Here is a 288,358-nt window from a genome sequence, read left to right as displayed (position 1 = left end):
CGCGTTTCACACCTGTTATAGTGCTTACTCATAGCTACATTTTTTAGCTATGAGTAAGCACCATAACCGGTGTGAAACGCGTTAGCTGTGTGCGTTGGACTGTACTTCTCCATGGATGCTTTTGGATTTTGTTTTTATACAATAAAAGGTGAATATTTGGAGCACGGCTATCCAGAGTTTTTGTTTCCATGTTTCTGTTGCAAACAGAGCCGGCACCCATTTAGTTGTGGAGACAGCTGATACTAGGAGAGGTGATTATCTTGGAGCGGTGAACTTATCTCAATTGTCTGGATGCTTTGAAAACAGCATGGCCCTGCGGGGCTCTGCCCACACTGTTGCATCATTCATTCAGTTTTCTGTGAATGAGAAAACTACAAGTACAGACAACCGTTGTGGCAAAAAAATAAATAAAATAACATATGCAATTGCTACACAAGCCACGTAATTTAGTTTTATTATAAATGACCTTTCCTTTTCAATCTACAGCCGCTGTAATTTTCTGTAAAACTCAATGCAATCTTGTAACCCGGAAGACCACCCCAAGAAATGTAATTTCCTGCTTTTGTGATTGGCTCAGCCTGCATAATATATGGTAAAACAAACAGCTATTTCTTCAGAGCAACAAAAGGTAGAAATCTGCTACAAAGCTTGTTAAAATCCCTGCAATGTACATTGATCTCCTAGAGGTGATAAATGTAGATCAAAAGTAGTGTTACTGTTTAATTGTCATCTGTTGATGGTAGAGTTTTAAAAATACGCTGTCTTGATCCCAGGCAGTGAATAAGTAAAGCATGCTTTATGTCCTTCTGATTAGCAGCAAGTATGTGTAGCGCTTACCCCCGAAGGAACCGCATGATTATTGCGCCCAGGTCTCCCACTGATTAATCAACAGCCAGATACATGGTATTTCACACACTCAGGTGCACACACTCTTCCACTTGTTGTCTCCAATAACCAGTCTAGGGGATTTGTTTTTATGTTTTATTTTGTGAACTTGGATAGGAGAAGGGAATTAGTAGGATACTCCAAATAAGGTATTCACAAGCAAGGACAACTTCTCAATTGAACTGTGCAGCAGACAGTATGTAGCTGTGTAGTACTATGCAGGAGGCTGTATAGAATGAAGCAAGTCCCTTTGAAGCAGAAGGAATTTACTAGACTTCGCTTCTTCAAGACACTAACCAGTGTCCCCTTTAGCTCACACACCCAGCATGCTGACTTCTAAGACCAAGAGGGGGATTTCAGCAACACACTGTCTCAGGGATCCCTTTAGGGGGTCTGTACTCACAAGGCCCTGGCCGCAGGTCGCCTTCCTCCGTGATACCAGACAGGATCCATGGACATCCTCCCTCAGTCAGCTTGTAAAAGAACCATGGGTTGCAGCTTCAGTGTTTCAGGCCGTCAGGTTGACCAGCTGAGGCCACATGGCAGGCTATGCTGGGGAGAGGCAGCAGCCTCCTCCGCACCTGGACCTCTCTCAGAGGAAGACTGGACAATGAGCCCATGTGCTCTTCAGATTTAAATACAGGTACCCAGCATTCCTTGGGGCACATCCCCTTCTAATTGGCCAGGGCTGTATGAACATCCATGCTCTCATCTGCCAGGTTTCCACCCACTGTCCAATATTATTATTATTATTACTATACAGGATTTATATAGTGTCAACAGTTTGCGCAGCGCTTTACAACATGAGGGCAGACAGTACACTTACAATACAAATCAATACAAGATGGATACACACACACACACACACACACACACACACACACACACACACACACTATGTCTCAATACTATTGGACCAGTGTGAAACTCTCAAGACAGCCTGAGCAGCACCAGAGCACACCGAGCAGACTCTATCAAACAATCACAGCTCTCTGTTAAGCAGACAGCACATAAATCTGCCTAGCTGTCTCCCTGTTAAGCAGAGAAACCCAAAAACTATATACACTCACTAGCACTTATCTAGGAGGGTGCTACATATGTTATTCCCAAACATAAAAATCCAAGCAGTAAAAGGATCTGCAGGATTACCAGGGTATGGAAGAAATGGTGCAGGTTGCTGAGACATCTTCATCACCAATATTATTGTGCACTATAGTCTGGAAAAAACAAGGAAAATGGGGGCCTCTGAGTATGTATCAATAAACATTTATTATAAAAAATAATATCCACTCACATGGAAGATAGCATATCTGCATTCAGGCATGTCTCTGGATGAGAGGAGAGGGACTGCAAGCTTCAGCATGTCCACAAATGGCTGGCGAATCCACATAGGATGATGTGGGGTGGTGGGGCACAGCAAATAGCACATTGGTGACGTTACGGCTCCACGCCACGCTTTGCTGTGTGTGCCAAGCCTCTCTCTGGTTCCCTCTCCACGGCCGTGCTACCAGAGGAGACTGACAACATCACGGCACTTTTTGTGACAGGACCCGGCGTCCTCCTTCCCCCTCCACTGGAACCCACACATGTCTGGATGCTTCTACATACCATCACATCTCAGTTCTGTGTGCCAAGGAGAAGAACCGCTGTGCCCCACCACCCCACATCATCCTATGTGGATTCGCCAGCCGTTTGTGGACATGCTGAAGCTTGCAGTCCCTCTCCTCTCATCCAGAGACATGCCTGAATGCAGATATGCTATCTTCCATGTGAGTGGATATTATCTTTTATAATAAATGTTTATTGATACATACTCAGAGGCGCCCCATTTTCCTTGTTTTTTCTCAGCCTGTTTGGACCTTGCTTCTGGTCCCATCGGTGGCAGCCCTGACAGACCAGTCTCTATATATATATATATATATATATATATATATATAATCATCATATATAGTTTCTGACCCCCCTGGACTATCAAGGTATACTCTATAGAGGTACTGTTGCACTGCGCCTGTTTTACTTGTAACTATAGTCTGGAAGGCAGTGTAGTTATAGGGTGCTTTTTTCAGGTATCAGTTCATTTAATCATGTAACTTCAGGTATCTGTGTCTCTCGTAAAGTGAATAGGAACCTAGAAAAAAACTTGAACAGTGTATAGAAAGTATTATACATGTAACATTTGTAAATAGTGACATCTACAAGTCAAAGGTATGAAGTGAAATCTCCTAGGGTCATGGACATCATCAAAAGCTTGACAGAAGTATTTACACTTCCCAAAGAAGAAAAGTTTTGGATGATGTTTTGGTTAGAGTTGGGCTCTAACAGATTTGATGTTTCCTTGCAGCTATGATCCAGTGAAGACGGGTGGGGTACTATCTTAGATACACAGAGTTTTCATTATAAGCTGTTATTATTAATGAGCGTCCTGTGTGCAGAAAAGACGGAAATTAAAACTACTTAATTCATTCCTCTGCTACAATATTATTTCAGTGAAATAATACTTCATAATATCTAATTTAATTGAAAGTACTTCATTAACGTTCTTCTTATTCCTTTTCTGCCTATTCAAAATATCTTGTATTATTTTGTAAGACTGTTTAAAGCAATGCTAGATTTACTTGCTGCGATCTCACCTATTATCACACTTGGATATTAATTCCCAGCCTTGTAATTTATACTTTACTGCTATAAGATTTTAGTAATAACTTCTTACTAATTAGACCTTTTTGTGGGCCTTGAGTAATTTATCTAGATAACAGTGCCTTATCATCTCTTTATGTACTTACATAGGGTAATAATTCACTAAGGGTTTAGGCTAACCCGAGGAAGCTCTGTATAATGTGATATATAGTATGGTATTGATCTGTGAAAGGATAAGAGTAGATACACATGAAATCATATAATGGGGTTGATTTACTAAAGGAATAGAGACTATTAACTTGGTTAAGTGAATGTTCATTTAACTTAGTAAATAAGATGAAGTTGTGTTCAACCAATTAAATGCCAACATTATTATCACAATTTCCCTCTAACATGACTGTTATTCAAACTGAATACAGGTCCACTTTATTTGCTATAATTTACCTAGAATGTGAACATTTTCTACACCTTAACTCATTACTGCCCACCCTAGCGTCCCTTTATAAAGTTTTGAATGCCCAGGGGGCCGGAAGGATTGGCAATTGGATATTTTAAACAATAAAATGTGACCTGGTGTACCCCGTGGCACACCTCCATCCCTATTGAACATACAAATACAGACATTTTTGCCCTTGGGACTCTAAGGTGTGACACTGGTATTGATGAAATAAAAAACAACAGATTTATTGGTTCACATCAGATCTACAGTAGCCACAAACAGATGTCAGGTATATGAACAGATTCGTAATCTTGTACACATAATATTGTAGTAAAATACGATTTTCCCATGATAAAGGTCCAAAATAAGTACAAGAATGCATCCTAGTGAACCAACGCGTTTCGTGAACACCTGTTCACTTTCTCAGGGGTTGATGCAAACTTGATATCTATAAGGTAAAAACTGTATAATAGAAATGTAAAAGAATTGTATAGGGTCAAAACGTTAAAGGACCGCCATATTGTGCACATACAACACTGTTACAGGGAATACACATGCTCATATTCACAGGACTACGGCTGAAAATGTCTGTCCCATCATATTTTACAGCAATATTTACATTACGAATCTGTTCATATACCTGACATCTGCTTGCGGCTACTGTAGATCTTATGTGAAGGGCAAAAATTTCTGTATTTGGCAATTGGATATTGATTTTTAACCCAGACCACAGCTTGGTTTTTCTGCTGGGAGCATGCAGTGAAAGTGCTCACAACACAGAAACATTGGCTGCCCAGTGGGTTAAATAGCTCAACCCTATTGTCATTGAACAGCCACTTTTAGCAGCATGAGAAAGCACTAACTGGTTTAATACTAAACCTGTAGACATTCTTGAATATCAGTATATCAAATGTGGCAATTACAGGCAGTCCCTGAGCAACATACATCCAACTTACAGTACATACGACTCCTACTTACAAACTATGGGAGACAACAGGAAGCTAGAGGAAATCTACCCCTAGGAAGGGAAATTCACTCCTGTAAGAGTTATCATGGGAGAAAGGTGTCTCCACTGAAGCTTTATCACTAATCCTTGTTTCCAGGACAACCCAACATTTTCAAAATCCAGTTGTCACAGGGACAGAAAGTGAGGTGAACTGAAACATCTGAACAGGGGCACAGACAGCAAAACAAATGTTACAGGGGTGTTAAAGTGTTTGTTACCCCAACATTTCATAGTCCTGACATGTGCCTTCTGTACCATGTACTTGTATGAAAAAGTATCTTGTTCTCTTGGTATTGCTTCCTTTTTGTGAAATCCCTGGTGATCCTGCCAGTCCCTCTGCTTTACTATTAAAAACTGACCACACTAAGCAGGAGAGCACACCGTGGTCAGTTCTCTAGCTATGCTGGGAACTAAACCTGCTCTCCTCCAATGATCCTCCCCCCAGCTCTCATGCAGCTGAGAACAGAGGGAATGTGATCACTTATAAAAAAAAGGGGGGGAAAAAGATATTTATAATGTTTTTTTTTTTTATCTATACACAAATGTTTTTCCTTTCATTTCTATTTTTAACTGAATGGATTGTTTTACAAGGTGATCATTTACAATCACTTTAACCATTCACTATGCTATCCTAAAAACATGGAGTTACACTTAAAAACTGTACCTGTTCCAACTTACATACAAATTCAACTTAAAAACAAACATACAGAACCTTGTTTATAACCCAGGGACTGCCTGTGCTAATAAATAAAAGGCTATGCACTTTTCCAAAGTTAAAATTCATAATAAGACCTGGGGGGGGGGGGGCAAAAGCTAGCAAGAGGGACCCAGCAGTGGGTCCATTTTACTGGCTCGGCTTATACTTCCCGATGCGGTCTTCACTCTGGAAAGAGGGCTAGAAGATCCAGGACAATGCCATCATATGAAGCACTGACTCCTATGTAGCTGCTGAGATGTTGGGTCCTTCTTCCACTCCCAGTGTTGATCTGAACTTAACTTGACTCAACCACTCACCATCACAGTAGTAGCATTACAAAAAAAGGCTTTATTTAAGCCAGGATAAGTTCTGCAAAGAAAAGTTTGGTCTAAACTACAGTTATGGCGGAGTCCATGTCTGTGATGTTACCACGCACGCCAAACTGTGGGCGTTTTTATCTCTTTCCTTTGGGCTTTGGGCTTACCATTAGCCATGACACTATCCCCTTCAGCATAACAGAGGGAGCTGATCAGATCAGCAGTGCTTACACACTACGTTTGTCTAGACTCTTATAATTTGGAGACTAGGTTTCCGGTAAGGCCCCTTTCACACGAGGCGGACTCTGCTTCCATGGAGTCCGCCTCGGTCTGCCGGCTCATCGGGAGATCAGTCTCTGCTGAGCCGGTGGATGACAGGTCCCTCTCTGCTCACTGAGCGGGAAGGGGCTTGTCAGGCGCCGCTGCCGCCTATGGAGGGATCGGATGAAAACGGACAGCATGTCCGTTTTCATCAGATCTCACCCGATCCGATCCACCAGCGACGGACCTGGACGTAGGGCCATCCGTCTGCTTTTAGCGGATCGGACGGGTCGGATGTCAGTGGACATGTCTCCGCTGACATCCGTCGCTCCATAGGCTAACATGGAGCGCCTGTTCAGGTCCGCCGTCAAAACTGACAGGCGGACCTGAACGGTCCGATTGTGTGAAAGGGGCCTTAGGAGACATTCCATGTGATTTATGGTGGAGGTGCCCCCGGGTGATCGGCACTTACGTTTATCTGTTTACCTAAATTGGACACTTATCAGGAGATTTTATTTGCAACCACCTTTTTCTTTTTTATCATGGAGAACAGCATGAACTGTTTCACTTTATGGAAATGTTTATTCTTTTACATTATTTTGAATGCTTAGTGCGGCAACTTTTGTTATTTAAAAAAAAAAAAAAAATGTGTTATGCTTACCTGCCAGAAGCCTATGGCTCCATCTGTACCCAAATCCAGACACATCCTCTGTTACAGGGTATATACGTCCTGACAAAAAACTTCTTCTTTTTTTTTTTTTTTTCCCCTTTGGTCTGTGAAATACACAGTTGAAACACATTTTGTTATATCTGTTTTGGTAAGTTGAAAATATAGCCCCCTGTGCTTATTCATCCAGAGTGGGAGTACTCTAATACAGAAGGTGTGTTACTGGCCAGATCACCAGGTGAAAACAGTGAGATTAAATAATAAAAATAAAATAAAATAAATAAAAATAATAAATAAATAAATATTTAAATAAAATGTAAATTGGCATAGCGCCATATATTAAATAACATCTTATCAGTGCCACAATAATTCTAAATGAACACTAATATATCATGGAAAAAAATGTCCCAAGTGCACTAGTCTTTATGCTTCTTCCTTTATACTACTCAATGTATCCATAACATCTTGCAAATGTGTTCACTCTTCCACTCCTCTACCAACACTGGTTGAGCTCTCACCTGATATACTGTATATAACCCACATAAAATGCAAGGTCAAAATAGTATGTTTCCTTTAAATGTAATCCTCTTTCACCATGGATTATGCAAATTGTACTCCTTTCCTCTGACTCACAGAATCACAAGAAAACCAAACCCTCCACCTTTTAATAAAACTTTTATTCATACCACTCATAAAATACTACTCACATTTTTCCAGTGCATGCAGTGCACCCACATGTAAAAGCAACAATATTAAAGAAATTGCCGGTATTCAGCTCCGGCTGGCTATAAAGATATGGCACTTCCTGGTTTTGCTGTGCATGATGACGTCATCCAATGAGCCCTGTCCCCTATGTGTTTCATTACCAGGACACGTGACTTCCCCAGGGGGAATGTGATTGGATGGCATCCTACATTTTTTATAGGCTCTGCATCCAGTGCCATTTTCTTGAAGCCAGCTCCATTTTACACTTGTCCATTCTCTTTATAAGCATCGCCATTTACTATTAGATCTTTTACAAATGCTCTCCTTCGACCCTCATATTACTGAAGACCAATATAGATGCTGAATACTCGACCGTGGCATAATCCACTGTTTATGATATATTGGTTTTCATTTATATTCATTGTGGTACCAATTTACATTTTTATTTAAGTCTTCATGCACATATGTGAGTGTTATAAGGTGTGGGCAGCTGTTTACGCAGATAATTTATTGGGTTTTGTGTAAAAATATCAGCACATAGGTTTATTGGTTACACATTTTTTCATTATTCTCTCACACCTATTTGATGGTTTGGTGGATGAGGAATCCCTCAAAGGGCTGGTACTCTTTCTTCGGTAACAAAGGAAGGGAAGTTTTACAATTCTTTATAAAAAAGAAAACAAAAGGAGCAAATACAAATACTAGAGTTTAAAAAAAAATGGAACCCTTCAAGGATTTAGCAGAATTTACTAATTAGTCTAACGAGATAAATAAAAGTATGGAAAGTCAGGATCAAGAGAATAAAATAATAAAACAAACATAGATCCCAGAGGTATATGAATGACCATTAAAACCAACAGGTATTTAAATAGCAAAGTAAATTAACAAGTAATGAGCCTATTTCAGTAAATACCACTAGAGAAGGCTATAAATGCAATGCAGGTAACACCTAAGGAATCTGATATGTATAGGACTCGGGCGATGCCAAGAGAACTTTTGGAGTTAGGGCTAAGGGAAGGGTGGAAAATGAGATGAGGTTTGAACCGAGGAGGCCCTATAATGGGTAAGGTATAGGTCAAGTGGATTATGGCTATGATTGGCATAGCCAATACAGACCAGAACCTCAAAGACCTAGATACAGAGCTTCCAAACAATATGAGCCTCTACCTACAAGGAATAGATTTGGACCCTTGCAGGGTGATTATGCTGAAATGGAAACTCTGAGACCTTTTTAGGGAATGGGAGATGCCCAAATAAGGGAAGACCCAGAACGGACAGGTCATCAGAAAGAGAAGGGAACCCAGAGCAGGTAGGGAGGTCCAAAAGAAAAAGAGAGTATTAGGGATATATATATTTTGATTGGGATACAGCTTGTTTTAACCTACATTTTGTAAGTACCTTTTTTATCTGCCCAATAAATACCTTTACCAAGCAGTACTTCACTATAGTCCCCTTCATTTATGTCGTTTTGGGCACTATGATCCATGCTTAATTGTCCTGAGCATTGGAGATCTTCCTGGTATCCTGATGTGAATTTGCCATCCCTGGCCAACACTCTAAGCCTGAACGACCCCTAGACTGAAAAGCTGGGGGTCCATTCCATCCGGTGAATGGGGACACAGGAGGGAGTGTGGCGCATTTCGAGTTTTGGAGCAAGATCACACTTTATAAATTGGAGCACATCATTCACCAATATATGGACATTCATATACTTATGAATTGGTTTCACTGTATTTATTGATACATTATTTGTACTACTGCGAGCGCTGTAATTTATTAATTTTATTTCACCCAGTTTTAAGCCTCTTACAAAGCTGTTTCTGTTTCAGTTAATGACCATGTTTCAACCTACACATGAAATTGATAGACATTGCTACCTGCTTGGTATAATTGGTTAATCTTACACCTCTAATCCTCCAAATTCCTGAATTTTGTGCAAGTGTAAGACTTGATGCTGGTTTGAAGCCAAAATACCAAATATTGATTTGATTTCAATTCTTCTGTTCACTCACTTTGCATTTTGTAAATTGATAAAAATAAACAATTAAAATGTATATTTTTTAAAAGCTTTCTTGCAGCATTTCTTCACACACCAAAAACGTTTGCACAACAATATAAAGAAAATACAATATTTTCTACAGCTAATGTAGCATCATTATAAACAAATATTGATCATTAGAGGGAGATTCAGGCAGTGCGATGGACCTGGATAAAGATGAAAGGTTGGATAGGAAGCAAAAGAGGTTTAGTTTGAAATTCTTGGAATTTTTATTGTGTCATAATTATATCTGGTATGAAAGTAAATTTTACAATCAAAGTAACAGAGTTGCTATGGGAGCCAAATTTGTGCCCATCATTGCTAATTTATATATGGCAAAGTTGGGAGGGGGATTCATCTTGAAAGATAGACCTCCACAGCACAAATTATAGAGGATATTTATTGATGACTTGATTGTTTTATGGGAAGGGGACCACAACAGTTTACAGGCGTTTATAGATGAATAGGAATGAGAGGAATATAAAATGAATGCGGGAGATCAGCAGAAAAAAAATACATTTTTTGGACCTGGAAGTTATTAAGCAAGGTCTTAACAAGGACATTATTCCAAAGCAAACAGTAATGCCTACAATATGATAGCTGTCATTATAGGCCATGGTTGATCAATGTCTTAAGGGGGGCAATTTATGCAAATTAAGAATTGTACCAAGGAAGAGGATTTTGATCATTAAACTGAAAGATTGGTCTGTATATTTATTGACAAGGGATATAATGCAGAATTTGTGAATTGATGGAAATTGGTAAGGTACAGGAAATTAATATGGAAGATCTTATTAAAGATTAAAATAGAGATTGTAGTGGGAAAGATTTTCAGACAGCTATAATATTGAGCTATAGTGTTCAGTATAAAAAAATGTAATTATCAGAAGGCACTGGCCCATACTAAAGAAGGATAAGTATTTCAGCTCTTCAACGCTTCAACGCTCTTGCGGACTACACTATATGGGATAGACAAATAGGACCCTGCAGTGGCATATAAAAGAGCATGTATATATTATTTGCATCATTTTTTAAAAAACATGATATAGCTAAACATTTTTCATTGGTTTATAATAAAGATCTGAGTGGTCTCCATTATTTGGGTATAGAAAGGTATAGGAAAAATTGAAGAGGAAGTAATAATATCAGAGCGCTCATAAAAAAGAATCCTGATGATATATGAGTTGAAAACCTTCACCCTAAATGGATTAAACATAGATTTCGATTTAAACTTTTTCATTCATTTTTTCATGATTTTTAGTGTAATATTCAAGGTGATGTGAAGCACTATGGAGTGTTTCTTTTTCTCTTGATGCTGTGATTCGGAGGAGAGGAGTACAAGTAACATAATCCACTGGGGATAGATGATTCTATTTAAAAGGGACTTATGTTGTTTTTGACCTTGCATTTTATGTGTGTCATATATACCAGGTGAGAGCACAAATGGTGTTGGTGGAGCACTGAAGGTGGAGGTGTGGAAGAGTAAACACATTTGCAAGAGTTTATGAGCACATTGGGTGAAATAAAGGAAGAGGTATTAAGACTGATGCACTTGGGACTTTTTGTTTACATGATATATTAGCTTCCATTTATAATTATTGTAGCACTGATGAGATGTTATTTAATGTATACCGCTACACCCATTTACATTTTTATTTAAGTCGCTTATGCACATATGAGAGTGTTATAAGGTGCAGGCAGACATTTACGCAGATAATTTATTGTCTTTTGTGTAAAAATAGCAGCACATAGGTTTACTGATTATACTAAAAAGAAAACTAAAGCAGCCACCACATCTAATGATTGGTAAGCTGCAATATATTTCATTTTTGGTTTTGGGTTTACTACTGCTTTAATGCGGCCACCACATCTAAGAAATGGTAAGCTGCAATATATTACTGTTTGTATATTTGTTTTGTGTTTATACGATGTGCAGGATGTGTATAGTCAGAGCTGCTGATTGGCCTACTTTGCCTGAATGCCACTGTATGATAAACAGCATGTGTCCCACTACTGCAGTTGTGTTCAGATGTTGTCAACTGGAGGGTTCTCTGTGGTGTCTCAACTCTGTCAAATCAAATGCCTGATCTAATCTTGGACTTTTCTGTGCTGTCCAAACCCCTTTTTCACTGAAAACCAGTGTATGTAACATGATGGTTGTTAACCCACTGTACTGTGATCACCCTATCCCCTCTGTTATATAAAGCTATGTGCCCCTGGGCCTGTGCTGTATAAATGCCCATTATACCGTATATCAGAGCGGCTCCTCGGGGAGGAGAGAGAGCCGAGGAGTCACGTGAGCACTGGGAGATGCTCTGATATACAGTATAATCTGCATCTTTTTTATACAGCACAGGCACAGGGGCACATAGTTTTATATAACAGAGGGAATGGGATGATCATAGTACAGATATGAGAGCAGCAGGAGGGGAGGATCGTGGAGTGGACAGAGCTGACAGTCAGGGAGGGGAAGTAGGACACATGAGAGCAGAGAGCAGGGCTGCGGATGATGAAGGCATGTAAACTGACCTCGGTGTCAGGGCTCAGCGGCCATGATATACCATAGTTAGTTTATAGAGTGGAGGGTATAGCCAGGCAGAAGCAACCAGGTTTTTAGGTGATAGAAGGGGCCAAATTACAAAGCACAAGTACTGTGCTGTATAACATGCTTTAAGGGAAGAGGATTCATTTTTTTTCTTTTAGGTTAACAAACATTTTAGTTGTTTAGATTTTAGTTTAGATTTTAGTTGTAACATGACAAAATATGGAAAATTTCAAGGGGTATGAATACTTTTTCAAGGCACTGTACATCCTTGCAGCACTCCTTCCACCAGTCAGTTGTTCCATGTCCTGATCTAACTGCTTCTTCTTGACTTGCATACAGGATTTTAAGGCCTTGTCATACAAGATCACTAAAATTGGTGGCACGGTGGCGTAGTGGGTAGTACTCTCACCTAGCCATCAAAAGGGTCGCTGGTTCGAATCCCAACCACGACACTACCTGCCTGGAGTTTGCATGTTCTCCCTGTGCCTGCGTGGGTTTCCTCCGGGTAGTCCGGTTTCCTCCCACACTCCAAAGACATGCTGGTAGGTTAATTGGCTTCTGTCCAAAATTGGTCCTAGTATATGAATGTGAGTTGGGGACCTTGGATTGTGAGCTCCTTGAGGGTAGGGACTGATGTGAGTGTGCAATGTATGTTTGGAGTGCTGTGTAAATTGACAGTGCTATATGGGTACCTTAAATAATAATATAATAGATAAGCATCTTAATGAGACACAATGTACAGGGATAGGGACTGGTGTCTTTATTCAACCTTACTATGTAAAATGTACAGGGAAAATTCTTGCTTCTATGTATCATTCCCTCATGAGCTAGGCATTGTTTTCTAATTCACAAAACTTTTAAGAATGACTGAACAGTTTAACAAACTTTTCCATCTTTTTATTATAACCTTAAACAATACTTTTAAGACAATCTAAGAAACAATGAAGCTTCCATTTAAATAGTTCCTTTGCCATGGTTTTGATAATGTGTCATTTCCATCAGTCAAGTTCTAATTGGAAGTGCAGAATGTTTGTATTCAATTAGATATGATGTGTGTATTGTGTACACGGTGATCTATGATTAACGGAGGATGATGCTATTGAAATGCAAATGATTAATTTGTAGAGAGATGCAAAACAAGAGCCAGTTATCTCCTCTGGATTTACGCCGCTTGTCATCTCTGCATTCTGATTGTTAAAATGCTGTTCTAATTGCGTGTTACGCTCTTCCACGTACACACCAGCTGTCATCCAGGTAATGAAATGTCTCAGATACACACAACACAGATCTGCATTCCATCTGTTTGGTGGGCTCTCTCATCTCATTTGAAGGATCAGAAAGGTTTCACTGAGGCCCGTGTTCTAACAGTGTGTAAAATGTCCTTGGTCTAACTAAGAGCTTCAGGATTGAAGCCATTAAATTAAAACTATTGGCTAAGTCAAAATGACATATATGCTGCAGTCTCTTATTAGCATTATTACCTGTTTATCCTGCCAGTAGATACATTGGGGTTGATTTACTAGCAGACTGTGCACTTTGCAAGTGCTGTTGCTTCAGAGCTTAATAAATGAAGGGAAACTCTGCTGACTTCCCCCATCCAATCACGTGAAGAAAAAAACTGCTGTTTTTTTTAAATTTTCAATGCATGTGATTGGGTATTCTTTGCAAAGTGAAGCTTCATCTCATTTGGAGTGACTACACTTGCAAAGTGCAGTCTATTTTCTTTTAATAAATTAGTGGTTGTAAAGGCAGACGTTTTTTTTTTTTTTTTTTTATCTTAATGCATTCTATGCCTTAAGATAGAAAGCCTTCAGTGTGCAACAGCACCCCTAATACTTACCTGAGCCCCATCAGCGATGTTACACAAGAGACTTGGCTGTCCAGGACATGGCTGAGACAGCAGCGAAGTGCCATTGGCCCCCGCTGCTGTCAAAGTCAGAGAGCCAATGAGGAGAGAGAGGGGGCGGGGCAGAGCCGAGGCTCCATATCTGAATGGCCAACCGAGCTGTGGCTCGGCTCAGGTACCCTCATAGCAAGCTGCTTGCTGTGGAGGCACTCAACAGGAGGGAGGGGCCAGGAGTGCTGAAGAGGGACCCGAGAAGAGAAGGATCTGGGCTGCTCTGTGCAAAACCACTGCACAGAGCAGGTAAGTATAAGGTGTGTTATTTAAAAAACAAAAGCTTGCCTTTAATATCACTTTAACCCCTTTTTTTTCACTTCCTTTAACCAGGTGACAGTGCTATGTGTTCTGCAGTGAAATCGAGCAGCAGCATTGTCACCCTGTTGACAGGGTAGTTGTAGACATACACTTAGTTTCAAGAACTGGTTGCACTAGTGCGACTTCTGATGCAACTTGAGTCACACAGAATCGCATGACAAGGAAAACCAATGTTTTCAGTAGTCCCCATTCTATGCAATGCGATTCAGAACTGTGCAAATTTGGAAAAGGTTCCTGCACTGCTTTGGTGCGATTTACAGCGCACCTTGGCCCCATAGAATATGCAAACTCGCATCACATACTTGCACTGTAAATCGCTTGAAAGTCGCATCGCATAGTGTGAACCAAGCCTAAAGAAACTCTGTTATCAACTTATAAACTTAACTCTGTTATCAACTTATGAACTTAGAAACATTTTTTATTGTACATGCCTACCCGCAGTATTTTTCCATAAATAGATTTTTTTATTTGCCTGCAATGTGCTTTTGAACTTGCTGGGGAATTTGACTACTCTAGGTAGAGCCAATTCCCTAGCACAACCCTCCTTCCTTGCCCATCAGAGCCCTACCCTCATCTCTTCTGGGCATTTCTTATTACTGTGTGTGCTGGCCCAGCTCATCCACCTCTCCCTGCTAAAGCTGCTGGCATCATATCCAAGATGGCAGTAATCCTAGGGCTTTTAGATGTCTACACAAGGGGGGCTTTTAAAGGTGAATTGCAGGAAAATAACATGCATAAAATACTAGAATATATATATATATATATATATATATATATATATATATATATATATATATAATATTATTATTATATTAGATGCATATACCCTGTATTTGTGAACACACTGCAATGAAAGCCCATAATGCATTACATTTACCTTTTTAAAACACAGTTTTTGTACCTTATGTAATCCCAATAAGTGTATATTGATTGGTTTGCGCAAAAGTTATAGCGTCTACAAACTATAGTATATATACTTGAATTTGAATTTATTTATTTTTTTATACTAGTAATGGCAGCGTTTAGCAACTTATAGCGGGACCGCTATATTGCAATGGACAATCGGACACTAAATGACACTTTGTGGGAACCAGTGACACTAATACAGTGATCAGTGCTTAAAATATGCACTGTTTCTGTACTAATGATACTGATTGGGGAAGGGTTAAACGTCTAGGGTGATCAAAGGGTTGAATGTGTGCCTAACCTGTGTTTTTGTGTACGGGACACAAAATCCATCCCTTCCTCCGTGTCAGAAAGGAGATTTGCCCTGTTTTTTTTTTTTTTCACAAGAAAAAGATTTGCCCTGTTTACATAGGCAGAGCTCCGTTCTGTGTCTCTGCCCAATGATCGGTAGGTGCCGGCGGGATATCCAGTGCCAAGCACCCACAGATGTGCTTGGGCAGTGAGTAATCACAGCAAAAGCGGCCCACCAGCGGCGTGCGCGCCCCCCTTAGGTGGAAGTTTAGAATCACGTATATATACGTGATTCTGCACAGGAGGGCCGCCCTGTAGCACTATATCTGCTATGGTGTGGTCTGGAAGTGGTTAATGGATCCAGTTCTGTTCATAGAAGCTGTAGTAAGCTACATGTATAAATGGCATAGCTGGGCGGAAAGGACAGGCATAGTCAGGCTTTCTTGATGAAAACCTGTGATAGCTAACCCCTGCTGCACTGGCTGTAGGGCGGGGGGGATAATCAGTACAAGGGACACATCCTACTGACTGTAAGGTATGTCCATTGTGCTGATTTTAATTTTAGCTTAGGTTTAACCACTTGCCGACCAGCCGCTGTCATTATACTGTGGCAGGTCGGCACAATCCCGCGAACCATTGTAGCTATATGTCGGTCCCTTTAAGCGGGATAGCAGGTGCGCGTGCGCCCGCTGCACTGCAGGGGTGCCGATGCCAGTGCTGTTTCTTGGCCTAGGCCGACAAGGCCCAGGCCTAGGGCGGCACTTTGAGAAAGCAGTCATACATTACCAACCCCTGCAGTGCAGTCATACATTACCACCCCCCTCCATGCAGTCATACATTACCCCCTCCCCTCCATGCAGTCATACATTACCCTCCCCTCCATGCAGTCATACATTACCCCCACCCCCCTCCATGCAGTCAAACATTACCACCCCCCTCCATGTAGTAATACATTACCCCCACCCCCCTCCATGCAGTCATACATTGCTCTCTGATTCCTCTCACTCCTTGTGGTCACAAATCCCCCACACGGCTCCTGACTGTAAAACTTTTGTAATGTGTGCCAAGCAGCCAATCACATATAAGTGCTTAATATGGAAATTAATATACAGATCTTGTTGCAATAAAGTGATCAGTGCTGAAAACTCAGTAAACTCATTCAGGGAAAGTTCATGTACTGCAAAGTTTGCATTGATTATAGCATGCATGGAGCACTTTGCACATGCTGAAATCAATGCAAACTTTGCAGTACATGAACTTTCACTGAATGAGGACTGTTTACTGAGTTTGCATTGATTTCAGCATTTGCAAAGTTCTCCATGCATGCTGAAATCAATGCATACTCATTAAAGAGGAGGTCCAACCCCCCCCCAACCCCCCCATGAAAAAATTAAAAGTCTGCAGCTACAAATACTGTAGTTGCTGACTTTTAATATTAGGACACTTATTGGTCCAGGGAAACTGTGATGTCGGCACCCCAGCTGATTTTTGGATCAGCTCTCGGGTGCTGCCACCACCGTACATGTTAAGGGAAACCGGCAGTGAAACTTCACAGTTGATTCCATACTGCACATGTGCAAAGAAAGCTGCGCTTTCTGAATGACCTGGCGGCAGAGGAAGGAGGAGGAGGGCCGAACTTCCAAGGGATGGCACGTTCTCCTGGAAGTGGGAAAAGGTCCCTTTCAAAAACAGGTACCGGCCCCCCCCTCCCCCCTGAAAGGTGCCAAATGTGGCACCGGAGGGGGGAGGAAGCAGATAAGCAGAGCTTCCATGTTTGGGTGGAACTCCGCTTTAAACAGTTCACATTCAGTGAAAACTCATGTACTGCAAATTGCTCCATGCAATAATCAATACATAATTGATATACACGAATAAGCTGTGATATTATGAAACTGATGAGCCTGCACTGATAAGTCAGCATGATATGCTACACTAATGGGCACTAAAAGGCTGCACTGGTGGCCCCGATGAGGCTGCACTGATGGCCACTGAGAAGCTGCACCATTTAGCTGGGCACTGATTAGGCAGTGCTGCACTGATGGGCACTGACAGCCACTAATGAGGCGGCATTCTTAAGCTGCACTGATAAAAGGCACTGAAGGGGTATGGTTTACAGATGACAGGGTGGGTCTTAAACAGTAAGGGCTGTGGCCTTGACAGGAAGGGGTGTGTCTGATTTAAATTAGGGGCGCCCGCATTTAGTCAGGCCTAGGGCAGCACAAAACCTAAATACACCACTGGCCGATGCTCATGACCGGCGGTCGCGATGACCGCCGGCCACGAGCGATCGCGGGTACAAGAGGAAGAACAGGGACATGTGTGTGTGAGGAGAGGAGAGAGAGATTGTGAGTTCCTACAAGCTGTGAACCACGATCTCTCATCTCCTATAGTCAGCCCCATCCCCCACAGTTAGAACACACATAGGGAACACAGTTAACCCCTTGATCGCCCCCTAGTGTTAACCCCTTCCCTGCCAGTGACAAATAATAATAAAAATGCCATAAACCTATCCCGTATTTTGTAGACGCTATAACTTTTGCGCAAACCAATCAATATACGCTTTTTTGCGATTTTTATTACCAAAAATATGTAGAAGAATACATATCGGCCTAAACTGAAGAAAAAATTTGCTTTTTTTTAAAAAAAAAAATTGGGATATTTATTACAGCAAAAAAGTACAAAATATTGCGGTTTTTTCAAAATTGTTGCTGTTTTTTTGTTTATAGCGCAAAAAATAAAAATCGCAGAGGTGATCAAATACCACCAAAAGAAAGCTCTATTTGTGGGATAAAAAGGACCTCAATTTTGTTTGGGTACAATAGTCGCACGACTGTGCAATTGTCAGTTAAAGCGACGCAGTGCTGTATCTCAAAAAATGGCCTGGTCATTGAGCAGCTAAATCTTCCGGGCTAAAGTGGTTAAAGCAGAACTTCAGTAATTTTTTCATCTTCCCATCTATTAAATCTTCTGCCCTTGTTGTTTTAATTTTGGATAATAAAACATTTTTTTTTTTCTGCCAGTAAATACCTTATACGGCCCACTTCCTGTTTCATGTCTGGTAAAAAGCCTAGGCTTATGACAGCATACACAGCTCTCTCTCTCACTCTTGTGAGAGTTTGCCAGGAAGAGAGGAAGGGTGAGTCATAAGAGGGCTAATGAGAGATGCAGAGCTGGAGGTGTGCCTCTGTGTGTCTGTGAAAATCGGGGAAGTGAACAGGCAGCAGCTTCAGCTGCCCACAGTAAAATGGTTGCAGCCAGACTGAGTGGAGGGAGATTTCTGCAGCATATTTGGCAAGTACAGAATCACAGTATGTATAAAATAATATGCAAAGTGGTTGGAGGGAAGCGTTAGGATGGACCTGAAGATGCAGCACAGGCCCCCAGATAATTTACATTCTGGTTGCACTATGAAGTAAAAAGAAGAAATCCAAATACTTTTCTGGTACTTACACTCGTAATATATCTATAAAGCACCATGCTAGTATACCTGTCCAACACAAGAATTGCATTCAATTTGTTTTTCTGCATTGCAACAACAATGTAATCAGCTATCTTAAAATAACAATTTATCGCTTTACTCTGTTGCTCACATAAACCATGGCAAATTTTGTAAGAAAAAAATAAAAAGCCATATCATGCTCAATAGGGTTTTTAAGTACATATCAGCTACCTAGAGGGTTGGGAAATGTATCATTATGGTCATAAATGTGACAATACAATCATAGGGTCACCAAGCTATGTGACATTATCATTTAGTATGAATTCTGTGTGCTGAGACGTTACCAGGCACAACAGATAAATAGACCACATTTCAGACTCTTGGAGGTAGTTTTGACCTTCAAGCTCCCGACTGTTCTGTGTAAAGCCTGGGCCCATGCTGACTTATTTTAGAGATCTGAACTTGTGAATATTTTATCATCTTCAGATGTAGGAAAGCGGTCTTGCTGGGTAAACTGACATTTAGAAAAACTGACTTTTAATGCAATATTTAGGACCTTCGGACGGTACCTCAAGCTGTTTCCGTGATTTTCTAAAGCTCACGCTTGAGTTTTCTGCATTTTGAAATTGCCAGCATAGTCCAAGCTCATTAACAATGCCACAGAGCAGGGTCAGACAATGCTTGGATCAAGACATTCTCATGAAACCTTTGTGTGACCTGTGCTGTCACATGCAGATAGAAACCAGAAGATACTCTTCTTTACATTCAATTAAATCTCAGGCAGAGATTGGATGGCTTCAGGCTGTTGCCAAAAAGAGCTGAAATATGGAAAGAAAAAGCTATTTCAAGTTCTAAGGAGAAGAATCTGGGTCATGGTTGGATAAGGGCAGCTGGGGTGGGGCTCAGAAGGGCAATTGCTTGAAAGCTGTCTTTGAGCCTAAACTGTACCTGTCTTTTTGTTGCAGATAAAGTCCTTTAAAACAAAGCACTATGGAGAGTAAAGTGAGCCATTGCAAACAACACTCTTGACTTTTTGAGATTTATTTATATTTTTTTGAGAAGTATAATAGCCATAAAAAAAAAGAAGAAAATTAGAGAGATATTTGAGGTGTTATAGATATGAGTAGATAATGGCAAGCCAAATTAATGTTTTCCCTAAACAGGAGCATGTGGTATATTGGATGAAGAGTGTGGCTCCATGCACACTAGGAGTAGAATAGAACACAATAGAAGTGCTTCTAGAGGCAGGAGAAAAAAACGTCAAACGCTTGTAGAATCAACGGTTTTTGAGTCCAGTGTGCATGGAACCTAATGCCGCGTACACACGGTCGGACTTTTCGACCGGACTTGTCTAAAATCCGGACCAAATCCGGCGAACAATCCGATCGTGTGTGGGCTTCACCGGACCTTCAGCGGACTTTTCCAGTCGCAAATCTGACGGACTTTAGATTTGGAACATGCTTCAAATCTTTACGTCGTAACTCTGCTGGACCCAGAAATCCGCTCGTCTGTATGCTAGTCCGACGGACAAAAACCCACGCTAGGGCAGCTATTGGCTACTGGCTATCAACTTCCTTATTTTAGTCCGGTGTACGTCATCATCTACGAATCCGTCGGACTTTGGTGTGATCGTATGTAGGCAAGTCCTGTCGTTAGAAAGTCTGTTGAAAGTCCTCCCAAAGTCTGTCGGATGGGCTGTCAGACTTTTGTAGCTGAAAAATCCGACCGTGTGTACGCGGCATAAGGGTCAAGAGGGGTACAAGTGGAAGGCATCCAAGGAGCAGGCTTTGTCAGAGTGGGAAGAGATGTTGTGGGAAGAGTTGTTATTGCCGTGTAAAGGTCTGTAAGAGGGAAGGAGGAGGGAAAAGAACCAGTAGGGAGTGGAAGAGGGAAGGAAAAAAAGTGAGGTGGAAGAGGTGGGGTAGGGGGGAATAAAGGGGGGCAGAGCATTTATGAGATCCTCACCCCCTCCCTCTCCACATGGGGGGGTGCAGGGGGCTCGGTCTGTATCAATCTGCATTAGACATTTGAGATGAAGTTAGGTGGACTTACCTTCAACTGGAAAAACCCATGCAGATTTTAGCTGTGGACACATGGATGTATCTTGCGGGACCCCCCCCCCCCCCAACCTGTTCCTTACTTCTTTTCTCTTTCTGCTCTGTTCTCCTTTTCACTTCTGGGCTCCTTTCATCTTTTTTGTTTGCTTGCTTATCATTTGCCACTTAGGTCATCTCTTCCCCTAGGTTGTGAGTTGTACTTATTAAACAGGAGGTGCAGACCCCGTGCAGCAGGGCTGTCCCCCCACAACTCGCTTTTATACATTCCATTTGATGCTATTGTGACAGTGACTTCCCTATTTTGACTTGTCTTCGATATCCGTAGCCTACTCCTTTTTTTACTCCCTCATTTCTACTCAGTCTTTTGCACTGTTATTCTGTGCTGTTACATTTTTGAAAAGCCTTAATAAATATTTTGGTAAAAGATATAACATGGAATAAGAATTGACAAGGTAAGTAATGCTCCATTTCCCTTCAAAACGCTTGTTGACTGCAAACCGTGTCATGCAGGGCCTGGCCATTGACATTATAATATCAGCTATGCGTGGATAGTGTGGCAGCCTTTTTGCTTGTGCTGCTCTGTACTCATCATCCTTGTAAGTGTTTGCCTGTGCTTTGCTGAAATAAACCTGTGTGGTGGTTTTACACCATGTTGGCTCCTTTGGCGTCCTTTGAGGATATATGCATGGTTCTGTGATCCGTTAACCCCCTGAGTGTTTGGTTGGTTGGAATGGCAGAGGACCGCCTTGGCTCACAGGAGAGCCTCTTAAAGAGGAAGTAAACCCAGATGGGTGTTACTTTCTCTTTGTTTCCCTGCAAAGGTAAAGCATAATGGGCTGCTATGCATCGCATAGTAGCCCATTATGAGACACTTACCTGCAGGAGAAGCCCACGATATCCACGTCTTCCTCGCTAGTAGCGAGCATCCATTCTTCACCCCTCTTCTTTTCGGGGCCACGAACTCCGGCTCTGTGACTGGCTCTGAGTTGTATGACGTCATGTGCGCGGGAGCCGCCTTTAACGGCATGACTTGAGCTAGAAACGGCATAGCGTGCCCTTTCTAACTCCGGCGCATGCGCAGAAGAAATCGCCCTATGGCGATTTGCAAATATCTCCTAGACCGTGCAGGTCTGGGAGATATTTCAAGCACCTACAGGTAAGCCTTAATCTAGGCTTACCTGTAGGTTAAAGTGGTTGTAAAGGGCTTACAACCACTTTAAAGGTATACACACATTGAGCGCTTTTTCATCTTCATAACTAAAGATATTTTGGTAAGAGGCGCAGAGTGTTTGTGTGGGGAGGAACTCTGGGGTTGATTTACTAAAGGCAAATTGTGTACTTTGCAAAGTGCAGTTGTTCTAGAGCTTAGTAAATGAGCAGAAGCTTTGCTGACTTTTATCATCCAATCATGTGCGAGCAAAAATGCTGTTTTTTATATTTTCCTTGCATGTAATTAGTAAATGAGGCAAAGTGAAGTAAATGAGGCAAAGTGAAGCTTTACCTCATTTACTAAGCCCTGGAGCAATTGCACTTGCATGCAAAGTGCACAGTCTAGTTGCCTTTAGTAAATCAACCCCTATGGGTCCTGAGGCTTGAATTTGCACTCCCTGCTCACTGGGTCTTACATTCTGGGTCTACCTCATGGACTTAACATTTAGTATTTCCTCTTTTTCATGTGTTGTGTATTATGCATTTGTTTGCACATATATTTACTATCATTGCAATGGTGAATACTAGCAAATGAGTGACTTATCACCCAGTGGACCCTCCACCAGTCACACTATGCGCTCACCTCCCAAAGCGGTCCCCAATTATGCCAAGTAGCACCTTCCCCTTTGGGGTCTCAATCCAGTGTCTTTAAAGCTCCAAATAATGGACTCCTGCAAGCGTGGTCTCTCATATATGATGGCAACATAAGGGTAAAAAAGGAACAGGCATTGTGTACTACTGTAAAAGAAATTTATTTAAAACACAAGCAACAATTCCACTCACATTTAGGAATGCACCAGCCCTGGTGCATACAGGTGATGAATTTGAACATACACAGATCCGTCTCTGGGGTCACAAAATCGTCTGCAAGTCCTTGGCCCTGCTGCCCTCATGGGTTATCGTGTACGTCCTACAACACTGCGAGGACGCTACAAGCCCTGCACTGACGCGTTTCGTCACTCACATGCGACTTTATCAAATCTATGCTTATTGCAATTTTTTAACCAAAAATATGTAGAAGAATACATATTGACCTAAACTGATGAAGGCATGTTTCTTTTTTTTTTTATATTTATTATAACAAAAAGTAAAAAAAATTGTTTTTTTTTCAAAATTATCAGTCTTTTTTTGTTTATAGCGCAAGAAATAAAAAACGCGGAGGTGATTAAATACCACCAAAAGAAAGCTCTATTTGTGGGGAAAAAAAGGACATTAATTTTGTTTGTGTACAGAGCCGCATGGCTGCGCAATTGTCAGTTAAAGCGACGCAGTGCCATATCGCAACAAAAGGCCTGGTCATTAAGGGGGTGAATCCTTCCGGAGCTGAAGTGTTTAAGTGACTTTGAACATGACATGGTTGTTGGTGTCAGACGGATTGATCTGAGTATTTCAAAAACTGCTGATCTACTGGGATTTTCACACACAACCATCTCTAAGGTTTACAGGGAATGGTCCGAAAAAGAGAAAATATCCAGTGAGCTACAGTTATGTGGAGGAAAATGCCTTGTTGATGTCAGAGCTCAGGGGAGAATGGGCAGACTGATTTGAGATGATATAAAGGCAACAGTAACTCAAATGCCCAGTCCTTACAACCAAGGTATGCAAAATGCCATCTCTGAATGTAGAACATATTGAACCTTGAAGCAGATGGGCTACAGCAGCAGAAGACCACATACTGGGTGCCACTCCTGTCAGCTAAGAACAGGAAACTAAGACTACAATTTTCATAGGCTTACCAAAATTGGACAATAGAAGATTGGAAAAATGCTGCCTGGTCTGATGAGTCTTGATTTCAGCTGCGACATTCACATAGTAGGCTCAGAATTTGGCGTAAACAACATGAAAACATGGATCCATCCTGCCTTGTATGAATGGTTCTGGCTGCTGGTGGTGGTTTAATGGTGTGGGGGATATTTTCTAGGCACACTTTGGGCCCCTTAGTACCAATTGAGCATCATTTAAACACCACGGCCTACCTGAGTATTGTTGCTGACCATGTCCATCCTTTTATATCTGCAGTGTACTGATCTTCTGATGGCTCCTTCCAGCAGGATAATGCACCATGTCACAAAGCTCAGATCATCTCAAATTGGTTCCTTGAACATGACAATGAGTTAACTGTACTCCAATGGCCTCCACAGTCACCAGATCTCAATCCAATAGAGCACCTTTGGGGTGTGGTGGAATGAGAGATTCACATCATGGATGTGCAGCCAACAAATCTGGAGCAACTGCGTGATGTTATCACGTCAATATGGACCAAAATCTCTGAAGAATGTTTCCAACACCTTGTTGAATCTATGCCATGAAGAATTAAGGTAATTCTGAAGACAAAGGGGGATCCAACCTGGTACTAGCAAGGTGTACCTAATAAAGTGGTGAATGTATATAATATATCTAATATAGAAATATAAAATAATACATTTCCTTTAACCCCTTTCCACACGCAATCTGTATATCAATATTCCCTAGCATGAATCCCCATGATGTGATAAGTTACATTCTCCCCTATGAAAGCAAGTAGCCGACACTTTGCATGGCTTCTAGCTCTCAATCCCCTAACATTTTACAGTGCATTTGGAAAGTATTCACAGTACTTCACTTTTTCCACATTTTGTTATGTCACAGCCTTATTCCAAAATTGATTAAATTATTAATTTTCTGCAAAATTCTACAAACAATACCCCATAATGACAACATAAAAGAAGTTTGTTTGAAATATTTGCAAATTTATTAAAAATAAAAAAAGGAAAAAACCACATGTACATAAGTATTCACAGCCTTTGCTCAATACTTTGTGGAAACACCTTTGGCACCAATTGCAGCCTCAAGTCTTTTCGAGTATGATGCTACAAGCTTGGCACACCTATTTTTGGGCAGTTTCTCCCATTCTTCTTTGAAGGACCTCTCCATTTAAATAATCTTTATTCATATCTATATAAAATACATCTCATTACAAAATGTACAAAAATCCAGCCAAGAAAAAAAGGACATCATAAAACATTGCGAGACATGTATATATACCCCGCAAAGGGTTCATTTCCAATTTTTCTCCCATTTTTACCCTCCCCCTTTACCCTCCCACTTTACCCTAATACATTGGCCTAGAACCAAGCCCTCTCTTTATCATATTAATTGCACGCACACCTTAACTCTTGTCTTGGAGTCTTCACATTTCTATTTCCCCTTCTTATACCTTTCTCTAAATGGGGTAATCCAGTTTCGCGAGCCAGGGCTTCCAGATTTTTTTAAACTCCTTTGTATTACCTCCCCTCACGTATACTACCTTTTCATTCCCTATTGTTTCTGACACTGTTCTGAGCCAGTCGTCTACCGACGGGGGTTTCTGAGCCTGCCATCTTTTTGCTATTACCTTTCTCGCCTGAATAAGGCATCTCCACACTGCTTTAATTTTACCCCTCCCACTACCTAAATTCCCCCCATCCCCCAGAATACACAGCATCGGATCTACTTTGAGACTTAGGTTAAAGGTCTTATTTATAATCTCTATAACTTCTGACCAATAGCGAAATAACTTGGGACATTTCCATAGCATATGCAACAAGTCCCCTGTGTTCTGACACCTGGGACAGTTAGCATCTGCCCTTCTCCCAAATTTAAACAGTCTTTTAGGGTATAATATGCCCTATGTAGAAGCATTAGATGTGAAAATTTCTGGGCAGGTGAGACCGAGACCTGGTGTCCCCCTTCCAATATCACTATCCATTGGTTATCTGATATTCTACCCAGGTCCCTTTCCCATCCCCCTCTACATTTAAGTTTATCTGGCCCCTCCCTACTGTTTTTACAAATATATTGATAGAATTCTGTTATAAGCCCCCTTGATCCCTCAATACTCTCTATTCTTTGAGGAATGGGAGAAAGACACCAGCTCGGGCCTTCTTCCCCAAATTGGGCCGGCAGTGCGTGTCTGATTTGTAGGTAATTAAAATATGACTGACTCGGAACACCATATTCCTCCTTTAGAGAGGCAAATGTTTTTAAGGTACTTCCATTATATAATTGAACCAGTTTAACTATCCCCTTCGTTTCCCATGTCTTAATTTTCCCTATTCGTGTCAGCTCATGTAGGTTCCTGTTATCCCAGAGAGGGGTACACCTCGCTACCCCCTCCATACCCTTCAGGCCTTTAATGGAGTTCCAAATTTTTCTCATTAATTTAACCCTGGGGGCCCTGTAGGCGAACGAGTTCGCCTCAAGTACGTCCAAAACCTGCTTATGAGGTGCTAAACCATTTTCCATAGATCCATACTGGCGAATTGTGCAATATATACAATAGCTGGGGTAACCACAGCATTTTGACTAAATTGCACCTTCCGGCAACTGACATAGGAAGTCCCCTCCATGTATCAGTCTTTTTTTAAAATTTCGCCACCAGAGGGGCTAGATTATTGCTTAAGAAATCATTCGGGTCTTTTGTTATGTAAATGCCTAAATATTTTGTTTTCTTCACTATCTTTAATAGGGATTCATCTAAGAAAGTGCCTTTCTTGATAGGGTCTACTAGCAATAAAACAGATTTCTCCCAATTTATGGTGAGACTAGAGATCCTCCCAAAAACTGAGAACACCTCTATCACCCGTCTAAGTGAACCCTCCGTGTCTCCCAGGAAAATGAGGACATCATCCGCCTATAACGCGATCCTCTCCTCTCTAGCCCCTCTCCGAAAGCCCTCCATACACTTATTTTGCCTCACTGCGGCGGCCACTGGTTCCATTGCCAAGGCAAAGATCAGAGGTGACAAAGGACACCCCTGTCTCGTGCCTCTCTCAAGACGGATCTCACTAGAGAGCACATTATTGACTCAGATCTTTGCCTTAGGGTTGTTGTATAGGATTTTCACCCATTTAATGAACGAGGGACCAAAGCCCAAAACCTTCAGTACCTGCCAAATAAATCCCCATTCAAGACTGTCAAATGCCTTCACCACATCTAACATCATAACAGCTCTAGAATCTGGATTTTTTATTGGGATTTGTAAAATCAAAAAGAGCCTTCTTATATTCTCACTTGTTGATCTTTGAGGAATAAAACCTGTTTGTTCCGGGTGAACTAACTTATGAATTATTTTTTGCAGCCTGGTAGCAAGAATCTTTGCCAAAATTTTTGCATCTGAGCATAACAAAGAGATGGGTCTATAAGATCCAGGTTCTAAAGGATCTTTCCCTTCCTTAAGCAACATTATGATTGTGGCCTCGGTCATTGATTCAGGTAGTTTCCCCTCCTGATATGCCCATTTAAACACCCTGAGAAGCTCTGGTATTAATATCTCCCCATAGTTTTTATAAGTCTTCGCAGGGAGGCCATCAGGTCCAGGGGATTTCTGATTGGCCAGTTCCTTTACTGCTGTTTTAATATCCTCTAGTGTAATCGGGGCCTCTAATGCCTCAAACTCCATCCCTGAGAGGGAGGGCAACTCTATATTCCTAAAGAAGTTATCCCTTTCCGCCCCCTCCACAGTCCCCCAGGATTTTTATAATTCCTCATAATAATTTTTAAACGTTTTACTAATTATATCTGATTGGGATGTAATCTCACCGTCCATAGATCTAATAGCATGGATCATAGAGGGGGGGGAAATCAGATCTAACAATATGGGCCAATATCTTCCCCACTTTTTCCCCCCTCTCCGAATACTATTTGTTTTTGAAACAGCCTTTTATTTTCGGACTTCTTAATCATTACCTCTTTATATGTTAGCTGTTTAACCTCCCATTTTTTATGGGATGGTTCTTTCACAAACTCCCTTTCTGCTGTTCTTAGCTCCTCCCTGGCCTTCGCTTCCCCAACCAAAGATGCTTTTTTTATTCTTGAAACCTGCTGGATCAATAAGCCCCTCAAGTAAGCTTTCAAAGCATCCCATATTACCCCTCTTGTTGTAGAGGCCTCATTTAAGACTATGAACTCCCTCAGCCTGGTTATGATCTCATTTGGGCCCTCAAGTATCTCAAACCATATTGGGTTCAGCTTCCATATGCCACAGCTTTTATTAAACCCAGTAGACATCATAGTTGTCACCAATGAATGGTTGGAGATCCCCCTGGGTTGGTAAGTTATATCTCTTACTATTTGAGCAGCCAAGTCATTACCCCGTATAAGGTCTATTCTTGAGAGTGAAGAGTGAGTACCAGAGTAGCACGAAAACTGTTGCGCCCCCGGGTTACTCATTCTTCAAAGATCCATCAAGATGGCCTCTTTAAGAAATTGGCCTATTCGATTTCCTTGCAAACCCTGTCCCTGTTTTCCTGGGGGAAATCTATCTATTTCTTTATTTATTACCACATTAAAATCCCCAACTGCAATGATCGGGATATTCGGTTTGTCAACTATAAACTCCAGTAAGCAATATAAGACTTCTAATTTAAAAGGCGGAGGGTTATAAATATTTGCTAGTATGTATTCCTGGTTCCCTATTGTGCAATGCAAGAAGATATACCGACCCCCAGCATCTATATTGCACTGTCTGCAGGTAAACACCACCCCTCTCCCAATTAGCACCAACACCCCCCTAGAGTAAGAGGTGTGTACTGCATGGAACTGACACCCGTATTTTTTATTTCTTATTTGAGTTTTGGTGTCCCTAGTCAGGTGCGTCTCCTGCAGACAGGCAATATCCACTTTAAAAGTATCTAACGTATCAAAAACTAACGCTCTTTTGGCAGGAGTGCCCATCCCCCTGACATTCCATGAACCTATCTTTACTCCCATTAATTATTCTGTGGTGGGGCTATCACAGAGAGAAAGAAGAGCCCTGACGAGAGACCAGACATAGGCCCTATTGTACCTGTGGAGGAAAAGAATCCCCTCTAAACTTGATGTTCTTGCAGGACTCCATATCATATTAAGTACCAATATCCATCCCCGTTTCTCCTTATACCCCATTTTCCCAGGTGTAGGGATGCTCTTCCATATTCAAAAAAATACTCACCCCAATTTAACACAAAAAAGCAAGAAGAAAAAAAAAAGAGAGAGAAAGAAAAAAAAAAAAATCTTTTCCTTTCCTCTCTTCTCCCTTCCCCGGCATTCGTGCCCCAATGTTTAACCAACACACCAATTTTCTCACTGCAAACATTAATATTATGCCCATATTTATCTGTATCCTACGTGTCATTGTATAATCCAGTGTACCATACATTATTTTCCCCCTTTAGTGTGAAACTTAATACCCTATGTTGTGTTCTACTTCTTCCATGCCCTTTACCCCCACCCCTCCTCACCAACCCACCCCAATTCCCCCCCCCCCCTTCCTTCCCATACCACTCTAGGTTACCCCTCAGGGCATTTTTAATGACCGACCCATACCTACCTACCCAACCATAACACACCCCACCCCCCCTCCCTCCTCCCCCCTCCCTCCCTCCTCTCTCCATATATTCAAGAAAAAAAAAGTATTATAAACACACCCCATCTCAAATCTACTTCCATTTACGTTGTCACAACCCATCCCCACTCCATTTAATAAACATATATATTACTAAAATTAACAAAAATTGTGCCCCATTTATATATACTAATTTCAGAGAAATTCCCCCACTACTTCCTGGGTAATTGATCTTTCTTTTCCTCTAACCATGCTAACGCACTGGCTGGAGACCCAAAAATCTGGCTTCCCCCCAGTGCGTTTATCTGTAGCATGGCCGGGTAGAGGAGAGCATACGTAACATCGTATTTCTGGAGGCTACATTTAACCCCCAGAAACTCAGCTCTGCGCTTCTGTAAGTCCGGGGAGAAATCGGGGAAGATTGATATCCTAACATCTTTATATAGGACCTTCCCCATTTCTCGGGCCCTACGTAGGAGTCTTACTTTGTCTTTATAATTTAAGAACTTCACTAGGAATGGTCTTGAGGGGCTTCCCGAGAGGGGGGGGGGGGTCTGAACGGAACTCTATGCGCTCTTTCTATTGAAAACTGCTGAGTGAAAGTCTCTCCCCCAAATACCCCCACCAGCCAGTTCTCCAGAAATATGATTGGATCTGGGCCTTCACTCCCCTCAGGGACCCCCACCACCCTCACATTGTCCCTGCGAAGTCTATTTTCCAATTCATCAAATTTCCCCACAAGCTTATCAATTTTTTCTCTCCAGATCTTTGCTTCTTGTTTCATAGGGAGCAGATCATCTTCTATTAAGCTTATTCTGTTTTCCGCTTCCGTCACCCTTTCTGCTGTTTTCTTAAGGTCATGTCGTACTAGGGTCATCTCTTCTTTGATATCCTTCATTTGGTCTCCCAATACCCCTAAGGATTGATTACATGCATTTATTGCCAAGAGAATGTCTTTTAAGGAGGGCTCTCCTTCTACCGTAGGGATTGGGGCAGTCGGAGCCTCCATTTCTTTATTAGTGGCTCCTGACCCTTTTGTAGAGGGATTCTTTGTACTAGAGGTACCTATGGGCAAGCCCGAGTGTCCTTGGCTTTTCCTATCCGTTGCTGACTTATTCTGGGCTTGCTGCCCCCCTTTATTTGGAGTATGCTCCGCTGCGAGGACCATTCTCTCTAACTTAGCAGAAGCTGTAACCGCCGCCGCCGTTGCCCCCGCCACAGTGGAGTGAAGCCCCTTTTCCTTCTCCTTCTCCTTATCCTTAGCAGACCGTAGGGATTGGGTTCCCATATTTTCCTGGTTGGGGTGTTCATCTCCCTTTCTTCTCCCTGACATACTGATTTTCAAGATGCTTCCCAGTACTGAGCTATTGTTTATACCGCTTGCACGGCTACATTCAAGATATACCCCGTTGCACAGTCCACCAGTCCCACCGTCCCACAGTCCCACCATCACCAGCCGTTGGAATTTATTAAATACGGTTATTGTTTTCTTATTGTTTGAACTAGAAGGAGGAGAAGAGGTGAGAGCTCAAAAAGCAAAACTGTTTAGGGGGGGGGTATACCCCCTGCCGCACCACTCATCAGAGATCAAAGGCTGGCAGCACTTTTCTTCAGCCACCAGCTTATGCTCAGATTTAAGTCTCTTATATGTTGTAACGTTCTGCTCACCCACTACACCAGAGCCTCACCCCCAGATTTACTGATCTCCCTCCTAGATTTGCAGTCCAACTAGGGTCCCTTAACAAACCCCACAGCAGTCTTTACTGTTAACCAGGCAGGGGGAGGCAGGAGGGGCTAGAAAGTATCAAGGTAGATCAGTACGATACCTCCATTCCGCGGTACAGGATATGCTTCAAGCCCGACCCCATATCTGATGCTCAGATCTTGCAGTCTATGATCTTCACCGGTGGTCTCCACAAAGCCATAGCCACAATCAAGCCCCGACTCTTTTCTCCACACCAGCCCGCTTTCCAAGGCACTGAGCGGGCAACGCTTACAGAATAACTGCTCTGCACACTGATGGCTCCCCTTCCGGCATTCGGCAACCACTCCTCCCTCTACACCGATCAGCAGCCGGATCTTCTCTCTCCGTCTCGCGGGAGTACGCTGCCTCGGCTAAGCTCCGAATCCTCACACTGCCCCGAGCGGCGTCACACCAGCATCACACCGCTCCGGCAGCACAGCACAGGGAACGTACGAGCCGGGGACAACACCACAGGGGAGGTAATAGACGAGAGACTGCAAATGCTGAGGCGGGGTAGCTGGATTACCCACGGGGCTTCTTAGTCCTGGAGCAGGACAAACACTCACTCTCACTCCACTTCTCTCTCCTCCATCCGCTTCCGGTCACGCCCGCCGACATTGAAGGACCTCTCAAGCTTCATCAGATTGGTTGGGAAGCTTCAGTGCACAGCCATTTTTAGATCTCTCCAGAGATATGCAATTGGGTTCAAATCTGGGCTCTGGCTGGGACACTCAAGGACATTAACAGAGTTGTCCCCTAGACTCTCCTTTGTTATCTTGGCTGTGTACTTAGGGTCGTTGTCCTGTTGGAAGATGAACCTTTGCCCCAGAGCACTCTGAAGCAGGTTTTTGATCCTGACTAGTCTCCCAGTTCCTGACGCTGAAAAAAAAAAAACACAGCATGATGCTTCCACCACCATACTTCACTGTAGAGATGGTATTGGCTAGGTGATGAGCGGTGCCTGGTTTCCTCCAGACATGACACTTGCCATTCAGGCCAAAGAGTTCAATGTTTTTTTATCAGACCAGAGAATTTTGTTGCTCATGGTCTGAGAGTCCTTCAGGTGCCTTTTGGCAAACTCCAGGCAGGCTGTAGAGATGGTTGTTCTTCTGGAAAGTTCTCCCCTCTCCACAGAGAAATGCTGGAGCTCTGTCAGAGTGACTATCGGGTTCTTGGTCACCTCACTGGCTAAGGCCCCTCTTCCTGATCACTCAGTTTGGCCGGGTGGCCCGCTCTAGGAAGAGTCCTGGTGGTTCCAAACTTCTTCCATTTACAGGTAATGGAGGTCACTGTGCTCATTGGGACCTTCAGTGCTGCAGAAGTTTTTCTGTACCCTAGATCTGTGCCGTGATACAATCCTGTCTCAGAGGTCTACAGACAATTCTTTGGACTTCATGGCTTGGTTTGTGCTCTGACATGAACGGTTAACTGTGGGACCTTATATAGACAGGTGTGTGCCTTTCCAAATCATGTCCAATCTACAGAATTTACCACAGGTGGACTCCAATCACATTGAAGAAACATCTCAAGGATAATTAGTGGAAACAGGATGCACCTGAGCTCAATTTTGAGCGTCATGGCAAAGGCTGTAAATACTTATGTACATGTGATTTTTTTTTTTTTTTTTTTGTAAATTTGCAAAGATTTCAAACAAACTTCTTTCACGTTGCCATTATGGGGTAGTGTTTGTAGAATTTTGAGGAAAACAGTGAATTTAATCCATTTTAGAATAAGGCTGTAACATAACAAAATGTGGAAAAAGTAAAGCGCTGTGAATACTTTCCAGATGCACTGTATGTGGCTTCTAGCTCTCAATCCCTCAGGTCTCCATTGATTCAACACTACCTCTGCAAAGTGCTCCAATTAAAAATGCTGTTTGAAGGGGGTTAGGGCATTGTTGATTGAAGTACTCTCCAGGAGTATGCTAGACTGCTAGAGACCCCCCCCCCCCCCCCCCCCCCGCTGCTCTCTGTGCAATAACAGCATTCCAGCTCTCCAATGTGCTTTTGAAGCAGCACACACATTATAGAAATAAACCAAAAAACATTCCATGTTCTTTACTTGGTACACAATCTGACTGCAAAAAATGTAAAAAAAATGTGGTGTGAACCTACTTTAACCTTCACTTTAGCAATAAAGAAGGTAGGAGCCTACTCATATTGGCCACTGCAGGTATGCAAACCCAGGAACTCAGTGCAGAGATCTCACAAATAGAGTCCCCAAGAAATATTAAAAAAAACTGTCAAATAAAATGTCAGTTTTTGGTAGACTGGCCCTTTAAATATGCCACCTTCAACCACTCTTTAATAGCAAACTGGCTTGCACACAACAGATGCGCTTTCAGCACTGAGAAACATTTGCATTTACTGTAGATTGCAGGCTATAAATTAGCAAGCATTCTGGTCACTAGCTGGGTCTATGCAACAATTATTCAGGTTTTCCCTCTAGGCATTAGCAGAGGAAATAGGAATATTTTTTATTTTTCATATTTTTCTTCAGGGCATGGCAGCTACTTAAATGTGACCACCAGCCAGCATAAAAAAATCATTCATACATTTAAATAGGATTTTGCACACTAGGCATTTCCATTAATTTATCTATAAACTCCAGGTACCTGTTTAAAAAAAAGGTTACATATACAAAGAGTAGATTTAAAATGAGTGGAAAGCAGGAGGGTAATTTGGTGGTGACACAGGCTAGGGACTAAAGTGCATGAACACTGTGTACAGAAAAATAGCACAGTTCTCCACATCAACCAGAGACGACTTCACTTAAAGCCCAACTGAAGTCACTGAAATAGATATTTAGCCAAATAAATGTTTTATGAACAACCTCTATGTTCAAAGTCCTTCCTTTTCTTTCTTGTTACAGCAGTTCTACTGAATATCTAAATATGACTGCAAAGTCCTATAGACTGTAGAGTTTGACCACACCGCTCAGCGCACTCTGAAACCTAAAGTTTAATCCTCTTATCTTTTACACTCCTTACCCTCCTTAAAATGTAATTTTATAATAAAACCTTTCTGTTGTAGCGCTCACCTCTAAAGGGCCAACTGATTTGCTACAGGTTTCTTTCCCAGATTAGTGCAACAACAGCCAGGCACACGGCAACAGTCACTCTTCTGGCTCAATAACAGTCTAGGGCAGCCTTTTACAACCAGGGTGCCTTCAGGTGTCTTCAGGGGTGCCTTGGAAAATGCCTAAAAATTGCCCAAAAAATTGTTAACAAGCCAGCAGGTCAATCAAGCCTGTCTTTTATAGTCACACCAAGCCTTATGCCGCGTACACACGGTCGGACTTTTCGTCTACAAAAGTCCGACAGCCTGTCCGACAGACTTCCGGCGGACTTTCGGCGGACTTGCAGCAGACTTGCAGCAGACTTTCTAACGAACGGACTTGCCTACACACGACCACACAAAAGTCCGACGGATTCGTACGTGATGACGTACACCGGACTAAAATAAGGAAGTTCATAGCCAGTAGCCAATAGCTGCCCTAGCATGGGTTTTTGTCCGTCGGACTAGCACACAGACGAGCGGATTTCGGGGTCCGTCGTAGTTACGACGTAAAGATTTGAAGCATGTTTCAAATCTAAAGTCCGTCGGATTTGAGGCTGAAAAAGTCTGCTGAAAGTCCGGAGAAGCCCACACACGATCGGATTACCAGCCAGCTTTAGTCCGTCGGCGTCCGTTGGACTTTTGTAGACGAAAAGTCCGACCGTGTGTACGCGGCATTAGGTTTTCATTGTGCACTATTACACCCTTCTAGCCACTGGCGTTGTAACAACCAATGATGTCATCGGTTGATAATGAGGATGTTGGGCATCTACACAGCATCCTTGTTTGCCCCTTCCCTGCACCTCTCCATCAGCACTGGAGTCAGATTAGCTGAGTGAGGGAAAGAAACTGAAGGAGAAGAGAAACATTTGAATACTATTCAGTACCAGTGTACAAAGATGTATTCACTTTGGAAGAATAATCACCCCTTTTTAAAAATGTATTGCTGAATATACTTGGGCAGGGCATAGGGAGCTGTGGGATGCTCTGTGAAGGCTGAACAGTAATCAGAGGACACTCTCCACTTTGTCACTACTTCTTAGGACAGTCCCTCTAGCAATAGCCCAGAAAATGGACAGTCCTGAGACACCATCAGAAATATCCCAGGCTGGGCGGTGATGGTCGTAGATAGTCATCATAATATGGTTTAGCCGTGATATGATCAGAATGCGATGGCTTTGATAAAGTAACATCATTGTTTGACATTTATTTGCACAATTAGGTACTTCATTGTTTGTCTAAATCTCTTCTCAATAAACATAATTGGAAAATAAATATCCCAGGCCAGGTAAGAACTAGTACTGATGCACAAGGGATAGCAGCAGCAACAGTCACCAAGATCCTAACTCAGCTCTGTATTCACAATGTCCTTGGATACTTGGATGCCTCCTTCTGATATCACACGGACATTTCCCCAGAGAAATCTCCAGGCCAGCGTGAAATACCTTGATTAGTTCCAGAGACTTTCAACAAACAGGCCCCCAGCTTTAGCATAGCTGGGACATTGATAAGCGTAGGTAGAACTTCAACTGGGCTGCCTAGAAGGACAGCAGCCCTTTAAGCTGGGAACGTCTCCTCCTGGACAAGAACAGGGCTGCCCAAGACTCCATACTATTTATGCACTCCCCAGCCACTTTCTGGGCACCCTCCCCAGGGAATGGCTGAGACAACATAAAAATTCAGGCTGCTGATTTGCCTCCTCCCAGCTCACTATATTCTGGAATTTTCCAGAAGACAGCAGAAAGTAATCAACCCTGCAGCCTGTAAAGCCAAGAACAGCCCAAAGCAATCACAAACTGCTCCACTGGTTATAGAGGAGCCAAAAACATTTACCTAGCCTATCCAGTGACCTATGTAGTAGGGTTCTACACTGTTTTTATTACATACCCAATTTAACATATGACATTACTGGGTCTCTGTGTTTCTTTGTGCAGTGCAAGCAGATTATGGCTGGTGGGAAGGGCCAACAGGGTGCTGTATATAGCTTCCTCAAAACATCAGAATGTTTTGAGTCAGCAAACAGTGGGCTGACTCTTGGGAGGAGTTATAGAAGTAACAAAATACATTGATGGGTGGGTGTCATTCTGGAGGAGTGGAAGTTCCTAGATAAACTGCATTTGCATGTAGACCACTCTAGGTAATGCCCACATATGATGCTGAGCCATCATGATTGAAAGAACTGAAATCCAATGAATAAAAGTGGCCAGACAGGGACAGACAGGCTGGGAAGGAAAGCGCAACATGATGCTGGACATCCTCCAGCCAGGAAATGAGGCAAGTTCTGACTTGCTGCAGCTTCTAATGTACACTGTGTGAGAAGCTCACAGTGTGCAGTGAAATCAGAGTAGGCAATTTCAGTACAGGAGAAGAGCCTGTACAACTGTACACAATTGAAGGCAAGGCTGGAGTTCAAGAGAACAAAGAATAGCTGGACGGCCACACTCCGTTGCAACACCTTTATTGAAAACAATTAAAATCCATATAGTCACAAAGATCACAGAGGTACTGGAACAAAAACTGACGCATTTCACACCACCAGTGGGTGCTTAGTCATAGCTCCAGGCTGGAGTTCAGCTTTAAATTTATGAGATGTGGTCAGACAGCTCCTATCTTCCCCAGCACTTTAACTGTACTGGAGAATAGGGATGAGCTTGTGTTCAGTCTGAACCCAGAAGTTAGCTGTCTTTGCTGGGCCAATGAGCTGCGGGTAGGAGATTCCCCACCTTGAAGCTGACATACACAAAGGGGCGGGGATGCTTGTGACATCACTGACCTAACATGGCCATATTACAGTAGGTCAATGACATTGACCCAGTTTGACCATGTGCACATATTAGGTCAATGATATCATGAGCATCCCCGTCCATTTGTGTATGTCAGCTACAGGGTGGGGAATCTCCTGCCCGCAGCTCATTGGCCCAGCAATGACAACTAGCCAGCGGGTTTGGACTGGTCCCAAACACCTCACTACGTGAGAATGCTGATGGTGTGGGGTGTGGCCATTACTCATCTATTCCAGCATATACTGTAGCATTGGAGTAGAAGTGCATGAAAAGTATTTTAATACATTCCAAAGCAAAAATGATAAAACATAATTCAGTATATGGTGGTATAGGTTTATAAAGAGATAAAAAGGTATGAGGTTTCAGCTGGGCTCTAATATATGTTGCGAAAAAAGGACAATTATTTATGTTATTTACAGCATGACCTCTTTTTAACATTAATTAATTCTCATAAATTACTCAGGGTTTGGGTTGTCATATTTACAGTAACTAAAATGGAGAAGAGCAATGTCCAATTGGAACATGTACATAATGTTCTGTCTTCCATCCATACTGTTGGAAGGGTACATGATGATAATTGATGTCCCCAGTTCTCTCCAGAATAAGATAGCAGTGGTCCATTATCAGCCAGGTCAACTTCCCACTTTTTTTTCCAAACTTTTTATTACATAAATTTGCAATAAAATATATACATATTATTTCCAGTATATATCATTCCATGCTGTTTCATACATCATGCATTGCAAGCCTAATACAATTTCAACACTATAACCTTTATTCACCCACAGGTTGATGTCACGCTCCAAATAACTAAATTAACATTTATCTTCCATTTGTTTCCAATAGTGCGCTTTACATTTACTTTATATCCACACAGTGGAATCACACCACTTATCCCACATTTTATAATACTTCATGCATAATTTTTTCATACTGTAATATCTTGATTGACTGCACTAATCCATTGATTTATTGTTAAGGTTGATAATTGCATCCATCTCAGAGCTATTTGTTTACGGGGTATTGATAATGTTTCTTGTAGCATGATCCTGCTATACCCTGACCATTCTTCCACATCCAATATTCCTAATAAACAATTTCTAATGTATATGGCACTAATCTGTGAGTAAAAATAGATAGTTTATCCGTCACCTCTTTTCAATATTCAGCAATTTTAGAACATTCCCACATTACATGACAAAATCTGCCTCTGATGACATCTTATTGTCAGAAACCATGAATCAGGCCGAGACAGAAGTACAGTTAAATCATACTGGTTTAATAATAAAAGTAAATAGAACAAACTTAGTCAAAACATAGCCAAAGTTCGGTAACCGGATCAGATAGTCAGACAGAAAGTCAGGAAGCCAGGAATCAGCATAGTGGAACAGCAAGCAGGATCTGGAGCCAGAAGGAATGTCAGCCAAGCAAGTCTTAAACAGGAGCGCAGGAAAAAGTCTCTGTGATGTTGACCAAGGCGAAGGCAGAGATCATCTGCGCTGGACGGCTTAAGTAAGCAGGACTGATGAGCAGGATATCATCAACAGGTAAGTCACTGGATAGGAGCTGGCAATCTTTGAGGAGTAAGATATGTTTGATGTATTATATATAGCTGAATTAAATTATTATTAATAGTGAGGAGCAGATCCTACTCCAATTTTTCTCTGTCACACTGGGGAGGACATCCTGCCATCTATCTCTAATGCCGTGTACACACGGTCGGACTTTTTGACCGGACTTGTCCGACGGACGCCGACGGACCAAATCCGGCGGACAATCCGATCGTGTGTGGGCTTCACCGGACCTTCAGCGGACTTTTCCAGTCGCAAATCTGATGGACTTTAGATTTGGAACATGCTTCAAATCTTTATGTCGTAACTCCGCCGGACCCAGAAATCCGCTCGTCTGTATGCTAGTCTGACGGACAAAAACCGACGCTAGGGCAGCTATTGGCTACTGGTCAACGTCCTTATTTTAGTCCGGTGTATGTCATCACGTACGAATCCGTCGGACTTTTGTGTGATCGTGTGTAGGCAAGTCCGGTCGTTAGAAAGTCTGTTGAAAGTCCGCCAAAAGTCCGTCGAAAGTCTGTCGAAAGTCTGTCGGACGGTCTGTCGGACGGTCTGTCGGACTTTTGTAACTGAAAAGTCCGACCGTGTGTACGCGGCATTATACGATACTGATATTAAACCTTTCAGTCCCTACAATCGTAATATCCCTATCAATGGATATATTGATACTTTAGGTTCCTGTCGACCAAATGGGGCCTGGACCATATGTCTTAACTGCAGATATTTATAAAAAAACTTATGAGGTATATCATATTCCTGACTTAAATAATTCAAATGAATACAGCGTTCTATGATCATATATCTGTTTTAGTGTGACTATTCCCCTCCGTCTCCAAAATTCACTACCGGAAAATAGCCTTTAAGTGTTCTAAAGATATAATATTCCACATGGGGACCTCTAAAGAAGTATCCCTAAACCCTGTTAGCTTTTTAACCTCTCTCCACACTGCCCTAGCCAGGGTCACCATAGGTATCTTCACTCTGGGTAGACAAGTAGTTTTAGCTTCTAGTCCTATCATTAGATCCTTAGTCTTTAATATTTTTAATAAGTGTTCTTTTCACTCCATCTCTTTGTTCTTGTGTCACCCATGTCCTTAAATTCTTCAGCTGACCTGTTAGGTAGTATAAACAAATATCCGGGAGTGCCAATCCAGCATCTGCTTTTGGCCTTTGCAATGTTGTTAATTTCAGTTTACATCTACCCTTAACCGAGATGAATCTTATAAATTGAGAATGTAACTTTTGGAATAATAGCTTGGGGATAATAACTGGTGAGTGCGAGAGCACATATATTTCAGGGCTGGGCTCAGCCCTTCCTTCTCTGAGCTGGCCTCTCAGCTGTCAGCTAATTACCAGCTCCTATCTCTCCACAGTGACTCACCTATTGATGATATCCTGCTTGTCAGTCCTGCCTACTTAAGCCGTCCAGCCCAGATGATCTCTGCCTTCTCCTTGGTCACATCTCTAGAGACGCTCTCTTGTGTTCCTGTTAAAGACTTGCTTGGCTGACAGTCCTTCTGGCTCCAGATCCTGCTTGCTGTTCTACTACGCTCATCTCTGGCTCTCTGATGTTTTGGCTTGTCTGACTATCCGTTCCAGTTCCTGAACTCTGGCTATGTTTTGACTACATTTACTCTGTTTACCTTTTTCTTATTATTATTAAACAAGTGAGATTTAACTGTACTTCTGTCTCAGTCTAATTCATGGTTTCTGACAGTAGGTGAAGGTCATGAATTCAGAAGATGCAGTCAATCCACTTGTTGGCAATCTTATTCCAGATTGGATAAGCAAGATCACCACATGGATCAGTTTGCCATGACGTTACAAACGCTCCTGAGTCGCACAGCTCACCTGGAATCTCCCACTGTGGCTGCTCCGGTACAACCTGTGTTGCAGGCCGTCCCTGCTGCTGCTCCAGTCTCGGCACCGCCTTGAGTATTACCTCTATAAGTGGTATGTCTGGTTCCGCTCCACTTCCCCAGCAATTTGGGGGCTATCCAGTCCAATGCAAAGGGTTTCTCAACCAGGTTGAGATATACTTTGAGATGCTGCCTCAGGTGTTTCCCATGGACAGAAGCAAAGTAGGTTTCGTGATATCTTTGCTTTCTGAGAGGGCCTTGGCCTGGGCAAATCCTCTATGGGAGATGCAACAGCCTGTTGTCTTGCGTTACCCTGAGTTTGTGGCTTCATTTAAAAGGATATTTGATGTTCCCGCATGCTCCGCTTCTGCTGCCATGTGCCTAATGTCCATCAAACAGAGCACGAGAACTGTTGCCGATTACACCATTGAATTCCGTACTCTGGCAGCAGAGGTTGCTTGGAACAATGAGGCCCTCGTAGCTGCTTTTTCTCATGGTCTCTCGGATACCATCAAGGATGAGATAGTAGCCTGAGATTTACCCACTGAGCTGGAGAAGTTGATCACGTTTGCCATCCTCATTGACTCCAGACACAGAGAAAGACTCTCATTTAAGGAGCGCTTGAGGAAACCCCCTGTATATTTGTCTCCGAGCTTTGCAGTCCCACCCTTGCCTCCCTCACCTCCCATGCCTCCTGGTACCGAGTCAGTCAGTAAAGATGAACCCATGTACTTGGGCTTCACGTGTCTCCCTGCAGATGAGAGAACCCTTAGGAGGAGGGAGAGATTGTGCCTCTATTGTGGCCAGGCAGGTCACTTTTTGAAGTCTTGTCCTACCTGTCCAGGGAACGCCCGGAAGGTAGCCAAAGTCCTGTGCATTTCTTTCTCCTCCCTGCTGGAGGAGGATTTTAGCGATGTCTTTCACAAAGGTCAAGCCGGCAGTTTGCCTCCACACAGGTCGTATGATTGCGCAATTGACCTTCAACCTGGTGCCATACCCCCTCGTGGCCGGGTTTACCCTTTGTCGGTTTTGGAGGATAAGGTCATGGAGGAGTATGTTGCAGATGCACTTTCTTGAGGTTTCATCCGCAAATCCTTGTCTCCTGCTGGTGCTGGTTTCTTCTTTGTGAAGAAGTGTATTGATTATAGGGGTCTCAATCGTTTCACGATTAAGAATGCCTATCCGATTCCGTTGCTTACAGAGTTATTTGACCGCCTTCAGGGTGCGACGGTTTTCACGAAGCTTGTTTTGAGAGGGGCATACAATTTCATGAGGATTAAGGAGGGCGACGAGTGTAAAACTGCATTTAATACCAGAACAGGCCATTATGAGTACCTCGTAATGCCTTTTGGCCTTTGTAACGCCCTATCAGTTTTCCAGGAATTTATTAACGATGCCCTCCGAGATTTGTTGCAGTTATATGTGGTGGTTTATCTCGATGATATCCTCATATTTTCCAAGTCCCTGGAGAGCTACCACACAGATGTCTGTCGTGTGCTTCAGAAACTAAGAGAGAACGATTTCTATTGGAAATAGGAGAAGTGTGAAATCCATCGTTAACAGGTTAAATTCCTGGGTTATGTCATTTCCACTGCTGGTTTTTCGAAGGACTCAGAGAAACTTTCAGCAGTCCTACAGTAGACCCGACTCGTGGATTTACGCCCTCTGCAGCGTTTTCTTGGGTTTGGCAAATATTATCGGAAGTTTATTTGTAACTTCTCGTCTCTGGTCAAGCCCCTGACTGATATGACCAGAAAGGATGGTAACCCACAGTGTTGGTCTCCGGAGTCCATTAAGGCCTTTGAGAGTCTCAAGGCTGCCTTTGTTTCTGCTCCTGTGTTGGCACATCCTGATCCTATGTTACCTTTTATCCTTGAGGTTGATGCTTCTGAGACTGGAATTGGCGCCCTTCTGTCTCATTGTCCTACCTCTGAGAGTGCTGTGCATCCTTGTGGCTACTTTTCCAAGAAACTGCGCAGTGCAATTACGAGATTGGTGACAGAGAGCTGTTAGCGATCATTTTAGCTCTGAAAGAATGGAGTCATCTCCTCGAAGGTACCACTGTGCTGGTTCTCATTCTTACTGAGCATAAGACTCTCACATTCTTGTCTGAGACTAAACGCCTCTCTCCCAGAAGGGCGCGATGGGCTCTAGTCTAGTCTAGTCTAGTTTCAATTACATTGTCTCATTCTTACCCAGTACTAAGAATGCAAGGGCTGGCGCTTTGTCACAACAATTTTCCTCTACTTCCAAGAGTCGTTTCCGGTTCCTGTGATTCCTCCTGATCGTATCCTGGCTACGGTTTGCGCCAGTCTCACTTCTCCTTTGGGTGACAAAATTCTTGCTGCTCCATACTTACCATTCTCCCAATGCTGCTGGCCACCCTGGAAAGACTCAACTCTTTTGGGCCATTTCCCAACAATTCTGGTGGCCTAGTACGTACTGATTGAACTGCCTTCATAGCTGCCTGTTCCGTGTGTGCTCAGAGTAAGACTCCACGACACCTTCCAGTGGGCCTCCTACAACCCATACCCAATGGAGAGAGGCCCTGGACCCACCTGTCTATGTATTTCATTGTGGAGTTACCCAACTCCCAGGGCAACACAGTTATCCTTATGGTGGTTGACCGTTTCTCGAAAATGTCTTATTGTATTCCACTTAAGAAGTTATCACTTCTAAGGAACTGGCTTCCATTTTTAGAAAAAATGAAGCAGCGCTAACAAGATGTGACAAACACTAAACCGGTAGTGATCGACAATGATATTGGTATAAAGTTCATTAAAATATATTGTAATTTATCGAAGGTGAAGATATTCTTCAGAGTGTAGCTGGTCGTGCTCAAATTCCATAACCAAGGTGTAAGTAAATGAATATTAAGGTATAAGATGAGTCCTCCACCGCAACCACAGTGTTAACACCACACAGAATGCACGCTTACCCCAAGGCAAGCTATGTAAGCTTGCAACCAATTACCCGGCCAAGGGCCTTTATCCGGGGGAGATTTAAGGAGACCAATAACCCAGCAGGTTCTTAGGAAGTGGTCAGCATACAGCCCAAGTCCCAGATTCAGATAAAGGTGGTCAAATAAGATGCCGTTCAGATGTTCCCAAAAATAAAAAGGTTCACCATAGCGTAATTCTGACGGACCATCATTTATTAATAATTAAATTAACACTTACAGTATCCAGGAATTAAAACATAGCAGCCGGCCGGCTTGTACGAATGCCGTCCCTTGGACAGCACACGCGAAGACGTCAGCATGTCAGCTCCTCCCAACGCGCGTTTTGTCATATAATGACGTCGTCTGGCTTCCATTTTTGCTCGAGAGATCTTTCACTTACATGGGCTACCCAAGGTGATTGTCTCAGACAGGGATAGTCAGTTTGTGTCCCGGTTCTGTCGAGCCTTTTGTGCACAGTTGGGAATTCAGCTTGCTTTCTCCTCTGCGTATAACCTGCAGTCTAATGGGGCCGCAGAACAAGCTAATCAGTCCTTGGAGCTATTCCTACATTGCTATATTTCTGACCATCATAACAACTGGTCAGACTTCTTACTGTGGGCGGAGTTTGCTCACATTATTGCCTTGAATTCTGCTTCCCGATTGTCCCCGTTTATGGCGAACTTTGGTTTCCAATCTTCCATGTTGCTTGACTCATTTGTTCCGCAGAGTATTCCTGCGTTAGAGGAGCATCTCCGTGATCTTCGTTCCACTTAGGCACAAGTCCAGGAGGCTTTGCGACATGCTAATGATAGGTACAGACTCCATGCTGACCACAGATGCCTACCTGCGCCTTCCTACCAGGTTGGGGACAGGGTCTGGCTGTCACCTCGCAACCTCTGACTTCGTGTTCCCTATCTGAAGTTCGCACCTCAGTTTATTGGGCCTTTCCGTATTCTTTGCAGGATTAACCCAGTGGCTTGTGCATTAGACCTTATTGCTAATATGCGTATCTCAAATGTATTTCATGTCTCCTTATTAAAACCTTTGGTCTGCAACCGCTTTACCACCTAGGTGCCTCGTCCTCACCCTGTAGAGGTTGAGAACCATGAGGAGTATGAAGTACAGTCCATTGCTGATTCCTGTAGGTTTCCTGGGCCCATACAGTACCTAGTGCATTGGAAAGGGTACGGTCCGGAGGAACACTCTTGGGTCTCATCTTCAGACATACATGCCCCTGTCCTCCTCCGTGATTTACATAGACATTTTCCCTTCAAGCCTTGTGGTCCTCCGAAGGGGAGGGGTCATTGAGGAGGGAGTACTGTCAGGGTTGGGCTCAGCCCTTCCTTCTCTGAGCTGGCTGCACTGCTGTCGGCTAATTGTCAGCTCCTATCTCTCCACAGTGACTCACCTGTTGATGATATCCTGCTCTTCAGTCCTGCCTACTTAAGCCGTCCAGCCCAGATGATCTCTGCCTTCACCTTGGTCACATCTCTAGAGACGCTCTCCTGTGTTCCTGTTAAAGACTTGCTTGGCTGACATTCCTTTTGGCTCCAGATCCTGCTTGCTGTTCTACTACGTGCATCTCTGACTCCTTGACGTTTTGGCTTATCTGACTATCCATTCTGGTTCCTGAACTCTGGCTATGTTTTGACTACGTTTACTCAGTTTACCCTTTTTTATTATTATTAAACAAGTGAGATTTAACTGTTCTTCTGTCTCAGTCCGACAATATAGACATTTTGGCAACAAAACCATCCTAATTAAACAAATTCTTCCCGCTACTGATATAGGTAATCTCTTCCATACTGCCAATTTGTTCTTAATAAATTCCATTAGAGGGTTAATATTAGTTTCCAAAAATTCAATTGGTTGTAAGGTGATATGTATGCCCAAATATTTGAATAAGTCTACCACCTTAAACGGAGTGTGGGACCAGTCTACTTCTACGTCTTGATGTAGGGGCATTAAAATGGATTTCTGCCAGTTGATCCTAGGGCCAAATACTTCCCAAATGTATCTATTATTCTCAATGCCTTCATCAACATATTCTGCAAAAAACCCATATATAGGATGATATCATCTGCGTAAAGTCCTAAATTTTCCCCCTATTTAACTTAGACTGTCTAAATTTTAAGGCTAGAACCTCTATTACCTCTATTACTATGGCAATTAGATGTGGAGACAGGGGACACCCCTGCCTTGTTCCTCTATATAGTCTAATAGAGGAGGACAGTAGTCCATTTACCAAAAGACTTGATCTTGGAGATTTATACAGTATCCCAATCAATTTCCTAAATATTTTGCCAAATCCAAACTTTTCAAACTTTTTCAGAGAGGTCTGCAGAAACAACCAGCAACCAGAAACGAGAACCAGGCCGGGGGTCATACACGGTAAGATCAGTTCAGATGATGAGCTTGGATAGCCGGGGTCATACACAGGAAGATGGATCTGTAGAAGAGTCTATACGCTGAGCCAAGGTCAGACATGCTGGAGCAAGAGTAAAAAGGAGAGCCGGCAAAACTGTAATCCTTGAAGTGTCGTTTATTGGTACATCAGAATGACAATAAAACAATAAAGCTGACGCGTTTCGGCAATAGCCTTAGTCGTAGCTTTATTGTTTTATTGTCACTCTGATGTACCAATAAACGACACTTCAAGGATTACAGTTTTGCCGGCTCTCCTTATTACTGTTGCATTGGAGTGTGTTGGGACACATCGAGCCTTGGCACCTGTGAGTGGACCTGGTGTATGGATTGAGTTGGATTGAGTTGTCCCTGCAGAGAGCGCTGTTACCTTTCCTCTTTTCTACGCTGGAGCAAGCCAGAGAGGAGTCAGAAGTACAAGCCAAGGATAACTCAGGAGATCAGGATCACAGGTCAGAGCAAGCCGGGTAAATAACAAAAGTTCAATTAGGATACACAGTAACACTGAATCAAGGAGAAGCTGAAGATAATCCAGCAATGAGCAGCTCCAGCAGCAGGCTTAAATAGACCAGGAAGTAAGTCATGTGATCTGTTTAGGTTACAAGGAGGAAGTACCGCCCACATTAGTCACACTGTGCACCATGGCAGCCATAATTGTTGTGGACGGAATTGCCAGTCCTTCTTCGGCAAATTCCCTGACAGTGCCCCCCCAAGGGGCAGCCTCCGGGTGCCAAAATGAGCCCATTTTTCAGGATGTCTATCCCAGAACTCCTGTAGTAGTCTAGAGGCATTTATGTTACCCGCTGGTTCTCAAGAGTTCTCCTCTGCTGAATACCCTTTCCATTTAATAAGAAATTCTTCTCTTCTGACAGTACAGGATAGCTTCTACCTCAAATTCTGGTTCATCATCCACAGAGACTGGAGGAGGTGGCACTTCATCTCGCCCAGGAAAAGAGCTTGGCGTGACTGGTTTAAGCAGCGAGACATGAAATACCGGATTAATCCGATACGATGTTGGCAGTGCCAATTCAAATGCCACAGGATTAACTTCCCTCTTGACTTCGAATGGCCCGACAAACTTTGGCCCCAATTTCCTGGAAGGACAAGATAATTTGAGGTTAACAGAAGAGAGCTTGTCCCCGACTTGGAAGCTAGGAATGCTTCTTCTCCTTCTATCAGATTGTCTCTTGAAGTCCTCTTGAGCTTTCTGCATAGTTTCTCAGAGGGTCTGGTAATTAGTTTGGATAAATGTTATGCGATCCTGAACTGCTGGTACCGGGGCTTCGAGTATGGTGTTAAGCAGGAATAAAGGATGAAATCCATAGTTTGCCCAAAAGGGTGACTGATTGGTTGCTGCATGCACAAAGTTATTGTATGCAAATTCAGCACATGGAAGTAAAAAGAACAAAAGCACCTTAGATACTGTTCTAGGGTTTGGTTGGTTCTCTCGGTTTGCCCATTACTTTGTGGATGATAGGTGGAGGACAAGCAAACATCTACTGCCAAACTTCTGCAAAGACTTCTCCAAAACCTTGAGGTAAACTGGACCCCCCTATCCGAAACAATGCTATCAGGAAGGCTGTGTAGACTGAGTACCTCTCTAATGAAGGTATTTACTGTATCCATAGCTGAAGGTGTGCCTGTCATAGGCAGGAAGCGATCCGCTACTACAAAAATAGTTGTGTACCCTTCTGATGGGGGTAAATCCATGAAGTCCATTGAAATTTTCTTTCATGGCTGCTCGGGGACTGGTAATGGCCTCAACAAACTCCAAGCCTTGACGTTGGACCCCTTGTTGCGCTGACAGATGGCACAGGACTTCACATACCTTCTTCAATCCAATTTCAAGGTGGGCCACCAAAATAACGGCTGAATGAGTTCTGTTGTCTTTCAAACCCGCAAAATGCCAAACAAGTTGATGATCGTGGAGGGTCTGCAAAACCTGTAACCTGGTTTGTTGAGGGACAAAGATCTTATCCTGATGCCACAAGAACCCTTCTTGACTTCTCAGAGAGGAAGCCTCTGATTTTGTGCATTGAACGGAGGCTTGTTTAATTGATGCTCTTAAATCATGTTGAAGTAACAAGAAGTTGTGGCCTGGCAGAACTATGTCAGGTATTGTTACCTCTGGGGTGTCGGGAAACATCAGCTTTTCTTTTCTTTGACCCTGGCCGATAGGTAATGTGGAAATTGATTTTGGAGAAAAACAATGCACAACGAGCCTGTCAGGGTCTTAGACGTTTGGCTGTTCGAAGATATTCCAGATTTTTATGGTCATGATAGGGTGTGCGGCTCCTTCCAAAAGATATCTCCACACCTCTAGGGCTGTCTTTATAGCCAGGAGTTCTCAGTCCCCAACATCATAGTTCCTTTCCGGCTGACTCATTTTGCGTGAAGAAAGGGCAACAGGGTGGAGTAACGCTTTAGAACCCTGACGTTGTGACAGGACTGCCCCTGTGGCTGCTTCTGAAGCGTCAACCTCCAAAACTTTGGGTAAAGCAGGATCAGGGTGCTGGAGAACTGAAGCAGAAGAAAACAGGGATTTTAGTTTGTCAAAGGATGCTTGGGTTTCAGGCGACCACTGAAATCGGCAGATATGCTGGCGGGTGACTTGAGTGATTGGTGAGATGATGGCAGAAAAGTTCTTTATGAATCTCTAGAAGTTTGCCAATCCAACAAACCTTTGTACTCCCTTTTTATCTACAGGAGTGGACCATTCCAGAATAGCCTTGACTTTTTGTGGATCCATGGCGACTCCTTCTATAGAAATGATAAGCCCCAAGAACTGAATTGACATCTTTTCAAAGTCATACTTTTCGGCTTTTACATATAGTCCATGTTTCCTTAAAGTTGACAACACTTTCTCCACATGTAACCTATGAAGCTCTAGGGTAGCTAAAAAAATGAGAATGTCATCAAGGTAGACAATGACAAAATGATCCAGGAACACCCGAAAGATGTAATTCACCAGATGCTGGAATGTGTCTGGTGCATTACAGAGTCCGAATGGCATTACAAGGTATTCAAAGCGCCCAAATTGTGTTCTGAATGCCGTCTTCCATTCGTCACCTTTGCGGATGCGCATCAGGTTGTGGGCACCTCGTAGATTGTCTTCGTGAAGACTCGGGAATTACGGAACCTCTGAAAAAGCTCTGGAATAAGAGGGAGCGGCTAACGGTTTTTAATAGTGATTTTATTCAGCTCCCTGTAATCCACACATGGTCTGAGGGTCTTATCTTTTTATTCCAAGAAAAATATGCTGGCCCCGGCAGGAGAGGAAGATGGCCGGATGAATCCCATTTCCAAGTTCTCATCAAGGTACTCCCGTAGTGTCTCAAGCTCCTTTTCAGAAAGAGGAAATATGCGGCCAGAGGGTATTTCAGAACCTGCAAGGAGCTCTATTGGGCAATCATATGGACGATGAGGAGGAAGGACTTTGGCATTCTTCTTGTCGAAGACATCAGAGAATCCTCGACAGATTGATGATATATCCTTATGGGTGCTGGACATTGGTTGGACATTCAAGCAGTTAGCAGACTTATTATGCATGGGAGCGAGACAGTGCTTATGACAATATGAAGAGGGAAATAGAACTTCTCCTTTAGACCAGTTGATCTGCGGATTGTGTGCCTGTAGCCATGGGATACCTAGAATGACCGGGAACATAGGTGAGCTCAGAACATCAAAGTGCAGAAATTCTTGGTGACCGGATACAGTCAAGGTGAAAAGAGGTGCAGTCTCTTGGGTAACAAGTCCAGAACTGGGCAGGGAGCCATCAGCTAGATGAACTGTCAGTTGTTGTTTTTTCCTGTAGAGGGGAATGCCAAGTTTCATTGTCAAAGTCAAGTCCAGAAAGCAGCTGCAGGCTCCTGAATCAATTATTGCTGGAAGCTGAACCTTCTCTCCGCTACCTGCAGGGAAACAGGAAGGACAAGATGAGAGGAGGAAGATCCTGCCATCTGGGAATACAAAGCATATGTGGACTTATAGGGCAGTTGCGTAAGAAAAGTTCCACCACAGTAAAGGCAAAGATTAGCTTGCCGGCAACTACGTTTCTCTTCAGGGGTCAGGGCTGAGCGGACTAGGCCTATCTACATAGGTTCAACTTCTGAAGTGGATGCAGAGGGAGGCATGGTTGCTGGAGATGAAGGAACCTTGGGTAACATCCAAGTGGGTCTGAAGGCTTGGGCTCTTTCAGAACGTTGCTCCCGCAGGTGCCTGTCAAGTTTAACAGCAAGCTGAACAAGGCCTTCCAGGGTGGCAGGAGACTCTACTCTAGCCAATTCATCCTTGAGGGATTCTGACAGGCCCTGACGATACTGATATTTTAAGGCTGCCTCGTTCCATCCCGTGTTAGTGGACCTATATAGTCCTCCACGGGGCGCCTTCCTTGTTGCAGAGTATGTAGGGCAGCTTCAGCGGTGGCTACCCGCTGTGGGTCATCATATAATTGTGCCATACAATCAAAAAACAAGTCCACAGAATCGATGACCGGGTTCTTTTGTTCCAATAAGCTGTGAGCCCAAGCCTGGGGTTGGTCTGTTAGTAATGAGACAATGAACCCTACTTTGATAGTCTCAAGAGAGAAAGTCCATTGTTGTAGGACCAAGTACAACAGGTAAGCATTCTTGAACAATCTAAAATTTTTCTCTCCCCGGAGAATCGTTCGGGAGTTGGTACAGGTGGAGGGACCACCACTCTATGGGTAGTGGTGGTGCGTTCTTGAGCTGGTGCAGCGGTTGCAAAACTGGTGGAGGGTAGAGCTTGATCCACCTGGGCAGGTGGCCTAGTCAAATGCTGCAGACGTCCTTCCAGCTGGAAGTAGCCTTCCTGCAATCTTTGTACTGCTTGAGTGAGAGCAGTGACCCGTTGGCACAAAACCTCCAGAGGGGAAGCACCTCCGTCGGCCTCTGACATGATGGCTGGATTATGCTGTAACGGAGAAGCTGAAGATAATCCAGCAATGAGCAGCTCCAGCAGCAGGCTTAAATAGACCAGGAAGTAAGTAATGTGATCTGTTCAGGTTACAAGGAGGAAGTACCGCCCACATTAGTCACACCGTGCATCATGGTGGACATGATTGTCTTGGGCAGAATTGCCAGTCCTTCTTCGACCATTTCTCTGACAGGCTTCTTCAGTAGGTCCACAGTATTACATGTACACAGTATTATATTTAATTTGTATTAGGGCAGCACTGATTGTATAAGCACTATATTAAATGGCACATAATTACTGTGACTGACACCAATGAAGGGACATTATTCCTCCCACTGACACCAGTGAGGGATGGTTTGCTTCTACACTAGGACATGATCTACTCACACTGGCCACAGCCTAGCCCCCCTAAACTCTAAAGGACAGTAAACTGTCTCATTGTTTAGAAAGTTTGGAGACCCTTGGTCAAGCCCACCAGAATACCAACAAGGTTTTTTTTGACAGTAGAATTACCTGGGGCACTACAATACTCCCTGGATGTCAACCTGAAACCAAGGGCCAGTAAGCTATATCCCATGTATGCATTCTATAGTTCAAGTCTCCATTCTCCGTGTTGGTTCACAGTGATGCGAATCTGATGTGATCTGAAATTTTTAGATATCATCTGAAAATGCATTGTTTTGTACGAAGGCCATTCACATTGATGCGGTGTGATTTTGAAACACTTAAAAAATGGTCCTGTGCAAGTTTAGTGTGGGTACGGTGCAAATTTAATCTCCAGCTATGCCCAGTCCCCTAAGTAATCACATTAAATTTGCACCTGTCAAAACACAAATCACACTGTGAAATCGCATCAGTTTGCACCGCATAAGTGTGAACCGAGTCTTAAATGCCTGTGGAAGCCCAACATCAGGAGACAAGTTAACAAGATAGTTGCTTTTTTTTTTTAATAACTTCATTAAAAAATTATTACAGCTGACAATAATAATTTTCAACAAACTTAAGTGATCAAAAAAAAATAAAAAAGAACAAAAAAGGAAACTAATTAGATTGAAGGTGAAAAATACAGAAGCCCACCATATTTTGTTGCGCAAGGCAGCAAACTCTTCAAATTAATTTCTGTTCAATGAACGGTTTGATATTTGCTAGCTTATCACCGAAAACTTACTCAAAAGTGAAATTACACTGCAAGGTTACATGAGCATTTTCCTAGTCTATATCGGCACAGACACATTAAAACTCAATAAAGCCTAGAATTAATATCCACATGGAATCATACATGTAATTGTCAGAAAATAGGCACTAAAATAAGCCATTTATTCCTTTTATTGCTTGCTATTCATGCACCTATAATGAGTACGCTCTGTTCATATTCACTTGTCCATTATTGTAGCAGTAATTGTGGCAAAATGCAGTGATACTCAAGGGGTCAGTACTTTTTAATCTATTCCACACAATTTGCTCCTTACGTAAGAGCAATCATAGTGCTGGACAATAGGACATTATTGTATGTTCTCACAGTAACTCACACTTCTCTCAGTAGGAGCATTCCTCGTATGCCCGCAATCCATTGTATTGGGGTTTTTAATGAATCCTCATTATTGGTACTATATTCTGCTTTTCTGTGATGAAAGGGAAAGTCATTTTATTTTGTGTATTTTTTGGTTTATTTAATTATATTTCGATTAAAAATATTTTTTAAGGTAAAGCTGAAATTTTGCATATGAACACTTGACAATTAGCAGCTAACAGGCAAAGCTCTGGATTCCTTTAGGCTATGTTTAATTGCCGTACCTTTGAAAAGTAAGCTACGATCAGAGACATTTGACATGGTGTTAATGATGCCACCACACTGTCTGCATTAATCCTGTAAATGCCACATTGCAGGCAGTTGCAGGTGTTTGTGGCGCTTCCCCCATTTTAATGGGCCATATCCGGACGCAATACTACCCACGAGACACAGCGGGGGATAGTTTTTGCCACAGGTGTAAAGGAAAGAGTCATGAGTGAGGCATGTGAACACCCCCAACCACTGCCTTTGCAGCTTAAAGGTGGCTCAACCGCATGTTTTTAACATCTCTCCAACCTCAAGTCTAAATGAACCCTTGGAAATGTTCAATTTCAAAGTAGACCTTTCAGTAACTTTACAAGTATGCAGGAATAAATTGCATCAGGATCATTATAATTTTACAAAAACGATTTATCTTTTGCCATTTAAATGCAGTCCTTGGGGTGCAGAAGAATGACTTTTCCTAGGCTGAGACGATGTCATCAGTCTGCTGCAGGCAGGAGCAAGTATTTGCTCAGGCTCCTCTCCCCCAGTGATCAGACTGTTACATTGTAAGTTTGCAACAATTTACAAGTAAGTAGCTACAGCAGGGGGCTGATCTGTGTTGGACTTGGAAGCACAGCCAAGAACTGCACAGTACATGTGAGGATTTACATTAAAGGAGTTGTAAAGTCAGAAGGTTTTTTTCATCTCAATGCATTCTGTGCATCGAGATAAAAAGCCTTCTGTGTGCAGCAGCACACATTTTTAAAGAAAAAAAAAAAAAAAAAACTGACAAGGCTTTACAATCACTTTAATGTATAATCTTTGACATCAGCCAGCATATCAGTCTTGGTCAACACTGACCCTAGATAGTTCTTAATCACTTAAAACGCAGAAGGATTTGCCCCCTCAATGACCAGGCCATTTTTTGCGATACGGCACTGTGTCACTTTAACCAACAATTGCGCGTTTGTGCGACACTGTACCCAATAAAAAAAAATCGCAATAAGCGTATATCGATTGGTTTGCGAAAAGTTATATAGTCTACAAAATAGGGAATATATTTATGGCAATTTTATTTATTTATTTTTTTTACTAGTAATGGCGGCGATCTGCGATTTTTAGCGGGACTGCGACAGATTGGACACTTTTGACACTTTTTTGGGACCATTGACATTTATACAGTGATCAAAGATAAAAATAGCCACTGATTATTGTATAAATGTCATTGTCAGGGAAGGGGTTAACACTAGGGGGCGATCAAGGGGTTAAATGTGTGTCCTAGGGAGTGATTCTAACTGTGGGGGGATGGGACTGCCTAGAGGAGGAGACTGATCGCTGTTCATACTTAGTACTCTCTCCTGACAGAACGGAGATCTGTCTGTTTACGTTGACAGATCTCTGGTCTGTCTCTCATAGGAGCGATCGCCGGTGCCTGACGGACATGCAGGCGCATCGGCTCTGTCACCCCCTAGTGGTCTTAAAGCATCCGACGTACAGCTACGGTGATTTGCCCAGGGGAGCCAACCTGCCGCAGTGTAACTGCGGCGGCTGGTCCTCAAGTGGTTAAAGTGGTTCTAAAGACTCCAGATTTTTACCTTCATGCATTCTATCTCTGTGCTGCAGCCCCCCGGCCCCCCTAATACTTACCTGAGCCCCATCGCGCCCCTGCAATGTGTATGACAGCCTCGGCTCTCCGAGGACTCTCACTCCATTGGCTCCAGCTGCTGTCAATCACAACCAGTGAGCCAATGAGGAGAGAGAGAAGGCAGGGCTGAGCAGTGGCTCTATGTGTGAATGGACACGCAGAGTAGCAGCTCAGGAGCCCCTGTAGCAAGTTGCTTGCTGTGGGGGCACTCGGCAGGAAGAAGGGACCCAAGAAGTGGAGGATCAGGCCTGCTCTGTGCAAAATCATTGCACAGAGCAGGTAAGTATATAATGCTTGATATTTTTTTTAAGAAAAACAACAAACCTTCAATATCACTTTAAATAAAGATGTGCCTGGCCTTTTGGAGAGAAAAGCATCTGCATTGTCAGGAGAAGTATGGTGGTCTCTGTGAGCGGTAAATAAAATCCTTGGAAGTGTTGCACTTACACATTACTTAGCATACACGGTTTTAGACTATCTGATGTTGGATCCACTTCAACTGCTTTTAGATTGGTAGCGTAAAAAAGTGAACCTGTGCTTGGCCCATATGGGTAATACAACAGGTTCATTTTATTGTTACCCTTCCAAGAAGCACATACTTGTCTGCTGCTGTGCTCAGCTGCCAGGAACAAGCAAAAGACACGTTGTATAAACTTTGAACAGCTCTATTTGGAAAGGTCAGAAATGTTCACACGATAAGGACTGTCTTCTTCTCCCCATATGACAGCACCATGCCAGTCTCCAAACACTGCCACATGAGAAGAAGAGGAATGAGTCCTACATGGGCAAAGTTTGTGTTAAAGTGGATGTAAACCCAATTTTTTTTATTATTAAGGCTTGTACCTTGTACAGTATAGGATTTCATGTCATCTGTGCCCAGTCTTGCCATGAAGAGTTAATCCAGGTCTGAGTAGTCCTCTTATCTTCTTTCAGTGAGATAAAAACCAACACACAGAGAAATAAGAGTTTGTTTCTACCCCTTGCTGTGAGTGACAGGTGATTTACATATCTAATGCACGAGCCTTCTGTGCACTTCAGGTCCCCTCCTACTTTCTTCTCTAGCTCTCCCAGGATTGGCTGCTCCACACCTCAGCATGATTGGGCATGCTGAAGTCATGTGGTTACTTTTCTGGGTTTTGACTGGATGTTAGTGATCTTAGCAGAAGTTCAGTGTAAGAAATACACAGGAGAAAATGCATGTTGACAAGAGGAGTTTAGAGGTGGGCGGGGAGTCTACTGACATCACGACTCCACCCACCGAGCTCCAACAGATCAACCCACAGAATCTGCCGTTTTTTGGGTCCCATAACAGACAGAGGGGAGACATTTGACAGGTAAGGATACATGCAGGAGACATGTATATCCTTATAGATAACCACTATGGTAGTAGTTTAGAAAGGATGAGAGTGGGTTTACATTCACTTTAAAGCCTAAGATTATTTATTTATTTTAAGCAGTGCAAGGAATGGTACTTACATTCAATGTGAAGTGTCCCTTGTGCCAGGCGGCTGGTCTCAGTTGAAATCTGAAGTCCTTTGCTCCCCCAATACCCCTGCAGCCTTAAGCTTCTGGTGCTGCGGGGGTTGAGTGCTGGAACTGCCATAGGTATTCATCAACAGTGCCATTCATGCCCGCCTTCTCTGCCTTCCTCCTCCATCCTCCTCCATCCATAGAAACTATAACTTCCATCGATGAAAAGTGATCTACATCTTGAGAAGGACCTTTCATTAATCTGCCGCTGCTGCTGTCCCTGCTGCCATGGGACCTGCCACCTTGTGGTGATGTACTGATCCACCTTACCAGGTCGAGGGCCTTTTGGGCCAACAGCTGCAACACAGTTTTAACATTTTGGATATGAGATAATCCCAAGAGCCATACAGTCTGTACGGTTAGTCTTTAAATATTTATATAAATTAAAGTGTGATGATATGCGTGTTACTTTCCAAGCTGCATTTTCACTGTACATCTATTATTATGTATTGAATCTGTGTTAATCTATTTATTTGCAGGCGTTTTTACGTTCTGCGACAAATCGCATATACCCCTGATGAAGAAATAGCAACCCAGGCAAATTTCGAAACGCGTTGGGTATTTCTGTTGTGTTTACCTCTAACTCAACAGACCTCTGCGGTTATTGTTTGTACATATTGCACTGTACTGTATGATCACTCATCTCCAGAATACCATAATAAATGTATATACTTTTTTACACTTTTTTCATACTTCATTTGCCATCTGCCCTATCCAAAGTCCCACTTATAGGAAAATTCTTTCTATTCAATTTGTTGCCATTTAGTAATGTGGGGCAGATTAGTGCAATTCCTGTGACAAGTAGCACTTTTTTAATTATTCTTTCATTAATCTGCCTGTCCTCTATTCATAAAGGGCTTTTCAATGATGGAAGCTATAATACAGCTTCTGTGAATGGAGGAGGGGGCAAAACGGGCAGGCATAGTGCAGTGTCAGATTACACACACAGCTGAATGAGTGACTTATTCTCCCCTCCCCCACTCTGTATAGTTTCATACAGAGTTTCGTTTAGTGAGAGACAGCCCAATAGGAAGGAGCCACCACCATGCTCTCTCTTTTAAACAAAACATAATGTCAGTGTCATGGGTATACCATGTAATACATGTTTTTTGTTTTTTTTAAAAACCTAATAACTTTTTACAAAATTATCACAAAACCACTATAGTTTTCTTAGCAAAACATGGAAATAACGCCTTTGGGGATGGTAATTAATTGGTTTTATTTCTGGACATTTAGAGTCAAAATAATTATTTTTATGACGTATGTTTAGTGTAGAAAGACATGAATGGGTTCTATTTACTTCCATTAGGAATAAGAATACTACACTACTATAACTGCTGCATCCTTAGGTGGGAGTTGAAAATTATAGTAAGGTAGGCAGCATAGAGCAATTCAGATACGCTGATATTCATGAGCCTGCCGTACAGTCAAAAAAAAAAAATACTTTTTATACAAAACACAAAACAAAATCAGGTAGCTAAATCACTGTGGATCATAAACAACTGGCAATTTTAAAATAAAATAGAGCCTATCAAACTTTTTTTTTTTAGCCTTTGTTGCCTTTCAGTGCTGCTGATCTCTTGCAGCCTCTTTGCTGCCACTTTCTGTCTACCTTTGTGCACTTCAACCATGGCTACATGACATTTCTCAGGGTTTCCTGATTATGACAAGAGTGGACTGTGCAAGTATAATGTTTTGAAGTACTCACTTGTAGTCTCCATCAAAAGCCAATGCGACAGGGTGACAACACAGGAGCACTTTTGGGAGACAAGGACAGAACACAAAGTGCCTGAACAAGAACTACCATGATATGATCACCAGGTATTATTTAATGAAAGCTGCAGGTTTATAAATATTGGAAATCATTTTTTTTTTAAATACTTTACAATATTAAAGCTTATATGAGTTTTTAGTTTACATATTCAGTACCTTCCCCTTTCCCCTGTCTCCAACAAAGGGCTTTTAGGCAGGTGCAGTCTATTTTCTTCACTGCAGGCGACGCTCGTCTGTAGCAGCAATGGTCGAGAGAAAGGTCGAGGAACGCAATTCCTATATGGTTTCCTTGGTCACAAGGAGGCAGCTACTGTACATTGGCAGGAGTTAGAGACTTTGAGGAGTAATTCAGATGGTAGATTATTGCCGTCCTCTGTGCAGAGCCACTGCAGATGCGTTTACATCAACCTCAGAGCTGCATGAAGGCAGCACATAGAAGTGGACGCACACGCAGCACTGACACAGGCCCTGTTGCATGTCAAAGTTTGACATGTGGGCAGGAGTGGGTGCATGGATCATACCGCACAGGATTTGCATTTGGATCCATGCACATGCCCCACCTCCATGTCAAACGTTGATATGTGAAAGTACTTATTTTGCGCATCTATTCCTAACCACCTCAACTGATTATGCGGTAGCTTGCTCACAGTAATATGTGCTTCACACATTACCATAAACCAAAAATGTATAGTATTTCACAAAAGTGAGTACACCCCTCACATTTTTGTAAATATTTTATTATATCTTTTCATGTGACAACACTGAAGAAATTACCGTATTTTTCCGTGTATAAGACGCTATTTTTTTATTAAAAAATAGACTAAAAATCGAGCAGCGTCTTATACACGGTCAGTTAGCCTGGGAGACAGCCGTGCGAGTGCGTCGCTGCCCATAGCTTGTCAGACAGCTCCTCCAATCACGTGCTGTATGTTACTGACGTCAGCTGGATTTGGGGGTGGAGGTGGAGAGTGCACAGAAGCGATCCCGTTGGAGGTGAAGAGTGCGCAGATGCAACAGGGACCGGAGTGTTCTGAGCCCAAGATGTCAGAAAATAGTAAAAGTAAGTGATTGCCTTACTCTGCAAAATTTAAACCAAATGTAGCCAGCTATGCAAAAGAGCATGGGAATAGAGCTGCAGAGAAGAGTTTTGACTTCCCTCCACTGAGTGTATGAGGAAGAACAACCCCTGCATAATATACTGAGATTTTAAACGTTACCTTATGGTAATTACTAGATAAAAGTGTGTTCTGTTTTACCTATGTTTAAAATATTGATTTCTTAATTTTGGGTTGGAAAAGTGGGGGGCGTCTTGTACATGGGGGCGTCTTATACACGGAAAAATACGGTACCCTTTGCTACAATGTAAAGTAGTGAGTGTACAGCTTGTACAACAGTGTAAATTTGCTGTCCTCTCAAAATAACACAACACAGTCATTAATGTCTAAACCGCTGGCAACAAAAGCGAGTACACCCCTAAGTAAAAATGTTCAAATTAGGCCCAAAGTGTCAATATTTTGTGTGGCCACCATTATTTTCCAGAACTGCCCTAACCCTCTTGGGCATGGAGTTCACCAGAGGTTCACAGGTTGCCATTGGAGTCCTCTTCCACTCCTCCATGGTGACATCACAGAGCTGGTGGATGTTGGAGACCTTGCGCTCCTCCAACTTCCATTTGAGGATGCCCCACAGATGCTCAATAGGTTTTAGGTCTGGAGACATGCTTGGCCAGTCCATGACCTTTACCCTTGGCTTCTTTAGCAAGGCATTGGTCATCTTGGAGGTGTGTTTGGGGTTGCTATCATGTTGGAATACTGCCCTGCGGCCCAGTCTCCGAAGGGAGGAGATCATGCTCTGCTTCAGTATGTCAAAGTACATTTTGGCATTCATGGTTCCCTCAATGAACTGTAACTCCCCAGTGCTGGCAGCACTCGTGCAGCCCCCAGGCCATGACACTCCCACCACCATGCTTGACTGTAGGCAAGACACACTTGTCTTTGTACTTCTTACCTGGTTGCCGCCACACACGCTTGACACCATCTGAACCAAATAAGTTTATCTTGGTCTCATCAGACCACAGGATATGGTTCCAGTAATCCATGTCCTTAGTCTGCTTGTCTTTAGCAAACTGTTTGTGGGCTTTCTTGTGCATCATCTTCTGGGACCATGCAGACCAATTTGATGCAGTGTGCAGCGTATGGTCTGAGCAATGACAGGCTGACAGGCTGACCCCCCACCCCTTCAAGCTCTGTAGCAATGCTGGCAGCACTCATACGTCTATTTCCCAAAGACAACCTCTGGATATGACGCTGAGCACTCAACTTCTTTGGTCGACCATGGCAAGGCCTGTTTTGAGCTGAACCTGTCCTGTTAAACCATTGTATGGTCTTGGCCACCGTGCTGCAGCTAAGTTTCAGTGTCTTGGCAATCTGCTTATAGTCTATGCCATCTTTATGTGGAGCAACAATTCTTTTTTTCAGATCCTCAGAGAGTTCTTCGCCATGAGGTGCCATGTTGAACTTCCAGTGACTGGTATGAGAGAGTGAGAGTGATAACACCAAATTTAACATACCTGCTCCCCAGTTACACCTGAGACCTTGGAACACTGACGAGTCACATGACACTGGGGAGGGAAAATGGCTAATTGGGCCCAATTTAGACATTTTCACTTAGGGGTGTACTCACTTTTGTTGCCAGCGGTTTAGAGATTAATGGCTGTGTGTTGAGTTATTTTATTGATAAATCACCTTATTGATAGGAGCTACGCATTACAGAGGTCATATCAAGCCTTTTTCCCTTTCAGGGATTCAGAGATATCAAGCAGCGTCTGCTGTTCCACTCCTCTTCACTCTCTTAAACGCATAGGGCGGAGCATGGGTGACGAGCAGACCAAGAGCAGAGCGATCAGCGCTCATGTCTACGCCAAATGCAACAACATACGGACATTCACTTCCATGGCCTTCTGTACGTCCCACCTGTGGCTTCCTGTGTGAGGAACTCTATGCTAGGACATTTTAAAGTGTAAGTCCACCCTAACACTAAAATCCCTGCATCTACACACATCCACAATCTAACACTAATCTATCTACCCTTGTAAAGAAGAAATCAGTATACATAGATTCTCCAACGGTGGAAGCTCTGCAGAGGACACTTAATTGAAATTAATGGGGAGTGATGTCACCCATAAACTTACTATGGGGCTTCCATTCCTCTGCACTCGCCTCCACAGCGAAGCTGCTGCTGACTACTCAGCGTGGGATCGGGTCAGATCGGATTAAAAAAAAGGTATGTATACTGATTTCTTCTTTATAGGGCTAGATAGGTTAGCGTTAGATTGTGGATGTCTGTAGATGCTGGGATTTTAGTGTTAGGGTGGACTTCTACTTTAAGCCTCAAACTGGCCATGTTCATGAGACCTTCGTGTTGGGACATGTTGATTACACAGAAAACAGGGTAAGGTACAGATGATCTGCCTGAACAGTGCTTCTCCCATTCAGATAAGATCACATAATGCCTTGGCATTGGTCACATGACCAGTCACCAGAAGGAGCCTGCAATTCTGCTTTGCTAAAGTTTCAAGCTATAGTTAGCATTTATTTATAGAAAAAAAAAAAGAATGTAACACAAAGCTGAATTTTGTTATATACTGTACAGGCCTGCTTTAATGATTGCGGCTAAAGAAATTTTCTCTATATTTGTGAGATAAATACCAGCCTTGCACACTTTGGTAGAAGGTTCTTTATAATGACATGGTATCATAGGTTTCTTTTTTTATTAATTAGATATGTGGAATTTCATATGCTTTTGGCAGACACCCCAGCGATACCGAAGGATTATTTTTAATCTGTTTAAAGTTTGTATTCAGAAAAATTTGATAATTTGCCAGAAACGAGAGAGAGAAGAACAAGGGACAGAGCCGCTAACTTATATTTCCTGCCAAGATGGAAGATGCTTATAGATTGTCAATCACTCGGTTGTTGTGGTCTGCTTAAAAATGACTTTGGTCTTACAGATAAAAATGGAAATCTATTTAATAGGTTTAAATAAAAACAATTAAATGAGTGTTCACAACATCAAATATGATGAATGCGTGAAGGTACATTCAAAATGAACTCCAATTAACCCCTTGCCAACCAGCCACCGTAGTTGTACTGCGGCAACATGGCTACGCTGCGCGAATCGCCATTATATTACGTCGGTAACATAGACGGCCAATGCGAGTGCCCGGCGGTCTCGATCACCGCCGGGCTCCCGCGATCGCTCGGGGCACACAGAGAACCCGGAACTGTGTGTGTAAACACGCAGTTTCCGGTTCTCTGAGCAGAGAACTTACAGATCGTCTGTTCATACAGAGTATGAACAGCGATCTGTTAGTTTCCCTGCACAGTCCCCATCCCCCTTCAGTTAGAACACAAACTAGGACACACATTAACCCCTTCACTGCCCTCTAGTGTTTACCCCTTCACTGCAAGTGACATTTTTACAGTAATCAGTGCATTTTTAATTGCACTGATCGCTGTATTAATGCCAATGGTCCCAAAAATGTGTCAAAATTGTCCGACGTGTCAATAATGTCGCAGTCACGATAAAAATTGCTGATCGCCGCCATTACTAGTAAAAAAAAAAAGATTAATAAAAATATCCCCTATTTTCTAGACACTATACCTTTTGCGCAAACCAATCAATATACGCTTATTGCGATTTTTTTTACCAAAAATATGTAAAAGAATACGTATCGGCCTAAACTGAGGAAAAAAACTGTTTTTAAAATATTTTTGGGGGGGATATTTGTTATAGCAAAAAGTTAAAAAAAGCGTTTTTTTCAAAATTTTCGCTCTCTATTTTGTTTATAGCGCAAAAAATAAAAACCGCAGAGGTGATCAAATACCACCAAAAGAAAGCTCTATTTGTTGGAAAAAAAGGACATCAATTTTGTTTGGGAGCCACGTCGCACGACCGCGCAATTGTCAGTTAAAGCGACACAGTGCCGAATCGCAAAAAGTGCTCTGGTCTTTGGCCAGCCAAATGGTCCGGGGCTGAAGCAGTTAAAACACAAACAAAAGATGTTGTAGCAAATATAGTGAAGGAAAAACTACCTACATGTGTCTCCTGTTTGATTTTGTGTGCATTGTTATGAAATAAAAAAAAAAAAAAATTCAAAATCATTTAGGCCCATGACGAAGAATTAGTGAAGTATTAAACCCTCAAAGTTGTTTCAGCTTAACCACTTTAGCCCTGGAAGGTTTTACCCCCTTCATGACCAGGCCTTTTTTTGCGGCATTGCGTTACTTTAACTGACAATTGCGCGGTCGTGCAACGCTGTACCCAAAAAAATGTATGTCCTTTTTTTCCCACAAATAGAGCTTTCTTTAGGTGGTATTTAATCATCTCTGCAGTTTTTATTTTTTGCGCTATAAACAAAAAAAGACAGACAATTTGAAAAAAAAAACAATATTTTTTACTTTATGCTATAAAACATACCCAATAAAAAATTGTAAAAAATATAAAAGTTATAGCGTCTACAAACCTTGGGATATTTTTATGAAATTTTTTTACATTTTTTTTTTTACTAGTAATGGCGGCGATCAGCGACTTCGGGACTGCGACATTGTGGCGGACATATCAGACACTAAGTGACACATTTGATACTTTTTTGGGGACCAGTGACACTAATACAGTGATCCATGCTAAAAAAATATGAACTGTTACAGTACTAATGACACTGGCAGGGAAGGGTAACATCAGGGCAAATCAAAGGGTTAAATGTGTCCCTAGGCCCTAGGGAGTGCTTTCTAACTGTGGGGGATGCTTTAACTGTAAGAAGACAAAGATCCATGTTCCTGTTTAGCAGAAACACAAGATCTCTGTCTTCTGTCACAGAACGGCGATCTGCCTTGTTTACAATAAGCTCCTCTTCCAGTGTGAATTGAGATGGATATTCAATTTACATGCCACTTCACCACCTGGCCTCAGTGAGGCATTTAACTTTAAATCTTTTCTTCCAGGCTTTTTCTCAGGGGGTTGTAAATTGAATCTAAAGCCCCTCTCTTTTCCCTTGTCTCTTTCCTTTTTTGACTAATTTTTAATGTACCATCCTTAGCCACATTTTCATTCTTCATTTCATGCAGATTTAATCTCTTGGGCCATTACATGATCAGGCCCCAATAAGGCACTCAATTAAAAATAATTTTACTTGGAGCTTTTTTCTTTTTGTTAGGGGGATATGTATATTGAATACAATCATACCAATTGTCTATGAATGCAGCTTTATTGGTATACGGTCAGGATCATTATCTTTACTGCAATGTGGATGATCTAGTCCTTGTTAATCACGTACATCTGATTTTTAACCACTTGCCGACCGCCTAACGCATATATACGTCAACAAAATGGCACGGGCAGGCAAAATCACGTACCTGGTACGTGATTGCCTTCCCGCGGGCGGAGGGTCCAATTGGACCCCCCCCCCGGTGCCAGCGGCGGTTGGCTTTGGTCTGGGAGTGTTGAGAGGCGAGGGGGAGGCCATCCGATCGTGGCCCCCCCCTCGCGATCGCTCCCAGCCAATGAGAAACATCCCCTGCCTCTGTATAGTACACAGAGGCAGAGGATGTGATGTCATCTCTCCTCTGCTCGGCAGTTTCCGTTCTGGCGCCGAAGAGAGAAGACATCTGAGTAAGTGTAAAACACACACACACAGTAGAATATGCCAGGCATACATTACACCCCCGATCCACCCCCGATCGCCCCCCGATCACCCCCAATCACCCCCCCCGTCACACTGACACCAAGCAGGTTTTTTTTTTTTTTGTTTTTTTTTATGATTACTGCATAGTGTTTGTGACAGTTAGAAGTGGTAGGGCAGTTAGTGTTAGCCCCCTTTAGGTCTAGGGTACCCCCCTAACCCCCCTAATAAAGTTTTAACCCCTTGATCACCCCCTGTCACCAGTGTCGCTAAGTGATCATTTTTCTGATCGCTGTATTAGTGTCACTGGTGACGCTAGTTGGGGACGTAAATATTTAGGTTCGCTGTCAGCGTTTTATAGCGACAGGGACCCCCATATACTACCTAATAAATATTTTAACCCCTTGATTGCCCCCTAGTTAACCCTTTCACCACTGATCACCGTATAAATGTTACGGGTGACGCTGGTTAGTTCGTTTATTTTTTATAGTGTCAGGGCACCCGCCGTTTATTACCGAATAAAGGTTTAGCCCCCTGATCGCCCGGCGGTGATATGCGTCGCCCCAGGCAGCGTCAGATTAGCGCCAGTACCGCTAACACCCACGCACGCAGCATACACCTCCCTTAGTGGTATAGTATCTGAACGCATCAATATCTGATCCGATCAGATCTATACTAGCGTCCCCAGCAGTTTAGGGTTCCCAAAAACGCAGTGTTAGCGGGATCAGCTCAGATACCTGCTAGCACCTGCGTTTTGCCCCTCCGCCTGGCCCAGCCCAGCCCACCCAAGTGCAGTATCGATCGATCACTGTCACTTAAAAAACACTAAACGCAGAGTCAGGCCTGATCCCTGCGATCGCTAACAGTTTTTTTGGTAGCGTTTTGGTGAACTGGCAAGCACCAGCCCCAAGCAGCATCAGGTTAGCGCCAGTAGCGCTAACACCCACGCACGTACCGTACACCTCCCTTAGTGGTATAGTATCTGAACGGATCAATATCTGATCCGATCAGATCTATACTAGCGTCCCCAGCAGTTTAGGGTTCCCAAAAACGCAGTGTTAGCGGAATCAGCCCAGATACCTGCTAGCACCTGCGTTTTGCCCCTCTGCCCGGCCCAGTCCAGCCCACCCAAGTGCAGTATTGATCGATCACTGACACTTACAAAACACTAAACGCATAACTGCAGCGTTCGCAGAGTCAGGCCTGATCCCTGCGATCGCTAACAGTTTTTTTGGTAGCGTTTTGGTGAACTGGCAAGCATCAGCGGCCTAGTACACCCCGGTCGTAGTCAAACCAGCACTGCAGTAACACTTGGTGACGTGGCGAGTCCCATAAGTGCAGTTCAAGCTGGTGAGGTGGCAAGCACAAGTATTGTCCTGCTGCCACCAAGAAGACAAACACAGGCCCGCCGTGCCCATAATGCCCTTCCTGCTGCATTCGCCAATCCTAATTGGGAACCCACCGCTTCTGCAGCACCCTTACCTCCCCCATTCACATCCCCAACCAAATGCAGTCGGCTGCATGAGAGGCATTTTCTTTATGTCCTCCCGAGTACCCCTACCCAACAAACCCCCCCAAAAAAGATGTTGTGTCTGCAGCAAGCGCGGATATAGGCGTGACACCCGCTATTATTGTCCCTCCTGTCCTGACAATCCTGGTCTTTGCATTGGTGAATGTTTTGAACGCTACCATGCACTAGTTGAGTATTAGCGTAGGGTACAGCATTGCACAGACTAGGCACACTTTCACAGGGTCTCCCAGGATGCCATCGCATTTTGAGAGACCCGAACCTGGAACCGGTTACAGTTATAAAAGTTACAGTTACAAAAAAAAGTGTAAAAAAAAAAAAAAAATCACAAACAAAAATATAAAATAAAAAAAAATAGTTGTCGTTCTATTGTTCTCTCTCTCTATTCTCTCTATTTTTCTGCTCTTTTTTACTGTATTCTATTCTGCAATGTTTTATTGTTATTATGTTTTATCATGTTTGCTTTTCAGGTATGCAATTTTTTATATTTTACCGTTTACTGTGCTTTATTGTTAACCATTTTTTTGTCTTCAGGTACGCCATTCACGACTTTGAGTGGTTATACCAGAATGATGCCTGCAGGTTTAGGTATCATCTTGGTATCATTCTTTTCAGCCAGCGGTCGGCTTTCATGTAAAAGCAATCCTAGTGGCTAATTAGCCTCTAGACTGCTTTTACAAGCCGTGGGAGGGAATCCCCCCCCCCCCCCACCGTCTTCCGTGTTTTTCTCTGGCTCTCCTGTCTCAACAGGGAACCTGAGAAATGCAGCCGGTGATTCAGCCAGCTGACCATAGAGCTGATCAGAGACCAGAGTGGCTCCAAACATCTCTATGGCCTAAGAAACCGGAAGCTACGAGCATTTTATGACTTAGATTTCGCCGGATGTAAACAGCGCCATTGGAAATTTGGGGAAGCATTTTATCACACCGATCTTGGTGTGGTCAGATGCTTTGAGGGCAGAGGAGAAATCTAGGGTCTAATAGACCCCAATTTTTTCAAAAAAGAGTACCTGTCACTACCTATTGCTATCATAGGGGATATTTACATTCCCTGAGATAACAATAACGATTATTTAAAAAAAAAAAAAAATGAAAGGAACAGTTTAAAAATAAGATAAAAAAGCAAAAAAATAATAAAGAAAAAAAAAAAAAAAAGCACCCCTGTCCCCCCTGCTCTCGCACTAAGGCGAACGCAAGCGTCGGTCTGGCGTCAAATGTAAACAGCAATTGCACCATGCATGTGAGGTATCACCACGAAGGTCAGATGGAGGGCAGTAATTTTAGCAGTAGACCTCCTCTGTAAATCTAAAGTGGTAACCTGTAAAGGCTTTTAAAAATGTATTAATTTTGTTGCCACTGCACGTTTGTGCGCAATTTTAAAGCATGTCATGTTTGGTATCCATGTACTTGGCCTAAGATCAAATTTTTTTATTTCATCAAACATTTGGGCAATATAGTGTGTTTTAGTGCATTCAAATGTAAAAAAGTGTGTTTTTTCCCCAAAAAATGCGTTTGAAAAATCGCTGCGCAAATACTTTGTGAAAAAAAAAAAATGAAACACCCACCATTTTAATCTGTAGGGCATTTGCTTTAAAAAAATATATAATGTTTGGGGGTTCAAAGTAATTTTCTTGCAAAAAAAAAATTTTTTTCATGTAATCAAAAAGTGTCAGAAAGGGCTTTGTCTTCAAGTGGTTAGAAGAGTGGGTGATGTGTGACATAAGCTTCTAAATGTTGTGCATAAAATGCCAGGACAGTTCAACCCACCCCCCCAAATGACCCCATTTTGGAAAGTAGACACCCCAAGCTATTTGCTGAGAGGCATGTCGAGTCCATGGAATATTTTATATTGTGACACAAGTTGCGGGAAAGAGACAAATTTTATTTTTTTTTTGCACAAAGTTGTCACTAAATGATATATTGCTCAAACATACCATGGGAATATGTGAAATTACACCCCAAAATACATTCTGTTGCTTCTCCTGAGTACGGGGATACCACATATGTGAGACTTTTTGGGAGCCTAGCCGCGCACGGGACCCCGAAAACCAAGCACCACCTTCAGGCTTTCTAAGGGCGTAAATTTTTGATTTCACTCTTCACTGCCTATCACAGTTTCGGAGGCCATGGAATGCCCAGGTGGCACAAAACCCCCCCAAATGACCCCATTTTGGAAAGTAGACACCCCAAGCTATTTGCTGAGAGGTATAGTGAGTATTTTGCAGACCTCACTTTTTGTCACAAAGTTTTGAAAATTGAAAAAAGAAAAAAAAATTTTTTTCTTGGCTTTCTTCATTTTCAAAAACAAATGAGAGCTGCAAAATACTCACCATGCCTCTCAGCAAATAGCTTGGGGTGTCTACTTTCAGTAGAAGAGTGAAATCAAAAATTTACACCCTTAGAAATCCTGAAGGCGGTGATTGGTTTTCGGGGCCCCGTACGCGGCTAGGCTCCTAAAAAGTCTCACACATGTGGTATCCCCGTACTCAGGAGAAGCAGCTAAATGTATTTTGGGGTGCAATTCCACATATGCCCATGGCCTGTGTGAGCAATATATCATTTAGTGACAACTTTTTTTTTTTTGTCATTATTCAATCACTTCAATGGGCTCAACATGCCTCTCAGCAATTTCCTTGGGGTGTCTACTTTCCAAAATGGGGTCATTTGGGGGGGTTTGTACTGCCCTGCCATTTTAGCACCTCAAGAAATGACATAGGCAGTCATAAACTAAAAGCTGTGTAAATTCCAGAAAATGTACCCTAGTTTGTAGACGCTATAACTTTTGCGCAAACCAATAAATATATGCTTATTGACATTTTTTTTACCAAAGACATGTGGCCGAATACATTTTGGCCTAAATGTATGACTAAAATTGAGTTTATTGGATTTTTTTTATAACAAAAAGTAGAAAATATCATTTTTTTTCAAAATTTTCGGTCTTTTTCCGTTTATAGCGCAAAAAATTAAAACGGCAGAGGTGATCAAATACCATCAAAAGAAAGCTCTATTTGTGGGAAGAAAAGGACGCAAATTTTGTTTGGGTACAGCATTGCATGACCGCGCAATTAGCAGTTAAAGCGACGCAGTGCCAAATTGTAAAAAGTGCTCTGGTCAGGAAGGGGGTAAATCCTTCCGGGGCTGAAGTGGTTAACTGCCATGTATGGGTATTCAATTTATTCTTTATTTTTCTTTGTTGTTTTGGTTATGGTTTTGAGTTTGTTTTATTTTTATTATATGTTCCCCCTTTTTTACCCATTCGTTTTTGTCCTTGTTTAGTTTCCTTTGTAAACATGTTGGGTGCTATTGCTCTATTCGGCCACTAGATGGTGGGCGGTGCGCTTCTGGGGCTGTGCTATGTATCGCACATGCCTGGCAGGTGGGCTCCTCGTGTGCATGGCTGGCGGGTGACGGAGGTCCTTCCGGATCCCTACTCAGGCCTTTGCGCAAAGGGGAGCCCCTACGTGTCCCCGCTGCCTGTATCCCCATTACACGAGCGGAGACTTCCTTCCCGCTGGTGCCGCGGTGACGTCATCACGCCCCTTGGGGTGGGGCTACGCCGCGCGCATCTGTGTCAGAGAGACACTCTGAGTTCCTGCCCCAGCTGTTTTGTTTTACAGCTGATGGGGCGGAAAAACCAGCATTATGCAATCCGCTTGTGCTGATTGGGTTTCCCACATACTCATTCACTATTTAAAGTGCTTATCCACAGTTGGCGTTCTCTCAGTCTGAGGACTGCCGCTCTGATGTCTGCACTGCATACTTACCAACACAGTGAAAGGTAAAATTTACTTCAATCTTTTTCTAGGCAATTCAGGGCAATATTTGCACCTGACCTGCTATGTTAGCACAGTTTCTGTGCTCCTATATTAAAAACTCTATCTAGAAGTTAATAAAACCTTCCTGTTTATTTACCTATGGTTTTTCAGATAGTGCCTCTTGCTGGTCATATACCAGGGAGTCCCTTGTGTGTGTGAAGCATTGGCCGGCTCTGGATTGCGCAGCTGCAAAACTGCTGGTCTTTCTGAGCTCTCCCAGCCAACAAGAACTATATGTCACTGTTTTTATATTTTTTCCTTGTTGTTCCAATGAAGTCTGTATGTAAGTACCTTCTGACCCAAAATATTGTATACATTTATTATATAATACTACTTGTTTTTATATTACTGCACACATATTATGCATTATATTTATGTTGCAGATAAAGATGAAGTCACCCAAACTAAATCTGCCCTGATGAAGGAAAATATGTACCAATAAAAATTTCCAAAACATGTCGGGATGTATGCTACAAATCTTCATGGACTGACCTTAGCTTGACTCTGGCAGTGCCTAGATTAATAGCCTTGGTTTTGATATATATATATATATATATATATATATATATATATATATATATATATATATATATATATATATATATAATTAATTCATTTGGTGTACTTTGCATATTTTTAAAAATGACTTTTCTTTGACGGTAACATTCATTTTTTGTATTTCAATAAAAGTGGCACTTGGCTGCCTTTTATATACTTCATTACTCCTTTTCTGCCTTTAAAATACAAGGGGGCGGCTCCTATTGCACCAGTTGCATATTCTCTCTTTCTACATTCAAGGATATTGGCAGTACCTCACATTCAATTCCCTTACATTCCCTCACATTCAATTCTTTCTGCCTTGTTTACATAGGCAGGCTGCAGTTCTGTCTGCCTCGTAAACGATTGGCAGGTCCCAGTGGACATCTCGTTTGACAGACCTGCTGATTGGCTCCCACTGTATCCAGGTACATAATTTTGCGCTAAAGGGCCGCCCCACTGCAGTATATGTACGTGGGGTGGTCCTTAAGCGGTTAAAGCTGGTCATAGACAGTTTGAATCTCGGCCGGTTCAGCAGGAACCGGCCGAGATTCGAACCATGTATGGGCAGCCTGAATGTACCCACGTTAATTGATTGATCAACTTGGGTACAACCAGCCTGCCAAATTTTACATGCAATTATTGTAATTGGCTGTTATAGCCACTAGAAATAAGTGGGGACAGCTTCTATCGCCCATTCCCAAACCCCCGCCACAATGCTTGCAGGAAAGAAATTTCCTCCATCCATGGCTGGCCTAACAGATTGAGAAATATAAAATAAACATTCACTAACAAAAATGTATTATTTTTACCCCAACACTGGCCTTTACAACTTTCAGTGCTGTTAGCTCTTGCGCTCTCAGTGCTGCTTTTCTAAACATTTGGTCTTCACAGGAAAGAGTAAACAGTGGACAGTTTTTTCTAAAGTCAGTCTCTTCGTAGGGATGAGCCAAACACCCCCCCCCCCCCCCCGTTCGCAGCAGAACATGTGAAAATTTGTTCGAAAACGTGATCACCATTAAAGTCTATGGGACACGAACGTGAAAAATCGAAAGTGCTAATACTCTTAACAGCAGTATATATACTATACGGCCTGCTGTATATACTCTGCAGAAAATTGGGCCTTAGGTGTTGGTGGTACTAGAACACTATAAGCCCTCACAATTACTCTCGGTGGGCGCAGGAATGGTCCCTGCTGTGAAATAATATATCAAGAATTGTAATTACATGCCCCTGTTAAACAGGGGCAGAAAAATTGTGCCTTTGGTGGTGGTGGTGTCACGACACTGTAAGCCCTCATAGTTACTCTTGTTGGGCACAGGAACGGGCCCTGCTGTGAAATAATATATCAAGAATTGTAATTACATGCCCCTGTTGAACAGGGGCAGAAAAATTGGGCCTTGGGTGGTGGTGGTGCCACAACACTGTAACCCCTCACAGATACTCTTGTTGGACGCAGGAACGGGCCCTGCGTTGAAATATTAGATCAAAAATTGTAATTACATGCCCCTGTTAAACAGGGGCAGAAAAATTGGGCCTTGGGTGGTGGTGGTGGTGCCCTAAACCAAAAATATTATTGGACGCTAGCATCATGAAGAGGAGGAATAGGATAGTCAGCATAGGCAGTCTTCAAGGGATCCCACATCCATAGCAAATCCTCTATGGCCTCTTCTGCAGGTTTGTCCCCTGAACCAGCGGTGCTTTGTAAGTGTTCAAGGGGCTACGCAAGTAGTCAGGCAAAAAAAAACATTATAAATCTATCAATGGGTCCGCGCTTCAGACTTTTAAACACTGCTGCCCTCCTATGTGGGTAGGGAACACCTCAGTGTTACCCCAAAGAGGTTAAAATCAAGATATAGGGGATGGCGCTGTGTAAAACAGAGAGTGTAAAAGTGAGTGTTTTTAAAGTGACAAGTGCGTGATACAATCCTACATAAATTATAAAATATAAAAAATAAAAAAATAAATTATGATGAAAAAAATAATAATAAAGGATGTGAATGAACCAAAAACTAATACATATTATAAAGTGATAAATCCTTATTGAAATTGCAGGTAATTATATTCTTAATACATAAATATATATATTGAGCAACCTCAATCCTTATTGTATCTAAACTGTAAAGCGTTTGTTAATAAAACTGCAAAGTGACAAGTGTTTAAACTGCAAAAGGTTTGTTTGTCAGACCCCAGTGCAACACACACACTACAATTATGTGAAAAAAACATTAAAAATTAAAACCAGTCCATAAACCAAGTGTATCAAAAAAATATGTATCAAAGATATATCAAAAATATATATATAAAAATGTGTATAAAAAATGTATCAAAAAATATATATATGTAGTCCCAAATTGTTCATATAGTGGTACAATATACAGTGCAATAGGTCATATAGTGCATTTCCCAGAAGATTCTTCTTTATCAATGGAGATCCATGCAATACTTTTGGCAATTTCCCCCCAATCTGATTGCACTCACCGGAGCTCCCTGCCCCTGCAGGGGTATGAGCGTGTGATGTTAGTCCTCTGCCTCTAATCGCTCCAATCCCACCGGTGCCAGTATCCTTCCACTTAGTTTAATCCAAGTGAACCACTCATTGAGGAGGGGAGGGGGACTCACTGCCCCTTGCTGCAGCACATATCCCAACCAGGCTTCCACTTGCATATGTTAGATAAAAAATAAGAATAGCTTTCTTCTATTCCAAGGTATTGTTTTTTACTTTGTTTTTTCCTCTCTTTTTGTTTACAAGGGCTTGGCTGAGCTCTGTAGTTCCACAGCTCGACTTTCATTCCATTATGGCTATTGCATCCTTCTCTGGGCTCTACACAGGGTTGTAGGAAGTGAGGCAAAAAAAACCGCTAGCTTCAGCCAGGAATGGTTGTATGCGACAATGGCACCAACCTTCTCTCCGCCCTCCGACAGGGATACTTGACCCATGTTCCATGTTTGGCACACATCCCAAATTTGGTGGTGCGGCGGTTCTTGAGCAGGTACCCAGGCTTACAAGATCTCCTGAGGCAGGCCAGAAAAGTCTGGTCATTTCTGCCGGTCATACAATGCCAGCGCTCGGCTGGCTGACATTCAAAGGGAATGCAACCTGCCCACCAAGCGCCTCATTTGTGACATGCCCACCAGGTGGAACTCAACTTTGGCAATGCTGCAGCAGCTGCACATGCAGCAGAGGGCCATCAATGAGTACCTGTGCGAGTATGGCACCAGGACAGGGTCAAGGGAGCTTTGCTTCTTTTCGCCACACCAGTGGTTACTGATCAAGGATGCATGCACTGCCCTGTCACCATTTGAGGAGGCCACGAGGATGGTGAGCAGTGACAATGCATGCATCAGTGACACTGTCCCTCTTGTCTTCCTGTTGGAGCACACGCTTCGTGGATTAATGGACAAGGCAATAGAGGCAGAACAGCGGAAGGAAGAGGAGGACTTCCTTACCTCTCAAGGCCCCCTTTATCCAGATAATATACCTGCGGGCCTGCCAAACACACAGAAGGAAGAGGAGGAGGATTATGTCAGCATGGACGTGGAGGATAACACTCAGCAGCAGTCTTCAAGGAATGGTTTTCAGTCCCCAGAAACCCAAGGAGTTGTACGTGGCTGGGAGGATCATGTGATCCTTATTGACCCAGAGGACTCAGAATCGAATGCCTCTGCAAACTTACGCTTCATGGCCTCCCTGATTCTTCAAAGCCCCTGAAAGGACCCTAGGATTCCTGGTATCAAGGAGAGGGATCATTACTGGCTGGCAACCCTTCTTGATCCACGTTACAAGGGTAAGGTTGCAGAACTCATCCTGCCTTCACAGAGGGAGCAGAGGATGAAACATCTTCAGGAGGCCTTGAAGAAAGGTTTGTGCAATGCATTTCCAGACCCTGGGAGGTTACAATTTCCTGGCGCTGGACAACGTGTTTCTGAGGCTTTGTTCAGTCAGAGGAAGAGTGGTGGAGAAGGTGGCTGGCTGACTGATGCCTTTAAACATTTTTCAGTCCTCAGCGCTAAGGTCTGATCAGTTCAAGCAACCATCGCCAGCATCTGCATTACATGGTGCAGGAATATCTAGGGGCAAGAGCAGACTTGGAGACCTTTCCAACAGAGAATCCACTGGGTTAATGGGTCTTGAGGATGGGCCACTGGCCAGAACTTACTCAATATGCAATTGTGTTACTGGCCTGTCCTGTGTCCAGCGTTCTTTCTGAACGCACATTCAGTCCTGCTGGAGAGTTTGTAATGGATCATAGAGTGCGCCTGTCCACAGACTCCATTGATAGGCTCACATTCATAAAAATGAATCAGAGTGAAAAAGCAGCTGTCAAGCACCCGATGCTGATGTAACTGATTGAATTTTCTATGGATGTGGGATCCCTTGAAGACTGCCTATGCTGACTATCCTATTCCTCCTCAATCTTGATGATGCTAGCTTCCAACAATATATTGGTTTAGGGCACTATCACCATCACCCAAGGCCCAATTTAACAGGGGCATGTAATTACAATTTTTGATCTAATATTTCACAGCAGGGCCCGTTCCAGTGCCCAACAAGAGTATCTGTGAGGGATTACAGTGTTGTGGCACCACCTCCAACCAAGGCCCAGTTTTTCTGCCCCTGTTTAACAGGGGCATGTAATTACAATTTTTGATACAATATTTCAACGCAGGGCCCGTTCCTGCACCCAACAAGAGTATCTGTGAGGGGTTACAGTTTTGGGCACCACCACCACCACCCAAGGCCCAATTTTTTTTTTTTTTTTTCAAATAACAGTTTTTATTGGTCACAGAAATATAAAAGTACAAAAGAGTTGTAATTTGCTCAATACAGATTATCATTGGTAGACATTCAACCTGACATTCAATAGGCGATAGATTATTTTCATCTAGAGAAAATAAAAATGAAGTACCTTCTTCATCTGGAAAATTCGTCAACCAACAGATATATATTTTATACTGGACATAATCCAAAAATAAGGAAAGAGATAGTAGAGAGAGAAAGGAGGAGAGAAGAGAATATAGGAAAAACAAAGGGGGGGGGGGAGAAGGGGGGGAGGGAGGCTCTGCCGCCGATCTAGGGTGGGTCCTCCCGTCTATGCCAATCTTCCCAGACTTTGTCATGTGTTTCCAGTCTATCTTGTAAGCGGGCTGTCATTTTTTCCATGAGCTCTATGTCCTTTATTCTGGTGTATAGATCTGTTGGATTGGGAGGGGTCTGTTTTTTCCAACGCAGTGCGACCAGGCACCTTGCTGCTGTGATTACGTGGCCCATCAATTTCCTAGAGTGGCGGGGTATGTTCAGCCCGGATATCCCAAGGAGAAATAATTTCGGGGACCAGGGCACCTGTACCCCCAGCAAGCGAATCAGTAGCGATTGAACTTCCGTCCAGAACGGGGCAATTTTAGGGCATGACCAGTAAATATGAAATAAGGTCCCTCTATCTTTGCAACATCGCCAACATCTGTCCGAACTGGAGGGGTATATGGCTCGGAGTACGTCAGGTGTCATGTACCAGAAATAGAGAATTTTATATGCGTTCTCCTTGTACAAAGTACAGAGTGAACTTTTGGCTGCCTGGGACCAGATCACCTGCCATATGTTTTCTGGTATCTCCTCGCCTAGATACTTCTCCCAGCGGAGCATGTATGTGTGCTTGCCCTGATCCGGGAAACTGTAGGAGTTCAATACTCGGTATATGTCAGAAATTAGCCCACGTCTAGTCGAGCCTTCTAGTATCAGGCCCTCAAATGTAGTTGGGGTTGAGAATTGTAGATCTGGGGCGATAGATTGGGCATAATGTCGGAGTTGCAGGTAACCATAGAATGCTTGCTTTGGGATGCCAAATTTTTTTTGAAGCTCCGCAAAGGAGAGTAGCCTGCGATTGCATGGGTGGACTAGGTGGCCGAAGTGGAACAAGTTTCTGGTCGCCCACGGGGAGGACATCTGATGCATGAGGCCTGCGGGCATTTTGGGGTTGTATAGAAAGGACGTGAGGAGTGATCTCTCGGAGCATAGTGTGTGGGCTCGTGACAATCTACGCCAGAGTGTGCTGAGGTGCAGCATGGGGCCCAGAAGCTGTGAGGGATCTACCCTCGCCTTCGCATTCCATAGCATACTGTTTGGGTGGACCGGTGCCATCCACAATTTTTCGATTTCTGTCCACTTGTTGTAGGAGCGTTGGGTAAACCATGAGGCCAGGGCTCGTAGTTGGGCTGCCTGGTAGTATTTGGTTATGTCAGGAAAGGATAGCCCGCCGTCCGTTCGCGACGCCAGCAGGACCGATCGTGGTATTCTGTGTCTCTTATAGTTCCATATATAACGTATCATGTCCGCCTGTATTTTCCGCAGTTCCGCTGATGGGACTGGAATGGGGAGAGTTTGGAATAGGTAGAGCAGTTTTGGCAGAATTACCATCTTAACCGAGGCTATTCTCCCTAAGAGGGAGATATGATGTGTCTTCCATTTTCTTAGTAGGTCCCTGATGTTTTTTAGGAGGGGGGGGTAGTTGGCTCTATACAGGGTAGAGTAGGAGGAGGTAATCTGGATTCCTAGGTATTTTAAGGATAAGTCATTCCAATGGTAAGGGAAGCATTGTTGTAAGTGTTGAATCTCCTGAGCCGGTATATTAATAGGCAGGGCTTCGGATTTGGTTGCGTTTATTTTATATCCCGATAGGGATCTATACAGGTCGAGCTCGGCCTGTAGATTGGGAAGTGAAATCCTGGGTTGGGTCAAGGTGAGTATGATATCGTCGGCAAATAATGCCAGCTTAAATTCCCTATCTCTCACCTGAATCCCGTGTATGTTTGTATTTTTCCGGATGGTCGCCGCCAGGGGCTCCACACAAAGCGCAAATAGTAGCGGTGATAACGGGCACCCCTGGCGAGTTCCATTAGCAATCGGGAAGGTCTGCGACAGCGCAAAGGGAGTTTTAACCTGGGATGAGGGGTTGGTGTATAAATGTCTAATAGCCTGCAAAAAAGGGCCCCGAAATCCCATATAGTGCAGTGTGGCGAACAGGAAAGGCCAACTAAGGCGGTCAAAAGCCTTTTCTGCGTCGAGACCCAGAACCAACGCATCTGTTCCTTCCCTGTTCGCCACGTCAATGAGGTCAATAATTCGTCTCGTGTTATCCCCCGCCTGACGCAGGGGGACAAAGCCCACCTGATCCTTGTGTATCAAGGAAGGAAGTATCAGGTTCAATCGCATTGAGAGAAGCTTAGTAAAGATTTTTAAATCGGAGTTAAGAAGTGCGATTGGTCTGTAACTTGCACATACAGAGGGGTCCTTGTCAGGCTTGGGGATAAGCGTGAGAAATGATCTCTGCATGTCTGCGGGAATGGTAGTGTTCTGAAAAAAGGCGTTAAATATCTTACACATGTAGGGTAATAAAATCGGGAGGAATGTCTTATAGTACTCGTAGGGAAGCCCATCTGGACCGGGGGATTTGTGTGTGGGCAGAGTTTTTATAGTGGCTATTATTTCTTCCTCCGTGATTGGGACGTTAAGTGAGTCAAGGTCCGTTCTTTGGAGTCTGGGAAGGCCACTGTCCTCTAAGTAGTGTCGCATTCGTTCCTTAAGATCGGGAGGTAACGGGTCATGAGGGATCTCAGGGTTGTTATACAGGGTGGTGTAGAATTCTCCAAAAGTCTGGGCTATGTCTTGAGGGTGTGTACGTAGGGTGTCTGACCTATCTTTAATTTGGTGAGGGGTGGACATATGGGAGCGTTCAGACAGTTTGCGCGCTAGAAGGGAGTGGGCTTTATTGCCTTTATCATAGTATGTTTGTTTTAGTCGCAGGAGTGCTTTCTCTACCTGGCCTAGTGCCAGATCTCGAAGGGTATTTCTAAGACACACCACTTTTTTAAGGAGAGATATAGATGGTGAGGTTTGTAGGCGAAGTTCTAGGATTTTGAGTTCTTTCTCAGTTTGGAGCTTGGTTGCTATCGCGTTTCTCTTCATGGCTGAAGAGAGCGCGATGCATCGTCCCCTGAAGACTGCCTTGTGAGCCTCCCAGAGGGTGGTGAGGGAGATGTCGGGAGTATTGTTATCTGAGAAGTAGTTTTTCAGAGTCGTCTCTAATTCCGATCTGGACGGGACGTGTTGGAGGAGAAAGTTATTTAACTGCCAATTGCTGGGTTTACGCACCGCGACTCCCATCTCAAGTGATAAGGTTATTGGGGCATGATCTGACCAGGAGATGGGATGGATCTGGGCCGTCTTTGTGATCCGTAAGGTGGCGTTATTGACAAAGAAGTAATCTAGACGGGAATGCATACGGTGGGGGGCCGAAAAAAAGGTATATTGTCTGTCTCCTACGTGTAGTGCTCGCCATGTATCAAATAAGGCATAACGCCTAGTTAATTGTCGAAATAGCTTGGAGTCACGGGCAGCTCGGTCCTGTGGGGCTGTGGGGTTAATCACATGGCGGTCCAATCCCACCGAGTGGGCCAAGTTGAAATCTCCTCCCACGATCAGACATTCGCTGGGGGACTTAAAGAGGCGTGCAAGGACCTTGGATAGGAAGTGTATTTGACGTACGTTAGGGGCGTAGATATTGCAAATGGTTATCGCCTGTGATTGCCACTGGCCACGCAAGATTATATAGTGTCCTCTTGGATCAATGAAGGACTCTAAGCATTTGAACGGGGATCCGTGTTTAAATAAGATCGCTACACCTGCACGTTTACGAGGGTTGAATGCTTGGAAGGCCTGAGGGTAATGTCTGGATGCGAAGGCGAAGGCACCCCCCTTATTAAAATGTGTTTCCTGTAGTAGTGCTATGTCTGCCCCTGATCCCCTGATTTCTTTCAATGTAAGATGCCTCTTTTTATTTGAGTTCAGCCCGTGAACATTGAGTGAGATAAATCTAACCATGTTTCTTGGTATATGTGGGGGTATGTTTACTTAGCTTATCCTGCTGAGACGCTTCTACGAGAGTCGAAGGATGGAGAGATCCATAGATGAGGCTCGACCAGATGCCCGTCCCAGATCCGCGACAGACCAGTGGGGGGGAGAGGATGGGGGGAGGGAGAAGAAGAAAGGGTAGAGAAAGAAAGAGGGAAGAAAAAGAGAAAGTGATTATTGTCATCACAATTAAGAGTAAACGATTCATTGTGGGCTCGGACATTATAGACCACCCAAGCCCCAGTAAGTTCCAATAAGTCTCCCCGGTCAGAACCCCAAACCAGGGCTCGGCCCGGGGAGACATAGAGAACCCTTCAATACAAGTTCAACTGAAATGAAGCTATCTGAACTAAATACTAGAGAGGAACCTTAGTAGGATAAACCACCAGGGGGCCTAGTGGGCCGGAAACAACCAGAACTAACACTAACTAGTCTCCTATAACAGAAAAAAAACCCGACATTGGAAGTACAATGACTGAAAAAAGGGGGCCTTAGGGGGAGCAGTTGTAGCAAAAATGGGTAGGACAGAGGCAAATGTCTCGCCAATCAGCCTTTTTTAGGCTTGAGTTTAGTAGATCCTTGAGGTGAGTCCCGGTCTCTGGGGCGTTTAGTCGGGGGGATCTTCTGCCATACCACAGGAGGTGGTGTTGGCAAGTCCACGAGATCCCAGTCGGGCAGCCGGGGGGTGGGGATCTCTAGAATGTCGCAAAAGTTCTCCAAGTCCTCCGGAAAGCGTAGTGTTGCAGATTTACCCTGATGGCGGGCTGTAAGGCTGAAGGGGAAGCCCCATCGATATGTGATGTTTTTCTCTTGAAGTAAGATAAGCAGAGGCTGGAGTAATCTTCTCTTCTGCAGGGTGATCCAGGAGAGATCTGTGAAGAGCTGGATTTGTGTATTTTCAAAGACCACTCTTTTTGCACTGCGTGCTTTGCGCATAATGTCCTCCTTTAGGGGGAAGGAATGGACCCTGCAGATAACATCTCGGGGTCTGGAGGGTGGTCCTTTGGGACGTAGGGCTCGGTGTGCTCGGTCCATTTCTAGAGGTTTATCTGGGGGGTCCCCGAGGAGGTCGTTGAATAGAAGCTGCAAGGTTTCGTGGAGGTCTTCAGGACCCTCTGGTTCAGGTAGACCTCTGATTCGGATATTATTTCGACGCCCCCTATTGTCAAGGTCCTCGATGTGACGTTGCATATTCCGGAGCATTAAATGGTGGTCTGCCCCTTGTATTTGGGTACGGTGCACTGCCAGTCTAGTCTCTTGGATTTCCTCCTCCGCCATTTCCATCCTCTCAGATAGATGTTTGAGATTGGTGTGGATAATCTGGATTTCCGCCCGACATGCGGATTTAACCTCTTCGATGAGGAGTTTGAAGTCCTCTTTTGTGGGTATGGCTTGGAAACAGTCCTGCCAGGAAGTGGGCTGCTGCAAACGTGAGCTGTGGCCCATATGAGATTGGAGGTAGCTTGGAGGGGTGGATTCCCTGTGTAATGCTGGGGGGAGCATGGGATCATATGGATCTTGTGATGGCAGCTGATGTGGTATTTTAGGTGCTCGTGGTTCTTCCCATGTAGGCCTCTGCTTAGGAGAGGAGGGGTGGGCTCCCACCGGGTTGTCCAAGGGGGTCCCATTTGGTGAGCAGGTCACCTGGGCGTATGATTTAGTGTGGTCTGTCCCCTGTCCCATTGATCTGGAGGCGCCTTGGTGTCCGCGCCTCTGTGGCTGGGGGGTGCTCGGGGGGGGGCCGTGGACTTGTTGGGGTGTAAATCTCCCATGATGAGTTCCCTGTCCCCGATCACTGCTCCAGTCACCCTCCGGGTCCGGTAGCGGGGGAAAGTCATTTGGTTGGAGTGAGGGAGTGGGGGAGATCGTACCTCCCTGAGGGAGGTAGGGGTATGACAAGGAGCGCAGCAATTGCGGGAAGGCCTCTGAGCACTGTGTATAGGAAGGTGCAGGGCGGCCTGGTAAGGTGTCCCGCGGTGTGCTCCGGGGCGTCTCATGTGCAGGGAGAGGTGGGGGGGGACTCACCGCTGTGGTCCCTTGACCGGACAGTCCATCTATCCCCCGAGTCTGTTCCTCATTGTTGTGGAGTGTGGATGGAGCCACCGAGGGCTGTTGTCGTTGCGGTCTCGTGGCGGAGGAGGAGGCTGTCGGCGCCATCTTGTCCCGTTCGTCCTCCGACATGGAGGGCTGGTTAAAATATGTCCGGATGGTCGCAGCGGAGCCGGATGGTGGCTGGGACGAACCCCGGGTCCTGGAGGATCTGGTCCGTCTGTTTCCTCCCATATATTGGAGCTGAAAATCCCCCTTTTCAGGCCTTTAAGCTGCGGGCTGGAGGAGAGCTAACAGGTTAGGCGTCCATGCAGAGCGGCTTCCGGTTGGGCCAATTTTTTTGCCCCGTTTAACAGGAGCATGTAATTCCAAATCTTGATATAATATTTCACAGCAGGGCCTGTTCCTGCGCTCACCAAGAGTAACTGTGAGAGCTTACAGTGTTCTGGTACCACCAACACCTAAACCCCAATTTTCTGCAGAGTATATAGGGCAGGCCGTATATTATATATACTGCTGTTCAGAGTATATAGTGCCTGGTGGACCCCACAACATTTTTTTTTGGGTGTGGGGTTCCCCTTAATATCCATACACAGGTAATGGACTGGTGGGGGGGGGGTCGGACCCATGCCGTTTTTTTTCAATGATTTTCATCTATATTGCCGGGACCCGACAATACATTACAGCCGTGAGCAGTTTTAAATGACTTTTTTCCTTTGGAAATGTCATTTTGCTGTGGTATTGTTCTAAACACGGGAAAACTGCGCCACTTTATAGGCATACTATAGACACCCCCCAGGCACGATATTTAAAGGAATGTTTCATTTTATTGTTTCACTTTAAGCATTATTAAAATCACTGCTCCCGAAAAAAGCAGCGATACTTGTCCCCTGGGGCAGGACCCGGGTCCCCAAACACTTTTTATGGCAATAACTTGCATATAAGCCTTTAAAATTAGCACTTTTGATTTTTCACGTTCGTGTCCCATAGACTTTAACGGTGTTCACGTGTTCGAACAAATTTTTTGCCTGTTCGCATGTTCTGCTGGGAACCGAACTGGCTCATCCCTAGTGGCAAATTTCTAAGAAAGGATTTTCTTTACTTTAGATACATTCCCTCTGAATTTGTAATGTGTCTATAGGACAGGAAGCAAAGAGAGATCTACCCAGTGTGACACATATACAGGGGTTTCCCAATTTTGTTCAAAACAAGAACGACATTTTGGTTCTAGATAAGGCCCAATGCACATCAGACATTTAGCCCTGATGAATGAGATCCTGGCGTTTTAGTGCAGCTAGGAGGCACGGGGCTGGCAACTTGTAAAACTCTATGAGAGGCTAAAACTGCGTGGCTGGACAGTGCACCAAGTGGTACTTATGTTTATGGCAGTATGTGCTCAGGGACAAATGCCTGGAATGCATGCAGATTTAATACCTCTTTAGGGCTTGCGCACACTATGTGCAGGGGCTGGCATTTTCAAAATGGATAAATGCCAGTCTCTGCCAGTCACTCTCCAGACTTTAGTAAATAAACCCCAATGTGACACTGGAAATAAAGTTGAAAAAAAAGAAAAAGGTAAGCAGCGCAATGCACTAAAACATGTATTGCACCGCTCCCTGCTGGACCTCAAACTGACAAATTTCTACACTGCATTTTACCGTCCAGACTAGTGAGAATTAGCCCTAAAGATAGAATGATGTAATAATTTGGCTGATTTTATAAAAGGAGCTACATAAGCACTGAGCTGTCAAATAAATACATATACATAAAGGAAAAAAGGCAATAAAAAGCAAAAAAGCATCATAACCCATTTTAATCAACACTATCCTGCTTGTATGGTCAATAACAATATACAGTATATGCCTCTCTTAGTTTGAAGTCATCAATTCTGAAAAAAAAAAAAAAAAAATGCCCTTAAAAAAAACTAAAAAATATATGTACAGTACACTGTTAAGGCAAATGCAAAATATAAAAGAGAGCTGAAATGTAGCATTGTTTTCTTAAAAATTTATTTTTATTAAGACTGCCCAGTGAACATGTGCAAAAATATGCTTTTAACAATTTAGAAAAACAACGTCCCAGTGAATTAACTTTATCATAATATACAATACATACATGTCACATGAAGAAAATGCAATTAATTTATACTGAGTGGCTTTCATGTGAAGCTTTGATCGTGATTCTTTTGAGGGCCAGAGTGAAGACCTTTGAAAACGTATATTTATAGAACATGGCAGTTTTCATCAAATACCAGTAACTTTACACTTTAATTTCCAAAGCCATCCGGGAGCAAATAATACCTGTAATTAGAATTTTTCACTTTGTGCCACAAATGGCAGCATGACAAACCCAACCATGGCATGAAGAATCATGTAGAATTATGCTTGGCTTTGCCCCTCAGAATTGAAGCTGTTCTTTCTGCTACGTGTATTGAAGAAATGGTGGTGGGGTGCAAACTGATTTTTTTTGTTTGTGGCTATACTAGCAGGCAGAAGGTGAAGCCAGAGGGCAAGGTGGGAACAACATCCAGGGCCCAGAGGACAAGGTGAGAAACTCGTACAAGGGCCCAGAGGCACGGTGAGATTCTCATGCAGGGCCCAGAAAGCAAAGTGAGAAACTCATCTAGAGGTCACAAGGGAATGTGAGAACCTCATCCAGGGGCTGGAAGGCAAGGTGAGAACTTCATCCTTGGGATAGAAGTGAAGCTGAAGAGTTCAGCCAGGGGCCAGAATAGAAGGTAAGAACCTTATCCAGGGACCAGCAGGGAAGGTGAGGACATCAGCTAGGGGTCAGGTGACATGGTAAAAACCTCACCCGGGAGCAAGTGAAGGGAAAAACCTTATCCAGGGCTAGAACATAAGGTAAAAATTTCATCCAATGGCCAGAAACACTCTTTCAGGGGCCTAAACGGAAAGTGAGAACCTCATTAGGGACCAGAAAGGAAAGTAAGAAATAAAATCCAGGGGCCAGAGGCAAACATGAGAAACGTATTCAGGGGCCTTGTGATAGGACTTGCCCTGTACTCAGTACCAAAATCCACTTGGTAAAAGTGTCAGAATCACTTTTGGGGCTTGTGCTTTGTTTTTGTTTTTTTCGGAACCAGACCCTTACAAGTAAAATGTACAACACTCTGGAAGTGTAAGATGTTAAAACTATTAAGGATATGAGACACAAAGTTGAGTGTAATTACCATGCCAACCTCCCTACTCCCCACCTCGCTCCACTGATCCTTACTTGATCATCTAACTTGGAGATGCCTTTTACAAGCAGTCAATCAATTGCTAATCATCAGAAGGCAATCATATTTCATTGTTCAGTGGTAATCTGATGAAAGACAAAATCTGATTGCTGTGGGCTACTGTCAATCGCACATCATCACTTCTCTTGTTAAACAAGTCCAGTATTCAAAAGAACAAAAAAGTGTTAGAAGTTTCTACATATCCAGAATTTTGAATGGTGCAGTGATTTGCACACGCAGATTCCTTCTTTCCTTTCTTGACCATGAGTTACTAAATTCAGTGCTTTTTTCCTCCTGAATTGTGTAATATCTAAAATAAGAACTGTTTGTAACATGTCATAACAACCAGTTTTGGTTATAAATTTGTGATGATTAAACATCTCCCTTTGCATCCACTGCATTAATGAACTGTAAGAGCAGAAGGATACTTTATACAATTATACTGTATTAAACTTGTATCAATAATGAAAAACAATGCACAAAGGGGAAATACCTTGAATGGTGCTGGATTTACATTTTTGCAGGCTATACACACTTAACCTTTGACACCCTAAGCAGTAGGGTTGTCTCGATACCGATACTAGTATTGGTATCGGCACCGATACCGAGCATTTGTCTGAGTACTTGTACTCGGTCAAATTCTCCCGATGCTACCCCCGATACCTGTACAGTCAGCGGTGATTGGTGAGTGGGGGAGTTACAAGCTTCTTCCCCAGCGGCTTTCAGCTGCTTTAGTGAAATTTATACAGTGGTGATCGGTGCTTGTAACTCTCCCACACACGATCACCGCTGACTGTCCCCGCATCCTCCTCAATGCCGTTCTGCTGTCCCCCTCCATGCCTCCTCTGTTCTGCCCCTCTGTTCTGCTGCTGTCCCCCTCCGTTCTGCTGCTGTCCCCCTCCGTTCTGCTACTGTCCCCCTCCGTTCTGCTACTGTCCCCCGCCGTTCTTCTGCTGTCCCCTTCTGTTCTGCTGCTGTCCCCCTCCGTTCTTCTGTTATCCCCCTCCGTTCTGCTGCTGTCCCCCTCCGTTCTGCTGCTGTCCCCCTCCGTTCTGCTGCTGTCCCCCTCCGTTCTGCTGCTGTCCTCCTCGGTTCTGCTGCTGTCTCTCTCCGTTCTGCTGCTGTCCCCCTCCGTTCTGCTGTCCCTCTCCATGTACTCTTCCTTTTCTGTATGGACAGAGTCAGCTGACTCTGTCCATTCACATAACTGAAACATTGTAACCTCCTGTGATTACAATGTCTCAGTTTATGAATGGAGAGGAGCAACTGTCTTCTCTCCATTCATTTTCAGTGCAGCTGAGGCTGCAGAGAAAGGGACTAGGAAATCTCTATCCTCGGTCTCTTTCCCTGTCTCAAGGGGGAGATATCAGAGGTCTGTTAAGACCCCTGATATCTCACCAAAGCCCCCCAACAGGGCTGATTAAAAAAAATAAAAATAAAAATAAATATTATTGTAAAAAATAATAAAAATGTAAATAAAAAACACACAGACACCGTCCACCCCCCCCCCCCCCCAGAAAAAAAAGAAAGCATTAAAAAAAAAGTATCGGTATCGGCGAGTACTTGAAAAAAAGTATCGGTACTTGTACTCGGTCCCAAAAAAGTGGTATCAGGACAACCCTACTAAGCAGTATTTACTAGGCCACCTCTCTATTGCACAGGTCATGGTCTTGGTTTGCTGGTACAATTGTGGTAAAATAAACTTTTTAAATTATTTTTATTCTATTCATTTTCAATGGGTGATAGAAAAAGGTTTGTAAATTATGAAGGCTGTTTTTTTTTAAAGAACTGCAGCTTTTAAAATTGCAATATTGCTTACAGCTTACCAGTCCTTAGATTTGTTGGCTACAATAGTTTTATTTTATTTTTTTTTTTCATTTTTCAGCCTTTTTTTATTATTATCATTATTATTTATTTTTTTAAAGTACAGAAATTTTCTGTGGATCTGTCCATGAATGCAATGTCCATGTCACTTCCTGTGAGTTGAACTAGAAGTAAAAACAATGCCATCTTTGTTGTGTAAACCAATAATCCTGTGTAATGAAAATTAACCAAGGAAAACATGTTTGAAGTCCAAGGACAGGAATTGCAGTATTATCTAGATAAATAAGTGGGAAAACCCTGACCAAAAGAAAACTGATACAGGCACCTCATCTGGGGTTTTTTAAACTGCAATATATAACATTTTTGTTTTGGGCTTTCAATGTACTTTAAATGGTTAATGCATTATCTTTTAAAAGTCAACAGAAATGCATACCATTAATTAATGCAACCAATGCTGTCAGACTTTGCAGCTTGCACTGTCATATTTTTACATCAGCCCCCAATTTTGCAGAGACACACTATCTCACCTCTAGAGCTGTTCAGAGAGAGACTGTGTTTTGTTGGCTTACAATGAAATATGAGCATGAGTCCACCTCCATGTCTCCAAACAGCACAATAGAGAACTGCTGTAGAAAAGGTGACTGATGTAAACAGAGACTTGGGATAAGCACTACTCGGGGCTCCCCCTTCCTGGCACCCAGTACGTCCACCTCCCCGGAAGGCCATCCCAGCTATTTTATGTTTTTTTTATACTTACCATCATCAGATGTCTTCAAGCTTGTTGTGGGACATGCAGGATTCTCTTCCTATTTGGACCCTACCCAAGGTGGGTGTCAGTGCCACACGTTACATAATTGCATTGTATGTAAGTACAGGGTGCTGTGGTAAATCCCTCTCAGGGGTTGATCCATTACACCCTGCACTTAAAGGATCTGCTCAGTCTTTTTGGTTGGATGGCCCTGGACACAGTGCTGGAAAGTATGTAAGTTTCCAGAACTGCATTTTTGTTTTCTTAAACTGCTGGGGCACACATTTTTCACACAGAGTTAAGCTTTACATTTTTTTTTATATAATTTTGCAAAGCAGCATTTTTTGTTTAAACTGTGGACAGAGGAGGCCACCCTTATTTTGCCCAATTTGATGACACGGCAGGATCATCTTTGGTCACATCCCCTCTCCCCTGGTTGCTCAAATTTATATAGAAAGCACTTACCCCTTATGGAGCCATTTCTAATTATTTGGCAAGATCATATCTCGGTTTTGGACTAATACATCCTTTTGGGCTAGGTTTTGTCAGCTCATTTGGCCTCGCCATATATTTGGCTAGCCCCTTCAAGGTTGGCTTTATGCTTTGATTGGTGGTGGGGATCTCTTGTGTCCCCTGCATCCATACGTGGGAGGCACTTGTGTCTAGCCATCCCAAATGATTCATTAGGCTTTCCCTGTGTGCTAGGTCCAGCCATCATATGGGAGTACTTTATTTGGGAGCAGTCTTGAACTACACTTGTTTGATTTAGAGACTACCTATCCTCCTGCAGAAGCAGGCGTTTTATCCTGCGAAACATGTTGAGGAATCACAGTCATCAGCCCAATGAACATTGTAGTGTGTTAAGAGCTCATGCCCTTCTATCTACACTTTTATAATGTTGTAATTTTCAACTCTATTCTGATATATAGTAGTCTGAGTAGTCTCTACAGTATATTTAAAAAAAACTCTCTTGATGTACAGCTATGTGTATTGCACACTTTTTAGCTGACCTCTGTCTAGTTTTAGATGGGAGTTAACGTTCTGTTAACATTTTATATTTATGCGTTTTTGCGTTACTCTTTTGGGCACCTAAAAAGTCCACGTAAAACATTTTCTCTTTGTGGTATAATTTTGTAAATACTGTTCACATTTGTAACAGTACAGTTACTCTTTAAATAAAACCTATTAGGACGGAAACTTCGGAACCGCTGTTTCTAAGGCATTCAGAGAGTCAGAGGTCACCTGAAGTCTTACAGTTACTGATTTGTCAACTGCTTGACTTTGAAAACTGTCTCTTGTGCTCTGATGTCAGGTAATGGCAGGCAGCAACCTTCTCATACATTCTGACAAAGTAGAGCTCATCTTTATTTAGATTAGTTCCAAAGCTGGATTTGAGCTGCAAGAGCTGAATCAAAATTGCCATGGCTTGAGTGGGAATGAAAAAATTGAGTTGATTTTGGATATTAAATCTGGAACAGACTATCTGCTGCTGTTCTTCTCAATGCAGCTTACATGACTGTCATATATTCAAAATAACATAGACTACTAAGCAATTTATTTTATGGGAAATTGTGTACTTAAATTAAAAGTTCTAAATAACTGTAAGACTTGTATGTATTATCTTGTTTATTTGATAGTTGACTTTATAATCTTAGTGCAAAGATTCTCCCAAAAGACATCTGCAATTTTTTTAAGCTACTTATCCACATCTCATTTATTAACAAAGATTTATTATCCCTGGTATATAAATGTATACCCGGATCACTGAAAAAAGATTATTGGGTCAAATCACAAATGCATGGTCATTTTTATGATTGGTAGGTGGCATCCCCAAGTAAAAGCTCCCTATGATGAATCAGGTAAAAATACTGATTTTTTTTTTTTTTTACACTTTAAAAAAAAACAATAACTTCTGACTGATGTTAATTGGGAGGTTCTGTGATGTGTTTTTTGAGGACAACATGAAATGCAGTAATTTTAACTGTCTGGAGATAAGAAAAAAACAAACGATACTTCAAAAGATAAGAAATAAGTTAATGAGACATAGGGGGTTATTTACGAAAGGCAAATCGTTGATGAAAAAAATTCATGAGATAAAATAACTATCACAGTTAAAAAAATTCATACAACTTTTGACCCTTCTGTCTGGATTTGTTAACATCGTCATTTTTTTTTTTTAGTTTTTTTGTTTAACTTTCAAATTTGTATCTAAAAATGATGTACTTCTTCCATACAGAAAACAATTAACATTTCTGAAATGGTTTTCAAATGCCATAAATAGCAATTTATTTAAAAATAAAAATATGAAGAAAGTAATTAATCTCTTTTCTTTTGTATTTTTTTTAGCAGCTCCAGAGCTCATATTTAGCTGTAGCAAAGCTGCTGCTTTGGAAGTTAATCATGTTTTCAACATCTCTGGTGCCAGGGCAAGGGTTTCAGAAAAGCTGAAGGTCTGTTTAGGCTTTGGAGCATTCTTGGATTTGGAGATAAATTGCTGGAACCACTCTAGAGTCTGAGCTGGCAAACATGGGATACTGCCAAGCCCAGAGTGATGTGCTTAAGCCTGTAGCAGCCAATCAGAATCTTTTGCTAATCTCAGAAAACTGGATCTTGGTTGGCTGTTATGGGTTAAAGCACTTTGCACATAGTCACTGCTCTTTACACAACATTATTAAAGTGTATCTAAGGCCAAAGCTTTTACTGTAGTTGTGGATGGAGTATGGAATGGTCAACCTCCTGTATGTTGTTTTTTTATGTCTGTGGTTATTAGGGAGATTTACTCTCTCTAGCTGCCCTGGTGACCACAATTACTGTGACTGAATGTGAAGGAAAAAAAGTATTGGCTTTAGATGTACTTTCATACCTCATGTATGAAAACAAATTAAAAAAATGTGTTTTTTCATTGCAAATAATTATTCACATTGTGAGAGTAGTAGATGAGGAAATGCAGCTGCGGAGAACTGACATTTGTTCCTTCAAGTTCACTCATACACGAGGCATCTTGTGACAGCCCAGCATTACATATATAGAAAACTAACACAGAATAATTAGAAAAAAATAATTAAAAAGAAAAATGAAAAATAATAAAAAGAAATGACAACATTTGCCTGAACTTTACTTCCTTTTGGTGAGGTTGCCGTGAAGTTGGAACACATAACTGGCTTCCAATTTAAAACAGGGAATCTAGTGGAAAATTCTCAGTTACTGTACATCCAACTGTTTTTGGAACTACAAAGCCAAATAATGGTGCCAACTTCTGTGATGGATTTGCCATAATAAAAATAAAAAAGTGGTGAACACAGAGGCAAACTAATAATGGCTTATTAATATCGGAAAGAAGGGACAGGCACACAACCATAGTAGAGAAATCTTGGCAGGCCACTGGAGTCTCTGATACTAGAAGCCAGAGGGTGGTTCAACATACTGCTAATAACCCAAAACTGAAGTATCCGCCATCGTTGGAGCTGTTTTTAATGCCTTCAATCCTTCATTTCAAGGAACAAGTCCATATAGCCTTTTACCTTTTACTTCTCAACTGTAAATGGTAAAAGTCTACTTTAGTCATGTCAATGTCAATTTTTAAATTGCAGGTAACCGGCCAGTGTAAAATAAAAATGTTATCATTCATTGGCTGTGGCAGCTGAAGGTGGTGTCCCCGAGTAGAAAACTCCTTATGATGAATCAGATGAAACTTGCTGAAATTTTACAGGAAACACTGTCAGGTCCATATTCCATTTGTAAATAAGGCACAGACTTGTAACATTAAATAGAAGTCCCAAGAAGCTGGCAGTCTCAGTAATCCTTACTCGGATACATGTGGCTCAAGTCTCCTCTGAGGGTCTTTTTCATGTCCATAAACTTCTACAACATGCACTCCGCTTACAGTTTGTATTGCAACACTGCAGCCTGGAACAAAATGTCTGCCGGATTGTTCTTTACTGGGACAAAACCCACAATTCCCTTCTCTAGAACTGTGTGGCGTACAGTCCTTTCTCCATACATCTTGGCATCTGCAGTGAAGAAAAAACAGGACAAATAGAAACGGTCTCATGGAAACTAATACACATTTAACATTGGTAAAGTGGTTGTACACCTCAGACATGAAATGTGAGCAAAGCATATCATACCTCAATAGTGTTAACTTAACAATTAGAAATTGAAAGCACTAATGCCGTGTACACACGAGCAGACTTTCGACGGACTGAACCCCGAAGGACTTTTTGACGGACTTTCGATGGAGTTCCGACAGAGTTCCGATGCAACGGACTTGCCTACACACGATCACACCAAAGTCTGATCATTTTCAACGTCATGATGTATGACCGGACTAAAATGGGGAAGTTCATAGCCGGTAGCCAATAGCTGCCCTAGTGTCGGTTTTAGTCCGTCGGACTAGCATACAGACGAACTGATTTTTCGACCGGACTTGAGTCCATCGGAAAGATTTGAAACATGTTCCAAATCTAAAATTTGTCTGATTTTTTGACAGCAAAGGTCCGATGAAGCCCACACACGATCAGATTGTCCGGCGGATTCGTTCCGTCGGACCTTTGCTGTCGAAAAGTACGGTCGTGTGTACATGGCATAAGTGTAATTTTTGTCTGCTGCTTTATTCTTCTGCTATCAGCATGGATTACTTCTGACAATTTCTCCTGACACCAAGATAAAAATGGTGATGGGGGGACCCCCAGCAGAGTAACATTTTGCCTTAGGTAGATTCAAGAGTGAAATACAATCTGTTGAGTCATAATTGTTCTTTTGGGGCAGGTTGTTTATTCAAATTTTGAATTTGTAGCCAGGGTTTCCATGCAGTATTGAATTTTGTTACTGTATTATTCTTCAGAGCAGAACTATATTCATAGTCTTTGACTAAAGCAAGTTGAATTTTGACATCTGAAATGTTTGGGACTAAGGAGCTTTTCCATTTGCGCATGATAAGTAATCTTGCTGCAAACAGTGTTTGCATTACCATTGTTCTTGAGGGAACATTAATCGCTTTTGACAAGTTTTCCAAGAGATACCAAGAGAAAAATGGTGACAGGGGAGGGACCTCCAACTGATTGACAGCCTCAGCTCTGTTCCTGTGAGCTGTGTGAAGGGGGGTCTCTTCTCTCCAATCAGCTCTCAGAGCTCTCTTTCCTGAGCTCTGCAGAGTGTAACGTCAGCTCTCTGCCCCCTTTTTTCAGAATTCTCAGACATGCCTATAAATTTAGCACTTTGAATGGATGTAGAAAAGAGAAGACTGCAAATAGACAGATGCAACTTATGTAGGAGGATTTGTTACATATCTGTGTATCACCTGAGGTTACTCCCTTCACTGAGTGTATGTAATGGTTTACAACCACTTTAAATAGAAAAGTTAAAAGGGGACTTCGGACAAACATCTAACTACCTATGTTTGCTGCTTTTCCTGACAAAATATGTTTAATTCTGGCGAGCTGTTCTTGTGACACAAGTTCCTTTCTCATTGGACAGAGGCATTTGATACTGATCCATAATTACATAGTTAGTGAAAAATATCAGAAACACAATGTATTACTGATCCCAGCGCTCAATGGAATAAAAGGTTGATGCGCTATAGCAGCTTTTATAAAAATAAAATCAATACATAAATATGCCACAATAAAATATAAACAAAATTATCACAGCATTAACAGCACTTGGAAAAAAAAGAAATAACTAAGAGTATTTGGTGCAATTAAATGTACATCGCACACAGGTAATACATGGGTGACAAAGTCCCAACAAAAGTCCGTAGGTTGGATGTAGTGCTCCATGACCCCTCAGAAACGTAGGGAAGCCTCAAAAGCAATATACCAACACCGGAAAGAAATCTTGTGCTCAAAGTGATCCCCGTTGGTAATGCACTTACCACACACGGGCTAAAAAACAGCCTTATAATCTCCAAGGACAACTGGGTAAACTGCTATTCTGGTGATCAGATCCTTCATAAGGCAGCAATAGATTAAACTTGGTCTCTCCTTGTGGTATGAAACAAATTCGACTTTTTTTATTTCACGGTAATCTCTGTAGGTAGCTCACAAGAAAGTCAGTAAAAGACAGCAATTGAAGACAGCAATGTCTATGTTAAATCCGCTCTGCAGAATACATGTCATTGTCACCACTTCCTGGTGTTGGTGAGTGCAGTGAGACCAGGGATGACACGAACCATGACTGGCAGACAGGGGAGCTGCGTGGACTCGCTCTAACACGCTTCTTAATCACGTCTTCCTCAGACGCCCTCTAAAGAAGACATGATTAGACCAGATTTAATCTATTGCTGCCTTATGAAGGATCTGATCACCAGAATAGCAGTTTACCCAGTTGTGCCTGGAGATTATAAGGCTGTCTTTTAGCCCATGTGTGGTAAGTGCATTACCAATGGGGATCACTTTGAGCACAAGGTTTGTTTCTGGTGTTGGTATATAGCTTTTGAGGCTTCTCTACGTTTCTGAGGGGCCACGGAGCACTACATCTACCCTACGGACTTTTGTTGGGACTTTGTCACACATGTATTACCTGTGTGCGATGTACATTTAATTGCACCAAATACTCTTAGTTATTTTTTTTTTCCAAGCGCTGTTAATGCTGTGATAATTTTGTTTATATTTTATTGTGGCATATTTATGTATTAATTACATAGTTAGGTTGAAAAAAAAAAAGACCCAAGTCCATCTAGTTCAACCAACAGAAAAAAACAAGCTCCGTATTCAGTAAAAAAAATCCTGTCCCCACAGCTGATCCAGAAGAAGGCAAAAAAAGGAACTTAGTAAAGCATGATCCAATTTGCTCCAGCGGGGGGAAAAAAATCCAATGTCCAATGAGGAGGCTGGAGGTAGAGAGGAGACATAGAAAGGATTGCTGAAACAAGAAGAATAAATGCCACGCACCCCCTGTTTGCCTGTTGTGTAAAATATGTGTATGTGTAAAATATGTAAAAATCACAAGACTTGCTTTACAGAATTACAGCTCCATTGGAAAGTAAACATGTATGTATACTGTATGTGTGGAGTTTCTCTTTACAACTTCCCAGTGCATATATGCCCCACCCTGAGTGCTTGGGTCTCTCTGTACAGATCAGAACTTGTCTTAAAAGAGAAATCTGGAGTTTTTTTCCCCAGTCATACTTACCTCGGTCCGATGCTGCATCTGTCCCCCGCCAGCTCTAACACTAAGGACCGAGTGATCGAACAGAGCTGATCGCTCGGTTCTCAGGGCTCCCTGAGCAGAAAGTTGTTAACTGTGAGTTGCCGCTCTCTGCTGCTGTCCCCCCCTTGCGCTCTGGAGCGCTGGGCTGTGGAGGGGGTGGAAGCAGCTGGCTCAGGCTCTTAGCGAATTGCTGAGAGGCTGAGCCGGGTGCCAGTCCAGATATGTGGGCGGTTTCCGACTTCATTGTTGCGATCTTGCCCGAGTCTGGACTGGCTCTGTGGCATCAGTTGACAGCAGGCTTCATTGAGAACGAACTGCACTCCTGTGATCCATAGGAGGGGTACAGCCAAACGAACTTTAGCTGTACTTCTCCTTTAATTACTCTGAAAACTGGTGGTAATTTTGTATAAATGTGTCGCTGCTATTGGACGGGTAGTTAAAGTGCCAGTAGTTAGAACTACCTGAATTTAGTGCTAGCATTGATATTATTACAGAAACTGAGCTTGTCTGAATTAACGGCAGGTAGTTCTAATGGGAACTATAACCGGAAAAGTGTTGGTAAAGCTTTATAAAATTCCCCTGTATATATCCTAGTATCCTAATATGTAAGTTATATTGTGGTTTTCACTTGTTTTGTGATGCTTTCTGTTCAAGTAAATACAATGCTAAATGTTGTTCATTTTTCATGACTTGGAGTGAAAGCTAGATACTTTATTCCCAAATACATGTAATGCCCCGTACACACGATCAGACTTTCTGACAACAAAACCGTGGCTTTTTTTCAAAGGATATTGTCTCCAACTTGTCTTGCATACACACGGTCACACAAATGTTGGCCAACAATTACGAACGTAGTGACGTACAAGACATACATGATATCTCCATTACGAACGCTAGTTTTACAAGACAGAGCGCTTCTGGCTCATACTTGATTCCGAGCATGCGTGAACTTTTGTGCAACAGACTTGTGTACACACGATTGGAAAGTCTGACAACAGTTTTGTTGCTGGAAAATTTGAGAACCTGTTAGCCAACAATTGTTGGTGGAAAGTCCGACAACAAATGTTCGATGGAGCATACACACGGTCAAGCTCACATCCAACATTTGTTGTCGGAAAATCCAATCGTGTGTATGGGGCATAAGATGCAACAGGTGACTCAGCCAATTTGATCCCACCTATAAATGAAAAATCACTTCTGCATGGAATGGCCCTTTGCTTGGACTTGTAGAGGGTGAACCAGCCGTGTTCTGATTATTGCACTGCTCATGGCAGTTATTCACACTGGGCTGCCCTGTTGCCTTGGTGACATCGGACGCTCGACAGCATCATCACCAGGGTGACGGCGCTGTGGCTTCTCTTCGGGCGTGTTCTTTCCTGGGCCTAGGGCTGACGTGCGGCCGTACGTCAGCCCTTCCATCTATCACTCCCAGCCGATCATTTAACCAATGACGCAGCGGTAGTCCATGCTTGACGTCACGTTTTGGCGCCCTTTCAGCTTGATCTGGGGCTATTTAATAAAAAGATGCCAGGAGTCCAGGGAATGTCAGCTCCATCCACACATGGCGATTTTTTGATCCACTTGTGGACAATTTTCCTGTTAGTTGCTTGGGGCACCTATTATTCCTGGTTGGACCTTAGTTGCCGATATTTTGTTTTTGTTTGGAGCATTTCCACCCTTTTGTTCTAAGGTAACTTTATTTCATTTATTTACTAAAATATTATATATATATATATATATATATATATATATATATTATTTTTTTTTTTTTTTTTTTCCTCAGCCAATTATTCGCCATTATGTTCTGTTTTAGGTCCCTTTTACTCCCTATTAAATCGACTGGGTTTTTTGATATTACAGTGGTGGAGCCTTCTGGGATTGGTCTTCCTTGTTGAGTCTTGTACTCTTGGGCCCCTTAATGCGGTGGAGGGCTTAAACTGATTATGGTGAAGTGTCCATGATGGAGAGGTTCTCCCCCCTTTTCCTCCTAGGATTAACATCCTGACATGTAAGTGTTTTTCAGCAGTTGCTCTGGCCACACTAAAATAATGTTTTTTAAAATCTATATTGATATGAACTCTGTATTTTCAGAAAATGGCTTTTTTTTTACCCTGATGAAGAAATTTAATGTATCTTTTCGAAATGCGTCGGACTCTGCAGCTGCCTATCACCTACAGCTATGTGATGCATCTCTGTTTTTGAATCGCAGCTGCAATTTGCCATTTCTAAGTCACCATCTTTTGTAAAATATATGCAATTTTATGTATGTGTATAAATTTCTGTTATTTTTTGATTGGATCTACGAGATTACTGTTTTTAGGAATTTTGTATCAATAAATAATATTTTTTTTATATAAACTTTGTTCACATTGCCTTAAAAATCCTGAATCTTTGAGGTTCTAGTTTGTTTGGTATATTAAGGGATAATGGCAATAACATGCCAAGTCCACATGAGCCTAATTAATTTCCATGGCAGTTATTCATACCTATGTGTTTTGTAGCTCATAGCTCCAAAAAATTTCACATAAAAATATTAATCATGGCTGTTCATAAAGGAGTGGTCTGTTGTCTGCATCTCAAAGATTGACCCTCCAAAAGCTAAATGAGCTACTTTTGAAGCAAAACTGGGCATTTTTGGCCCCATGGACTTGATCTGGAACTCCTGAAAACCTGAGAATTAAGCGTCTTTAGGCATTTTTAATGTGATTTTTAAGCCTATGTGAACTGGTCTCATTCCTGCAGGTGCTTTCAATTGGCTGAAACAAAAACACTTGAAGCTTGAACACACATGTAAAATGCTGTAAATAGGCTTCTAAAACGCTTGTATATGCATGCATAAAAAAAAAAAATGCCGGAAAATCGTTCTGCTGAGGTATGAATGCAGCCTAAATTAGGAAATTGTGGACAGCCAGAAAGAGCAAACTGAGCAGAGATGATCTAACTATTGTGGTGATTCTCTATCATTGTCCAATCGAGAGGTTGTGAAAAGGATGGTGATCAGGCTTCAGTATCAGAGGAGAAAAGGGACCAGGCCATATTTTCTGACAGGGGGCATGAACCACAAGATCTGCTGACTAGAGTCTTTAACAGGTAAAACCTTCCACATGTATATATCCCAATGGTGTATTTTGCTGTTTGTTTGGTTTCCGCTCTAAATCTGCCTCTACTATGCTAGTAAGAATTTTCAGGATTTCATCTGAATTTCTGATTAAAAGCATTGCAAACTGTCTCAAGTAAACAAAAAAAAAATGCTATGAAGGATGTTTCCTGTTTTCATATAAAGAGTATAATTCGCAATATGTATTATATCCGCACATCTGCATTAGTGGTTCCTCAATGATTATAAACATATCAGCTCAAAACTAAATTTTATGATGCATAAAGCTTTACATCTGTCTGTGTCTGAGGTATAGGAAAGGGTGGAGTAGTTTCATAAATGCCACCTCTCATTATCAAGCACAATCTAGTATTGCTAAGTTTCAAAAATCTTTTATCTGATGTCAAAGAGTCATTGTCAGCAACCAAGACCAAAGGTTAAGTGCAGTTAGATGAAAAAAAAAAAAGTTGCATGCTCTGAAATTAGGAGACTTCTGCAAAACTCTAATTATAATTTATTACCCTTTATGTTGATGAGCCAGCAATGCTGACAGTACAAACAAATGGCCACTGCCCTCACCTATAACTGGTCTTCGCAGCAAGGAGCACATGGAAGGGCAACGCATGTAAAACAAAACCAAGGAAAATTCTGAGGCTGGCTGGTAAATTGAGCAGAGAATTTTCCTTGGTTTTGTTTTACACGTGTTGCCCTTCCATGTGCTCCTTGCTGCTAAGGTCAGTTATAGGTGAGGGCAGTGGCCATTTGTTTGTACTGTTGGAATACTGGTGAGGGGACGCACTGACACCTTTGCTGCCATTGTGCTATATGCTGGGTGTCCATTGCGCCCCTGTGCCTTTAAGGAGGGGTGGGTTACTTCCAGGCTCACCCACCCTCTGCCTATCCATTGTAATGCATGTGCTTCTACTATGGAGGCTCTCAAAATGTATAGAGTTAGGACTGTGGATAATAATGGGGTGCATTGTCACGGCCTCCGCAGCTTATGCATGTATTTGCAAATACAGTCAGGTCCATAAATATTGGGACATCGACACAATTCTAATCTTTTTGGCTCTATACACCACCAAAATGGATTTGAAATGAAACTATGCTTTAACTACAGACTTTCAGATTTCATTTGAGGGTATTTACATCCAAATCAGGTGAACGGTGTAGGAATTACAACAGTATGTATATGTGCCTCCCACTTTTTAAGGGACCAAAAGTAATGAGACAATTGGCTGCTCAGCTGTTCCATGGCCAGGTGTGTGTTATTCCCTCATTATCCCATTTACAAGGAGCAGATAAAAGGTCCAGAGTTCATTTCAAGTGTGCTTTTTGCATTTGAAATCTGTTGCTGTCAACTCTCAATATGAGATCCAAAGAGCTGTCACTATTAGTGAAGCAAGCTATCATTAGGCTGAAAAAACAAAACAAACCCATCAGAGAGATAGCAAAAACATTAGGTGTGGCCAAATCAACTGTTTGGAACATCCTTAAAAAGAATGAACACACCGGTGAGCTCAGCAACACCCGGAAGACCATGGAAAACAACTGTGGTGGATGACCGAAGAATTCTTTCCCTGGTGAAGAAAACACCCTTCACAACAGTTGGCCAGAACAAGAACACTCTCCAGGAGGTAGGTGTATGTGTGTCAAAGTCAACAATCAAGAGAAGACTTCACCAGAGTGAATACAGAGGGTTCACCACAAGATGTAAACCATTGTTGAGCCTCAAAAACAGGAAGGCCAGATTAGAGTTTGTCAAACAACATCTAAAAAAGCCTTCACAGTTCTGGAACAACATCCTATGGACAGATGAGACCAAGATCAACTTGTACCAGAGTGATGGGAAGAGAAGAAGATGGAGAAGTAAAGGAACTGCTCATGATCCAAAGCACTACCACCACCAAAGCATGGTGGTGGTAGTGTCATGGCGTGGGCATGTATGGCTGCCAATGGAACTGGTTCTCTATTTATTGATGATGTGACTACTGACAAAAGCACCAGGATGAATTCTGAAGTGTTTCAGGCAATATTATCTGCTCATATTCAGCAAAATGCTTCAGAACTCGTCGCTTCACAGTGCAAATGGACAATGACTCGAAGCGTACTGCGAAAGCAACCAAAGAGTTTTTTTAAGGGGAAGAAGTGGAATGTTATGCAATGGCCAAGTCAATCACCTGACCTGAATCCGACTGAGCATGCATTTCACTTGCTGAAGACAAAACTGAAGGGAAAATGCCCCAAGAATAGGCAGGAACTGAAGACAGTTGCAGTAGAGGCCTGGCAGAGCATCACCAGGGATGAAACCCAGCGTCTGGTGATGTCTATGCATTCCAGACTTCAGGCTGTAATTGACTGCAAAGGATTTGCAACCAAGTATTAAAAAGTGAAAGTTTGATGGATGATTGTTAATCTGTCCCATTACTTTCGGTCACTTAAAAAAGTGGGAGGCACATATATAAACTGTTGTAATTCCTACACCGTTCACCTGATTTGGATGTAAATACCCTCAAATTAAAGCTGAAAGTCTGCAGTTAAAGCACATTTTGTTTGTTTCATTTCAAATCCATTGTGGTGGTGTATAGAGCCAAAAAGATTAGAATTGTGTCTACGTCCCAATATTTATGGACCTGACTGTATGTGATAACTAAACCCCTGTTTGACAGGTTAATTTGGCTTGTTGCAGGCTGGCTGGCAAGTTGAGCTGGGAACTTTCCTTGGTTTTGCTTTACAGCCAGCAATGCTGGCTTGTATACGTCCTGATATTTATTTACTGACTAAAGCCCTTGATGATGCTCCACAGTCTCCAGATTCAAACAGCCACCTCTGCATCCAGCAAGATAATATTCACTGTGAGCATCCACCTCACTGCAGCTACACCTCTTCTATAATATGGGGATTGGTTGTAGAGACTGGATGCTAACAGAGAAAAACATTTGGCTTGACTGCCCAATTGCAGACTAGACGCCGTGTCAGTCTCAGAAGCTATAGGCAGTAGACAAACGGTGCTAACACATATTGGCCTTTAGAAAACTGGGCTCATTAACAGCACAAAAAATAATGCAAAACTGTAACTAGGAATTTGCAAAACGTGACACTAAAGTCTGGTTTAAAGGATTGGTTCACCTTTTGAAGCTTGTTACACATTACACCCATATTTAGTTAATGTATAACATGTTCCATGTCTGCCCCTGTGCCACCTTGATTCATCCCATTGACAGTGGGTGGGAGATCTTCTTTCCGCAGTCACTTTTCAAAAATAGCATGGCGATCTGTGAATGAATCAACTACAAGTCCCATCTTCCGCTATTGCAGATGGCTTGTAGTTCTCAACTAACTGCGAGGGCATCGATGAGTGCTCTCGTAATTCATCTGCCTCCAGCTTTGTAACTTGCTGTATGGAGGTAGGAGCAGGCAAGCTGGAGGCAGTGTCCGCAAGCACCCGACATTGTACCCGTGATCCACTGATCGCAAGTACAATGTTCTGCAGGCTCAGAAAAAAATAAATGCACATTTTTTTCCAGCAAAAATATGTGCATTTATTATTATTTTCTTAAAAGTGAATTTAGCCTTTAAAAAAAGTATATTCAAGTATGTATACTTAACCCATGAAATACCTTCTTTTGCTCTCAGCCCCCTTCAAATCTCCATATTATTTTCCTTCCAGCTGCTGTGACCTGAAGTCCTATTAGAGGGTGGCTATGTTCATTCCCCATGGTCCCACTGTATATACAGTAGGAACGTAGCCACCCTCTTTTGCTCACTGCTGTACTATAGATTATGGACTATGGGATTTGTAGTGTGCATAAAGAAATGCACATGACCGCAGCTAATGCACACTGGGAGGTGGCTGCCAGAATACAATAGCTGGTAGGGAAGATTCGTCTATCTGTGTTCCTTAGTATGTTTTTTTTTTTTTCACAAGAAATTCTTTAGTATGTTTGGAAGAATCTGTTAGATTTCTTTTGCGCAGCCTGAAGGAAAGAAATCTGTGTATGACCAGTTACCTGTAAATCCTAATAAAATTCCACTTTATCCCTATGATCTCCCAGTGCTCTCCTCATTGCCTCCTGAGGCCCCAAGTGTTCTCTGTTTCATCATTGCTTTTAACACATACCAAAGCCTCTGACAAGAGATGCTGAATCAGCAGTCTGATGTCACTGCTATACACTAAGCAAGAAGAAAAATGCAAGCATGACTGGGACAATATTGTAATAATCAGTCAGTGCTGCTCCTCACTGCTTCATTCTTCTGATTTAGGTACAGTGGTCTCCTGAGCCTTCTTTGTCAGGATCATTTGAATGTTAACAGAAAAGGAGGAATGGGGAAGATTTGGAGGATCAGGTGACTGGTACTGCATAAGATTTTCAAGAATCTTTTTTAACCCCTTTACAACAGCATAATGAATACATGTGGCATATAAGCGTCACTGTTTTATTCTGGGGCAACCTCTATTAGCGCCCCTAGAACTGTGATTGAGCCGGCACCAACAACTCACAGTCAACTACCGATGATCGGGAGGTGAAAAGGTGGGCTCCTAAATATGTCATTACTGTGTAGCCAACCACGGTGAAGGAACAAACAGGAGACCTGCCTATTGGCCTGAAGTGTCAAGGCCGACCTACAGGCAGAAAGGGGTAACAAAAATGTAACAAAAGAGTCTTAAGCCGTGTACACACGATCGCAATGTCCGGCAGAAAAAGTCAGACGGAAGCTTTTCATCATCTATTCCGATCGTGTGAGCCTCATCGGACTTTTTTTTTTTTTCGAAAACCCTGATGGACCTAGAAATAGAACATGCTCTAAATATTTCCGACGGAACCAATTCCTATCGGGAAAACCGATCATCTGTATGCTGTTCCGACGGACCAAAAACGACTCATGCTCTGAAGCAAGTACGTGACGGCAACTATTGGCTACTGGCTATTGAACTTCCTTTTTCTAGTCCCGTCGTACGTGTTGTACGTCACCGCGTTCTGGACGGTCGGACTATGGTCGGAGTTCCGTCGGAGAAACCTTCGGAGTTTATTCCGACGGCAAAACAGGTCGTGTGTACATGGCATAACTTGTATTCTCTACATTGGAAGATTTTTATAAGGGAGGTGCAAAGCACTATAACCCATAACATTTTTACAAAGGAAGTGCAAAGCACAATTACTCATAGCTTTTTTTTTTTTACAAAGAAGGCATAATAATGCATAGCTACCAACTAGAATTTAAAGCTGAACTCCAGGAATTAATAATCTTGCAAACTTACATTGGTCCAACATGGTACAATGTATGCATAAATTATACCTGATGGACTGCTGGGGAGGCTATAAATCCCTGTAGTAGGCAGTGGTACTACAGTGATATCTTCCAGGTCCTGGTCAGATTCTATGAGACTGCATACCCTTCACACTGCACACTGACAACAGTGGTCACTCACTCACCACCACCACAATCAATAGTATGCCTTGTATTTTTTCTGTGAATGCAAGGCATTTGCTGATTGGCTGAAGTGGATAGGAGGGGTGGTGACTAGTGTTGGCGAATGGTTTAAGCCTAGCAACAGTTCGGCTCAAACATCGCCTGTTTGCCCGTCTGGCAAATACCCGAATTGCAGTGAATAGCTGGTTGTTAAGGAGTGGTCCATGAAGCCGGCTGCGGTGTCCTTACCAACGGATGAGTCATTAGCTGTCAACGGGCTTCCCCGCTGACAGCTGAATGAAAAAAGAAAAACATTGCCGGCAATAGAAAAATGTTAAACAAAACAGTGTGGGGGTCCCCCCCAATCCATATCAGGCTCTTAGGGTCTGCTATAGATTTTAAGGGGAACCTCGTGCCAAAAAAAAAAAGAAAAGCTGAATACCCCCTCCCAAAAGCACCCCCCACGTATTGAGGGCATGTGGCCTGGTATGGTTCGGGGGGGGGGCACTTGCTCGCCCCCCCCCTTTCCTGGCCTGATAGGCTGCATGCTCAAATAAGGGCCTGGTATGGATTGGGGGGGGGGGGGGCCCCGGTCCATTTGGCTGCACAAAGACCAGAGCACTTTTTGTGATTCGGCACTGCTTCGCTTTAACTGACAATTGCGCGGTCGTGGCTCCCAAACAAAATTGATGTCCTTTTTTTCCCACAAATAGAGCTTTCTTTTGGTGGTATTTGATCACCTCTGCGGTTTTTATTTTTTGCGCTATAAACAAAAAAATAGCAACAATTTTGAAAAAAAACGCATTATTTTTTAATTTTTGCTATAAAAAAAATCCCCCAAAAATATATAAAAAAACATTTTTTTCCCTCAGTTTAGGCCGATAAGTATTCTTCTACATATTTTTGGTAAAAAAAATCGCAATAAGCATTTATTGATTGGTTTGTGCAAAAGTTATAGCGTCTACAAAATACGGAATAGTTTTATGGCATTTTTATTATTAATTTATTTTTTACTAGTAATGGTGGCAATCAGCGATTTTTATCATGACTGCGACATTATGGCAGACAGATCGGACACTTTTGGCGCGATTTCGGGACCATTTACATTTATACAGCGATCAGTGCAATTAATCAAGTAATACATTGATTACTGTGTAAATATGACTGGCAGTGAAGGGGTTAACCACTAGGGGGCAGTGAAGGGGTTAAGTGTGTCCTAGGGAGTGATTCTAACTGTGGGGGGGCGTGGCTATGTGTGACAGGACACTGATCACCGCTCCAGATCACAGGGAGCAGTGATCAGTGTCCTGTCACTAGGCAGAACGGGAAAATGCTTGTTTTCAATAGCATTTCCCCGTTCTTCCTCTCTGTGAGACGATCGCGGGTATCCCCGCGGACATCGAGTCCGCGGGACCCGCGATCACACTCACAGGAATCACGGGGCACACGCGCCCGCAAACTGCTTCTTAAAGGGCAACGTACAGGTACGTTAATCTGCCTGTACGTTCCCTTCTGCTGAAGTATATCGGGTTGAGCTGGTCGGCAAGCAGTTAAAGGAATTTTTCATTTTTATTGTTTTACTTTAGGCATCAATAAAATCACTGCTCCTTTAAAACAATCTTTTTTAAAGTTTTTTTTTGCATTGGCGCATGTCCCCCAAGGCATTAGCCAGGCCCACATACACTTTTTGGGCAATAACTTGTATATAAGCCTTCAAAAGGGGCTTTTGATTTTTCAAGTCTCATAAGCTTCAATGAGTTTGTCGTTTAGGTCATTTTAGGTGTTGTTCGGGAGTTCTGGTGCAAACCGAACCTGGGGGGGGAGGGGGTATTCGACCAAACTCTAGTAGTGACGTCACAATATTCACCTTATCTAACCAGAGAATTCCTTGTATCTCTTGAAAAAAATGAATATGACTAGTGACTGTGCTGAGCGAGCAACCCTCTGTGGTCAGTGTGCAGTGGAGCAGCCGCTTAAATAGAACCCGAGCAGGACACAGAGGATCATAGCGATCACTGTAGTAGTGATGACTACTACAGTGAGTGATTCCCAGCTTCCCCAGTGACCCATCAGGTATGAAATATGCATACTTACATTGTGCCAACTTAGACCAGTGTATGTAATACAGATAATTCCTGGAGTTCAGCTTTAAAGTGGTCGTAAACCTCTGAAATAAAAAAATGAACAAAGTATATTCTTTTATAGTGTGTACTTGCCTTAATCCAAAGCATTTTGTGATTTCTGTCTGCTGCCTCTTCCCTTTGTCATTTCTGACATGTCATGCTGACACCACAGAATCCCCAGGACAGGGGGAAGGGAGCTTCAGCACACAACCTTTGATTGACAGCCTAGTCTAATTTACTAAAGAAAATTAACATTCCCTGTTCCATTTACGCACTACCAAGGCATCATCTACAGCATTTTCTATGTATGTGTGTACGTATGGCTTATTCTGTAAAGCGGAACTTCAGTCATTTTTTCAACTTTCCATCTATTAAATCTTCTGCCCTTGTTGTTTTAACTTTGGATAGTAAAACATTTTTTTTTCTGCCAGTAAATACTGTATACAGCCCACTTCCTGTTTCTTGTCTGGAAAAAAGCCTAGGCTTATGACATCATGCACAGCTCTCTCTTTCACTCTTGTGAGAGTTTGCCAGGAAGGAAGGGGGGATGAGTCATAAGAGGGCCAATAAGAGCTGCAGAATTGAAGGTGTGCCTCTGTGTGTCTGTGTAAATCCAGGAAGTGGACAGGCAGCAGCTTCAGCTGCCCACCGTTAAAATGGTTGCAGCCAGACTCAGTGGAGGGAGATTTCTGCAGTATATTTGGCAAGTACAGAATCATAGTATATATAGAATAACATGTAAAGTGGTTGGAGGGAAGTTTTAGAATGGCAAAGATGTTTTTTTTTTTTTTACAAATGTGTAAAAATGTGAGCAGACTGCAGTTCCTCTTTAACAAATGTGGTTTGTGCTCCAGTGTCTAAATGTTTGCCAACTAAGTGGTGACATACCTAAAATTATTATTATTATTATTATTATTATACAGGATTTATATAGCGCCGACAGTTTACGCAGAGCTTTACAACATTAGGGCAGACAGTACAAGTACAATACAATTCAATACAGGAGGAATCAGAGGGCCCTGCTCGTTAGAGCTTACAATCTAGGAGGGAGGGTTAAGTTATACAAAAGGGTAATAGCTGTGGGGGATGAGCTAATGGAGAAAATAGTGCAGTTATTAGATGGAGGCAGGATAGGCTTCTCTGAAGAGGAAAGTTTTCAGGGATCGCCTAAAAGTGGATAAAGTTGGAGACAGTCTGACAGATTGGGGTAGGGAATTCCAGAGGATGGGCGAGGCTCGGGAGAAGTCCTGGAGGCGGATATGGGAGGAGGTGATGAGGGAGCTAGAGGGCAGGAGGTCTTGGGAGGAACGGAGATGGCGATTAGGTTGGTATTTTGAGACTAGGTTAGTGATGTAGCTGGGGGCAGAGTTGTGGATGGCTTTGTAACTTATTGTTAATATTTTGAATTTAATTAGTTGGGCAAGTGGTAGCCAATGGAGGGATTGGCAGAGAGGGGTAGCAGACACTGAGCGGTTTGTAAGGTGGATGAGTCTGGCAGCAGCATTCATGATGGACTGAAGGGGGGATAGTGTATTTAAAGGTAAGCCAATGAGGAGTGAGTTGCAGTAGTCAAGGCGAGAGATAACCAGGGAGTGAATCAGGAGCTTTGTGGTTTCATTGGTTAGAAAGGGACGTAGTTTAGAGATGTTGCGGAGGTTGGGGCGGCAAGCTTTGGAAAGTGATTGGATGTGGGGCTGAAAGGAGAGTTCAGAATCCAGGATAACACCTAGTACCCTGACACCCTAAAATGAAAGTCTGAGATGTTTTTAGGGCTATGCATAGTACCTTTCATGCTTTAGTGAACTGATTTATTTGTGGAATCTTAACACACAAATGACTCATTTCACCTTTTTTACATTTGTTGTATAAGGCACAAAAGCAGCATGCTTATGCAATGTATAAACTGACCAGGAGTGTACCCTTTAGCTGATCATTTAAAGGATCACTTTCACAGACAACGCACACTCTTGTGAACTGGTAAGAGAAGCAGGCCATTTGTGTCCATAGTGATTCTCCCTGCTCCATGCTTCTATTAAAATTTGGCTGGTTCAGCAGGAACTGGCCAAATTTCAATCTGCATGTAGCCCCCTCTGTTAGACAGAAGCCGATTGTTAGATCGGCTTCTGTTGAATGGGACTGCTGGAAAACCTTGCAGCCAATCAGCTGTAGTGATGATCAGCGGGACTCCCAGATTACCATGTCCCGGCGGGTTGGGGGGGTATTCATGCATCCACATTGATTGTGTGGATGCATGAATTAGTCCTGCTGGCTAAATGAAAAAAAAAAACTGACAGTGTGTATGCAGCTTAAAGCGGTTCTAAAGGCTGAAGGTGTTTACCTTAATGCATTCTCTGCATTCTGAGTGCAGCTCTCACTGCCAGCCCCCCTTATACTTACCTGAGCCTGATCCAGCGATATGCCCGAGAGCAGCTGTTCTCTCCCTTCTCAATTTGCTCCTGTCAATTACAGCCAGTGAGGAGGGAACACAGAGCCGGCTTGGAAGCAAGCCTGCACGGGTGACCACATAGTAAACAGCTTGCTTTAACAGGCACTCTGCGGGGGGGGGGAGCCAGGAGTGCTAGCAGGGGACTCAAAAAGTGGAGGATCCAGGCTGCTCTGTGCAAAATCATTGCACAGAGCAGGTAAGTATAACATGTTTGTTTTTGTTTTTTTTTAAATAACGGTTTACAATCACTTTAGGCCAGATCCAAAATGTCAACGCATTCACTTCTGTGTTCCACTAATTTGCAAACAGTAAAGTTTGTTCCTTTGATCACAATGGTGCAGTGAAACACTAATAAACCAGCCATTCTCAACGCCTCTCCTTAAAGCGGGATTCCGGCCAGCGAAATTTTTTTTTTAAAGTCAGCAGCTACAAACACTGTAGCTGCTGAATTTAAATAAGTTGACTTACCTGTCCTGGGTGCCAGCGATGTCGGCCGCCCGGGCCCAACCGTCCCTCGGCACCACCATCCTAAGTAAGGGAAACAGGCAGTGAGCCTTGCAGCTTCACTGCCAGTTTTCTACTGCGCACGCGGGAGCGGCGTGGCGCTCTGTGAATGGCACCGTGGTTTTCTGGGAACACACACAGTTCCCAGAAGGCAACGGGGCCGCTCACCGAGGAGCAGTACATGCCGCCGAATAGGAAGAGGCAGATTAGGAAGACTGCCTAGCAACAAGGGTTTCAGGTAAGCAAAACATTTTTTTTTTTTTACATGGTTTTTTTTTTTATTTTTTTTTAAATTTTTGGTGCAATTTTTTTTTTTTTTTGGGTGGCCCTCCACTTTAACTACCCCTATCAGACAATGAGGCCGATTGACTAAAGAAGTTGAAAATCTTCATTCATTATGTTCAATCAAGTGAAGATCCAATTTCTGTTTATTTCATTTTCACATGATTAAGTATTTAATGTGAACATAGCTACAATTTATTGAGTGAAGATTCCCAACTCCCTTAGGAACTGAACCTCACAGTCTTTTCTTTTCTCCTCCCTTCATTTCCATTCCTCCTTTTCTTCTTCTTGTCCTCTTTCTTTCGATTCCTCCTTTACCCTTCTCCTTTTCTCCTTCTCATTCTTTCCCCCACCACTCATTTCAGTTTTTCTCTTCCCTTACCCTTCACTTCATTTTCTTTTCCCCCACCCTTCTTTTTTTATTTTGTCTCTTTATTAACACCTTATTTGTCTTTTGGTCTTTTTTTTTTTTTTTTGCAACTAGGTTATAACTCATATGATTTATCTTTTGATTGTAACTTTTAACATTGATTTATCTTTTGATTTGAACTTTTACAATTCTTTTAGAAATTACTTTGGCCTTACCTCCCCCTTGTTTGCACCAAGAATAGATTATAGCTTTCATTTGGAGAGTTGCAGATACGAGACATAATGGAATATGCATGTGTCTGGTGGCAAATGTCATCAAACACTAATCCCATTGTGTGTGTGTGTGCGTATACAGTTAGGTCCATATATATTTGGACACATTCACAAGAGAGTGAGAGAGGAATCAGAGGGCCCTGCTCATTAGAGCTTACAATATAAAAAGGAAGGGTCAATTGATACAAAAGGTAATAGCTGTGGGGGATGAGCTGATGGAGGAAGTAAAACAGTGTTAGTTAGAAGCAGGACAGGCTTCTTTAAAGAGTAGGGTTTTCAGGGATTGTCTAAAGATGGATAGATTAGGGGACAGTCGGACAGACTGGGGTAGGGAGTTCCAAAGGATGGGAGAAGCTCTGGAGAAATTCTGGAGGCGAGCATGGGAGGAGGTGACAAGGGAGCTAGAGCCGGAGGTCTTGGGAGGACCGAAGAGAGTGGCTTGGTTGGTATTTTGTGACTAGGTTAGTGATGTAGCTGGGGGCAGAGTTATGGATGGCTTTGTAAATTATTGTTAGTACTTTGAATTTTATTTGTTTGGTGAGTGGAGGCCAGTGGAGGGATTGGCAGAGAGGGGTGGAAAACACTGAATGGTTGGAAAGGTGGATAAGTCTTGCAGTAATCCAACGAGGAGGGAATTGCGGTAGTCGAGGCGAGAGATAACCAGGGAGTGAATTAGAAGCTTGGCGGAGTCATTAGTTAGTTATAAAAAGGGGCGTATTCTGGAAATGTTGCTGAGGCTATGGCGGCATGATTTGGACAGGGATTGTATGTGGGCCTGAAAGGACAGTACAGAGTCTAAGGTTACCCCTAGCACCCTGGCATGTGGAGATGGACTGATAGATGTGCCATTGATCTTGACAGAGAAGTCGGGGAGAGGGCTTGTGGGGGAGGAAATATTAAGAGCTCAGTTTTAGATAGATAGTTTGAGGAAGTGGTTTGACATCCAGGCTGATATGTCTGTTAGTAAATCAGTGATGTGTGAGGAGATTGATGGGGTGAGCTGAGGGGCAGAGAGATAGATTTGGGTGTCATCAGCATATAAATGGTAGTGGAAGCCATGGGAGGCTATCAGCTGACCCAGGGAGGACGTGGAGATCGAGAATAGTAGAGGTCCAAGGACAGAACCTTGGGGGACCCCAACGATAAGAGGAGTTGGAGAGGAGGAAGTGGAGTTGTGACACTAAACTAAACAATCCAAATGAATTTGAAGTGAAGGCTTTCAGCTTTAATTCAAGGGGTTGAACATAAATATCAAGTACAAATTTTAGGAACTGCAACGATTTTTATACACATTTCATAGGGGTGGGAGTGAATGTGGAATAACTATAACCCTACATAGGTACCATCCCAAAAGAAGGATATAAATCAAGAGTTAAGGTAAGGTAGGTTTACGTTTTTAACCAAGTACGTTTTTAACCAATAGATGAAAAATAAAGTTTAAATACATTTCTTTTAAATCTGTGGTATATATCTTTATTCAAACCCTACAGAGGTACACACAAAGTCCCACCCTACCCTACCTTAACTCTTGATTTTACATTTTTATACAGCCCTATTTTCAGGGACTCAAATGTAATTGGACAAAAGAATATAATCATAAATAAAATGTTATTTTTTTATATTTTGTTGAGAATCCTTTAGTGGCAATGACTGTATGAAGTCTGGAACCCATGGACATTATCAAAGACTGGGTTTCCTCCTTTCTGATGCTTTGCCAGGCTTGAACTGCAGCTGTCTTCAGTTGTTCTTTGTGGGTCTTTCTGCCTTTAGTTTTGCCTTCAGCAAGTGAAATGCATGCTCAGTTGGGCTGAGATCAGGTGATTGACTGCAGAATATTCCACTTCTTTTCCTTCAAAAGCTTATTAAAAACTTATTAAAGTATTCACCCCTTTTGTTATGAAGCCCTTAAAATGCTCTGGTGCAACCAATTACCTTCAGAAGTCACATAATTAGTGAAATGATGTCCACCTGTGTGCAATCTAAAGCCGTGTACACACGGTCGGATTTTTTCGATGAGAAATGTTCGATATGAGCTTGTTGTCGGAAAGTCCGACCGTGTGTATGCTCCATCAAACATTTGCTGTCGGAATTTCCGCACAAAAATGTTTGAGAGCAGGTTCTCAAATTTTCCGACAACAAAACTTGTTGTCGGAAAGTCCGATTGTGTGTACACAAGTCCGTCGTACAAAAGTTCACGCATGCTCTGAATCAAGCAGAAGGAGCCGCACTGGTTATTAAACTTCCTTTTTTTTTCGGCTCGTTGTACGAGTACATCACCGCGTTCTCACGTTCTGAATTTTTGGCCAACATTTGTGTGACCGTGTGTATGCAAGACAAGTTTGAGCCAACATCCTTCGGAAAAAAATCCACGGTTTTGTTTTGGAAAATCCGATCGTGTGTACGGGGTATAAGTGTCATGTGATCTGTCATTACATATTACATATACACACCTTTTTGAAAGGCCCCAGAGGCTGCAACACCTAAGCAAGAGGCACCACTAACCAAACACTGCCATGAAGACCAAGGAACTCTCCAAACAAGTAAGGGACAATAATGTTGAGAAGTACAAGTCAGGGTTAGGTTATAAAAAATATCCAAATCTTTGATGATCCCTAGGAGCACCATCAAATCTATCATAACCAAATGGAAAGAACATGGCACAACAGCAAACCTGCCAAGAGACGGTCGCACACCAAAACTCACGGACCGGGCAAGGAGGGCATTAATCAGAGAGGCAGCACAGAGACCTAAGGTAACCCTGGAGGAGCTGCAGAGTTTCACAGCAGAGACTGGAGTATCTGTACATAGGACAACAATAAGCCGTACGCTCCATAGAGTTTGGCTTTATGGCAGAGTGGCCAGAAGAAAGCCATTACTTTCAGCAAAAGACAAAATGGCTCCTTTTGAGTTTGCGAAAGGCATGTGGGAGACTCCCACACAGTATGAAGGAAAGGTGCTCTGGTCTGATGAGACTAAAATTGAACTTTTTGGCCATCAAAGAAAACGCTATGTCTGGCGCAAACCCAACACATCACATCACCCAAAGAACACCATCCCCACAGTGAAACATGGTGGTGGCAGCATCATGCTGTGGGGATTTTCAGCAGTTGGGACTGGAAAACTGGTCAAAGTTGAGGGAAAGATGGATGGTGCTAAATACAGGGATATTCTTGAGCAAAACCTGTACCACTCTGTGTGTGATTTGAGGCTAGGACGGAGGTTCACCTTCCAGCAGGACAATGACCCCAAACACATTGCTAAAGCAATACTTGAAAAAAAAAAATCTTCAAAGTTGTGGGCATGTTCTGTAAATTAAATGATGTAAATCCTCAAACAATTCATGTTAATACCAGGTTATGAGGCAAAACAGGAAAAATGCCAAGGGGGGTGAATACTTTTGCAAGACACTATATATATATATATATATATATATATATATATATATACACATACACATATATATATATATATATGTATGTATGTATGTATGTGTATATACTGTATATACACATACATACATATATATATATATATATATATATATATATATATATATATATATATATATATATATATATATATATATATATATATACATAGTGTATACATATATATACACTTACTGGCCACTTTATTAAGTACGCCTTGCTAGTACCGGGTTGGACCCCTTTTTGCCGTAAGAACTGCCTTAATTCTTTGTGGCATAGATTCAACAAGGTGTTGGAAACATTCCTCAGAGATTTTGGTCCATATTGACATGATAACATCACGCAATTGCTGCAGATTTGTTGGCTGCACATCCATGATGCGGATCTCCCATTCCAACACATCCCAAAGGTGCTCTATTGGATTGAGATCTGGTGACTGTGGAGGCCATTGGAGTACAGGGACCTCATTGTCATGTTCAAGAAACCAGTGGTGAAATGAATTGAGCTTTGTGACATGGTGCATTATCCTGCTGGAAGGAGCCATCAGAAGATGGGTACACTGTAGTCCTAAAGGAATGGACATGGTCAGCAACAATACTCAGGTAGGCCATGGCGTTTAAACAATGTTTAATTGGTACTAGGTATGCACAACGTGTGCCAAAAAAATATACCCCACACAATTACATCACCACCACCAGCCTGAACCTTTCATACAAGGCAGGATGGATCCATGCTTTCATGTTGTTTACACCAAACTCTGACCCTACCATCTGAATGTCACAGCTGAAATTGAGACTCATCAAATCAGGCAACGTTTTTCCAATCTTCTATTGTCCAATTTTGGTGAGCCTGTGTGAATGTGATCTTATGCTGCTGTAGCCCATCTGCGTCAAGGTTCAAAGTGTTGAGCGTTCAGAGATGATATTCTGCATACCTTGGTTGTAACGAGTGGTTAATTGAATTACTGTTGCCTTTCTATCTTGAACCAGTCTGCCCATTCTCCTCTGACCTCCGACATCAAGAAGGCATTTTCATCCACACAACTGCCGCTCACTGGATATTTTCTCTTTTTCAGACCATTCACTGTAGACCTTAGAGATGGTTGTGCATGACAATCCCATTAGACCAACCCATCTGGCACCAACAACCAAGCCACGTTCAAAGTCACTTAAATCCCCTTTCTTCCTCATTCGTGATCGGTTTGAATTTCAGCAAGTCATCTTCACTGTGTCTAGATGTCTTAATGCATTGAGTTGCTGCGATGTGATTGGCTGATTAGCAATTTATGTTACCAAGAAAATGAACAGTTGTACCTAATAAAGTGGCCGGTGAGTATGTGTATATATACATATACATATATATATATATATATATATATATATATATATATATATATATATATATATATATACACACACACACACACTGTATATGTATATACAGTTGTGCTCATAAGTTTACATACCCTGGCAGAATTTATGATTTCTTGGCCATTTTTCAGAGACTATGAATGAATACATTTTTGAATTTTTTTTTTTCAAAATTGTCGCTTTTTGTTTGTTGATAGCGCAAAAAAAAGAAAGCTCTATTTTTGGGGAAAAAAGGACATACATTTTGTTTGGGTACAATGTCGCATGACCGCGCAATTGTCAGTTAAACAGACGCAGTGCAGTATCGCAAAAAATGGCCTGGTCATGAAGGGGGCAAATCCTTCTGGGGTTGAAGTGGTTAAAAATGCCCAGAAACACTTGATATTGCCCACACTTCTCTTACTAGAAAGTAATTCAGCTGTATGTAGAAGTTTTCTCCCTTCCCCACAGCGCCAATATCATGTCTGTCTGAAATATCTTCAGTTCTGATTGCAGTTTTTCATATTTCTTAATATTTCTTACTAACAGCTCTTTAGAATTCTAATTTTTAATTATTCTATTTGCCAAAATGTTAAATATGCCTCTTTTCTAGTAAAAGGAAGGAATTGTGCAGCTCTTTGTATCTTTCCAATGATTCATACACAACAACGGACTGTTTTATTTAAAGCTCACCTACAAAACCCTTGGTTCTCATAAACCATATTAAGCCATTCGTCGATTCTCGGCCGCCTCGCTGGCTTGTTGTTGTTGTTATTTCCGCCTTTCATTGCGAAATATGCCGCCTGCATGTTCTCCAGTTCCTCGCATTCTAATTGATGCCATACGACCTTGTCTCTGCACAATGGGAAATGACAAAAGATTAGATCAATGTAGGGAGGCACAGCCACGCAATATGCATATTCTCAATGTACCGTCTCTTCCCAACCCATCACAGCACAAGCTTCGTTCCCATGTCATATTCGAAGAATACGTTCTACAAATGTTACATTTTGATTTTCTGGGGCTGTGATTATTAACATGAAGACATTTTGATCACGTACAAGCTTTTTTTTCTGTTTTCCCAGTCACAACTTTATTGTTTGAGAAGCCACCTATGCTACAATGTATTTTATAGAAAAGAAGTGCTGGGGTTCGATGTGTGTTGTGCGTACATGATTCATATATGAAAAAGAAATACATTCTCACTCCGCTAAATAGGTGTAATTTAAAGTACACTTGTCATTGTATGGTTGGTAATGAAAAGAGCAGAAATGAAGTCCAAAGCACTATACTGTATATAAATATCCCACATGCAGCCAAAGATTTGCCAATGGTGGGTGTCAGCCCCAATTGATATACAACAGAATCCACAAGGGAGATGGGGAGGAGCACCGGGGCTTCGTGACACCCAAGGAGTAAATAGTTCAATATACACACAAGTAAATATAAAATCAAGTGTTTATTGGGAAGGTTTAAAAAGTTCCCTCTACATGAAAGTAGAGAAAATGACTGAACATTAAAAACACGTGACATGAAACGTGTACAGAATACATCACAGTTAATATAATGGATAGTGTGTTTGCCAAGTGGCACGACATGTTTCGACCAAGGTGGTCTCCTTCAGGGGATTGCCCTTGGATAGCACAGTAAAGGACTCTCTAGAGTAAACATACATTATGGGTATCCTGTATATACATCTGTAAACATATGGAAAAGAGCATATACAGATTCAAATATACATACAAACTTACATGGCTAATTAAAGTGTAAGTAAACCCCCCCCCCCCCCTATCGTTTTCAGCCAAGGAAGCTGCCATCTTTGCCTCTATTTAATCTACAACTGCCAGGATGCTGCACATGTGATCAGTTATAACACCAGTCATTGGATAGTTTGACAGTTTGGTTGAGAGCGCAAAAAAAGGGAGTGTTACATTTCCAGCACGTGCCGGAAATGAAACTGTTTTATGGATGGGTTTACTTCCGCTTTAAATACACAGGATGCAGTTGACTGGTGATGCCAGAGATCATCCAGGGTGGAGATGGAGCATTGTAAAGACACAGAGGGAAAGGAGAACACTGTCAGCCCATGTATCCCAAGCACAAGGGATATCAGCCAGATAGTAGGAATATTATACCTAACAAAAATATGTAATCAAAAGAACAAATGGCCGCACTCTGTACTCGATCAGAATTCTTTTATTCAGAACATCCCAAAGTGTTGACAGAAAGCTGGTAGATGCATTTCACACACTCCAAGTGTGCTTAATCATTACCAAAACAAAAATATGTATATAGAATTATAAGCCTATTTCTGTGGAAAGAAAAAGGAAGTGATGATATATATATATATATATATATATATATATATATATATATATATATATATATATATATATATATATATATATATATATATATATATATATATATATATATATATATATATATATATATATATATATATATATATATATATATATATATATATATATTACCCAAATAATGGTCATACCTTGATAAACAGGTGGATGTCAGAAACCATGAGTCAGATTGAGACAGAAGCACAGTTAAATCACACTTATTTAATAATAATTAAAAAAAGGTAAATAGAGTAAACGTAGTCAAAACATAGCCAGAGTTCAGGAACTGGAAAGGATATTCAGACAAGCCAAAACGTTAGGGAGCCAGAGATGAGGGTAGTAGAACAGCAAGCAGGATCTGGAGCCAGAAGGAATGTCAGCCAAGCAAGTCTTTAACAGGAACACAGGAGAGCGTCTCTAGAGATGTGACCAAGGCGAAGGCAGAGATCATCTGGACTGGATGGCTTAAAGCGGGGGTCCACCTATCTATCGTTTTTTTTTTTTGGAGTTCATTCACAAACTTTTCTTCTCATGATTATCTACTCACATGTTCTGTGTAATAAGTCCGCCTGTGTCCGATTTCGTTGTAAAGAATAACTTATAAAATTCACTGAAGGCGGTTTCCATCTTCATTGTGGGCATTTGAAGCCCACAAGCATGTATTTCCTGGATGCGGTGAATGCTGTGCTCCCAGCATTCACCGAGATGTTGTGATGACGCTGTTGCACAATGCATGCTGGGAAGCCTGAGACTAGCTCCCAGGGGACTGTGGGAGGTCTGGGAGAGGCTAGAAACACGCCTACACCCATGGGAGGAAAACCAGGAAGTGCTAAGAAGATAGGAAAAAAAAAGGTAATTACGGCGATTTAAATTTTTTTACACAGCATGTCAGCATCTAGGCAAGGAAGAGAATGCATAGAGATAATGTTCAAAATTTGGGTGGAACCCCGCTTTAAGTAGGCAGGACTGACGATCAGGATATCATCAACAGGTGAGTCATTGTTGAGAGATAGGAGCTGGCAATTAGCTGAGCGGCTAGCTTTGAGAAGGAAGGACTGAGCCCAGCCCTGACAGTGGGACAATGAGCATATGGCCCAGCAGATGGCAGTTGCAAATCAAGAAAGATGGTTGTTAAGGAAATAAACAAGGGGTCTGTGTACCAAAATCCATTGTCAGATGAAAAATATAAAATACAAAACATAAAAGAGGCCCCGAATTTTTAAACCATGAAGTTATTCAGGTGTCCAAGTTTGCCCAAGTGGTTCAAAAAACGCAACTTACCAGTGCAAGGGTCACAGCAAACAATCCCACAGAAAGTCTACACTAGCCGCATATACACCTACAACCAGCATCTACTCAAACAGGAGACGAAGGTGGGAGGTATAAGAGCAGGGTGGACAGATCATGTGACAGAGATGGACCAATGTATGTAGCACAAATAGCGCCAAAACATAATCTTCCACAGCTGTGAGAATAGCTGGCTGCTAGGAGAGGCAATCTCTCCATCATCCCCCGCCGCCTCAGTCCCGGGATCGTTCCGCTGGAAGTAACGCCTGGACCGGAACCGGAAATGGCGTCACAGCCAGAACCAGAAGTGACCATACCGCCATGTTGGAAACCTTTCCCTCTGTATCTTTCCAATGCTCCATCTCTCACCCCAGTGCCAAAATGCTGCAGAAAAGGGTAAAAAAGTGGGAAAAAAGTTTGAAAAAATACTTACCTTACACATGGCTTCCATATTGCAGGGCCTGATGTCACCATCTTTCTGATGAAATCTCATGAGATGCTAAGCAGCAAAAATCACCCAAAAAAGATGCTTCTACCCTGTTCTGGTGCATCATCTCATGAGATTTAGACTATTCGGCATTACCCACAATCTCGATGGAAGGATGGTGACATCACCCTAAATTAGGTTTTGTGTGAGCAACCCGGAGTTAGGTGCAAGTCATACTGGATTGTCCATCCACATAGACTTCCATTGCAGCAAATAATTCCATTCATAAAATAGCAGGAACAGGGAGTACAGATCAAAATAACTGGAAAGATTCAACAGTAGTGCTAAGGGGCAGTTTTTGGAGAACATGTTTTGGAAAGGGTAGTCCAGAAGCAAGGTTAATCCCATTACACTCACCCCCCCCCCCCAACTTTCTTTTACAGTGATATTATTTGGAGTGTTTTGGGGCTTTGCAAGGTGTTGCCTTGACAGAGGAAGCCTGCAATGCTCTGAAACATTATCATGAACCATGTGACATAACCTTTTACAATAATATTACCTGGAGTGTTTTGAAGCCTTGGAAAGTCCTTTAGTCAAGGCAACATTTTGCTTTGACAAAGGAAGCCTGTGATGCCCTGAATCATTAGCGTGAACCATGTGACATAACCTTTTAGAATAAATGGTGAATGGAACTTCTTGGGGGGACTGGTGACATTCTGTATTTTACATAGTTTGTGATGACATCAGGCGATCGCCTGCATATTAGAATTTCTTCCACTGCATGAGAAATAGAGGTTGGCAGTGATTGTTTGTATTAATTATGCTGAAGTTACTCCTAAATGCAAATTTTGCCTAATTGCACGTACTGCTGAGGAAGGCAACAAGCTTTTATAGGTTCTAATGGCCTCACGTGCAAATGCTGATTCCTTACATGTTTAATTTTTTCTATCACACAATTCCACTCTTACATAACCTGATGTATGAAGGAAAAACCCAGTCCTGGTCCACACATCCCTTGAGCCATCATTTGGGCAATTATTATTACCCTATGGGGGATGCTAAACCTGCTTTTTAGGATGCTCAGTGGAATGGAGGAATATAATACTCTGATTAAGAAACTAATCAGCTGCAACTTGTTCATTTGAATGCCACATTCTCTAATGGTGTTTTATGAATATTGCTATAACAACATTCATTATGCTGGCTAATGGAAGTAATAAACAGAATATAAAAAATTCTGTTTTGCACAAGACTTTCATATCAATTAGAAACAATCCTAATGAAGACATATCTCAAAATGTAATGCTGAGTTTGACTTTGTTTTTGTTGATGTCAACTTTTAAGGTCACATTTTTCATTGTATTATTTATTTTTACTAAGGCTGAAATCACTCTAGAGCTGAGTATCTTTGATCCTTTTACATGTTTTTTAAGTGTTTGTACAGGGGTTTTCAAGCATTTTTGTAGGTATCTGTAGCTTGAGTGTTTTTTTTTAAATTATTTTAGCCAATGGAAAGCTAGTTACTAGGGGAAAACAATACAAATGTTTCCCCACCATTTTAATTCTTTTTTCAGGTGCTCCTATTGAAGTCGATTGGGGAAAAGGCTTGAAGTTCAAAATTAAGCTTATGTACTTTTTTTTTTTAGCTATACACTTCAAACGACACAATGAATGTTTGGGATTTTGGATGTTGAGCATTTAGGAGCTTTGAGGCCTAATAACTTTTATTGACATTTGATATCGTCTATATAATATATTATTATTATTATTATTATTATCTAGTTGAGGAACTACTGCTACAGTGCCTTGGGAAAGTATTCACACCCCTTGAAATGTTCCACATTTTGTCATGTTACAACCAAAAACATAAATGTATTTTATTGGGATTTTATGTGATAGACCAACACAAAGTGGCACATAATTGTGAAGTGGTAGGAAAATGATATATGGTTTTCAAAATTTTTTTACAAATAAATATCTGAAAATTTTCCTTACAATTGTATATTTCTGTTCCAAGAAATTTGTCCAAGATGCAATAACATGCAAGGTCTAGAGTCACAGGACTGCTGCAAACCTAACATATGTGTGCACTGAACAACAGCTCAACTCAACAGATCACATAGTACAATAGCACCCTGGAGTGTGGCTTTCCCACATATTGGAAAATGAATGCAAAACGAAACTTCTATATTTAATGAAATATTATAAACAGGTATTAATTAGCTTTCTTTTGCTGGGGAATTAGTGTCATCTGTGAACTGTGATTCCTAAACACAGGTTCCCTAATTCAATTTCCTCTAAAGTAGAAGATGATAAAATAAATGAAAAATTCTATAGCGTTAATAAAGTCTAACAACTGAACAAATCCAGAATTAAACACTGAACAGTTTTCTTTTCTTTTTTTTTACTTTGAATATGAATGGTATTGAGTGAATTTAATTTTCTCCAACATGTTAGAAAACTATGTTTTGATGATAATTCCCTGTGTCTTTTCTTCTCCTCTGCTTTGCCTTCTCTTCATTTATTTTTAGTTTATAGTTTCCACTTAATTAACTATAACACAATTTCAATTTAAGCCGAGTGAAAACATAATGTTCCCCGGGCCGATTAAAGTGAAGTCTAATCGACGTCTCTTTTCCAGGTGTCAGAACAAATTAATTAGTTGGGGGTGAAGGAATTGTAACTCATATGTACCATTTTTGGTACAGAACAACAAGAAGCAATATTAAACACCGCCGCTCTCTTCTTCTTGGCTATTTGTGAGCAGCGATGAGCGAGTCTGCTGGGGCTTGGTTCATGAGCAGTTTTACAAATCTTACTCAAAGTTAAAGCACTTTTCAGTGAATCCCATTGAAGTCTACAAAGGACAAATATTGTGATTCAGCCTCTGGCTATTGGTAGGGCAAATAAGTAAGTTATTGTCAAACAAAAGGCATGGAAAGTTCTGCCATGGGGGACATGCACCAATACCAGAATAAAAAAAAAAAAAAAATTATATATATATATATATATATATATATATATATATATATATATATATATATGTGTGTGTGTATATATATATATATGTGTATATATATATATATATATATATATATATATATATAATTTTTTATTTTTTTTTATTATGGTATTGGTGCATGTCCCCCCATGGCAGAACTTTCCATGCCTTTTGTTTGACAATAACTTACTTATTTGCCCTAGCAATGGCCGGAGGCTGAATCACAATATTTGTCCTTTGTAGACTTCAATGGGATTCACTGAAAAGTGCTTTAACTTTGAGTAAGATTTGTAAAACTGCTCATGAACCAAGCCCCAGCAGACTCGCTCATCGCTGGGGCTATATATATATACATATATATATATATATATATATATATATATATATATATATATATATATATCATCTCTCTCCCTACACAGAATTTCCAGAGTTCCAGTACACATTGAAAGTATGGCTTCTGTAAGCTCATCCCTGGGTTATCCATTCCTAAAAATTATTGGCACACAATATAGGTTGTTCCTTATTTCTAGTGGCACACCTGCACAATTTTCAGCCAAAAGCCAAACCTCATTCCTATTTGAGAAATTCTGATAACATTGGCTTGTAGCCAGAACTAAATTAAATCATCATTCTTTCCTGGATGCACACGAATGATGATGTACGAGCTCTGTCCTGTGATCAACTTAGAAAAGACTAATGCCAGAGTACACTACTGAAGGTGGCATGCTGTTTGCGTTCTATGCACTTCTACTTTTCTAACCCCACTGGATCTGGGTCTGAATGTTGGGGAGCAGGGTGGACTTCCTGATGATGTGACTACTGTGACTGGCTGTCACAGTGGTCACATGATCAGAAAGCCGTCTGTCATAGACCAGTAGCTATCTATGACAGACTGGTGGTCACTGTGCTCAGAACGTGCAGTGAGTGCGCTCTCAGCACAGAACCCTCAGTTGCCATTAGTGAATAAGTGTGGCATGTGGGTGTTTAGGTCCATGCTCCCAGCCACCACTCAATGCGTTACACGGTCAGCAAGATGTTAAACTGTACAGGCTGCCAACCTAGAGAATGGAAAGATGGGTTCATGCTTTCTAAACTATAAAGACCCTGCTGACTCCCGTTAAAGTGTAAGTAATGACAGGCGTAACATGGTCCAAAAGGCAGAGTTAGCCTTTAACCACTTCCAGCCCAAGGTACATCATATAACGTTATGGACTTTGAGTGGGGATATCTGAATGATACCTGAAGCTACAGACATCATCCACATATCATCTTTTTCAGCCGGCGATTCTGTGCACTGTAAGAACAATCATAGCGGCATTTCAGCCGACTGATCATTCTTTCGGGCGGTGGGCGGGAACATCCCCCCTCCTGCCACCCTCCAGTGCTTCTCTGGGCTCACCAGTACAATCAGCAAACCGGAGAATGAATCAGTCACCGCCGGAAGTTTACAATAGAGATTTCTGGTGACCAGATGGTCCCCAGTCATCTCTATGACCCTCGGAGGCCCAGGCGCGACGTTATGATGTCACGTCCAGGCCGGCGGAAGTAAACAAAGCTGAGGATGCGGCTGGTAAGGCCGAGAGAGTTTTTTTTTAAATCTCAGCCTTTCCAGCCTGGAGGAGAGCTCTGGGGTCTTATTGACCCCACATCTCTCCATAAAGAGGAACTGTCACGCACTATTCATATTACAAGGGATGTTTGTATTCCTTGTAATAGGAATAAAAGTGATCAATTTTTTTTTTTTAAACAGAAAGTGTAAAAAAAAGAAAATAAAAGTAAAATAAAGAAAAGAAAAAAAGAAAATATTTTTAAGTGCCCCTGTCCGTGCGTGCTCACGCACAGAAGCGAACGCTTGTGAGGTATCATCGCATGTGTTAGAGCAAAATCAACAAATCAACAATTCTAGCCCAAGACCTCCTCTGTAACTCTAAACATTTAACCTGTAAAGATTTTTAAAGCGTCGCCTATGGAGATTTTTAAGTACTTTAGTTTGGTGCCATTCCACGAGTGTGCGCAATTTTAAAGCGTGACATGTTAGATCTATTTACTCAGCAAAACACAATCTTTCACATTATACAAAAAAATTGGGCTAACTTTTCAGTTTTTTTTTTTTTCAGGCAAAGGAAGCTGTAGTTACGTGAAAATCTTGACATTTTCTGTAAAAATTCAGCTTGGTTATTCATCCTCCTTATATGCAAAGTTCACAATGTTTATGATGAGCAGAGACTATGTGATCTTTGACTTAGCTGTAGTTCACAGGAGTAGGCTCAGGAACAGATTTTTTAGTTTAATGACAATAATTCAATAATTAATTAAAATAATTCATATGAAATAATTCATAAAAATACACCCAACAGTATTTTTAACTAATGACAATAAAGTATAACATTTTTACTAAAAATAATAATGTAATGTGGTTTTTGATTATGTGTCTATTCCAATGAAGTGTGAATAATAACGACAAGTCCACTTATAGTAGTTTCGCAATCCACGTGTTTCCGTTGTGCGATATTCCAGATATTCTTAATAAGAGGCATTTCTATTTTAAGATAATTATGCTGACAGCCAGCAAATAGAAGAGAAAGATGAAAAGGTGAATAAAGAAAGCTGTAAGCATTTCAGGGCACAAAGCCAGCAGAATATGCAAATTATTCTAGATATACTCTTGACTCAGCAATGGTTAATTCACAGCGCTGGGTAACTTTCAAATGAAAGATTTTCACAATGAAAGCTATTCTGGTACCAAGGGGATAACAGGAACACTGGGCTCAGCATGTCAACTCTGATCGTATAAATTGCCACGCTGACTCCAAGGAGCTGGTCTCATTTTAATACTGTTTGCAAGGCATGAGGCCCTGAAAGTGTTATTAAACCCACAACAGTTAAATCAATCTGTATATGCAGTAAAGCATGCTTGTTATACCCACTGTAGAACCTAATGGGTTAATCCTATGCAGTGTATAAAAAAGGCTGTTTGATCCTGTCTTATCTGATCCTCCCCTTCTTCCACTGTCCCCAATCTATCTGCTGATAGTACAGAGCTTTGGAGGCACTCTACTCATGCTGAGTTTGGTGTGTATTGCTAGAGTTTTTTTTTTTCTTGGGAGAAAGCACAGGGCCAATCAGCATGACAGAGGGCCGGGTGTCCTGCGTTCTCATAGGACAATCAAGGGAGAATGAAAACTCCTCCTACAAGATTAAACCAGACACTGGTAGAAGCTCTAACTGCTGGTGAGAAAAAGGTATTTAGCAGTTTATATTTACTAAAATAATTGCATTTACATGTTCTCTGTTCTGTGGGAGTCCAGATATAGTAAATGCAGGGTCCTAGGTTTGGTAACACTTTAACTATCTAAGTCAACTAAAAGCACTACACTTTCTCTTAACTCTTAACTAAATTTTTTCTCTTAACTAAATTGAAGTATCTGAAAAAGTGTACTCCATATTGTGTAAAAGGATCCCAATAACGCTTTGCAATAAATAGGGTATGATCCTTGGACTTCATAATTACTGGTGCAGACAGATTTTGCAACAGTGTCTCTCATTCATTCTAAAAGTGATGCAAGATGCAACAAATTCATGTACTTGCTTGAGAGACACTTTACCAAAATCTTTCTGCGCCAGTTTCTTTCTCTGTATACTATAAGAGAGTTGTTATTATTTAGCTCTACTTTCATAAGATACGCACTGTTGGTCATTTATTTTCAATCACATTCAATGCCCCGTACACACAATCGGAATTGCCGTAAACAAAAACTTGGATGGTTTTTCCGACAGAATTCCGCTCAAGCTTGCCTTGCATACACACGGTCACACAAAAGTTCTCTGAACTTTCAACCGTCAAGAACGCGGTGACGTACAACACTACAACAAGCCAGGAATATGAAGTTCAATGCTTCCGAGCATGCGTCAAATTGTTTCAGAGCATGCGCGATTTTTTGCACGTCCGAATTGCATACAGACAAACGCATTTTCGGATAGGAACTTTTCCCGACCGAAAAATAGAGAACATGCTCTCAATCTTTTGCTGGCTGGAATTCCACCAACAAAAGACCGATGGAGCATACACACGGTCGCATTTTCCAACCAAAAGCTCTCATCGGAGTTTTGCTGGCGGCATTTATGATCGTGTGTACGTGTCATAAGAGTGGCGCATTTTAAAACTACCTGACTTTGGTACACAAGTTCCTGAAGAGGTTTTCCCTAATTTCTTGTCTAGTGACAATCTTAGTGAAATCCCACCAAAAAAAAAACAAAAAACCCATAAATATATTGTAACATTCAAATTGATGTTAATGTTTTTTAAGAACTTTTTTGTAAGCTGCGACAGTGGCAATGCAAAGCTGGTATCAGGCTTTTCAGATAATCTCTTTAATCAGAGATGTGATTTGCACAGGTACTGGTCTGATTGACATTAGCTCCATCTGTACCTTACCATCTTACCTGATCTTACTTCAGCCAGCCCCAGGAGCTCTGTAAATCATATGTATCCCTGATTAAGGACAAGGTCAAATGGGTGCTTTTCATACCATGTCTGACTAGATGTAAACCCTACCTGAATTGCATTTAGTTTGCTGAATAACTGTGCATCATATAACACGTCCTTGTGTTTTTTTATTAAAAAAAAAAAAATTTTTGTATCATCTTTTGCATCTTCTGCCGCCCCTTTTGCTTGCCTACATGCACTCCAGCAATGGCTGCATGGCCGGTCTCAATGGTGGACAATGCCTGTGTAGATACAGCCACTTGTAGTCTCCATCAGAAGCTTGGGTGACAACACAGTTTGGAGAAATGCTATTCTAGTGCACAGTTGGTAAATAGGGAGAGTGCCAGTTATGTTTGGGCCCTATGACCTCATAGGCCCGTGGCAGTTGCTCCAGCTTACCTTTTGGATCTTCTCTTTTCACTTTTCTTCACACATTTCACGAGACAGCAAACCAAAAATGCCATTGACATGAGCAGGATGATGGCGCAGCTCACAATAGAGGCAATGACCGCCACTTTAAATCCGAATGTCTCATATTTTGATAGAGCTGTAAAACAGGAAATAAATTATAGTCACGAATTCCAAATGCAAGAGCCATTTCATCATTAAGCTATTGTACAGGGTCCTCTTTCTTTCCCCGGCAGAGCTGATGTTTAGCTTCAAAGTGAGGAATTATTTTAACGTCTGGATGCCATTCAAAGCTGACATTGTATTTAAGGCACCACTCAAGTAGGGTCCTATTTTTATATTTCTTATGTTCATGGCTGCCTCTGATGGATATTAATTGGAAGCAGTCAGCCAAATAGCCTGTGGTGATAAATATAAATGTATAATGAAGGCTTAAGGAATTATGCTGCTGAAGTTTGGCAGTCTGTGTAGTTTTACATGACAGTCACTAAAAAGGAGATACTTTCTCTACCTGATCGTATGTGGGGCAGTTGATACATATACATACTATATATGGTAAATTGCAAGCATTTCTGGGGACTTTAAAGTGTAATGTCACTTTTGTTGAAAAAACAAAACAAAACAAAAACTCCCTTTTGGGTGATCAATGTACATTGCAAGGATTTTACCAAACATTGTGCAGAATCTTATCTTTTTGATCTGAATAAATAGCTGTTAGTTTCTCAATGTCCTTTAAAGACTGATTCTGAATAGAAGCGATTGGTTCCTTATAATCAGTTAGTCAAGTCTCAATGTTCTGAAATGCTTATGGCAGAGGATACCTAAAATCTGACTTTTATCTTAGTGCAAATATCTGGGTAAATCAGTGAGCCAATCACACAAGCAGGAGATGACATTTCTGGGGTCATTCCATACACCAAAGATGTACAGAATGCCTCCAGGTTGCCATATTGCATTAAAAATTACAGTGGCTTCAGACTAAAAAGGAAACTTAATTTTTAATAACCTTAAATGACAACATGGCTTGTGCAGCAATTGTATATGCTCTATTATTTTTTTATTTACTACACTTCTTTCCATGAAAGTGGTGTTAGCCTTTAAGCCTAACTAAAAAAGATTCACAACTTAATAATCATAATCCTGAAGCCTTGCATTGTAGAAATGTGAAATGCCGCTTCCTGCTCTCACACTGCAGTGTTCTGTGCTGGCAGAGCTGAGTAACAGCCACACCCTTAGTACAAGTGTTAAGGGGTGTGGCTGTTACTCACGTAAGCGATTACTGTCTCACATTCTAACAGTGGTTACCCTATTTTGAAACTACATTTCCCATGATGCTCATGCACTCTGCAGTGTAGTTAAGCATCTGGGGTGCCAAGGTTCACCATCACTGCCCTATTGCTTTAAAGTGGTTCTAAAGGCAGAACGTTTTTTTTTACCTTAATGCATTCTCTGCATTAAGGTAAAAAAATAAAGCTCTGTAAAGTTGCGCTAATAGATAAAACACAAAAAAGAGCATATAACAAAAGTCCATAAATACAATAGTCCCAGTGATCCCAATAAATCTTCACCACCATCCAACACCTTGAAGAGTGATCCTGTGAATTAACACCACCACAAGAAGCTGAAGGGCTTTAAATGGACCTCTCATTACAAAAGGTCATAAACGCTTGTGGCTCCATACCCAGCCAGGGCCTTTAACTCCAGTCAGTCTTCTAAACTGGGACATCAATCCTCCTCATAGGATGATCACAGGACCTTCTGGAAATCGCTCCTGGTTTAATCTGGTAAGCAAGCCCTTCAGCTTCTGGTGGTGGTGTTAATTCACAGGATCACTCTTCAAGGTGTTGGATGGTGGTGAAGATTTATTGGGATCACTGGGACTATTGTATTTATTGGGATCACTGGAAAATTTGACAATTGGACTAATATATTTATGCACTTTTGTTATATGCTCTTTTTTTGTTTTATCTATTAGTACAACTTTACAGAGCTTTATTTTATTGGGAATGTGTTAACATCTCACAGAAAAGTTGCGCTTGATGACGGTTTATGCGCGTTTTTTTTTTTTCACGTTTACTATTAAGGTAAAAAAAACCTTCTGTATGCAGCTAACCCCAAGCCCCCCCACCCCCTTATACTTACCTGAGCCCAATCTTGATGCAGCAACATGCACAAGAGCAGAGGCTCTCTTGGCTCTCTCCCTCCTCATTGGCTCAGACACAGCAGCAGGCGCCACTGGCTTCTGCTGCTATCAATCACAGCCAGTGAGGAGGGAGAGAAACAGTCAACAGACACACAGAGCGGGGCTTGGGAGTGAGCCAGCACGAGTGCCCCCGATTGGTTTGCTATGGGGGCACTTGGTGGGGGAAAGGAACCATTAGTGCAGGCGGGGGACCTGAGAAGAGGAGGATCGGGGCTGCTTTGTGCAAAACCATTACACAAAGCAGGTAGGTATAACATGTTTGTTATTCTAATTAAAAATATCAAGCATTTACAATCACTTTAAATTGAAAGAATACATAAATGTTTACTACTGTATTATATTCGATAAAGGATTTATAAATTTTTCTAACTATTCTGTACTATACTGCTTTAAAATCGACAGAATGGAGGAGGGAAGATAATAGAGAAAGCCACAAAGCTGAAAAAATAAACTTAGTTGCTGAACCACAAAATAATAGCGTCACCCGACCAGCTATGTAAGTGTGTAATATTGAGTGCCCTGAGCAGCCACCAGATAAGCACTAGTGCTGTCACATATTCGGAGGAGGGTGAATCACACATATACCATAATGTCGGAACGATGAGAGCTCTCACACTCTCTGCCTGGAATCACTGGGTAATTATGCTGAACTCAACAACTTTCTTGAACCTGCAGCACCCTGGGAGGGTTAAATCTTTTTCATCTCTTTCCTCTTCTCTTATTTTCTGTTTCCTAGACTACAGCTGTCTTACTTAGTGTTATGCATACCTCTTGTCTCCTATTTAGACCTTATTAAATGCTTTTGCATGCCAATGAACAGCAAGACAAATGAAACTAGAAAAGTTAATTTGTTAAAAAAAAAACGAAACATCTTTATTGTGCACCGTTTACAGGTCGCTAGTTTCTTACAGGGCTAAACATAATGCAATCTTCTTCTAGAGAAGGTTGCTCATTACATAATGAAAATGCAATTTTTTCCCACAGATAACTGCCTTGTTCATATGTAAGTACATTGCCGCATTCAATAGATACTGTATGTTTAACCACTTTAGCCCCGGAATATTTTACCCCCTTCCACACCAGGCCATTTTTTTGCAATAAAATCGTAGTTAAATCTCTTTAACTGACAATTGCGCGGTCGTGCGACGTTGTACACAAACAAAATTGATGTCCTTTTTTCCCCACAAATAGAGCTTTCTTTTGGTGGTATTTGATCACATCTGCGGTTTTTATTTTTTGCGCTATAAACAAAAAAAGAGAGTGACAATTTTGAAAAAATACAATATTTTGTACTTTTTGCTATAATAAATATCCAAAAATAAATATTATAAATTATTATAAATATAAATATTCTTCTACATATTTTTGGTAAAAAAAATGCAAAAAAGCGTAAATTGATCGGTTTGCGCAAAAGTTATAGCGTCTACAAGGCAGGGGATAGATTTATGGCATTTTTATTTATTTATTTATTTATTTTACTAGCAGTGATTTTTATCATGACTGTGACATTGCAGTGGACAGATCGGACACTTTTTTGGGACCAGTGACATTTATACAATGATCAGAGCTAAAAATAACTAATGACTTGACTAATGTATAAATGTCATTGGCAGGAAAGGGGTTAACCCTTGGGGGCGATCAAGGGATTAACTATGTTCCCTAGGTGTGTTCTAACTGTGGGGAGATGGGACTGACTAGGGGAGGAGACCGATCGGTGTTCCTACTTAGTAGGAGTACACGATCTGTCTCTACTCCCCTGAGAGAACCGGGATTTGTGTGTTTACACAGACAGATCCTGGTTCTCGCTCCATCACTAACGTTCGCGGGAGTCCGGCGGTCATCGCGCCCGCCGGGGACACGCTGCAGCCGTGCGCCTGCTAAAGCGTCTTAAAGAGCCGAAGTACAGCTAAGAGCCTACCTACCGCAGTATAACTGCGGCGGCTGGTTCGGAAGCGGTTAAATGTGTTAAACGGCTGTTTAACTAGCAGACAATCCAGGAGTATTTTTATTGTGAAACTCCCAAATGGCTTTTATTGTGCATGCGTCATCTCGCATATCTATGTGGACTAGGTGTGGGAATGTGAAAAATGGGTTGCAAAACTACAAGGCAAACTTTCCCCGTAAACAAATCAGGATATTTCACCAACACCTCCCTCTTCTCTCTTACCTTGTGCCTCTTATTCATCAGGACCCCATCCCCTCAGAGGAAATGTATTGCTTTTTTGTCTGTGGTTAGAATCGTGTCACCCCAGTCCTTCATTGTTGCACGGAACTCTTCTTATTGTCTTGATTTTGTATGTTTTTGAGGAAGGTTACATCTCACTTTCATCCAGTTTTGCCAACCATCAGTTTTTTTACTGGCAGCCAGTAAAAAATGGGCACTTTTCTCCTGCCAGTAAATGCCAGTGACAGGAAAAGGTTGCCAAGAATGAAATATGGCTGTGACGCTTGGCCCAGGCCAAGACCATCTGAGTGCCTTTTACAGTGTGTTCGGGCAGCGCTGGCGGGGGGCAGGTCTGGTGGAATCAGTGCCTGAGCATTTCGTGTGATGTCATAGTGCAAGGGAGCTGAGCCGAGCGACCGGAACCTTGTGTGAGCAAGGCAAGCTGGGAGTGGACTGTCGGTGCTGTTTGGACTGGAGTGGACTGAAGGGACCCCCTGGTGTGGAGAGTGACTGTCACTGTGACTCAAGAGGGGACGTGTTGTGTTGGTGAGATGTCATCATCATCTGTGCTGCTGCACACTACTGCTGTCAGTGTCACAGTGAGAGTCAATTTCACATGTGTGCGCCACCTATTCTAATTTCTTGTCCTCCTGAGTCCTGTCCCTGAGCTACTTACCTGTAAATTTATCGTATTTACTATCGTAAATAAAATAAGACATTTTTTTTGCCTTAATATCTACATTAAATCACATTGCTAATTGCATATTGCACTTGTTTGTAGCCCAAATACTGCGCTTAAAACTGTAATTTTGTAACTTTTGAAAATGCCAGTAAAAACGTGGCTGTGCCAGTAAATTTTGGGTATTGTGTCAGTAAATTTCAATCTGGTAGGTTGGCAGCACTGCTTTCATCCCCTTCTTTATTCTGTACCCACAATTATATGCTGAAAATTAACAATAAAAATATATTCAGCCTAAAAATGGGTTACAATGATCTGAGGTCAGTCATTGTATTTAAAGCGGAACTAAACTGGATGAAAACTGTGAGCAGGCGACTCTTTATTGCAGAAGAGACATGCTATGTCTTCTCTGCAATAATACACACTCACCTGCCTGCTCACAGTTTTCTATGGCTGTGCCAGAATGACTGACTTCCATGCACATCACCAAGTCACCCTCTGTCGACCAATCAAGAGGCCGAAACCCCAGCACCCAGGCAGAAGATGACAGCGACCGGCAGGGGATGTAACCACCACATCTCTGGAAGGTTGAGGTCAGTACATTCGGGAGTTTAGTTCCACTTTAACTAATTAAAAAAGATGGTCGGGCTTAGAGAGAGGAGTGGGAGAGAGATTTATTTTACATTAAAATGTATATTGTACCTTTTATTCCCTTTAATCCTTTAACAACTTCTCATCCAGTATATGTACTGTATATAGTTCTGGACTGGAAGTGGTTATATCAGGATCATGGCTAGATCTACAGCCACCCAATCTCTTTTACAGGGCTTGGAAGACCAAACCCCCACCCTGTGTTCCCAAGCACTTCCATTTCCCGACCTCCTCTGTGATGAGTGAAGCCAGAAGAGACCAGAATTCCATTACTTCTGGTATCAGTGCTTTGTTTCCATGGCCAGACAGGGAAGTAGCAGATCAAACAGAGATCTGTTTGATTGGCTGCCTTGGAAGGCAGAGGAGGGATCAGGGACCCCTGATCTCTCCATAAAGAGCACCTTTCACTGCCCAAAGCTATCACAAGGGGTCTTGTGCACCTCTTGTGATAGCAATAAAGCTGAATAAAAATGAAAAATGTAAAAAAAATTAAAATAAAAGCACCCTGTCCCCCTGTGCTCATGCAGATGTGCACATAGGTCCCAAATAGACATAAAAGAGAAAGAACATCCAACCATACCACTTGAAATTGCCAACATCCCTTATGTAGTCAGTATGGAAAAGAAAATACCCTCAAGGAACTGGCACTTTAGTGGCAACAAATATACAAAAATACAAATTTTATTAAATAATTATATACATATATACAAAAGATCAAACCACTAAAAAGTAGATGACAAAAATGATAAATTCCCATAGAGTCCAGACAGCCCAACACATTTCAGGACACAAACGTCCCTTCATCAGGGAAAAAAAGTCGGGAAGGAATTACACCTGAATGGTCTTCATGTAGTTATACTGCAGGATCACGGGCAAGAACGGCATCACAGACATACAGCAAAAATGTCACGAGGACATAGATGTACCGAGTGGGCCACCAAGTATCCACACAAGTCCCACAATTGGGACGCAAGAAGTGGTGCACATATGAATATGAATCTCAGAGTCTTTGTAGAAAAACGCTCCAAACTGCACAGCCTTAGTACATTCCACAATGGGAGTGAGGCAGAGGAGCCACAGTAGTCAGAGGCAGAGGACACCTTTATAAATCATCAAATTTGAGTATGGCTCTTGAAGAGTTGTGTCAGGCACAAGATTACTCACTCCGTGCGGACTGTGGAGCATCAGATGCATGCTCCCGCCATCATGGACAGTTATAGATAGGTCCCTATAGGTCCCAAATAGATATGTAAGCATCATGTATCACACATGTGGGGTATTGTGGCAAACATCAGAGTGAGAGCAATAATTCTAGTGCCTAAGCTCACTCTAAACTGGTAACTTGTAGAGGCTTTTAAAGTGTTACCCATGGATAATTTTAGGTGTTGCAATTTGTCACTATTTCAAGTGTGTGCAATCTTTGCATGTTTGGTAGCTATTTACTGGATGCAACATCATCTTTTATACTTTACCAAAAAAAAATAGTAATATATTTTGTTTGTGTGCACTAAAATTCATTTACGTGTAGTTTTCCTGAAAATTTGTTTGATAAATGGTTACACAAACGTTGTGTGACATAAAAAAATGCAAAAAAAATTAGCAACCACCATTTTATTCTCTGGGGCCTTTGCTTTCAGAAAACATATAATTTTTCTGAAAATGCTGATTTTAACATGTATGTGAGAAATGTAACAATTAACCCGGATGGCAAGTAGTTGAAGTGGCATTATACTTAGGGAGGTCACACACTCTTAATCCCCAGGGGCTGAAGGAGAGAAATCTTTCAATTTATCCATCCACCTTAAACAACTCGGATGGAGAAATTTCTTATGCTGGCTATTGTATACTAAAAAAAAAAACATGTACCAATAGAAGAAGTGCCAGAATAAATGATAGAAGAGTCCAAATTGATTTAGAATTGTATGACCATTTTATGTGCAATGCCATCATCAGTCATAGCGATGTGCATGCATGGACACAATGCTAAGCTCTGCTTTTCTCTAGAATTACAGCCCAATCACAGTCACTTGTGATCATAAACTTTATTTTAAAACATTTTTTTTCTGGAAAAGAATAGTGAAAATAATACCGGATTTATATTTTAAAAATCAACTATAGCCTAGTTCTCCTTTTAGATTTGAATATAGTAGGTAACTTTGAGAGCCCATTCACACAGGGGCAACACAACTTGCAGGTCGCCTCAGCGAGGCGACCTGCAAACGACTTCTGCGGCGACTTGCAAAACGACTTCTGTATAGAAGTCTATGCAAGTCGCCCCAAGTCGCCCCCAAAGTCGTACAGGAACCTTTTTCTAAGTCGGAGCGACTTGCGTCGCTCCGATTAGAACGGTTCCATTGTACAGAACGGGAGGCTACTTGTCAGGCGTCCCTGTGTGAATGGGCTCTTACTGTCTGTATCTCATTGGGAAAATCTTCCTTCACACTCTGCCCCAAAGATACAACAAGAAATGGGGGGAGGGAGTGATATCTCTTTAAAGTGAGACATTTATGAATTAAATGGATATCCCTATTGGAGGAATTTCCTCACCTAATGCTTCAATAACAACCATAAAGTCTTGTATTTCTATCACTTTATGATCCCGTAACAAACAATACTTCCTATTAGCCCTTTCCTGGGACAACTCCTTACCTATATTAAAGTCATGACTGTTTAAATTCTAAGATCTATAGACAGGTAAGATTCGCTCACATAAATATGAATGATAGATCAATATGATAAATAGTAGAATACAATTAGCATAATTTTATTTATTTTTTATATACAGTGACTTGAAAAAGTATTCATAACCCTTGACATTTTCCCCATTTTGTCATGTTACAACCAAAAACGTAAATGTATTTTATTGGGATTTTATGTGATAGACCAACACAAAGTGGCACATAATTGTGAAGTGGAAGGAAATTATAAATGGATTTCAATTTTTTTTACAAATGCTGTAAATATCTGCAAATATTTGTATTTGCATTTGTATTCAGCCCCCTTTACTCTGATACCCCTAACTAAAATCTGGTTGAACCAATTGCCTTCAGAAGTCACCTAATTAGTAAATAGAGACCACATGTGTGTAATTTAATCTCAGTATACATACAGCTGTTCTATGAAGCCCTCAGAGGTTTGTTAGAGAACCTTAGTGGATAAAAAGCATCATGAAGGCCAAGGAACACACCAGACAAGTCAGGGATAAAGTTGTGGAGAAGTTTAAAGCAGGGTTAGGTTATAAAAAAATATCCCAAGCTTTGAACATCTCACGAAATGCTGTTTAATCCATCATCCTAAAATGGAAAGCGTATGGCACAACTGCAAACCTACCAAGACATGGCCGTCCACCTAAACTGACAGGCCGGGCAAGGAGAGAATTAATCAGAGAAGCAGACAAGAGGCCCATGGTAACTCTTGAGGAGCTGCAGAGATCCACAGCTCAGGTGGGAGAATCTGTCCACAGGACAACTATTAGTTATGCACTCCACAAATCTGGCCTTTTTGGAAGAGTGGCAAGAAGAAAGTCATTGTTGAAAGAAAGCCATAAGAAGTCCCGTTTGCAGTTTAGGAGAAGCCATGTGGGGGACACAGCAAACATGTGGAAGAAGGCGTTCTGGTCAGATAAGACCAAAATTGAACTTTTTGGCCTAAAAGAAAAAGCTATGTGTTGCGCAAAACTAACACTGCACATCACCCTGAACACACAATCCCCACCGTGAAACATGGTGGTGGCAGCATCATGTTGTGGGGATGCTTTTCTTCAGCAGAGACAGGGAAGCTGGTCAGAGCTGATGGGTAGATGGATGGAGCCAAATACAGGGCAATCTTAGAAGAAAACCTGTTAGAGTCTGCAAAAGACTTGAAACTGGGGCAGAGGTTCACCTTCCAGCAGGAAAACGACCTTAAACATACAGCCAGAGCTACAATGGAATGGTATAGATCAAAGCATATTCATGTGTTAGAATGGCCCAGTCAAAGTCCAGACCTAAATCCAATTGAGAATCTGTGTCAAGACTTGAAAATTGCTGTTCACAGACTCTCTCCATCCAATCTGACAGAGCTTGAGCTATTTTGCAAAGAAGAATGGGCAAAAATAACACACTCTAGATGTGCAAAGCTGGTAGAGACATCCCCAAAAAGACTTGCAGCTGTAATTGCAGCGAAACGTTATTCTACAAAGTGTTGACTCTGGGGGGCTGAATACAAATGCACGCAACACTTTTCACATTTATTTGTAAAAAATTTCGAAAATCATTTATTATTTTCCTTCCACTTCACAGTTATGTGCTACTTTGTGTTGGTCTATCACATAAAATCCCAATAAAATACATTTACGCTTTTGGTAGTAATATGACAAAATGTCGAAAATTTCAAGGGGTATGAATACTTTTCAAGGCACTGTAGGCAGTATAGTTTGTTATGCAGATTATTTGAGCTTCTTTATAATTCACGGCTTTTTATTTTAACCTTCCTGTGTCGTGCGCTCGAGTCAGCGAAGACAGATGGAAGAGAGCTGATGAGTCAGCAAATTAGAATAAACATCTCTCTCTGATCCCCCTCATGTTTAATTAAACTGCTACATAAAAAATTGACATTAATTTAAATTTGAATATGACATAGATTATTTTTGAAGATGACAAGTATACACTATATCAATAGAAAAATCTATATGCAAAGAATCTTGTGCACGGGAGCCAAAAATGTCATGTTTTTTAGACTCTGAGGCTGGGTTCACACCATTGCGAATTGGATGCGATAATTCGCAATAGCAGGAGTTTTTGACTGGCTCTCTATGGAGCCGGTTCACATATCTCCGCAGCGGGTCCGGTGCGATTCGCACGGAAACGCGTCTTTTGGTCCGTTTCAGGTCCAAATTGAGCTCAAAATTTGGGCTGAAATCGGACCTGAAATGGTGAACCAGGACGCACCGGACCCCTGCTGTGAGCTGCATGCGGCTCATATGTGAACCCAGCCTCAGACATTTTTTTTTACTAATCTGAAAGCAACTAATTGCTTTTAATGGGCCTGTACACATAGACACGCAAATATCAGTAAACTAATGGAGTGTTTAGATTAATAAAAAAAAAAATTAAAATTTATATTACTGGTCAGTTATTTAGGCACATACATGTGTATGTTTTTAAATCTTCCTCTTGAATAGTAGATTATATTATAGCTTGAATTTTTACATGTGTATTTGCATGTAAACTGGCGCACTATACGGACCTTACTCGTGTTTTTTGTGCACGAACTTTCTGCCAGGAAGACATGGCATTCATACATTAGTACCTTGTGTAAGGACCCTTAAAGTGGTTGTAAACCCTTAAAACACACTTTTTGCTACAGGTAAGCCTATAATAAGGCTTACCTGTAGCTACCCCGGATATCTCCTAAACCTGAACTAAAGCTGTTGCTTTACTGAGTGTGCCGTTACCGCGAGTGATATCATCACGGCTCCAGCCAATCACAGCACCGGAGCCTGCGATACCCGGAAGTAACTCTGGGAGCGATATCGGCCGCCGGAGAGGTGTACGAAGACGGCTGCGGAGCTTCGATCTCAGGTAGGTCATTCATAATGAGCTAGTATGCTATGCATACTAGCTCATTATACCTTTGTCTTGCGGGTTTTTTGTTTTTTTCTTGGGTTTACAACCACTTTAAGCCTAGTACACACAAGCTGAATGTCGGTCAGGTTTCTGTCGAAGGGGCATGACCGAAAAAGATCTGCTGATCAGCTCCCGATCAGCGCTCTCAGCCATTGGATGGACTGTTCTGGCGGGGGGTCGTCTCCCTGTCGGAACACAATAGAACAGCAGGGGAGAATGCTGTGCTAACATCGGATAGCTCCAGCTGAGCTGTCAGTTTTTTTTCGTTCAGCGGGTTGAACGAAAAAAAAACTACTGGTGTGTACCAGGCTTATGACTGAAAATGTAATCACACTCCAATGTACGCAGTAACCTACTTATTACAGGACATTTTGGGTTGCATTACCTTTTATTTCCCATCATTCCCTTTGCATCAAATGAAACTTCATGTCAGGGTAAAAATGGAAGTACCTGAACTGGCTGCTCTTCACATAAAATGCAGAAAAGAGAGAAGGCAAAGTGCATCTGTCTCCTATATCCCCTAGGGTTTAATAGACTAATCTCTGACAGTCTCATCTTTCAGGCACTAGGGGCATGGTTTATGAAGTATAAATATCAGATAGGAATGAGGAGTAGGTGTGCAGGGTAAACATATAGAATTAATAATGGGTCCACAAAATGCAGAAACACTCTTTAGTTACCTAAAGCAGCTACCTGGGACACCAGGAGAGACTACCTGGGAGATCCACAGGAATGTCTGTGCACTAAACAAAGGAAGCTTATACATAGATACTTGTCATATAGGATTTTTTCCCATTGCGCTCAATCTATAAGATCTATTTTTATTCCAAATAAATATATGCCATCTAGAGATTTTTAGCTATAGGCATGTGGACTATAAGGGAAACCAAATGAAGAAATGGCAACAATTCAGTCTTTATAAATATTGTATTGTGACTTGAGATTTATCAAAAGACAACCTGTTTCAAGGAATCTTTTAGCAGACCTACAATCTCCTTACTGGTGCTACCCATGTGACAATATTGATGACATTTGATCTCAGCTGAAGGGGAGGGTCAAAGTTCGGAATGAGCTGCTAATTGGCTGGCTCTGGCTGAACACCACCCAGCAAGATCGGTTGCTGAGATCACATGACCAAATGTAGATATTTAGTTACTTGTCTGACATTTGAGGAAGAAAAAATTCAAGCACTACACAAGACAGGTGTCACCTTTGTCTATTCTATATATTATTTAGGGGTTGTCATTTTATGGCATGCTTGCAATAAGACTATAAGTTGAAAAATTCACCCATTGATAAGCAAATGAGAAAAAAATGTAATTCACTGTGATTTCACTCATATATTATTATACCCTCAAGACCCCTTACATGGGCTGTGTACAGTCCGATCAGCAGGGGGTCCGTGAACCCGACTAAATCGTAAACCGACTAAATCATAATGGAATAGATGTCACTAAATTGCCCATTCAGTCTTTTGTTGCAGTTGTGTCTGTTCACAGCAAACTACCTCTGACCAGTGGCGGCCATAGGGGTGCACAGGCGCCCCCACCATCCATGCGTCCGGCCCCCTGATCCACATGCAGGGCCGCCCGATGCATTGATTCCAATGGGGTGAGGGGGGGGGGGGGTTAAAGCTTGTGATTAGAGCCAGAAGCTCTAATAGGCTTCAAAAAAGGGTGACTTCGGGGGGCGCAGAGCACTGCGCTCCGAGCCCACCCAGCTGTGTTACAATAGTGAATGAATACCCATCACCTGATTGGCCGAAAGGAAATCCGACTGGCTTGGTTGGTAGGAGAGGCATGGTGCATGGAGGAGAGGAGGGAGAAGACGCACGCGGTGGAACCAAACAGCAAACAAGCAGCCCACAGCCTGGAGAGAAGCTGCCGCCGCCTGCCATGCTGCCCGCGAGATGGGGTAAGTGTAGGGCCCAAACTGACTCACCAACTGGTGGGGGGGTTGGGGGGCTGCCTTCAGTGACCGGGGGGTGACCGGGGGGTGGATTGTTTGCCACCTCCCCCCCAAAAAAACGCCACTGCCTCTCCTCCATCATATTTAGGTTTGAAAAAATGAAAAAGGATGCAGGCCAGACATCTTCCTTTTTTTTTTTTTTTTTTTGCCAGACCTGCATGGAATCGGAGGTGATCGGATATAAATGGACACACGTCCACTTACATTTGGCTGCCCAAAGACCTACATAGATCTTCTGATAAGGTCCTTCTGAAAAACTTCCTGTGAGAAAGGGGCCTAATCGTGTTGTCATTGATATGATCAGGGAGTGTAATAAAGCCACCGAAAGAGGGCTCATATTTAGATCCTATGCGGTTTTATAACTTAAAGCTGCACTCCAGGCAAATAGCTAAATTGCTTTCATTAACAAATGTTTGGTATTTCTGGCCATCCATCCCTGAACATTTACACAGCTCTGCCACACAGCAAAGAGAGGAGGATGACACCATATGCACAGTTTTAGACTGTACAGTAGAAGGGACACAGTGGTCCTCTTTGCATTCCCAATCCTTGTCGAGGACTGCGTCTTTGTTCACTGTATTCTCTCCTATCAGCTTGTTCCTTGTCACCAAATGTGCATGCGGTGTATGTGAATGGCTCGAAGTTCTGCCCCGCCCTCTCCTAATCTAAATGCTGCTGTATATGAAGAAGCTGATACTAAATAAAATTTCAGTATTTACTTGAATAAAAAAAAAAAAAATGCTGTATTAAGGCTCATGCAGCTAGGCACAATGGGCCATATACCTCCAAAAAGGATTGTATTTCTGCACCTGAGAGTCACAGATGTTAACATACAGTAACCGCGGCCAGCAGCCTGTATAAATCAGTGATAGGCTGACAGATGTAACCGCACATCCAAGCAGCTACAGTACATGAATACAGGGATGGATGAGCAGCCCTGAACCCAGACCGTCTGTGTCTGTATAGCCGCAGTGTCCGTTAGCCTAGCCTGTCATTGATTGTACAAGTTGCAGGTTGTGGCTGTACATTTACACCTTTGACTCCTGGGCACAGAAAAATGTTCCTTCTTGACAGCGTATGACCCTCTGTGCCTGTGTGCATGACCCATAAAGTAGCACTAAAGGCAATTTTTTAAAATTTTGGCTAGAGCAAGGGAGAGTTATAACCTTTGTCAATTGTTTGTGCCATCTGTGTCCCATTGGGCAGATTTCGCTTCACTTCCTGTCTCACTGCCACAACAGGAAGTAAGAGGAAATCTCTCCAAAGTGGGGTAATCCCAGGTTGTCACCAGTACTAGTGACCCCATTGGAAGATTTCCCCTCTGTTATTATTTGTCACAACCCAAAATTTTGGACTTTCTTTCACTTTGCTTCTCAGTGATCACAGAAAACAGGACAGAGAGGGTGAATCTCCCTAATCAGGGGCACAAACAGCAATAAAAACCTGCCCTAATCCCTCTCCAATCCACCCAAAAAAAAAAAAAAGTTTTGCGTTTAGTTATATTTTAATGAAGAGAGAGCTAACTGAATTTGCATCTTTTTCTCAGTTTGAGGTGGAAAGATTGACCTGTTGTTTGTCCAGCCAGAGATGACCATTAATTGGCAGGGTCTCTGATAGGCATATACGGACTTATTTCTACCTATCAGTATAATTATTCTTCTATTACATCTACTTCATCTATGATAGGCCCTGGATTATAACTGCATACCAGCTCACTTGGTACACTTTATTCATCCATGATAAGGCTTGAACTGTTGGACTGGTTTTTGGTGTGTGTGTATATACACTACTTACCTAAGGGATATCCTCCCATGGGCCAGCAGGCATGGAAACTACTGACTCTCTCCTTTACATCTCTGTATTTTGCCCTTATCCTTTATGGGATTTGTTTTTATGATTGTAAACAAGCTCTCTGAACATACAAAACCTTTGCGGGTCCTGAAGAGGCGGTATAGATATATGTATGTGAAACGCGTAAACCTTAACGAAAAGACACAGATTGCTTGTCTTTGTGATGTATCTAATGTTTAATATGACTTCTATATGGTTTTAAACTGTATTTAATAAAATTGTGTTTTATTAACTTATATGTTCTGTTGAATCATACATAAGTGACACTAGGGGTATATTTAAAGTCCCAAAGCCTCCCTTCCCTTTTCTTCACCATATACAGTATCTCACAAAAGTGAGTACACCCCTCACATTTTTGTAAATATTTTATCATATCTTTTCATGTGACAACACTGAAGAAATGACACTTTGCTACAATGTAAAGTAGTGAGTGTGCAGCTTCAATAACAGTGTAAATTTGCTGTCCACTCAAAATAACTCAACACACAGCCATTAATGTCTAAACCGCTGGCAACAAAAGTGAGTACACCTCTAAGTGAAAATGTCCAAATTGGGCCAAAGTGTCAATATTTTGTGTGGCCGCCATTATTTTCCAGCACTGCCTTAACCCTCTTGGGCATGGAGTTCACCAGAGCTTCACAGGTTGCCACTGGAGTCCTCTTCCACTCCTCCATGACAACATCAAGAAGCTGGTGGATTTTAGAGACCTTGCGCTCCTCCACCTTCCGTTTGAGGATGCCCCACAGATGCTCAATAGGGTTTAGGTCTGGAGACATGCTTGGCTAGTCCATCACCTTTACCCTCAGCTTCTTTAGCAAGGCAGTAGTCATCTTGGAAGTGTGTTTGGGGACGTTTGTTTGTTTGCGAAGTGTGTTTGCGGCCCAGTCTCTGACGGGTGGGGATCATGCTCTGCTTCAGTATGTCACAGTACATGTTGGCATTCATGGTTCCCTTAATGAACTGTAGCTCCCCACTGCAGGCAGCACTCATGCAGCCCCAGACCATGACACTCCCACCACTATGCTTGACTGTAGGCAAGACACACTTGTCTTTGTACTCCTCTCCTGGTTACCCCCACACATGCTTCACACCATCTGAACCAAATAAGTTTATCTTGGTCTCATCAGACAACAGGACATGGTTCCAGTAATCCATGTCCTTAGTCTGCTTGTCTTCAGCAAACTGCTTGCCAGCTTTCTTGTGCATTATATTTAGAAGAGGCTTCCTTCTGGGACAAAAGCCATGCAGACCAATTTGATACAGTGTGCGGCATATGGTCTGAGCACTGACAGGCTGACCCCACCCCCCCCACCCCTTCAACTTCTGCAGCTATGCTTGTAGCACTCAAAAGTCTATTTCCCAAGAACAACCTCTGATCATAACGCTGAGCACGTGCACTCAACGTCTTTGGTCGACCATGGCGAGGCCTGTTCTGAGTGGAACCTGTCCTGTTAAACCACTGTATGGTCTTGGCCACCGTGCTGCAGCTCAGTTTCAGGGTCTTGGCAATCTTCTTATAGCCTAGGCCATCTTTATGTAGAGCAACAATTCTTTTTTTTAGATCCTCAGAGAATTCTTTGCCATGAGGTGTCATGTTGAACTTCCAGTGACCATTATGAGAGAGTGAGAGCGATACCACCAAATTTAACACACCTGCTCCCCATTCACACCTGAGACCTTGTAACACTAACGAGTCACATGACACCGGGGAGGGAAAATTGGGCCCAATTTGGACATTTTTACTTAGGGGTGTACTCACTTTTGTTGCCAGCAGTTTAGACATTAATGGCTGGGTGTTGAGTTATTTTGGACAGTAAATGTACACTATTATACAAGCTGTAGACTCACTACTTTACATTGTAGCAAAGTGTCATTTCTTCAGTGTTGTCACATGAAAAGATATAATAAAATACTTACAAAAATGTGAGGGGTGTACTCACTTATGTGAGATACTGTATATCGGGATGATACCCTGAATCAGTCCATTATTGTATGTTTAATCCATACTCCATTCCACACTCCCTTTCTCGATAAAATGATGCACCTACCTGGAGTTTAGCAATAACCGAAAATCCTACAGTGGCAAAGCAGCCTTGCTAACCACTCATCTTCATGTAATTTTTCACTGCATGTTGGTAAAATAATTACTAGGAAAAAAATAGGAAAGTAAAGACATTTTCTTACGTTTACAGGTTGGTGCTCCAGATGTCCATAAGGTACTATTCCCCTTCCAGACACAGGTTGTTAGCTCTTCTCCGACCAGCTGATAGGAAGAGGAGCACTGGAACATAATAACAGTCCCCACTGATGAGCCATTGCCGTGTACAATATGGTAGGAGCCTGACTCGGGCGCCACAATCTTTTTACACTGACCTAGAAACAAGCACAAAGAACAGCTACAATGATTGCCTGCATTTCAAATAATCAATAGACAGGAGGCTGAGCATGTAGGCCATAAATAAGAGGTCAGCCCTAAATAATCCTTCGCAGTTTCATGCTACACAGAGCAGAAAGTGTCTATAAAGCAATCTGTAAATTCACTGATCCTTTTTTTTCTTTCATTTTTTTTTTTTTTTTTACTAGAGAAAGAGGCAATGTGTTGTGACTAGTACATTGCTGTGACTACTGTTTCCCTTTTGTTTTTAAAGGAAACCTGCCATGAGAGAGATATGGAGGCTTTCACTGATAACCAAGAAGAGGTCTGTTAGCACCCAAGGCAAAGATACCGAAGTACAGCCCCTCTTCTCCCCCATTTCGAGATTGTCAATGGAATGGCAACCAAAAAGGATCAGTGTGGCTGCTATACCTACTTTCTAGACTCCCTTTCACCCTCTCTACACAAGCTTCAAACCATCTTTTAGCCTCACTTTCAGCAGCAACTAATGTTAAGAGGACAAACCAGCCTGGTGATCATGGCTGGGCAAATGCTGAGGCTTGTGCTACGTGACCCATACTATATTTGGCTGAAATCGGGGAAACAATCCATATTGGGGGGGGGGGGGGGAGATATAATCCTTATGGCCCAATCCAATTTTAAAATTTTAAAATTTCTGGTATAAGCCTATTTAATTGGTTATACAGTGTCTTGAAAAAGCATTCATACCCCATTGAAATTTTCCACATTTTGTCCTATTACAACCAAAAACATAAATGTATTTTATTGGGATTTTATGTGATAGACCAACAGAAAGTGGCACATAATTTTGAAGTGGAAGGAAAATGATAAATGGTTTTCAAATTTTTTTTACAAATAAATATGTGAAAAGTGTGGTGCATTTGTATTCAGCCCCCCTGAGTCAATACTTTGTAGAACCACCTTTTACTGGAATTACAGCTGCAAGTATTTTTGGGGATGTCTCTACCAGCTTTGCACATCTAGAGAGTGACATTTTTTCCCATTCTTCTTTGCTAAATAGCTCAAGCTCTGTCAGATTGGATGGAGAGCGTCTGTGAACAGCAATTCAATTCAAAATGTGGAAAATTTCAGGGGGTATGAATACTTTTTAAAGGCACTGTACGTTTGTTATTACTTAAACTTAAAGTCCAGTTGGATACTAACTATATTTAAACCTGGTCCCACCCCCATTCTAAGCCTAATCTAACTACCCTGTAAAGGAAAGCTGTGTGTACTTCCCTATTCCAATCCAGTCACATGATTGGCATCCAGTGGTGGCTTCAGTGTAGAGGAGGGATAGCCAAAAGTCGATGTCCCATAACAACCTCACCGCCCAGGCTCTGCAGCCATTGCCGGCCGCTGGAGGGATCATGTGACCGCTCCGGAGCACCCTCAGAGTAGGTAAGTGTAGACATATTTTCTCTACAGGGTAGTTAGAATAGGCTTAGAATGGAGGTGGCGGCAGGTTTAAGTATAGTTAGTATTTGACTAGACTTCCACTTTAAGATAAATAAGTACAGTACATTTTTTTTCAGAATACATTTTTTTATGCAATCTATAGACAAAAAGACCTAACAAAACAAAAGTTTTTTCATATTTCAACCAGTGTTAGTTGTAAAACAGCAAAAGCGTTAGTGTAATAAAATGCACATGTTATTCTATTATTTCTCCTGTTTATAATGGCTTTAAAACTATGTTTTGGGTACAAGGTATTGGAAAGTTTGTTTACAATTATGATAAAGTTGTTTTTTTTTTCATTTATTTTGCACATTTTTTTGATACAACACTAAAAAAATAGCAAACAAATGGAATGAAAAAAAGTTAAAATATTAATAGTTAAAAAATAATATAAATATCTATCTAAGGGGAGGAAGGAGTTATTAAAGTATATGTGAACCTGCATCTTGTTTAACACACCATTTGGTTTAAAATAGAAATGAAAGGCAAACATGTGTATATACATATAAACAAATATTATAAATACCTTAATTTTTCCTTTTCTATAAGTGATCACATATCACACTCTGCTCTCAGTTGTAAAAGGAGCTTAGAGAGTCAGGTGAGGAGAAACATCAGCACACTAGTCCTCTCTGTGAATGGCTGTGCGGGTGGGGGGGGGGGAGATGAGGTTTGTACCGTGTCAGAAGAAGCAATACAAAGAGAACAGGTTACTTTTTTATGCAAATACATGGTATATATGTTGGTGTAAAGTATTCTTTAAGGGCTGATTAGGGGTAACTAATTGTTTTAAAATTGTAAGGTTGATTTATATGACATATTATGCAGATCAAAGACCACCCTTTGCACATGAATGAAACAGTAAATACAATATAACAATAATGTGGTTACATTGTATTTCTCAGGCTTGGGTCAAACCTAATGCCGATGCACAGCAGGAGTCCTGCACATCCTGGTTCACTGTTTCAGGTTTGATTTCGGCCCGAATTTTTGGCTGAATTCGGACCTGAAACGGACCAAAAGACGCACAGGGCTCCTGTGCAAATTCGCCCTGCACAGGAGCCCTGCACAGGAGATATGTGAGGCTCCACAGAGAGTCAGTCACAATCTCCTGTTATTGCGAATTAGATATCGCATCCAATTCGCAATAGTGTGAACCCGCCCTCAGTGACGCTACTAAACAGTGTTTGGATAACGTTCAGAAATTTTGTATCACACAGCAGGGACTATATACAGAGACAGCAATAGCAGCAGGGTCATTTTTAATATGACTTTTTTTTTGTTCTAAAGATGATCTGCCTGTATGTTCCTCTGAAACACAATCCCTATGACACGATATTAGACACCCTGCTGTTTTCCTAATTGTATTACTTTAGATTACCATTCAGGTAAAAAATGAGACACATTACGTACAAAGAAAACAAAGGCTGTAATGAAAAGTTTAGTGAATTTTCTCCTCTATTCATGGAGATCAGGTTGATGTATTGGTTGCCAGAAATCGTACAATGTGGTCCTTATATTGCAAAACGTTCCTACAGCCATAAGCTTAATATTGTCCAATCTGAATATTTATGGTTGGATCAGACAATGATTTTTGCCTATAACAGATCTGAGCATTTTACGGCCCTCAGGGCCACATTCAGCCTTTGTAAATACGTGTACACCATGCACGCAATACAACTGCATTGCTTTTTATTTTGAATGTGACTGTTATTTATTGTTTTTTCAATTAATGTGCATATGTGTCTATGCACCTTCACACTAATGTGTTGGAGAACAGGCGTCTACAAGAAATGGCGGCGGCCAAACTTCTACCCCCCCCCCCAGAGCTTGTGACATTGCTCCATGGCTCTGGGGGAGGAGTATGGGTTCCCTGGATCCAGGCCAGGCAGTCAACAAGAAGGCTGTGCTTCCACCCTCGTTGGTCCACCGCTCGCCAAGATGGTGGCAGTTACATTTTTGCCCTTTCTGAGTGACTTCGTCCATGTGGAAGCTGCAGCGCCGCCCCTTAAACGACTTGGGCAGACCATGGTTGGTGGGCAACGAGGATCTGACGTAGATGAGGACTTGTAGGGAGACATTGCCAGGTCCCATGCTCCACCGCACAGGTAATAAAAATGAAAAAGTGGTATAATGATTGGTGTTTTTTACTATTTATGATGGCTATATTTGACCTACTCCACATTTTCATAGCCTTATCATAGCATGTGTTCTTACCAGTAGCAGCTTATCAAAACCATATTAGTTACTGCTTTTTATAAACGTTAAAAATAAGCAGAATTAGGGTCAGCCTATTGGTTCAGTCCTCCAGTTTCTTATGTGGCCCCTCATTTAGCAAAGTATATCTGACAGTTTATGTATATTTGCAACCCCTGACCCTGCAATCCTGGGCAGAAAATTCAGACAGATGTTCACAGGTTTGTAACAGATAAGCAATGCAGACGAGACAGAATTTTACATGCAGTGGTACAATTAGGAAATGGTCAGAGGCAGGTTTTATTCTGTTGCACTACTACTTTCCAGCAGCAGAGGGAACTGCTGCCTTTTACTTTGTGACACAGAACACAGTTATATGTATGCAGGGCTTTTTTTCAATGGAGGGGGAACACAGTTCCAGCATCTCTTGGACTGACTGTATGTAATGGCAAGGGGTGCTGGGGTGTGTTGCAGGGTATTAAGGCTCACTGTTGGGGATCTATTTTTGCAAGGGGGGTCTATTGTTGCTGGTGGGGGACCTATTGTTGCTGGGGGGGTCTTATATTGCTGGGGGGTCAGTTGTTGCTGAAAGAGATCTACTGTTGGGGGAGGGGTCTATTGTTGATGGCAGCCAGACAGACTATTAATGCTGGCTGTGCGAGGATTTGTTGATGCTGCCGGGAATCTATTGTTGCTGATGGGAAAATTTTGTTGTGGTTGGTCCATTGTTGTTAGCGGGATCTATTGTTGCTGGCTGCAGGGGATCTATTTTACTGCTTTTCTTGATGTCATTACCAAATTCCATACAAATTACTTATCAGCTCAAAATGATACTTGTCTCTATATTGTCTAAAAGGGACTGTACTGGGAGATGGGTAGGGGCGGAGAAAAGGGGTGACTCGGAAAGGGAGAGTTCCTGCACCTATTATCCCCCTGATGATGACACGTGATCCCTGTGTCGAAGACACGTAGGGGAGGGGCCAGGACGGAGAGACTGACACAGACTTTACACCAGCGCTGTCTCAGCACAGCATACCGCACCAAACTTCCACTGATTTTGCATAGAAAGCTGTCATAGTATGGTGCACTGCCGCACCAGTGCCATGTGAGTACCCCGGTGTGGGGAGCGTTTTCTTTTAATAAAAGCATTTTGACTATATTACACTATATAGTTTCCTTTTCATTCTATGTATGGAGCCACATTGTTTCCAGCTGGAGGAGTGGAGCAGACACTGAGACTGAGCCCAGGGGTGGCTCCAAAGCAATTTTGGACTCAGGGTAGAAGCTGAGTCACACGCTCTGAGGTGAGCACATTAGCTAAAGGGGGTCATGAAGGAGCACAGGAGCATGTTTTGCAGCACTCAGGATATCTTCGGCATGATGTTGGATTGTTGTCACAGCTGAACACCACCTGCACGCATTGTTTTATTATCACTGCTGGACATTATTTGCACACACTATTGAGAGTGGCATAGAGAACTTTTTTTTTTTTTTTTTTTCATTTAAGAAAAGTAGGTTACTGTGTATTGAGCACTACCCTGTTTCCCCTAAAATAAGACCTAGCGTGACTGTCTGCGATGGCTTCAATATAAGCCCTACCCCCCAAATAAGCCCTAGTTAAAGTCTTTGTAGGTCTTATTTTCAGGGTAGGGCTTATTTTCGGGGAAACAGGGTAGGGCTTATTTGGAGGGTAGGGCTTATATTGCAGCCATCACCGACAATCACGCTAGGTCTTATTTTAGGGGAAACAGGGTAAGCACACTTTTTATGTTGATTAAGACACTATGTATGGTGTAAAAAGCACTAACAAGCACTTGTTTTTTCACACCTTGTTTATTTATTCTACATTCATATTATTTGTATTTAATATTATCGCACTAGTAAGCACAAAGTTGGTTATTATTAATTTTGTTTTTGGGGTCACCCAAGCACAGCGCATAACTTGTAAATTTATCCTATGGAGGTAGCACAAGCAAGGCATAAGATCATTGTGGCTCACAGAATTTTTCCAATTTGGTTCCTGCACCTATTGTCTGAGAAAAAAAGGTGAAGGGGTACAGGAGAGATCTAAAGAGATCTCCTGTATATAAAAGAGTGAAGGATCAGACCCACTGGCAGGCAAGGTTGCTTCTAACCAATGGGGCCTGATAAGCAATACTCGTAATTAGGAACATTTGTTATTAGAATTTAAATAAAACTTGGATGGCTGAATCCTGAAATATTTGAAATGAATACAAAAACTTAGGGGTGTATTATAAAAAAACAAAGTGAATGGGGCAATTCATTAATTCATGGGACAATTCATCCACTAGATGGAGCTGGCGATCATAGGAAATACATACTTATTTTCTATGATCCTCAGCTCCCTTTAGTGGCCATATTGCAGTACATTCCCGAATAACTTATTTTTTATGAATGAATAAATGAGGTTTGACCTGTACAGGGAGTAGAAGAACATTTGATTGTGTCACATTTATACAGAACAAATACTGTATACCAGCAGTTTCGCTGGACAAATAGTTATACAAATTTTGTTTTTATAACTACAACTCTTAAAGAAATATTAAACCCTATTATTAAAAGTATGTTTTTTATTTAAATGCATATTAGCTCTTTAAGTTCACACCAGCCACTCAGTGGAATCCATAAAATGCAGACCTTTTTTGGCTATATAATTTCTAACACACAACTCATATCAGGCTAACGCATTTCGACTGTAGTAGCCTTCCTCATAGCATTGACTGTGGGCAGATAAGTGGGCAGGTCACAGGGCCTCTTGTGCAGCAGTGGGGAGTGCGCACTTTGCAATGGCTCCACATTTACCCTGCTAGTTAATGGAGCCACAACAAAGGAGGAAGGCAAGTTGGGGAATTAATAAGACAGATCCAGAGAAGTACAGATGAAACTGGCAGCAAAATTATTGGACGCACACCAATGTAAATAATAGTAGCTATGTGTTAATATATTTTAAACCGGAGCTCCACCCAAAAGGGGAAGTTCCGTTTCAAGCACCCCCCCCTCTACTGCCACATTTTTTTGGGGGGGAGCAGGTACCTAGTTTTGACAGGTACCCACTCCCACTTCCGCTCGGGTCGCCTAGTTGAAATGTTGAAATGCTGGCTCAGGAGAAGAGAAGCGACGGCTCAGGTGAGCACATCGCTGGATCCTGGGACAGGTGAGTGTGTGTTTATTAAAAGTCAGCAGCTACAGTTTTTATATGCTGACTTTTAACGAAGACAAAAAAGACTGGAGCTCCTCTTTAAGCAGGTTTAAATGTTTCTTTATCAGAAAGACTAATTCCGCGTACACACGGTCGGAATTTCCGACAACGAATGTTCGATGTCAGCTTGTTGTCGTAAATTACGACCGTGTGTAGGCTCCATCGGACATTTGTTGTCAGAATTTCCGACAACAAAAATTTGAGAGCGGGTTCTCAAATTTTCCGACAACAAAATCCGTTGTTGGAAATTCCGATCGTGTGTACACAATTCCAAAGCACAAAATTCCACGCATGCTCAGAATCAAGCAGAAGAGTCGCACTGGCTATTGAACTTCATTTTTCTCGGCTCGTCGTACGTGTTTTGCACGTCACCGCGTTGTTGACGTTCGGAATTTCAGACAACATTTGTGCGACCATTTTCCGTTGGAAATAAATCCAGGATTTTGTTGTCGGCATGTCCGATCGTGTGTACGTGGCATTAGACTGAAACTAGCAGTATGTACAGGTTTTATAGGGTTCATGCTTCTATGTTTAGATGATGTTTTCTGCCAGTGATTGTAGCCACAGGTGGATCCTCCCTGGACAAAGCTTTCCTCTTTGGCATTGGAAGTGTCAGAAGTGTACGTCAGGTGTGTACACTGTGCATGTGCAGCAGCTGGTTTTGAAAAAACTCCCAGCAAAAAGAGAAAGAAAGGGTTTTATTTTGGCAGGAGGGACATACAAAGTCTCCTTTACAAAACTTATTTCTGCTTTAAAGCTTGTCTTGATACATTAAGCGGTTGTAAACCGCTGGACCTTTTTTTTTTCCCCTGCAAGTTAAAGCCATAATGTGCTAGTATGCATCGCATACTAGCACATTATGTTAAACTTACCTTAAAACAACGCCCTCCTGCGCCGAGATGTCAGAGCAGGAGGCCCCTTCCATCTTCAACCGTCTTGCTTCCAGGTTTGCAGACACCGGCTTTGTGACTGGCTGAAAGCCACGCTGAAGTCACTCGCATGCGCGCGGGAGCCGCCAGTCATGGCACAGGGCTTTGAAGAAACGGCACGGGTGGTCCTTCCTTCAGAGTGCATGCGCCAGTGATGTGCTGCATGTACAGTACATAGGAATGTTACTTGCCACGTCACCTGCCACAAGATGTGGATTGTCACTTGCCACGTTGCCTGTCACCAGATGTGGAATGTCACTTGCCATGTTGCCTGTCACTAGATGCGGAATGACACTTGCCACATCACTTGCCACACTGCTTGCCACCACTGCATTGGTGGCAGCACTGGTGCATTTAGCACAGAGGCAGGCTCTGTGCAGTGGTGGGTTCCGAACTAAGGCAGAGTGGTTATGCGGGGCGGGCAGTGAGAGATGATGTCATCTCCCTGCTCCCCGCCGCACCTCGGACATTGAGGCTGACAGAACACCGGCTGTGAGGGCAGAAGAGCAGTGATGTGGGGGGCAGAGAGAGATGATGTCATCTCTGCTTGCCTGCCCGTTCGCTTCTTCCATCCACCTGGCTCTCCTATGCCGGCTGCTCGGCTGTCTCATGCCGGCTGCCTGCACCCGCGCGCTGGCTGCAGAAGAGCCACCGCCAGTAGGGGGCCGCGGCCCAGTGGTTGACGACCCCTGATGTACAGGATGCAGGAAGGACATAGGTTAGGAGTTTTATTCAAAAGATGAAATTGAGCTTTAAAAGTTTTACTGTAATCAGCATGAAACCAAATGGGGAACATCAACTAATGCAGAACAAAAACAAAGTTAAAAACTATATACAGGACCAGTGGGGAACTGTGCACACATATAGGAAAAGAACATAAAAAATAAATCTCAATAAGGTTGCCCAGTGATGTGCAGATCTCTGAAGACACTTATCTGTTCTAAATGGAATCAGCAGAGTACTGGTGATTGCCACGATACCTGGGCCACATCTGACAGTGATGAATGTGCATAGTTTTTGTTTCTTCCTCCCTCTACTTTATGGAAATGGGAAGGAACAGGAACAACATCTTCACAGTTTCCATATAATGCAATAAGCAGCTCAACCAGAACTGCTCATCATTGCCTAATACACTGGGTCAAAACTCCCCAGATGTTCTAAGCAATCCTGCAACCAGGAGCACTGAATGAGATTTTTATGGAGAAAGTGCAGAGAAGGGCAACCAAACTAATAAGAGGCATGGAGGAGTTCCGCTATGAGAAAAGATTAGAGGAACTGAATTTATTCACTCTTGAGAAGAGGAGATTAAGGGGGGGATATGATCAACATGTACAAATACATAAGTGGTCCATATGGTGAACTTGGTGTTGCGTTATTCACTTTAAGGTCATCACAGAGGACTAGGGGGCACTCTTTAAGTCTAGAGTAAAAAAGATTTCATCCACAAATATGTAAAGGTTTCTTCACAGTAAGAGCTGTGGAAATGTGGAATAGACTCCCTCCAGAGGTGGTTCTGGCAGGCTCAGTCAATTGCTTTAAAAAAGGCCTGGATTCTTTCCTAAATGTACATAATATAACTGGGTCCTAACATTTATAGCTAAAGTTGATCCAGGGAAAATCCGATTGCCTCTCGGGGGATCAGGAAGGAATTTTTTCCCCTACTGTAGCAAATTGGAGCATGCTTTGCTGGGGTTTTTTGCCTTCCTCTGGATCAACTGTAGGTGTATACGGGATTGTATTTTTTTTCTGGTTGAACTTGATGGACTTGTGTCTTTTTTCAACCTGACTAACTATGTAACTATGTTATGAATCTACTAGCAAAACAACAAATATGCATTTTCTTCTAAATATCTTCAAGCAAACAAGCCCAAACTGGTGGTTTTCGAGGTCACCAGACTTTCAATTTACTGTAATCCACAACAGTTGCGACCCTGGAGCTTGTACTGCCTGCCCACCAAGATCAAAAACAAACAAAAGTAGAGACCACATCTAGGTTGTGTCAGAGATGGCATGAAAACCTGAAAACTGAAGAAAATGGTCCATAAGTATCTCAAAATTCAAGAGGGGAATCCTTTATACAAAGATAACCTTGGTATGTGAAATGGTGCAGAGGTGTTAATTACAAGGACATATTACTTTCTGTTACATCATTAAAAGGACTCAAGGGCCTTTTTCTCACTTTGATATGTCACAGGTTATTACACATAAGATCACAATTAACTACATTAACAGAGCTGAACAAAAGAATAATTGAAATACAAATGGGTCACGAGGAAATCATAAGCTGAATGTTCTGTCCTGTCCTATAATAAACCCAGAGTAGACACCATGCCACAAAGGGTCACCTACAGACCCTGTAACCACATAAATATGGAGACACTCCATTATTATGCTGTAAACCACATAAGAAAATGGGATGGAGAAGAATCTGATAAAGAGCTGTATACACAGAAACACGTATCCCTGAAGAAAATGGACACCCTGCAGGAAACATCAATTTTACCTTTCGATTTTTGCTTACTTAGAAAGCTGTTTGTTGCCATTTAACACTCATTTTCTTCATGTTCCAACAGGGATGAAAAATATCCTTTACAGAAAGTTGTCAGTCTCTAAATAGTTTTCACTCACTGTTTTGCTCAATAAACAACCTTTGGAGAATTATACTGTAATTTGTTTAAAGTAAAATAGATAAAACTGAGTATATGAATTAAAAAAAAAGGCATAAAAACCAGCCAACAAATCCAGGAATATAGACAACTGAAAGTGGAGCATTCAGTAACTTTACAAAAATGTATGAATACATTCATGTCACAAACATCGAACATCGGGTGTTTGTCTGTTCCCTGAACAGCGAACATTATGTGGTGTTCGCGGCAAATTCGAAAGCCGCAGAACATCGTTAAAGTCTGTGGGACACTAACATGAAAAACCAAAAGTGCTAAATTTAAAAGCTTATATGCAAGTTATTGCCATAAAAAGTGTATGGGGACCCGGGTCCTGACCCAGGGGACATGTATCAATGCAAAAAAAGTTTTTAAAACTGCCATTTTTTTCAGGAGCAGTGATTTCAATAATGTTTAAAGTGAAACAATAAAAATTAAATATTCCTTTAAATATTGTGCCTGGGGGTTTCCTTAGTATGCCTGTAAAGTAGCGCATCTTTCCCGTGTTTAGAACAATACCCAGCAAAATGACATTCCTAAAAGAAAAAAAAGTCATTCAAAACTGCTCCCGGCTGTAATGAATTGTCGGATCCCAGCAATTTAGGTAAAAATCATTTTTAAAAAACGGCATGGGTTCCCCCCAGTCCATTACCAGGCCCTGTGGGTCTGGTATGAATATTAAGGGGAACCCCACACCAAAATAAAAAAAATGCGTGGGGGTCCCCCCAAAATCCATACCAGGCCACATGCCCTCAACATGGGGAGGATGCTTTGGGGTTCCCCCAAAGCACCTTGTCCCCATGTTGATGGGGTCAAGGGCCTCATCCCCACAACCCTTGCCCGGTGGTTGTGGGGGTCTGCGGACGAGGGGCTTATCGGAATCTGGAAGCCCCTTTAACAAGTGGACCCCCAGATCCCAGCCCCCCCTATGTGAATGGGTATCGGATACATTGTACCCCTACACATTCACCAAAAAAAGTGTAAAAATTGTAAAAATGACAGTAGACAATTTGGGACAAGTCCTTCATTAAAAAAAAAAAAAAAAACTGTCCCGCGATGTCCATTCATCTTCGATCACAGTGTCCGACGACCCAAGAAAAAAAAAACGCAACAACTCCGCCTCCACAGGGGAGGCTTCCGCTGACTGAAGCCTCTTCATGATGACAGCTGCTATATAGCTGAGGGCGGGGCCACACAGTGACATAAACGGATGACCCTGCCTTCCTCTGACGTCACGTCAGACACGTCAGACTGCAACACTGCAACTTTGTAGCAAACCATAAGGTGAGAGGCTGCATCAGAGGGTGGATCTGTATCAGAAATTTGTAAACACAGCCAAGAACTGTACAGGCACCCAGATTTACATAATGGGTCATCGTTGAGCTACCAACTCAGTTCAAAATATTGCTGGAAAAAAGATGACTCCATCGTTCAGGAAAGAAAGGTAGGTGCTTTATTTGCCAGAAAACTCGGCTGACCTAAACCCCACAAAGAACCTGTGGGATATTGTCAAGAGGAAGATGAGAAACACCAGACCCAACAGTGCAGACAAGCTGAAGGCCACTAACAAAGCAACCTGGGCTTCCATAACACCTCAGCAGTGCCACAGGCTGATTGCCTCCATGCCACACTGCATTGATGCAGTAATTCAAACAAAAGGACTACCGACCAAGTATTGAGTGCATACAATACCGTACATAGACTTACTTTTCAGTAAGCCAATATTTCTGTATTAAAAATCCTTTTTTTTTTTTTTATTGGTCTTATATAATATTCAAATTTTCTGAGATACTGAATTTTGGGTTTTCACTAGCTGTAAGCCATAATCATAAAAATTAAAAGAAAGAAATGCTTGAAATATATCACTCTGTGTGTAACACATCTATATAAAATATATGAGTTTCACTTTTTGAATTGAATTACTGAAATAAATTAACTTTTTGATGATATTCAAATTTTTTTAAAATGCACCTGTAAACTGCTAAATACTTTTTCTCATCAGCAGTTAAAGTCTTGTGACTTCTATCAGTGTCTGGTTAAAGCTTGTAGGAAGAGTTTTCATTCTCCCCTGATTGTCCTATAAGGATGCAGGACCCCTGACCCTCTGTCTGGATAGTGCTGATTGGCCCTGTACTCTCTCCCACATGCACTCTCCCAAGAAAAAAAAACACTCTAGCATATGCACCAAACTGAGCATGGGTAGCTTGTCCCCTAGACTCTGTACTACCTGGAGATGGATTGGGGACAGTGAAAAACAGGAGGAAAAAAGAAGACAGGATCAGCCTTTCTACACAATGCAGAGGATTAACCCCTTAGGTTCCACAGTGAGTATAACAAGCATGCTTTACTGCATATTAGGGCTGGGAGATTCTCTTAAAAAAAACTTGATTCACGATTCGAATCAAGTTTTTTTTTCTTTGGCAACCGCGCCGGTCCTGAGGCGCTGCGGGCATGAGCTTTTAGGCGAGGCCGCGGCTTCAGCCTAGTCCGTGGCGTCCAGCCTCGCGGACTAGGCCGAAGCCGCGGCCTCACCTAAAAACTCCTTGCCCGCAGCTCCTCAGGACCGGCACTGACGCCAGTCCTGAGGCGCTGCAGGCATGAGTTTTTAGGCGAGGCCGCGGCTTTGGCCTAGTCCGCGGCATCCGGCCGAAGCTGCGGACTAGGCCAAAGCCGCGGCCTCGCCTAAAAACTCCTGCCCGCAGCACCTCAGGACCGGCGCGGTGAAAAAAAAAAAATCTAAAGAAATCGATTTGCTTAAATTTTGAATCGATTTGACCTCTCAACTCGATTCAAGATTTAAATCGATTTTTTCCCCAGCCCTACTGCATATACAGACTGATTTTACTGTTGTGGGTTTAGTAACATTTTAAGGCTTAGTTGCAGCGTACTGTGATTTTTGTGAGAAGTGTAACACACCTTGGAAGTGTTATACTTAAATAATATAAAGCAGACCTTGCACTAAAAAAGAAATCAGGTTAAAAGCAAACAAATTTTGAAGTACATATGAATGACATTTGTCAAGTCATCTATGTGTGTCTATAATACACATCTGATGTGTACCGTGGACCTTCTTTGTTAGTGAAACATCCATTTAAACATCAATATATGATACTAGACGTGCTTGAAGTTAAATGGTACATTTCAATTTTTCTTGTAAAATTCCTCCCACTTCTAGATCTCTTTGGACCAGTGGAATACTCAATACATTAAAGGATCTATAATGGGGGTCCTGGTGTCGGATGGAGTGTGAATAAGCTAGGCTTTTAACGTTTAAATTCAATTGGCTGTAGTTTTGGACCTATTGATCTGTTGATTATATTGATATGAAATTTCACAAAATTTGATCTCTACTAAAAGTGTCACTAAACCCACATCATCAAAAGTGTAAATAAATGCTGTATTACATGCTGCTCATACTCACTTGGTCACTATGAGATTTATTTTCTGTACTCTGCACAAAACCTGGTTGATTCTGCTGTTCGCTATCTCCACCTTATTTTCATGTCCCCAATTCACCTAGGAATTTTGCAGTTGTGGTGACAACTCTGCACATGCTCAGTTTTTAGTGAGTTTCTATGATGAACATTTCCTCACTATCACATCTGAGCAGCCCATGCTACCATAGAGGCATACTGTATATCAATTAGGAAAAAAGTACTTTTATTTAAAATAATCCGCATATAGAAATACAACCGAAAATGTAAATTAAACAGTGTGTAGTATTAAAGTTTAATATCACTTTAGGTATTTTTTTTCATCATACAATCAGCTTGAATTGCCCAGGTTTGTGTCAGATATACTTTAATCCACTGGTTTCATACAGGTGAGGAAATGTGTAATTTGTGCTGCATTTCACTATTATTTCAGATCCTGGCTATTTTTCAGCAAGCCTCCAAGCTGCACACATAAACTATAGTGCCATTGATGAAAATAAGTGAGAAAAGCTAAAAAAAAATCTGACAACTCAATAATTCCTAGTAACAATAAAGGTATGTTGCAGACCCCAAGAGGGTGATACAGGATTGTCTGAGGAGCTTGTGAAGGCAAACAAATTTATTCTGTCTGATGTGACCTACAAGCATTTATTCTATTTTCTCCACAGAAAAGGGGATTAAAGCAGACTTTCACTCCCATTATTGACTTTTCCCCCCGGCAGCCTCCCCACCTCCATCCTTGCCTAGGTTCCTGTAGCCTCCTGGGATATTCTAATTACATAATCCAGGAGGCTGCAGGAGTAGGTACACATAGTGTTGGATGGCGGGCCTGATGGCCATTCATTTAGGGTCAGCATCAAGAAGCAGGAAGAGACAGCCAGCTCCCAATTATGTCGGAAGAGAAGATGGTGGCACAGGACCCAGCCTGTGGCACCGAAGCAGCAGACTGCAGGAAGGCCATACTGGATTTAATGAAGGGGGGGCGAGTATGCTTTCTAATAAGAACCCTGCATAGCGAGGAAATAGTAAAAGTAGAGGGAGTGAAGTTCTTCTTTTATCTTTTAACCAGTGACAGCCCGTCCATGAGGGGTGCAGAGGCGCCGCCCCCCTAATCCGTGTGCATGGATTTCAATGGGGTTTTTTTTTTTTTTGAAGCACGTGATTAGAGCCTGAGGCTCTAATTGGCTTCAAAAAAAGGTGAGCTCAGAGTGCAGAGCACTGCGCCTGACCCCTGAGCCCACCCAGTTGTGTGACAATAGTGAATTATTATTCGCTATTGTCTTCCTGATTCTCCTCCCAGCCAATCAGGAAGCGGGTCCTGAGACCCGATTGGCCAGGGAGTTGTAGGACTCCCGGCCAATCGGGTCTCAGGACCCGCTTCCTGTTCGACCGAGAGGAGAAGCCCCAGCTCTTCCGGCAAGCTCCTAAGGTAAGGCTTCTGATCGCCGCCTCCTTCCCGCCCGTCTCCCATGGGGGGGGGGCTTGTGGCAGCGGTGCGAGTGAGGGGGGCACGTTTGTTTGCCACCCCTCCCCCCAAAATATTGAGCACCAGCCGCCACTGCTTTTAACACACATACTTCATATGCACTCATCAGCCAAACTGGGTAGAAAGATTTTGGAAGGTTCCGATTCTGAAATTTATACAAAGATGGATAGATGTTTTCTAGGAAAGTGCTGAAATTTTTTATGTTTAAAGTGGTTCTAAAGGCTGAAGGTTTTTTACCTTCAAGCATTCTATGCATGAAGGTAAAAAACCTTCAGTGTGCAGCTCCTCCCTCGGCCCTCCTAACACATACCTAAGCCCGATCTCGATCCAGCGATGTGCACGAAACCCCAGTCTCTCCCGGGTCCCTCCCTCCTGATTGGCTGAGATGCAGAAGCAGAAGCCATTGGCTCCGGCTGCTGTCAATCACAGCCAGAGAGGCGGGGCTGAAACACACTCCCTGTGTCTTATGGATGCAAAAATGGATCTGCTCTGAAGTGTTCTGGAGCAAGCACGCACAAGTGCCCCCACAGCAAGTGGCTCGCTACAGGGGAATTTGGCAAAGAGAAGGACCAGGCTGCTCTGTGCAAAACCATTGTACAGAGCAGGTAAGTATAACATGTTTCCTTTACAATCACTTTAAGTCATCTCTTTCTGCCAATGACAAGGACTATATACCTCCTCTAAATGATGGCTGACTTGTTAAAGGTGCACTAAGTATAAAGGATCACTGCACTTTCAGGATCTGCACTTTTAAAGGATCTGCTGTCTTCAGCTTTATATACTGTTGAGAAAGTGCACATCCTGTTAGAATTTTTTCTTCCTGATTCACCTGTGAGTGTGGATTCTTGCCATACTGTGAGACATCTGATTGGAGGAAAGGCACACACCCCTCCTCCACAAAGGCAGAGAATTGCAGAGCTGTGCTGTGAATAGACCAGCTCCCTGCTAATCTATTTATAACACCCACCCTGACACAAAATTCAGGCTGGTTTTAACACAGTTGAGAGAGAACTTGTCAGAAGTTATCATGCTGATAACAGAAGAATGGAGCAGGAGACAGCCACGAGACCTAGGGCTTTGTAGAGAGATAACAAAACACTGCAGATATATGTGCCCAGCTCAAAGTTCATGAATCGGGTTTATATCCACTTTAACTGTATCTAAACCTAAAAACAAAAATCTAACATATTGCAGTTTACTACTCCCTAGATGTTGTGGCTGCATTCCTTTTCTTTTTTTTCAGACAAATAGGTTTTTTCGGTGGAAGAGACATAAAAGTTTTTTTTGCCAGAAAAATCTCACCTGGTACAATTTTTACATTTCAAGCTTATTTCACCTTTAACTTTGGCAATATACAGTAAGTCACCATCAAAATATACTTATGAAAAAAGCACATGTGGAAAATGTAGTAAACCGCAGCAACCAAAGTTCCTCTTTCATTTGAATATACAGTAAATCATAAAACTAAGATTAAGGGACGGCTCAACGCCTCTGGTTAGAGTCAGAATCATAAGACAACCTTTTTTTAATTGCATCTATATAATCCTGTCAATTAAATCTGTGTATTTTTCTATATAATTTTTTTGATAACACTTTAAATAAATATGTTTCACACATTCAAGCATTTGCTGTATGTTTTCCTTCTCTCTCTTCTCTCTGCTCATTTTTTATGATAAGTGACTGTCATAAGATAATAACTTATCAACCAGTTCAAATATATGCAGGTGTTTTTTGTTTGTGCCAATACATGCCATTAACTGCATACCCGCACCTCCTGGCACTGGTTAGATCCTGTACTTTCAGTAGGAGCTATAAAGTGTTCTATTGGTTGCTCAGCAAATCCAGCATTTGGCACTGCCAGTGACCACCAATAGAAAGGTTAAATTATCAATGCCACTGACCACCAATGCGGGCACAAGTTAAATACTAATGCCACTGACACCAATACCGGAGATTTTTATTGCAGCCACTGACCCCAATGCTAGAAGTTACTATTACTGTCACTGACCCCAATGCGGGGGTAATTATTTCTTGCTCTGATAGGAACGATGGGGCTTATTAATGTCTATTTTCCCTTCAGCGTATCCCCAGGCTCTATTCTGTCTCAAATATAGCAAAGCAAAGAGGGAAAGGTTCAACACTACAAGCCGCATGCCATGAAACAACTCACACTTGACCATGTCCACTTTTGGCCACACCAACAATTACCCGCACCTAGTCTCTATAGAGTATACATACATACTGTATATACATATATTTATCTCTGATAGATTGCTTATTGGATGGTATTGGTTAAAGCGTATCTAAACAACCAAACAAATATCTAATATATTGCAGCTTACCAGTCCTTAGATGTGGTGGCTGCATTCGTTTTCTTTTTTCAGCCTCTTTTCATTTACTGTCACCTGGTGATCCTGATAATAACCCAATTCCGGTCCTAGGGTGGCTATGCTCACTTTGCCACTGTACATATAGCGAGAGCAGTGCTTGTTACCCAGTCTGAACTATAAAGTGATACTAAAGTCTTGAATTTTTTTTTTTGTTTAAAAATAACAATAATGTTATACTTACCTGCTCCGTGCAGTGGTTTTGCACAGAGCAGCCGAAAAAATCCTCCTCTTTTTGGGTCCCTTGCCGGCGCTCCTGGCCCCTCCCTTCTGCTGAATGCCCCAACAGCAAGCAGCTTACTATGGGGGCACCCGAACTAAGCCGCTGCTCTGTGTGTCCATTCAGACACCGAGCCGCAGCTCGGCCTCGCCTACTCCCTTTGGCTCACTGACTTTGACAGCAGCAATGGCGCCCGCTGTTTGTCTGAGCCAATCAGAAGAGAGAGTCCCGGGCAGCCGAGTCTCTTATGCAGTATCACTAGATCGAGATGGGGCCCAGGTAAGTATTAACGGGGCTTAATGGGGCTGCTGCACACAGAAGGCTTTTTATCTTGATGCATAGGATGCATTAAGATAAAAACAACTTCTGTCTCTACAACCACTTTAAACACATCATCCCCTCTTCATCTCCATTTTATTGTTGGTGGCCTATACATTACATACTTCAGACCACTGCACTAACTCTGTTTTTTTTTTGTTGCCCATTTATTACTATTTGTTTCATTTCATACTATTGTTGATAGGAAACTAAAGAAGTTTTTTTTTGGCAAAGGGACAAATCTAAAAAAAAAAAAAAAAATCTCACCTTGATGCCTTCTTTCACATTTCAAGGTTAGCTGAACTTTAACAGGGTGCAAGATTCAGTAAGTTACCATCATAATGTATTTTTCATGAAAACAACACAACTGTAGTAAACCACAACAACCGAGGTTCCTCTTTCATTGTCTGTAAGTCATAAAATTAATTTTAGGGGAAGTCACAATCATAAAACTCTGGTAAGAGTCACAATCATAAGAGAACCTTTTCTTTTTTAACTGCATCTAAATAAACCTGTCCATGAAATTGGCTTGTTTTTCTATATAATTTTAATAACACTTAAAATAAATATATTTAATACATTTGAGCTTTGTTAAGTGTTTTCCTTCTGTTCTCTCTCTCCTCTCTGATCTTATTTTTTACACATACTGACATTTTTGTTTGTGGCAGAATGGCAATACATACCAGCACCTCCTGGCACTGGTCCTGTCCTGTACTCGCTATTTAGTGCATGCAGGTGTCCTATTGGTCACGTAGCAACTCCGAAATTTGGGGAGACAAGCAGAGTCTGCTATTGGTGATAGAATGCTCTCAGCCTTCCTGAACCCGTTACTGAGTTACTGGTCCTGCCAGATCACCGACTATGTATACATTTATCTATGATAGGTTTCTTATTGGATGTTATTGGTTAGCATCTCTAAATCCCAAGCCACATTTTTAATATATTGTAGCTTACCAGTGTTTAGATGCGGTGATTTGTTTCCTTTTTTCAAGGCTTTTTTTCTTACTATCACTTGGTAATTCTGTGAATAGTACACTTACTGTCCTAAGGTGGCTACACTCACTCCTTCACTGTATATATGGAGAGAGCAATGCTTGTCACCCAGGCTGAACTTCAAATATGTCTTCATTTTCATTTCTACTGGCCTTTTGCCAATTAACCCAATTAGTTGCAAAATGTTCTTCCAGCTCTTCCTTGTTAGTACCACTTATTTTGCCAGCTTTTTGTTGCCCTGTCCCAACTTTTTTGAGATGTGTTGCTGCCATCAATTTCAAAATTACCTTTTTTTTAATTAAAATGGTACATTTTCTCAGTTTAAACATTTGGTATGTTTTCTATTTTTTATTATGAACAAAATATGGGTTTATGAGATTTGCAAAACATTGCATTCTGTTTTTTTTTGCACTAACTCTGTTTTTTTTTTTGTTGCCCATTTATTACTATTTGTTTCATTTCATACTATTGTTGATAGGAAACTAAAGAAGTTTTTTTTTGGCAAAGGGACAAATCTAAAAAAAAAAAAAAATCTCACCTTGATGCCTTCTTTCACATTTCAAGGTTAGCTGAACTTTAACAGGGTGCAAGATTCAGTAAGTTACCATCATAATGTATTTTTCATGAAAACAACACAACTGTAGTAAACCACAACAACCGAGGTTCCTCTTTCATTGTCTGTAAGTCATAAAATTAATTTTAGGGGAAGTCACAATCATAAAACTCTGGATGCGGTGATTTGTTTCCTTTTTTCCAGGCTTTTTTTCTTACTATCACTTGGTAATTCTGTGAATAGTACACTTACTGTCCTAAGGTGGCTACACTCACTCCTTCACTGTATATATGGAGAGAGCAATGCTTGTCACCCAGGCTGAACTTCAAACATGTCTTCATTTTCATTTCTACTGGCCTTTTGCCAATTAACCCAATTAGTTGCAAAATGTTCTTCCAGCTCTTCCTTGTTAGTACCACTTATTTTGCCAGCTTTTTGTTGCCCTGTCCCAACTTTTTTGAGATGTGTTGCTGCCATCAATTTCAAAATTACCTTTTTTTTAATTAAAATGGTACATTTTCTCAGTTTAAACATTTGGTATGTTTTCTATTTTTTATTATGAACAAAATATGGGTTTATGAGATTTGCAAAACATTGCATTCTGTTTTTATGTAGATTTTGCACAACATCGCAGTTTTTGGGGCGGCGGGGGGTCGGAGTTGTATTATATTGCTGCTTATCAGTGCTTATATGTGGTAACTGCATTCATTTTCTTTTTTTCAGGCTTTTCTTTCCCTTACTACTACTTGATAATTCTGCAAATAGCACACTTCCTGTCCTAGGGTGGCTACACTCACTCCTCCACTGTATATATGGAGAGAGCAATGCTTGTCACCCAGGCTGAACTTTTAATATGTCTTCCTGTCTTTATCTTCATTTCATGGGAGGTAGGGGGTTAGTAGTTTACAGATAACATTGTTGCTGGCCTGCATATGACATACTCCTGATCACTGTGTTGTCTCTACTTCTTTTTTCGCCATTATTAATATTTGTTTCATTTTGTGACTATTATTGAAAACTATTTTGTCATATAAAGGAGGGGGTGTTAAAAAAGTGTCTGTTTTTCTACATTTTCTTTCTGCCACTCTTACTTAACGTGGTTGCAAACCCTCACATATAAAGTGAAGTGACTGACTTTTCAGTACACAGAGATGAAACAAATCTTCCTACATACTTTGTGCCTGTTTATTTCTCTACATCTGTTCAAAGCCTAGAATTTATAAAGCCTGTTTGAGTGTTCAGAAAAAAAAAAGAGGACGGAGAGCTGAAGTCACACACTACAGAGCTTGGTGAGGAGAGCTCTGATAGCTGATTGGAGGAAAGGGACACACCTCCCTTTGTACAGGAACAGAGCTCAGACTGTCAATCAGCTGGAGCTCCCTCCCCTGTCACCTTTATTTCTCCTAGTGTCAGGAAAACTTGTTAGAAGTGATTCGTGCTGATGGGAGAGGAACAAAGCAGCAGGCAGAAAATATACTTAGTGCTCTTAATTGAGACAAGTACACAATTTATAGAGGGATATGCTTTGTTCATATTTTATGTCTGAGGTTTACAACCACTTTAACCTTGCCCGTCCTTCACTTAGTCCTTTCACACTGCCAGCACGGGGGGGGGGGGCGTCGGCGGTAAACTGCTGCTAGTTTTAGCGGCGCTTTACTGTCAGGCGCTAGTGGGACGAGGCGCTTTGCAGGCACTTCGGCGGCGCTGCTCGTTGATTTCAATGGGCAGGGGTGCTTTAGGAGCGGTGTATACACTGCTCCCAAATGGCCTCAAAGAAGCTGCTTGCAGGACTTTGACGTCCTGCCTGCGCAGCGCCCCAGTGTGAAAGCACTCGGGCTTTCACACTGGGATTGGAGATGAGTCTTTTTTCAGGCGCTTTACAGGCGCTATTTTTAGCTCTAAAGCGCCTGAAAAACGCCTCCAGTGTAAAAGGGCTCTTACTATGATTATGGCATCTAATTCTACTGCTTGAATTGATATTATTCTGGAACTCACCAAATCACAAAGTATGGGAACCCTTCGTTCTGAAAAAAAAAAACAAAAAAAAACATTCTGTATTTTGCTAATACTAAAACTAATATAACTGGATCCTCTTATTGCAATTTTTGACTTATCATAAGGTTGGAACTGGATATAAATGTATTTACTATTTCTACTTTTTTGCTAACTCACTATGTACAATCCTTGGATTATCCTATTTGGGTGACAAAGCTGTTGATTTGGTAATACTGTCAATAAAAAACTTTTGTAGACGAAACAAATATCTGAATATGATGTCAAAAGTGGATCTGATTACTTTGACGTGTGGTTTTTATTTTTGTTTTTTTGTGGCGTTAAGGTTTGCGTGAGAATTGCTAGGGTCACTACAATATGATCTGTACAGTTCATATGTACGGATATGAACACCACCTTATTAACATGCCAAAAAGCATATAAAAAAGAACCCCAATATAGTTTTTATCACAGGGGGGAGAACAAGAAATTTGGTACTGGAAATCTGGGAGCACAGTGTGAGGATTGCCCCTCAGGTGTATAAAAATTAGAAAATACCCCCCCCCCCCCTCAAATCATAAAGTGTTTTATAACTTAAATTATTGTTAGATGCAGAAATCAGTGAACCATTTATTGAGTCAGAAGAATTAAAAAAAAAATTAAAATTGCAGGCATATAAATATGTCACATCAAAAAGGTAAACATTACAATAATCATTTAAAACAGGTGCTCACAAAAAAAAACCACAGATAAACTGTAGAAAGGGAAGTCATATGATGATTATTTTTCTGGGCGAGTTGCTGATGTTTCCGATAAAGGAAACAAACTACAAAAAATGGAACCTGCTTAAAATAAACACTCATAAGTCCTTAGAGACAATCATGAACATCTACTTCAGACTTAAGGCAGAATTAAACTCTCTCAATCAGCATTAATTATTTTGAATCCTTATACTGCTATCCTTTGTAAATAGATATGATGGTATTTTATATTTACTTGTTTTTAACTTTTGTTTTACATTTCTTCAGTTGCCTGCAGGTTTCTGGCCTAGGCCAAAATGATGTCATACTTCCCAGGAGTCTTCATGGGAATTTTCTTTTTCATCTGGAGGAGAGGTTTTCTCAGCTAAGCACACCCTCCTGGCTGCATGCCTGAGCTAAGGGCAGATGGATTCCAGGAAGTAAATGCTACATAAATCATCTGCCCTTACTCAAGATGGCCAGAGCTAGAAATGCTGGGAGGGGGTGTTTCCCAAAGCAATTTCTCAACAAAACAAAGCATAGAGACATATATGGCTGGGCAAGTTTGGGTTGAATATTAAAAATAAATAGAATAATGATTTCAGTTTGTGGTGCTCAGACAGTTAGGTTCCCTTTAAAGCATGGTGCTATGTTAGTCTTGGAGCATATTAGGGTAACACTGTTGTGGGCACATAATGATGGCTTCGGCTTCAACCCTGTTTCCCCACTAATTAAGGCGGTCAAAGAGGCCCTTAAGTGGGAAGATCCTTCCACTCCTCCAGCTAAGCAAAGAAAGTTCTTTAGGCACCTGGGGAAGGAACGTTCCAACTTCCCGCTCCTTTCCGAATTGAAGGATATCATTGAAGAGGAGTGTAGCAAGATAGACAAGAAGACACCTATGTCAAGCAAAACTTCCAGATTATACCCCTTCAAGGCAGAGGAAATGAAATATCTGGAAAATGCCTATCTTGTAGATGCAGCATTGATGCGACTGGCCAAACACGTCACTCTTCCTTTAGAGGACACTGTGTCCTTCAAGGACGGGCTTGAGAGGAGAATAGACCAAGACCTCAAGAGATTTTAAGGGCTAGCCGGTATGGCTTGCAAACCCACCTTGGCTCTCGCGGCTACGTCCAAGGCTATGGAAGCCTGGACAAAAAATGTAGACTCCGTACTCAAGGGCGTCTCAGAAGATCTGGCCAAGGGCTTGGCAGTCCAGGAATTGAAGCTAGTAGTGCCTTCCTGGGGGAAACTTCTAACGATCTGACTATGCTATCCTCGGTCATGGCTGATTGATGTATGTTACAATATAATAAAACCATAAATACAGAGTTGCATTAACATGTGTCTTTTATTTTTGCATTTAAGTTCAGCTAAAGTTCCTACAATTTCCATTACAGTTATTCATTTAAGTATTTACCTTGGTTATGTTTTTTTTTGGCCCGCGTGTCACTTTTACTAATACAGTAGCACTATGATGTACCAACTATTTGTGCCATAAACATTCAGAATTGATATGCTTATCATTCAGTTTGAGTAAAATACATGAAACATTTATGAACTATAACATTTCTCTCTACAGGTTTCCTAAGAAAGTACAACAATCCTCTGGAATCTGGGTGATCAGACAAACTTCAGCTCCTTTCCAGATAACAGCAAAGAAAGCTGATGTTTTATTAAACATCTCAAGCTGCACTTGTTAAATGTTTTGCCGAATGGTGAAACTGTCCAAGGATTTGTTAATTTTATTTATTTGGTTCTGGCATATTCAGCAACTCTCTGAAGTGCCCAAAGAACAATTTACATTCAGGTTCTGCCTTACTAGAATTTAACAATACTGTATGTACATCTTTAAAGCTGAACCCCGGGCTGTGAAAAAATATTCTTGCAGTGAGGCTTTCACACTGCAAAAGGTTAAAGGGGTTGTAAAGATAAACATTTTTTCACCTTAATGCATTCTATGCATTAAGGTGAAAAAACTTTTGACAGTACCGCCGCCCCCAGCACCCCCGTTTTACTTACCTGACGCCTCGAATCTTCGCTGCTCGTCCTCATTGCAGCTCAGCCTGGTCGCTGATTGGCTGCAGTGGATGGATTGAAAGCAGCGCAGCCATTGGCTCGCGCTGCTGTCAATCACATCCGATGACGCGGCGCGCCGGGGGGCGGGGCCGAGTGATACAGCGAGCGGCTATAGCCGCCGGCTGTATCACGGGAGCGCGCCCGCAAGCACTCACCACCATGCGAGGGAGCTCGCATTAAGGTGGTAAATGCTTGCGGGGAGGAGCTGAAACAGCCGCCGAGGGACCCCAGAAGACCAGGTTCGGGGCCACTCTGTGCAGAACGAGCTGCACAGTGAAGGTAAGTATGATATGTTTGTTATTTTAAAAAAAGAAAAAAATTACCTTTACAACCCCTTTAAATCCTCAATAAGTCTAAGGCATATAGTAAGAATAATATTTACCTTATTTCTGGTTCCAACAGGCTTCCTTCAGCCATGCAACCAAAAATGTCTCCTCTCTAAGGCGCTCTCAGCCACATAGTGTGCCCACCTCTTCTATTTACAATGCAGGGTTAATAGTCCTGCATTGTAGGTGATGATGCAGAGGGACTGCTTACAGCCCGAAACACCAGGAAGAAGAGGGCAGTGCTTAAGCTGACTGGAGTGGGGAATCGGGGTAAGTAATAAAGCCTCTTCCTCTACCCTAGAAATAATTAGCATTTAACCCTTGCAGTACAAGGGGACCCCACTGTCAGTGTATTTTTTTTCTACGAGATAGATAGATAGATAGATAGATAGATAGATAGATAGATAGATAGATAGATAGATAGATAGATAGAAAGGCAAAGGTGGCTTCCGACCTCTTTTCTGCCTACAGAGCTGTTCACCCTTGAAAATTGTACAGCCTGTATTATTAACCAACTGGATCTCAGCAGATGATCTGGAGGTCTATGTGTACCATCAAAATTCAGTCACTTTTTTGACTGACAAACCTCAAAAGAATAGTGTGTCAGCCAGGCTGGATTATTTCTTATGATAGACTATGCTCTCCCAAGATGGACTACAAGACTACGTGTTCACTTATGGCAGGGGTCAACCCTCCCGATGCATATGCCAAGACAGCCGCTCAATGCCTTATACAATGGCACCTGAGAACACTTTCACCCAGGGGTGTCATTTGTGGGGTTCCCTGGGACTGCAATTGTTTACCCAATTTTTTTCTTAAAAATTGCCAGCATGAGCACCCTGCCCAGAATGCTGTGTCACCCAGCACATCCTTCCCAGGACTGCATGAAGCCACAAAAAATCCTGCCATCACTTGATATGAGGTGCAGGCAGGAAGTGCAGTTCTAGAACCAATGTGTAGGGGGGGGTACAGTGGCGTAACATGTGTGGAGTGGGGGTGCAGTGGTAGTGGAGCAGGTGTACAGGGGTTTGCAATGGTGCAACTGGTGTGCAAGGGGTAGAGTGGTGAAGAGGTATGCTGACAGCGTAATGGTAATGAAACAAGGTGTTCCAGGGGTTACAGTGGTAGTGGAACAGGTGCAAGGGTGGTGCAGTGGTGGTGGAACAGATGCACAGGGTTTTGCAATAGTGCAACAGGAATGTGGGGCAGAGTGGTGGAAGAGGTATGTAGGGGGTGCAGTGGTGGAACTGGCCTGGAGGGACTGCAATAGTTGTACAGGTGTTTGGGAAGGGGTGGGGAGTACAGAGGTGAGCAAAGGTAAATAAGAGAGGAAATGACAGAAAATGACTAGGCTGTCAAGCACTAAGCCTAACCCATGGCCCAACTATCTCCCTGATGGTACTGAAAGTGATTTCCAGCTACCAGATAAGGATATTGAAGTGCAAGCATTGAAGCTGATCTGAGGTCTGAAGGTGCAGGCATTGGGATTGATACGAGGTCTGAAGGTACAAATGTTAGGGCTGATCTGAGATCAGAAGGTGCATCAATTCAGCCTGATCCGAGGTCTGCAGGTACAGTAATTAGGACTGATCTAAAGTATGACAGAGTAGGAAATGGTGCTGACCTGAGGTCTGAAGGTGCATCAACTGGAGCTGATCTGACATCTGAAGGTGTTGTTGGAATTGGGGCTGATCTGATGTGTGAAGGTGGGTTAACTGGGACTGATCTGAGGTCTTAAGGCGCAAGAATTGGGGATGATCTGAAGTGTTAAGGTGCAGACGTTATTTGTGATTTGATGTCTAAAGGTACACTCATCGGGGCGCATCTAAAAGTGCATAAATTGGGACTGATCTGATATTTGAAGGTACGGGAATGGGGGCTGATGTTAGGTCTGAAGGTGCAGGAATTGTGGATAATATGAGATCTGAAGGTGCATGTTTTGTGTGTACACCAGTTATTCAATTAGCTAATTAGTTTAATTTGCCATTATCAGTACAACTATGAATGCAAAAAATGAAAACAAATTATGAAAATATATAACTACATTGCGCTTCACTGGCACATCAGTTGTCTGACGCTTGTAAAAATGGCAGTTTATTGTGGAAAAATAAAATGAATTCAGATTAGTTTAAACTGTCCAACTGCTGTGTAATATCTTCATTTAGGATTTTGTTTTTCTGTAGTTAGACACACAAACACCAGAGAGTCAGTTTTTTCAAAACATACAGCTCCACACTGTTACTGTTTTTTGTAGGAATAAAAGCAAGGCGCTCAGTATTAGGCACACAGCCACTGCGCCACCCACATTATTTTATTTATAGATATTTTTTAATCTATAAAAAAAAAGATGAAAATTCCCTTATGACGATAGACATATTTGTTTATCACATACAGGGGAGCCATAATCACGGGTATGAGTACCACTTAAAGCGGTAATAAACCCAAAACCAAAAATATAATATATTGCAGTTCTTGTCAGTAACACACCATCTGTATTGGTGAGACACAGCTCTGGAGGAATGAGAAGAGTAGGCACAGCAGACAGCATCATTGTCAGTCTGCGGGGGAGGGGACTGTTAAATGTTTTCGCAGATTTAGGACCACTAACAAATTTAATCCAAACTCCAGCTCAAATTTCATAAGTAGTTACAGCAAACAGTTTTGTTCCTTTTGGGATAAAGGTTTTGCATGAATAAATATAAGCTGATCATTTTAATAACCCCTGCAAGTGTTAAGTGGTCTGTCTCATCCATGTAAACTGATATATTCTGCTGGAGACTTTGACAAACAACAGACTTGCTGGCTGAAACACCAGAAGAAAATAGAAGAAAGAAAGCCTAAAATGGAAAAACAAATGCAGCCCTTACATTAGAGCTGGGAAAAAATCGATTTGAATCTTGAATCGAGTTGAGAGGTCAAATCGATTCACATTTTCAGCAAATCGATTTTTTAGATTTTTTTTTTCACCAAGACCGGAGCTGACACCGCGCCGGTCCGGAGGAGCTGCGGGCAGGAGTTTTTACGTGAGGCTGCGGCCTAGTCTGCAAGGCCGGACACCGCGGACTAGGCCGAAGCCGCGGCCTCGCCTAAAAACTCCTGCTTGCAGCTCCCCAGGACCGCCGCTGACACCGCGCCAGTCCTGAGGACCTGCGGGCAGGATTTTTTAGGTGAGACTGCGGCTGCGGCTGCGGCCTAGTCTGCAAGGTCGGACGCGGCGGACTAGGCCGAAGCCGCGGCCTCGCCTAAAAACTCCTGCCTGCAGCCCCTCAGGACCGGTGCGGTGTCCATCAAAAAAAAAAAAAAAACTCGACTCGAATTGTGAATCAAGTTTTTTTTTTTTAAAATCGCAGATTTTTTTAGGGGGAGAAAATCACCCAGCTCTACCTCACATCAAAAAATTCGTAAGCTGCAACATAATCTGGATCAACTGTGGGTATATGGGATTGTATGATATTTTTTTATTTATTTCTTTTTTTTAATGGTTGAACTAGATTGACTTGTGCCTTTTTTCAACCTGACTAACTATGCAACTATGTAACTATGCATAATAAAGGTTTGCTTTTGGGTTTAATACTGCTTTAATGATAAAATAAAGGAGAAGTATGGGATACGTAAAAAAAAAAAAAAAACCTTCCTACTTCCAAGAACTGAGCTACAATCACATGACCGCTGGAGTCTCAGTCTTCTGTGGGCACTGCTCTCCGCTCTGCTCCTCCAACAATCACTGAAACACCAAACTGAAGAGGGGGCGGAAGTAGTTGATTCCGGCTGTCAACCACGCACTTAAAGGCGGAGCCAGCTATTAGTTGGGTGGATTCTGACAATATTGTTGGGATTCTTTCAGAGCTTAGCTCAGCTCTGTCCTGTCAGCTGATAGTGGGTAATATTCCAGATAATGAAAGTAAGTATACTCTTGAGCCAAAAAAAGAAGCATGGCCCAAAAAGCTTTGGCCATACTTTTCTTTTAAAGACTATTCAGACATGTACTGTAGATATATTTTTTTCTCTAGATTCCAGCAATGCACTAAAAGTCAATACAAGGTCTAGAACATACAGAAGTAGTCTACTAATGGAGTAAAGTACCGAAAATACTTGTATTAAATTGCACATTATAGCGGCAAGAAAGCTTGATGCGTTTTGTGCTATGGAATTAGCCTTTCCCTTTGGATTAATAAAGCATTCTGAATCTGGATAAGGCTACATACCGTTATCACTAAGCTTAAAAAATGTACCAAGGCTTTCTTTCTGCTGTAATGTGCTCTTTCAAATAAAGTCTCTTGATCCTTTGCTCTGCATGTGCGTTGGATATACAGCTTTGTAAAGCTGGATAGCTGGTGATCAGGAGAGACTGTGGTTGCTAGCCATTCCCCTAGCTGCACTTGTATAAGTTTGTGTATTGAGGTTTTTATTGCTTACTTTCTAGCCATCCGTAAAGTGTTACTAAATCCAGGACCCTGCATTCTCTGTATCTTGTCTCCCACAGTACATAAAACATGGAAATGCAATTATTTTAGTAAATATAAACTGCTAAATACCTTTTCTCATCAGCAGTTAGAGCAGTCTTGTGACTTCTAGCAGTGTCTGGCTAAAGCTTGCATGCGGTGTTTTCATTCTCCCCTAATTGACCCATGAGGATGCAGGACACCTGACCCTCTGTCTGGACAATGCTGATTGGCCCTGTGATAATCATATGCACTTTCCCCCCCCAAAGGAAGAAAAACTCTCTAGCAAAACACACCAAACTGAGCATGTGCAGCTTGTCCCCTAGCCTCTGTACGATCCAGAGATAAATTGGGGACAGTGGAAGAAGAATAGGTTTAGAGGAGACAGGATCAGCCTTTTTACACAGTGCAGAGGAATAACCCCTTAGGTTCCACAGTGAGTATAACAAGCATGCTTTACTGCATATACAGACTGATTTTACTGTTGTGGGTTATGTATGTACAGAGGTCTTTATGGATAATCAAAGAGGTTCCTTGGGTGTCCTACAGCTTGTTGACTGTACAGTACATTGCAAGTTAAAACCACAAATTTTAATTTATTAGCCAAGAAAATTACACATCAATACTCTTTACACCAGGGGTTACCAACCTTTTGAAGAGTGAGGGCTACTTTAGTGACTTGGTAAATGGTTGCAGGTCACAAGGAGTGGAGCGGAGCGGGAGGATGACAGCTCTATGTCCACTCTGCATAGGCAGAGCAGACACAACCTGCTCTCCTCTATGGGCCCTCCAGTCCTATCCGCTCAGACAGAAGGGGACAGTGGATTGGATTGGAGATAGGCGGGTGTAAACGGACACCAGTCCGTTTACATCTACCGCTCTATAGAGGTGAATGGATAGTCTGTTTGGGTCCACATGAAAAATGGACAGGGGACCCGATTGGACCGATCATGTGAAAGGGGCCTAAGGCTGCTTTCACACTGATGCACTGTGGTTTACATGCACCTCAGCTGACTTCAAACTTCATGTTACTAAATGAGCCCTGTACTGATGTATCATCAAGAACTTTCACACATGCTCTGGTGTGCAGGGGTGGGGGTCTTCTGCCTAGGAGCCTTCTGCTTTATAGTTGTTACAACATAGCGCTGTAGTGTTTCCTTGCTTTAAATAATTGCAACATCGGCTTAGAGGTTTTCTTGGTAAAACCATTGAAATGTAGCAATAACAGACTTCCTTAAAATTTATCTAAACCAGTTGTGTCCAGCCTTTTTACCTGCTTGGGCAACATTGGAAGAAGATGAATTGTTTTGGGCTGTATTTGCTCGTTCACAGCAGCGCATTCATTTTAATGGGCTGCTGTGCCTGCATTTCATGCAGGAAAAAGGTTCCTGCACCAATTTTGAAACGCAGTGGCCGGAAAATCACATGGTGCCTTTGCACCATGCGACTTCTCAGCAGTTCCCGCACCTGAAATCACTCCCCTGATACAGCTATGCAGCATTTACTTGCCTGGTGCTATGTGGAGTCCCTGCATTTGCTGCTGTCGCTGCTTTTACAAAACCGGCACCCCTGGCATCCCTTCAACTGTGCCTGATCCTGGACTCTCTGTGCTGGGCGCTGTGACCTCTATGCATATACAGCACTCCCTGGGTCCCTCCATACGTGCCTGTGCCGGCATGTCCCTGCCAGCCACCGTGGCTTCTGTTCTTGCACGGCAATCCTCCAGACATGCCCGGGCCGCATGCTGAACTCTCCCAGGCCATGGGATGGACCCTCCTGATCTAAACCAAAAGCAAGAATGAAAGTTATTACAGCTTACTAGTCTTTATATGCGGTGAATGAAGTACTTCACTTTTTATAAGCTTTTCTTTATTTTCAACTTTTCAACAGTCAGCATCTATGGGTGAATGCCTTTCACTGAGCTATGGTGTTCTCTCGGCGGGGGTGTGGGGAGCCGCTGGCAATAATTGCATGAAAAATCAAACATGCTGGTTGTACCCAAGTTGATCAATGGATCGACTTGGGTACAATCAGCCTGCCTATTCATTGTTCGAATCTTGGCCGATCCTAGTTGAACCAGCTGAGATTGGAACTGTCTATGGCCGGCTTTGTTGTTAATGTTATTACGTATGAACCGAGACAATTCCTCTTCTTCCAATGTGGACCAACTTTGTGTGACCGTGTGTATGCAAGACAAGTTTGAGCCAACATCTGTCGGAAAAAAAACATGGATTTTGTTGTCAGAATGTGCGATCGCGTGTCGAGGCATTAGTGTAGCAATATGTTGCTAAATGTTGTACCTTCATTAAATGTAACCATATTGCTACACTTAGATGCGCCTCTCTTCTCTTTTATACTCAGATGTGACATGACGCTACTTGTATATCAAGACATCGCTTGTAAATCAAGTCAAAATTTATTTAAGAAATTTGCTTGTCTTGCAAAACATTCTCAAACCAAGTAATGCCGCGCACACACGAGTGGACTTTACGGCAGACTTGGTCCAGCGGACCGGAGTCTGTCGGATAATTCGATCGTGTGTGGGCTCTAGCAGACTTTTTTTCTTAAAAGTTCGATGGACCTTGAAATGAATCATGTTTCAAACCTTTCCGACGGACTCGAGTCCGGTCGAAAAGTCCGCTCGTCAGTATGCTAGTCCGACGGACAAAAACCGACGCTAGGGCAGCTATTGGCTACTGCCTATGAACTTCCTTGTTTTAGTCCGGTCGTACGTCATCACGTACGAATCTGTCGGACTTTAGTTGATTGTGTGTAGGCAAGTCCGTTCATTTGGAAAGTCCGTCGGAAAGTCCGTTGAAAAGTCTGCCAGACCTAGTCCGTAGAAAAGTCGGCCAGACCTAGTCCATAGAAAAGTCTGCCCGTGTGTACGCGGCATTACTCTCCTTCACTCAACTAAACAACAAAAAGATACACACCAACTAAGTATTATCACAACGTACAATCAACAACACCACCAAATCAGAAGAATAGTTGAAAAATACTGGCACTTATTGGCTCTTGACCCTGGCCTCGGCCACCTAGTGCCAAAAAAACCCCACTTTACATTCAGGAGAGCTATTTCCATTGGTGACAAGATCACCAGCAGTGAGTTCAAATCAAAGACAACTCAAGTACAGGGGTACATTTGCCTGTGGCTCCTGTCACTACTGTGGATATATGTTGACCCAAAGAAATCCCACTCTCCCAAATGGGAAAATATTCTTTCCAAAACATTTCGCAAACTGCAGAACCACTGGAGTGGTTTATCTACTCCAGTGCAACTGTGGTTGCTTTTATATAGGAAAGACTAAACTAGAGTTTTGGCGAAGAGCATACAGGCACATTGTATCCATGAAAACGGCCAACCCTGATCTTCCCCTGGGTCGACATGTGTCACTGGTACAAGTTTCCCCATATTAAATTCTTAATTTTGGATCGTATACATCCTAGCCCCAGAGGGGGTGACTGGAATAAAATCTTACTCCAGAGAGAACTAAAATGGATCCATCTATTAAAGGCCACTACGCCCCCAGGCCTCAACGAGGCCGTCTGTTTTAAACCATTCCTAGAGGGTTTTAACTCCGGTGGAATGGAAAAGTAATTTCATGACTACTAACATATATATCGGGCCTCCCCCCCCCCTTCCTCTAATTCACAACCTTAACAGAGGTTAGCTGGATGTTACTTGTCTCTCTCCCTCTTACCCTCCATATTGTGGGAACTATTCCATTTTTATTTTTCCAACTGTTGGTTACATCATCTAGTTATTTTTCTTTTTGTGTTTTATTTGTACACCAAGCTGTGCGTCCTGCCATATACATGACCCCCCCCCTCCCCTTTTTTCCATCTCCGTAGGCATGCCGTATTATCAGTTTTATATGCCTATATTCCATTGATTTATATTTTATACACCTTGAGGGGTGTGGGGATATGGGGTGATATTTACTGCCCCTCTTCCCCCCCCCCTCAGCCTGTAATGAACATCTAACCATCGACAATTTATATCCAAACTACTTAATGTACTATTAATCATATCACCATGTACTATATGGGGCCACGTATTTGACTTACACAATCAGCTTGGGGGTTCCCTATAGGAACCTTTCTTTTGTTAACATATTACTTGTTGGTTATTGCTGTACACTTTGTTTTATCATTTGATGTATCCTCAATTATGGTTAGGTCTTTTCTCGTCCAATGTCTAATTCATACTTTCCATCTTGTTATGTTCATGTAGAATACAATATCTGCATGTAATGATCGTTATGTTTATCCTGCTATTACTAAAATGAATTAGGTGTATAGATTTCTCTATGTGCTTATTGTTAATATATAATATATTAGATTGTGCCTGCCTTTGTCCAACACTCATTACCCTTACTACACCCCAGTCCCTACCTATTTCAAAGAGACCACCCCGATCAGGTATTGATGAGTTCCTAATTACATTCTATTTTTATGGATTTAAAACTTCTTTGTGCTGTTCTTCAACCCTTAATACTTTTGCACATCTATTACATATGCCCTGGTTCGGTTTGGCGATTTTGTAATTAACATCTCCATTTTCTAGGAATTTACTTTTATATGTTCTCCTTCTTTGTACCCGGTCCCCCCTTCCCCCGCCCCCCCCCCGGGGAGCGTGTGGCCCGAGCGATTGCCCGGCACGGAAAGCCGCCCAGGATTGTTCCTAGGGCGGCGCTAAGGGAGGTACCAGGGCGCTCTTCCATCCACGCCCATTGCCTCCATGTTGCCACTCCGGCGAGCATGCTCAGTTCGCCGGATGGGCACTTCCGTGTCGGTGGGGCGGGTGTGCGCGACATCGCTCCAACGTCATGACGCTCGCGCATGCGCGGTAGGGGCGGTGCCGCGCATCCTCGCCTTGGGGGGTCTGTACGAGGCGTCCCAGCTGACGGGCTTCACAACACAGCTGTGCGTTGTTCCGACGCCGGCTAATTGGAGCCCGTCTATTATTTAAATCGGCTCCACTCACTCCCAGTCAAGGCGCTTTACATGCCGGATGCTGGGATGCGTGGTTAGCCGAACTTACAAATAATCTACTCAAGGTATTTATCTATTTCCTCTACCATCTTTCTAATTGGGATTATTGTTATAACCTCAGTATTTTTCTCCCCTCATTGTCACATCTATATAGCTACATTTCTGTATGCTAACACGTTTTTGCTGTTTTCCAGTCTGCTAAATTTGTGTTTCCTGCAAGCCAATAATAGCATATATGGCTGATTTAGTAACATACTCTATTCCTACAAATTTACCATATACTATTATGTTATAATTGGTAACACCACTTCAAGTTCCTTAATATGGAACTATATAACTATCTATAGTCGATGCATATCATGTACTCATTGGTATATACTAAATTTATTTTCTATGCAATGATTTTTTATAATATTGTATATAAGCCAACGACTCTGAGCATCATAAGCTATACTAAACTTATACTCATTAACTTGCACTAAGTACATTTTTTTGTTGCATTGAGCCTTGAATAATACTGCTTGTACATGTAGTACTTTCAACATGTACCTTATTTTCAAGATCTTTTTTACATTAGTTTGTTTGTCAACTTTTTTCATAAGGCATTCACATTGGATCCCTTTTTATGGTACCTTAATTTTTTATTTTTAGGGGCGCCTCCCTTGACCCCAGTATATCGCTTTGGCTTATGCGCGCCCGGGTCGGGCGGGATGGGTGTACTGATACATTCCTCTGTGGAGATTGCTGCTTACCAACCTCTAGCTTTCACCATCTAAGAACAGCACCCGTACCTACTATACCACAACTGCCCACCATCCCATCTTGCCTTTTCTCGTGGTCTTCTTTTTTAATAAAAATCTCCTTTTCATAAGTGATCAATTAAATCTTTTCAGGTAGGTGATCAATGGATCATTCAAACCTCCTAATAGATATCCAGTGGTAGTTCTATTATAATATCTGACTCATGTACCATTTTTTCAATTGGTTTAGATGAACCCCTCTTTTCAACTATGCCCCTGAAGAAGGACCCTACAAATATTAAATACCCCAAAACGCGTCGGGCTTGAAAAGAGTCTCTTGGTTTCCTTCATCATTGTTTACGGCTTGATGTTTATTATGTCTACTAAGTATTATCACTATGCTACTTAGGATATCCACTCTGTTTTTAACAAATGTATTTTCTAACTAATAAATATATATTCTTTTATATTGTACATCAGTTTCTACTCTTATATTTTTTCTAACTCTGTGCAAGTGCCGGGAAAGTCCACTTAGGGGAACCTGTTGTCTTATGTTTATGTTTTACTGGATGTGGCACGGCTTTTTCTTCCTTCCTAGACGAGTTGGTCGCCCTTTTCTGTTATACTCTCAAACCAAGGTTTAACTATAATGCAAAATGAAATTAAAGTGGGATTTTGGGACAACCCTAACTACTCCTAAAACTGTCTCCTCCCCCTTCTAACCCCTATGCTTACTAACCTGTGTAAGAAAGATGCATCTACTTTTCTATTTTTAGGCCTCTCCAATCCGGTCACAGGATCTCCCCTGTGTCAGCTAGTGGTGGTTGCAGGGGAGAAAGTGCTATGTCAATGGCTAGTAAAGCTCGGAGCAGTGACATCACCCATGGCTCATCCACTGTCAGCGCTCCCTCCTCTCCCCTGCAGCAGCGCTGGCTGACACAGGGGAGCAGAATTTGATGACCAGACCAGAGTGTCTTGAAAGTAGGTAAGTATATACATCTTTCCTATACAGGTTAGTAAGTATAGATGCTAGACGTGGGGGAGGGGACAGTTTTAACAGTAGTTAGGGTTTACTTGGAATTCCACTTTGAGTAACAAGTGCTTTTATTGTTTTAATTACTATACTTAGTGTGGCCTTTCCTTTTCCAGGAGGGACTTTTCAGACAAGACCTAAAAGGTCAACATACGTACAAGTAAAATGTAAATAGTATTTTTCCCCATTGTAATAAAAACTGATTTTGTCAGCACTGCGAGTCTTACATCACACCACAATGTGATGAATACTGATAAGATTTGGGGACTTTTGTCAGTATCAGGAATGCAAGTTTTGCAAAGAATGTTGTGTACCAAGCTTCTGCATAGCAATTCTAACACTGATCCTGAGCTACCCTGAGCGTCACTAGGAGTATTAAGCATTGTCAGACATGAGGACTGACTCACACGCTGGGATCATTTAAAGATATTTCTAACTGCTGGAAAAAAAAAATTACAATATACATATATTAAATCACTATGATATTCATAGGACTGTTCTGGATGCCCAAAAATCTAATCAAAATTAAGAAAATAAATATGGTGTTTAGATGTTAAATTTGTATGTTACAATAAACAGGTTAGGCTATAAATATGAGGACTGCCTTTCTTGGATTTCAAAAGTAGGCTGTCAAGTGCATGTAGTTTGTCGCTGACCTGAAACAAGCATACAGTCATTGAAATTTTTAAACAGTTCCAAGCCAAAAAAAAACAAAACAAAGGAAATCTGCAGTAACAACAATATGGCTAATCAATGTATATAATATATACTATACATAAAATAAATCTGAATGCTCTATAGCAGCCTTTCTCAACCAGTGTTCCACAGAACCCTGAGGTTCCTCCAGGGGTTGCCAACGGTTCCTTGAGCAATAAGCATTTTCTGCCTCTCAGATGGGTAACCCCTATCAACAATGATCTTTTTAACTATCTGTAAGGGGATTCTCCCCAATGACAACAAATATAAGGAGCTTTCTTTCCACTGACCATCACACTCATGTACCGTGAGATGTAGATTTAGTAATTATTAGCAGTGGCTCCCTAAACCCAGAAAGCTATTTCAAGGATTCCTAGATGTTAAAAAGTTTGAGAAAGGCTGCTCTATAATAATAAGGATATAAATCCAGTGTAAAGTAAATAAAGTTAAAAAAACTCCACCAAATAGCATGAAGTCCCAAACCACAAGGACCCTTACATAGATTATGATTCCATCACCACGCACAATACAAAGAAGTTCATCCTTTTAAATTGACCTTGTAGGTATTATGCACTAGTTTTTGAAATATAAACACATCACAGCTTGGTTCCTCTTTGATAATTATCCTATATATTAGCATAGTACCACATAAATACTCACATTCTGAAATTAGAAAACTTGTAGTGATGTAACTTTTTAATTAACCTCCCTGGCGGTATGATTATTTCCGATTTTTGATGCTGAAAGCGGTACAATTATTTTGCACGGAAATTTGGCGTTTTATATTGTAGGCCTGTAATTCTTAGGAATAACTCAATAAAATCTGTCCAAACAAGAGTCTAGTAGGCATCCCGGGTATGATAAAGTTTGAAAAACGAAATAAAAAATTATAATATAATAAATAACTATAAATAAATATAACAAATAATAATATAATAATAATAAAAAATATTCAATAATGTAATCAAATCAAAAACACTGAAATTTGCTCAGTTGCAGAATTGTCGCTGTCATTACTTTTAGTGTTTGATGACGAATTTCCCCACGAATCACTATCGCTCACTTCTGCAAGTGATTCTAATTTATTATCGCTGTTTTCTAGCTGGTCTAAAAGCACTTTTGACGTAAACAGACATTTTTTCATTGTTATGGACAATCTCCAGTTTCCTGGCAGAAAGAATAGTATTTATAATATAAAACTGCATGCAGGACACTGGACAAACCACTAGGGACAAAGGGGATGTGTAATTATTTGATACAGTACTGTAATTTGTAACATTATAGTATACTGTATCTATACTGTGTTTTTTACTTTTTAAATTTGGCGCCTAACTCCGTCCCCGTGCGTCGCAACACTCGCAGGGAATGGAGCTCGGCACTGTGAATCGAGTGAGACATGGCGGCTCGCAGATCACAGCGGGGAGACGTCGCAGGATCCAGGGGACAAGGTAAGTAACCTCTACATGGATCCTGTGATGCGATCCCGAGTCTGGCTCGGGGTTACCGCTTATGGTACTGAAATCTCACCCCGAGCCAGACTCGGGAATACCGCCAGGGAGGTTAAACATACGTTAAAAAGCATTCAATTATCTATGTTCACTAGGACATTGTTATTCAATGTTGTTAGCTTGTTTGTCCGACGCATTTTGTAACACTGGACTTTGTCAGGAAACACCAAATGAAATGTAATCTCCCATCCTGCATGCTTGTGCTGGGACAATTACTTATCAGGTAGCATAGCCAGGGCTGCCATGAGAAATTATGTGGCCCTGTACAACCTACCTGACAGGAATCCCACCCCTGAACAAGAGACAAAAAAAAGACGTCTTCCTTTCCAGCATCCTGTGCATACTGCAAAATGTGCCACCTTCTGCAGTTATTGTGGCTCCATAATGCACCAGTCAGTGATTGTGCTGTGAAGGGCTACACACCCCCTTCCACCCTCTCCTCCACTGCCAATAAAGCCAGGCCTCATTGAGTCAGAAGATGGGTGATAGTACTGCCTGTACCTCCCTATCAAAAACTACCTGTAAGGGGGGATTCTCCCAAATGACCACACATGTAAGGAGCTTTCTTCCCACTGACCATCACACTCATGTACCGTGAGCTGTCCATTTAGTAATTATAAGCAGGGGGTCCCTAAGCCTGAAAGTTATTTCAAGGGTTACTAGATGTTAAAAAGGTTAAGAAACACTGCTCTGTAATAATATAAATCCTGTGTAAGGTACATAAAGTTAACAAAAGTCAACCAAATAGCATAAGGTCCCAAAGCACAGGGATCTTTCCACACATTATGGTTCCTTCACCGTCTCCTCCACTGCCAATAAAGCCAGGCCTCATTGGGTCAGCAGATGGGCGAGAGTACTGCCTGTACCTCTCTATCAGGAACTACCTGTAAGGGGAGATTCTCTCAAATGACCTCAAATTAAGGATAAAGGGGTACAGGTGATGAGTGTGAGACAATATTGACCCTACAAAAGGTACCATCCCAGAACGAACAAAAATAAAGTGGGACTTTACATGTACCTTGCAGGGTCTAATGAAAACACAAATCATAGAGATATTTTATAAAATATATAAACAGATCTACATACATATAATTAATTTTAAAAGATTACCAAAAACCTGTTAAAAAACATTGTTACAGTAAGGTTATCCAGGGTATGATCCTGACTGGAAAATCCAGGTAGATGGCCTACGCGTTTCGTGGGATAACCCGCTACATCAGGGCCTCGGATTATACCACAAATTATCTATATAATGTGAAACATTAATAATGGGCCTGATGGAGAAAAAGCCTGGGGAGCCCGTGGGGGTTAACTCTGCGTCCCCCCAACACGGAAGAACACTCCCCTATATTGAGAGCACTTTAAATGATCCAGGTGGGATTGGCAAGTATATCTTTATCCATCATAGGTAACAAATAATGGACAAGAAAAAAAAAAGGGTGGATAAAGCCGCTACACAAGTTCCGCTGGTTGCTTCATAAATTGATGAAGCCTTAAATTGATCTGGACTGCCAATTTATCTAGAAAGAGAAGTTATCATCGTCTGTGTATATCTCTGTGTGGATGGTACAAGAGTTAAAGAACATTGGACCAGTAGAGAAAATAAATAAATTCCATATGCTAAAAATGTTCTACTAGAAGAAATGATATGAGGGAGATTTCTGCACTGTGTTTAATGTGTATGGAGATTTCTATACTCACCATGCTTGAGTCTGGAATGGAGGAGAGTGGAGGAGACTAAGGAGGACGTATTTTGCACAGCAGGAGAACACTGCTTTTATGTTTACCCCCAACCACTGCTTATACTTTTGCCTGGTCTGGTGCTGTAAGGAAAAGAGTGGAGCGGAAATCGCCATTAAGGATTATAATTTACCCGAAGCTCTACTAGACCCGCTGGGGTCTTCATTTGAGGTGAGAAGCTGGGGCACACTATTGGTGGATTGCGGATGGTGGAAAGTTATATGAACACACGTTATAAGAATTGATGTTTTCCCTGCACTTGATTGTTATGCCCCGTACACACGGTCGGACTTTGTTCGGACATTCCGACAACAAAATCCTAGGATTTTTTCCGACGGATGTTGGCTCAAACTTGTCTTGCATACACACGGTCACACAAAGTTGTCGGAAAATCCGATCGTTCTAAACGCAGTGACGTAAAACACGTACGTCGGGACTATAAACGGGGCAGTGGCCAATAGCTTTCATCTCTTTATTTATTCTGAGCATGCGTGGCACTTTGTCCGTCGGATTTGTGTACACACGATCGGAATTTCCGACAACGGATTTTGTTGTCGGAAAATTTTATATCCTGCTCTCAAACTTTGTGTGTCGGAAAATCCGATGGAAAATGTGTGATGGAGCCTACACACGGTCGGAATTTCCGACAACAAGGTCCTATCACACATTTTCCGTCGGAAAATCCGACCGTGTGTACGGGGCATTACACATCAACTATGAACACTTTTTTTCTTTTTATCCCTTTTATATTTTCTGCACATGCACTTTTTTTGATTAATAGAACCAAGGAATTACCTTTTTTTGTAGTTGCATTTTTTTTGCACATATATGAATTTTTGATGTTATTTCACTGATTGGACGAATATGGATTTGATTGATTTATTGATTATTGATTTTTTTTGTCTACATTAGCACTTTATTTGAATTAGCACCACATTTATTTTATTTAAGACCTGGAACCTGCACCACCATTAGCCAACACACATATTTCTTTCCTCACAGATTCATTTTAAATCTTGCCCCTATCCAAACACTACACTAAACCATATTAAGTGGCACATACTTGATTTCAGTAAGCCTTTCAGGACTCCTTTATTGGGGGCCGGCAAAAGATATGAATTGAGGGTGCTGCCTATATCAAGCATTGCACATATTCCGGTATGAGCTAAAGAATTAAATCATCTGAATGCAATGAGCAGCAACTGTCTTTTCACTTTTTTTCTAGATTTCAAATAAATTAAACCACTGATTTCTTCCCCTTTTGGGACCTCTTGAATATTTTCCAAAGACACGCGTATTTTGCAAGGTTTATAGGGTCAGAGAAATGAAATATATATATAAAAAAAAAAAGAACCTGTTAATAAAGGATGAGACAGTACCACTTTATAAGACAGAACTGTCTGCAGCACTTGTTCTATACTCCAGCTCTCATAAACATCCCACATGAATATAAACTAGAGCCATAATACATTGCACAGCAGTTCTATGAAGCTCTGCAGATAGATCATAACTAGGTCATTCATTCTCTTTGGAATTAAAGAGTTTATTTTTTTTACTTAAAAAAGGGGACCCCTACATCAATTTTCTCCATGTGGTAACAAACAAAACATGGCCATTTTTAAAGAGACAACTTATCCTGGGCAATTTCTGTGCTATTTGTAATCTTTATAGTGCGTTTTATTTTGGAAGACATTTGTATTTTATTTCAAAACTGGGTAAGTTAGAAAAGTTTGGAGGCTGCACTATAATTGTACTTGTTTTTTTAAATGCTACCAATATTGATTCCATCTTCTGTGCCTCGTCATAGGCAACATGGAGCTTCCTGTTATCATCTACACCAGTGGCCTTTAAACTGCGGCCTGGGGGCCAGACGCGGTCCTTTGCTTGCCTTTATCTGGCCCTTGGGGCACTTTTTCTCCTACTGATACAAGACGCTATTCCTCCCAATGACACCAACAATGGGGTATAATACCTGCTATTCACACCAACAATGGGGCACTATTTCTCCCACTGACAACAACAATGGGGCACTATTTCTCCCACTGACACCACCAATGGGGCACTATTTCTCCCATTGACACCAACAATGGGGTACTATTTCTCCCACTGACACCAACAATGGGGCACTATTTCCCCCATTGACACCAACAATGGGGCACAATTCCTCCCATTGATGCCAAAAAAATGTCTATTTCCAATGGCCACAGTCTGGCTCCCCTAAAGTCTGAAAGACAGTAAATTGGCCCTTTGTTTAGAAAGTTTGGAGACCCCTGATCTACACTATCTCTTTCTGTATTGATATCATAGTGTCCCTGGAGCATTAATATTGTTCATTTTTTTAAATTTTTATTCAGGATAGCTAAGGGAGAGTTATACTTAGCGAACAGATATAACAAAATGCTTTCAGTGATGTATAACTGACCACAATGGAAGTTTATTGTTAGAGTTTACATACAATTTAAATAAAGGCACCAGGACATCAGTTTTTCTAAGCAGCAGCTTCTGCATTGTTGAGCTTCCTAGTAAATAGGTATTTGTAAAAAAAAAGTTTCATAGCGGATGCCCGTGGTCATGGTTCTGCTCTTCTGTCACAACATCCTGTTTAACTTTGTTTCAAGGCTTACCTGAAACACGTAAATGTGTTTTCCATGCTTCTGTAAAAGTGTATGTAAAGTCCAGTTCAAAAATTTGTACATGCAATTGTGAAATGTCTGCAGTACCATCACAGGTGTGTGCAGACTATTGCATTAGGGTGTGCACCCCAAAGCTCAAACACACATGCACACATGCATGTTCGTACATATATATATATATATATATATATATATATATATATATATATATATATACACATTACACATATATATATATATATATATATATATATATACACACACACACAGTGATTGAATGGGAAATGCTCTGTGCTGAGTGGCTTCCTGTTCATTCACAAACTGAAGCCTAGTAAACACAGTTTACTAGGCTTCAGTTAAGAACAGTGGCGTCGCTAGGGGAGGGGGGTGCGACCCGCACCCGGGTGACACCCTTCAGAGGATGACACCAGGCTGAGATTGGCACTGGCGCCGTGGCTCCCTTCCTCCTTTCCAGATCACCTCAGCTGCATGCGATGTGCGGGGAGAGTGGTGGAGGAGGGAGTGAAGCAGAGACAGAGGTGCCCAGAGTCTGACACTGCCAGGAGAGTCATTTTAGTGAGGGGGGGGGGGTCAAGCATATGTGCTAGGGGGTGCTTTGTTTTGGCTTATAAGGAGGGGGGCAGATTTGAACTTTAACCCCCCCAGCATAATTCCTCTCCCCTCACAAAGTACTCCCTAGCACATATCCTCTAATCCCCCCACCAAATCCCATCCCAGCTTCATCCACCCCCCCGATCCTATTCCTGCTCCATCCACCCCCCCATCCCATCCTGGCTCCATCCATCCCTCACCCCCGATCCCATCCCTGCTCCATCCACCCCGCCATCTCAACACAGCTCCATCCATCCCCCCAATTCCATCCCTGCTCCATCCACCCCCCATCCCATCTCAGCTCCATCCTTCCCCCCGATTCCATCTCTGCTCCATCCCCCCCCCATCCCATCTCCATCCACCCCCCCGATCCCATCCCTGTTCCATCCACCCCATCCCATCCCAGCTCTGATCCACCCCCCGATCCCATTCCTGCTCCATCCAACCCCCCATCCCAACCCAGATCCATCCATCCCCTGATCCCATCCCAGCTCCATCCACCCCCCCAATCCCATGCCTGCTCCATTGACCCCCCCATCCCATCCTGGCTCCATCCATCCCCCACCCCTAATCCCATTCCTGCTCCATCATCCCCTCCAATCCCATCCCTGCTCCATCCACTACCCCATCCCAACCCAGCTAAATCCATCCCCCCAATCCCATCCCAGTTCCATCCATCCCCCCGATCCCATCCCAGTTCCATACATCTCCCCATCCCTGCTCCATCCACCCCCCATCCCATCCCATCTTCATCCATCCCCCTGATCCCATCCCTGCTTCATCCACCATCCCAGCTCCATCCATCCCATCTCTGCTCCATCCACACCCCCATCTCAACACAGCTCCATCCATCCCCTGATCCCATCCACCCCCCCATCCCAGCTCCATCTATCCCCCTCCCCCGATCCCATCCCTACTCCATCCATCCATCCCCCCAATCCCATCCCTGCTCCATTCACCCCCCATCCCATGCCAGCTCCATCCATCCCCCCTGATCCCATCCCAGCTCCATCCACCCCCCCCGCTCCATCCACCCCCCATCCCATCCCAGCTTCATCCATCACCCCCATCCCACCCTGGCTCCATTCACAACCTGATCCCATCCCGGCTCCATCGCATTCCCCCATTTTTTTTTCATCTGCGTAAATGTAGCCTTAATTATATGTATGGTGAACACAAGCATAAATTTTTTCTAGCTGTTTTGTTGTCAAAGTTGTGTAATGTACGTGTGGTTACACGTGTATAATACTGATCAGCAATACAGACTTTTGTCATTTTGTTTTTTTTTTTTTGCTAATCTATACGCAACACAAGTTTACACATCAGTGTGTACAGGCTTATTAAAAACAATAGGCTGTATTTAGATCAGTAAAAAAAAAAATGCCTAAAACCTGGCGTTTTTGCCGTCTGTGTGCAAGAGTCCAAAGTGACTGGTCTAAATGGTTTACTGCACTTTAGAAAAGAACCTCTTATTAAATAGGGCTGTATGTGTACAACGCCTAGTAATTCGTGTGACTGATATAAGTGCAGTATATGCAGGAGTAGAGCTTGGCATTATGGGAGCCATGTTTTGTTCTGCTTTTAGACATCCTGTGTGTTTTGTTTGGGTAGCATGTGTAGCCAAACGCAGGAATGAAAATCTAGCACATGTCCAGAAAGGGGTACCATGCTGTCTCTTACAGATCAATGTCAACAATCTATTGCTCCCTGTGCATTCCTGACATGTCACAAATGCTCCTGGTCACTTGCTGTGAGAAACTTATATAGACTCAAATGGCTCAATCAGTACATGGTGAAGTCATGTTGTGTTGCATTAAAAGGAACCTAGAGTATCATATCTACATTATAATCCTCATTCTGTTCCATCACTCCTCTGGGCTGACCTGCTTTCCAGCAGTTGTCACCTGCTGGGCACTGTGACAATTTGTGCACTGTTTTCTTTTACAATTTAGTATTTCTAGTGTTGCAATGGAGTAATATTGCAAATATTTTAAACTATAGATAAAGCTCCCTGGAGTTTTTTCTTTAGAAAACATAGGATAGGATTCTGCTCCATCCCTGGCACAGCGAGTAAAATTGGCTTGCTCTGCTGTATTATTATAATAAAATAACTAGTGAGAACATCTAAATGTCAGTTTAAATGTATTGGTTCATTACCTTCTGACAATTCAAGATTTTAGTCCCTAAATATGCTGATTGCTCTTCCACACCAACTAGCTTTTCAATTACTTTACTATATTAAAAGCATAGGTTGCCATGGCAACAACTGTGAGAACATGTGTTGCTCTTAGTAACTTGTTTAAAATATAATCCCTGAAATATTCTGAGATCTCATGTTCAGCAGAACTGCAATCCGTTTTTACTGTACAGAACAATTTTGGGGTTAGATGAACAGGGAATACTATAGAAAACCTCAAAGATGGGCTGTGATGGGCTGATGCTCAATTCTAAAGTGGCCCTTAGTCTGTTTTATAAGACACTATGGGGTTCATTTACTAAAGCTGGAGAGTGCAAAATCAGTCTCACTTCTGCATAGAAACCAATCAGCTTCCAGGTTTTATTGCCAAAGCTTAAAGTGGTTGTAAACCCTTACAAACTACTTACTCACTACAGGTAAGCCTATAATAAGGGTCACCTGTAGGTACCGTGGATATTTCCTAAACCTGCACGGTTTAGGAGATATCCACTGTATCAACATGTGCCGACGTCATCTGCACATGCGCACTGAAGAAACCGCTCGTTCGTGCCGTTCATTCAGCTGATGTGCCGTGACCAGTGGCTCCCGTGCTCATGCGCGGGAGCGACGTCATCAAGACTCCGGCCAATCACAGCACCAGAGCCTGCGAACCCGGAAGTAACATTCCGGAGACATGTCGCCCGTCACAGTGGTGTACCAGCTACGATCTAAGGTAAGTATTTCATAATGAGCTAGTATGCGATGCACACTAGCTCATTATGCCTTTGTCGTGCATTTTTTTTGTTTTTGTTTTTATGGGTTTACAACCACTTTAATTGAACAATCTGAGGTTAGAAGCTGATTGGTTTCTCTGCAGAAGTGAGATGGATTTTGCACTCTCCAGCTTTAGTAAATAAACCCCATAATGACAAGACTGTTATGTAAAGTGACTAATAATAAAAACAACTCATCAATCTTAAAAACATCAAACCAACAATTCAGTAACACGCAAAGTAATTTCGCTTCAGAGTCTGGCTACACCCATATAATATGAGATTTTAAAGTCTTGAATATAGGTAAGGAATTTTGTAAGAAATTATCTGACCCAGCAGCAGTACAACCCAACTTGCTATATGAGTGTGCAATACAAAGAAAATATTGGGTCTGAATTTCAAGCAGTGGCGCCCGGTCCATAGGGGGTGCACGGGCGCCCCCCCTATCCATGTGTCCGGTCCTCTGATCCACATGCGGGGCGTCAGATGCATGGACTCCAATCAGGGGTTTTTGGGTTTTTTTGAAGCACGTGATTAGAGCCAGAGGAGGGTGGATTGTTTGCCCCCCCAAAGAAAAAAACACCAGCTGCCACTGATTTCAAGGCACCATCCAACCTACTATGAGATCACCAAAGATATCACCTCTAGTCAAGAAGACACTTTTGGAATTTAGGCAGTGTGTCAGGTGGTGCTGGACAGTTGAAAGTGTGGCCCTTTGTGTGGTAGGTCCTGTATTGAAGAATTGTCTTTAGAACTTGACGTTGGAAGATTGCTCAACCCATGGAGAGACCCATCCAGATGGGGACAGTGTAAATTAAGTATCTTATCTCCATCTACCTGTCTAGTGCCTCACTGGTACCAAGGCAGCTCAGAGTATTCTTGCATCTCTGTATATACCTCCAATGGCCAAATATGTATGCAAAAATAAAGGCAGAAATGGAGTGTACTGGATAGTGCAGGTAAAACCATTTTAATGAGTAAAAAGGACAACATTGCATTTTCACTGAAGTGACTTGATTAGCACATATCATCAAAACAAATCATTCAAAGGAACACCAAGTCACACCAACAAATGCAAAAGAATACTAGGATGCCAGCAGAAGAGGAAGCAAGGCAAGGTGGATACTTTGAAGTGGACACTGGGAGAACCATCAAAACCATGACAAGTTCCAGACTGGTACAGGAAAGGGACCAAATTTCAGAGTTACTTTGAAGATGGGCCATGGCCCCAAAGCATTTCAGTGTAGTGGAGGAACTGTATCTTCAATGTTACAAATTCCATGCCCTTCCTGCACCAGCTGAGAACATTTTTGTATTGCATTTCCTTGTGGTTCTCCCAGTGTCCACCTCAGGATATCCATCATGGCTTACTTCAACTTATTGCCTGCATCTTATTGGTGGTGCTTTGGTATCTGTTAGTGTGACCTGGTGTTCCTGATCAATCTTGGTGATATGCCCATTGCCCTGATCAAGTCACTTCATTGTAAGTATGATTTTATCCTTTTTACTCATTAAATGTTTTGACCTGCACCATCTAATGTTCTGCTTTTATTTTTAGATGACGTATCTGGTGATCCCTCTGGTGCTCATCACCTTTAGGATTTGGGGGTTATGATATGATTGTAGGATTCCTTCCTAAAAAAAAAACTGATGTCTTCATAGTTTCCATAAGGGCTATTGCCCCCAAGGTTTACAGGTTACCTACATGTAATATGAGGTGGACATATTGAACACTTTGTCGTTGATTTACAAAAGTCAAATAGACTGTGCACTCTGCAAGGGAATTTGCTCCTGAACTTCATAAATGAGGGGAAGCTCTGATGATTAGACGAAAACAGACAGCATGTCCGTTTTCATCAGATCTCATCCGATCCACCAGATGGATGGCTGAACATATCACCATACATCTGATTTTAACGGATCGGATGGCAGGCGGGTGTCAGTGGACACATCTCCGCTGACATCCACCTGTCCATAGTAGTCAATGGATGGCCAGCTCGGATCCGCCTGAAAAACAGACAGGCGGATCCGAGCAGGCTTGTCGTGTGAAAGGGGCCTTATCCTCTGTTTCCATGCACACCGTTTTGCTTGTCGTTATCTTACAGCTATACTTACCTATACTACAGTGAGGAAAAAAAGTATTTGATCCCCTACTGATTTTGTACGTTTTCCCACTGACAAAGAAATGATCAGTCTATAATTTTAATGGTAGGTTTATTTTAACAGTGAGAGACAGAATAACAAAAATATCCAGAAAACCGCATTTCATATAAGATGATATGCATTTTATTAAATGAAATAAGTATTTGATCCCCTATCAATCAGCAAGATTTCTGGCTCCCAGGTGTCTTCTATATAGGTAATGAGCTGAGATTATGAGCACTCTCTTAAAGGTATAAAAGACACCTGTCCACAGAAGCAATCAATCAGATTCCAATCTCTCCACCATGACCAAGACTAATGCTGGCCATACACTATACGAAAAATCGGCCGAAAAATCGTTCGTATAGACACTTTGTTCGTTTTTCGGCAAGTTAATGGGCACAAATCGATAATCGTTTGTGACGTTTTTGTGGTAAAAAAACGAACGGGAAGTTTGGAAAATTTCTGCCGAACGTACGATAAATTGCAAGGTTAATGTGTTTCCTGTCCGAACTGCCTGCACTAGGTATATGTAAAAAAACGAACACAAAATTATTTATTCATGTCCACTGAACAGATTATCGGACATTATATGATGGCACGATCGTTTGCGGTCACGGTCGAACGTTCGTTTTTCGAAAATGGGTTCGGCCGATTTTCTGTATAGTGTATGGCCAGCATAAGACCCCATACACACTAATGTCTTCAGATTTACCAAAACCATATAATATGAGGTCAAACCTTAAGAGTTTCAATTTGTATTCAATCTGGCAGGCCCTTGCACTACATAGTTTTGGTAAATCTGAAGACAAAAATCTGCAGAAAATCTAATAGTGTGTATAGGATCTAAGACTGGATTCACACCTATGCATTTTTGGTGCTTTTTGCATTTTGCAGATTTGCACTACAGTCCATTTAAAATCATCCTAGGTGACTTTAACATTCCAATCAATGTTAATAATGCTACCACTTCTAAACTACTCAACCTAACCTCCTCTTTTAACCTAACACAATGGACACAAACCAGCACTCACTCCAACAGCAACACTCTCGACCTTGTATTCTCCCATCGCTGCACTCCCTGCAATCTCTCCAACGCACCCTTTCCTCTCTCTGATCACAACCTTATCTGTTTCACACTCTCCTTGTCTCCTATATCCCATGCTGCCAACCCACAAACCACTACCCGCAGGAACCTTCGCAACCTCAAACCTTCCCTTCTTCACTCTGCTACTGATGGCCTTTATGACAAAATCGCACCCCTGTCCTGCCCAGACCTAACCACTTCCATCTACAACACCACGTTGTTGTCCTCCCTAGACGTATTTGCTCCTCTTTCTACACGCAGAACCAGGCCCCATCTGCCACAACCCTGGCAAACAGACGACACCAGAAGTCTCAAGAGACACAGCCGTGCTCTTGAGCGAGCATGGCGTAAATCTAAATCCCTGCAAGATTTTACCCTCTACAAATCTGCCCTTCTCAAATACAACTCCTGCCTCCACACTGCTAAACAAACCTATTACAACACTCTCATCAAAACCCTCTCATCCAAACCTTGTCAACTCTTTTCTACCCTTAATTCCTTACTTCACCCCCCCACTGCCCCCACCCACCAACTTGCTTACCGCTCAACATATTGCCAACCACTTCAATAGCAAAATCAACACAATTCGCAAGGAGATATCCAGTATTCAAATTCCTCCCCTACCCAACATATCAGGTCCAACACCACACTCAATACTCTCCTCCTTTTGCCCAGTTACCACAGAAGAAGTTGATAAACTCCTCTCCATGACCCACCTCACTACATGTCCCCTGGACCCTGTCCCCTCTCAATTACTGCGACCACCTTCCCACTCTATCCTCAACTCCCTAACCCACATCTTCAACCTCTCCCTCTCCTCTGGCACCTTTCCTTCCCCACTCAAACATGCACTGGTTACCCCCATACTCAAAAAACCCTCACTAGACCCCACCTGTTAGAATAACTTAAGACCTATCTCCCTGCTCCTGTTTGCCTCCAAGCTCATTGAACGCCTTGTTCATGACCAAATGAGTCGCTACCTCACGGACAACAACCTTCACGACCCCCTACAGTCTGGCTTCCGCCAACATTCTACTGAAACTGCCCGCTTAAAACTCACCAATGACCTAATAACTGCCAAAACCAATGGCCACTACTCCATACTCATACTTTTAGACCTCTCTGCTGCCTTTGACACAGTTGACCACCTGCTGCTCCTCAGCAAATTACACTCCTTTCGCCTCCGTGATTCTGCATTATCCTGGTTCCCCTCCTACCTATCTCAGCGCACTTTCAGTGTCACTTACAACTCCATCTCCTCCGCTCCCCTTCCTCTTTCTGTTGGGGTACCCCAAGGCTCCGTCCTTGGGCCTCTCCTTTTCTCACTCTATACCTCTTCCCTGGGCCAGTTGATAACCTCCCATGGCTTCCAATACCACCTCTATGCCGATGACACACAGATCTATCTCTCCACTCCTCAACTCACCCCCTCTATCTCCTCACGGATCTCAAACTTCCTGAATGACATATCGGTATGGATGTCACACCACTTCCTCAAACTTAATCTTTCTAAAACTGAACTTGTTATATCTCCTCCTTCACGGTGCCCCTCCTGTGACTTCACCATTAATATCAACAACACAACCATTGGTCCCTCCACACATACCAGGGTCCTGGGTGTAATCCTTGACTCTGACCTCTCTCTTCCTGACTAATGACACCACAAAGCAACTTATTCACACCTTGATTATTTCCTGCCTCGACTACTGCAAGTATCTCCTTAATGGCCTACCCTTCAGTCTATTATGAATGCTGCTGCTAGACTACTACACCTCACTAATCGATCCGTGACTGCTGCTCCTCTCTGCCAATCCCTTCCCTGGCTTCCCCTACCCCACCGTGTAAACTTCAAAATGCTAACCATAACATACAAGGCCATTCACAACATCGCCCCCATCTACATCACCAACCTCATCTGCAGATATCGCCCAAATCGCCCCCTCCACTCCTCCCAGGACCTCCTGCTCTCTAGCTCCCTTGTTACCTCCTCCCATGCTCACCTTCAGGACTTCTCCAGAGCCTCTCCCATCCTCTGGAATTCCCTGCCCCAGTATGTCCGATCAGCCCCTACCCTGTCCACCTTTAGGAGATCCCTGAAAACTCATATATTCAGGGAAGCCTATCCCACACCCACATAACTGTCCCTGAGCCACCCCCATCAAATCATTCTTTGCAGCTATTACCTTTTGTACCACCACCCCCTCCCTTTAGAATGTAAGCTCTATGAGCAGGGCCCTCCTGTACCTTTTGTATTAAACTGTACTGTAATTGTGTTGTCCCCCTTATACATTGTAATGCGCTGCGTAAACTGTTGGCGCTATATAAATCTCGTATAATAATAATAATAATAATTTAAAATGGTTTCCTATGGAACACGTTCTGTAGTGCAAATCTGCAAAATGCAAAAAGCACTAAAAATGCATAGGTGTGAATCCAGCCTAAAGAGGTGTCCAAGGATGTCAGGGACAAGATTGTAGACCTACAAAAGGCTGGAATGGGCTACAAGTTCATCGCCAAGTAGCTTGGTGAAAGGGTGAATAATTGTCAATCTCCCTCTGTCTGGGGATTCATGCAAGATCTCACCTCGTGGAGTTTCAATGATCATGAAAACAGAGAGGAATCAGCCCAGAACTACTTGTCAATGATCTCAAGGCAGCTGGGACCATAGTCACCAAGAAAACAATGGGTAACACACTATGACCTTGAAAGACTGAAATTCTGCAGCGGCCACAAGGTCCCCCTGCTCAAGAAAACACATGTGCAGGCCCGTCTGAAGTTTGCTAATGAACATCTGAATGATTCAGAGGAGAACTGGGTGAAAGTATTGTGGTCAGATGAGACCAAAATCAAGCTCTTTGGCATCAACTCTGGAGGAGGAGGAATGCTGCCTATGACCCGAAGAACACCATTCTCTCCGTCAAACATGGAGGTGGAAACATTATGCTTTGGGGGTGTTTTTCTGCTAAAGGGACAGGACAACTTCACCACATCAAAGAAACAATGGCCATGTGGCCATGTACCGTCAAATCTTGGGTGAGAACCTCCTTCCCTCAGCCAGGGCATTGAAAATGTGTCTTGGATGGGTATTCCAGCATGACAATAACCCAAAACACATGGCCAAGGCAACAGGAGTGGTTCAAGAAGAAGCACATTAAGGTCCTGGAGTGGCCTAGCTAGTCTCCAGACCTTAATCCCATAGAAAGGATGTGGAGGGAGCTAAAAGTTCAAGTTACCAAACGTCAGCCTCAAAACTTTAATGACTTGTAGAGGATTTGCAAAGAGGAGTGGGTCAAAATCCCTCCTGGAATGTGTGCAAACCTGGTGGCCAACTACAAGAAATGTCTGACCTCTGTGACTGCCAACAAGGGTTTTGCCGTCAAGTACTAAGTCATGTTTTGCGAAGGGGTTAAACACTTATTTCACTCATTAATATACAAATCAATTTATAATTTTTTAAAATGCATTTTTCTGGATTTTTTGTTGTTATTCTGTCTCTCACTGTTAAAATAAACCTACCATTAAAATTACAGTCTGATCATTTCTTTGTCAGTGGGCAAACGTAAAAAATCAGCAGGGGATCAAATACTTTTTCCCTCACTGTATATGCATTTGTATCTGGGTGATGTTGAATATATGCTGTTTCTTTCTTCTATAATTGCTGTACCAGTGATTATTTGCATAAATACCTTTTTGCACTTTGCTTAATATTGCTGTACACTTGAGCAACCTGTACATGTTTTAGTGTACACATTATCCCAATAAAACATTTTTTGGTGCTAGAAGATACTAATGGATACTGCCCAAGGAATGTACAAGTATAATTTAATTAACACTGCTCACAAAGAAAGCATAACCCTACTGTACACAAACATTTCATTTTAGTTAGAAGGAACCCTGCTGTACCTCGGACCTGCTGCAAATAAGGATTGTATTGTGTAGAATATGTTGCGGAAGGGCAAAGGATCCTGCTGTGCTCTAATCAAGAGAAACCAGTAAAGGTATTCTTGCTAAACACTGTCCACAATAGAAGAGACAATAGCAATGACTAAACTGAAAAAACAACGCGAGGAAGGAGACAGCGGGTTGTAGATTTCAGACATAATCATAGAGATAAAGTGGTAAAACAGAATAATTGTCCTCTGAATTGCAAATAATGAATTTTCATCTAAAAATGAAATTTGCCATCAGCTTTTGATTTCTTCATGTAATAAGAGGATGTCCACAACATCCTTGTAAAAAAATTAAGCCCAATATATCCATCGATCATTATTATATCTGACTGTATAAGTAAAATAACCTGCCAGTTGCAGCTGAATCCTAAAAAGCTCTTTAGCTGTAATACCAGGTGCCTGAGAGAAGTAAGAAGTTGTAAGGAGGGGTTAAGTTAGAAGCACATTCTCTAACATAAGTGAATAGACATGACAGGAATATTTCCTATATGGATACACAGATTACGATTTTAAGAGCAATGATCTCATTACAGATGTATTTGTTAAATTGGCAGGTTAGAATAACTGCATGCATTTTCATAGTTGCCATGCCTTCTTTAATCTCTGCCTAGGAATCACTTTAAAGCGGAACTAAACCAATTAATTTAACAGTTTCAAAAAAACAGTGACATTCCCGGGATGCCAGGAATGCTAACTGTCACATTTGCTTGTGCTTTCAACCAAACTGTCAAACAATTAAATGGCTGGAGTTATAACTGATCACATGTGCAGTAGCTTGGCAGTTGCAGATCAAGCAGAGGCTAAGATGGCAGCTTCCTTAGCTGAAAAGGACAGGAGGGTTTTTTTCCACTTTAAGCATTTAGAATACTCTCATATACTGGCTATGTACAGAATCCATGAGACAAGATGAGACAAAATTGAGATCAAAGCAGAACTAAACCCATCGATTTAACAGTTTTCCAAAACAGTTACATTCAAGGAAAGCCATGAATAACAGCCACAACTGCTTGTGCTCTCAACTGAACTGTCAAGCCATCAAACGGCTGGTATCATAACTGATCATATATGTACTGTAGCACCATTGAAAGTGCAGATCAAAGGCTAAGATGGAAGCTTCCTTTGCTATAAAGGATATGAAGCTTTAGTTCAGCTTTAGGGCTACTGTAAGAGTAGCTTTAGCTTTAGCTGAAGCTTTAGTTCAGCTTTAGGGCTACTGTAAGAGTGGCAGCAGATTGCTACTAAAATAGAAAAATTATTGCTGAGTTCAACACGTCTTTATCTCCAATGATATGGGAGGCTTACAACAATTGTTCAAACTTTATTTCATAATAAGTTATGGGTCTAAATTTGACAATCAAAGAATTTACAGAACTCAAGACAGGGATTAGTTGACAAGACCAGAATTAGAAGACAGTAAAATATGTTACACATAATATACGACAGCACAATATAATCTCAATGTAATATTAGGAAGAATGGGTACCACATGTATGAGTCAAAATTTGTACTATATATTTTTCGGTGTCTGCTTTTTATTGTGTACAGAAAATCTTGCAAAGAAATCCAACTCCAGATTAACCGCCTTGAAAGCAATTTAGAGACAATAAAACAGATTTACCTGTCCCCAAACGCATGGCACAATTTACTTAAATAGCTCAGGGAAAGCCGTTAAGCAGTCTGTCTTTTTAACATCTGATGAGACACTTGCTTATCTTTTTGCATTTAGTATTGCTTCCTAATGCTGCAACTCTCTTGAGGTTCTAATTGCTGACCTCAGGGATGTGGCCACTGACACACAGTGAGCATCTGTCTGTCTAATGGTTGGTAAGGAACGTAAACACCTTCATTGAGGGTCCTTTCACACCAGGTGTGGTGGGACTGTGTTGGGCAACTATTCCAGTGCAGTCCCACCGTACCTCCACTGCAAGACAAGGCAAAATATCATGTCTACTGGGTGGCTGGTTCACACCGGTATCAAGTAAGTAAAACTGCTTTTTCCTAAATGTGCATTTAACCCTTGCAGCGCAGGGGCAAAGGGGGAAGATTTTTACTTTCCCTAGAGATAGGTGCTAAAGAAGAATTCTGTCCCCTATTGGACAACGTACGTATGGCACTTTGCTTTATAACCTAGTTATAAGGTGCATCCTATCCTCCTCCCCTGCTATGGTTGATCCTACAACAGTTTTGAAGGACACGGCTGATATACAAATACAGTTTGTCTCTGCTGTCAACACTTTCCTCAGACCAGCAATAGAAAATGGAATGCAGAGACTGACACGTTCCCCTGCTTCTGCATTTCTCCTGCCGCTGCTTGCCTGTGGAAAATGTTCACAGACGAGGCAATCAACACATCTGAATCAGCCATCTCCTTCAAAGATATGGTTGGATTGGCCATGGCAGGAGAAGGGGCCGATGTGACCTTATAACTATGGTTAGAAAGCACTTTGCAACCTGGAAAAGGTACTACATTTTGTCCCACAGAGGACTGCACTTTAACAACAAATTATAATAATGATCTTTTTTAAATATTCCAGTAACGACCTGGCAACAGGACAACATTTCTGGCATTACCAAATCAATTCCAGATTGTTTCCAGGTATGGAGATTACCCCTCAGGTCTTTCCAGGTGATGGGTGTTAGAGAGAGCATGAAGAGAAATGAAAATCACCTCTACGGGTATGTAGGCTTGTAACCCATCCCCACCCACTCAATCTAAAATGAGAAAGGACAAGTTTTAGCTGGAGTTTGAGGCTTTAAACAAAGCTTGCCATGCGCATTCATATTTATAGCTCTTGTTGTTTGGACAGAGGTGTTCTAAGGGCAATTCTGTGGGCTTTTCCAACAAGTTCCCAGTCAGACGACGCACACACAATCACTTTATTCTAAGCCTGATTGTAGTTTCTATAGTAACAATCTCCACTCTTGCAGGTAGAATGCTGTGACATAGTTTTGTCAATTGATTCATTACATGTGTGGAACAATAGCAGATATGCTGACCAAAGGAATGTCTCAGGACATATAAAGTCACAAAATAATCAATACAATTATACTTTCAAAATCTTTCATCTGTGGAGTATTCTGACTTTTGTATAGAATGTAAAGTAGGGCAAAATATGTTATTCTTTCTTTGAAAAAAATTACATTTACTATACCAGCAGCGCAGAATAGAAAAAAAATGCATTTTTAAGTAAATAGAGTACTGTGCAAACTAATCAGAAGCACTCAAGATGACAATTGAAGCATAAATGAAATACAAAAATAAGATACAGGAAAACACACTTGATTTGTGATGATGACAGCTTTGAAATTGAACGAGCTGAAGCTGAATAGCTGAAGAGAGAATAAAAAGAAAAATAACAGTCAAACAGAAAAATAACCACACTTTTTGATTTTGATTTTTTTTTTTGTTCTTCATGTCAACTCAGCTTTTGTGAGCTGATGGGAAATGAAATTGCTGGGCTGTAATAAGCCCCACTTATTCTAACATTTTCAAGGATCAAACAAGGAGCCCTGGGTCCTGTATGCACAAAATCAGAGAGCTCAATTCATGTACTAGCACCACCCACTGACCCTATTCTCACATAACTCGTAAAAAGAGTATATTTAACCACATTTTTTAATAGAGTAGGAAATACATCTGTCAGTTTTCTTTGTAAGTTTTGTGTCCCAATGACACAGCAGAAAGTGAAAGCAAGGTTGCCAGCTAATTGCCAGCTCTCATCTCTCTCCACAGTTAACCAGCTGTTGTGGATCTGCTCGTCAGTCCCGCCTACTTAAAGATCTCCAGCTCACTTCATTCCTGCCTTCGCCTTGGTCAGATCACAAGAAACCATCTCCTGCGTTCTTGTTTAAAGACTGGCTTTGCTGACATCCCTTCTGGCTCCTTATCCTGCTTGCTATTCCTCTACTTGGATCCCTGACTTCTGGCCTGGCTGATTACCCGATCTGGTTACTGAACTTTTGCTTGGCTGACTACCCAATCCGGTTACTGGACTCTGGCTATGCTTTGACTACGCTTACTCTATTTACCTTTTTATTTTTATTAATAAACAAGTGTGATTTTACTGTACTTCTGTCTCGGTCTGGTTCATGGTTTCTGACAACATGTTACAAAATTTTCCTCAATGAGCAGCTGCTGATCAGTTTGTTCTGACAGTGCCAGGTACCACTATCAGAATTCAATGTCCTGGTGGGGTGGAATGTGCTAGTATTTTTTTTGTTCAACCTGTTAGCTGTATGGAAAAAACTGACATGGCCAGCTTTCTCCAAAGTGAGGGGAAATACCAACTGAGACAGTTGTCAACAGGTCAGGAATTCCCACTGAAATATTTTCTTTTCTTTAAGAACATAAATAGGCTTATAGATTTCTGCTGGGGGGTACACCAAGGAGTAAACTCACTGTCCTGCACAAGCCTTGGAAGGAAGGAGGACTAGCAGTGCCAAACTTATATATACTTTTTTAGCTGGTCAACTGGTTTTGCTCATTGTTGGCTAACCACTTTGTTTGACAACGTGGCACTGTCTTTGGAAGCAGCGGATAGTGGCTCCTATGAAGCTGTAACTCATTTGACTTATAGGGGCCTGAAATCTCCACATATGCAACTATCCAGATCATTTCTTATGGACCAGATTTGGTATTCACAAGTTGTGCATAATGGAGGATTGATGTACTTTGATGGGTTGAAATCTATATATCAGCTGCGTAACTCTCACTTACAGTGTTTTGCTATCTTCAGTTCAAGCATGCTTTTTAACCACAATTTGGGGCTAGCTGGTTCTCCCCTCAGCAGACCAGATTCAAATAAATGTTAAGAGATGGTGACCTGACTAAGCAGTTGTCTACTATATATAAGCAACTGTTTCCAGAAACAGGTAGATTGCTGTGGGCTTGCTGAGCAGCGTGGGTAGTTGATGTTCCTGACTTAGATGATGACGAATTGTGCAAAGCCTCTTTCTTGAGACTGGTATCAGTCAGAGATCAACTGATTCATTAGATTCAATATACATTTTTGCACAGTCTATCCCTGGCCAAAATGTATAAAGATCAAATGCTGGCATTGCTCTCACCCCCATGCCAACTTTATTCACATTTTCTGGGATTGCTCGGCTATTCAACAGTATTGAATACGTACAGTGCCTTGAAAAAGTATTCATACCCCTTGAAATTTTCCACATTTTGTCATGTTACAATCGTAAATGTATTTTATTGGAATTTTATGTGATAGACCAACACAAAGTGGTACATACAATTGTGAAGTTGAAGGAAAATGATAAATAGTTTAGGTTTTTTTTTTTTTTTACAAATAAATATCTGAAAAGTGTGGCGTGCATTTGTATTTAGTCCTCTTTACTCTGATACCCCTAACTAAAATCTAGTGGAACCAATTGCCTTCAGAAGCCACCTAATTAGTAAATAGAGTCCACTAGGGTGTAATTTATTCTCAGTATAAATACAGCTGTTCTGTGAAGCCCTCAGAGGTTTGTTAGAGAACCTTAGTGAACAAAAAGCATTATGAATGCCAAGGAACGCACCAGACAGGTTAGGTAAAACATTGTGGAGAAGTTTAATGCAGGGTTAGGTTCCAAAAAAAATATCCCAAGCTTTGAACATCTCACGAAGCACTGTTCAATCCATCATCTGAAAATGGAAAGAGTATGGCACAACTGCAAACCTACCAAGACATGGCCGTCCACCTAAACTGACAGGCCGGGCAAGGAGAGCCTTAATCAGAAAATGGGTATAGAAGAGAGAATTGGGATTTTTTAGGTGCAGAGTAATTAGCGACAATATCAAATATAATGATAAAAGATTTTTTATTTTGAGAGGCAAAATAAAAAATATATATTAAAACATAACAGTTGGCAGATACAAGTTAACACAGTTCTAATGGTAGTGCACTGTAGGATGAACTTCCCAACATGTTTCACCCATGTATCGGCCTTCTTCAGGGATTGCTGTCCGATTAAGAAGTATAAGCCTTCTATCAAGAAAACAAGAAAGCTATACACATCATATTAAATCAGTTAATTTTACATTTGTACATCATATACATAACATTGCACTGTATTACATATTATGCAAGTGCGTCTCTGTTATCATGGCCATGCTGCTTATCTATATCTCCTAGAAATATAGATCCGAATACTGCCGGGATGTTGTGGTGTCTAGCTGCTTCAAGAGGACCATATGTTACAGGTTTACAGTAAAGATTAGACAGAGTAAGTTTGTCCCATTGATGGAGCATATGTGAGATTACCTGGACTTCAGTGGCAGCGTGTTTGTGTCCCTGGGTTCCAAACTCCGCTATGGAGACATTGCGGGAACCCAGGGACACAAACACGCTGCCACTGAAATCCAGGTAATTTCTCATATGCTCCATCAATGGGACAACCTTACTCTGTCTAATCTGTAGCTGTCTTGCATTAGACGCTCTGACAGCTTTTGAAATATATACATAAGTTTCTTATGCCTATTTAAGCCTGCTGATATGTCGCTGCAGGCAGTCTTTTTGACTGTTTTTTTCTTCTCTTTTTACTTTATGATCTATGGATAGTTTTGGATTTCAGCACTTGAGGGTGCTGACAGCGCGTGTCCCTTGGAAAATAAATTTACTGCAGAACCTGTTCCTGTAAGTGGACCTTATATGTTAGAACCTTTTTTCCATACTGGAAAGATATTCCATTTCCTTTTTTCAATATTAAATTTGATATACATTATTATCCTTTTAGCTGGTCCTTGAATGCCCTCTATGGCCGCCTATAACGTATGGTCCCCTTGATGCAGCTAGACACCCCAACATCCCGGCAGTATTCGGATCTATATTTCTAGGAGATATAGGTAAGCAGCCTGGTCATGATAACAGACATGCACTTGCATAATATGTAATACAGTGCAATGTTATGTATATGATGTACAAATTTCAAATTCAAATTAACTGATTTAATATGATGTGTATATGTTTCTTGTTTTCTTCATAGAAGGCTTATACTTCTTAATCGGACAGCTTCCCCTGAAGAAGCCCGACACATGGGTGAAACATGTTGGGAAGTTCATCCTACAGTGCTGTACCATTAGAACTGTGTTAACTTGTATCTGCCAACTGTTATGTTTTAATATATATTTTTTATTTTGCCTCTCAAAATAAAAATGATTTTATCATTATATTTGATATTGTCGCTAATTACTCTGCACCTAAAACATCCCAATTCTCTCTTCTATACCCATTAAATCCAGGGATGTGGTGCTTAAATTAAATTGGTTGGTCCGTGATCATAAAAAATCATCTTGCTTAATCAGAGAAGCAGCCAAGAGGCCCATGATAACTATGGAGGTTCTTCAGAGATTCACAGCTCAGGTGGGAGGATCTGTCCACAGGACAACTATTAGTCATGCACTCCACAAATCTGGCCTTTATGGAAGAGTGGCAAGAAGAAAGCCATTGTTGAAAGAAAGCCATAAGAAGTCCCATTTGCAGTTTGCGAGAAGCCATGTGGTGGACACAGCAAACATGTGGAAGAAGGTGCTCTGGTCAGAGGAGACAAAAATTCAACTTTTTGGCCTAAAAGCAAAATGCTATATGTGGTGGAAAACTAACACTGCGCATCATCCTGAACACTCCATCCCCACTGTGAAATATAGTGTTGTGGGGATGCTTTGCTTCAGCAGGGACAGGGAAGCTGGTCAGAGTTGATGGGAAGATGGATGGAGCCAAATACAGGACAATCTTAGAAGAAAACCTGTTAGTCTGCAAAAGACTTGAGACTGGGGCGGAGGTTCACTTTCCAGCAGAACAATGACCCTAAACATACAGCCAGAGCTACAATGGAATGGTTTAGATCAAAGCATATTCATGTGTTAGAATGGCCCAGTCAAAGTCCAGACCTAAATGCAATTGAGAATCTGTGACAAGACCTGAAAATTGCTGTTGACAGACACTCTCCATCCAATCTGATAGAGCTTGAGCTATTTTGCAAAGAAGAATGGGCAAATATTTTACTCTCTAGATGTGCAAAGCTGGTAGAGACATCCACAAAAAGACTTACAGCTGTAATTGCAGCGAAAGGTGGTTCTACAAAGTATTGACTCAGGGGGGCTGAATACAAATGCACGCCACACTTTTCATATATTTATTTGTAAAAATTGAAAATTGAAAATTTGAAAACCATTTACCATTTTCCTTCCACTTCACAATTATGTGTCACTTTGGGTTGGTCTATCACATAAAATCCCAACAAAATACATTTATGTTTTTGATTGTAACGTAACAAAATGTGGAAAATTACAATCAGTGTAGAGATACTGGCCTGTATTCAGTAAGTTACTACTATCCCTCTCACCCTCTCTGTTGGAATATAGCTCCTCAGTTTAGTGGATACTTTCCACGATAGCCATTCATAATTTGCTCATGCTATTGCTTTATTATGCTAGGAAACTCATCTTTTTGTCCGGGAAGAAGGCCCCAGCACCCACTCTTTTAGCTTGGAAAGCCCTGGTAAACAAGGCTCTGCCCTTCTACAAAGCTGCTTACTCTAATAGGGGTGTGCATTCCAAGTTTGATAAAGTTTGGGGTGGTTGGATTAACTCTGCCATTGTGTTTCACTCTGTCTTATTTTCATTCTGAAATGTCTAGTCCTTGACCTCTGTGAATATTTTTGCTGTCTCGGATGCTCATCTCCTCTGTATTCCTTGCCTTTCCAACCTCCAGGGATGGTGCTGGACTCTTTTAACTGAATTATTTTCAATTTTTTTCCTTTGTTTGGCTAGTTGTATTCCCCCAGTTCCGATTGGATGGACTGTTCTTTGTAAATGTATGCCATTACTTCTGTCTTCTCAATTAGGATGATAAGTACACTGTACAAGTCACAGGTAATAGTTTTACTTGACTGGTTTTGTTATCTATACTTTGAATATGTGCCTTTAAAACTTTAAATGGAAAGATTTTTATTGCAAAAAAAAAAAAAAAGATTTTCTCTCAGTTTCTGTTCTGGTCGCAACCACAATATTCAAATCTCATCTCAACCTCTGTTCCAGTGACAATGGCCAAGGCAAGTAACTAAGTGTAATGGTCAATAAGGGCACCAAACAAAAATCCTTGAGTCCAAACCACAGCTGTAAGTGGCCCCCGAAATATGTTGGCTGTCCTTTGTTCTGCTTGTTGTAACCAGTTGAACAATGAAAGATGTTTGGACTCTAAAGAATTTTTGTTTGGTGCTCAAATCACTGAACACAAGCGATCAGGCTCAAGTAATGATTTGGTCCACCTCTTAATGACCTGTGCAAATTTGTGTCCACCATCCCGCCACCACTTCTTCTAAAACAGAAACCAGAAAGGGGTATTATCCTTCCTTACACTATTTAAACTTAAGAAAAGGCTTTGCCTTTAGATAAACAGGTATTCCAAAAGGCAATGTATATAAATTCTTTAGGAGGACCTGTTGGTCCTAGATTAGAAAGGTTTTTAAAAACGTACTCCACCTAACATTAATAACTCTGTATTGGGTGAAATCCAATATAGTAAAGATTACAACGACCCTGTTGTCTAATTACCACAGGGACTCCAGAACTATGAAGTGTCAACATGGTAATTAAGGTTCTTAGCTTTGACGTTCCGCCATCCACACCTTGGAAGAGAATGTAGGAGGTGGATATTGGAAAAAAGTCAAAAGACTGATGTGGCTTAACTCATGGTGGGGTGGTAAGATAACAACTACCAATATATCTGGTTAGTTAGTTAGCATATGATGTTTTTAGTGTTAACACAACAGCTTCTAACAACACTGCTATTTCAGTATTGGCGGACCAAACTTTTAAATGGTGTTGCTTTAATTATCACTTAAGTAGTTCAATGAATTTGATTTAATATGCATCACATCTCATTAAAATTTTCTCTTTTTCTATTTTACATACTAGAAAATTTGAAGAAAGAATCTGATAGCTGTAGGCTACACAGACCAGCCTTTAAACCTCTCTCATACAAGTACCAAATGTAGTTTCATGTAAAGTACTGTATTTTTTCTCAAGTGTTAAAAAACAAAAAGTAAACTCTAGGAAACATGCTTGTGTTTGTAAAGCGTGACAAATATCTTCTTCCCACCTAAGCTACAGACCCCAGTAAACAGCTGATTTGCTCATTCAACTTGCATTACATTTCAAGGTAAATTGAGTTACCTCCTAGAAAACCCTCCAGAGCCACAAGAGGTACATTCCATAAAATAAACAGCTCTGTCTGTGAAAATTCCCTTCCTTAATTAGTTCTACACCAGATGTTAGATGTTCTCGGCTCCCTTGTTTCATGACTCAACAGTTTCTTTGGAGTAAAGTTGTGATTTTCCCATCTCCCTAAATAGAAGGGAAATAAAGAAACTACACTGGTGTGTCTATCAGAATTGCTAATAGGAAACAATTTATTATAGTATCCCCATCTTGTAGTGGTAAAGCTACTTCAGCTGGAGGGGCGACAGATGTGTAAAAACTTCTTGAAGGGTGGGGCAAAAGTTGGCTAGAGGTGGATATTTCTTCTTCTACAACTGAGTAGGTGAAATTGACAACTTTTTATAAAAAAGTGTTTGTCCAGCCAGTTATTATTTTAAGCTTTGGATACAGTGAGGAAGGATTAGATCCCCTGCCAGGTTTCGCTGCTATCTCAGGCTTTGTTAGAGTTTTCCCTCTCTCTTGACAAGTAAGAGAAAATATCCAACAGCAGCACAGACAACAATAAAAGATGATTTGTTTTGTTTTTTGTTTTTTTTAGTAGAGTAGGGAAAGACTAAAATCCCAGTCGTCTTTTTTTTACCATCTGTGTCCCTGTTGTAATTTTTTTCTTACTATCTGTCTTATGAAAACATTGTAATTGTGACAGTAAGGCTTTATGCACTTGGATGCCTGCGGCCATACAATATGAAATTCAGGCATTTTTCCCAAAATGGGAGTCACAGGTGCTGTGTATAGCCAACCAAAGAAATAAATTACTTTATGTGGGTATAAACATGCGTCTGCATATGGACGTATGACCCTAGATGCATATACCGGTATATACTCACTTACAGCCACACATTTTTATTGGCTGCTGTATGTAGTACCTGTGAGTCACAGGCAAGGAAATACATCCAAAATCAAGTTGCATGACCCAGACGCCTGTAGGCATGAGGCCTTAGTGAGATTAAACCAATTTAACTGCTCCCCGGTCTTAGCAGTAAGAGCCTAACAGGTTAAAATACCTACCCATTCTATCCAGAACAAAAAAATAGTTTGTGCTGGAAATATACTATAATTAACGTAATATTAAGGCTGGGTTCACACTAGTGCGAATTGGATGTGGGTTTCCCCGAATCCCATTTACACAGCAGGAGATTGTGACTGGCTCGCTATCGAGCCGGTTCACATATCTCTGCAGGAGCTCCGGTGTGATTTGCACAGGAGCCCTGTCCGTCTTTTGGCCTGTTTCAGGTCTGAATTCAGTCAAAAATTCGGACTTCAATTGGACCTGAAATGGTGAACGAGGACGCACCGGACTCCCGCTGTGAGTCGCTGCATGCTCATATGTGAACCCAGCCTAAAGCTTATTTTTTTAAAGAACAAACACGCTATACTTTTTTTTTTTTTTTTAATCAGAGTTTATTTTTTGAAAATTAAACACCAACAACAAAAAATCAAGATCAATCATCATCCAAACAGCTACATCTAATTTTCCCAAAATATACACAGATACTCGAAAAGCTATTCATAAATTCAGAAACTTTCATGAATATTCAGAAATATTCAATAACATTCCGAAATATTCAAAATATGTTCAGAAATATTCAGAAAATAATGTGAAGCAACATGTTATATTTACCTGCTCTGTGCAATGGTTTTGTACAAAGTAGCTCTGATCCTCCTCTTTTTGGGTCCTGCTGCCAGAACCCTGCCGAGTGCCCCTATAAAAAGCTGCTTGCTTACCCTGCCCTGTATGTTCATAAGAGAGACAGAGCTGGGCTCGGCCCCGCCTCCGCTTCCTTGACACTGGCTCTGACAGCAGCGGGAGCCAATGGCTGCTGCATCTGAGCCAAGGGAGCCTCGGCTCTTGTGCATATCGCTGGATCGAGATCAGACTCAGGTATGTATTTAGGAGGGGCTGCAAGGGAAGCTGCATGCAGAAGGTTTTTTTTTACCTTACTGCATAGAATTAAAAGAAACCTTCTGCATTTCCAACCACATTAAAAACAACTACACTACTAAATTACAGTCCATTTGACTGACAAGATCCAAGCAATTCCTATTTTCCATACTGAGATGATGCAGAGATCAGCTCCATGTGAAACTCGTACACAACGATTTCTTATTTAAATATTTCCCAGAATGAAATGTTCTCATCTGATCCTAGCCAAAGGCAAAGCCACACAAGCAGTTTTCATGCTTGTGCTCTTTTTTAATTGAAAATCACAGCATGCCAACTCCTAAGCCAATGAACATGGCATCACCATAGTGTGGAAGTCAACAGGGAATGCTCAGATCCTATCACACATGCAATGTTTTTAGGATAAGATCCTTTGGATGATAGCATAGCAGACATTAAATCCTACGCTTCGAGAAAAGTCACACCATATTTTGCATGCTGCTGACTCTTTTAACCACTTAAGGACCAAGCCTCTTTCTGAGATTTGGTGTTTACAAGTTAAAAACAGGGTTTTTTTTGCTAGAAAATTACTTAGAACCCCCATACATTATATATATAGTTTTTCTAACACCCTAGAGAATAAAATGGCAGTTGTTGCAATACTTTCTGTCACACTGTCTTTGCGCAGCGATCTTATAAGCGTTTTTTGGAAAATATACTTTTTTGAATTAAAAAATAAGACAACAGTAAATCTAGCCTAATTTTTTTTTTATATTGTAAAAGATAATTTTACGCCGAGTAAACTGATATCCAACATGTCACACTTCAAAATTGCACCTGCTCGTGGAATGGCGACAAACTTTTACCCTTAAAAATCTCCATGAGCGACGTTTAAGAAATTCTACAGGTTGCATGTTTTGAGTTAAAGAGAAGATCTAGGGCTAGAATTATTGCTCGTGCTTTAACGATCGTGGGGATACCTCACATGTGTGGTTTGAACACCGTTTTTATATGCGGGCGCTACTCACGTATGTGTTCGCTTCTGCATGCGAGCTCGACGGGACAGGGAGCATTTAAAAAAAAAAAAAATTCGTATTTATTTTACCTTTTATTTTTACACTGTTCTTTGAAAAAACAAAATTATTCCTATTACAAGGAATGTAAAAATCCGTTGAGCATGACAAGACCTTTTAAATATCAGATCTGGGGTCAAAAAGACCTCAGATCTCATATTTACACTAAAATGCAATAAAAAATTTTTAAAAATTAAATGTCATTTGAAAAAAATTAAAATGTGGGCGGAAGTGACGTCGCTTCCGCCCTGCAATGATATGGAGACAGGTGGGGGCCATCTTCCCCTCACTTGTCTCCATGCCTAACAGGGAGAAGAGCCCAATTGCCTCCGCTGCTACCGCCGGCTCTGGTGGCGGAGGGTACCGGAGCGCGACTGGAGGGGGGTGCCCCTCTCCAGCCACCGATAAAAGTGATTTGTGGCGAAGACCACTTTTATCTGAAAGCGGACCGCCTGCTGAAGAAGAGGATACTGGGTTGTGGCAGCTAGCTGCTGCCATAAAAATTATATTCCTCTTCAAAGTAGCGACGTAAAACGACGGCAGGCGGTCTGTAAGTGGCTAAAGTTGACCCAGCTTCAAATAGATTTTTTCCAAGTTATATACATGCATGCTAAGCATTGTGTAAAGCCTGGTAAACACTAAGAATTTTTAGTGACAGCTCCGGTTGGAGCCGCTGTACTAATGATCCAACATTAGTACAGCGATCTCCCCTGCTGAGCTGTTGTGTTCTGCCAGGGGGCAGCCCCTTTGCCAGAACACTCCGGTCAGCACTCTCAGCCATTGGCTGAGAACGCTAATCAGGAGTCATTTGGCTGTCCGGTTTCCAGGCCGGTTCGTCTGACAGAAGCCAGCCGAATGTCTCCCAAAAAATTTAGCTGTGTGTATGGGGCTTAAGTGTATCACTTACAGGTGTTCACTACCATTCAAAGAGATCATATAGTCCTCCTGATAATGCCCACTCCTGCATCCCTCCCACTGATTTTGTATAAATCCCATCATACAAACCCTAAGTGACACTGTTACAAAACAAAGTGGATGTAAACCTGATTCATGAAATTTGACCTGGGCACACATATCTGCAGTGTTTTCTTATCGCTCTCAAAAGCCTTAAGTCCTGTGTCTTTCTGCTGCTCCGTTCTTCTGTTATCAGCATGATAACTTCTGACAAGTTCTCTGACACAGGCGATAAAAGAAGTTGAAAATTTATGTCGGGGTTGGGTGCTATAAATAGATTAGAAGAGAGCTGGTCTATTGACAGCACATTCCTTCCTTCCTCTACCTATGTGCAGTGGGGGTGAAATAAATACTAAAATAAATATTATCCGAGGGTGGTTATGGATTCCCTCTATTTATTGCATATATGTATCAACTTGTCTATTCCTATAGTTAACTAGTCTATTAAAACTCTGATAGTTACTGTTGATAAGCACAACGATATAAGGTTAGCTATGAAAACAAACACACTGCTTAGTAAAACAACGTCTTATTTATTTCCCAAGAAAATAGGAAAATGCTAACATGAAAATATTACATATAACAAAAGAACATCAAAGGTACTTTTCGCAAGGTTGTCCCCTAGACATGGTCTCATCAGCTGGGCTCAAGATGGTAACATAGAGAGCTCTCTGTCTCGGTCAGCCCTTTTTAAACTTCAGTCATACACCGTCCAGACCCAACCCCATTGCCAGCTCATCTAGACTTTTGACGAATCAAAGTATTTATGGGGCAGTCCTCCTCAATATATTATATTACTGTCTGTCCTGCTGTATTGGCCTCTAGGGGCAGCATTGTCCATATATCATATCTATGTGCCCTGGGTTATCTTCAGTGCCTGCTGATCATTTGATCTTTGTAACCCACCTTCATCAATCTTCCTGGCAGCCATGGCCCTCTTTAAAGCTTGCTTGAAGAGCATTATCACACCAGTCGGTCAGGAGCCAAGCTTTTGTTCAGCCTTGATAGAGGGCCTGACTTCTTTCAGATGAAGATTCTGATATGCTACAAAGCTTTGATGTGCAACTTGTTACATTCCAGACAGCCCCTAAGAATGCGGAGGATTGGTATAGCCATAGTTCATATTTCAAACACCTCTTGTATTATGAAATAAAACACGTTGCCTTCCAACAGGGGGTGTGTGCCTTTCTTCCAATCAGCTGTCACACAGAGTATGCTTCATTTCCAGTGCTGAACAGGAAGATAAAATTTCTAACACGATCTGAACTTTCTAACGAATGTAGAAAGCTGAAGACAGCAGATATACATGTACAACTTACTTAGGGTGTTTTCTGAGGCTGTTCACTTCACTGGGTATATGTGAGGGTTTATATCTGCTTTAAGGCAACCTGTACAACAAAATTCTGTATAGTTACCTTTTTTAGCATGTGTTCTTAACACATGTGCCACATGGCTGATTGCATGCCGCTAAAGGTATCTGACAAATTTTAAGTGTTCCCAAAACTGTTCCCCCCATGCCATGCTGTGGTGTCTTCCACATCACTACAGAGTGGGGAAGGATATGAACCATTTTTGTCATTATTAATCTGTCTTGATGACCATTATCTCTTTGACAGAAGATGATGTGAAACCCATAAATGTTACAGTTGTCATTGGAACAGTAACTGAGGGAAAATCTTCCAATAGGGATGCAATTTTTGGTGACAACTCTGTAAGTGAAAGAGTAAGTTTACTCTTTAAAGGAGTTGTAAGGGCAGAAGGTTTTTATCTTAATGCATTCTATGCATTAAGATAGAAAACCTTTTGTGTGTAGCAGCCACCCCAACACCTCGTAAATATTTACCTGAGCCCCATCTCTCTACAGCGATGTTCACGAATGTCTAAGCCGTCCCGGACACTCCTCCTGATTGGCTGAGACACAGCAGCAGTGCCATTGGCTCCTGTGGCTGTCAATCAAAGTCAGTCAGCCAATCAGGGGAGAGAGGGGGTGGGGGCAGGGGCGGGGGCAGGGTCAGGACTCCATGTCTGAATGGACACACGGAGCTGTGACTGAGATCCAGTGCCCCTATAGGAAGCTGCTTACTGTGGGGGCACTCGATAGGAGGGAGGGGTGAGGAGCAGCAAAGAGGGACCTGAGAAGAGGAGGATCAGGGCTGCTCTATGCAAAACCAACTACACAGAAGAGGTAAGTATAACATGTTTGTTTTGTTTTGTTTTTAAAACGAGACTTTACAATCACTTTAACCTTCTAGGTTCCTTTCAGATGACTGTCCTCTGTGAATTGATGCCCTGCAGAATCGGAGCCCAATGGAACTGTTGTCACTCTTGTGACATTAATATTCTTTCATTTATTTTTTCTCCAGATTGTGACTGGGGCAAATGGGCAGGCGGATATAAACAGAAGTCCAGCTGTTTACATATCTTTACCTCCAATCCACCAGAAATATCAAAGGATGCAACAATTTTTTTTTCGGACCTAGACAGATTCAGGGGTAACTGGATGTAAACAGAGACACATCAGTTTAATTCTGCCTGCACATAGAGTAACATTAGGCTTCTGATCAGATCCACCTGAAACACTGACAGGATCTGATTGGACCACTCATGTGTAAGGACCTTTACTTTAAGTTATAGAAATAAGATAACTGTGTTTAAATCTATGTAGCTTATACATATATAACCCATCAGGTGCTAGAGAGGTGTGACCACATGTTACCACTAAAAATTCTGTTTTAGCAAACTGCACAAAAAAAGGAATTTTTAGTTCACATGCATTGCAATACATGTTTAACCACTTCAATACAGGGCATTTTCACCCCCTTCCTGCCCAGGCCAATTTTCAGTTTTCAGCACTGTCGCATTTTGAATGACAATTGCACGGTCATGCATTTTTTCCCCCACAAATAAAGCTTTCTTTTGGTGGTATTTGATCACCTCTGCGGTTTTTACTTCTTGTGCTATAAACAAAAGAAGAGTGACAAGTTTGAAAAAAACACAATATTTTTTACTTTTTGCTATAATAAATATCCCAATTTAAGAAAAAATGTTTTTCCTCAGTTTAGGCCGATATGTATTCTCCTACATATTTTTAGATAAAAAAATCACAATAAGCATATATTGATTGGTTTGCGCAAAAGTTATAGTGTCTACAAAATAGGGGATAGATTTATGGCATTTTTATGGATTTTTTTTTTTTACTAGTAATGGCGGCGATCTGCGATTTTTATTGTGACTGTGACATTGCAGCGGACACATCAGACACTTTTGACACTATTTTGGGACCATTCACATTCATACAGCAATCAGTGCTGTAAAAAAGCACTGATTACTGTATAAATGTCACTGGCAGGGAAGGGGTTAACATCAAGGGGTTAAATGTGTTACCTAGGGAGTGATTCTAACTGTAGGGGGAGGGGACTCACAAGGGGAGGAGACCAATCAGTGTTCCTCTGTACTGGGAGCACGTGATCGGTCTCCTCTCCCCTGACAGCATGTGGATCTGTGTGTTTACACACACACAGATCCACGCCCCGGCTCTGTTACCGGCAATCGCGGGCACGCGCACCGGCTCCCGAGTGACATGGCGCGCGCGCCCCCTAGACGGATGGGAAGCCCAGGACGTCATTTGATGCCCGCCCAGGATGGGAGATCCCTCTTGCGGATGTTATTTGACAATAGCCGGGATGTGAAGTGGTTAAGCTGGCCAAATGTGTAAAATAATCCCTTTCTGGCCAGTTCCAATTTTTTAAAAATAAATATGTTAATTGTTGTTATAATATATTAATGCAGACTTGCCCGGTAATTAAAGGTGCACTTTAATGAGTATCGCAGCATCTAACATTCTCTCTGAACTGATAGCTATATGATCTCAAAGAGGAAGACAAAAGGAAATACATGTAATCCTAGCCTGGCCATACACTATGCAACTTCACTAGCATTTTAATAACCTTGATCATTTGCTGTGTTTGTAGATGCTGGATAAAAAAATATAAAACACTTATATAAAGCGCTTATATGAAACAAAATTTCTTGGTGTCAGTAGCAGCATTTTAAAGCGGTAAACCTATGTGCAATCCATTCATCAAAATAAAACACGGCAAGACAGTTGATCGATTCTGTGCTTCAAAAAGCAGCTCTGATGATTGTAGTTACAGTTGGCACAGCTAGGCTTTTCATCATCCTTGACATAGGAGATACCTGTTTGTCCAGTCTATACTGACTCGCCTATCTATCCATCCAAGGGCCACATCCACTATAGGATACTTGTCGGCTATTACCTAGGGAAGCACTGTTGGAGGGGGCAGCTCCAAATCACAACACTTGCAAATTGCAGTTTCTTAAAATGGAGTTCCACCCAAAAAAAAAAAAAATTTCAATAATTGTTTCAATTTCAATAATTGTGGCCGGAGCTGCGATGACGTCACCCCGCCGTATGCGTGCGGCAGCCGCCGCTCACAGCGCAGCAGCTGAAGAAATGGTTCGAATGAGCCGTTTCTTCAGAGGGCATTTGCCGATGACAAGTTTAGGAGAAATGCACGGTACCTACAAGTAAGCCTTATTATAGGCTTACCTGTAGGCAAAAGTGGTTATAAAGGGTTTACAACCACTTTAAAGTGTATCTCCAACCATCATTTTTTTTAAATTTTGAATAGTGGACAATGGGAACCTTTGCCACTTTTTACTGCTCTCTGTGTCCTTGTTGAGCATATTTCTCTAGATTTAATTTCATTATGAAGAACTGACAGAAATACACGAATTACTAAAGGCAAAACCACTTTGCACTGCAAGTGCACTTACTTGAAAGTGCAGTCGCTCTAAATCTAAGGGGTAGATCTGAAATGAGGGGAAGCTCTGCTGATTTTATCATCCAATCATGTGCAAGCTAAAATGCTGTTTTTTATTTTCCTTGCATGTCCCCCTCGGATCTACAGCGACTTTACTCCCAAGCGCACTTTCAGTGCAAAGTGGATTTTCCTTTAGTAAATAACCCCCAGTATCTCACAAAAGTGAGTACACCCCTCACATTTTTGTAAATATTTTATTCTATCTTTTCATGTGACAGCACTGAAGAAATGACACTTTGCTACAATGTAAAGTAGTGAGTGTACAGCTTGTATAACAGTGTAAATTTGCTGTCCCCTCAAAATAACTCAACACACAGCCATTAATGTTTAAACCGCTGGCAAGAGAAGTGAGTACACCCCTAAGTGAAAATATCCAAACTGGGCCCAAAACGTCAATATTTTGTGTGGCCACCATTATTTTCCAGCACTGCCTTAACCCTCCTGGGCATGGAGTTCACCAGAGATTCACAAGTTGACACTGGAGTCCTCTATCACTCCTCCATGATGACATCACAGAGTTGGTGGATGTTAGAGACCTTGTGCTCCTCCACCTTCTGTCTGAGGATGCCCCACAGATGCTCAATAGGAGGGAGAGACCTGGGAGAGCCGAGGCTCTCGTGCACAACGCTGGATTGAGATCAGTGTGTATAAAGTGTGGCCGCTCCAGTGGCTGGGGAAGGAGGTTAGGATTGAGTACACTGAAAAAGGAATGTCCAATGTGGACACTGACTTGGTGCACAATAATGAGCTTCTTTGTTCCTCTGGTCATCCTGGTACAGTCACATAAACAGAGATGTTTCATGCCCATTGTTACCAGCAGACCCTGATTTCAATGTACATTTCCAGATCTGAAAGATTTGTCCCAGGCTTTCAGTACATGCCAGCTGCACCATAAAGTCTTTCTTTATTTCAGTTTTTATTGTCTATTAATGTTTTTTGTGAGCATCATATATTACTGTTTATTGAGGAACAACATTTAGAATACAAACTTATGTTTATTTCCCAATTTAATAAAAGTCACAAAAAGATATTTCATTTAGTATTAAGTTTTCTTCTGAGACAGTATTTTGTGTGATTAGAAACAGAAATTATCTGTAAATGTAGGCAAGTTTGCATTTTATAACAGAATAGATGCTTTTTAAAAATGAACAGCTGATTTTAATAAAAAACATATTGCACTGACTACTAATACTTGTATGGGGTTTGCCACTGACCACCCCAACCTTTAGGGGAAGAAATCCTATTGCCATTGACCTTCAATAACTGCAAGGGCATTTTTTTTACTGGCATCGACCAGCAATGCATGATATACTCGAGGCAATTCCTAAAGGGTGTTGTAGAATTCCTTTGGAAAGCAGCACCAAAAGTGCATGCGCCCACTTCATGTACCCAGACACACATGAATTTGTCCATGTCTGCCTGGGGAAGGAGTGTCCACATTGGACATTCCTTTTTCAGTGTACTCAATCCTAACCTCCCTCCCCAGCCACTGGAGCTGCCACACTTTATACACAGAGCCTGATCTCGATCCAGCATTGTGCACGAGAGCCTCGGCTCTCCCAGGTCTCTCCCTTCTCATTGGCTGAGACAGCAGCAGTAGCCATTGGCTCCCACTACTGTCAATCACAGCTAGCGAGCCAATGAGGAGAGTGAGGGGATGGGGCCAAGCCACACTCTATGTGTGTATGGACATACAGAGCAATGGCTCAGGAGTAAGCCTGCTTGGGTGTCCCATAGGGGCATAGCTAATTCGGACAGGGAACTTCCCGGCATACAGTTAAATGGAGCTGGGGAAAGAGCTCTGTGCGGGAAGCTATCACATAGATGACAGCTTCCCAAAACAGGCAGGGTCTGCTCTGAGTACTGGCATAACTCTGCATGCCAGGTCAGAATATCACTGCATGTTTCCGAAACGGAGAACTGGCAGTAATTCTTTAAGAATCTGTCACTGCCATAGCGATAGATTCTTAAAGTGGCGATAGTAAGAACAACCTGAATTTTCTGCATGTGTTGGTAGTGTTACCGACATTGGGGCAAATGCTTGCCTGTACTGGGTGCAGGTAGTTCTTAAGGGAACTACCGTCAGAAAACTGTCATTAGGGTCATTTTGAATTCCTTTGACTAGGTTAAATACTTTTGATCACTGCATCCTATATACCAGTGATGGCGAACATTGGCACCCCAGATGTTTTGGAACTACATTTCCCATAATGCTCTTGCACTCTGCAGTGTGGTTGAGCATCATGGGAAATGTAGTTCCAAAACATCTGGGGTGCCAAGGTTCGCCATCACTGCTATATACAATGTTGTACATTACATATATGTACATTATAATATGCTATTGTCAGGGTTGGGCTCAGCCCTCCCTTCTCAGTGCTCAGCTGTTGGTTAATTGCCAGCACTCATCGTTCCTCAGTGCCTCACCTGGTGATCATTTCCTGCTCCGAGGGGGAGGGGTCGTTGAGGAGGTATGTGTACATCCAGGAACGGCTGTTTGTTAGTGTCCAGGTGGGAAGCTGGGGTTGGTAAAACCACAGCTCAACCGCCTGGTTTTACCACCCCCTGACCTCAGGTGTAAATGAGCCCTAACAGCGTATGTGGTTTTCATTTGGGAAAGTCCATTCAAATCAAATGTTAAAAGAAAACAATTTTTAAAGTACTTTCAACCTACATTTGTTAAAGTGAATGTAAAGTCTTGTTTTTTTTCCTATAAAAATAACAAACATGTTATACTTACCTGCTCTGTTGCAATGGATTTGCACAGAGCAGCCCGGATCCTCCTCTTCTCGGGCTCCTCTTCTGTAATCCTGGCCCCTCCCTCTTGTTGAGTGCCCCCACAGCAAGCAGCTTGCTATGGGGGGCACCCGAGCTGAGTCACAGCTCCCTGTATCCATTCAGACACGGACCCCCAACTCGGCCCCGCCCCCTCTCTCCCCTGATTGGCTAACTGACTTTGATTGACAGCAGCGAGAGCCAATGGTGCCGGTTCTGTTTCTCAGGCAATCAGGAAGGAGATTCTCAGATGACTGAGATACTCGTGGACATCGCTGGACAGAGAGGGACCACAGGTAAGTATTAGGGTGTGCTGGGGCAGCTGCTGCACACAGAAGGCTTTTTATCTTATTCCATAGAATGCATTACGATAAAAAAACCTTCTGCCTTTACAACCCCTTTAAGTCATCGAATGCACTAAGAATTTTTGTACATTCATTTAGAAAATACACCTTATTGATAGAAGGTGAGGTTAAGTGCTGGAAAAGGAAGGGCTTTATTTCAGACTTTACATCAGTACAAAAGGCCTTGGATGCAAAAGGAATGGTACTGTCCTTTGAAACCTAGCATAGGATTTAATGAACACTGTAAAGTGACACATTTCAGTACTGTTAACTTACAAACATTTTACGGCAATGCAGGTTTATTTTCTTCCAAATAATGAAATAAATCATTTCAAGATAAAGGTTGCTCTAACAATGCTGGCTCATTCGAAATACCTTTCATAGACATCACTATAAAAATTGATCGGAAGAGCTGGAATGTTTTATCAGGTTTCAGTAGGCAAACAATCTTTTCACATGTCAATTTATCCATCTTAAAATAACTGAACAATGGTTCGCACACAAGCTTCAGCTCAATACTAACTGGCATTATCTATTATGTACTTTTTAAAGTGGTGCTAAAGTCTTCAAACACAAACACTGCTGCTGGTTGGGATTTTTAAAAATGTAATAACTAAGCAGATAGACCTGTTTCAGATCCATCTGTGCCACCCATGCCATCAGAATGGAATAGCAACTAGCACAGGTCTGTACCTATTTAACAGAGGGAATGCAGTGGTTTTCCATATAGAAAACTGCAGCAGATTCCTGCAGACAGCTCACAGCCCTCTCTCTGCTCATGCAGTGATTACACTACACGAGCAGAGCTTGCAGAGTTAACAACCTTTCTCCTTCCTCTCGTTCTGAGCTCTCTGTTCTCTATGCTGACTGTCACAGACACAGCAAAATGGAGAATTGAACGCTCCTAGATAGCAAAGGGGCTTGCGTGTGTTTCCATAACTCTTTGTTAATTCCCCCCCATGTATATCTTTTCTACAAAAAAAGCTGCCCTTATACTAGCTAACAATTTTTCTAACAAATGGACACTGAGCCATGCATGTGCAGCTCAGAGTACATTCTTGGCATGCCTAGTGTACATTCTCAGATTAAATAAAGGGGTTGTAAAGTCAGAAGGTTTTTTTAGCTTAATGCTTTTTATGCATTAGGATACAAAGCCTTCTGTGTGTAGCAGCCCCCCTCAGCACCCCTAATACTTACCTGAGCCCCATCTCTGGGAATCTCCCTACTGATTGGCTGAGACACAGCAGCTGCGCCAATGGCTCCCGCTGCTGTCAATCCAAGTCAGTTAGCCAATAAGGAGAGAGAGTGGGCGCGGATGAACCGCAGCTCAGTGACTGAATGACCACAGGGAGCTGCAGCTTGGCTCAGGTGCCACCATAGCAAGCTGCTTGCTGTGAGGGCACTCAATAGGAGGGAGGGGCCAGGAGCACAGAAGAGGCACCCGAGAAGAGGATCTGGGCTGCTCTGTGCAAAACCACTGCACAGAGCAGGTAAGTATAACATGTTTGTTATTTAAAAACAAAACAAAAAAAAAATTAGACATTACAATAACGTTAACTTTTGTGTACAGGCATGTGAGTTAGATCATCAACCCAAAAGCAGACTGGGCGAAGACATCAGCCGCGTTAATGGAGCAATGAGGGAGATCAAGGCTGTTCCATCCCTGGAAGGGGCACTGTGGCAACTAAAGACCTGTGTTAACAGGCTTTTGTTTGCTTTAACTGGGTTTTAAACCTTCATACAGGTTTTTGGGAATGTATTTGACCTGTTTAAAGTAGGTCAGAATGTCAGTTGTAGGTCAACTGCACCTGTCAATGAATTCTGTATTATCTTAGAAGTGTCTCAAATTGGTGCCATTGACACAAGAGCCCATAGATATGGGCCCTTGATCTGCCACCAGGTGCAGTTGTTGTATGTGGTGCCTACTTGCACAATATAGCAAAACTCCTGAGCACTGCTAGCAGAATTTCGTAAAAATATTTTTTTTTGCAAAAAAGATAATACACATGTATGTCAAGCATTGTTTTTTGGCTGTGGCAAGAAAAATGTTTGGCTGAATTTGGCTGAAAAAATGAATTATCCCTATTCAAACATTTACTCTCTTACTGTCATTTTCCAAAGCAGGTGGACAACGTTATGTACAAAAAGTTCTCAGACACATCATTGAAGCCAATGTGTGAAAAGTATACTAACCTTCCTCCTACCTACTTTTAACAGACACCTTCTGCCCCCCCCCCCCCCCCCGACCACAACCTTCTGGGACACATCACAGGTCCAAGAAGGCTGCAAAACCATTCACGAAGCACAGTGTGGTTCACGCATGTGCAGTGGGAAGATGCCTGGGAAGCTGCAAGGACTCTAGGTACCTGAAGAATGGCAAAAAAATTGGTTCAGGTGAGGATGGAGTTGGACCCCTGGATAGGGGAGTGTCCTATTATTTACAGTATTTTGTAGCTGCTGATTTTTAATTATTTCAAACACAGAGAAGAACCGCTTTAACTTTCTCTTCTAATGGTAACTTTACATGCTTCGAGTTTATCATCTGACTGATGTACGAATCAATGAAAATGATTGAATCGGCAAACAATGGATATTGATTATATTTACAAAATATTAGAGCACTAGGACTAAAAATCCCTTAAGCAGTAAAATGTAACCCTAGCTGCTGGATTGCCTCTGCTCCCTAGCAGGAATATATATACTGTATATTCAACAACCAGCCTCTGAAAATGTCCTTAAAAGTTAATCAAAATGTTCTCACAATGTTCTTCACCAAATAAAATGAGAGCCTCTTCATTCATGAATCAGAATAAAGTGCATGCATGAAAAATAGGATGCGTCCTGTCTCCGCTTCTCTTTTCTTCCACAAGTGCAATATAATTCTGCAGATTAATCCTCTTCCTTCTATACCCGCTTGTGACACTCAAAAAAAGACCAAAAAAGCAAAACAACATATAGTGTAGTATGTCCAAACAAAACTCACTGTAAAGCTAGTCAATGTGCTCACATTTCAATTGTGTGATCGAGTGCCATGCAGCACCAAAACGTACATCCTCCTGCGACAACTCTTAGTCCTTAAATATCTACCCTTACCCTCTGGATCATCAATCCAGTCAAAGTGACGCACCGGCCCCTGACTTCTTTTAGTGTCGAAACGCATCAGTTTGGGGCTTAGCAGGCTTAGTTGACTTTTTCTTCCTTTTGTAATTAGCCATCTGTTTTATTAATAAACCCATACTTTTACTTGATTATGCTTTGTGTTTTTGCCTTCTTCCATTTCATGGCCTATACATGGCCTATACATGATATCACTGAGGAGGTGAATATTTACATAGTGTGGCACTGGCAGTTATCTCTGCATGACTCTGTCAATGAGATCTCTTTACTTTATTTCCCGAGTCCGCTCATTCTGAGGGTTTCTACCATCCATGGTCAATTTGATTTTTTTAGTAGATGTTGAAGAGAAAACATCTGCCAATTATGTCTCTGGGGCACTATTGGTAAGATCTCTCCAGTCTCCACTGAGAGTGGTATTAAACCAAAAACCATTGGGTTTTATATTGCAGCTTACCAATTCTTATGTCCGAAGAAACGCCGGCACCTTTTTAAAAAAATTCACTGCAGCTGCTCCCCATTGAAGAGAATGGCCACCAAAGGGAATAATGTGATTTCCATTTTCGTGCAGTACGACAGGAAACACAGGAAAAAACGCACTAGTGAGAATGGGGGCTTAATACTGTTTTAATTCCTGGGCCTGCCCATTATGAGAGGTTCTACTCTCCAAGGTTAATTTCATTTTTATGTAAAATGTAACAGGAGGAACTGAAATGCAGACAAACAAAAAAAGTACCGCTCTAATGCTCCTATTACTGATACCAGCCAACATGATAGGTAATGAGCTGGTGCAGATCGTATAAAACAGCTTGTCAGGCTGCAATATGCTATAGAAAAATGGCAACCTATCAGACACAGGACAATGACTAGCCTCAGCGATAAGGACAACTGGGGGGGGACACATCTGAGAGACCTCTGCTGTGGCTGGGGAGCAGAGCCCAAGCCTTCTTACATTACCAGTAGGAACTGGAACACACAGGTAGCCAAAGTCAGGAAATCTGAACGGGAGATCTTACTGTTGGAGTAACCAGGACACATAAGATGGCAAGGGCTGATGGGGCCCACCTGTAAATAAAATATTACTGCTGTGTGACCTGGCCCTTTAAATTGAAAAAATATTAAAGTCCAAATACCTACATTCATATTTGTCTTCTGCAGTGTCTGTTTTAGGCTTCATGCACACGGGCATATTACCCCTTGCCTACTGGGCACTTTCACCCTATTCTTGCTCGGACCAATTTTCAGCTTTCAGTGCTGTCGCACTTTGAATAACAATTGCTCGGTAATGTAACACTGTACATATGAAGATAGAGCTTTTGTTGGTATTTAATCACCACTGGATTTTTTTTTTTGCTAAACAAATGAAAAAGCCTGAACATTTTGAAAGTAGTTAAAATATCCCCACGTGCACGCATTTAAACACGTGAACGCCATTACACTCCTTTTAAAACACAGGTTTGGGGCATTTTTTATTTGCCTAAAAATGCAAATCTAAATGTATGGGCATGTTGGCTGAAATGAATGCAGAACTTCAATCTCTCAATCAACATTGACTATTTTCAATCCTTATGGTGCTAGCATTAGTAAATAGATAGGAAAGTCTATCATATTTACTTGTTTTAATTTTTTTTTTACATTTCAGTTACTTCCTGGTTTCCAGACCTAGGCAAATTATGTCATACATCCCAGGAGTCTTCAGGAGGGGAGGAGGGTCTTTCTCAGCTAAGCACACTCCCCTGCCTGCATGCCTGAACTAAGGGAAGACGGATTCCAGGAAGTAAATCCAACATGAATCATCTGCCCTTACTCAAGATTAAGGCTGGGCTCAGGCATGTGTGCAACTCCACATGCCCGAGCCCGCCAGGAACCTTACACTGGGCAGCACTAATCACAGACAGTGAGACATTTCCCGATCGGCGGCTGCACAGATTGGAAAATGTCTCTCTGCCTGTGATTAGCGTTGTGCAGTGTCAGCGTCCTGGTGGGCTCGGGCATGTGGAGTTGTGAACATGCCTGAGCCCATCCTTACTCAAGATGGTCACAGCCTGAAATGCTAGGAGGTGTTCTTCAAAGTGATTTCTCAGAAAAATAAAACAGGGAGACATAGATAAATGGCTAGATGGGTGAGTTTGTTTTGAATATTAAAAATGAATTAAATAGTGTTTTTGGTTTGTGGTGCTGAGATGCAGTGTAGTTCTGCTTTAGGCCTGGCTCACATCATGAATCCAACAGGAAAGCACAGTTCATTCCTGTGCAATCCACATGCGATCAGGGTGCAGTGCGATTTTAGCTCATTCATCTGAATGGGCTGAAATCACGCCTGGCCACACCAAAAGTAGTGCATGCAAAAAACACGCAGCAACCGGATTGTATAGTACTACTGTACCATGTGATCTGCTGCAGGTAAACGCACTGTGCTGGCGAACTGCCTATGGGGTGTCGTTGTGAACACTGACACCCGCTGCCGATTGCAACTGCAGTGCAGTTTTTGTGCAGAAAATGCACACGGAACACGGGTTTCTGATGTGAACTGGCTTCTAAGCCGCGTTCATCATAAAAAATACAAACTGTTTTCTAAAAGCTGCTTTTTTTTCTGCCATATGCATACGGCCTAATGATAAAACAATAATATCATGTCACTTCCTGACTGTAGAAAACAACATTGTCTCAGAGTTTTTGGAGGAAAGTTTGGTCGTTTTGACAGACCCGATACAATTCCCATTCCTCCAATTACTCCTTGGAAACCTCGGTAAAATCAGAGTGGAATTTGACTAATGAGTTTATTGCTCAGAGCAATCCCTCTGTCTGCTTGGGCTGACTGTGTCAATAATAAAATTCAACAACTTTTGCAGCAGCTGACAATTACACAATCACCGTTCAGCAACAGCTGCTGCCTGCTAAAAACGAGCACGGGGCAAGGAAGGGCCACACACACAGGTGGCAAAAATGTGACACATACAGTATGGATGAACCAATTTAATGGCATCCAAAGAAAAACACATAAAACGCATGCCAATCTTCCTGCTTCTCCATCAGGTGTTGACTCTCCATAAATTCCTTGCAGAGATTCCGCTTTTGAATGTTAACATAATTATGACATATGCTTGCAAAGATGCAGATGCTGAGAGAAATACTGCAGCGTTCTTTTAAATGGACAGCAGCACCTACCGCCCTCTGAAAAGCAATCTGCGGTGGATCAGAAAGTGGTACAGCAGCCAGGCAGGGCCAGTGCAAGGAATTTTGTCTACTTAGGCGAAGGTGCATTTTGGTGCCCCCCCACCAACCGTCCTCCTGCCACCTCCCTCCCCTCCACAATGCAAACCCCCACCCCACATGGCACATGAGATGGGCAGAGATGTCGGGCATGGCACAAGAGGTGGGCAGAGACTGTGGGCATGGCACAAGAGAGAGAGACGGTCAGAGACTGCAGACATGGCACAAGTGATGGGCAGAGACTGCAGGCACGGCACAAGAGGTGGACAGAGACTGTGGGCATGGCACAAGAGAGAGACGGTCAGAGACCGCAGTAGGGTTGCCACCTCATCCATTTAAAACCAAACATATATTAATTACACAGGTTCTGTGGCTGATTACGGTGGTAATTAAACTCACTGGGTGTGGTGCCTTATCTGCATTAAATTAGCCTCAGAACCTGTGTAATTCATATGTGTTCGGGTTTAAAGGGATGAGGTGGCAATCCTAGACCGCAGACATGCCACAAGAGATGGGCAGAGACTGCTTGCATGCCACAAGAGGTGGGCAGAGACTGTGGGCATGGCACAAGAGGTAAGCAGAGACCGCGGGTATGTCACAAGAGCTGGGCAGAGACTGCGGGCATGGCACAAGAGAGAGACGGTCAGAGACTACCGACATGGCACAAGAGAGAGACAGTCAGAGACTACCGACATGGCACAAGAGATGGATAGAGACTGCGGGCATGGCACAAGAGAGAGACGGTCAAAGACTACCGACATGGCACAAGAGATGGACAGAGACTGCAGGTATGGCACAAGAGGTGGGCAGAGACTGTGGGTATGGCACAAGAGATGGACAGAGACTGCGGGTATGGCACAAGAGATGGACAGAGACTGCGGGTATGGCACAAAAGATGGACAGAGACTGCGGGTATGGCACAAGAGGTGGGCAGAGACTGTGGGCATGGCACAAAGTATCCACCCCCCAAGCACAAGTCCTCTCTCCTCTCAAAACGCCCCCTAGGACATACAGTATCCTCTTAGCCCCCCTCCTCCCCCCAAATCCCTGCCACTGCCAGTATTTATTTCCAGCTTGTGAGCCAGGCATATATGAGGTGATCCCGCTGCCTCCTTAATGTCTTTTTTTTTTAGTCCCAAAAGGGATTTTGTATTAAAAAAAAACAGCTCCTCAATCACGAGCTGATTGGTTGTGGTTGTGACACACTCTCTTTGACTTCATTGGGTGTTTGTCAGGCACTGCCGTCTGTCAGACTCTGCTCGCCATGTTAAAATAGCTGCAGCCGCGGCATGTGTACAGCCCTGTCTGGCTGTAATGGTAGAATTTATGTGGGAGATCAGGGGGCTTTAAATCTGCAGCTCCATGGCCTGTTTTTTACCGACTCCCTGGCCAGCCATGTGAAAGAGCCTATATAGGGGTTGCCACTGCTAACCTTCTTTTGAAAATGCTAGTTGCCTGGCTGTCTCTGGCTTCAGTAATTCAAGAAACTGACTCGAGACAAGCATGCAGATCAGGAAGTTAGGATGGAGTCAGAACTCCATTGGCTTGTATACTTAAAGTGGCTATAAAGGTTAATTCCCCCCCCGAATATAAGTTATACTTACCTGCACTGTGCACAGAGCCGTCTCTTACCTCCTCTTGTCCTCTTCCAAGTCAGTTGCTGTGGGGGCACTTGTCAGGGCGTGTTCCCGAGCCTGGCTGTGTGCATCCATAAATACACACAGCACAGCTCAGCCTCACCCCCCACTCCCTCTTCACAGGATTTGATTGTGCGCTGCTGTAGAGGGGAGAGCTTTGTTGCAGATGGGAGGGCGCTGGATCAAGAGAGGCAAGTGTGAGGGAGGTGGGGGCAATACAACTACTGAGGCATTTTTTACCTTAATACAGAGAATGCATTAAGATAAAAAATGTCTTGACTTTAGAACCACTTCAGGCCGGGTTCACACATATGCGACCTGGATACGTATCCAATTCGCATGACAGGTGAGTGTGATCGGCTCTCAAAGGAGCTGGTTCACACAGGTCCGCATTCAAAAAGAGTCCTGTGCATCTTTGGGTCCAATTCAGGTGCAAATTCAGACAAAATTTTGGACCTGATTCACACCTGAACCGGTGAACAGGGACGCACCGGACCCCAGGCACGAACCCGCGGCTGCATATGTGTGAACCTGGCCTTATACTTGCCATGGATGTATCGAAATTTGGCCGGTTCAGCAGGGACCAGACGATTTTTGATGCATAAAAATGATTGCGGCACTGAAAAGTTCAAAATGAAATTGCAGAGTGGGAGGAATCCAATCACCAAATATATTGTGCAGATGTAGAAAGAGTCACTCATCACCATGTGGTAATGTAGTCTGCTTACCAGAAGGTGTTAAGGATTAGGCATAGATGATAAATTCTCAATAGCATTCAGCAAATCCAGCCCACTGGAAACCCTCATCAGACCACAACATCCGTGGGATTTCCTTCACATATAAACATCTCCCAATGGTCACTTCAGAATTAGGCATTCAGGCATGTAGTCATCATATATCCGAGAAAAGAAAATGAAGGACCCATAGTGAAGCCCGTAATGATAGATAAAAAAACTTTTATTGTAGTAACTTACAGTTGAAGCTTAAAACAGCATGCATCAATGATAGGAACAAACGGCTGCAGCAATCAGCGTACGGATGTCAGCCTGTCTGACATGTTTCATCATAACAGATGTCTTCAGAGGCAGACGATTTTTGACACTCCCACTCGACAGAAGTCAATTTAACAATCATCTTCTGTCGAATGGCCACTGATCAGTGTATTCTGACAGCAGAGGAGTGTCGCTGTCAGAACAGAGTACAATAGCATAGCAGGGATAATTCCTCCATCTCCCTGGGGCTAGTAGTTCTCCTCCCGAGTGTATACAGTGGATAGGGCAGGTATCACTTTCACTCTTCAGTGTACAAGTGAGTCGCTCTGCTTGTACACTGTTGCTGATACATGCCCGGGTCAGAGGTCCCTCCCCTCTCCACTGTATACACTCAAGAGGAGAACTACTAGGGAGATCATGTGGGCACCATAGAGCAGTCGATCGTCACCCCCCCCCCCCCCCGGGTGGGGGTACAGAGATGTGCTGGGGGTTGAAGGTGCATAGACAGCAGAGACCAGCCAGGTACAGGGAAACCTCTGGAAGGGGGGACAGCTGTCTGGGGGCCACTGGGGACCCTGATGTAATGGGGAGCTCTCTGGGGACCCTGATGTAAGGTGGGGGCTCTCTGGGGACCCTGATGTAAGGGGGGCTCTCTGGGGGACCCTGATATAAGGTGGGGCTCTCTGGGGGACCCTGATATAAGGTGGGGCTCCCTGGGGGACCCGATGTAAGGAGGGGCTCTCTGGGGGACCCTGATGTAAGGAGGGGCTTTCTGGGGGACCCTGCTATAAGGTGGGGCTCTCTGGGGGACCCTGATATATGGTGGGGCTCCCTGGGGGACCCGATGTAAGGAGGGGCTCTCTGGGGGACCCTGATGTAAGGAGGGGCTTTCTGGGGGACCCTGATGTAAGGAGGGGCTCTCTGGGGACCCTGATATAAGGAAGGAGCTCTCTGGGGACCCTGATGTAAAGAGGGGGATCTGGGAACCCTGATGTAAGGCAGGAGGCTCTCCAGGGACCCTGATGTAAGGGGGGGCTCTCCGGGGACCCTGATGTAAGGGCGGGCTCTCCGGGGACCCTGATGTAAGGGGGGGCTCTCCGGGGACCCTGATGTAAGGGGGGGCTCTCCGGGGACCCTGATGTAAGGGGGGGCTCTCCGGGGACCCTGATATAAGGGGGGCTCTCCGGGGACCCTGATGTAAGGAGAGGCTCTCTGGGGACCTTGATGCAATGAGGGGGCTCTGGGGACCTTGATGTAAGTGGAGGATTTCTGGGGACCCTGATATAAGGGGGATCCGCACTCAGATATGTAACGATATATATATATATATATATATATATATATACACAAAATACTGCAGTTGGTTTGGGGGAAGGAGGTAGCTTGTGAAATCAGGTGGATATAACAACCAGAGTTGTTTTTTTAATTGTTAGCCATTTCCAGGGGATCCTTTTTTTTTTTTTTTAGCTAAAGAGCCCAAATGAGAAATTGGATTAGGAGAACTGTATAGAGTGAAGCATGATGCCAAACATACCCAAAGTTTTCTGCAATGGTAGGATGCTACTAGTCTGAATCACGTACTGCTCTCTCTTTTCCAACTATATCTATTTTCCCATTGTCTATTATGACTTACAGGAACATTAAACTGTCCCACCAGTTCCTGACTCTGCCCCCCTCAACAATGACAAGTGCCTTTAGATCCAAGGTAATATTTTCATGATCTATCTAGAGTAGACCATTACCTTTTCACAGTGATAACACATCTGAAAGTCCTTCCAAGCACTGCAGGAATCCCTCAGGAGGGACTTCCTATGGGCACAGTTGATTGGCTGGGCTGGATTTCCTGACTGCTATTGTATTCTCTCATGTAAGGCTGGCGCCAGTAATGTCTGCAGGATGCTTCCGGCCAAAAGGAATAAGCATGCACATTTGTTCAATGTGTGCATGTTTGTAAAACAATCTTTTATATCAGGGATATGCAATTAGCGGACCTCCAGCTGTTGCAGAACTACAATTCCCATGAGGAATAGCAAGACTCTGACAGCCACAAGCATGACACCCAGAGGCAGAGGCATGATGGGACTTGTAGTTTTGCAACAGCTGGAGGTCCGCTAATTGCATATCTCTGTTTTATATTAAAGATTGCTTGGTTGCTGGATTGTGCACGTGTGGCTGATAAGTATTGTATTTGATAAGGCTGCAATCACACTTCAGCATCTTTAATCGAGGGCAGATTTGCCACGAATCTGCCAGCAATTTGAAAGCGCTGATGTGTGAATGACAAATTGCATTTGAGATGCCATTCATTTGAATGACACCTCAAATAATGGCACAGGTCTGCCGAGATTGTCGCGCGATAAAATGTTATGCTTGCAACTTCTTTGTTTTTAATTAAAAAAAAAATTTTTTCAAGTGAAAAATCACATACATATGCTTTTCATTATAATTCCATTGTTTTTGCTACTATATTACTTAATGCTTAAACAGTTAAATGCACTAGCATCTGTCACACAAGATACATCACCAACATTCAAAACAAGACATGACTAAGCAAATGAATCCTCTGTTGGGAACTGATAAATGTTACAATTATCCCTCCTACAGAAGTGTTCAGGAGTAAAGTTAGGCATATTTTTTTTACAAGCCTTGACAAATATAAATTATTTAAGGCTTTTAACTAATCATGACAGCTATTGCTGGCTTCAGACATTGGAAACACATTTTAACAAGGATTTTTTTTAAGGATTCAGTCAGATGAGGTTTTTCTCTCATAAACAAGTTTACTCAATGTACCTTCTGTCGTTTTCTCATGCTATTAATACAGTTAATTGTTGACTAAAGTATCTTTTAGTAAGGCCGCACGCTGATTAAATATAACCCTATAACTTCATTGATAGGGAAAATATAATGAACAAATTTTGATGTTTTACATTTTGAAGGCCAACTCCACCTAAAACATAAACTTTGCTTTGTGTGGCTGCTGGCAAAATTTTTTCCCTAGTTGGCGTGATGTTACCACCCCCCTTTCCACATCATCCAACCAGAGAATGCTTTGCATTCATTGAGGAAATGCAAGCTGATCTCTGAATGGAATCTGTGCCGAGCAGCCGACCTCCTATGTTCAGAATACAGGGTTTGGCATGGGACCTAGAAGCAAGTGGAGATCATAAGAGTAGCGGGGGGTCTAATACAGTGATTTCCAGCTTGTAAATATCTGCTGTGTGTAATCATGCTGGACCAATAGAAGTGAAGCTTGGTTTGGATGGATGGAACAATGGAGCGCGTCTTCCTTCAAAGAAGCTAGTATGTAACACAGATATAGTGTAGGTTGACCTTGTTCTGGTTCTAGGCTGTTACCTTTCTGATCCCGACAAAAAGAGCACTCAGCAGATGATAAACACTGAGGTGGGCATAGAGGAGCGCCTAATACAACAGTGCAACAGAGGTCTTTTTGAAATGTTTATTGGCTAAAAACATCATATACAGCCAAATCTTTCAGGGGCAAGGCCTCTCCCATCCTCAGGGCTTGAGCAACCAATGTTATTAGAATAACGAGATGCATTGTAAGACCTATGGTATATCTTAATAAAGACTGTCAAATCTGAACTGCTGGCAGGAAACCCTGCCGGCAGTTCATAGTGCTATTAAGATTTCACAGTCTTTATCAAGATCTAACATAGGTCTCTTATATTATTTCATCATGACTCTAATAACATTCACTGTTTAATCCCTGAGGAAGGGGGAGGCCTTTCTCTAAAAAAACATTGACTGTATTTGATGTTCTTAACTAATAAACATTTCCTAACGGCCTCTGAGTGATATAAACGTATGTACTGAGCACTCCTCAATACCCACCTCAGAGTTTCTCCAGCTTCTGGAGGGATCCAACAGGTATGATATATGCATAGTTACATTGGTCCAAGCTGGGGCAATGTAACGATGTAAAAAATGCCACACCTGGGTTTCTTCTTTAAATGTAAACTTAGTGGAGTTTTGCTTAAAGGGTCAGTCGATCAAAAAATTATAGTTTAGTGGGAGGTGGAGCCTAGTGGGTTGAGTCAGCCACTGGTTTCTTATATGTCTGGGAAACTCCAACACTGGGATCCCGTTGGCATAATTTTTGACTCAATATGGGTGTTTTGGATGGTTCCAGCCCCTTCCATACTATGGAAAAAATAAAGAGAGTTCAATCTTTAAAAAAAAAAAACACAGGCAATATGGAGATTCAGAAGCTCAAATTCATAGATCTTACCAATAGAGTCCCATATATACACACATACATTATATATATATATATACACAGTATCTCACAAAAGTGAGTACACCCCTCACATTTTTGTAAATATTTTATTATATATTTTAATGTGACACTGAGTCGCGCGACTTTGACGCCGCCCCAGTGTGAACCGGCGCTAACTGGGCGCGCAGGTCACTTCTTTCATGAGGAGACCTGTTAAATGAGCTTCTCCTCTCCTATGACTTGGGTATGTGTGCCTGCACACAGTTCAAATGTCCAACGTCAGTGTTCTAAACATAGTGTAGACAACCTGGCTGATTCAGGGGTAAAATGAAATGCTGAGTCCAGTGTGGTTGTACTGAGTCTGGTTAGATCAGACCAGCCTGGGCTTCTCAGGTCACCCTGTGCCCCTAATAAACACAGGGTAACTTACACATAAGAGGGACCTGGGGAGCTGAGACAGGGGTTTCCCAACCTCTCTAGGGTAAGCTGGGTTCCATGGACCCCCCGCCCAAAGTGACTCCCATCACATCTATCATTTAAAATACACCTATGATAAAAATGATAGACCCTTCATTTTTTTTGTAAGTGGGAAATATGCAGGGGATCAAATAATTATTTTCCCCACTGTATTTACCTTCTCATTGCTGCTGTACCACTCCATTGAGCCAAGGGGAGTGATGAAAAATTAGCCATTACTTCCGGGTACAGAAAGCATGACTCTGCTCCATTTCATTTAACAGCCCTGGTGCTTGGTGACCGACTGTTGCAGCACCCAGCACTGTGCACAAATACAGAGGAGAAGACATCTAGTTCTCAGTTCTTCATGCCAGAGCAGGAAAACAAGGGTAAGGCAAGCAAAAGTTGCTTTTTGGCCCTCGTTAAAGGAGAAGTATAGCCATAGCTTTTTTTGGATCCTTTGTTCTCCTCCTGTGACTCCTCCTGTGACAGGTTTTCATCTACCAGAGGGTTGAAGCTCGCTGTCGGCTGACGTCACTCAGCCAGTCCAGGCTCAAGAAAAATCCTGGAAAAAAGCCTGGACCGGCACCTGGCTCAGCCTCTCAGCAATCCGCTAGGAGCCTGAGCCAGCCCCTCCCTTCCCCTTCAAAGCCCAGCGCTCCAGTGAGCACTGGCGGGGAGAGCAGGGAGCCGGTGACTGACAGTCACCACTCTCTGCTCAGAGCAGAGGGGGAGAACTGAACCATCAGTGGTGTTTGATCACTCAGTTTTCACTGCAGAGCTGGTGGGGGACAGATGCAACATCGGATCACTGCATTCACATAGGTGAGTATAAACGTTTGTTACTTCTCTTTTAGTATGAACCTGTTGCTACACCTTGCATGGGAAAAGCAAAGATTTACTCTACATTTCCATAAAGAAACATATTTATTTTCTCTATTTGACTATTGGATTATGATGTATTGTGCCTGAGGTACATTCCTCTATGTATCTCCAGGACTATATAACTGTTGATTTTAAAAGAGTAGGGTTTTCGCAGCATGTCTTCATGAACTTTTGAAGCTCACTTCTTTGTATACATTCCAGGTTCACTTATCTAAGCTCCTCCAAGGCTCATTTTTCTAGGTACCTCCATGGTTCATTTTTTGTGTACCCCTGAGGACCATTTCTCTATGTAATCCAAGGCTCATTTCTCCGTTTGTCTTCAAGGCTCATTTCTCTATGTACATCTGAGGCTCATTTCTCCACGTACTTCTGAGGCTCATTTCTCTACATACTTCTAAGGCTCATTTCTCTATGTGCCGCAGAAGCTCAGCTCTGTACACAACCGCAAAGCGTGGCTTTCTTTGTATCTCCAGGGAGACATGAAAGTGATCATGTATACAAATCATTACCCATATTTTTGGTTTATGACCCAGGCATGGGACAAGCTGTCACTACTAAACTACCAAAATGGGATGCCGTAAATAGGAAAAGTAAAATAACATTCCAGGTGAATAGCAATGGATATGCAGTATGTTTTCTACAAGAAGTAAAGTTATCACATAAAACAAGGCATTGTGATGATGAGTGGGGGGGGGGGGGGGGGAGAGACAAACTTTATGTAGCACAGATTTGAGACACAAAACCTCCATAACAAAATGAAAAAGAAAATGGGTTTATTAATAAAACTGAGAGACATGTTGCCAAAACCTTGGCCATTCTGCCATAATCACACATTGGTGATTCTGAACCTATTTTACAGGTCCCATCTAATTTTCTATGTCTTTGCGGCATTGCTATAGTGAAGTTAAATCCTTGAATGAAGGCACTGCTGAAGGCACCATGTATGGCTTACATGAAGGGTGTCCACTGGACTGTAAGTTCATCAGTTACAAGCCTACAGAGAAAGAAATTATAGCCATATTATATGAGCTACAGAGACCCTTCCCCTTCCTCTGTACTGTACCCAACCAACACTCTTCTCTACCTCAGCTGCTTTGCTGTATTTACCCAAAAATGACCATAAATGAACAGGAATAAAAAGACAATCTATTTTGTGAGCTCTGGTGCTGCCAACCTAAACGCAATTCATAAACTGTTATGGACCCAAAGAAGAATATTAAATGGTCCTGAAATGTTGTGCTGACTTTCAGTATGAAGTACGTCCCCAGTTCTTTTTCAATATCTTTTTGCAATGGATAACTACACTGGCTATAGGTAGTGTAGAAGTACTTCAGTCCCTGACGATACATGAGGCTTATGCTTCAACCCCTCCTATCAGCACTGAGAGGGACCTTAAATAGCAGCTGTAAAGGCTTAGCGGGGGTCACCAGAAATGTCCACATGCACAAGAACAATGAGTGATGATTCCATTGCACAAATACAATGCCATCATCAGGACCAAAATGATCAAGTCATTCTGTTTTTTATTGATTTGTTTTTTTGGTGCAACAGTGCTCCCCTGGTTGTTGGATCTATGAATTAAATGTACTTGTGAATTTATATTGGTGGAAGGAATTAGACCTTAATTTGTATATTTAATAAACCAATTAGCTAGTTTCCAGACCACCTTTAACAAACGCAGGCCATAGTTTATGGGTTTCAGGAAAGAAAATCGCTTGATTCCCTTTATCAGCACATTCAGTGTTGATGGGAGAATCCCTTCCAGGGAGCCATTGTGTTCTCCCGACAGGAAGGGGTTTGGGAAGCCAACCCTGCCAGGAGAACACAGAGATTATTGCTGGCGGCTATAGCCACTGGCAATAATCGCATGCAAAAATCTGACATACTGGATTTACCCAAGTCAATCGAGCCTGCATACATGATTCAAACCATTTATGGCCAGATTTAAACTTTAACCGGTTCCCGACCGATGTACGTCGGCAGAATGGCACGGCTGGGCAAATGGGCGTAGCTCTATTTGCGGGAAAAAAAAAGGGCATCAATTTTGTTTGGGAGCCACGTCGCACGACCGCGCAATTGTCAGTTAAAGCGACGCAGTGCCGAATCGCAAAAAACGCACTGGTCAGGAAGGGGGTAAATTCTTCCGGGGCTGAAGTGGTTAAACTACTTTGAAAGATTTTCTATGACAGTAAGGCTTGCCACAGACAGGTAGATATCTCACTTAGAATTTAAATTGGTTGTAAACCCCTACATATACACATTGAAGCAGAGCTGGTGCAAGGATTTTTCACGCTAGGCAAAACCTAATTTTGCTGCCCCCTTGACTCCACCCCTGACTCCACCCCCTATGCCCTGCCCATGTATACCCCACCTTTTTAATGAAAGGCTCATCAAATGAAGCCTCATCAGCGCCCATCAAATGCAGCCCCACCAGCGCCCATCAAATGCAGTCTCATCGACGCCCATCAAATGCAGCCTACCCAGCACCCATCAATGAATGTTTGCTTGCTTCCATTCATTCGGGAGTTGGGACACAGACACAGTCCTCCGCCGTGGCTGCGCCTCTGATACTATGTGTGAATGGAGCGGCAGCTGCCTGCTGATGCTGAGACTTAGTTGCTTGCTGTAGAAAGAAGAGAGTAGGAATACCAGTGCGCCCTAGGCGGCTGCCTAGTTTGCCTAGTGGTAGCACCGGCCCTGCATTGAAGTGACTAGCCTCAGATGAAACAAAGCCTCGCACATAAACTGCACATGTTAATCTGCAGCCCTCTCTCCTCTACAGCCATTCAAAGTACATAATTTAGACAGCATTTCTTTGCTCTGATGGCACACGCTGCATAGCATAGCACAGGGATCTGAGTGTAATCTAAATGGACCCGCCCTCCCCAGACAGTGTCATAGGTAAACCTGCAAATCCAAGGCTGTCAATCATCTGCTGTGTACTGAAGGGGGGTGGGCTGTACGCTGGGATTTCCTGGTGTCAGTATTATTAACTGTCAGAAGTGATTTATTCAGATAGTAGAGGAAGGGGAGAGCAGCCAGACATCACACTCAATGCTTTAGATTAAGGCAAGTACACACTATGGAAGGATATGCTTTTTCATTTTTTATCTTAGAGGTTTACAAGGTAAGTAAATATTTGCTTGGCCTCAAAAGTGCTGTTATCCGCCACAGTAAACTGAGGGACATGGCCAATGGGTGTAAGCAGCACACACATGGTAAAGTTCTTCCTTCCTTGTTCTTGTCAAGAAGAGGGAAGAATCAACCAGACAAGTTGGAAAATCTCCACGTGCAATAACGCTGAGCCCTAAACAACCAATCCATGCTTGAACATCGCATTTAGCGACCAAATTGGAGGCAGGATTAGGCTTTAAAGGAGAAGTAGGGACAAATTTTTTTTTAACCCTACTTCTCCTGTGGGTCACAGGAGTGCACATAGTTCTGCATTCCTGTGACCCAGATTCAGCTGACGGCGGGTTAAAATCCACTGTCAGCTGACTTCACTCAGCTTTTCCAGGCTCTGGAGGATTTCCGACTTAAATGTCGGGATCTACCCAGGTGCCTGGCCGGCAGCTGTTTTAGCCTCTCGGCATGCCTCTGAGAACCTGAGCCAGCCGCTCCCACCCCCCAGCACAGTCCAGCACTCTAGTGAGCCTTGAAGGGGCAGAGCAGAGAGCCAGTGACTGACAGTCACCGTCTCTCTGCTCATTGCAGACCGAGAATTTAATCGTTCAGTTCTTGGTCTTGGAGGCGGCAGGGGATAGATGCAACATCAGACCAATGTTGCATCCACCTAGATGAGTAGGTATGTTCGTTATTTTGAAATCCCATACTTCTCTTTTAATGGTGAGTTGTAAATATTTTTTGCATAGCTGATAGTAAACCTGATTAGCACTGAAACTGGAAATATCTTTGTTAACCTTTAGCATGCTGGCCAATGCACTCTCCAATCTATTCCATCTTTCATTTTTCACCATGTCCATGCAGAAACTGTAACAAGTGGAATACACAGCAATAATACTGTTCATGCACGCCACCTAAAAAGGTCAATTTTAGCATAATAAAATTACCGGAGTAATGTTGTAGCAGCTCATTCCCTCGCTGACCTTACTTTGACAATGACTGTTTCTGAGATAACAAGATATTGGCATAAATATCTTTATACAATAAGGCAGTTACTCCTAATGAATATTAGATTAAAACCTCAGCTGAGAGAGTGACAAAAGCATCTTTAGCTGGTGAAAAATTTAACAGACATCGTAAAGGCCACCCGGCGCCGCTGCTATTTCATGTGTTCGGTTTATTGTCAGGCTTAACTTGCCTCATGCTATTTCCTCTGGTCGGGTGCCAGAACTGATCGATCTGCACTAAAATAAAGAAGAAGCTGGCGGTAACGTGACAGGACAGAAATAAGCAATGAGGGAACAGTAAGTTGGCTTTTACAAAACCTTGCACTAATTTTGAGCACCCAGGTTCTGTATACAGTGGCTTGCAAAAGTATTCACCCCTCTTGGCTTTTTACCAATTTTGTTACATTCCAGCCTTAAGTTCAATGTTTTTTTAATCTGAATTGTGTGTGATGGATCAGAACACAATAGTGTAAGTGGGTGAAGTAAAATTAGAAAAATATATACATAAAACTATTTTTCAGAAATAAAAAATGATAATTGGCATGTGCGTATGTATTCACCCCCTTTGTTATGAAGCCCATAAAAAGCTCTTCAGAAGTGACATAATTAGTGAAATGATGTTCACCTGTGTGCAATCTAAGTGTCACATGATCTGTCATTACATATAGACACCTTTTTGAAAGGCCCCAGAGGCTGTAACACCTAAGCAAGAGGCACCACTAACCAAACACTGCCATGAAGACCAAGGAACTCTCCAAACAAGTAAGGGACAATGTTGTTGAGAAGTACAAGTCAGGGTTAGGTTATAAAAAAATATCCAAATCTTTGATGATCTCTAGGAGCACCATCAAATCTATCATAACCAAATGGAAAGAACATGGTACAACAGCAAACCTGCCAAGAGATGGCCGCACACAAAACTCACGGACCGGGCAAGGAGGGCATTAATCAGAGAGGCAGCACAGAGACCTAAGGTAACCCGGGAGGAACCGCAGAGTTCCACTGGAGTATCTGTACATAGGAAAAAAAGTTCATAAAACACAGAGGTCACTTCACTAATATTTTTTGTTTATTTTCTTTAATATCGACATATAGTTTTGATCTCCAAATGACTTCTATATAAAAGTTGCAATATAGGTTTCCAGGCATGTAGTTCCAAAGATAAAAGTGTTGATGGAGCACTGAATGTTAGTTAAAACTGCTGTCCTCAAAATTTTGGGGCCTGGAGGCTGTCAAACTGTGAGCAGAATAAGCCATGCACACATGCTTCACAATAACTAAATCTGCCTTTTCAGGTCCAGTAACCTTCCTCTCTGGGTCCACTGGTTTCTTCTCTGCCACAAGCCCCCACTTACATTTAAAGTGTTACTAAACCCTTGTTTTTTTTTTTCATTAAAATAACAAACATGTAATACTTACCTGCTCTGTGCAGTGGTTATGCAAAGAGCGGCCCGGATCCTCCTTTTCTTGAGTCCCACGCCGGCGCTCCTGGCCTCTCTCTGCTGCCAGTGCACCCAAGCAGACGCGATTCCAAGTCATGGGTCTCTGTGTCCATTAACACACTGAGCTGCGGTTTGGCCCAGCCCCCCTCAATCTCCTGATTGGCTCACTGGCTGTGGTTGACAGCAGTGGGAGCCAATGGCTGTGATGCTGCCAAAAGCCATTTAGGAGTGCGAGTTCCCAGAGAGCCAAGGTTCTTGTGGACATCGCTGGATCAAGAGGGGCTCAGGTGAGTAATAGGGAGGAATGGGGGAGCTGCTGCACACATGTTTTTTTACCTTCATGCATACAATGCATAAAGGTAAGAAACCTTGTGTCTTTAAAACCGCTTTAAATTTGTTGACATTAAAAAACCTGCTTGATTTACTTTTAAACAGTGTGGCACTCTCTTCCTCCCACATTCCTTACTGTAGGTATGCAGCTTGGGTTGGAAAATGTATTATATGGATGAGTGGGGTGCTGCTGTCCAATGATTCAAACGTTTGCAGATTTTCACTTGTTCGGGAGAGGTAGGATTGGGGCTACGATTAAACTTAAAGTAAAAAAGTTACAAAAACAGCTGCCATTCATGGGGCTTGTAAAAGTACTGCAGGGGAGTAAATTTTCATTTTACATAGACACCCCCCCCCCCACACACACACACACACACACACACAGAACTACATCTCCCAAGAGTCCCTTCTCTGCCTACAGTGTGTGACCAGGTTTTTTAAAGTCAAAGTACCAGCAAGTATGGTTTTCCCGGGAAAGAAATATATGTTTGCATGTGAACAAGGACAGAGAGGAATGGAGGATAGGTGAAGTTCTGTCCTTCACCAGGCAGGGCTAACCATGCTAGCTGAAAATTAAAAGCAGAAAATGTTTCTTGTTTGCAGAACAACAAGCATTTTTCTGTACTTTAAGCCACCCTTTTTCATGGGATGCCTTTAGGATTCTTCAGGGGTGCCTCAGCAAAATGCCTACAAACTGCCCAAAAATTGTATAGATGAGGCCTGCTTTTTAGTTACACAAAGCTACAGATTTCCATTGTGCACCATTACAACCTTCCAGCCGCTGGTGTCCTAACAACCAATGACATCATCGGTTGCTAAGGATGACATTGGGCACCTGCACAGCATCCTTGTTTGCCCATCCTCTGCCCGACTCCATCAGCACTGGGGTCACATTAGCAGAGTGAGGGAGGGAAACTGGGGAAGGGCAGAAACATTAGATTACTAGTCAGTACCAGTGCGCAAAGCTGTATTTGCTTTGGAAGAAGAACTTTGGGTGTCCTAAATGTGTGGTTCTTGCTGCATTATGTAAAACTATTAGTTTAGTTTCTTACATTTTATAATGGGGTGCTTCAAGATTGTGCATGATTTTAAAGGGTGCCTTGACTGAAAATTCTGAGAAACACTGGTTTAAGCATTTGTACTGATAATGTATTTTTTAAAATTTTGCCTTGACTAATGTCCCATACACACGATTAGAAATTCCGTCAGAATGTTTTTTTCAACGGAATTCCGCTCAAGCTTGCCTTGCATACACACTGTCACACATAAGTTCTCTGAACTTTCGACCATCAAGAACGCGATGACGTACAACACTACGACGAGCCGAGAAAATGAAGTTCAATGCTTCCAAGCATGCGTCAAATTGTTTCCGAGCATGCGTGATTTTTTTTGCGCGTCCGAATTGCATACAGACGAACGCATTTTCGGATAGGAACTTTTTCCAACCGAAAAATAGAGAACATGCTCCCAATCTTTTGCTGGCTGGAATTCTGCCAGCAAAAGTCCGTTGGAGCATACACACGGTCGGAATTTCTGACCAAAAGCTCACATTTTGCTGGCGGAATATCTGATCGTGTGTATGGTGCATTACACTTTAAGCTATGGTTAGGAAAAGTCTTATGGACCGTACACATGATCAAATAATTATAAGAAAAGTACTGCTTTCGAAGCAATCATATGATAATATGATCGTTAGTACACAGCTTTCAAAAGCCGATCATGACAGTTCATCCGTTATTATCCGATGGGACAAACACGAAAATTTTTCTTGTGCAATACCAGATCATACAATGTTCGTTTAATCAGTACAGTTGTTGTCAAATACAATAAATTACATCACTTCCATATTTTTATTTTGCTTGTCACTTTAGTAAACTCTTCATTTTTCATATGAGACTAGCATGGAAAAAAAAAAACGGACGATCACTCGTCCGATAATCTATATTTAGGAGAACAAATTTGGGGCAATCCTTTTAATGTGCCCTTTGTTGTCTACTCAGCTCTTCATATGTTAATATCTATAAAAATATCTATAAAAATTATACTTGCTTCGGCCTCAACACACATTTATGCCCCATTCACATCTGAGCGTAGCATTTTCAGGCAGAAAGTTGCGCGATTTTACCACGATTTTGCTGCATTTTTGCTGGGATTTTGCCGCATTTTTGCCGCGATTTTGTATGGGTCAAAAGGTCACCAATGTAAATAGTAGAAAAACGCCCAAATCTGCCTAAAAAAAAAGTTCTAGAACTTGTTTGAGCTTCAGACGTTTTGGAGCTTCTGGCTTCATTTGTTTTGGAGTGGAGATGTGAACCAACTTCACAGAGAATAATTGATTTTTTTTCCCACTCCAGTGTTTTGTAGCTTGAGGCTTCAAGTTACAAAACGCTCATCTGTGAATGGGGCCTAACGGCTAGTTTACACTTGCTTCAAACAAGGCTTCCGACACGCTTTGTTAAAGCTCTCTGAACGCTAATCAAAAAACCTGTCACTAAATAAAATGGTTAGCTTACAGTCCTGTTTACACCTTGCTTTTGCTTTGCTTCAAAATTATACCCCATGTAGCTTTAGTGGTGCTTCAAAACGTCTTCAAAGCCTCCATAGAAGTCTATGGCAAATCTTGCTTGAAGCCCCACTGAAGCTCCATCAAAGCCTCATCAAAGCCCCACTGAAGCCTCATCGAAGCACCAAGCAAAAGCAAGGTGTAAACAGGACTGTAAGCTAACCATTTTATTTAGTGACAGGAGCTCTGAATGGCGTTCAGAGAGCTTTAACAGAGCGTGTTCGCAGCCTTGTTTTAAAGCAAGTGTAAACTAGCCCAAAGTGTAACTAATTTCAAGAACAAAAAACGTATTCAATAAAATAAAAATAATGCAGCCACTACATCTATAAACTGGTAGAGTAGTAGTCTACCAGTTTATAGATGTAGTGGCTGCATTATTTTTATTTTTCAGTCTTTGTTTCCCTTCATTTTTTTCCGGGTGATCCAAGCACTTACATATTTCCCAAGACAGTACTACAGAACAACTCTCTCTCCCCTCTTCTCCATAACATATTGGGGGCATATGTATATTGTATAGTACACAGAGATATCTGGGAACAATGCTAAGAGATTGTTCACACCAGGATGCAGTGCACTGCAGGCATCAAATAACAGAAATTCATTGTAAGGTTTACATACACTTTAGTCTTTTCAAGGTTAAAATGTTTTCCCACTTTCAGAAGTGCTAGAAAACACTGATTTAATGATTTTTTTTTTCCTCTGTAAAGTTTAAACTATAACTGTGAAGAGTTACAAAATAACACGACCTGTCTGAACAGAAGATATGCTTGGCTTTTCATCTGTAACACATAAACAGGAATATGACCTTCACAAGGATATGTAACACAACTCAGTGCCTTGGAGCACCAGCAGGAAATCCGTTACTTCAAATGTGGTTCTGACCCAGCCATAGCACTAAATACACCTTGTACACATACTGTATGTGACTACTGCATGCACCAGGGCTTGACAAATCACAGTATCTCACAAAAGTGAGTACACCCTTCACATTTTTGTAAATATTTTATTATATCTTTTCATGTGACAACACTGAAGAAATGACACTTTGCTACAATGTAAAGTAGTGAGTGTACAGCTTGTATAACAATGTAAATTTGCTCTCCCCTCAAAATAACTCAACACACAGCCATTAATGTCTAAACCGCTGGCAACAAAAGTGAGTACACCTTTAAGTGAAAATGTCCAAACTGGGCCCAATTAGCCATTTTCCCTCCCTGGTGTCATGTGACTCGTTAGTGTTACAAGGTCTCAGGTGTGAATGGGGAGCAGGTGTGTTAAATTTGGTGTTATCACACTCACTCTCTCATACTGGTCACTGGAAGGTTAACATGGCACTTCATGGCAAAAAAACTCTCTGAGGATCTGAAAGAATTCAATTTTTTGCTGCTCTACATAAAAATGGCCTAGGCTATAAGAAGATTGCCAAGACACTGAAAATGAGCTGCAGCACGATGGCCAAGAAGATACAGCAGTTTAACAGGACAGGTTCCACTCAGAACAGGCCTCGTCATGGTCGACCAAAGAAGTTGAGTGCACGTGCTTTGCGTCATATCCAGAGGTTGTCTTTGGGAAATAGACATACGAGTGCTGCCAGCATTGCTGCAGAGGTTGAAGGGGTGGGGGGTCAGCCTGTTCAGTGCTCAGACCATATGCTGCACACTGCATCAAATTAGTCTGCATGACTGTCGTCCCAGAAGGAAGCCTCTTCTAAAGATGATGCATAAGAAAGCCCACAAACAGTTTGCTGAAGACAAGCAGACTAAGGACATGGGTTACTGGAAACATGTCCTGTGGTCTGATGAGACCAAGATAAACTTATTTGGTTCAGATGGTGTCAAACGTGTGTGGCGGCAACCAGGTGAGGAGTACAAAGACAAGTGTGTCTTGCCTACAGTCAAGCATGGTGGTGGGAGTGTCATGGTCGGGGCTGCATGAGTGCTGCCGACACTGGGGAGCTACAGTTCATTGAGGGAACCATGAATGCCAACATGTACTGTAACATACTGAAGCAGAGCATGATCCCCTACCTTTGAAAACTGAGCCGCAGGGCAATATTCCAACATGATAACGACCCCAAACACACCTCCAATACGACCACTGCCTTGCTAAAGAAACTGAGGGTAAAGGCGATGGACTGGCCAAAACCAGACCTAAACCCTATTGAGCATCTGTGGGGCATCCTCAAATGGAAGGTGGAGGAGCGCAAGGTCTCTAACATCCACCAGCTCTGTGATGTCATCATGGAGGAGTGGAAGAGGACTCCAGTGGCAACCTGTGAAGCTCTGGTGAACTCCATGCCCAAGAGGGTTAAGGCAGTGCTGGAAAATAATGATGGCCACACAAAATATTGACACTTTGGGCCCAATTTGGACATTTTCACTTAGGGGTGTACTCACTTTTGTTGCCAGCGGTTTAGACATTAATGGCTGTGTGTTGAGTTATTTTGAGGGGACAACAAATTTACACTGTTATACAAGCTGTACACTCACTACTTTACATTGTAACAAAGTGTCATTTCTTCAGTGTTGTCACATGAAAAGATATAATAAAATATTTACAAAAATGTGAGGGGTGTACTCACTTTTGTGAGATACTGTATATATATATGGGGATGGGGGGCCTACATTTTTTTTTGGGGGGGGGGGGATTTTATGTGCTTGGATGTAACTTGCATATCGCAATCACACTGCATTACATTCTTTCCTGGACATAATGGCCAAGGAAACTGTCAACGGGGAGGCAGCAACAAGAAGGGGAGGAGGTCTGGCGGCAACTTCTATGCCGGCCCCAGGCTCGCAGATGGGCAAGCAGAGCCCGGGATACATAGCAGAGGGGGCGAGCGGGGTGTGTGGAAGCAATTGGTCGGCAGCACAGCCATCCGGATGCTTTCATCTGACAAGTAAAGCCTGCTGCTTTCCCGCAGCAGGGCTAAATGTTAAAAAATACTACCTGCTTGGACCCAGAACTACATGTCCCAGGCATCAGGAGCTAGGAATTGTGCATCCCTGTGCCTGGTACCAACAGTGAATGGGCTCACAGAATCCCAGGCACCAGGATGCAGTTTCTAGTCACCCTGGTGACCTGGCACCTGGGATTTGTCAAATTCCAAGATTGCTTATATTCCAGGGAGACCAAAAAAATGTATCAGTAAAAATATTCCTTTCAGTATTAATTTCAAATGGCATGCCAATGCTTCTAATACAACGTAACACACTTGTGTTGTAGCACACAAAAAAACAGAGTTGTGAACCATCAGTTGTTTTAAATGTTGCAAGTCCGGTATAAGTGTGTTACAGAGCTTTGGCAGCCTAGTCAATATAAATGGGCTGCATAACACAATACACATTAAAGCAGAGTTCCACCCAAAAGTGGAAGTTCCGCTTTAGGCACTCCTCACCCCCTTACATGTCACATTTGGCATGTCATTTTTTGTGGTGGGGGGGGGGCAGGTACCTAGTTTTGACAGGTACCCAGCTCACACTTCCACTTGGGCCACCTAGGTGAGTCGAGAGGAAGTTCTCCTCTTCCCCTCCCTCCCTGCAATCTTCTGGGACACGTCACAGGACCCAGAAGATTGCCCGGCCATTGAGGAGGCACAGCGTGACTCATGCATGCGCAGTGCGCAGTAATGGCAAAATTGTGGTAAAAAAACGTGGAAAGCACAGCAAAAAGCACTGCAGAAATGCTCAAAGGCAACATGCATAGATGTGAATTGAGCCTAAACCCACTTGCATTACCGCAACACACTTATAAATATGTAATCTTTATAATGAATCTAATGTTCATGGGAACCTTTACAATAAACCAAATACGAAAGAACAATATAGTATTAATTAAAAATGTCAGACGTGAAGGACTCTTGGTTTTCTCCAGAGGCAATGATCCTAGACAAACTTCTATCCTGTATACCAGTGGTCTCCAAACTTCAGCTTGGTGGTCCGGATGTAGCCCTTTGCTTGCCTCTATCTGGTCCTTGGGGCATCTTTACTCCCACTGACAACAACCGGGTATAACTCTTGCTACTGACAACAACAAGACTATTTCTCCCATTGACACTAACAATGAGGCACTATTCCTGCACTGACGCCAACGATGGGTCACTATTCCTCCCACTGACACCAACAATGGGGCACTATTCTTCCTACTGAAACCAACAATGGGGCACTATTCCTCCCACAGTGTCTCCAACGTTGGGGCGCTATTCCTCCCCTTAATACTGAAGATGCACTGTTTACTCCGACTGACGCTAGGTCCATTTCTACAGCCAATGACCACAGTCCGGTCCCCCTAAAGTCTAAAGGACAGTAAACTGGCCCTTTGTTTATAACGTTTGGAGACCCCTGCTGTAGAAAGATACATTGTTGTCCAAAACTGCTGGAACTGCAAGTATCAGACAACAGGCATCTAAATTGGAGAGTACAAAATCTGGAGAGAGCAGCAATGCGTAGAAACCAATCAGCTTCCAGGTTTTTATGTCAAAGCTTAACTGAACAAACTGACGTTAGAAGCTGATTGGCTACCATGCACAGCTGCACCAGATTTTGCACTCTCCAGTTTTAGTAAATCAACCCCATTGTCTATCAAGACAGAAACTGATACTTATAGTATATTTATTTTATATAAATATGTATTTAATAATGTAGTACTGAACACATATACTGTATGTGTTAAAAAAAATGTTTTTCATATATCTGCCTAGTGTTTGATTTTAGGCCTGCTTCACACCTGTGCACACGTTACTGCAACGCATGCAAACTCGTCATGAACTAAAGGAATGGACCTCCGACACACAGGTGAACCAGTATTCAACAGTGCACCTCAACACAGGGTAAAGCACTTTTGTGTGTTGTGTGGTTTGTGTTGGAAAACATAGTCCAAGTTTGTTTTCTTGTCAATTGTGGTGCTTTAAAGCAACACACATGAATACACCACATTGCACCAGATAAAACCTTAGGGCTCATTCGCACAGACACAGAAGTTCATACACCAACAGAATTCAATGTATATCAGTGCCCAGGAGTCATAGATGTTTGCATCCAGCAGTGTGTACAAAACATTGACAGACTTTCAGATGCTGTGGCTGTACATACATTGGAGTGGTTTTATGTGTACAGGGGACAGATGAGCAGACCCTGGACACTCAATTCATGCCAATGTATGGCCCTCTGCACCCGTGTGAATGGGCCCTTAAAGCTGAACTTTGGGAAAAAGATTATTTTTGCACATTTGCTATGTACCAACAAATAACCTCTAATTATGTGAGTCCCATGTTTGGATGGTGGCTCTGCATTAGAATTCTTATGCCCTGTACACACGATCAAACATTGATCGGACATTCCGACAACAAAATCCATCTGTTTTTTTCCGACGGATTTTGGGCCAAACTTGTCTTGCATACACACGGTCACACAAAGTTGTCGGAAAAATCCGATCGCTCTGAACACGGTAGCGTAAAACACGTATAAACGGGGCAGTAGCCAATGGCTTTCGTCTCTTAATTTATTCTGCGCATGCGTGGCACTTTGTGAGTTGGATTTGTGTACACACGATTGGAATTTAAACGATCGGATTTTGTTGTCGGAAAATTTTATATCCTGCTCTCAAACTTTGTGTGTCGGAAATTCCGACGGAAAAAATCAGATGGAGCCCACATACGATCGGAATTTCCAACAACACAATCCGATCGCACTTTTTCCATCTGAAAATCCGACCCTGTGTACAGGGCATTAGTTTAACTCATCACCAACAGTACAGTGATAAATCTCCAGCACTGCAATTTACAGTTCTGGCTCTCATATGGTGCATACAGTAAAGGATAGCGATTCGCAGTTAGAGGGACTGAATTTATTCTCTCTTGAGAAGAGGAGATTAAGGGGGCATATAATCAACATGTATAAATACATAAGTAGTTCATATAGTAAACTTGGTGTTGGGTTATTCACTTTAACGTCATCACAGAGGACAAGGGGGCACTCTTTACATCTGGAGGAAAAGAGATTTAATCTCAAAATATGGAAAGGTTTCTTCAAAGTAAGGGCTCATTTCCACTTGCTTCGGCTTTAACACACATGAACGGCTAGTTTACACTTGCTTCAAAACAAAGCTTCGGACAGGCTTTGTTAAAGCTCTCTGAACGCTGTTACTAAATAAAATGGTTAGCTTACAGTCCTGTTTACACCTTGCTTTTGCTTTGCTTCGGCATCGCTTCAAAAATGATACCCCACGTAGCTTCAGTGGTGCTTGAAAGTGTCTTCAAGCCACCATAGAAGTTTATGGCAAAGCTCGCTTGAAGCCCCACCAAAGCCTCATCGAAGCCCCACTAAAGCCTCATCAAAGCACCAAGCAAAAGGAGGTGTAAACAGGACTGTAAGCTAACCCTTTTTTTTAGAGACAGGAGCTTTGACTGGCGTTCAGAGAGCTTTAACAAAGCATGTCTGAAGCCTTGTTTTGAAGCAAGTGTAAACTAGCCCTAAGAGCTGTGAAAATGTGGAACAGACTGCCTCAAGAGCTGATTCTGTCCAGCTCAGTAGATTGCTTTAAAAAAGGACTGGATTGTTTCCTAAATGTATATAATATAACTGGATACTAACATTTATCGGTAAAGTTGATCCAGGGAATATCCGATTGCCTCTTGGGGAATCGGGAAGGGATTTTTTTCCCTGCTGCAGCAGATTGGATTAGGCTTTGCTGTTTGTTTTTTGACTTCCTCTGGATCAACTGTGGGTATGGGATTTTGTATACAGTAAAACCTTGGTTTGAGAGCGTTTTACAAGACAAGCAAAATGTTTTAATACATTTTGCCTTGATATACAAGCAATATCTTGATATAAGAGCAGCGTCATGTCACAGCGGAGTATAAAAAAGAAGAGAGGCGCCTCTAAGTGTACCAATATGGTTACATTTAATGAAGGTACAACATTTAGCAAGTTATTGCTACACTTAGAGGTGCCTCTCTTCTCTTTTATACCCTGTAAAAAAAATGCTTTGATATACAAGTGCTTTGGATTACAAGCATGTTTCTGGAACAAATTCTGCTCGTAATCCAAAGTTTTACTGTATGTAGGATTGTAAAATCTTTTTTTTTTCCCCTTTTATTGGTTGAACTAGATGGACTTTTTTCAACCAGACTAACTATGTAACTATGTAGCATGCACTCTACCTCGTCCATTTATCTTGTACTGCTTTCACAAATAAGGTGATCAGATTTATATAAAAAAGTTATATATGTCTGCATGATAAATGTAAAGCATTGCTGTTCACCTGTCAGGTAAATGTTACATTAACTCAAAATATGTACTTTCTGAAAAATCACTTTAGTATCCTTTTAAATGCTTCCACTCTGTTCATCTCTCAGCATCCACTCTACCTGACAGCCCTTCCTGCTGGTTCCCACCTATTAGACCAAACTATATTAGACATAAGGTCAGCATTCCAATGGGTGCAGCGTGAAAGAGGTTTCTACAGTTCAACCATGACCACAGGCAAAATATGAACTTTCCATAGAGGATACTTTACAAACTTGTTAAAAAAATAGTACATTTTGCTGCATTTACTAAGTTTAAAATATTAATTCTCTTCTCTACAATATCAAATTCAAACATTAAGCACCGGTTCACACTGCAGTGCAAGCATTACGGCATCTGTGCTGAGACGCGTTAAAGTGCATTACTGTAAAGTATTGATGTGCACTCCTGATGGGTTTGTGATGTGTTTACCTGTTTAAGTGCAACTTTTGAGCTTCGTGAGTATGTCCTCATGAGACATCACATCACCTGAGAAAGATGGCGGCCAGAAAGGGAAATACTTTATTAAACTTTATTTGTACATAGTTTTTAAAAATTATATTTGCACTGCGTAATCATGTGCAGTCACGTTGCATTTCAGTTGGATGCACTGTATAGCATTGCTTTTGAGTTGCACAAAATGATGCATGCTTCAGTTTAGCACAAGCCAGGCAATGCAGTGCATAGGTGTGAAAAAAATGGAACTAAACCAAAGTTATTTCCCTTGCTATTACACTGTGGTTATGTTGGTCAATGCAACCCAATGACCCACAACAGCTCTGGTGTGAACCGACCCTATAGAGTTATTTCACTTTTACATACATTTCCCAAAAAAATGTCCTCATGCACCACAGTGTCCGAAATATATTAAAATGCTGTGCTCGAGTCTTCAAACAAATGCCCACCTCTTCAGCTGCTGACTCTATTGTCCTCCTCATCTGTTTTGCAGAGGGTAGGACACACTCAGTGCCAGATGCACAGTCCCGGAAATCCACGAACAAGCACTCCCGGCCTTCCTCCCCACTCGTATATGTGCAGCCTTTGCTCTCTTGCAGCTACGTTTTTTGTGAGCGTAAACCAGAAAAAAACTGTGCTGTGCAAGTGGGGAAGAGAGGATGGGAGTGCTCGTTCGTGGATTTTCATGGCCATGCATCTAACGCTGGGTGCACCCTCCTATATGCAGGATGGGCGGGGAGGACAATAGTGTCAAGAGGTGAAGAGTTGGGCATTTTTCTGACACCAACGATGGGGCACTATTTCTCCCACTGATAGGAGGCACCCTTCCTCCTACTGACACCAATGAAGGGGCATTACTCTTGCCACTAATACCAATGATGGGGCACTCCTCCTTTCACTGAATCCAATGATGGGGCACTCTTCCTTCCATTAACACCAATGATGGGGCACTATTCTTCCCTTGACACCAACGATAGGGCACTCTTCCTCCCACTAAAATGGGACATTGGTTGCTGCCACAGATAAAGGGCCATTTTCCGCTAACACTGGCCACAGCCTTGCTTCTCTTAAGTCTGAAGGACAGTGAATTGGTCCTTTGTTTAGAAAGACTGGAGACCCCTGGTTTTTGCAATGGAGCACAGCTTTTTAATACATTGGCAACACTGTGGTGCATAGAGTCCTTTACGGGAAATATGTGTAAAGATGAAATTATGCCCCATACACATGATCGGAAATGCCGCCAGCAAAAATCCGATGAGAGGTTTTGGTCGGAAAATGCGACCGTGTGTATGCTCCATCGAGCTTTTGCTGGTGTAATTCCAGCCAGCAAAAGATTGAGAGCATGTTCTCTATTTTTTGGTCGAAAAAAAATTCCTATCTGAAAATGCGTTCATCTGTATGCAATTCGGATGCGCAAAAAATCACGCATGCTTGGAAACAATTCGACGCATGCTCAGAAGCATTGAACTTCATTTTCTCAGCTCGTCGTAGTGTTGTACGTCACCGCGTTCTTGACGGTTGAAAGTTCAGAGAACTTTTGTGTGACCGTGTGTATGCAAGGCAAGCTTGAGCGGAATCCCGTCAGAAAAGCCATCATAACTTTTTCCGACCAAAATTCCGATCGTGTGTACGCGGCATTACTCTTTAAATCTTTCTAGACAATGGAAAGCCTGAAGGAAACCACATAGAGAGCTCATGTTCTGAAAGCTCTGTTTTACATAGCAGTGTAATGAGAAACAGGATGGATTGCACTATGTTATAGAATAGCAAAGCTTGACTGGGTGGAAGTGACATGGTTGGATTATCACCAATAACTTGTAAATAAACACTGTGGTTGTAATAGATTTCAATAATCCAGAGCTCCCACTCACAGTTCTTGGGTGTGCTAGTATATCATATGTATCTGTTCATGGCTGTACTTATCTATAGTGTCCAGCTGGTTTCTGACATATGCATTTCCTACATGAGATATGGAACGTGAGAATTTTAAACACAGCTCAATGACAAAGGTGTTTTCATGGTCTAGTTATAGAAAAGCCTCTCTTTGCTGCTTATCAAAGGTACCTCTGTATATTATACAAAAATATTCTGTCAAATCTCTGGTGACAATGGTATGTTCACAGGGGGATTCCCATGTATACATCTATATGCTAAATATCAGCGTATAGCATATAAAGTCGATGTGACACACGCCATCAGCTCTGGAACCTGTGAAGATCACAGCACTTTGTGAATCAATGAGCAATGCTAGAAATAGCAATTCTGGGCAAGGGGGAACTCTGGGAATACAGTGACCCCCCAAGTTATACTTGCCTATGTTTTCTGGATCTAATAATAATGTTAGAGTGAAATTAATTTGTGTAAAGTGTACATATTTGGAAATCTAAATGTTTTAAATTAATTTCTGTAACTTGAGTTTGCACTATATTACTTGTCCGTTCAAATCGCAGTTCACAACATGCAGGTGCGATGAAGTGTGCATGCGTTCCCATGCATCATGTGTAGGGCAGCCAATTAACTTCAAAGAGCTGCCATTCACATGGGAAACGTGCAAAGGAAGTCCATGACCCTTTCGCAAAAATGTGGCACTATGTGTTCTGGTGTGCGTGAAAACTCGTGTTAGCAGATGTGAGGGTTCCATTATGAATTGATGGCACCACCAAATGTCTGCCAAAGGGTAGCACGTTTCTGTGTGTATCAGGAAAGTGCATAATTTTGCAGGGCAGGGCTGCCCACCAAAATTGTCTACCCACTCTCCTGAGTATTGATCTGGTCATGGACATTTGGTCACAGATTTTTCACTGCCAGTTATTTGGTACACTATGGGGTTGATTTACTAAAACTGGAGAATGCAAAATCTGGTGCAGCTGTGCATGGTAGCCAATCAGCTTCTAGGTTTTTTTGTCAAAGCTTAATTGAACAAGCTAAAGTTAGAAGCTGATTGGCTACCATGCACAGGTGCACCAGATTTTGCACTCTCCAGTTTTAGCAAATCAAGTCAACCTCTATATATCAACTTCTAAAAATATCAAGTGAGATTGTCTCCATAAATAGGAAAGTGTACCTTTAAAGGCAAAAAACATTATTTCATATAATATAATGAAAATATGTAATCATTTTCTCTCAACAACTAGTAAATTACAAATAACATTCCCCTAGTGCTGCAGCCTGAATAGATACTAATAGAGGCATATGAGAAGGTTGTGAATATACAAGGACATTCATACAAACCTTCTTTTATACCTTTAACATATCACAAATTCTCCACTAGAGTCCTCTCAATGAAAAATAATTTGCTTATTAAGGCAATTAAAATACCAAGGATAATGTGTACAAAATAATAATCCATGTTAACCAAGCAGATCAAGTTTTCTGTAGGCAGATAGGTAGTGGATCAGTTTTGTTTGGCTGACTAATGGATTGATTGACTGATCAATAGATTGACTGACTTGGCTCACTTAACTGTGCATTTTGTTCATTACCTTACTATAGGCTCAATTAACCAAGCTTCAACACAAGGAAAAGGATATACATTTCAGCCACGTAACTGTTAATTTCAAATCTCATTGGACTCAGCTTAAAATATATGCATATATTTTATATATGTATCCTTATCCTGGTATGTACGCTTTGTAAATTGAACCTTATGTCTAGAAAACTTTATCTGGGAGTCCAGCTTCAGTGTTCAATATTCCTCGATAGACAGAGTTGTATAACTTAGTAAATCACACCCTAAATTATTATTATTATTATTATTATTATACAGTATTTATATAGCGCCAACAGTAAATGGAATATATAGTGTTTTTTTGAGGCATACTGTATACATTTTTATTATGTTCAGAGCTATTTTTTCAGTAATGTAATTTCTAAAAGTAGTGTAATTGCACATGGATATCTCATATTTATTGTCAGCCAGCAGCTGGACCTGTGTACCCTTTTCCAAATGTTTACCAGACTAATCTTAACTATTGAAAAAAACTGCTTTACACACCCCAATAGCTCAAGCTCACATTTACACACAGCTGAATAAGTCCAATGAATGATGTATCCCTCCTTTGTTCAATCTTCCTCCCTGCTCTTTACAACATCATGCAGGGTTTCAATTAAAGGCAGAGAGTCAGAAAGCAAACAAAACACCTATAATACTGTGTGTGACTCCAGTGATCGGGGTGCAGTCTGTAATACATGCTTATTTTTAAAATAAAGATTTTTTATTTAAAAGTAAGTAAAAGTATACATACAGTAAAACAATATAGCATTTACATATACCCTTAAAACTGACCTTTTTTTTAACTTAAAGCTTTTTGTTAACAAAGAAATTCTTCAGATGTATGAGGATCTCAGCCTCTGAGGACTGGAGTTGGACTTTCCTTCTCTATAGTATAAGCTGGGTTCACACCATTGCAAATTGGATGCGGATTCCCAGCATCTCATTCGCAATAGCAGGAGATTTTGACTGTCTCTCTTTGGAGTCAGTTCACATGTCTCCACAGCAGGTCCGGTGTGTTTTGCACAAAAACGCTGTGTGTCTTTTGGTCCTTTTTAGGTCTTAATACAGTCCAAAATTCAGGCTGAAATCGGACCTGAAAACGGTGAACCAGGACACACCAGACCCCTGATGTGAGACGGATGCGGTTCATATGTAAACCCAGCCTTAAAGAGCAACATAAAGCAGTGCTCCCTATACATAGTACCAAAACTGGGCATTCAAATTAATTTACCATTGGAAATTCGAATTACTGGTACTTGGGTCACTTACTATGGTTTCTTTGCTTGGGAAATTTAACTTGGGAAATTTAAGCAATGAACCCTTAAAGAAAGCCTGATGAGCCATGAGAAGAATATGCATTAGGTCAAAGCTATGGTTAATTTAAAATTCATCCTTGACGTTGAAAGCACTCAGCAGCAGTGTAACCAATATTACAGTCAGAATTTCATTTCAAAGCATCATTCCAAGTTCCAGTTTGAAAGTATTAGTTGCCTAGTCTCATAATTACTTGTGGACAACTTATTAAGTGAAATTGTCACATGAAACCATTCAAAGCTATTTTTGAGCAGTAACTACCCTGTATGTTTTATAAAGGAAAGTAACCAATAAGAAATGTGCCACATAATTAAGATGTGCCTAGTTTTACCAATTCTACAATATTGCAACATTTCTTGACATAGAGTAATCATGATGAGACCTAGAATGGATTTCAATGTTCTATTTTATCTAACGCCTTTTTTTTTTTCTTTTTTTTTTTCTTTTTTCTAAATAGTGAACCCCAGTTGATGAAGTCTCTTGAAAGTCACATTTTTAAGCAAGTCATAGAGTTGATCAAGTAGTATGGACATAAGGTAGCCATAGACACAAGATAGCAGTTAGTAGTACAATAATTTTGCAGCATAACCACTTCATTACCACAATACACCTTTCAGTCCTCATGCAATTTGTGCTGTGCAATAAGATCATTAATTAATGTTGCACCAGAGAACTAGGAATGGGTACATGTATGCGTTCCTAGTTCTCAGACATTGCTCTCAATTTGAAGAACTACCGTAGTCATTGAATTATCCACAAGTTAAGAGATGTATACTGATGCTACTACATGTGGGCTGGGCATCTAAGGTTTAATGATTTCTGATCACAAAAAGATAACTATTTATGGTTGCATGTCCATTTCATGCCCAATGCAGACACTTCTAGCTTCAGGATCTCTGAGGAATAATAGCAATTGGTCAAAGTCAAAAAGTTAAGGAGTAACTCTACTTTTGTTGAGAAAAAACATTCCCTTCTGGGTGATCTATGTACATTGCAGGGATTTTAACAAAATTTGTTAATAATATTAATAATAATAATATTAATAATAACTGTCAATGAGCTGCTTCACATGCAGGGCTCTAATGAGACAAGCTACATGGTCTGCATCCCTTTAGATGTGATTTCTCTTTGGGATAACATTTTTGTTACAGGTGATGCCAAAATCTGATTTGAATCTTAGTGCAGACTTCTGGAAAACTTAGTAGGCCAATCACAAAACCAGGAAATTACATACCTGGGGGGCGTTCTGCACACATTTTTTGTAAAGAACTCCTCCAGGTACCCATACTGCATTGCATTTTAATAGAAAATTACAGAGCTGCAGATTGAAAAGGAAACTTAATTTTTAATAACATTCAATTATAATATGACTTGTATCCCAATTGTATATGATATATTAATTTTCTTTTATTTGCATTTTTTCCCCCACAAAAGTGGAGTTACCCTCCCAGTATGCCTAGTGGAATATCCAGAGGTCAGGTTGGCCAAGGGTCAAGGGTCGGTCTACTGAAAGTGATATTTACATTTTTAGTAGGGTGGGCTGAGTCAACCTCTGGCTTCTAATGTGTCTTGGATACTTTGAATTGTGGGTGTTGCCACCCATCCTTACGTGGTGTTCCCGCTCCTCCTGATCAATTTTCCATCATGTAATAAATAACAAATCCAACAGGGAGAATAGGACTCCCTGAGAAAGGCTACAGCAGGTGTGCAGACCAAGGAACTGAAGCACTTAAAGCACTGGGACCTTACCAGTAAAATAGAGGCATTAAACTGGGGTTTAGCTCTCCAGAATGTGGCAAAAACTGAAAGTGGAACTCAACCTATTCGGTGACTTTACATAATCTCCTCCCCTCCTGTTAAATAATCGTATATTTTTTTAAAATTAATATTCTTATTTACCTTTAATTAAGGCAGCACTGTACTTTCTACTTTTTGGCCAGGCAGGAATAATGCCCCCCCCCCCCCCCCTGAACCAAAGCTATCTGGGACACTCAAGGCATGCACCGTGCCATATCATCATGGGGGTCAGCTGCAAAAACCAGGAAAAGACAACTGGCACCCTGATGACGTAAGAAGAGAAGATGATGGCGCAGGGCTAGCATGCTGTGTTGGATTGGCTGATTACACCAGACAACGCTGGGTTTGCTGGTCCTACGAGTACGTTTTTTTGAGGACAACCCAGAGGACAATGTATAAGGGGAAAGAAAAAAATTGTACAGGGGAAAGAGTAAAGTTTTTTTGAAGTTTTGGACAATTGACCCCTTTTAAGGGGTGAGGTATTAGTACCATTACTGCTTCTAGTGTGCTGTACCCAATGGTTTGCCTTTGTATCAATGCACTCAGAGTTCTTAAATGGGGGTTCGCTTTCCATTACAAGAGGAAACCCCTTTTTCAATTAAAAAAAAATGTTCATTCTTTCACCATCAGTGAAGCACTTTTCCACCTAAAGTCCAAGTCTTGGCTAATAAAAGTACCATCAAGCTGTTTTAAAAAGCTGCACTTAACACCTAAAAATATTTGTATGTATCAATATACAAATTTGTAGCCGGTAACTATAGCAACCATCTATTGTCAGCAAGTACAATTCAGGTTCACAATGTTAAAATCTCAACTCTCAGTTCAATAAAGCCTTTATTTTCTAGACAGTATAACTTCTCCTAATTACTCCGCACAAATCTTTCATTAACCTCATCTCTAAAAAGCATGGGATAATTACCAACGGAGTCTCATTGCACTCGCCCCCCTTTCCATTGTTATTTAAAAGCCCAGAACCGAGCTGTCAGTATGGGGATGGAATAGATCCTATCAACCCCACAGGGAAATATATCACTTTCACAATTTCCCAGACAAAAGTCTCTTTTAACAAGACTGCCGGATTGAGGACTTCTGGGACCGCACTACCAAAAATCAAGTCCTTTATTGCTCAGGAAATACCTGTATAAGATTGCAATCATGAGACTAAAGTGCAACCCTAGCATATAAGTGCACACTACTGTATCTAATTAAAAGACTGGAGCAGCATTAAAAGCTTAAGTGCTAATTATATTATTAACACCTCCAGTACATGCAATCCTTATTAAAGGGATTAAAGATACAATGTAACTCATTATTCTACTGGATGCACAAACTGTACCAGGCCAGGCAAACTAACAAGTGTCACTTATTTGGGGTCTGATTAGCCATATGGTGCACAAATTCCAATAGAGGAGGGTTGGGGGGGGACAAGGCAAGGCATGGATAGGCAAGGCATGGATAGGCAAGGCATGGATGACAAGCCTTACCTGTGCTGTTGTAGGAATTGTTTTTCTCCTCTGTGATCAGAACAGTCCTTGACAGATCCAGTACTGAGGCTGTAGCTGGCTGCATGTCCTCATTCAATGGCAGGCACACATAGGAAGGGGAGAAAGCAGGTAAGAATGAGTGGAGATGCCTGTCTGCCTTGCCCCTGGGCTTCCTCTTCTCCTGCAAGAGGTTTAATGAAGCATCAATCTTCTGAACGCATAATGACAAGCTGGCCCAGATCTCCTCCTGCTATCTCATTAATCTCTAATCTGCAGCGGACAGAAACAGTTAAAGGAGTGAAATATTTGCTCAAGTCTGAGCGGCTGGAAGCGAAGAGCTGTGAGTGTGCGCTGTATTATATGTGCTGCAGGGAGCCGCTGCTCGCGGGCGCCCTCTACAGGCCACTTAGAAGAAGGCACGCTGGACTGGCTTCTGATGCTTCATCATCTCCGCCTTGGGGGACCCCTTGTGTGTAAATCAAACATCCTTCATCGGAGGATCCTGAGACTCAGACTGGCTTTACAGATGGGGAAGACTCTTTACTCTCTTTCATTACACAAGTGGAAAGGTTCTCATTTATCAAGCTGTATAGGGAACAATGAAAGGTTACCCTGCCAGCCTCCAGCACAGGTTTGCTGGGTGGGTAATAAGAAGGCAATTCATCAGCAGCCTGTGAGTGATGATGATGGGTAGGGGGGCAAGCATGCTTTATGGTAAATTTATATGTATTTATTTATTTTTTATTTATCTTTATTTATGGTAGATAAGGATGTCTGCAACTGAGCCCTGCCATTAAATAATAAGAACGTGTTTACAAAATAGTAATAGGAATGTGTTTACAAAATAAAGTTAAATTGGAGTTGATGTCATTAAAGCGGACCTTGAGTAATTTTTTTCATCTTTCCATCTATTAAATCTTCTGCCCTTGTTGTTTTAACCACTTCAGCACCGGAATATTTTACCCCCTTCCTGATCAGAGCACTTTTTGCGATTCAGCACTGCGTCACTTTAACTGACAATTGCGCGGTCGTGCGACGTTGTACCCAAACAAAATTGATGTCATTTTTTTCCCCACAAATAGAGCTTTATTTTGGTGGTATTTGATCACCTCTGCAGTTTTTATTTTTTGCGCTATAAACAAAAAAAGAGCAACAATTTTGAAAAAAAAAGCAATATTTTTTAACTTTTTGCTATAATAAATATCCTCCAAAAATATATAAAAAAAAAACAAATTTCTGTCTCAGTTTAGGCCGATATGTATTCTTCTACATATTTTTGGTAAAAAAAATCGCAATAAGCATATATTGATTGGTTTGCGCAAAAGTTATAACATCTACCAAATAGGGGATAGATTTAAGGTATTTTTATCATTAATTTTTTTTATTAGTAATGGCAGCGATCTGTTTTTTTCATCATGACTGCGACATTATAGCGGACACATCGGACACTTTTGAAACTATTTTGGGACCATTGTCATCTATACAGCGATCAGTGCTATAAAAATGCACTGATTACTGTGTAAATAACACTGGTAGGGAAGCTGTTAAACACTAGGGGGCGATCAAGGGATTAAGTGTGTCCTAGGTTGTGATTCTAACTGTGGGGGGGATGGGCTACCACTGACATGACAGCGATCACTGCTCCCGATGACAGGGAGCAGTGATCTCTGTCATGTCACTAGGCAGAATGGAGAAATGCCTTGTTTACAAAGGCATCTCCCCATTCTGCGGCACCAGACATCGATTTGCCCAGCCGTACCATTGTGCCAACGTACATTGTCATGCGCTGGTCGGCATGTGGTTAACTTTGGATAGTAAAACTTTTTTTCCTTTCCAGTAAATACCTTATACAGCCCACTTCCTATTTCTTGTCTGGTCATTAGCCTAGGCTTATGACATCATTCACAGCTCTCTCTCTCACTCTCGTGAGAGTTTGCCAGGAAGGGAGGGGGATGAGTCATAAGCAGGCCCGGATTTACTCCCTTTGCTGCCCCAAGGCCGGGTCCTTCAATGCCGCCCCCCCCCCCCACACACACACACACACAAACACACACCACCATTCTCGTCCTTTATCGATGACTGCTACAATAGATCAATTAAAAACATATCTCCACACACAAGAACACTGAAAATAACTGGCTTTAATTGTACAGACTGAAAATACTTCAGGGTAAGCGCGCGAGGGGTAAGGATTTTTCGCGGGCAATGGCTGGTGATAGTGCTTCAACCATCCCCGGCACCATGGTTGTTATGGTGTCAGGATGATTGAAACGCATTATTTCTATCATTACATTGTAATATAAAATGAAATAGTTCAACTCACCATAATGCAGAATCATTGGAAGCCCTGAGCGTGTCACCTGCCACCATCGCGTGTCACTTGCCATGCTGCCTGCCACCAGATGGGGATGTCACTTGCCTCTATGCCTGCCACCAGATGAGGATGTCACTTGCCACGCTGCCTGCCACCAGATGGGGATGTCACTTGCCACCATGCTTGCCACCAGATGAGGATGTCACTTGCCACGCTGCCTGCCACCAGATGGGGATGTCACTTGCCACTATGCCTGCCACCAGATGGGGATGTCACTTGCCACCATGCCTGCCACCAGATGGGGATGTCATTTGCCACCATGCCTGCCACCAGATGGGGATATCACTTGCCACGCTGCCTGCCACCAGATGGGGATGTCACTTGCCACCATGCCTGCCACCAGATGGGGATGTCACTTGCCACCATGCCTGCCACCAGATGGGGATGTCACTTGCCACCATGCCTGCCACCAGATGGGGATGTCACTTGCCACTATGCCTGCCACCAGATGGGGATGTCACTTGCCACGCTGCCTTCCACCAGATGGGAATGTCACTTGCCACGCTGCCTGCCACCAGATGGGAATGTCACTTGCCACGCTGCCTGCCACCAGATGGGGATGTCACTTGCCACGCTGCCTGCCACCAGATGGGAATGTCACTTGCCACTATGCCTGCCGCCAGATGGGGATGTCACTTGCCACTATGCCTGCCACCAGATGGGGATGCCACTTGCCACGCTGCCTGCCACCAGATGGGAATGTCACTTGCCACCATGCCTGCCACAAGATGGGAATGTCACTTGCCACGCTGCCTGCCGCCAGATGGGAATGTCACTTGCCACTATGCCTGCCACCAGATGGGGATGTCACTTGCCACTATGCCTGCCACCAGATGGGGATGTCACTTCCCACCATGCCTGCCACCAGATGGGAATGTCACTTGCCACTATGCCTGCCACCAGATGGGGATGTCACTTGCCACGCTGCCTGCCACCAGATGGGGATGTCACTTGCCACCATGCCTGCCACCAGATGGGGATGTCACTTGCCACTAAGCCTGCCACCAGATGGGGATGTCACTTGCCACCATGCCTGCTACCAGATGGGGATGTCACTTGCCATGCTGCCTTCTATCAGATGGAGGAGGGCGGAACAGCGGTGCGGGCAATGAGAGATGTCATCTCTCTCCCCCGCTGCCGCACCGCTGACAATACATTGATTTTTTCAAAGATGGCGCCGGGCTGCGCAATCACGCTACTGCGCATGTGCCGCCCGGCCGAGCGCGTACGAGCTTTCCCGAGCCCGTCCGGCTTCGGAATGGCGCATGCGCAGTTGCGTGGTTGGCTCGCGGCCATCTTTTCTGCGGGCACCGGTGCCATTGATAGAGTTTAATGGGCAGCCCGAATAGGGGGGCAGCTGCGAAGTCGCCGCAGGAGCGGCGCCGCCCCTGCACCACTGCCGCCCCGAGGCCTGGCCTCGTTGGCCTTATGGCAAATCCGGCCCTGGTCATAAGAGGGCCAATGAGAGCTGCAGAGCTGGAGGTATGGCTTTCCGTGTCTGTGTAAATCCAGAAAGTGAACAGGCAGCAGTTTCAGCTGCCCACAGTTAAAATAGTTGCAGCCAGACTTAGTGGAGGGAGGTTTTTGCAGTATATTTGGCAAGTACAGAACCACAGTATATATAGAATAATATGCAAAGTGGTTGGAGGGAAGCTTCAGAATGGCAAAGATGTTTTTATTACAAATTATGTGAGCAGACTCCAGTTCTTTAAATCAATAAGCCTGGGTTCAACTGGTGTGATGCAGAAGCCCTGTGAATCCAGTGTGGGTTCCCGCATCGCACCTGCTTTGCACAGTGGTTCACACTGAGATCTGCGAACTGCTGGGGAGGTTAAAGTGGTTGTATAGTCTTTTTTTTTACTTTTACCTACAGGTAAGCCTATAATAAGGCTTACCTGTAGGTAAAAAAAATATCTCCTAAACCTTTACGGTTTAGGAGATATTCCCCTTGCTATGCGCCGCTGACTGCAGCGGCGCATGCGCACAGGGGATTCTCGGCTGAAGCCCGGCAGCTGCCGGACCTTGCCGAGTAAGAAATCTCCCGCACGCATGCGCAGGAGTGATGACATCGCGGCTCCAGCCACTCACAGCGCTGGAACCGCGATACCCGGAAGACACGCCGAGGCAACATGACAGCTCCCTTGGCGTGGACCAGGTAAGATACTGACGCCTCGTTCTAAGGTAAGTATTTCATAATGAGCTAGTATGCGGTGCATACTAGCTCATTATGCCTTTTGCTTTACAGGGTTAAAAAAAAAAAAAAAAAAAATTGCGGGTATACAACCGCTTTAATACAAAATTTTAAATAGTACTTTTTTTTTTATTAATAGTTTGCAAAGTTACATTAAAAAAAACCCATACTCCGGATCATTTAGATCCCATATATCAAAGCAATATTAAATCTTAAAAAAAGAGCATTCTGTGAACTCTGCGAGATCTGCGAACCGCTGGGGGGTGTCAATACAAAGTTAATGACACCCCCAGATCAGTTCGCAGATCGCAGTGCGAACTGTGAAAGGGTACCGGAATCGGATCGCATAGGAGTAAACACCCATGCAATCCAATTCCAGTGCGGACCAAAGAAAGGGTCCTGTACCATTTTGGTGCAAATGCAATGCGATTTCAGCCATATAGTTTGCATGGCTAAAATCACATTGCACAGACATCGCAAGTGATCTGCACCGCAATGCGGCACGAATCACATGCGATGTCTGACATCGCACTAATGTGAACCTAGACTCAAAGTGATATCACTCTTAAATACAGCATTGCAGTAATAAATCTTACAAAAATACTAATAATTTAAATAAAAACAAAGAAAAAAAAAAAATTTTTATATATATATATATATATATATATATATATATATATATACAGTATGTAAATGTATAACTCTTTTCTTTTGTATTGTACAAATCAAATCATATTATTATCTGTACATGCTACAATATTCTTCCTCAATAAAACCTATTGTGGAAAAAAAAGTATGAGAGAGAGAGACAGACGGACGGACATCGTTCCTCTCTCTCTGTCTCACTTCCGGTTCTGCCCCCTTGTTTACCTGGCCACCGAGCGGACCAATCTGTGTTTGATCGGCTGCATGGGAGGCTACAGGAGAGATTTGGAGTCTAATAGATTTTAAAGCGTGACATGTTAGGTATCTATTTACTTGGCGTAACAGCATCTTTAACATTATACAAAAAAATTGGGCTAACTTTAGTGTTTTGTTTTTTAATTCATGAAAGTGTTTTGTTTTTTTAAAAATTGAGTTTGAAAAACTGCTGCACAAATACCGTGTGACATAAAAAACTCCAACACCCACCATTTTAATCTATAGGGCCTCTGCTAAAAAAAAAAAATGTAATGTTTAGGGGTTTTAAGTAATTTTCTAGTTAATAAAGTAGATTTTTATATGTAAAAGAGAAGTGTCAGAATTGGCCCGGATGGCAAGTAGTTAATTTGGGGGCAGTGGGCCAACTCACTATTGAACCCTACGAACTAAGACTTGGATACCATTAAAGTTCATGTGCGTGTAGGCAAATGTTCCAATACTTTTGTGTATACATACCCTGGCAGAACTTATGATTTCTTGGCTATTTTTCAAAAAATATGTTTGTGTGTTTGGCTGAAGCCATTTATTATCACTCAACTGTGTTTACTCTTTTTAAATCATAATGGCAACAGAAACTACCCAAATGACCCTGATCAAAAGTTTACATACCCCAGTTCTTAATACTGTGTATTGCCCCCTTTGACATCAATGACAGCTTGAAGTCTTTTGTGGTATTTGTGGATGAGGCTCTTTATCTTCTCAGATGGTAAAGCTGCCCATTCCTCTTGGCAAAAAGCCTCCAGTTCCTGTAAATTCTTTGGCTGTCTTGCATGAACTGCAAGTTTGAGATATCCCCAGAGTGGCTCAATGATATTGAGGTCAGGAGACTGAGATAGCCACTCCAGAACCTTCACTTTATTCTGCTGTAGACAATGACAGGTCGACTTGGCCTTGTGTTTTGGATCATTGTCATGTTGGAATGTCCAAGTATATCCCATGCACAGCTTCCTGGCTGATAATTGCAAATGTTCCTCCAGTTTTTTTTTATAACATACTTCATTCATCTTGCCAACAATTTTGACCAAATTCCCTGTGCCTTTGTAGCTTACACATCCCCAAAACATCAGCAATCCACCTCCGTACCTTTCATCATAGGCCTTGTTGACTCCTCCCCAAATGTAGCGTTCATGGTTGTGGCCAAAAAAGCTAAATTTTGATCTCATCACTCCAAATGACTTTGTGCCAGAAGGTTTGAGGCTTGTCTCTATGCTGTTTGGCCTATTGTAAGCGGGATACTTTGTGGCATTTGCGTAGTAATGGCTTTCTTCTGGCGACTAGACCATGTAGCCCATCTTTCTTCAAATGCGGCACAGTGGTGTAGTGGGTAGCATTTTCGCCTAGCAGTAAGAAAGGTCGCTGGTTCGAATCCCAACCACGACACTACCTGCCTGGAGTTTGCACGTTCTCCCTGTGCCTGCGTGGGTTTCCTCCCACACTCCAAAGACATGCTGGTAGGTTAATTGGATCCTGTCTAAATTGTCCCTAGTATGTATGAATGTGAGAGAGGCACCTTAGAGTGTAAGCTCCTTGAGGGTAGGGACTGATGTGAATGTACAATGTATATGTAAAGCGCTGCGTAAATTGATGGCGCTATATAAGTACCTGAAATAAATGAATAAGTGCCTCCTTATTGTGCATCTTGAAACAGCCACACCAGATGTTTTCAGAGTCCTGTATTTCACCTGAAGTTATTTGTGGGTATTTCTTTGCATCCCGAACAATTTTCCTGGCAGTTGTGGCTGAAATTTTAGTTGGTCTACCTGACCGTGGTTTGGTTTCAACAGAATTTGATCAGGGTCATTTGGGTAGTTTCTATTGCCATTATGATTTAAAAAGAGTAAACACAGTGGATTGATAATAAATGGTTTCAGTCAAACACTAATCATGAGTGAAAGAAATGTTTTTGTTATCATTTATATTCTCTGAAAAATGGCCAAGAGATCATAAATTCTGCCAGGGTACATAAACTGTGGTATAAATGTTAAATGTGGTATTATCGCTCTCCCTCTCTCATACTGGTCACTGGAAGTTCAACATGGCACCTCATGGGGCAAAGAACTCTGAGGATCTGAAAAAAAGAATTGTTGCTCTACATAAAGATGGCCTAGGCTATAAGAAGATTACCAAGACCCTGAAACTGAGCTGCAGCACGGTGGTCAAGACCATACAGCGGTTTAAAAGGACAGGTTCCACTCAGAACAGGCTTCGCCATGGTCGACCAAAGAAGTTGAGTGCACGTGCTCAGCGTCATATCCAGAGGTTGTCTTTGGGGAAATAGACGTATGAGTGCTGCCAGCATTGCTGCAGAGCATGAAGGGGTGGGGAGTCAGCCTGTCAGTGCTCAGACCATACGCCGCACACACATCAAATTGGTCTGCATGGCTGTCGTCCCAGAAGGAAGCCTCTTCTAAAGATGGTGCAAAAGAAAGCCTGCAAACAGTTTGCTGAGGACAAGCAGACTGAGGACGTGGATTATGGGAACCATGTCCTGTGGTCTGATGAGACCAAGATAAACTTATTTGGTTCAGATGGTGTCAAGCGTGTGTGGCGGCAACCAGGTGAGGAGTACAAAGACAAGTATGTCTTGCCTACAGTCAAGCATGGTGGTGGGAGTGTCATGGTCTGGGGCTGCATGAGTGCTGCCGGCACTGGGGAGCTACAGTTCATTGAGGGAACCATGAATGCCAACATGTACTGTGAAATACTGAAGCAGAGCATGATCCCCTCCCCTCAGAGACTGGGCCGCAGGGCAGTATTCCAACATGATAACAACCCCAAACACACCTTCAAGACGATCACTGCCTTGCTAAAGAAGCTGAAGGTAGAGGTGATGGACTGGCCAAGCATGTCTCCAGATTTAAACCCTATTGAGCATCTGTGGGGCATCCTCAAATGGAAGGTAGAGGAGCGCAAGGTCTCTAACATCCACCAGCTCAGTGATGTCGTCATGGAGGAGTGGAAGAGGACTCCAGTGGCAACCTGTGAAGCTCTGGTGAACTCCATGCCCAAGTGGGTTCGGGCAGTTCTGGAAAATATTGGTGGCCACACAAAATATTGACACTTTGGGCCCAATTTGGACATTTTCAGTTAGGGGTGTACTCACTTATGTTGCCATCGGTTTAGACATTAATGGCTGTGTGTTGAGTTATTTAGAGGGGACAGCAAATTTACACTGTTATACAAGCTGTACACTCACTACTTTACATTGTAGCAAAGTGTCATTTCTTCAATGTTGTCACATAAAAAGATATAATAAAATATTTACAAAAATGTGAGTGGTGTACAGTATTAGTATTCACCTTTGTGAGATACTCTATATTTAAACATGCATATAATGATGATGTGAATGCTTTATAATTATGTGTGAAGTGCTGCGTAAATTGACAGCGTTATATAAGTACCTGTAATAATAATATTAATATAAGTGTCCACACTGTGTAAAGTTAAAGTGATTTTAAACCTACTTTGTAATTTTCAGGCAATCCCCAGTGTTCGATAATGCTATGTGCCCAGCGTGTGTGTGCTTTTTTTAAAAAATGCCATTCTATACTTGATTTCATAGTGCCTCTCTGCGCTCACGTGATTGCCCTCCGTTCCCTCTCTTGATCTGACAGCTACAGTGGGTGGGGCTGAGAACCCCCTACTGACGTCAGCCGGGAGGGAAGGAGAGTGGTGGGCGGTCATGTGAGCGCCGAGTGTGAGCGCTCTGAAATAAGGTAAAGAACGGCATTTTTTAAATAAAGCACACACACTGGGCACATAGCATTATTGAACACTGGGGATTGCCTTAAAGTTACAAAGTTAATTTAGCAGCAGGAGGGGAGGGGCGGGCACTGACACGAGCTGACCAGAAGGGGGGGGGGGAGGACAGAGGAGAGACAGCAGATGACAGAGGCACATAAACATACCACGGTGTCAGGGCTCAGTAGCCATGATAAATATGGTTAGTTTATAGGAAGGAGGGCAGCACCAGGCAGGATCAGCCAGGTATTTCAGGTGATAGAAAGAGCCAAATTACAGAGCACAAGCACTGTGCTGTATAACATGCTTTAAAGGAACAGGATCCATTTTTTTTTTTTTTGTTAGGGTAATGAACGCTTTAACCACTTCAACCAGATTTGACCCCCTTCCTGATCATTTTTATCGGGACTGCGACATTATGGCGGACACATCGGACAATTTTGACACATTTTTGGGACCATTGGCATTTTTACGGCGATCAGTGCTATAAAAATGCATTAATTACTGTAAAAATGTCACGGGCAGTGAAGGGGTTAACATTAGGGGGTGATCAAGGGGTTAAGTGTGTTCCCTAGAGTGTGTTCTAACTGAAGGGGGGAGTGGACTGTGTAGGGGAAGAGATAGATCGCTGTTCATACTCTGTATGAACAGACGATCTGTCACTTCTCCCCTCAGAGAACTGGAAACCGTGAGATGCCGGTTCTCAGTGTGCCCCGAGCGATTGCTGGAGGCAGGCGGTGATCGCGACCGCCGGGCACTCGCATCTGCTCCATGGACGAGCAGGGGGCGCACGCATCACTAGTGGCCACAGGGCGAAGCGACGTTACATAGCGTTGTTTCGCCCAGCCGAGCCATTCTGCAGCAGTACAACTGCGACGGCTGGTCGGCAAGTGGTTAAAGTGGAACTACACTGCACACGAGCACCAAAAAACAAAAATGCTATTTAATTAATTACTTATTATTCAAAGTAAACTTTCCCCATCCATCCATGTCTTCATGCTTTATTCTGTTGAGAAATTACTTTAAAAATCACCCCCGCCCTAGCATTGCTAGCCGTCACAATCCTCAGTAAGGCTGGTGTAGTGTCTCCAATCAAAAGAAACAGTCCCATATGTCATATAATCATCTAAAGTAACCTTTCCAAACCTTTTTAAACTTTCAGATCCTAGGGAACCCCCTGTTAATAATTAACATATGTACAGCTCACAGTACATTAATTTTAAAGTGGAACTAAACTATATCTGAGCACCACAAACTGAAAACACTATTTAATTCATTTTTAATATTCAAAGCAAACTCCTCCATCATGATCCATTCATGTCTGCATGCTTTATTGTGCAGAGAAATCAACCCCTGGCATTTCTAACGGCAACCATCTTAAGGGCAGATGTTTCATGTAGCATTTACTTCCTAGAATCCATCTGGCCTTAGCTCAGGCATAAAGGCAGGTAGGTGTGCTTAGCTGAGAAAGCCCCACTTCCTCTCCCGAGGACTCCTGGGGTGTATATAAATCCTTTTTTCAATCAGCACAGTCAGATAAATAAACAAAGAATACCAAATATTACTGTGTTGCAAACTATAACACTACAAGGTGATTTCACCCCACCTTTTACCACAAATAATAATCAAATTAAGGGAAGCACAACACTCTCACTGCAATAACATACTGTAACCAAAAGTAAAATAAAAAACAATCCTGCATCCAACCGTGCACAGTTAGGCCTCTTTCACACGGATGATCCGTTCAGGTCCACCTGTCAGTTTTTTAGGCAGACCTGAACGGACGCTCCATAGACCTCTATGGAGCCTCGGATGTCAGCGGTGACATGTCCGCTGACATCTGACCCGCTCCGATCCGAAAAAGTGTGATGGAGGAAAAACCTACTTTTCCATCCGTCTGTGGATTGGATTGGGTGATGACGGACTCTACGGTCCGTCGTCATCCGATCCCCCATAGAGGAGAGCGGTGCTCGGACAGGTCCGTCCCTGCACAGGCTCCGTACACGGACACATCCGTGTGAAGGAGCCCTAAGTGATTCATTTCTTGACTTCTTGTGACTTGTGCTCATCCACCACCAGGTGAAAAAACCTGCTCACCTCCAACACACTCAAAACACGCTCATCTGTGTCCTCCAACTGATTTAAATTCCAAAGGCGGAAGACCTTCAATCGTTCCCCTCAGACTCTGGATGTAGACTCCTTCTAATTCCACATCAGCTTGTATTGAATCCACCATCAATTAAATGGGACAAAAGGGCATACATCCTGAGATGTATGACATCATTTCCTAGACCTGGAAACCAGGAAGTAACTGAAGAAATGTAAATAAAAAAAAAATTAAAACAAGTGAATATGATATACTTTCCAATAATAAAAGTTGTCAATGTTGATTGAGAGAGTGATGTTCCACTTTAATGAACCAAAGTTTCAGCTATCAAATGTGAGAGTCACTTCTTTATAAATGAACTATCAACAGTATAAAAGTTCCAGTGCATTGAAAACGAACAGACAACTAACATTTAAAAATGCTTATTTATGCAACACCTCAATATATTTGTCTAATCTTAACCGCTTCCCGACCGCCTCACGCAGATATACTGAGGTAGAAGGGCACGTACAGGCAGATTAACGTACCTGTACGTTGCCCTTTGAGAGGCGGCTTGCGGGCGCACCCACCGGGAGCTCCGTGACCGTGATCGCAGGTCCTGCGGACCTGATATCCGTAGGGATACCCGCAATCATCTCATGGTGAGAACACTGATCACCGCTGTAATCGGGAGTGGTGATCAGTGTAGTGTCACACATAGCCCCCCCCCAGTTAGAATCACTCCCTAGGACACACTTAACCCCTACAGCACCACCTAGTGGTTAACCCCTTCACTGCCAGTGACATTTTTACAGTAATCAATGCAATTTTTTAGCATTGATCGCTGTATTAATTGCAATGGTCCCAAAAATGTGTCAAAAGTGTCCGATCTGTCCGCCATAATGTCACAGTCACAATAAAAATCGCTGATCGCCGCCATTACTAATAAAAAAAAATTATCAATAAAAATGCCATAAAACTATCCCCTATTTTGTAGATGCTATAACTTTTGCGCAAACCAATCAATAAACACTTATTGCGATTTTTTTTTAACAAAAATACATATCGGCCTAAACTGAGGAAAAAAAAATGTATATATTTTTTGGGGATATTTATTATAGCAAAAAGTAAAAAATAATGCGTTTTTTTCAAAATTGTCACTATTTTTTGTTTATAGCGCAAAAAATAAAAATTGCAGAGGTGATCAAATACCACCAAAAGAAAGCTCTATTTGTGGGAAAAAAAGGACGTCAATTTTGTTTGGGAGCCACGTCGCACGACCGCGCAATTGTCAGTTAAAGCGAAACAGTGCCGAATCGCAAAAAGTGCTCTGGTCTTTGGTCAGCAAAATGGTCCGGCGCTTAAGTGGTTAAAATCCTGTGTCCCTCCACCACACTGATAGACAGACACTCACCCGGTTAACCTGTCTCTCTTTTTACAAAGATCGGAGTCTTTGTTTATTGAAGTTACACTTACCAGATATCATGGACTTCTGTGACAGAAGTCTCAAGCGCTTGTACTGATGGCTGGGCTTTGTTGTCCTATAGGCTGGAACTCCATTGAAAGCTTGAGATGTCCTCAAAGTATGTTCAGGTAGTTGGTAACAGATGGCAGAGAGAAGATATATAGTGTAATTCCAGATCAGAATCTGTTCCTCAAGGATTAATGGGATTTTTAAGGATGCATATTTCTTTCATAAGGTAAGCACAACCACAAGGGAAAATTAAAAAAAATATATAATTTATTACAAAGTATACAATTTAAAATAGTAACAATATTTAGTCATAAAACCGATGACCAAGATTAATACTCATTTTCAAGAAACTTGAACAGATGCTTGTGTATATTGGGGAGCCGACGCGTTTCACAGACTAGATTACTGCTTCTTTGAGGCTGTTCACCATGAATCCAAATATCCTGATATTGATCAAAGATATATCGCGCTATACATACCAGAAGAGAACAGAAGCTCTATTTTGCCCCTAGTCAGGGTGAACAGGACTGGAATGTGCTGGCTCTGTCTCTGGATTCTAGAAGTTACTCTACTCCAATCTAAATATCTTTTGGCCTGTCCTCCAGTCTCTATAGGTGGCAACACATTGTCAGGAAAGAGGCAAGTACCAGTCTCGCCAATATTGCTGCCTTCCTTCGCACATGCGCGGTAGAGCGGCACTCCGGCGCATCCCTGGGCACAATACAGCGAAATGGCTAATGCGCGTGCGCAATTCGGCTAAACGGCTAATGTTTGTGTGCAATTCAGCGAAAAGGCTAATGCGCGTGCGCGATTCAGCGGAACGGTGAACGTGCGTACGCAATAGCGTGCACAACATGAGCCTCCCACTGGCCTATAAAAGCCACTCTGTGCCATGACCAGATTGCTGGTTTGTCTTTCAGCCCCCTGTGTGTTTCCTGCTTGTATCCTGATTCTTGATTACCTGTTGTGACCTGGATTGACCTTGACCTGCTCTGATCTCTTCCTGCATCTGACTCTCTGCTTGCCTCTCGGACTCCTCCACTTGCTTCCTGTGTTTGACCTTCGGCCTGTCTACGGATATTGCTTCCTGTCTCCAGTGATTGACCCTCAGCCTGCGCCTGCACTTTGCTATTGTCTTCAGTGCTCGACCCCTGGCTTGCTCACAGACTTTGCTTCCAGTTACCTGTGTTTGACCCTCGGCCTGTTTATGGACTTTGCTATCAATCTTCAGTACTAAGTCATCAGCCTGCTAACAGACCTGCTAACAGTCCTTTGCCCTAGACTGTTTTTGCCTATCTAGCCTTATCTAGAGACTCTTACTAGTCAACGGTGTTTGACCCCCGGCCTGTTGTTGGATCAGCTGTTCATCCTCCTTTTTGAGCTTCAGCATCTTCCAGTCCTGCACAGCTCTCTCCCTGCCGGTGACCTTCACGCAAGACCTGCCCAGCCTGCTGGTGACTCGTGCCTCTTTGTGCCCTTCACCCCCTGTACCATCTCCAGGATTGGAGTGCGCTTAGTCGCAAGAGGTCACCGCTCTCAGCATCTCGGCCTCGGTGAGTACCCTTATCTGACACACATCAGATGATCAGTGATACAATCTTTCAAACCGTACATATGGTTCAACGTCCACAAGACCATATAGGTGACTCTGACATCACCTGTTTGACACGGGATGGGGCCTGTCCTCTCTCTCCGATGTTGCAATATATCTTTGACCAATGTCAGGATATTTGGATTCATGGTGAACAGTCCCGAAGAAGCAGTAATCTAGTCTGCGAAACGCGTCAGCTACCCAATATACACAAGCATCTGTTCAAGTTTCTTGAAAAGGAGTATTAATCTTGGTCATCGGTTTTATGACTAAATATTGTTACCATTTTAAATTGTATACTTTGTAATAAAATGATTTTTTTTTTTAATTTTCCCTTGTGGTTGTGATTTCCTTATGACAGAAATATGCCTCCTTAAAAATCCCATTAATCCTCGAGGAACAGATTCTGATCTGCTCTCTCTCAAATCCTTCTTGTTTTTCTCACATCAGGGATGTGGATGCAATATTCTGTCCTTCGAATCTGTCCAAAACCATTTTCACATATATAGTGTAATTCCGTTTTATTTGAGTTAAAAACAAGCAATATCCACTTACATCTCAAAACACGCTGTAATGCATAAAAAAACAGAAACCGGAAGTAGTTATCAACTTACGGGTGACCGCGAGTGGTGACATCAGATCCGGCCGGTGAGACGCAAGACGTTAACCACTTCCGGTTTCTACGCATTACAGTGTGTTTTAAGATGTAAGTGGATATTACTTGTTTTTGTGTGAGGTATCGCCATGAACGTTAGAGCGAGAGCAATAATTCTAGTGCTAGACCTCCTCTGTAACTCTAAACAGGTAACCTGAAAAAGGAGTTTAAACCATCGGCCTATGGAGATTTTTAAGTACCATAGTGGCATAAAAAATTGCAACAATCGCCATTTTATTCCCTAGGGTCCCTGCTATAAAAAAAAAAAAAAAAAAAAGTATAATGTTTGGGGGTTATAAGCTTACAAAACTTGTATCAAAAAGTGCCAGAAAAATCCTGGTTGGCAAGTGGTTAAACAAATGATGTATTAAAGTGCATCTAAACCACGACACTACCTGCATAGAGTTTCATGTTCTCCCTGTGCCTGCATGGATTTCCTCCAGGTACTCCAGTTTCCTCCCACACTTCAGAGACATGCTGGTAGGTTCATTGGCTCCCATCTAAACTGGTCCCAGTATGTGCATGTATGAATGTGATCTAGGAACCTTAGATTGTAAGCTCCTTGAAGGCAGGGACTGATGTGACTGTACAATACATATGTAAAGTACTGTGTAAATTGATGGCACTAAATAAGTACCAGTAATAAATAAATAATAAATAAACAATATTCTTATTTTCTCCAAAATAATCCATACATGCCGACTACTTAATAGCCCTGTAATCTATTTCTCTATTAAATTGTTTCTTACTGACTTTTTCTGCCTGTCTGTAAAATCCTCTGCGAGCTCCCAAACCTCTCCTTTTCCTCCTGAGCAGAACATGTTAATTTGCGGTCATGCTTACTACTCTATACACGTTACATATATTATAGTCTATCTCAGGAGCGAGAAAGAGAAGGTGGCTACATTCTTACATACAGTGGGACCATGGAGAATGAACGTAACCACCCTCTACTCTAACAGGAAGTCAGATCACAGCAGGAAAAAAAGGAATTTGGAGATTTGGAGGCTGAGAGTAACAGAGGGGACTTTTTTGAGTCAGGAATAAACACTGGAATAGAATTTTATTTTTAAACCAGAGTTTAGTGTCACTTTAATGATAACAGAGCTGCAATAATTTGTGTCTTTTATATCTGCCTAAAATTCGGCTTTAAAGAGGTTGTAAACCCTTGTGTTTTTACACCTTAATGCATCCTATGCATTAAGGTGAAAAAACTTCTGACACTGACCAGCCCCCCAGTTTCACTCACCTGAGCCCGTTTGTTCCCACAGCGGAGACGCACTCTACCTCTCTGAACGTTGTCGCGGCTCTTGATTGGATAGATTGATAGCAGCAAAGCCATTGCCTCCCGCTGCTGTCAATTAAATCCAATGACGCGGGCGCGGGGGGTGGGGCTGAATCTGACATTCTGTGTCTATTGAGGCAAATGCTGGACTCGGGAGCGTGCCCGCACAGTTACCCGATGTGGGGAGGAGCCACGAGCACCATTGGGGGACCCTAGAAGACAACGATCGGGGCCACTCTGCGCAAAACTAACTGCACAGTGGAGGTAAGTATGATATGTTTGTTATTTAAAAAAAAAAAAAAAGGAGCGTTTACAACCCCTTTAACAGTAACATGCATAGGGTGGTGACAGAGTCTCTTTTAAGTGACCAAAATAACGATGCTGCTGATAAAGCACAATGTAGCTGTGCCCACCCCCCCCCTTTTTTTTTTTTTTTAATGAATAACCACTTCACCTTCCATTAATCCACACTTGCCTGCACATGGCGGGATTTACTAAACAATACCCCGCATGTAAACTCGCTTCTCCATCATCAGCCTGTAAACAAATCATTCAAACATATAGAATATAAACGTATAGTGAGGCACTGACCCCAAAACTTTGTGAATTATTTTCCAATATATTTAAATCTGAAACCCTTCCCCTGTCTATGCGCGAAGCCAATATAGTACTGATACCCAAACCAGGGAAAAACCCAGAGTTCCCAGAGTCCTACCGCCCGATATCTCTCCTTCAACTAGATGTAAAAATCTTGGCCAAGATCCTGGCGCTCCGCTTAAATACAGTGATCCTTTCACTAATTCATCCGGACCAAACCGGTTTCATGCCAGCTAAAAACACGGCATATAATTTGCGCAGGCTCTACATGAACGTCCAAGCTGAGCATAACACCTTGGGCTCCAGGGTGGTGGTGTCCCTGGACGCCGCAAAGGCGTTCGATTCCGTTGAGTGGACGTATTTGTGGGAATGCCTCACAAAATTTGGGTTCGGACCCCGCTTTATTAAATGGATCCGATTATTATATCAGAGCCCATGCGCCAGGATCTTGGTCAACGGAAAGGTCTCGGAACCATTCCCTCTTTCGAAGGGCACCCGGCAGGGATGTCCACTTTCTCCCCTTTTGTATGCCCTAGCGGTAGAGCCCCTCGCTGCATCCCTTAGAGCACACCCAGGTGTTGTGGGACTCACTCGCGGTACCCTGATGGAAAAAATTAGTTTATACGCTGACGACATGCTATTATACCTTGCAGACTCAGGCATGTCTTTACAATTGGCCCTAGAGACAATTCAAACCTTCGGCAATTACTCAGGACTGAAAATTAACTGGAATAAATCCCAGATCCTCCCCATAGATGTCAGTGTACCTACCAGAGAACAGTCCAACTCCCCACTTCTTATGCCGCGTACACACGGTCGGACTTTTCGTCTACAAAAGTCCAACGGACGCTGACGGACTAAAGCTGGCTGGTAATCCGATCCTGTGTGGACTTCTCCGGACTTTCAACGTACTTTTTTAGCCTCAAATCCGACGGACTTTAGATTTGAAGCATGCTTCAAATCTTTACGTCGTAACTACGACGGACCCCGAAGTCCGCTCGTCTGTATGCTAGTCCGACGGACAAAAAAACGACGCATGCTCATAAGCAAAAACTAAACGGAAGCACTCGGTCTAGTAAAACTAGTGTTCGTATTGTAGGTAGCACATTCATCACGCTGCAAAATCTGTGATCGTTGAATGCAGCGCATTTTATTTCTTCTTTACGAGTGCTCTAAAGAACGAAGGTGTTTTGCTGTTCATAATCAGAGTTCTCCCAAACTGATTTCTGGATTCTTTTTCTCTTTGATCTCATGAATGATATAGTATGCATTTTAAAAACAATGTTTCCATACTAATAATACTTTTTCCCCTTTTTTTTTTTTTTTTTTTTTAGGTTTGTAAAGTTACCACAAAGAACCCATTATTCTTTTTTTTTTTTATAGTGATTATTTTTTAGTTTTTAGATAAAGTTAACCCAAAGCACCGTTTTTGGTTATGTAAATTTTTTTATTTTCAAGACTTACCACTTGAACATTATTAACATTAGTAATGTATTTTTGGTGTGTTTTTTCCAAACTCAATGAGATTGTTGTCCCTTGTTAATTTAACATTGTGTGTAAAATCAATGATTTCAAAGAAAACACATAAAGTCTTTTGCTAAACTCAAAAAAGATCCATTTATTCATGGTCAAAATAAAATAAAGAGGAAGTCAACGCTGGAAAAAGTCGGTGTACCAGAAAATTGGGATCTTGCGGAGTCCATATAAGAGGGAGCACAATCTGGTCCAAGAATCCCAGAGATCAACAGCACCAGCAGATGATCTAGATGTCCCCAGACTGTGGTCCTACAACAGCCTGCGTCTTCTGTCAGACCAGACTGAACCCAGGTCATCACTTTCTTCTCTTCCCTGCAGCCTTTCCTCCACGCTGCCCTGCAGCCTTCCCTGTAGCCTTCTTTTGAGGCTGTGGCTCTGGTGTTTCAGTTGTGGCAGGAGGAGGAGGAGGAGGAGGAGGAGGAGGAGGAGGAGGGGGGGCTGCCTCATGTAGTTGGGTGTTTTGTGTTAGCGTGCCCTGCAGCCCCTTATGGATTGTTTCCCCAAATAGGCGCTCACAAATGAGGCGCTGCTCCCAATCCATCTGAAGAAGCCTGCTGGCTAAGTAGCAGCCATAGGATTCTTCCGCTTCGGGGGGGCTCCTTAAAAAACGGGTGGCCTCTTGCATGAGGCGCAGGGATGCGTCCTGTGTGACCATCCCCTTCCTGGCCCTTTTTTTGGGAAGGTGGAGGGGAGGCACTTGGGATTCGGTCAGGCTCCTACTGGGCCCAGCCACCTCACTTGGCCCAGCCACCTCACTTGGCCCAGCCACCTCACTGGGAGCAGCCACCTCACTGGGAGCAGCCACCTCCTGCCTGACACTGGGCCCAGCCTCCTCCAGGATGATGGTGAATCCGGCCTCCTCCAGGCTGTCCATGGGCCCGGTCTCCTCCTGCCTGCCACTTTCCCCACATTCCTCCTGGATGGACTCATCCTGTGTATAAAAAAAGGACAATAGTTTGAGTATATTTTTTTGGGTTCATCAATGACACACAGTTTGCTTCTCATGAATAGCAAATTCAATGTGAATACATCTCTTTAATAAAAGAGTCTAATCAGACACCCTAATTATTTCAAGCAGGTGCCAAACATATTTAGCCACTACTGTCAATTGATATGTATACACAATTTTGAGTGCAAAATTATTTTAGACAATTATAACATCCAGTTAACATCATTAATATTAGTACAGTAAATATTTGTTAAAATAATTTACCTGACTCCAGATGGTCATATCTGGTTCATCCAGGATGGAAGACCCAGCTTGCTCCTCATCAGCCTCTGCTGGGGTGGAGGGAAGGGTGGAGGGAAGGGTGGAGGGAAGGGTTGAAAGTGATGGCCTGGCTTCATTCTGGTCATCCAGAAAACGGAGTTGATTGTAGTACCACAGCCTGGGTACATAAACATCATCTGCTGATGCTCCTGATCTCCTTGATTCCTGGATCTTCTTATGCTCCCTCTTATACATGTTCCTCAAGACCCCAATTTTCTTGAGCAATGTCTCCATTGTTGCTTCCGGGATGGTCGCCTGGACAAAGGCCAGAAGTCTCTCCAGCGTTGACTTCCTCACATGCTTTGCATAATACTGAGGGTGTTTCACCTCCCACAAATTCCTCATCTCTCGATATTTCGAAATAAAAGCTGTAAGGAACTCTGGATCCTTAAATAGGGGATTCATTATATCTGGAAAAGATGAAGTCACAAGACAAAAAACACTTTTATTATAGGTTTCTGCTAACCCCTCATCATCTTCTCCCTATGTAGGCCTCATCAATCTATCAAGCCATATAGGCCGCTTGCTACAAAGTCATGACCATAAAACCCAAAAAAATATATATCTAAAATTACCTTCGTTTTGTAACGTCCTGGTCCACTATCACCTACCACAGAACGCCCACAGAACCCCCTGACGTTCGAAATTAACTCATGTTCTCCGCCCCCTAATTCGACGCACAGAACGTACGTACGACACGTGTGCAAGGCTCTTTATACACTACGCATGTGTGAAACTCCGCCTGCGTCGCCCGCCCCTGACGTTCGAAATTAACTCATGTTCTCCGCCCCCTAATTCGACGCACAGAACGTACGTACGACACGTGCGCAAGGCCCCTCTTTATACACTACGCATGTGTGAAACTCCGCCTGCGTCGCCCGCCCCTGACGTTCGATTTTAACTCATGTTCTCCGCCCATTTTTTGTTACGGCGCGTAGTGGAGTTAAAGAATGGCGGAGACACCTGAAATGTTGACGACCTCAGGTAGTGGAGACAGCCCGGAGGCTGGAACGTCAACTAAATCTATGAGGCCTAGATTTAAGGCCTCTAATATGAGTTTTAAAGAGATGGTGGAGATGGTGGCCATTCTTCACAAAGACGACTATGATGGGAATTATGGGCCGTACGCACGGCCAAATTTGCGCAAGGCCAAAATAATGGCGAAGGTCGTGGAGACTTTGCAGGCATCTTTTGGGGTCCAGCGCTCCAAAGATCAATTGAGAAAAAGATGGTCTGACCTGAAACTCAGGGAGCCGGATCAATACCGACGTATCCGGAAAGTTCTTAAAAAAAGTAAGTACTTGTCGTGTTTTTCTCTTGTGTTTATTACCTTGTATACTGCTCCATGTGCTTTTCCTTCCTATACGATTTTTTGTTCATCGTTTTAAACGATCTTTTAATAAACCTCGTTACATATCTATAGATAGATCTATATATATAGATATCTATATCTATATCTATATCTATATCTATAGATATAGATATAGATATAGATATAGAGAGAGAGAGAGAGAGAAATATATAGAGAGAGAGAAATATAGAGATAGGTAGATAGATAGATATAGAAATGTAAAACATTCTTTTGGAATATTTTAAGTTATCTTAATTTTTTTTCTTTACATTTAGTTAGATATTTAGAGATTTTGTTCCAGATATAGAGAGAGATCAAAAGATTATTAACTATATTTTGAGATATTGATATCTATCTATCCGATATGTCTTTATAATTTTAAATATTGAGGTAAAATAGGAACTCTACACAAACCACTTCACTACAAATGTTGCAAAATTACTATGTACTAAAATATCTGTGTGCTAAGTAGATTAATAATTTTTTGTTTCACATAGGGGAAAAATCACTCAGCCAACAAGAAGACAGTCCACCCCAAGCAAAACATGATTGGGAAATCAGCCCAAGTCCCACTGAGGATGTGGAGGAAGGAGAGGTGGGCGACATGGGCACCCCACCAGGTGAGTGTCTGACACACCAGCTTACGTTAATCTATGCATGGCTGCCTTTCGTTTAATGTAATTTGTCTACTCTATTTTAGGGGATCTGGTTGTGCTTCATTCAAGCAACAGTGCCACCCCCGAGGATGTGGAGGAATTAGGCTACATGGGCACCCCACCAGGTCAGTGTCTGAGACAACAGCTTTATTTATGGTAAGGTAAACTATGTATGTGTGCATATTTCTAAAGACATTTTTTGGTTTCATTCCACTTTAGGTACAACAAGAAGTGACTATTTCACCTCTGAAAGTGCCCAACGGCTAATTGGTCAAATAATGGCCTGGAATAAAGACATCGATGAAATGCGTAATCGGCTGGATCGTATGCAGCAGGAAATGAAGGACATGATTGATGTTTTGGGTCGAATCTAAATGCCCTTTTTTAAACCCCAAAACATCAATCATGTCCTTCATTTCCTGTTTTGCTGACCCCATTCTGGGCCTTCTCTTTCTTTTTTTGGCAGAACATAAATGGCTGTTTAACCTAATGTAAAAAAGGAGGGCTGTTTCTCGTAAATACCTCAAAAATCCACAAAAAAATAAAACTTGATTTTCTCAAAAACCCAAAAAAAAAAAAAAAAAAATTGATTTTAAAAAACCAAAAAAAAACTAAAAAAACTTGATTTTAAAAAACCAAAAAAAACTAAAAAAACTTGATTTTAAAAAACCAAAAAAAACTAAAAAAAATTGATTTTAAAAAACCAAAAAAAACTAAAAAAACTTGATTTTAAAAAACCAAAAAAAACTAAAAAAACTTGATTTTAAAAAACCAAAAAAAACTAAAAAAACTTGATTTTAAAAAACCAAAAAAAACTAAAAAAAACTTGATTTAAAAAAAAAAAATAACAAAACTTGATTTTCAAAAAAACAAAAAAAACAACAAAACTTGATTTTCCAAAAAAAAAATAAAAAAGCCTGTTTGCGAAAATCAAAAAGCCAAAAATATTTTTTTGTGGATTAGGTAGAAATATTTAAATATAATTATATTTTTCTACATTATTAAGATATCATTATATTTTTGTCTATGAACATTTTATACTAAATGCAGAACTGAATGCATAACAACCATTAATAAAAACATCTCCTTATAGGAATTAAATAAATGTGTGGTTTGTTATTTCAAGGCTCAGTATCAGTTTGGTTATAATTGTAAAAAAAGTTGTTTACAGTGGCAATGGAGCTTATTTAGACATTTAAAATTAAAATACAGTTGGCACTACAACTGCTCGACCATAACCTAGGAGACAGCCCAAAAGAAAGGCAAGCAATAAATATAATGCAAGATTTCCTCAATATTTTTTTTATTGTAAAAAATTATATATCCTGGCCCATTGCAATGGCCCCCCTACCCATAAAATAATTAACATATTGCTGTCTAACTTGACGGGCACTTTGGGGGGCCAAGCCAGTACGGACAGTATCCAGGCCTGTAAGGTTGGCTTCTATTTGTCCGGCCTCAGGCCCAACTGTGCCTATATAATTGGGAGAATGCTTGTTTAAAAAGTTGTGCAGAATGCAGCACGATAAAATGATAAAATTAAGTTTGTATTCCGCCAAATTAATGGCTGTTTGAAACAGGCGGAACCGGCTGGCCAGAATTCCAAACGCATTCTCAACCACTCTTCTAGCTCTGGCCAGCCGGTAATTAAAAACCCTCCTCTCCGGGGTGAGGGTTCTTTGGGGGAATGGCCTCATGAGGTGCTTGCTGAGAGCGAAGGCTTCATCGGCAATGAAGACAAAGGGGAGTCCTTCCACGTTATCCTCATCAGGTGGCAATCCCAGGCCACCACTCTGGAGACGCTGGCAGAACTCCGTCTGGGCAAATACTCCTCCATCCGACATCCGGCCATTCTTCCCCACGTCCACATATAAAAAATCATAGTGTGCCGACACCACCGCCATTAAAACAATACTGTGGAACCCCTTATAATTAAAATAATATGACCCCGAATGGGGTGGTGGCACAATGTGGACATGTTTCCCATCTATAGCCCCTCCACAATTGGGAAAGTCCCAACGGCTGGCAAAATGGGATGCCACAGTCTGCCATTCCTGTGGCGTTGAAGGAAACTGGGGAATCAAACAAGAAAACCAAAATCAATTAATTTGGAAGCTAACATTGCAAGAAAATTAGACAATTAAAAACATTATTCCCCAGCATCAGTATAACATTAAATAATTTAATTCTTCTGGAATAACTAATATGGAAAGGCACACTTATCAGATTGCTCACCCCCTCTGATGGAACATTGATTACATTTTAGGGGGTTGTGAAATCCCTAAAAAAGATTACTTTTAGGACACGCAGGAATTTAGGGACTAAAAAGGCTACAAGACTGCAGTTGTCGCACTCTGCAGGTGCAGTTGCTAACCAGCTTACAGTAAATGAGGTAATGTAAAAAGGCATTCATGTTGCAAGGAGTACACAATCACAGGCAAGGGCAATTAATGAAAACACTTTGAGGCTTGCATATGATTTGATGATGGAAATCAGCAGAGCTTCTGCTCATTTACTAAAGCACTGGAACAAATGCACTTGTAGAGTGCACATGCATTTTGCAAACTGCAACATATATTTGCTTTAGACAAATCAACACCACAGAACATTCAAGCAAATTTTAACGAGGGTGGGGTGGGGGGGTTGTGAAATCTAGATAATTGCTCATTAGCAGCACACTATTTGGAGTGAGTTTAGGTGGGGGGGGTGGGGGGGTTGTGAAATCTAGATAATTGCTCATTAGCAGCACACTATTTGGAGTGAGTTTAGGTGGGGGGGGGGTGGGGGGTTGTGAAATCTAGATAATTGCTCATTAGCAGCACACTATTTGGAGTGAGTTTAGGTGGGGGGGGGGGGGTGGGGGAGTTGTGAAATCTAGATAATTGCTAATTATAAGCACACTAAATACACTCAAACAAAATACATTCAAAATGAGTAGACTAGGTGGATATGTTCCCATCACTTCATGCTGGGAAGGTTATTGAAGGAAAATATACATGCATGACAAAAAATAACAGGAAAAAATTCCAGCATGTGTGAGGATAAAAAGGGGACATTCACACTATATTGCAATGATGGTAAGTAGTGTTTGAAGCAAGAAATACATTACATTATCAAAGATTACATAAAAGAACATGTGATGCTAATAAAAGAAAAATATCTTACCTTAATATAGTCCTTCTGCAGGACCTGTATGATGGCAGAACAGGTCTCTGGGATAATGATCCCCAGAGCCTGGGGGGAGATGCCTGTCGAGAACTTAAGGTCCTGCAGGCTTCTCCCTGTGGCCAAATACCGCAAGGTAGCGACCAGCCTCTGCTCCGGAGTGATGGCTTGCCTCATGCAGGTATCCTGCCTGCTGATATAGGGGGTCAGCAAAGCCAACAAACGGTCAAAAACGGGGTCCGTCATCTGGAGAAAGTTCCTGAAATCCTCAGGATTATTCTCACGGATCTCACGGAGCAAAGGCATGTGACAGAACTGGTCACGCTGAAGCAACCAATTCTTGGTCCATGAACTCCTCCTCGCCCTGTTCATGGACTGGTCTTGGGCTGAAGAATAAACTACAGCACCAAGCACATACAATGCACGAGCTCTACGACGAGTACGTACAGGTAACATGGCTTCAAAACGGTCGGCTGGTCAGAACGCACTAAACAGAACGCACTGAAGAACAGCAAGGCCTGTGAAGAACGACCTGAAAATCAGGAACGAGCGGCCAATAAAACAAAGATTTCTCAATGCCAACTGACCAAACGCACTGAAAAGCAGATACAAACCTCACAAGCACAGACTGAACAACAGTTAAAACGAACTGAAAAATACGAGTCTCACAAGCGCGAATCATCTCTCACCAAACTTCTACTAACACGAGATAAACACGAGATTAGCAGAAGGAGCCCAAAGGGTGTCGTACGGGCTATTGAACTTCCGTTTTATAGTCTCGTCGGACTTGGTGTACGTCACCGCGTACTAGGCTGTCGTACTTTTGTGTGGTCGTGTGTAGGCAAGTCCGTTCGTAAGAAAGTCTGCCGCAAGTCCGCCGAAGGTACGTCGGAAGTATGTCGGACAGGCTGTCGGACTTTTGTAGACGAAAAGTCCGACCGTGTGTACGCGGCATTAGAGTCAGCAGGATGACTTACCTGGGGATAGTGATAACTCAATCACCAGAAGACTACGTACGCCTCAACTTAGAACCCCTAATAGCAGTACTAAAACGCAAAACACAGATATGGGCCAAACTACCCCTAGGGGTGATGGGTCGAGTCAACCTAATTAAAATGGTCCTTCTTCCCAAATTTTTATATGTACTATGGCATGCCCCGATCTACTTACCCCTGCGAATATTTAAATCCATTGAGGCTATTCTCAACTCATTTGTATGGGGATCGGGCCGTCACAAACTATCCTGGCAAACATTGAAAAACCCGACAGCATTGGGGGGTGCGGCTCTACCGGACTTCAACCTCTATTACCTGGCGGCGCAAATGTCCCAGTTTTTCCACCTAGATAAACATGACAAACAGCGTTGCCTGTCCCTGATCTGTGCTCCACGGGGACCCCGAACTTCACACCCCTTTCAAATTCTTTTTTTAGGCCCTAACAAAATAGATAACAAAAAAGGAATGCTATACCATTACTGCAGAGTGTGGGAAGTAGTAAAACACAAACTCAAATTGCCGCCTACACACTCCCACACGCCACTATGGGACAATCCTGAATTGGGAGAACTCCACAAGGTACCGAATCCAGAATTATGGCTTCAATACGGCATTGGATTTATGTCAGATGTCTACCAGGACAATGTTTTACAATCTTTCCAATGCCTTAAAACAAAATTTGACCTCCCAAACAGTATGTTCTTCCGTTATCTCCAGCTCCGTCACGCCCTCCAAGCCCAGTTTGGTAGGGCCCCTCCTGAGGTGGAACGCGCAGATGTCTTGCATATTATATTGGGCACCGAGCATCGCAAGCTCATTTCAGAATTCTATAACTTGCTGCTAAGACCCACTGGGTCTCCATTGCATATGGGTTAAAAAATGTATGGTCGGGGGACGTGGGGGAGCTGGAGGACGACGAATGGGAAGATGCCCTGGAGACTTGTAAAAAGGTCTCCACCAAGCTGTCGGACCGCCTCACACACCTGTACATTCTTCACAGGGCGTATTTGACACCCCATCGTATAGCCAAATACAAACCAACTCACAACCCTAACTGCCCCCACTGTGACAGCCCATCCAGTACTTTCTTTCATCTTCTGTGGCAATGCCCAGCGATACAAGACTACTGGTCCCAGATAGTTAGATTTATCCACGACGAAATGGGATCCCCACTCACACTATGCCCCAAACAATGCCTATTAGGTATATTTCCAGACCCCGACTCGGACAAATAACACAAAATATTCCTCCAAGAAGTACTTTTTACAGCTAGACTACTAATAGCCAGAAAATGGCTACAAGTTGCCCCTCCCACGTGTCAAGAATGGATATCCAACATTAACAAGGTCCTTCCTTATAAAAAGGAAATATATGCCCACAGGGGATGCCCAACCAAATACGGCAAAGTATGGGATGCTTGGCTTGAAAGCGCCTCTACCTGTAACACAACCGCAGAATAACCTATCTTACAATAAAATCTCCCGCTGAAGTATTAAAGTGTGGACATACTAGCCATGTGTTCTAGATTTGACGTGGCACACCAATAATTGATACATGTTTGGTAACTCTTTTACATGTTTATTTTCTTTTACTTGCCTGTATGTTAACTGACGAGACTATTCTCAAATGTAACCTGCATAACACTCTCCTGTATTATTGATGACTATGACCTGTATGTACAACTATCTCTTTTGATCTTTCAATAAAAACACCACGTTAACTGGAAAAAAAAAAACATATAGAATATAGGGAGTTTTGGGACTTTATATGAAGCACATATATATGTGAAAAGCCCTAGGGCTAACGCTGTGCTAAAACTAAACAATGTGGTAAAAAATATAAAGAAAGCTGCTGGCATCAAAAAGTACAGTACAAAAACTTCAAATACAGTGCAAATATCCAACAAAAGATGCAGCGCTAATTAAACATATATAAATGTGAATATAATTTAAAAATAAATGAAAAAATACCAAAGTGAAGAAAAGAAAAAAGTGAAAAAAAGAAAAACTAAAGCAAGGTCCCGTCAAGAAACAAGTCCATAAACAGTGTCCAACAAAATGAGCAAGTTGAATTGCAGAAATAAACGATCGTGACAAAATCTTATAAAACAAACGAAAGTGCTTCCAATCACCACCCAAAGTGTGTAGATAACCAGCTTACCAGAAAGCTATGACCACCGTAGCAGTCTCGCCCAGCCTTAGGGAAGTCTGGTCTGCCTCAACCCTTTATGGAATATCCAAGACTCCCACTGCTGCTGTAAGTACTCAAAGACACAAAGCAAAGAGGACTTCCATGGTGTAGTACGTTCGGTATTAAAATTTAATAAAAATACGTATTGCACTTACAAGAAAGAAGTCATCTATCGGCAAAAGAGCAGCATGGATACAATAAGCCGAAGTTTGCAAAATTACCATCGGTCTCACTCTACTTCCTATGTTGTACGCCCATCTTGGAAGAAACAAACGTGATGACGTTACCGTCGGAGGCTCCACCCTACGTGTTTCGTCAGCAAAAGGACGTCGTCTGGGGATTGGCCAAGATATATGTGCCTTCATCCCTAGTTCAAGTAAACAAAAAGGAAGTTTGGGACTTTAAATGAGGCTGCTGACTAGTTGAGGTTTTATTATATGTTAGCATGTTTTAATGGAATAAATATATGTAAAATACATTACAATGCTACATAACATAACATAAAGGTAGTATCATATACAGTGGGGACGGAAAGTATTCAGACCCCCTTAAATTTTTTAACTCTTTGTTATATTGCAGCCATTTGCTAAAATCATTTAAGTTCACTTTTTTTCCACATTAATGTACACACAGCACCCCATATTGACAGAAAAACACAGAATTGTTGACATTTTTGCAGATTTATTAAAAAAGAAAAACTGAAATATCACATGGTCCTAAATATTCAGACCCTTTGCTGTGACACTCATATATTTAACTCAGGTGCTGTCCATTTCTTCTGATCATCCTTGAGATGGTTCTACACCTTCATTTGAGTCCAGCTGTGTTTGATTATACTGATTGGACTTGATTAGGAAAGCCACACACCTGTCTATATAAGAACTTACAGCTCACAGCACATGTCAGAGCAAATGAGAATCATGAGGTCAAAGGAACTGACCTCATGAAGAGCTCAAAGACAGAATATTGGCAAGGCACAGATCTGGCCAAGGTTACAAAAAATATCTGCTGCACTTAAGGTTCCTAAGAGCACAGTGGCCTCCATAATCCTTCAATGGAAGACGTTTGGGACGACCAGAACCCTTCCTAGAGCTGGCTGTCTGGCCAAACTGAGCTATCGGGGGGGAGAAGAGCCTTGGTGAGAGAGGTAAAGAAGAACCCAAAGATCACTGTGGCTGAGCTCCTGAGATGCAGTCGGGCGATGGGAGAAAGTTGTAGAAAGTCAACCATCACTGCAGCCCTCCTCCAGTCCGGGCCTTATGGCAGAGTGGCCCAACGGAAGCCTCTCCTCAGTGCAAGACACATGAAAGCCCACATGGAGTTTGCTAAAAAAACACCTGAAGGACTCCAAGATGGTGAGAAATAAGATTCTCTGGTTTGCTGAGACCAAGATAGAACTTTTTGGCCTTAATTCTAATTCTAATTTTCTGTGTGGAGAAAACCAGGCACTGCTCATCACCTGTCCAATACAATCCCAACAGTGAAGCATGGTGGTGGCAGCATTATGCTGTGGGGGTGTTTTTCAGCTGCAGGGACAGGACGACTGGTTGCAATTGAGGGAAAGATGAATGCGGCCAAGTACAGGGATATCCTGGATGAAAACCTTCTCCAGAGTGCTCAGGACCTCAAACTGGGCCGAAGGTTTACCTTCCAAAAAGACAATGACCCTAAGCACACAGCTAAAATAACGAAGGAGTGGCTTCACAACAACTAGGTGACTGTTCTGGAATGGCCCAGCCAGAGCCCTGACTTAAACCCAATTGAGCATCTCTGGAGAGACCTAAAAATGGCTGTTCACCAACGTTTACCATCCAACCTGACAGAACTGGAGAGGATCTGCAAGGAGGAATGGCAGAGGATCCCCAAATCCAGGTGTGAAAAACTTGTTGCATCTTTCCCAAAAAGACTCATGGCTGTATTAGATCAAAAGGGTGCTTCTACTAAATACTGAGCAAAGGGTCTGAATACTTAGGACCATGTGATATTTCAGTTTTTCTTTTGTTAATAAATCTGCAAAAATGTCAACAATTCTGTGTATTTCTGTCAATATAGGGGGCTGTGTGTACATTAATGAGGAAAAAAAAATGAACTTAAATGATTTTAGCAAATGGCTGCACTATAACAAATAGTGAAAAATTTAAGGGGGTCTGAATACTTTCCGTCCCCACTGTATGTCAGTTTAGCAGCATGTAGCAATATTCAATAAAAAATGTAAAGTTATATAAATTTATGTATATACACATGTCAGCTTGGCAGCACATAGCTATATCCAATGAAAAATGTATAAATTGTATAAAGATGATAAAGGATTGTATATCTTAATGAATCCTATTAGGGCATTTAGCTACATCCTGAATGGTTGACGCGTTTCGTGTATAAACACTTCCTCAGGGGCAGATGCTATAGGGTATCTATAAAAAATAAAATATAATTAAGTGTAATGTTAAACTGAGCACAGCAGGAGAGGGCAGGATTGTCAGTCCTGGGTACTTACATAAGACAAATTACGATCGTATAAAGTATGTGTGGGACCAGGGCCAGAAGGGTTGTCTGTCCTGGGAGCTGAGGTAGTCTAAAGCCCCCTAACAACAGGGCGCATGTGCTGCATCCCCAGAGCACAGATTGCCAATCTCGATAACATATTGGAAGTGATGAGCAAGTCAAACAAACAAATCATACAAACAAGTGCAATCACATGTCTGACCCTAAAAATTAAAAAATAAATTAACATTTCCAGTTGAAAGACAAAAGTCTGCTCATGAACTCTCACTACATATCAGAAGATGCAGACTGCAAAAAGCAGACCGCGCGGTAATCTGCAGCAACCAATCAGAAATAAGGCTTCTGTCGCAGTGTAATCTGGTCAGAATTAGAAGCAATGCTTTGAAATAGAGAAGGGATACAG

The 288,358-nt window shown here is 42.2% G+C and overlaps 1 protein-coding gene and 2 long non-coding RNA genes across 5 annotated transcripts in view; 1 reads left to right on the top strand and 2 right to left on the bottom strand.

Annotated features, from left to right (window-relative positions):
* Nucleotides 1–7,744, bottom strand: part of LOC141102429 (uncharacterized) — an 11,420-nt gene extending 3,676 nt beyond the window's left edge. The window contains exons 1-2 of the long non-coding RNA XR_012235103.1: nt 7,617–7,744; nt 6,904–7,016 (exon numbers count right to left, since the gene is read on the bottom strand). This is a non-coding gene — a long non-coding RNA (uncharacterized lncRNA). The remainder of the gene's footprint in view (nt 1–6,903; nt 7,017–7,616) is intronic.
* Nucleotides 7,745–83,196: 75,452 nt separating this feature from the next.
* SUSD3 (sushi domain containing 3) lies at nt 83,197–257,752 on the bottom strand. The gene is made up of 5 exons (XM_073592318.1): nt 257,376–257,752; nt 142,730–142,918; nt 125,415–125,562; nt 114,145–114,306; nt 83,197–91,029 (listed from the first exon to the last, which is right to left on the bottom strand). The coding sequence occupies exons 1-5, from the start codon at nt 257,458–257,460 to the stop codon at nt 90,822–90,824; spliced, it is 792 nt and encodes a 263-aa protein (XP_073448419.1). The 5' UTR covers nt 257,461–257,752; the 3' UTR covers nt 83,197–90,821.
* Nucleotides 93,172–143,542, top strand: LOC141103094 (uncharacterized). Of its 3 annotated transcripts, none has more exons than XR_012235245.1 (3): nt 93,172–93,385; nt 142,738–142,877; nt 143,194–143,542. It is a non-coding gene; the product is annotated as an uncharacterized lncRNA (long non-coding RNA). The 3 variants fall into 3 exon arrangements; XR_012235246.1 differs by lacking the exon at nt 93,172–93,385 and adding an exon at nt 96,018–96,176; XR_012235244.1 differs by lacking the exon at nt 93,172–93,385 and adding an exon at nt 128,135–128,262.
* Nucleotides 257,753–288,358: the final 30,606 nt, after the last annotated feature.

This window comes from Aquarana catesbeiana, linkage group LG07 (assembly GCF_042186555.1).
Source record: "Aquarana catesbeiana isolate 2022-GZ linkage group LG07, ASM4218655v1, whole genome shotgun sequence".
Taxonomy (NCBI): Eukaryota; Metazoa; Chordata; class Amphibia; order Anura; family Ranidae; genus Aquarana; species Aquarana catesbeiana.
Note: the sequence above shows the minus strand (reverse complement) of the source record. Positions and strands in the feature narration are given on the sequence as shown.

Coding starts and splice junctions, on each gene's coding strand:
- SUSD3 (XM_073592318.1), bottom strand. CDS start 257,460: ATGCAGCCAGCTACAGCCTCAGTACTGGATCTGTCAAGGACTGTTCTG. Junction 125,563..142,729: donor TGGAGCACCAACCTGTAAAC/GTAAGAAAATGT, acceptor CCTGTTTTACAG/CTCTATCAAAATATGAGACA. Junction 91,030..114,144: donor GAGAACCAAGGGTTTTGTAG/GTGAGCTTTAAA, acceptor TCTTCACTGCAG/ATGCCAAGATGTATGGAGAA.